General features: G+C 39.0%; 15 protein-coding genes across 22 annotated transcripts; 8 read left to right on the forward strand and 7 right to left on the reverse strand.

Moving 5' to 3' along the window:
* Positions 1-12,253: 12,253 nt before the first annotated feature.
* LOC139937501 (uncharacterized) lies at positions 12,254-15,731 on the reverse strand. The gene is made up of 3 exons (XM_071932657.1): positions 15,453-15,731; positions 13,740-14,014; positions 12,254-12,454 (listed from the first exon to the last, which is right to left on the reverse strand). The coding sequence occupies exons 1-3, from the start codon at positions 15,630-15,632 to the stop codon at positions 12,292-12,294; spliced, it is 618 nt and encodes a 205-aa protein (XP_071788758.1). The 5' UTR covers positions 15,633-15,731; the 3' UTR covers positions 12,254-12,291.
* A 1,939-nt stretch (positions 15,732-17,670) lies between these two features.
* Positions 17,671-37,903, reverse strand: LOC139937448 (actophorin-like). The gene is made up of 4 exons (XM_071932591.1): positions 37,790-37,903; positions 26,831-27,015; positions 23,512-23,780; positions 17,671-19,527 (listed from the first exon to the last, which is right to left on the reverse strand). Exons 2-4 carry the CDS (start codon positions 27,002-27,004, stop codon positions 19,362-19,364), a joined length of 609 nt encoding a protein of 202 aa, XP_071788692.1. The 5' UTR covers positions 27,005-27,015; positions 37,790-37,903; the 3' UTR covers positions 17,671-19,361.
* A 3,036-nt stretch (positions 37,904-40,939) lies between these two features.
* On the forward strand, positions 40,940-45,185 carry LOC139937742 (uncharacterized). Its single transcript, XM_071933032.1, has 3 exons — positions 40,940-41,077; positions 41,960-42,351; positions 44,377-45,185. Exons 2-3 carry the CDS (start codon positions 42,062-42,064, stop codon positions 44,507-44,509), a joined length of 423 nt encoding a protein of 140 aa, XP_071789133.1. The 5' UTR covers positions 40,940-41,077; positions 41,960-42,061; the 3' UTR covers positions 44,510-45,185.
* Positions 45,186-48,808: 3,623 nt separating this feature from the next.
* Positions 48,809-54,962, forward strand: LOC139937741 (uncharacterized). The gene is made up of 3 exons (XM_071933031.1): positions 48,809-48,939; positions 51,333-51,725; positions 53,326-54,962. The coding sequence occupies exons 2-3, from the start codon at positions 51,436-51,438 to the stop codon at positions 53,465-53,467; spliced, it is 432 nt and encodes a 143-aa protein (XP_071789132.1). The 5' UTR covers positions 48,809-48,939; positions 51,333-51,435; the 3' UTR covers positions 53,468-54,962.
* Positions 54,963-57,972: 3,010 nt separating this feature from the next.
* Positions 57,973-67,700, forward strand: LOC139936963 (sulfide:quinone oxidoreductase, mitochondrial-like). Its single transcript, XM_071931838.1, has 9 exons — positions 57,973-58,080; positions 59,285-59,547; positions 60,643-60,867; positions 61,534-61,731; positions 62,134-62,346; positions 63,019-63,202; positions 63,691-63,758; positions 64,306-64,484; positions 65,243-67,700. The coding sequence occupies exons 2-9, from the start codon at positions 59,293-59,295 to the stop codon at positions 65,301-65,303; spliced, it is 1,383 nt and encodes a 460-aa protein (XP_071787939.1). The 5' UTR covers positions 57,973-58,080; positions 59,285-59,292; the 3' UTR covers positions 65,304-67,700.
* A 1,971-nt stretch (positions 67,701-69,671) lies between these two features.
* On the reverse strand, positions 69,672-75,540 carry LOC139936965 (AP-3 complex subunit sigma-1-like). The gene is made up of 6 exons (XM_071931839.1): positions 75,318-75,540; positions 74,007-74,098; positions 72,814-72,925; positions 72,154-72,225; positions 71,584-71,691; positions 69,672-70,932 (listed from the first exon to the last, which is right to left on the reverse strand). Exons 1-6 carry the CDS (start codon positions 75,384-75,386, stop codon positions 70,822-70,824), a joined length of 564 nt encoding a protein of 187 aa, XP_071787940.1. The 5' UTR covers positions 75,387-75,540; the 3' UTR covers positions 69,672-70,821.
* Positions 75,541-75,606: 66 nt separating this feature from the next.
* On the forward strand, positions 75,607-89,774 carry LOC139936962 (molybdenum cofactor sulfurase-like). The gene is made up of 14 exons (XM_071931837.1): positions 75,607-75,741; positions 77,310-77,376; positions 78,387-78,543; positions 79,929-80,765; positions 80,887-80,963; positions 81,847-82,046; positions 82,383-82,499; positions 82,850-83,317; positions 84,219-84,381; positions 86,289-86,382; positions 87,123-87,238; positions 87,445-87,788; positions 88,823-88,927; positions 89,535-89,774. The coding sequence occupies exons 2-14, from the start codon at positions 77,316-77,318 to the stop codon at positions 89,637-89,639; spliced, it is 2,844 nt and encodes a 947-aa protein (XP_071787938.1). The 5' UTR covers positions 75,607-75,741; positions 77,310-77,315; the 3' UTR covers positions 89,640-89,774.
* A 795-nt stretch (positions 89,775-90,569) lies between these two features.
* LOC139937585 (zinc finger protein 830-like) lies at positions 90,570-97,377 on the reverse strand. The gene is made up of 9 exons (XM_071932794.1): positions 97,272-97,377; positions 96,428-96,527; positions 96,102-96,286; positions 95,170-95,285; positions 94,556-94,658; positions 93,516-93,582; positions 92,813-92,890; positions 92,154-92,230; positions 90,570-91,837 (listed from the first exon to the last, which is right to left on the reverse strand). Exons 1-9 carry the CDS (start codon positions 97,373-97,375, stop codon positions 91,648-91,650), a joined length of 1,020 nt encoding a protein of 339 aa, XP_071788895.1. The 5' UTR covers positions 97,376-97,377; the 3' UTR covers positions 90,570-91,647.
* Positions 97,378-97,661: 284 nt separating this feature from the next.
* On the forward strand, positions 97,662-108,778 carry LOC139937584 (origin recognition complex subunit 2-like). Its single transcript, XM_071932793.1, has 12 exons — positions 97,662-97,755; positions 98,173-98,382; positions 99,005-99,199; positions 99,691-99,908; positions 100,737-100,942; positions 101,758-101,890; positions 102,240-102,342; positions 103,125-103,262; positions 103,994-104,165; positions 105,250-105,311; positions 106,134-106,252; positions 106,662-108,778. The coding sequence occupies exons 1-12, from the start codon at positions 97,662-97,664 to the stop codon at positions 106,740-106,742; spliced, it is 1,731 nt and encodes a 576-aa protein (XP_071788894.1). The 3' UTR covers positions 106,743-108,778.
* Positions 108,779-109,202: 424 nt separating this feature from the next.
* LOC139937650 (uncharacterized) lies at positions 109,203-149,588 on the reverse strand. The gene is made up of 29 exons (XM_071932894.1): positions 149,487-149,588; positions 144,215-144,391; positions 139,490-139,660; positions 138,754-138,924; positions 138,133-138,297; positions 136,911-137,075; positions 135,451-135,615; positions 134,344-134,508; positions 133,236-133,400; positions 132,033-132,881; positions 125,771-131,614; positions 125,438-125,515; positions 124,945-125,061; positions 124,364-124,491; positions 123,493-123,724; positions 122,728-122,865; positions 121,382-121,659; positions 120,532-120,925; positions 119,607-119,726; positions 118,887-119,014; positions 117,970-118,195; positions 117,350-117,490; positions 116,334-116,498; positions 115,735-115,810; positions 114,921-114,970; positions 114,117-114,373; positions 112,919-113,071; positions 112,078-112,197; positions 109,203-111,432 (listed from the first exon to the last, which is right to left on the reverse strand). Exons 1-29 carry the CDS (start codon positions 149,569-149,571, stop codon positions 111,094-111,096), a joined length of 11,262 nt encoding a protein of 3,753 aa, XP_071788995.1. The 5' UTR covers positions 149,572-149,588; the 3' UTR covers positions 109,203-111,093.
* LOC139937652 (cilia- and flagella-associated protein 337-like) lies at positions 144,404-199,125 on the forward strand. Of its 5 annotated transcripts, none has more exons than XM_071932896.1 (29): positions 144,404-144,459; positions 164,096-164,246; positions 166,222-166,330; positions 167,128-167,223; positions 169,223-169,276; positions 176,803-176,868; positions 177,012-177,170; positions 177,646-177,748; positions 178,505-178,592; positions 179,467-179,600; positions 180,377-180,475; positions 181,265-181,367; positions 182,034-182,098; positions 182,402-182,466; positions 183,894-184,053; positions 185,157-185,314; positions 185,918-186,082; positions 186,904-187,019; positions 187,862-187,934; positions 188,251-188,421; positions 189,865-190,053; positions 190,957-191,116; positions 191,586-191,720; positions 192,474-192,625; positions 193,251-193,449; positions 194,082-194,221; positions 196,976-197,014; positions 197,834-197,972; positions 198,458-199,125. In XM_071932896.1, exons 2-29 carry the CDS (start codon positions 164,113-164,115, stop codon positions 198,781-198,783), a joined length of 3,597 nt encoding a protein of 1,198 aa, XP_071788997.1. In that variant the 5' UTR covers positions 144,404-144,459; positions 164,096-164,112; the 3' UTR covers positions 198,784-199,125. The 5 variants fall into 5 exon arrangements, with proteins under 5 accessions (XP_071788997.1, XP_071788999.1, XP_071788996.1 ...); XM_071932898.1 differs by lacking the exon at positions 144,404-144,459 and adding an exon at positions 162,948-163,154 and having other exon boundaries at positions 196,979-197,014; XM_071932895.1 differs by lacking the exon at positions 144,404-144,459 and adding an exon at positions 162,948-163,154 and having other exon boundaries at positions 198,458-199,124.
* Positions 199,126-202,201: 3,076 nt separating this feature from the next.
* Positions 202,202-212,910, reverse strand: LOC139937653 (uncharacterized). 2 transcript variants are annotated; one of them, XM_071932902.1, is made up of 12 exons: positions 212,841-212,910; positions 210,608-211,807; positions 209,658-209,783; positions 209,286-209,419; positions 208,870-209,030; positions 208,342-208,426; positions 208,032-208,129; positions 207,478-207,612; positions 206,903-207,038; positions 206,277-206,469; positions 205,542-205,633; positions 202,202-204,852 (listed from the first exon to the last, which is right to left on the reverse strand). In XM_071932902.1, exons 1-12 carry the CDS (start codon positions 212,902-212,904, stop codon positions 204,640-204,642), a joined length of 2,637 nt encoding a protein of 878 aa, XP_071789003.1. In that variant the 5' UTR covers positions 212,905-212,910; the 3' UTR covers positions 202,202-204,639. The 2 variants fall into 2 exon arrangements, with proteins under 2 accessions (XP_071789003.1, XP_071789002.1); XM_071932901.1 differs by having other exon boundaries at positions 202,203-204,852; positions 209,658-209,786.
* A 775-nt stretch (positions 212,911-213,685) lies between these two features.
* LOC139937045 (carnosine N-methyltransferase-like) lies at positions 213,686-221,767 on the forward strand. Its single transcript, XM_071932013.1, has 8 exons — positions 213,686-213,834; positions 215,541-215,733; positions 216,369-216,553; positions 216,984-217,124; positions 217,559-217,737; positions 218,085-218,198; positions 219,120-219,223; positions 220,123-221,767. The coding sequence occupies exons 1-8, from the start codon at positions 213,692-213,694 to the stop codon at positions 220,270-220,272; spliced, it is 1,209 nt and encodes a 402-aa protein (XP_071788114.1). The 5' UTR covers positions 213,686-213,691; the 3' UTR covers positions 220,273-221,767.
* Positions 221,768-221,901: 134 nt separating this feature from the next.
* Positions 221,902-226,172, reverse strand: LOC139937046 (transmembrane protein 267-like). 2 transcript variants are annotated; one of them, XM_071932014.1, is made up of 4 exons: positions 226,064-226,140; positions 225,459-225,790; positions 224,098-224,460; positions 221,902-223,588 (listed from the first exon to the last, which is right to left on the reverse strand). In XM_071932014.1, exons 3-4 carry the CDS (start codon positions 224,407-224,409, stop codon positions 223,250-223,252), a joined length of 651 nt encoding a protein of 216 aa, XP_071788115.1. In that variant the 5' UTR covers positions 224,410-224,460; positions 225,459-225,790; positions 226,064-226,140; the 3' UTR covers positions 221,902-223,249. The 2 variants fall into 2 exon arrangements, with proteins under 2 accessions (XP_071788115.1, XP_071788116.1); XM_071932015.1 differs by lacking the exon at positions 225,459-225,790 and having other exon boundaries at positions 226,064-226,172.
* A 148-nt stretch (positions 226,173-226,320) lies between these two features.
* Positions 226,321-240,451, forward strand: LOC139937044 (uncharacterized). 2 transcript variants are annotated; one of them, XM_071932011.1, is made up of 12 exons: positions 226,321-226,444; positions 227,538-227,875; positions 228,723-228,867; positions 229,253-229,382; positions 229,755-229,882; positions 230,344-231,858; positions 232,764-232,845; positions 233,382-233,521; positions 234,274-234,535; positions 235,413-235,526; positions 237,612-237,712; positions 239,111-240,451. In XM_071932011.1, exons 2-12 carry the CDS (start codon positions 227,559-227,561, stop codon positions 239,297-239,299), a joined length of 3,123 nt encoding a protein of 1,040 aa, XP_071788112.1. In that variant the 5' UTR covers positions 226,321-226,444; positions 227,538-227,558; the 3' UTR covers positions 239,300-240,451. The 2 variants fall into 2 exon arrangements, with proteins under 2 accessions (XP_071788112.1, XP_071788113.1); XM_071932012.1 differs by lacking the exon at positions 226,321-226,444 and having other exon boundaries at positions 227,177-227,875.
* Positions 240,452-276,190: the final 35,739 nt, after the last annotated feature.

Below are 276,190 nucleotides of genomic sequence, written 5' to 3' on the forward strand. Positions count from 1 at the left end.
CGCAGTTGTGGGATTTTTTCTGATACCTCAACGTAGCCCTTTTGAGTTGATGATATTTGATTTATTACATGTTTTGAAATTTGAGGAACTCCATTTACGGTTAAGACGATAATCAAATCAGTTTTTATCAACCTGTGTTTATCAAACGAGGTTTTTGGGAGGCCGCCTTCCCAAGACGGGAAAAACCCGCCACAAACATCTCATCTCTGCACTAACAATGTACGTCTAAAAGCCGGTGCGCTATGACATGAGTACGAGTTGACTGTGGCACAAGTTGACCTGTTGGAAAAATTCAGATCATACGGTACTCAAGTCAACTCGTACCCTATTCAATTTGTACACAAGGCAACTCGACCCCAAGTCAACTCGTCCCTATGTGAACTCGTCCCCAAGTTAACTCGTACCCAGGTGAAACCGTATTGAAGTGAACTCGTACCCAAAGTAAATTCGTACTCAAGTCAACTTGTACAAAGTGAACTCGTAACTAGGTGAACTCGGCAGCGTTAACAATTAGTGAAATTAGGGAAATTCGTTTTATTTATTTCTGTTATGAAATTTCACACTGACAATTTGTAAGGTATGTTTTCTTCAAAAATAATATTTCAGAAAATAAATATGACTGTTTTTTTACGCAGATGTGGGATTTTTTTCGGATACCTCAACGTAGCCCTTTTGAGTTGATGATATTTGATTTATTACATGTTTTGAAATTTGAGGAACTCCATTTACGGTTGAGATGATAATCAAATCAGTTTTTATCAACCTGTGTTTATCAAACGAGGGTTTTGGGAGGCCGCCTTCCCAAGACGGGAAAATCCCGCCACAAACATCTCATCTCTGCACTATTAATGTACGTCTAAAAGCAAGTTCGCTATGACATGAGTACGAGTTGACTGTGGCACGAGTTGACCTGTTGGAAAAATTCAGATCATACGGTACTCAAGTCAACTCGTACCCTATTCAATTTGTACACAAGTCAACTCGACCCCAAGTCAACTCGTCCCTATGTGAACTCGTCCTCAAGTTAACTCGTACCCAGGTGAAACCGTATTGAAGTGAACTCGTACCCAAAGAAAATTCGTACTCAAGTCACATTGTACCAAGTGAACTCGTAACTAGGTGAACTCGACAGCGTAAACAATTAGTAATATGAGGGAAATTAGTTTTATTTATTTCTGTTATGAAATTTCACACTGACAATATGTAGGGGATGTTTTCTTCAAAAATAATATTTCAGAAAAATTAATATGACTCTGCTTTTTTTTACGCAGTTGTGGGATTTTATTTCGGAGACCTCAACGTAGCCCTTTCGAGTTGATAATATTTTATTTATTAAATGTTTTGAAATTAGAGGAATTCCATTTACGGTTAAGACGATAATCCCATCAGCTTTTATCAACCTGTGTTTATCAAACGAGGGTTTTGGGAGGCCGCCTTCCCAAGACGGGAAAAACCCGCCACGGACAATTTCCCGCACCTAAACGTACGTCTAATAGACGGTGCGCTGTGACATGAGTACGAGTTGACTGTGGCACGAGTTGACCTGTTGAATTTTGATCTTAGTGTGACCGGAGATTCTTCATCTGATCATCATCTTCAAACGGTGTAATATTAATGTAAGTTTGTGGGTATTGTGTTTTGTCGGCTCTCACACAATTGGTAGTTTGTGAGAAAGAGAAATCTCTCACTCAACTGTAATAAAAAAAATTATGCATTTGAAAGCACACAAGGTAATGCAATTATTAGCATAGAAAAAAAGATTTGTAAATTGTAAGGCATTTTTCACATTTGAAGGAGAACACTGTAAAGAAAAATGCTTTTAAATTCTGTTTCTATGGCATTCGGACTTTAATGTTGACTTTAAACTTCATAAAAGCAAAACACATAAAAAAGCCTTGCATGGTGTGGAGAATAAGAGCAAATATAAATATAAATATTAATGGTAAACTTGCGTCTCCTGACGAGCAGAGTATACTGTTCGAAACGTCGAGACCAAACCAGCTCTTTTCAGAGCCAACACTCCTTCAAAAGAGTTTTTACCCATGGTTGTACCCGCAAGTTTACTATTAATATTTATATTTATAGTTGCTCGTGTGCTTCAATTAAAGTTAATGCAGTAACATTTAGTTCGTCTATAATAATTACATTAAGTTTTACACACAACACTTTAGTTTTATTGTCACTTTTGTTTACCAGCATTCGCACCTTTTCAACAGTTATCGTTTGCTAACGTAGTTGATATGTAGCTGTTTTGGTATTGTAGATTACTTGGATTAAAGTCATGTAGAAGTGGTATTTTGTCAAAATAAAGCTTTTGTCCGTAATATATGTGTTTTGATGAGTGGAATGAATAAACAGTTAACTGGGTTTTAAAAATTAGTTCTTATCTTATTTACAAATTTTAGAGTAGGCCCAGACCCGAGAGGGTGCTGTTCGTGACGTCAATCGAGGCGCGATTATTGATAAGAAAGTGCTGCACAGCGCTGAAAAAGACGTCGGACCGGACCATGACACTATTGCTCTTGTGAGTCTGACCAGCCATGCAGACTGACCCCATCTTTAGTTGTTTTGCTGCATCCCGCAGCAATACACTTGGTCGGCATTGCCGGAAAAATGCAAGAAAAAAAAACTGTTTTCGAAAAGTACAAGCTCACGACTTGGACTTGTATGTACTTTGCACTTGCGTTTACTCTACGCATCAAGGCAAAGTCTGCCTCGATGGACGTCACAAAAGGGGTAGGCGGAGTCAACCCCAAACAACTTCTAACTATTTTTCAAGCATAAAAAAACCGTTACAAACAATTACTAAAAAAAAGTGCTTTATTGTTACTTAACATAATATTAACCTCTTATGCTTGAAAAAAATGTTTTTCCAGAGGTGACTTTAAATACTTTACATGTACCGTAGTGATGTAATTCATTACCATAATATAGCTGGGTTGGCCTATGGTCCTCATGTGTCCCTTATGCTATACCTCACATGAAACCCTTATGTCCCACGTGTCTATATAAATTCCATCTCGCCTACAAGGTAATAGCCTAGATTTTCGTTTTACCCAGGTGTGTATACAAATGGTATAATATCTGGGCCAACCAATATGGAACTCATGTGAGTCTTGGGTTCTTGATCCGTTGGGCCTGTACGGGTTATCCCATGGGGGCCAATGGATAATGGGTCCAGTTGAGGATCCATGCATCATGCCTGCTACCTATGGAAATCTTGCTTATCTGAACGTGGCATCATCACAAACAAGGGTGAACCTAACACTGATACAATAACATAACAATTTAAACACCCAAAAAGTATCAGCCATTTTCTTTTCTTTTCTGAAATCTGACCAGTTAAAATTCGATTGACACTGCTCTTGACTTAGAAATTTTCCAAAAATAATAAGCGCAACGAGTTTTTTTTTTTAAGAAAGTGCGAATCAACGTTGCGTTAAATTGTGCTAAGAAAATATATGAAAAATTAATGTCAACATAATGGGAAACAAAAAAGTTGTTTACTGTGTGAGTTGTATAAAATTTGTGCACGATTGTTGCTTCTTTGAACGGAAATGTATTCGCTTTGAACCCGTACAGATCAGTTGCTCAAGATCCATTGGACAAATTAACAGTAGCCTAGATGAATCGGTAGTAGATATTTTTATACAAAAACCCAACATCAGTGTTTAATGGTATTGTTTGGATTGCAATACATTACCTTTATCGTGTCAATCTTTACATGCTTTTGAATATTCATAAATGAAGCGCTTCAGATACATTATAGACCAGACCAGTTTTGCAATTTGTTTTCTTCCATGTTATGCTATTTTAGTTCCACTGTTAATTTCTGTAGAAAGAATGGCATCTTATGGTAAGTTTCCCCATTAATCTAAACAAAATAAGCAAAAGAATAAGACGTTTTAAAAGGTGTTCGCTCGTCCCCAGCGCCTTGCTTTAACCAAAGGCGCTGAGATGGGCAAACATATTATGCACTGCCATTGGTTTCATAATGCGCCGTCCCATCATGCATCACACTCACACTGCGCCATATTTATATGCACTGCATACGTGACGTACTTCCTGAACAAGAATCTGTTCAAGCGATTAGCCCATCCCAGCGGTCCTGGATAGATAGACTGGCCGCTGGGGCCGAGCGAACCTGAGGTGCAGCATGCCGTCACCACGAGAGGGCGAGTGTGATCGTTCGATTATAGCTGTTGTCAGAGGGGCTCACCCGAGTGAGCACTCCGGGGTCGACCTAGGGAAGCTAAACGAACGCACCCAATAACAAGCAATATAGCTACGTTAATTGTCTATCTTGTATGCACAATGTTCCCATCGTTTTGTTTCTAGGCTTGCGGTTGTGTGAGCTTGGGGTCGAAATCGCTAATACGTGAAGGCTCAGTGAAACTAAATTCAGCCTCAGTTTTGAGAGCATTAAAACTAACAAACCAGCTGGTCTGATGAGTTTGAGTTGTGACGTCAAAGGTCATGGTTGAATCTTGCACCCCTTGGACTACCAGCTTGAAGCGACCGTTATCGTATGTCATGATGACTGGTACTCCGATGTAGTACACGCCACTCCTAACCCGAGCCTCGTTCCACCATGTAGTAGAAAACCGATCTTGGATGTAGTTCCAACCATTAAAATTCATTTCTGTATCGGAGTAAGTCACAATATCATTTGCAATCAGTTGTAATTATTTGTTTAAGAATTGACTCCGCGGTAGTACAGTTAATCACGATCCTATAAGCTAAAGTGGTAATCCCATTCTATTTTCTATACCATCCGCCCGGGGTAATAGTTTAAAAAGCAGGACAGTTCTTTCCAGAACTGAGAAGTGCGCCGTGTCTGTCAATGATGACACTCCCGGCGCAAAAAACAAGAACTCTGCTTATACACAATTAATAATGAATAGGGTAGATGGCCTTAGCTTTCGATCCAAACCGGACCTTCTTCAGAGGCATAAAACAAGTACAAACAATACATATCCATTTTTAGAAAAAGAGAGGGGAAAGGGTTTAAGGGATATATATATATATATTTTTTTTTTTTAAACAAACCTGTGAAAGTTTGAGCTCAGTTGGTCATCGAAGTTGCGAGATAATAATGAAAAAAAAAATACCCTTGTTACATGAAGTTGTGTGATTTCAGATGCTTGATTTCGAGACCTCAAATTCTAAACTTGAGGTCTCGAAATCAAATTCGTGAAAAATGACTTCTTTCTCGAAAACTACGTCACTTCAGAGGAAGCCGTTTCTCACAATGTTTTACACTATCAACCTCTCCCCAATACTCATTACCAAGTATTTTAGGGTTTCACGCTCATAATTATTTTGAGTAATTACCAAAAGTATCACTTACTTTAAGAGCAGAGACTGGTTAAACCATTTTCGGTTAATTTGAAGTACCTAAGTTGTGACACAGATTAGCTGTTGCATTTGTATCTGGATCAATAATATGGGTTAAAATACAAGAGTGCGAAGCTTAAAAATAGAGAGGTTTCGCAAGTCTATGGATACACATACAGATACTGATACGTCGACACTTTGTGTGTTCACGTGACGCGTATCCGCGACTATCGTAGTTTGCACACACGTTAGCAACGGCCAGGCCTACAGGAGCTCATGCACGTCGTAGAAAAACGGTTACTGTTTTGTTTACTTTTAGTTGTCTTTTTGTTCCAGATCAACAACTTTTCCCACTGAATTTCTGGCACTGGTATCGTGCTTGATATAGACAATAAATTGTTAGTCATATATGCAAGCAAATCGATGAGAAAATGCAGAGTATAAAACACCGAGTCTCTATCGGTCACGCTTTTCGGAAAACTACTTATATTTTGCGAAACAAAATTCAGCACGCGGTTGACGTGAACGGCGGTTATCATAATATTTGTATCTGTAAATGTGTCCGCACGCTTGCGAAACCTCTCCAGTGTCATTTGTATCTCTACTTACGTACAAAGCACAGAGCTTCATCGATACCAGGGACATTGGGGGAAAAGTACACCTTTACAATGTAGTCACTGCTGACTGTGAACTCTAGTCGCAATGGTGACGTCATTGGTAGCTGAAGCGCAACAATTTTGTCGCCACTAACTCGACACGTATTTTGAGCACACGGTGAGGTTCCCTCAGAAAATGTTCCTGGTATAGAAGGGATTTAAATATCCGATAATCCATACATCGACAATAATGTAAAAGAATCGTCGTGGTGTTGAAATTCTGAATACTAGATACTAGAATTCTGAATACTAGATTTCTGAATACTAGAATTCTGAATACTAGATTTATTTCCATGCCAGGTTGTATCGTAATTTGGGTGTGATCCTTGGCTACACGGCTTCTGACTGGAACCCTCGAACAAAGATATTGACAAAATAGGGACACCGCCAATATAGGGCTAGACAGCTCAGTTGGTAGAGCGCTGGCACGTTTATCCGGAGGTCGTTGGTTCGAAACCCACTCTAGTCAATTCTTTGTTCAGCCCCAAAAATCATCTCTTAGTTTCAAATGACATCTAACCAGTTGCTAGCCTTGTACAGGTATCTTTACGCAAGCACCGGCTCGCTCTGAATTCACGAACTGCATAGATACTATGCTGCACGGTACCACAGTACTTGATACCGTGGGGTCGAAGCATGTTTTTTTCGAGGTTTTTGAACTTCGTATACAAACGAACTCTTTGTACGAGGTTGAAACCTCGAAAAACCCTACTTTGACCCCACGGTATTAGGAAGGCACTAAATACTAAACTCCACAGCGGTTCGGCCCATCGGAGAATACCCGAGTGAGAATGACCTTATGACGTCATTTTGCATATGCTTGCATCTTGAAAATATTAACAACCAGGTCCTAGTGGCTAGTCCACTCTTATGTAACAACTCCCCAAACCTGCTGCTACAAATGTACTTGAATAAAGAGGTCTGAAGCAGTGCTTGCATCTTTTAAACATGAAAATATAAACAACCAGGTCCCAGTGGTTAGTCCACCCCCATGTAACAACTCCCCAAATATGCTGCTATACAAATGTACTTAAAGAGGTCTGAAGCAGTGCTTGCATCTTTTAAACATGAAAATATAAACAACCAGGTCCCAGTGGTTAGTCCACTCCCATGTAAACAACTCCCCAAACCTGCTGCTACAAATGCACTTGAATAAAGAGGTCTGAAGCAGTGCTTGCATCTTTTATACATGAAAATATAAACAACCAGGTCCCAGTGGTTAGTCCAGTCTTATGTAACAACTCCCCAAACCTGCTGCTACAAATGTACTTGGATAAAGAGGTCTGAAGCAGTACCTGCATCTTTTAGACATGAAATCATTCACAACCAGGTCCTAGTGGTTAGTCCACTCTTGGGGATCGTCCCGAACCGTGCCGGAATGTTCCGAGAGCACACGAAAAGTTCCGAACCGCTGTAGAGGCTAGTTTTTAGTGTCTTTCACGGTATTGTGTACTGTTATGTACCGTGCAGTATAGGAAAACTTAAGCTCAATTGGTCGACGTCAAATTTGCGAGATAATAATGAAAGAAAATACACCCTTGTTACAAGAAGTCGTGTGCTTTCAGATGCCTGATTTCGAGACCTTAAATTCTAAATCTGTGATCTCGAAATCAAATTCTGGGAAATTATAATTAACTTATTTCTCGAAATATACGTTACTTCAGAGGGAGCCGACTCTCACAATGTTTTAAACTATCAAAAAGCTCTCCTTATAACCAAGTATTTGTGCAAACAATTATTTTGAGTAATTACCAATAGTGTCCTTTGCCTTTAAAGGTCAGTTAACTAATTAAAGGTCAGTTAAAAATGTGAAAGAGTACAGATGAAACAAAAAAGAATAAACAATTCTAATGGAGCCTCATGTAAAGTCTACTGAAAACATATAGATAAGTAAAGAAACTCTTTAAGGTTGGCCTGAGGGTACGAAACAGCTGCCCAGTACAGTTTTTCTGTGTCGTACTAATTTGAATTCTCAATTATTTAGCGAAATTGATTGCCTATTTACAAAATCTGGCAACATTTTTATCAGTAAAGTATACAGTCAAACCAGCTTTGCTAAATAAACTTGAACGATCATTGCGTGTCACGAAAAAGGATGACGTTATGGTAAACTGAACACAGTGCTGAAGGAATTTGAATGACTCAAAGGGAAACTGATTGGCCGAAGTCTGAATTTGAAACCAGTACAAATTGAAAGGGCAGAACCTTTAGTTTGAACACATGAAAATTAACTTGGCTGCTTATTTGCCGAAAATTTACCGAAAAGAATAAAACTATGTTCTTGTGAGGATCGTCTTTGATTCCAAAGATAGCGGCCTGCTTTAGTTTGCCTTTCTTTTGTCTTTGAAAAGATTACCTTTAAAGTGCTATCAATTCAACACACAAATATCAACAGGTTGCAGAAATGCGTGTAGGGATCTAAAAACAAATAACAAAAAAAAAACACTTGTGTGCAAAAACCCTTTAAATTTAAAAATCCCCGACGCTGATATAAGGTAGATTTGTTGCTGTTAAACCTTCATTTTATTTGACACAAAACAGGAGCCCAATAATCTTCATATATTTTTCCTGTAAATTTATTTTGAATCATTTAAAGGCAGTGGACACTATTGGTAATTGTCAAAGACTAGCTTTCACAGTTGGTGTATCTCATACAATATGCATAAAATAACAAACCTGTGGAAATTTAAGCTCAATCGGTCGTCGAACTTGCGACATAATAATGAAAGGACAATACCCTTGTCACTCGAAGTTGTGTGCATTTAAATAGTTGATTTCGAGACCTCAAGTTCTAAACTTGAGGTCTCGAAATCAAATGCGTGGAAAATTACTTCTTTCTCGAAAACGATGGCACTTCAGAGGGAGCCGTTTCTCACAATGTTTTATACCATCAACCTCTCCCCATCACTCGTCACCAATGTAGGTTTTATGCTAATAATTATTTTGAGTAATTACCAATAGTGTCCACTGTTTTTAATGGGGTTAGAATCATGAAAACAAATAACTTACCCCGTTGAGTTGAATTTTTGCGACAGGTTGATCTGAAAAGGGAGAATGCCCTTTGCTGTAAAGCCGACAAGTTTTCCCCATCAACTGCAGTGGTCATTGTAGAACACATCTCTCCATTTAGAGGCAGGACGTAACAAATCACGGCCAAAATTAGTGCCAGAAAAGGGGGAACACGCGAAACTTTCTTCGAATCCATGATTGGTACCGGTCTTCAAGCCCAAACTGGTTCTAAAGTACAATTTGTTATGAGACGTGTTAGCGGTCTCTTGTGCTGACTATGGTTAGATGGATCTATGTATAATACGCCTCTCTTAATATTGGTGCCATATTATAATTATAGGCGCAGCCACAGCAAGTGGTGGCGGACGTGCGCCTATGACGTCATGCATGAATATCAACAGAGGCGTATTTTATACCCTCTCAGTTGGGTCGAAAAGGAGTGCGGTGCCCATAGCAACCGTTTTTTCCACCGGCTAACACTTCAACAAATGCGCATGCGTGACAGACCTCGTTTGGAAATATATATGGCCATATAAACGTCGACAAATTGCGACGATGTGTACGGATAGGCTGGTTTCGGTTTGTAAATATTATTATTACTAATACATATTGTTATTTTGCCAAGACTTCAACAAATAGTGAAATATACAAAGTAGCCTAACAGAAACATAATGCAGTTCAAGAAACAGAGGATACATTAAAAATCTTTCACAAGAGTTATGTTAAAGGATTTGGGTACTTTTTGTAACACAAAACACAGTGTCCACGGATTTACATAAAACTTATACCGTTTGAAGATAATGATAGTAGAAAGCGTACCTTACAATACTATTTGCTGAGGTGCTGTAGTTTTTGAGAAATGAGTAAAAAAAAATGTCATGAAAATAGATTCTTACACGCTAAAATAATTATCATCTCATGAAGAGACGAAGATTCTTCTCATGACATTGTTTTACTCATTTCTCAAAAACTACAGCACCTCAGCAAATACAAATTTCCAGGGAAGCTTTCTACTATCATTATCTTCAAACTGTGTAAGTTGAGTTTACATATGCAGCCATTGTGTTGTTTTGCCCTACAAAAAGTACACAGACCAATGTTAAAAAGAAAACTGTATCACTGACGAAACAACCAAGGACACCAAGTCAGACACGACAAGCCAATTTTGTTAGTGCATGCGACACCGGTTAGAGTGACAGACAAACAATTGTGCAGTTTGATACAACGAAACAGTTGTTTCAGGTCGGGAATTTGCCGTTTAAACGTTTTCTTCCATTTACTTTGAATTGTACACATGTATAATCCATGGCTTATACCATGAAAAGGCCCCTGACTAAAAGTACCAACACTTCTAGCGCGGTGGGCTTAGGTACCGGGTAGACCACCCGGTTCGGGTTCGAATACCCTCTGTCTCTAATAGATTCATTGAGCTTGTGTTATGTGTCCTGCAAAACCGAAGCCAAATCCTAAAGTTGCGTTGCCTTTTATGGACGGGTATGTCTTTGCCTCCTTGTACCCATCGCCTAAGGGGTCCTCAACAATATTAAACACAACATTAAACGTTTTTTCTTCCAGAAACGTAGCCACACAACAATTTGTTTTATTTAAACACAAATCAAAATATTAATGAGAAATTAGAAATAATCAGTAAACGATTATGCGCCGTCGACTCGATGGCGCACCCGAATGAGACAGACCACGAGTCAACGTTGCATGCGCCTTAAATACTAAACTTATTACGTAACTTAACCGTATGCATGCTAACCTCTATAGACCTTTATAATGCTGCCTCCATCTTTGTCGTATTCCTCGTATCGAATAACTAAAATGAATAATAATAATCATTTTGCAAACAGGAACCAGACTATTTTATTCTTCGTTTGTTTTGGTTACATTGATATCATTGGGAGGAATGCAAGATGCCTGCACCTGTTGAACAGACAGGTGCACTTTAATGCACATGTGTCGTTAAACTGAATATAAAATGTGGGCCGGGGCGAACGTCATTATCACATCCCATATATACTTTTTTGTTTCCCCCTTTTTTGAGGGGGTGGAGGGAGGTATGGGTCTAATTGTTAATGTTATTGTACAATTACTATTGTTGTTTTCATTGTTTGTTTAACTGACTGGTTGATTGATTGATGTATGGAGGGGAGGCTTCGCTTTCCCGCTGCATTCCCCCAGTCGAATTGTATTTGTCGGTCTTTATCTTCTTCCTTTTTCGTCACAATTTGTCCCCATTTATGGGGGCGTTTTCCTTTCTGTAAAATAAATTTATTACTGGATTCGTTGAGGACGATATGAACTTCAAAAAGTTGTTTAAATATGTGCAAGGAAACGTAATCATTGTTGGTTTGAAGAAAAACAGTTTCATGGTTTGTGCTGCTATGCTTTCAACGCGTGATACCCAAGGCAAGCCTCGCGTCGCCCGTGCTTGTCTGCCGGTAATTGTCAGGTTTTCAAGCCCAGTGATTAGGCGTATAATCAAACACCAACCTTGACTCTGTCGCCAAGACAGCTATAATTGAACCTCACGGCTCGATGCAACCGCCACTCTCCCTTCTTGGCACGGCCCCAAAGTTTCCATGGTTTCCTTTGTCATTACTTAACAAGTATTTTATTCACGACACCGGCGTTAATTCTTTTCTAAGGCCAACTTGGTGAGCTAATTTGATCATAATATTTCTTTTCAGAAAATGTAGGTCATCACTACCTATACTGCAGCAGCACTACTCCAGTTATTAAGGAGCTTTCGATTCGGGACGGGAGGAGGGAGGGGACGGTATTAAACTTGAGATACACCAAGTGAGAAAACTGGTCTTTGACAATAACCAATAGTGCCCTAATCATATCCGACGTTAAAATGTGAAGCCATAGTTCAACTTGTCTGATGTCTGATGTTTAGGTGATGGGACTGGGAAATATAGCACCTTTACGGGCTTGAGGCTTGAGTCAAGTCTACGCCATCGCCCGGTCCACAACAAACAGGACGGGAGCACTCAAGTGTCCGAACATCCGTCCTGTCTTACTACCGTCCCGTATCGAAAGCTCCGAATTTATACAATACATAAGTCGGTGTCTTGTGATGGTCAAGAGATTCAGCTATAGGGTAGTGTAATTGTTACAACAACGTTCGTCCCGTAATGGCAAAATCCGTTACTTGCAGTCCCTCGGAAGTTTTCTAATGGTTAAATACAGGTGTAAAAAAAAACATCCCTGTTCCAAAAAATAAATGAACAAAAACCTATAAACATTGTCAGATCGGGTACTGGCTTATGGTTTTAATTTAACCAAATCTACTCTCAATCTCGGCCCGGAATTCTTCGTAGTTCAAGTCGCCCACGCTAGTAGGGTTCAACTCCAACTTAAACGCAGGACATGCCTTTCGGACGTTGTCTTTAGTGGTTGTGTAGGGAGCCCTGTCAAGCTTGCTGCTTTGTTGATCGAACCTGCAATGACAAATAGTTTATCATGTTTCTGATCAGCGTTCTTTAAGTTAATTCTTATATTGACATAATAATACTGTATAGAAGTCTACAGCGCATGTATCTACCAAACAAGGTACTCAAGGCGCTGAGTAAGCTTTCAGAAAGATTTGTTATTGAAGGGATGATTTCTGAGACCTAACTATGTCGCACATTATAAGGGTTTAAATGGTGCTATGGCGTACACAGTAGCCACAGCCATACACGCCGGGCGAACCCCTTCTCTTTTCGAGAAGTGCACTAGGTACTTTAACATGTGTACACAAAACATGTAACCGACGGCTTTACGTCCCATCCGAAGGACGATCTTATGGTTGAGTGTCATGATAAGGGACACAAGTGTCACGACTGGGACGCGAGTCCACACTCTGCTGTTCAGAAACACCAGTGTTTGGAGTCGTTGCTCTTAACTGCTCGGCCACGACACTTCCACTTGAAATCACAACGAAAATCAAAATCATTGACACAACAGTCTAGATCATCAGGTTTGTGCTGAACACAATGGCACCAAGGTGATTTCAAATAAATATCCCAAACAATAGTGTTAGTAAGAATATGATATTCACATTCAGTGATTCATGATCGTCATTGTTATATTGTTTGTCATAGGGAAAATCATAAAAGCACTAACTAATGCTTCACTTTTTTCCTATATGTTGGCGAATGGCTTTGATTGAATGCTGTACTATTTATAAAAAAAAATTGTACTTTTTGTAGGACAACAAAAACACAATGTCCACAAATTAAACTTACACAGTTTGAAGATAATAGTAGAAAGCTTCCCTGAAAATATTACTTGCTATGGTGTTGTAGTTTTTGAGAAATTAGTATAATAGTGTAATGAAAATAATTTTCGTCTCAGTGATCATGAGACTCAAATTATTGTAGCATATAAAAACGTATTTTCATGACATTGTTTTACTCATTTCTCAAATACTACAGCACCTCAGCAACTAATATTTTAAGGTACGCTTTCTACAATCAATATCTTCCAACGGTGTACATTTAATGTTAACCTGTAGACATCGTGTTTTGTGTTACGAAAGGTACCCAAATCCTTGAAGGGTTCTTGATATTTTCGACGATTTGTGGTTTTTATTTTGCATGGTAATTATTGTGTGACATTAAATATTTACACCGAGTAAAATACTTTAAAATAACCCGCACTTGTCTTTTTAACTGTCGGCATGTAACACATGTTTACTGAATTGTGAGTTGAATATATTAATATGCATAATAATATACGTACCATAAAATTAGAGCCATTTTTTCTATCACTCTACCAGTCTTCGAGTTGAAGTGAAAGTAAAAGAGAACGTATCGTGGTTCCGAAGGAAGTGTGCTCTTCATCTTATTGAACTGGTCTTCTTCGTCCTCTATTCCTCTTTGGTCAGCAGTTTTATCCACGACAACTTTGTTTCCCTCTATTTTTAAAGTAGCCCACTTGTAGCTCTCCCCCCATTTCATGGCTGTACATAATTGAGTGACTTCAGGATCAGCTTCAACTTCGACTCCAAACAAGTTCTGTAATAAGAAAACAGAAGATACAAATTAAATGTGGCGGGTGCTTTGTCGTTTTAAAGGAACACGTTGCCTTGGATCGGTTGAGTTGGTATTTTAAAAGCGTGTGTATATACCGTTTGTTTTAAAATGCATATGGGTAGAAAGATACTGTAAAAGAATACAATGATCCACACAAATATGCCTCGAAACTGCACGGTGTTCCTTCTACCTCGTCGACTATTAACACGGTCGGCCGTATACTTAAGTCAATTTCTTCCTAAATGCCGACCGTGAGTCCTAAATGGCCGACCGTGTTAGGTAGAGTAAAAGGAAAACCACGCAATTTTGAGGCAAATATGTGTGGATCATTGTCATCTTTCCAACCGTATGCAATTTATAACGAACGGTTTACAAACGCTTTTTATAGACCAACTCGTCCGATCCAAGGCAACATGTTCCTTTAACTCCATATACCCTCAGTACTGAGTATCGCTGTTCTTATTGCTTATGGCATTGCTAGAATGTTGCTATTGTAAAGCCAAGACACAAATTAAGTTTCAAGGCCCATAGCTGATTCTCAAAAGAGTGAAACTGACAACACTCATACAAGAGGGTGAAATTATCACCCTTTTATATTAAGCGAGTATACTATTGTGCATTTTATTCGGAGGCATAATTGTACATTAAATTAATCAAACCTTCCCTGAAAAAAAAGTACAAATAATATTAATTTGGGTTTTTGACCAAACATCGTTATGTGTTATAGCGCTGTATACTCAGTACTTTCCCGAATCCTGTGAAAAAAAGAAACACAGGCATGTTACTCGGAAGGGATTGGAACCCATGACCCTTGCAATTCTAGAGCAGTGTCTAACCAAATAGAATACTGAGGTTGCCGGTAGCTGGGGGCAGTTCGAATCCTATGTTGTGGCAGCGGGTACCGCAGCCATAATATCAGAGATGTTAAATTAAATTTACCATTTCGAATACGAATAATATTTCGACCATATGGCTCACACAAAACACGGCCATCTTTTAATCTTTTGATGTTGAGTTTATATTGGTAAAGTACAGTTGTTTTCACAACAATGAAAATTTTCTCACAACCTAAGAAAATATAAAACTTAATACTTTTCTTGCCAGTTTCTTGACATGGCTTTGCATTCAAACTACTGGTGGAGGGTTTTTTAAAAGCGTATGCTAAAAAGGTCTCCCTGAAATCGGTATGTTCATTAAAAAAATGTGATAATTTTGTGTAATCTCTTGCGATTCTCTTGCAAAATAGGGACACCGCCAATATAGGGCTAGATAGCTCAATTGGTAGAGCGCCGGCACGTTAATCCGGAGGTCTTTGGTTCGAATCCAACTCTAGTCAATTCTTTGTTCAACCCCAAAAATCTCTTGCGATTCTGTATACAACAAGTGCCTTATTTCTAATCCGATAAAATCGTTGCCTCACCCCTCTGAATATTCTCTCAAAGTTCTGGAGTTCAGAGCCTCGTTCCTCATCTTCAAGGCGCTCCTGTAGGCGCTTGAGGAGGACTTCCAATTCTCCATCCACGTTTCTATCCTCCTGGTATCCATTCACCAAGACGTTGATAACCAACGAAAGGAGAAACACAGCTCTGATTCCAAACATGATGCCTCTCCGAGAAGAGAAGGAATAAATGGATGTTTGATGGATGCCAAAAAATACGACTGCAAGTTAAATCACCTTCTTCAGCGTGTGCTAAAACTGTTATCGGAGTTTTACGAAACCTTCCCAACAAATACAGCAGCTAACAGTGATAAGCCTTGTTCATGGAACCTAATACTAACAAGCTTATCGGCTTTTTCCCAATTGCTTTCTAAAATTGTAATACGGCTAGTCTGTGATTGTATGTTTAATTGTTGTCTCAAGGAGACATCTGGACAATTGCCTTTGTTGTCTGTTCCAAAGACATTTCCCAAAGTGCATTTAACTTTAAAAAAGGTTTTGAAGTATTTGTTGCAGATCGGATAAAAACTATTGAAAATCTCTTCAGACAAACGGCAATTTGGCATACACTCAGCTAAAGGTTCATCAACCCTACTTTGTTAGTACGCGTTTGAATACCTTTATAGCCGTAACTGCTACGACGGGTTAATTCAGTCAGTAAAGTTCATTCAACTTAGTGGCAGATCTACTTGTGCCGTGGATTCACTGATTTTTTTGTCACGCCCCAAGGCTCTCATTAACACGTTTTAAGTCATAACTTGTGTGCCCGATTCACTTACATGCGTAACACAACACACGTGACCCCCGGCTTTATGTCCCATCCGAAGGACGAACCAATGGTTAAGTGTCTTGTTAAAGGACACAAGTGTAACGACTGGGATTATAACCCACTCTGCTGATGATCAGAATCACCAGAGTTTAAATTCGGCGCTCTTAACCGTTCGGTCACGACACCTCCACCCAAACATACTGAGGTGGATGATTTTTGTTTTCCCAGCAGGCATGTGTGTGTAATATGCTGACCCGTTGACCCCCGTCGCTTCTGATTGGTTTGGCTTTTACTAGCTACCAAATCGGTAGCAAAAATTCGAGAGTCATGAAAAAAACATAATAAAGGGAATCAAATTGTAAAAGGCCCTGGTGGCTGCATGCACCATTCGGTTCGTGGTCTCCCCTCCTCCTTGGGATAGCGGCATTATTAAGCTGTCCAATGGGAGACATTTGGGACGCTAGGTGGCAGCAGACTTACCAGGTAAATTTCCATTGTTTACGTAGTTCTGAGCGTGCGCACATGACCAATAACAAAGGATTTTAGCTGGTATGTCTGCTGCCACCAAGCGTCCCAAAAGTCCCCCATTCACGAAGGCCTTGCCCAAATTAAAGGCTACAGGGTTTGGCTAAACTATAGGGATAGTGTTTAAAAGCTGAGAGAAAAGGTTTCACAAGCACAATGTAATGAGTGTATGTGAACTGACGTTCGTCAGACAAACTCCTGCTAGGTAAATGGAACTATACATTTACATCATGGTAAAAATGTCCTCTTTTTGTCTTTTCTTTATTTCTCGATGTTCTAACTTCCGCCCAGGTAGTAGTTAAAAAGCAGAATAGTTCAGAACTATGAGGTGTCCCGAAAAATCCGAAAAATCTCCTCCGCGGTAGTGGACCTGGCAAGTAGATACATATATGATGTTTCCGCAAAACACACTATGATACCTCACCATGCAATGCCTCAAATCATATTTCCATTTTGATATAATGTGACCTTTCTGTAGAAATGTAACAACATTTTGTTATATTTTTCAGATATCAACTCATGTTGCTCATACCGAACTTGATAGAGCTCAGTAATTTGTCCAAAACAGTTTGTGTGTACATGTTTAGGGTACGCCTTACTAAATTGGCCATAACTCCCTGTATATCGCCCTCTATTGAAATCCATCGGACATTCACAGATCCCAAGCTTCTTTCTTTCTTACTTACTTACGTCAGATTTATCTGTAAATCTCCAGAACCATGATGAAGGCCATGTAAAATGATGCAAGGTCAAGGGTGATTTGTATGGGCCAGAATATCTCTGGCTGGGCCAGCAAAGGAGATCTTTGGCGTAAATCAAGAGCCTCGACGTGTGACGTCACCGTCCAGGCTACTTTAATAAACCCTAACATAACGTGACACAATATAAAAACAGTTATTCGTGCAACATTATTTATTAAATTCCCTCGAATACCACTACTTAACAACTTGAATAGAAATACAAGAACAGTTATAACAGAAGTTAAAAAGAAAAATCTAATCAATAAATCAGTCAATAATTAAAAACAAACAAGGCCAAAATAACAACATTACTTTATTAAAAGACAAGATAAAACATGAAGAAGAACAAATCCACTCAATTTAATTTTCCATTCTTTTCAAAAGATTCGAAGTAAAGTAATTGGGTGCGTTCGTTTAGCCTCCCCGAGTCGACCCCGATATGTGGCGTTTTTTAACTTCCCACGTTCGTCCTAGAAATAAAAAACCGCCACACACCAGGGTCGACCCAGGGAAGCTAAACGAACGCACCCATTGCATTGTTTGAGATGTGTACGAATGCAATGAGTTAATACTAACTCGGCCTCAAATCACAGAGACAATTGTTATAGAGAAAGGTCAGAGGTAGTGGAAACATACAAGTTAGTTAATTTTGTATTTAAGAACCGTGAACATTCAATACCAACTACTGACTTGATTGACAAAAATAAAAGCTAAACAGATAATAACAGTACAAAGATTCACATAAAATAAAGTAGAGAGATTGAGAGATGTTAACGTTTGAACATGGGAACCCACCCTTGTTTGTTTGTTTGTTTTGTACCATATAAATAAGCCGTGAAGATGTCATTGCAAAAGGAATTATAGTTCCGGTTGTTGAGGTATTGTCGGAAATCTCGAGCGGTTAGAAACACACTCTGAGAAAAATTACTGCCAGTAACGCTTCTCAGATTCAAAATTTCGGGTATAAAAGTGATACTTTTTTCTATATTACCCGCATGTATGCACTATACTATAATATATAAAGCTGTTGTAGGCCTACTTTTAAATTGCCATTACATTTCAGAGTATAATATTTTCAGAGTACTAAAGGTATAATAGACCCTTAAAAGAAACCTCCACCAATTTTGATTACCTCAAATGACTTACAAACAAAAATTGAGAATTATGGAAACCGTTAAATCTTTATCGTTTGGTTGGCTGGTATCCTGCCGGGCATGGTGCTCATTTGAAGTCACCACGTGTACGGATGCAGCTGCAGTGTAGCGAGGGACTCTTTGTAACAAGAATAATATTTGTTTGAATTTTGATGCAATTGTGGTGAATAAACTATCAAAATGACGATTGTGACTAAACGAATGTGAATAGCGAGTCAAGTGAACCGTAACAGATCTAAATAAGATTTTATGAAGCGTGCTACGCATTGGAGCTGTGTATTGAGAGTTGCGATGAATGGACCAGTTTTCGTTGGTCACGTGGTTGCTGGACGCCATGTTGTATCCAAATGCATAGGCAGACTAGTCTGGCACCCCTCGTTCGCCCATGCGTTTCTTGATAACAACATAGCTTGTAATCGCAAACTGTCGTAACTCTCCATTTTATGCAGAGCTGTGTACGAGCCCTGCCCATAATGCATGTTAGAGCGCCCTCTTGCTCATTTAACAAGGCTCGTTGCGGAGTTATGACTAGAACACATTTTCTGTCCTCAAACTTCCAGAATCTTAACAGTTGATCCCTTGAAATGCCGTGAAATAAGCCTAGGCTAGGTTATTAAAATGATGCGGTGATATAATCATTATAAGTTTTGCTGGTGCAACTACATTGTACGGCGCCCCATCCGGATCTTGCTATCTTTGATAATTAACGAGACACACTGTCAACCTTGGCACGGTATGTTTCGTAGTTCAAATCGCTCTTGCTGTTAGCGCTGAACTCCAAAGACAGACCACGACATGCGTTCTTAGTGAAATCTTTAGTGGATGCATATGTCATCCTGTCGGAAATTCTACTCCTCATGTCATCGATCCTGCAAAGAAGACAAATTGTTTTGTTACAGCAATTCTAGACTTCATCGATTGAACAGTTGGTGGCAGGGCAGCATTTTGTTTTGTATCGAGCGCTTTGCAAAGTAAAAGTACCAATAACCCGTGAATGATCGATCATCAGGGGATGATCGACGTGTAACTTACAAATCGCTAGTCAGCACAGCACAACCCCATGTACAATCAATGTGTCTGCTGCCACCAAGAGTTCGAGATCGTTGAAGAAGTGCAATGTTTAGGGTTCGCTCGGCCCCAGCAGCCAGTCTATCTATCAAGGACCGCTGGGATGGGCTAATAGCTTGAACAGATTCTTGTTCAGGAAGTACGTCACGTTTGCAGCGCATAGAAATATGGCGCAGTGTGAGTGTGATGCATGATGGGACTGCGCATTATGAAACCAATGACAATGCATGATACGTTTGCCCATCCCAGCGCCTTTGGTTAAAGCAAGGCGCTGGGGACGAGCGATAGTTTAGGGTCGGTGTTTTGAATAATCCTCGTAAGGATCTGTGACGAAAATGTCCCCAGAAATTTGTCATTTTCGTCAGGCTTACCTTTGAGCTACTCTACTTTCGATGTACTATATTTTCAGCATTTATTTCCATAATTTTAACTGGATTTAGAGGTATTTCCGAGGGATTTACAGTTTTTCATACTGAACAAGCTTTTCAATGACTTTGGGGCACATTGGAATGAATGGTGGTTAAATTAAGTAGAAAAACGAGGCAGATTATCGTCTGCACAGTGTTCAGTAAGGTTCATTAATATTCATGAGATGATGTCATACTATTTTTATCAATGAAAGTAAGGTTTGTTTTTATGCGTTCTTAATCTTTGGGAATGGATTTCTTAGGAACTAAGTTTGCTTAATTAATTAATTCTTTTATTTACTGGAAAGGATAATTACCAGAGAATATTTTGACACTTTCATTCAGAATCAAACTGTGTAAATATGTGATTCTGAGCTGTTTTGCAACAGTTATGTGTAAACCAATTTTGCTCTCGCCGATTTTTAGGGGCGTGGCGTAATTACTATGCGTGAGACCTTGACAGTTGTGTACAATCGTATTGCTGATCTCTTTAAAGTATTGTTTGTTGGATGGCTCCGCTGAGTCTCAGAAAAGTGCATAAAAACAGGTATGTGGAGTTCTGTTTATAAAATTTAAGACAGAAATTAATGTGGATTTTTGTGAATAATTAAACTAAATAATCACCGATTTATTTGCCATTTTATGAGATGTTAATTTTGGGAGCTGTGAAGCCAAATAGTCACTGAGGAGCTTTGGAGTTAGATGTAATATTGGGGAGCTTTGGAGGAGTTCTGGAGTTTATAGATTAAATATTGGGGAGCTTCATTGTAACTTATTAGAGGAGCTGTGTAGCCAGATGACTATTTTATCAACTGTGGAGCTATTTAAGGAATTACGTTAGATTTTCTCAAGGAGCACTCTTGGGGAGCCACGAGAGTTCGAGGAGCTGAACTCCGGGGAGCCATTAGGATTGTGTTAGATTTGTAGATAATTTGTAATTAGTAAAGGGTAATTATTTAGGGACTGTGGACCTATTTAAGGAATTACGTTAGACTTTCTTGAGGAGCATTCTCGAGGAGCCACAAGAGTTCGAGGAGCTGAACTCGAGGAGCCATTAGGATTGTGTTAGATTTGTAGATAATTAATTGTTAGTAGTAGAGGAGGATATTAGAGCCACAGGGCCTTGACAATGGTGTATTTTATATTACAAAGCTCAAGTTTATCTTATCAGACAAGGAGTGGACAGTTCCCTTATAATTTTCATCGCTCGTGGATTCGCTGGGATTGGATCTTGTTGAAGCTGCAAAGCGCAGGATCACTCGGAGCAGTTGGATATTGTATGGTTGGAGCCTAGTATCACTGTAGTTTATTATATGTTTTAAAGTAAGTGGATTTTGTTGTAGCTGTAGAGCGCAGGATCAATTTTCATTATAGTAGTGGATATTGTAGGTTGGAGCCTAGTATCGTTTAAGTTTTAACGTGAATAAGTAGTGGATTTGCAGGTGGAAGACCGGTAAATTTAGAGGATTCATTTGGGAAATATAAGAGAACTGATACATCCTGACTTGTAAATATTGAGTGATGTAAATAGTAATTTGGTGAAGTGGAGAGTCAAATAAAACAGTTATTGCAATTTTGCAAAATTTAAATCATCTTGTGTGCAGATTTAATCATTTTGGTTTAATCCTCTTACTTGGTCATAATTATATGTTGACGGCGAACCCTAGTCTACCAACTCGATAATCTAAACCGGTGAGGTGGAACTCCGGTGGTTTAGGCCTTTAAATTTTCCGAATGTTTGCGCGCTATTGAAGACGACCTGTGAGACGACTTTAGGTCAGACGAGGTCTACATTAATTTCCGCCACAGAACTTTGAGGCATTGAATGTGAGGTATAAACACATTGGTTTGCGGTAACACCATGTGGGATGTCTATCTTGCCGTTGTGTAATTTTGGAAAACTGTCTTGCCATAACAAATGATATCGCGGAGCTCGGATTTCTGGAGACTTGCGGTTCTAAAAACAGGACTACTATATTATACAGCTATATAGCTTATTATAGGTGTTATAGTTCTGAACAACGTTTTGACTAGCTAGATAGCTTGGTCATCGTCCTTATAGATGATGTGACCTCTGACGTCAATCGAAATCCAGAATATGGTGCGCGCGCATACCGCCGGGCAAAACCTTTGTGTTTTGGTAGCAGCCAGCTAGAATCTAGAACATACCAGCCTACCATAACTACGCGCCTTTTTGCCCGGCGATCTATGACGTATGCAGTGTTTTGTCAACAGAGGGCGGTTTGAATGTAAACATAGGTCACGTCGTCCATAGACATCGGCAATCTATGACGTATGCAGTGTTTTGTCAACAGAGGGCGGTTTGAATGTAAACATAGGTCACGTCGTCCATAGACATCGGCAATGGGAGACTTTTTGAAAGCTCTGCCACTAGAGGCAGCAGATATACCAGGTAAGGGTTCACAACTCCTATAGCAAACAATGGTAAATGCTAAAAATTCAAAAAATATTTAGAAGTCTCTCAGCCTCTTGAAAATTAAATCAGATATATTGTCATGCAACTAAACTTCAGATTTCTTCTCAGTTTTTGGCAGGTCAGCATTTTGGAATTGTTGTCAATATTGCCCTAGAAGAAACTCCTAAAAACTCATGCACACCGCTTGTTATCCTTGGGGAACTCGTGTCCAGTACGTCCTGTTCCAGAACAGTTTAGTTTATGCTGGTAATGTGTTATGAAAAACAAAACACAGTTTGGCTAAATCTAAAATACAAAATCAAAAACACGCAAAAACACATGGTATTTGCTGTCAGTGACCGTCACTCATGCTTCTCCTATTCCGAAAGTTGTTGACATTACTTGGTGAAAAGCGCCCTCTCTTGGTGATTGGCAAATAGTCTAAAGTTTCCCATTACAAGCTGGACCAAGACAGGTTTGTGTTGAACAAGTTGGCAAGAAGGAGAAGGTGGTTTTTAAGGCGCTGGACACTATTGGTAATTATACTCAAAATAATTGTAAGCATAGTGACTTACTTGGTAACAATCAATGGAGAGCTGTTGATCGTAATACTATATTGTGAGACACGGCTCCGTAGTTTTTGAGAAAGAAGTAACTATCCATTTGTATTATAACTAAATTTTGATTTCGAGACCTCAGAATTAGATATTGAGTTCCTGAAATTAAGCATCTAAAAAGCAGACAACTTTGTGTGACAAGGGTGTTTTTTCTTCATTTTTATCTTTCAAATTCGACGACGAGTTCAAAGTGTTCACAGAATTGTTGTTTTGTGCATAATATGTTTAGATACTCTTAGTGAGAAGACTGGTCTTTGACATTTACCAAAGATGTCCAGTGTATTTAAGGGTCGGGAAACAAATACAACAAACTATGGTGCTTGTAAGAATATGATAGGTACGTACCAGAGAATAAAAACAACTTTCCTTGCCTCGCGGCCAGTGCTCGTGATGAAATGAAAGTCAAACAAAACGTATCGTGGTTGAGAAGTCAGTGTGTTCTTCATCTCATTGAACTGAGCTTCGTCGCCTTCTATACCTCTTGGGGCAGATGTTTTATCCAAGACAACTACGCGATTCTCTATTTTGAAAGTAGCCCACTTATACTTGTTGGTTAGCTTCATGTCATCAAAGGTTGCGGAAACATCAGGACCAACTTCAATTCCACTCATACTCTGAAATACAAAATTAAACAGGAAACAAAAAAACTTTTATAGGGCAGGAGTTTTGTGCTCTACTATTTTGCAGGTTTGTTATTTTATGCATATGTTGAGATACACAAGTATGAAGACCGGTCTTATCAGTTACCAAATGTGTCCAGTGTGTTTAAACAAGATACTTAAAGTCACCTGGAAGTGCCGTTTTTTCAAAAGGTTAAGCTTTTGTCACAAATATATGTGTGTTGATGAGTGGAATGTGAATAAACAGTTAACTAAGGTTTTAAAAAATCAGTTTTTATGTTATTTACAAATTTAAGAGTAGACCCCGACACGAGATGGCGCTGTTTGGACGTCAATCGAGGCAGACTTTGCCTGTAATGCGTAAAGTAAACACAATTGCAAAGTACATGTACGGACCAAATCGTGAGTTTTTACGTTTCAAAAAAAAAAGTTTTTTCCGACAATGCCGACCAGGTGTATTGCTGCTGAATGCGGAAAAACACTTTTTGAAATGTACCAACTCACGACTTGGACGTACATGTACTTTGCACGTGTGTTTACTATATGCATTGCAGGCAAAGTCTGCCTCGATTGACGTCACAAAAGGGGTAGGCGGAGTCAGCCCCAAAACAACTTTATAAATTTTTAAAAAATATAAATCGTGACAAACATTTACTAAAAATGTTGTTTTATTGTTCGTAAAGCAAATACTATTATGTTTGAAAGAAAAAAAAATCGATTTTCCAGGTGACTTTAACCATGATTTTCAGAGAAACTTCCGTTTAAAAGAAAATTAATGCCATACCAAGTAAAAGTGCTCGCAGTACATACTTGTTATTTTGTCCACTTGATTTGCAAACGGTTATCACCTCTTTTGAAAATGGAGTGAACCCAAAACAAGGTGGTGAAATGATTGCACGGTTACCACTTTCCACCCGTTCCTGGTTTTACCTCGATTTACTCTCGTTTGTGACTTCTTGTATAAAGATGTTTTCAAATAGAACGTATACTGTTATATGAATTTTCCTGTGAAACGGTTTCATTCCAAACATGCTATTTAGCCTGGGACCCACAGCCCTTAGGCAAATGGGCAAGAGAGAGAGAGCCTGGGAAACCCATCAAAGCTCAAACAAAACCTAAAACCATTCAGCTTCCAAAATACGCTACCCTTTGATCCCACCGGGGTGAGATGATGCGCTACGCTGCCCCCATACACCCACCCTCTCGATCATAATTTCGATAAAAATAGCCGGCATCCAATTTTCTCCAGCTACAACCTTACCCTTGGATTGTTGATTGTGTTTTTTTACCACCTGTAAAAACAACCCTTTGACTTTTCGCTTTGGTCTACCTGAAATCATAGAATTCAAGTAAAGGCTTTCTCATTCAAGCTTGTCACCAACCAAAGTCTTTGTGGGAAATAGAACTGTATGACCTTGTAAAAATTGTACAGTGGCACAGAAAGGAACCAAAGTTCACGTCCCAAGGATATTTGACTTGTATTCACCTTGCATTTGTAGTATTTGCTAATTGCATTTTTTTTATAGACTGTGCAAGTCTCGCGCAGATTTGAACTTCCGGGACCATTGTGGTCCCAACCTTATGGAGTTTTACGTTGGGGAGATTTTGTTTCGTCCATTACTTTAGTTTAATATAGTTTATGACCATAAAAATGACATATGTTGTTAAAAATGTAATACTAATCAACAACATATATAAAAGTAAAAATAAAGTCAACATAATAACGAAGAAAAACCGATATTTAAACTTGACCTCAGGTCAGGTTACTTATAAAAAATTAAGAATTTGTGCCCATCTCCGATCACAAAACTTACGCAGACGCTTGTTTTGGCCGCGCGGGGTGGAAAGCCTTTTCATTGGTCGCTTAGGCGTCGGCTTCCTCTTTAAACTGCGTCACGCGTTTATCTAACGCCCTTGCGACCATCGTGCGTCCGCGTATAAACCAGCTTCACATTCGGGCGTAGATTTACAAAAGGGGTTTCAAAACATTTAAGATCAAACAAACATCCTTGTCCCAGAGTTTTACTTTTGTCTATACATATAGACTTTAACCGATAATTGTGTATTAGTTTAAAAAGCTAAAACTAATTTAAACAAGCTCTAATGGGTATTTTTGTTGTTCAGATTCGGCATTAAGAAAAAATTACAGCAAAGATTTGATTCATAAAAAAATTAAGTTCTTCAGTTGTCGTGTTTTCTCGCTCCGGTGCGCGCGAGACTTGCACAGTCTATAGTCAGCTCCTATAATATGTATTTTGTCCCAAAATTCAAAATGCTTCTTCCTTACAGACATTTAAAACGATGTTGAAAACTCACTTGTTCAAATCTTAGTTGTTATTATTATTATATTATATTCCTAGTCTCACGGTACCGATCATTATTTCTGACAAGTTCGCAAACTGAATAATTGATAAATGCAAATCGCCGTTGCCACCACTCCTGGGCTGAAACATTGTTTTATCCACTTTCAAGTTCATATGGATGTAGGCTTGGGTATCTATCAGAAGCCTAGTGGTAGAGCAAAAACCACTCCCCCCAACTTTACGAAGCAATTATGGTTAAATGTAAGGACAATAGTGTCACGACCGGGACTCTAACACACACTCGCTGCTTGAATCCGGTGCGCTTAAAATCCGCTATGGGCCATGACACGCCACGATAGTGTGCATTTTGTTCCGGAGGCATCGTACATTAATGTTATAATCAAACCTATACGCTGGAAGTGTCTTCAACCAAACAATCCTAAGCTAGCAAGCCATCTTTAGTCTATGATGATTGATGTTTTGGTGTGTCTGTTGGTTACAAGTTTTTCACACAACGATTAAAATTATCTCACAAATAGATATTAGATTATTATATTACTTTTCTTGCCCATTTCTTGACAATGTTTTACAACAAATCTCCTGATGGAGGGTTTTCAAAGCATTATGTGCTGAACAGGCTCCCTGAACTCCATACCTTCGTGATCATTAATTATCAATCTCTGCGATTCTATACATGTGCCTAATTTATGTCAAATCTGACAAAACAACACGTGGTCTCACCCCCCATCTTTTCTCCAAGTCCTGGAGTTCATAGCCTCGTTCTTCATCTTCAAGACGCTCCTGAAGGCGCTTTAGGAGGACTTTTAACTCTCCATTCGCGTTATCTTCCTGGTATCCATTCACCAAGACGTTGATCACAAACGAAAGAAAAAGCACAGCTCTGATTGCAAACATGATGATGTTCCCTAAGAAAATAGAAGGGAAAAGTGTATTATTATGATGGTTACGTACGCACTTTCTGTCCAAAATCACCGCATAGACCCATTGCACGATGCGCAGCACCAATACACGCACGTCTTCTGTCCGAAATTTTGCTGTCAAAACGTGAACCAAACTTTAGGAATGGACTCCCCAAAAAGGGCAGAAATAATGGTGGACGCCCATTGCTCGTAAACACGTGTACCATCCCTCTGTGCACGCTTTGACACACACATTTAATGGTGGGCAGAAAACGTGCGCGCAAGTGCGCTTTGCGTTGTGCAATACGCCTTTCTTTATATTTACGCATGAGGTACGTCACAATGCACATCCAAAACGAGGCGATGGGCGCAGCCACTGCAAGTGATGGGGACGTGCGCCCATAGCCTCATTTTGGGTAAGAATTATGATGTCATGCATAAATATTAAGAGAGGCGTATGGGTATAGTTGGTACATAGATATAGAATAAAAATGTTATTATAATTCTATATCTATGAGTTGGTATTCAGTGCTCCTTTGCGTATATAGCTATATATATAGCTCTATGGTATCAACAAATAAAAACACTCTCCCTGTTTTCAAATTAACGGATTGCAATGAAAATGCATTGGAGAAAAACAAACATTTTTATTTCTCTTCCAAAGCTCAAAAAACACAGGTCAGGCAAACATATTTATGGACAAAGGACAAACAAAACGAAAGAATGGATACAAATCCTATACATATTAGTTTGTCTACTTTCGTCAGATCCTAACCCTGCGTAAAAACTCATACGATTCTTTAACCATTCAAAACCATTCTGGAGAGCTATCAATCATGCATTGAATGAATGATTTCATTCCCCGAGCATGCTTGACCAAACACCAGTTGATTTGATTCAATCTCTTTCGTCTACCCGAAAGCATACACAATTCATTGAGAGGCCTACTCTCAAGCTTAGTTCAGACTTTGTGTTAAACGGAATTTAAACGTGACTTTGCTATTATATGTACTGTTTGGTTCCAAAACGAATAAGAGTTCAAGGGCATTTATGAGAAGTACAAGGTGAAATACTCCACTATATTAAAGTTTTATCATTTCACCTGCTGCTTGTGTAGTTCCACCACTTTAGTCACACAGTCAGTTCCCCATATGATGATATCCCTATTATAGATTTTCTCGGTCAAATTCGGCAAAATAGCAGTCAATTTCTTTTTCATGCGTTCGAATTAAAGCTGTTTTGCCTCTCCAGTTACTCCGTTTCAAATTCAGAATTCGGCCAATCAATTTCGTTTTGAGTCGAGATAAATTCCTTTAGCACTCTGTTCAATTAAGCGTATCGTCATCCTTTTTTGTGACACACACACCTCAAGAAGTGTCTGCGAATTTGAATGCTACTTTGACAAATCGCTAAACTAAATGATTATTTTGTCAAATCGAATGACGCAACATTACATTTGACTAGTCATAAAACGAAATCGAATGACCCTTTTTAGTAGCATTCGGTTTCACGCGAAATAGAATAGATTGATGGTTAAATTGGCTGCTCATTTTCCGTAATTGGCCGAGAAAACTTATATTATATCGGAGTTGTTTATCGGTCATTTAGTCTGACAATGTCTTCCGAAAGTAACATTTTTCCCTTCACACCGACCGTTTTACATTAAGTTGGTGCAGGATTGATTGATTTATTGATTGATTGTCAAATGACCTACTAGGTTCTATCTCCACCATTCATAATTTAAAATCCTACTCTTGATAGGTCTACATGGTGTTACTGCAAAACTAACTAGATTGTTTGTCCAGCATGCAAAGTTCGCAAACCTTACTAGATTTGTAAAACTTTAACATGCCAAGTTTCATGTTATAATTATCCTATACTCAGGTACATGATGTTACTGCAAAACCTACTATAGATTGTATCTCCAAATGCACATGTTTCAAATCCTACTAATGTGTATCTATTATCATGTGTGTATCTATATTCTATTAAAAGTGGAACAGATTTTTCGAAATTCTAGATACAAGTTTCAGTTCTGAAAAAAAACCTGTCGTGATGTTGACTTCTACTAAAAATTGTTAGAACAGTGGCCAGGACCACTTCTTTAGCTAGCTGTGGTGGATCTAAGAGGCCCTAACGAATTGATGCAAATAGAGGATTTTTAGGCTCATGACAAGTTTAGTCACTTAATAAGATACGATTTAAATAGCGCTCTACCACAAGATACCACAGCGCTTTACAGGAAACTATATACAGTAAGCAAATACATATAATAATAATAGTAGCAGTGGCAGTGGCAGTGGCAGTGGCAGTGGCAGTGGCAGTGGCAGTGGCAGTGGCAGTGGCAGTGGCAGTGGCAGTGGCAGTGGCAGTGGCAGTGGCAGTGGCAGTGGCAGTGGCAGTGGCAGTGGCAGTGGCAGTGGCAGTGGCAGTGGCAGTGGCAGTGGCAGTGGCAGTGGCAGTGGCAGTGGCAGTGGCAGTGGCAGTGGCAGTGGCAGTGGCAGTGGCAGTGGCAGTGGCAGTGGCAGTGGCAGTGGCAGTGGCAGTGGCAGTGGCAGTGGCAGTGGCAGTGGCAGTGGCAGTGGCAGTGGCAGTGGCAGTGGCAGTGGCAGTGGCAGTGGCAGTGGCAGTGGCAGTGGCAGTGGCAGTGGCAGTGGCAGTGGCAGTGGCAGTGGCAGTGGCAGTGGCAGTGGCAGTGGCAGTGGCAGTGGCAGTGGCAGTGGCAGTGGCAGTGGCAGTGGCAGTGGCAGTGGCAGTGGCAGTGGCAGTGGCAGTGGCAGTGGCAGTGGCAGTGGCAGTGGCAGTGGCAGTGGCAGTGGCAGTGGCAGTGGCAGTGGCAGTGGCAGTGGCAGTGGCAGTGGCAGTGGCAGTGGCAGTGGCAGTGGCAGTGGCAGTGGCAGTGGCAGTGGCAGTGGCAGTGGCAGTGGCAGTGGCAGTGGCAGTGGCAGTGGCAGTGGCAGTGGCAGTGGCAGTGGCAGTGGCAGTGGCAGTGGCAGTGGCAGTGGCAGTGGCAGTGGCAGTAGTAGTATTATATCGAAGTCTTATATAGCGCACGTATCTACCAAGAAGCAAGGTACTCAAGGCGCTGAGTATATACAAACTTTCATAAAGATAGGTTATTGCAGTGATGAATTCTAAGACCCAGTTATTTAGCAAGGTGCTACAGCGCATACAGCAGCCACAACCAGGAACTCCGGGGCGAACCCCTTCTCTTTTCGATAAGTGCACTGGCTTTACGTGCGTTACACAACACATATGAAGAACTTTGGCCCCGTTTTGAGCAGATAATCCCTCACGCTGTGTGTGAGCTGACTGTGTAACGCTTGAGTGCACAGCCAGGAATGGGACAACTCATTTAGATTTTAGGGGATCAAACTTCTAGACTTTGTAAGAAGTGGCAGGAAAGCACAAGGTTTATTTAAAACAAAACATTGCAGTTAGCAGGAGTAATAAATCATTTCATTGAAAGTCGCATATGTAGAGTAGATTACAGTTATTTTACAGAAATATTGAACATAGTTTACATAAACAGTGACACAAATTGTTTAATGTTACACAACAAACTTGATTCGTCAAGATATTTCTGTACATCATTAAACAAAAAAAGGACATGGGACCCTTCAACTAATGTGTTGAATGATAATTTTATGTAGTCCCATATTTTTTGGATTTTTTTTAACGAAGTATTAGCATTTTTGGCATGCCCACCACATATTCTGCAAGAAACACCCCTATTAACTAAATGTAGTAATCCAGCCACATCGAGTGATTTTCGAGTCGAAGAAAAGCACAAAATTCCACGATTCAAATATACCTTTGGACATTAAAAACGCTACATTGTTGAACCGAAATGCTTCTTAGATATCAATTTATTGTTGAGGCATAAAGATCGATGGATTAAAACAGCAAAAAGCTTTGCCAAACGACGTATTCCGCGTCCGATTAAACGATGTTTGTGCTTCGCGAGGTTTGAAGAGGTCTAGCTTTCCGCCATATAACGCACTACCCACTACCTCATACGATTCTTTAACCATTCAAAACCATTCAGGAGAGCTATCAATCATGCATTGAATGACTGATTTCATTCCCCGAGCATGCTTGACCAAACACCAGTTGATTTGATTCAATCTCTTTCGTCTACCCGAAAGCATACACAATTCATTGAGAGGCCTACTCTCAAGCTTAGTTCAGACTTTGTGTAAAACGGAATTTAAACGTGACTTTGCTATTATATGTATTGTCTGGTTCCAAAACGAATAAGAGTTCAAGGGCATTTATGAGAATTACAAGGTGAAATACTCCACTATATTATAGTTTTATCATTTCACCTGCTGCTTGTATAGTTCCACCACTTTAGTCACACAGTCAGTTCCCCAATGATGATATCCCTATTATAGATTTCCTCGGTCAAGTTCGGCAAAATAGCAGTCAATTTCATTTTCATGCGTTCGAATTAAAGCTGTTTTGCCTCTCCAGTTACTCCGTTTCAAATTCAGAATTCGGCCAATCAATTTCGTTTTGAGTCGAGACAAATTCCTTTAGCACTGTTCAATTTAGCGTATCGTCATCCTTTTTCGTGACACACCTTAAGAAGTGTCTGCGAATTTGAATGCTGCTTTGACAAATTGCTAAACTAAATGATTATTTTGTCAAATCGAATGACGCAACATTACATTTGACTAGTCATAAAACGAAATCGAATGACCCTTTTCAGTAGCATTCGGTTTCACGCGAAACAGAATAGCTTGATGGTTAAATTGGCTGCTCATTTTCCGAAATTGGCCGAGCAAACTTATATTATATCGGAGTTGTTTATCGGTCATTTAGTCTGACAATGTCTTCCGAAAGTAACATTTTTCCCTTCACACCGACCGTTTTACATTAAGTTGGTGCAGGATTGATTGATTGATTTATTGATTGATTGTCAAATAACCTACTAGGTTCTATCTCCACCATTCATAATTTAAAATCCTACTCTTGATAGGTCTACATGGTGTTACTGCAAAACTAACTATATTGTTTGTCCAGCATGCAAAGTTCGCAAACCTTACTAGATTTGTATAACTCCAACATGCCAAGTTTCATAATATAATTATCCTATACTCAGGTACATGATGTTACTTCAAAACCTACTATAGATTGTATCTCCACATGCACAGTTTCAAATCCTACTAATGTGTATCTAACACCTTGTGTGTATCTATACTTGGATTATGTTCTTTTGAGAGTGTGTCTTGCTTTATATTCTACTAAAAGAGCAGATTTTTCGAAATTCTGGATACAATTCTCAGTTCTGAAAAAAAAACTGTCCTAATGTTGACTTCTACTAATGTTCTAAGGTAGAACAGTGGCTGGGACTACTTCTTTAGATAGCTGTGGTGGATCTAAGAGGCCCTAACTTAATAATACGATGCGTTTATATAGCGCTCTACCACAAGATACCACAGTGCTTTACAGGAAACTATATACAGTAAGCAAATACTTATAATAATAATAATAATAATAATAATAATAATAATAATAATAATAATAATAATAATAATAATAATAATAATAATAATAATAATAATAATAATAATAATAATAATAATAATAATAATAATAATAATAATAATAATAATAATAATAATAATAATAATAATAATAATAATAATAATAATAATAATAATAATAATAATAATAATAATAATAATAATAATAATAATAATAATAATAATAATAATAATAATAATAATAATAATAATAATAATAATAATAATAATAATAATAATAATAATAATAATAATAATAATAATAATAATAATAATAATAATAATAATAATAATAATAATAATAATAATAATAATAATAATAATAATAATAATAATAATAATAATAATAATAATAATAATAATAATAATAATAATAATAATAATAATAATAATAATAATAATAATAATAATAATAATAATAATAATAATAAGTTAAGCATCAACTTCAATCTATCTACGATACATCCTACAGAGCCGGATCCAGACTATGGATCTGAGGCGCTAAAGGGGTGATGTTATTTAATGGACAGAATTCTACGTAGTATGTGAGCTGTGCCGAGGAGTGCAATCTTCTGGACTAAGTTGATGCACATTAAACTTAACTTAACGAAAATTTAAAATCAAATGTAAGGAAGACATATCAACTGCCAAAGAAATACTCAAACAACGGATCCAAGCAAAGGCACATAGACTCAGAAGATTTGACAAAAGGAGCAAGTTCTTTTGGCAAAACAAGATCTTTAAAGAAGATGCAAAGAAATTATACCGTGAGCTTAGCAATAAGAAGATAGATGTCACCGAGCCACCCACTATAGAAGAAGTTGAGGAGTTTTGGAGTAAGATCCTTGAAAACAACAAAATGCATAACGTCCGAGCTACCTGGATCCAACAGCAACAGGACCAATACACAGATGTAACGAGCCAAGAATGGTCAGATATAAACACCATTGAGACCACTGCAGCTATCAATAAAACCAATAACTGGAAGGCACCGGGATTAGACGGAATTGCGAATTTCTGGATCAAAAACTTGCCTAGCATCCACGAAAATCTTGCATTGGCCTACAACGACATAGTCAAACACCCAGAGAAATGCCTCGAATGGCTGACACGAGGAACTACATTCCTGCTTCCAAAGTCGGAAGAGACTCGGAACCCTAAGAACTATAGACCAATCACCTGCCTGCCCACAATGTACAAAATCCTCACCTCCATCCTAACAGAGAGGACGTATAGCTTCCTTGATGAAAACAACTTGCTACCAGTAGAACAGAAAGGGTGTAGGAAAGGAAGCTATGGCTGCAAAGACCAGCTACTGATCAACAAAACCGTAATGGAAGAAGCCAAATTTAAGAAAAAAAACTTATCAACAGCGTGGATTGACTACAAGAAGGCATTTGATAGTGTACCTCATTCCTGGATAAGAAAATGCCTTGAAATCTACAAAATATGTCCAACTACTGTCAACTTCATCACAGCAAGCATGATGAACTGGAAAACCACCTTGAATCTCCACCATGCAGAAGGGTCGTTAACATCAAGACCGATTAACATTAGATGCGGGATTTTCCAAGGAGATTCACTATCACCACTACTTTTCTGTTTAGCGCTAGCACCACTTAGCAACCTGCTGAACAACAGTAGTTACGGATACACAACCGAAAATGGCAAACTTAACCATCTTGTCTACATGGATGACCTCAAGACATTTTCCAAGGATGACAACCAGCAAAAGGGTCTGCTCACCATTGTGAAGACCTTCAGTGACGACATCAGGATGGAGTTCGGACTCGATAAGTGTGCCAAAGCCACATTCATAAGGGGAAAACTCACCAAAACAACAGACCTAGACATTGACACTGTCACTAAAATCAAGGAGATGGACCAAGAGGGTACATACAAATACCTTGGAATAAATGAAGGTAACGGCATACAACACTCAGCCATGAAGGAGAAGGTCCGGAAAGAGTATTATAGAAGAGTGCGGATGATACTGAAGAGTGAACTTAATGCAGCCAACCGATTTGAAGCTATCAACACCATTGCAATACCTGTAGTATCGTACAGTTTCAATATCATCAACTGGAAACTGTCGGCGATTAAGAGGATGGATGCAAAGACACGAAAAATAATGACCATGAACAGGATGCACCATCCAAAAGCAGACATTGACAGGATGTACCTGCCAAGATCAACTGGAGGACGTGGCCTGATCCAGCTTGAACTGACCTTCAAAACCTCCACAATCGGTCTAGATGCTTATCTGACGAAAACTAATGACCCACTCCTCCAAATAGTGAAACAACATGATGACAAGAAAAAGCTCTACTCCATCAAAAAAGAAGCAGTAAAATTCAAAAGAGAACTTGACTACTCAGAAATCACACCATCAGATAACGAAGCAACAACTATCTATACAAAGCGAGTAAAGAAGACAGCAAAAACCAAGGGTCATGAACAACTACAGAAAACCTGGGAAGACAAGGTAATGCACGGGAAGTATCCAAAAAGGACGAAAGAAGCAGATGTTGACCAACTGAAGACACACCAATGGCTTAAAAACACCGGGCTGAAAGCAGAGACGGAGGGCCTTATCATTGCCGCCCAAGACCAGAGTCTCGCCACCAGGTCATTTCACCATCGCATCATCAAAGATGGAATAGACCCACAATGTAGGATATGCGGAAAATATGAAGAAACCGTAGACCATATTATCTCTGGATGTCCAGAGCTGGCGAAGACGGAGTATATTCATCGACACAATAAGACAGCGGCGTACCTTCACTGGAAAATTTGCAGGCATTACAACATAGAGACGACAGGGGAGTGGTACAAACATCAGCCGACAACGGTCACAGAGAATGATGTAGTCACCATCCTCTGGGACATGCCAATCCATACTGACAAAGAGATTAAAGCCAACAGACCCGACATCATCATCTAGGACAAGAAAGACCAGAGGTGTATACTAATTGATGTGTCAATACCTTCCGAACGAAACACCTCAATTAAAGTTGCCGAGAAGCTGTCTAAATACAAAGACCTTGAGATCGAGATTAGCAGAATGTGGAGTATGAAGACCGAGACAATCCCAGTGGTCATCGGAGCTCTGGGACTAGTAAAGAAAGGACTGGAGAAATTCATTGAACGTATCCCTGGCAGCATAAGCATCAACTTAGTCCAGAAGATTGCACTCCTCGGCACAGCTCACATACTACGTAGAATTCTGTCCATTAAATAACATCACCCCTTTAGCGCCTCAGATCCATAGTCTGGATCCGGCTCTGTAGGATGTATCGTAGATAGCATAAAATAAACTTCTTCATAATAATAATAATAATAATAATAATAATAATAATAATAATAATAATAATAATAATAATAATAATAATAATAATAATAATAATAATAATAATAATAATAATAATAATAATAATAATAATAATAATAATAATAATAATAATAATAATAATAATAATAATAATAATAATAATGATAATGATAATGATAATGATAATGATAATGATAATGATATTGATAATGATAATGATAATGATAATGATAATGATAATGATAATGATAATGATAATGATAATGATAATGATAATGATAATGATAATGATAATGATAATGATAATGATAATGATAATGATAATGATAATGATAATGATAATGATAATGATAATGATAATGATAATGATAATGATAATGATAATGATAATGATAATGATAATGATAATGATAATGATAATGATAATGATAATGATAATGATAATGATAATGATAATGATAATGATAATGATAATGATAATGATAATGATAATGATAATGATAATGATAATGATAATGATAATGATAATGATAATGATAATGATAATGATAATGATAATGATAATGATAATGATAATGATAATGATAATGATAATGATAATGATAACGATAACGATAATGATAATGATAATGATAATGATAATAATAATGATAATAATAATAATAATAATAATATCGAAGTCTTATATAGCGCATGTATCTACCAAACAAGGTACTCAAGGCGCTGAGTATATACAAACTTTCAGAAAGATAGGTTATTGCAGTGATGAATTCTGAGACCCAATTATTTAGCACAAGGTGCTACGGCGCATTAAGCAGCCACAACCAGGAACACCGGGGCGAACCCTGGGTTCTTTTAAATGCGTTACACAACACATGGGACCAACGGCTTTACGTCCCATCCGAAGGACGAAGCAATGGTTAAGTGCCTTGCTCAAGGACACAGCGTCACGGCTGGGGACTCGAACCCACACTCTGCTGATCAGAAACACCAGAGTTTGAATTCGGTGCTCTTAAACGCTCGGCCACGACACTTCCATAATAGCACCGATAATGAGAAAACAGCCAAAGCAATCAATCATTGAACAGGAAAGTTTTGAGATGTTTCTTGCAAACTGCAAGCGACTCCGCGGAACGGATTTGGCGAGGGAGACGGTTCCACAGGCGCGGAGCATTTTCTCTTCACAAAAAAATGATCCCAAAATGCATTATAATATCCTAAGCTGCTGTAGTTTACCACGTAAGTTTGGATTGCCATTAACCTTCAGAGTTATTACCAATCATATACATGTACAGTTGATTCATGTTCCATTAGATTGTTCCCGTTCATTTAAAATGCCCTGCTGTCAATTTTCGTCCGTTCGCTTCAAAAATTTACTATGAAAATTCCACCGAAGCAATTTCTCAAGACAATTATTGGTATCTCGTGGCGCCATTACACTCAGTCAGCTTTGTGCAACTTACTGTCAGTTAACACTTTTCTCACTTCTCGTTATAAACGTTATTACCGCGGAGTGAGTTCTTATATTGGTCTCAACATTTTGATTAGTGTTGCTCCATGCATATTGTTACCGCAAATCTTACTAGACTGTTAAATACTAGTTTGTTATAATACTCCATCATGCAGAGTGTAAAAGAGTGAAAAATTCACTCTCTATATCCGAGAGGTGTCACTTTCGCTCTTTTGAGAGTGAGCGTCAATCTGTGTCACTCTTTTTGAATTTTGAATTGGAACGAACTTCACTCTAAATCGAGTTGAAAGAACCCGTCTTTCACTCTATAAAGAACTATCCGCCATATGGCTCTTTGTGGTATGGCGGACAAAACGAGTTGCTTTTCACTCTTTTGCATACTCCTGTCGCTCTAAACTGTAAAACCAGATCGTATCTTCACTTAGCAAAGTTTAAATTCCTACTTACCTGTTACTGTTTTAGCGCTCTCACGGAAAGTCTACCACAACTGGATGAAACTGGCGTTGTTTTCAGCACTTCCTTGGACCCTGTGGTGCGTTGAGGCCGATTTCGATAGGCATTGGCGCTTATATAGACTTTTTAGCTCTGTCGGCCAGTGACTTCGTCAGAGCCAATCAGCTGCTCTCCCTTGATGGCTCCATAAACATTCATGCACGACGGTCGTTGAATACTGATGTATTTATTTTGAGTTATTAATAACTCGTTGATTGATGGATTATATTTTAAAAGCAACATACCCCCACCACCCTTGGAAGGACTACAACAATGTTTCAAACAATTCTGTATATCATGACGGAGGAATTAGCAAAAGCCTCAAAATATTAAACCGCCATTATTTGGAACATTGAATTCTGAGCTGTTTTCAATGGCTCCGACATAGGCCCTTAATTTGCGAGTCCACGGCTACGGCTTCGGACTCGGCTCATGCTACAGGCCTCTCAGTTGTTTTGACTGTATAATACGCGTGCTATGCGTTCAGGAATTCAGACGCAGAAAACGGAGCCTGAAGTCAAATACAAAGCCAAAGACGTGGTTTCGGAAAAAGTTCAATAGAGAACCGTTATAAAACGCACACAATTGGTGTACACGCCTATATCTGTAACCGCGTACGGACCTCATTATTGTCCCTCTTTTTTTATACTCTTAATTGTTTTGCAACAGCTCCCATTTGTTCTGTTTTTAAACGGTTATGGGCTTTTCCTGAACCTTGGACCACACTATCCTCTTTTTGTTTAGGTCCCCGGTTTGAATGTGTATACCTACTAATCAGCTGTTGTGCATGCAATGCTTCAACTCTCACAAAATGTTTGTCAGTAAATGCCACATGACGGGATGAGCATAAACTCAAAAAAAAGTTAATCCAAACGGTTGTAGTTTTAATAACCAATCATATTTTTAAATACAATTTAGTCTCTAAGGTTTGAATTTCAAATGCTTAAGATTTATTTTTAAATCTTAAAATGGATTGGTTCCAAATTACCATTATACATTTAACTTTAAATAAAAGTTAACTTGCGCGGGTACAACCATGTTGTAATAAATCTCTTTCAGCAAGTTTGGCTTTGAAAACGTTTCGAACATAATACTTTGCTCGTCTTCAGAAAAAAACAAAAAAAAAACACAAGGAGCTGTTCCGCTGCGCTTCGCTGCGAAATAGACTTGTGGACAAGTCGTTAATGGTCTGCCATAACTGCTCATCACGCGAACTGTTGGTTGCCGATTTTACTCCCCATTGAAATGGAGCCGTAGTCGTGAGAGCAGTAGTCTCGCGGGGCAAGCAGAGCGCCCGCTAGCGTTCGTTCATTACAAGCGTGTACAGTTTTTGCCGTGCATGATCGGAACGTTGGTTGTGGTGTGACCGCGCAACACCAATGGTCTTGGAACCAAGACTAGGCAAGCAGTCTCGCTAGAATGCCGCGGGAATCGCGGGGAGATTCGGAAAAGAGTTGGAGCGCTATCACCGCGACAGACATTTAGCGACTTGTCCACAAGTCTACTGCGAAGCAGCTTTACAAAAAGAACGTGTGGAGTATATCTGTTCGAAACGTCAAGACCCGGGATGCATTCCGCTTGCGCAATTGCAATACTAGGTTGTTATTAAATAGTTGTGAATATATATGGAGGTAGTATTATGGCTTTGTCAGCCTACCGGGATACTAGTACACAACTTCAAATAAAACAGGCTTGTGAGACTTCTTATTAGAGAACACAATAGCTTTATTTAATAACTTAACTTACGAAACTTAGGTAAATTAAAGACGGAGACTCCAACCTCCTAGACCAGGCTAACGGCTACTGGCGATCATAGGCCGCGCCCTGGTTTAAGTACTATACCCCGTACTTAATTAGTATTCATAATATTACTACGCCATCATACGAAAAGTAGTCCCATAACAGTAGAAATTACCAGATGGGTGAGAGAAAGGGCAGGGCGCGTTGGCCCCTGTATACTCAGGACCATTGAGTCACGCCTTGCAATATACAAGTAAACTGTTTGATACCTTTTACACGGCCACGCCGGTAATGCGGACACGGCCGATCAAAACCAAGTCAAAAATAGTGTTGCCGCCAGCATCCGACATGATCTGGTTGACGTCATTTTCACCCGCGTGATGGCGCTGTTGGGGGGGGGGGGGGGGGGCAACGGGTGCATTCAATTTTCTTCCCTGGGTCGACCCCGATGTGACGTCACGACGAGAAGGCTCACGTGATGATGCGTCTGGGTTTGTTTTTTTCCAGGTGGAGCGTGGGTAAACATCTGCACACGTTCGTCCTGGAACACAAAATAGGCGACTTTTCCAGGAAGAACGTGTGGTTTTGTGTGCCCACGTTCGCCCTGGGAAAAATAAATAAAAAAACCCACATCGGGGTCGACCCAGGGAAGCTAATCGAATGCACCCCCAGTGTTTCCCAACAGCATCTAGACTGTATGGGCCCCTGTCTTTATCCTTGCGGATAAAGACAGGTCCTTGCCGCTAGATCCAGTGATTCCATTGGATACAATGATATCATTTGATACGTGCAGTGATCATGGAGGTAGAAATTTCTACCTCCATGCAGTGACATAGATGCCCAAATAGTCACTGCTTTTCAGTCCGCAATGGAATTTGACTGCGTATCTATGGGTGCGTTCGATTAGCTTCCCCGGGTGGAACGTGGGTAATTATCTGCACACGTTCGTCCTGAAAAAAACAAAAAACAAAAAAAACAAAAAACGCCACACACCGGGGTCGACCCGGTGAAGCTAAACGAACGCTCTCATTAATGTGAAATATGCAATTTTTTCAGGCTGCCGTCGATTTCACAAAACTCTTCCTAACTTAAGACTAATCTTAGGACTTAGGACGAGTCCCAACCCCGCACTGTAGCATGCAGACCTTAAGATTAATCCTAAGTTAGGACGAGGGAAGACGAGTCCTAACTCTTTGTGAAATCGACGCTGGTCTCTGGCGTTATTCACGAGCCTCGAAGAATATGACGTCAGACGTTCAGACTAACCAGCATCTGACATGCATGGATGGTTGACGTCACCCCCCCCCCCATCCCCCGTGTGGTGGCGCTGTTAGGGGGAATTCCCTGTTCAAGTAATTTTTTGTTGATGCAAAGAAATGTTCGGACATTTTGTTGACGATCTGACGACCGTAGAAAAATAAGCTCCACAGTGTGACTTTTCAGGGCAATTTATCACCTCGTTCTTGTTGCTGTGGGCTGTGGCAGTATATATCCACCACTCAGGTTGACTTAATGTTAATGCATGTTCAAATTGCTCTGACTTCTTAAGAGTTGTTTTATTTGTGAATGTGATATTGCATGCTCATGATAAATTGCTGTCTAGACGGCCGACCTCTTACAATTGGGTATTTCCCGTTAAAAACAGGTCTATGGCTGTGATCGAGGTTGTAGCTAGATCAATTTTAGTGGTGGGAAACAAATCAAATCGGTGTTCGAAGTCCACCAAGGATGAGCAGATCATCAAAATTATTCATGTTTAATTATCGGTCCATGAAAACTATTCATGTTTAATTATTGGGCAATCATTGCTGAAGTGCACGGTTCATGTATAATGCCAGCCGTCGATTTCACAAAACTCTTCCTAACTCAAGATTAGTCTTAGGACTTAGGACGAGTCCCAACCCTGCACTGTAGCATGCATACCTTAAGATTAATCCTAAGTTAGGAAGAGTTCAAGTCTTTGTGAAATCGACGGCTGGTTTCCAAACTCTTTGTGTTATGACGGGGCCATGCATTTTGACAGTGTTCTTTGGTCTGTATCGGTCATGTATAACTGTGTCTCAGATCAATTCATATCAATAATTTTTTATACACATGACGTTAAAAACATGAAAGAGTGTGCATAAATCAAAACGATTAACAACACTAAATTAATTTGTCAAATAGAAAGGAGTAACTGTAAAAAGACAAAACCCAAAGTGGCATTGATATGTACGACCATCCTTAAAAATACCAGGGAGACGGTTGAACCCCCCCCCCCCCCCCAAAAAAAAAAAAAAAAAGAAGAAAAAAAAAGAAGAAAAAAAAGAAAATAAATATACAGTGGGAAATTATTATTTTGATTTCAGAACAATGTATCATTGAAGCTCTGTTTTCTTCCTTCAGCTATTTTGTTGTCGTCTTTGTCAGCAGACAGACATGATTTCGGCTGAACTTGCTCATCTTTAAAACCCTCACACATTCTCTTTCATTCCTGCACTACTTATCATGGCAAGACTGATCCGAGATGTTATGAATAATGCGTTTGACAATCCTATCGATGCCCAAGACATCCCAAAGCGCTACTCTTTTCAGAGTGTACATGGTAAAGCGGTCTGCAAACGTTGCAAAAGGTGCAAGAAGTCATGGAGTAGCAATCTAGCATGGTTGACCTTCGACCTCAGGAACCAGAGAATTGCAAGGGCGTGGATGCAGAAATGCAAAGGGTGCGACGCCGAGAACCGTTTGTGGTTTCCACCTGATGTGTTGGAAAACATGGTCATACATGCAGTAAAAAGGTATCTAACATAAGAAAAGTTTCACACACTCTTCTGAGTGAACTGTTTGTATTAATTTTGGTTTCTTTTTGTCCATGTGTGTTAAAGGCAGTGGACACTATTGGTAATCACTCAAAATGATTATTAGCATAAAACCTTTCTTGGTGACCAGTAATGGGGAGAGGTTGATGGTATAAAACATTGTGAGAAATGGCTTCCTCTGAAGTGCCATAGTTTTCGAGAGAGAAGTAATTTTCAACGAATTTGATTTCGAGACCTCAAGTTTAGAACTTGAGGTCTCGAAATCAACTATCTAAACGCACACAACTTCGTGTGACAAGGGTATTTTTTTCTTTCATCATATGATCTCGGAAGTTCGATGACCGATTGAGCTCAAATTTTCACAGGTTTGTTATTTAATGCATTTGTTGAGATACAACAAGTGAGAAGACTGGTCTTTGACAATTACCAATAGTGTCCACTGCCTTTAATTAGCACATTTCACTCGGTACTTTCTCGAGTCCTGTGAACGAAATCACATGCATATTGAGTTTATGTTTGTGTGGTCGTAACAAAATAAATCCACCAAGAAAAGAGTATGGGTACTTTTTGTAGGACACAAGACACAATGTCCGCATTGTTTACATGAAACTTACACAGTTTGAAGATACTGATGGTCGAACCCTTTAAAAGTTGATCAGGTTTGTATAGTAATTATACCACAATTTGTTTAGATTTTAATAAGTCATAATGTTTCGAGAGATGTTGATGTTCTTGTCTGTCAATCCACAATATTGTAGACTATAACATTGATGACATGGGTTCAAGGCTATAAACGATCGATTAGTCATCTTGTTAGTCAACCATCTAGTCAACCTTTGGAGAGTGAAGAAAACTACAGAATTGTTTTTTGCTAACAAAACAGTTACTGTCCGTGCACTTCGTAATCCCCATACACTGACAAGTAGAAGATCGGTCATCAGGGTTAAAGGAACACGTTGCCTTGGATCGGTCGAGTTGGTCTTTGAAAAGCGTTTGTAACCGTTTTTTATAAAATGCATATGGGTAGAAAGATGTTGTAAAAGTAGAATACAATGATCCACACAAAAATGCCTCGAAATAGCGTGGTTTTCCTTTTACTTCGTCGACTAACACGTCGGCCATTTATGGGGGTCAAAATTTTGACTCCCATAAATGGCCGACCATGTTAGTTCGCACAGTAGAAGGAAAACCACGCAATTTCGAGGCAAACTTGTGTGGATCATTGTATTCTACTTTTAAAACATCTTTCCAACCATATGCATTTTATAAAAAACGGTTACAAACGCTTTTTTTTTTGACCAACTCGTCCGATCCAAGGCAACGTGTTCCTTTAAGAGAAATTAGTGCAAAATTTACACACGATGCATGACATCGATTGAAAAAAAATTATAGAGTCCCAACGGGACACTGGTTTTCTTTCTTTCTCATCAAAGTATGACATAGTTAGTTTTACAAATCTGTGATCTTACAATATACGATGTTTTTTGCTTGCAAGTTATGTAATGTTCTTTTAAAGACACTGGTGGACACACCTTTGGTAGTTTTCAAAGACCAGTCTTCTCATCTTGGTGTATCTCAACATTATGCACACAAATATCAAACCTGTAAAAATTTGAACTCAATTAGTCGTCGAAGTAGCAAGATAATAATGGAAGAAAAACACCCTTGTCACACGAAGTTGTGTGCTTTCAGATGCTTGATTTCGGGACTCTATTCTGAGGTCCCGAATTCAAAATCAAATATTATTTTAGTGGAAAATTACTTCTGTCTCGAAAACTACGTTACTTCAGAGGAAGCCGTTTTTCACAAAGTGTTATACTACCCGAACAGCTCTCCATTGCTTGTCACCAAGTAAGTCTTTATGCTAACAATTATTTTGAGTAACTCCATGGTGTGCAGTACATAATGGGAAAGATAGGGTTAAGATCAAGGGAAACCATTTTTATTTCGCGAGTTAAAGTCCAATGCTCAACGTTTTTTAAATGTCATTTCATGTTCCCAAAGATGTATCAAGTTGAAAGAGGGGACGTACAGTAAAAAAAAACGTAAGGACGATTATGGACGACCACCACACGAAGAACGCCTGTGTGAACGCTGTGAATACGGAAATAGGAGATGCTGGGCAAGCGGCAACTAGACGACCACCACCACACGAACAATGAAGTGAATACGGAAATAGGAAATGCTGGGCAAGCGGCAACTAGACGACCACCACCACACGAACAATAAAGTGAATACGGAAATAGGAAATGCTGGGCAAGCGGCAACTAGACGACCACCACCACCACACGAACAATGAAGTGAATACGGAAATAGGAAATGCTGGGCAAGCGGCAACTAGACGACCACCACCACCACACGAACAATAAAGTGAATACGGAAATAGGAAATGCTGTGCAAGCGGCAACTAGACGACCACCACCACACGAAAGTGAATACGAAAATAGGAGATGCTGCATGGTTATAAGGTGGCAATACTAAGAACTTTTGAACCCTACAAGAATAATGTTTGTGTGACTTTTGCTGGTAAATGCATGTTGATTTAACCTATAAACAAGCTGAAAATCGGTATCGTGCCTAATAACCAAAATCAATATTGTACTTAACTTTTGTAATCATGTTTTTAGACCCGGGATTTCACAGTTTGTTGTTTGTTACTAAGATGCACTATTTTAGGTACGCTGTTCACATAACTATATCGCGGCGTTTACAGAGCAATCAACAAATCGTTGATTTTTTTTTATACAAAGGGGCTTCGTTTGTGTTAGGGAAGCCTTATTGGGTCAAGAGCCTGGACCTACCCCCCCCCCCCAGACTCAGGAACACGAAACACAAACACGGATGCAAACACACAGATAGTCTTGGTGAAAGACGTTTCTCGTTTCCTTATATCACGCACACCGCGGCCAATTCACCGACACCGCGCGCAACGACTCACCTGACTTATAGTCCACTCACCGCCGTGAGTGGACTATAAGTCAGGTGAGTGGTTGCGCGCGCTGTCGGTGAATTGGCCGCGGTGTGTGTGAAAAGGAAACGAGAAACGTCTTGCACCAAGACTAACACACAGACAACTGACAATGCTTGTAAATAGTTTTGGGAAATTGAATGTTCCTTACAGCTGTATTTTGGCGCAAGTCATCTTTCAATTTGGAAAGACGGTCATTCATGTTGACCATCACACACAATGACTTTAGTAACGAATCAATTGTTAACGCGTTAACACTCTTAACGAATCTACAGAGAGTGTAGATTTCTTACGAATAATTTTTATGTACACAGCTAATGTGTAGATTCGTGAAAATCGACACTTTTGTCAATGTATAGTGACGTCCCACTTTTGTATACTATAATATTAACATAATTATTATCCAAATTAACGCAAATGGCTGTGTGCAACATTAAACTAATATATATAAATTAACTATATTATATTATTTAAGAAGCTATTTTATATAGAAAGAGACGCCAATCGTTAATACGCGGAGACTCTCGCCATTGTAACTGATTGCATTATTGTGTCCCCCCCCCAAAAAAAAAGGGACAAAAAAGTGCTATATGCTATATCTATATATGGAATGATGTACCCAGTTGAGCTTGTGTTTTAGATAAACAAAATAGGCCTAAAGTATGGTGTCCCATGGAAATCGTCCGTGGAGATTCTGTCCCCCATTATTGGGAATTAGCATGGGCTGAGGAGGATGGTTCAAAAGAGGGCGCTATCAGATGACGTTTTCATATTCATGAAGCCCTCGTAAATCGGTCACTTACGTGGCTCTAAGTAAGACTTACGTAAGACTTTAGTAAGCCCTTACGTGTTATTCACGAAGCATTCGTGTCGCTTTACTACCGCGTTACTTACTAAACCTCTCGTAACGCCTTCTTAAGCGGGAATGCGCTTGAGCTGAACAGTCATGGATTTGTTGTGTGATCCACTAAAGCGTTACCTCATTGTCCAAAACGAGTATTTCAGTGACTAGACTGGCAGCCATACTCTGGAGATGTTTGTCGTACTGCAAAAATGGAGAGACCGACCAAAGCAAGGAAGAAGACCGATGTCCTGCAACAATTTCTCGCCCACTGAGATGGTCAAGTTAGTTGACATTGTTTCATTGAATTGGTCGGTACTAAACAACAAATTTTCGGATGTCGTAACGTTAAAGAGAAAGGCCGACACCTGGGCAGAAATTTGACGCAAAATCAACTGTGTTAGAAAAGTGATAAGAACAACTAAAGCGTTTCACCACAAATGGGATGACATGAAATCAGAGGCAAAGCGGAAGGCGTCCAAAAAGAAAGGCCATGGTTTTCACAGATGTTATGCAACACAGACGAACTAAATTGAAACCAAAATAATTCTACACAACACACGACTAAATTGAAATAAGAAGTAATAACAATAGTAGTAAAAAATCATCATATCAACAAAAAGTCATACTAAATAAATACACAAATGACCCGGACCGACCGACCGACCGACCGACCGACCGACTGACCGACCGACCGACCGACCGACCGACCGACCGACAGACCGACCAACCAACCGACCAACCAACATTCTAATACTCAATCAATCAATCAATCAATCAATTTATTAAAGATAAATAAAAAAAGAGGTTGATACCTACTCCAAATTTCGCAAAGTTTGAGAAAATTTCGCAAGGATTGCTGGGAAAGCTGTTGTCCTTTCACTTAAAGCACATTTTGTAATATTTTGCAATTATTTAGAAAAATTCACCAGGAAAGTTGGTCAAGAATGTTGAAAAGGTCTTTAAGAAAACGCTACGAAGCCGAAAACACCCCACGTAGCACTAGTAAGGACTTACGCACTCGATTGAAGTTACGAGTGCTTCGTGAATATGACACAACTCGCTAAGAACGGACTAGTAACACGTAAACGCTTACTATAAGGCCTAAGAAGGCTTCATGAATAAGGCCCCAGGATCTCCGGGGCGAATCTCCTTTCACAATGGCTTATGAAACGTAATAAAATAACATAACATATAATTTGCATGTCTGTTATTCAACAAAAGGCATTAAAATACGGAGAAAAATAAGCACGATTGTTTTTGTTTTTGTTTTTTTTTTTGCAAAACGCAATATATTATTATTATTTTGTGGCAGGCAATAAAATTGCTTTACTTTACTTTCTTTATCATGTTGATCCACTATGATGTTCAACATTTTTTGATTATCATACAACTTTTTGAAGACTTGTTTCATTCTTTTGTGAGGTGTGATTTAATTAAAAGCCTGGGCCTCCCCATCATCCAAACACGCGGGAAACAATATGTTTCAGAACCTCTCGATTCAACACGGTAGACTTTATTGAGGAGAGGGGGGGGGGGGGTCAGTGGCGTGGATTTAGAGAGTGACGTCAAAACATTTTAACAGCCAATTGAACCTTTTGATTTGGAACTTTAATCACCATGTGAACTCACGTAGGAGGGGGGGGGCATTTTGACACTCATTCCGGGTCATTCTGACCCATAAATGGGTCAGGCCCCTGCCAGGTTCGATCCGGGTCTGACCAGCCGGTAGTTTTTATTGTGTCGCAAAAGGAAAATACAAAGTATCTAACTTCCAGGCGAATTAGCATTCGAGTATACCAGCAATTATCACAGATTCTTTAAGCTTCGGACAAAAGCTAATTTCCATCAAATTGTTTACTTCCTATAGTAAACAGCACTTGAAACTTGTTAGCGCAAGAAAAACAAATCAAGTTGTTATTCATACGACCCATTAATATCTGCTTAATAATTGTTGAGGCTTTCGCTCATGATGGGCGGCATCTGACGAAACCAGAAAGCTCGTTACGTAATTAAGACTATGTGTGCACTTTAACTTAGGTTTAAGCTCAACATTTTTTTCGATAGGGAACCTAAACCGGTGCGGTCAAGTTTTGTGTCGATATTTTGTACGGTTTTTGGCTGAAGCAGGTAAACAAATCAATTGTTTTTATGGCCTATTTTGAAACATTAGGGTGTGATCATTGGCTGTGGTGAAGGGCATTTGCACTTGTGCCATTATTTTGTGACAAATGCATTGAAGTTGCGTTTTAATTGTTTGAATGCAGGGTCTTACAGGGGCGTGTCCAGCCCCCCCCCCCCCCAATACTACGCCACAGGGGCGGCCTTCGTCAAATTCGGATGTCTTTTTTTTTTTTTTTTTTTTTAAGTAGTGGAACTTTTATTTTGTTTCAGGCGTTTTTTTTTAAATAGCGAATCCACCATTTACATAGGCCATCGCGGCAAACGAGAACAGGTGGAAATTGAATTGGTAAGTGCCAGTAAGAAGAATATGACGTCAGACGTTCAGGCTAACCAGCATCTGACATGCATGGATGGTTGACGTCACCCCCCCCCCCCCCCCCATCCCCCGTGTGGTGGCGCTGTTAGGGGGAATTCCCTGTTCAAGTAATTTTTTGTTGATGCAAAGAAATGTTCAGACATTTTGTTGCCGATCCGACGACCGTAGAAAAATAAGCTCCACAGTGTGACTTTTCAGGGCAATTTATCACCTCGTTCTTGTTGCTGTGGGCTGTGGCAGTATATATCCACCACTCAGGTTGACTTAATGTTAATGCATGTTCAAATTGCTCTGACTTCTTAAAGGAACACGTTGCCTTGGATCGGTCGAGTTGGTCTTTGAAAAGCGTTTGTAACCGTTTTTTATAAAATGCATATGGGTAGAAAGATGTTGTAAAAGTAGAATACAATGATCCACACAAATATGCCTCGAAATTGCGTGGTTTTCCTTTTACCTCGTCGACTAACACGTCGGCCATTTGTGGGGGTCAAAATTTTGACTCCCATAAATGGCCGACCATGTTAGTTCGCACAGTAGAAGGAAAACCACGCAATTCCGAGGCAAACTTGTGTGGATCAAATTGTATTCTACTTTTAAAACATCTTTCCAACCATATGCATTTTATAAAAAACGGTTACAAACGCTTTTGTTTTGACCAACTCGTCCGATCCAAGGCAACGTGTTCCTTTAAGAGTTGTTTTATTTGTGAATGTGATATTGCATGCTCATGATAAATTGCTGTCTAGACGGCCGACCTCTTACAATTGGGTATTTCCCGTTAAAAACAGTTCTATGGCTGTGATCGAGGTTGTAGCTAGATCAATTTTAGTGGTGGGCAACAAATCAAATCGGTGTTCGAAGTCCACCAAGGATGAGCAGATCATCTAAATTATTCATGTTTAATTATCAGTCCATGAAAACATTCAAAGCAATCATTGCTGAAGTGCACGGTTCATGTATAATGCCAGCCGTCGATTTCACAAAACTCTTCCTAACTCAAGATTAGTCTTAGAACTTAGGACGAGTCCCAACCCTGCACTGTAGCATGCATACCTTAAGATTAATCCTAAGTTAGGAAGAGTTCAAGTCTTTGTGAAATCGACGGCTGGTTTCCAAACTCTTTGTGTTATGACGGGGCCATGCATTTTGACAGTGTTCTTTGGTCTGTATCGGTCATGTATAACTGTGTCTCAGATCAATTCATATCAATATTTTTTGTAGCTAGATCAATTTTAGTGGTGGGCAACAAATCATAGAACGGTGTTCGAAGTCCACCAAGGGTGAGCAGATCATTAAAATTATTCATGGTTAATTATTGGTCCATATACGGTGCCAGGTTTCCAAACTCTTTGTGTTATGCCGGGCCATGCAATAATTATGGCCTTTTGACAGTGTGCTTATAATCTCGTATGTGACAGTTATTTTATGTTTCTCGGATCAATTCATATCAATATGTATTACAAACATGACGTTAAAAACATAAATAAGTGTGCCATATATTATAACGATTAAAAACTCTAAAATTGTCAATTAATAGACACCCCCCCCCCCTAAAAAAAACCAAAAATAATAAATAAATAAAAATAAGAGAAGAAGATAATGCACAGTGCACAGTGGTTTAAAACCCTATGTGACCCCGACATCGACAAGTTTCTGTACAATAATCGGTCAAAATACCTTTATAATCGGTCAAAATACCTTTATAATATCTCAAGCATGTCTGAATGTCATCTTTAGGTAGATAAAACGTGGTTGTCCATTAAAATAATCCACAATTTATCGATCCGTGTCGTGATTCACGAATTATTGTGACAATTTTTATGATTTGGTTTTGAATTCAACAGAGGGCGCTATATCTTTTGTGTGTAATGTTACTGTACACGATGTTTTTGGTTAAAAACAGCGTTCTGAAAACTTAGTTTTTGGGAGTGAAGGCGATCTTGCGGGATTTCGGCGCTATTTTATTTTCAAAGCTAAGTAGTCATTCTACCATTTTATGGAAAAAAATACCAACAATTGGTGGCCGATTGGGAAAATATCCAACGTTTTGATTTTTGTTTATTTCCTTAATTTTGAGATGTAAACAATTGCTTTTTTGAAAAATCTCATTTTCAGGAGTAAAAACTCATTTTCGCTAATTTACCGTGAATTTCTAGCCACAACGAATGGTTACTTTACTAATCTATTACATATTTTTAGCATTTCGTCCAGGCCCTTAATGGCTTATTTTAAAGATGTGTGGCGGTATTTTTTTTGATAAGTAGTATTTTTTGACATTTTTTTTAAATTTTTAGTCGAAGATTTCAAAGCATTTTTGCCGTATCATCAAAACTTCGGTCCGTATTTAATTTTCTACAGTGCGAAAGGTCACTTATACAGGTAATTTAAAAACAATATTTGTTTTGTGATTTTTGCTGAATATAAACGTATGTCACAATATACGAACTACAATTCCTTAAAAAAACAAGGTAATATTTCAAAAAAATAAAAATTCTTCAACAAATAAATTCTTCTACTTCAAGTCACCAAAGATAGGTAGTTATCTCAGAAAAAAAATTGGACCTGATGTCTGGGTCTTAAACCACTGTGCAGTGGGCAGCTATTTAGATTCCAGAACAATGTATTATTGAAGCTCTGTTTTCTTCCCTCAGCTATTTTGTTGTCGTCTTTGTCAGGAGAAATACATAATTTCGGCTGAACTTGCTCATCTCTAAGACCTTCGCACATATCTCTTGCATTCCTGCACTATTTACCATGGCAGGACTGATCCGAGATGTTATGAATAATTCGTTTGAATATCCTATCGATGCCCAAGACATCCCAAGGTGCTACTCTTTTCAGAGTGTACATGGTAAAGCGGTCTGCAAACGTTGCAAAAGGTGCACGAACTCATGGAGAAGCGATCTGGCATGGATGACCTTCGACCTCAGGAACCAGAGAATTTCAAAGGAGTGGCTGCAGAAATGCAAAAGGTGCGGCACCGAGAACCGTTTGTGGTTTGACCATGATGATTTGGAAACAATGGTCATACATGCAGTAAAAAGGTACGTAAGAGATGCAGTCAACATACCAGTGCGAATCAAGTTAATTGGGTCAACTGGTTTAACTTGATAGTGTCCAATTTCCATAATATTTGAACTGTGTTCAACTATATCGTGTTTAATTGAGTAAACCACTTGGTTCAGTTCAAGTTCCATACCTGATTAAACTACCTGATTTTAATTGTGTGTTTATCTAGTTTATCAACTGGTTTTCAGCTGCATGGTTCCAGTTAAACCCAATTTAAACCTATAGGTCTAACTGGAATTTTGACCTGGGCACTTCTCATCAGTGAGCTGTTTATAAGGAAAATTGTATTGGTGTGCCTGTGGCCACCAACAAAGGCTGTGTTTAGAGTATTTTTTTATCATGCCATGTTTTTCTCAAGAATAAACACGGATCGAAATTATTTCAAGAGATGTTTCGCTGTTCTTGTCTGTGTGTTCTGAAACATTTTTGTGACAGAGAAGTTGGGCCTACTTGGCTCACTTTCTAATCCCAAACAATGGGGGTTCAAATCCCTGCCTTTTATTGGCAAAAAAAACTAAAATCATCTTTGAGCAAGTCATGCAAATAATAATAAAGCGATGACTTCTTTTCAACTTAAATAATTAAATAATTATTAGCATAAAACCTTACTTTGTAATGAGTGATGGGGAGAGGATGGTAGTATAAAACACTGTGAGAAACGGCTCCCTCTGAAGTGGAACAGTTTTCGAGAAAGAAGTAATTTTCCCCGATTTTGATTTTGAGACCTCAGATTTAGAATCTGAGGTCTCGAAATCAACCATCTGACACAACTTTGTTAAACAAACAATTGTGTTTTTTCTTTCAATATTATCTCGCAACTTCGATGACCGATTGAGCTTAAATGTTCACAGGTTTGTTATTTTATGCATATGTTAAGATACAGCGTAATAATAACCTATAGTGTCTAGGGTATTTAAGTTTAGAAACGATTATTATTTTTGTATGCACGACAATAGGTGTGATATATTATTGTCTTTAAGGCACATTATTATCTTCAATGATTAAAAATATATTTTTCAAAATTGTTGGGGTGGGTAGTTAAAGGAAATCAATGAAAATCGAAGTTAAGTTTACCATTAAAGCACAATGAAAACCCAAATCGTTGAGGGAATGCTGTCTAATGTTATTGGTTAAGATAGCCGACATCTGTGCCTGATGCCAGATGGCAACAATTTCCTCAACAAAGTTGCATGATGGAAGCCAGGAAAAGCATTAAAAACTTTTGAGCATGGGTAAAAATCGATCTCAAATAATATCTGCTTCAACCGAGACATCATTGTGTTTTCTAGTGTGTATTTAAAATAAGGGGTCAAACCAAAGTCGAAAACAATGAATTACAAAAATGTTTAAAAAATTGGTTGCCAACGTGGCCTCAATGCCACATACATGTACAAACGAATGTTACATGTATATAGTCATTTTGTAATGTTACCCTATAAATAATATTATGTGAACCTAATGCTAAAGGCTAAAGGTTAAGATCAAGGGCACCATGAAGGGAAAGCGTTTCTATTTCATGAGTAAATCCAATGGCTGAGCGTCATTTCATGGCATGTCATTTCATTTTCCCCAAAGAATGTTGAGTTTGCAAGATGGGAGCTTCCAACGCAGAAGACGCTTTGGTGGTGATGATCGACGCCGACCACCACACGAACAACGCCTGTGTGAACGCTGTGGATACGGAAACAGGAGATGCTGGTTGGGCGGCAACTACTAAAAGAGCTTTTGCAACCTAAAATAGACCTTATAGACCTTTTCGCAAATACTGGGGCGCGCGCGTAAAGCTTGGAATTAGATGCATTGTGGTCTAGCTGGTAGCAAAATTTGATTCATATCTATCCCACAATGCACCTCACTCAACAGTCTACGCTTGCGCATTGGTATTTGCGATAAGGTCTATGCACAAGACGTCATTTTTCAGTAGGGCGCCCTCACCTAGAGGTCAGAGGAGGGTTGTTCATTGGCCAATCCCGTGCGCCGCGCGTACAATAATCTGTGCGTTTCGCATGGCGTTTCGATATCGTCACCACTTTACCTCTAAGATGGCGGCTGGATGACGTAAATGCACAAGGTCTATAATGTTGAGATAATGTTTGTGTGAAGTTTTTGCCACGACGGTTGCCTTGTAGAGCCGGGAAGTGCCCGTTAATTTTAAATGATATTATAAGCTGAAATCGATATCGTGCCGGTAAAAATCGAACTCAATAAAGGGAAGATAATTTTTGGCCCAATGACCAGGGCACCACAATGTAATTGGGACGGTTATTGTGATTTGAAATTCGCTGTATTATTATAAGAATGTGTTACTTATTTATTTATTTAATATTATTATAAATAATTATTGTTAAAGACACTGGACACTAATTGTCAAAGAAAAGTCTTCTCACTTGGTGTATCTCGACATGTGCATAAAATAATAAACCTGTGGAAGTTTGAGCTCAAAACTGGTCATCGAAGTTGCGAGATAACAATTTAAAAAAAACCTTGTCACAGGAAGTTGTGTGCTTTCATATGCCGAGACCTCAAATTCTAAATCTGAGGTCTCGAAATCAAATTCGTGGAAAATTACTTCCATCTCGAAAACTACTCTACTTCAGGGGGAGCAGTTTCTCACAATGTTTTATACTACCAACCTCTCCCCATTACTCTTTACCAAGTAAGGTTTATACTAATAATTATTTTGAGTAATTACCAATAGTGTCCACTGCCTTTAAAGAGCAATTTTTGTTAATATTTTGAAATAATTTACGTTGTAAAAAGGGAAGCTATGTATACACCAAAATTCGCACCTGGTATGTCGGTGTGATTATTAATTAACTTTAATTCATCAATGATTAAACATTTCAAGGGCTATTTTTGTATTATAAGGAGTGTTCATTATTGTCTCACTCAGTTAATTTATACGTTTAACTTTAGTTAGCCGTTTTATTATACTTCAATTATCTTTGTAGATCAATCATTGAGAGTGGGCACCGTTGTTCAGCCTTAGCCAATTGATTTATCGGAGTAGGAGATAAAAACAAGATGGCTACCGCTATAACAGGCATTATTATTGCCGTTCATCCGAACTAGAGACAGTTTTTTTTTCTTCTCCATTTCCATTAGTCACTTGACTGTATATTGGTAATAATCATACAACATTAAATCAAGCAATAACCTAATTGGGAAATTAGTCTTCTACTAAACAGATTCAGAATAAATATCGTGATAATAAGAACAACAAGCAGCCGTGTGATCTATCCATTATTTGGCCTATTAAATACCGTGGGTTACACAAGTAGAAGCATTCGAGTGTACCAGCACATCATACTTTCAGCTTCGAACAAAAGCTAATTTCCATCAAATTGATGAAACTTGTAAGCGCAAGAAAAACAAGTCAAGTTATTACTCATACGACCCATTAATATCTGCTTAAAGCCATTGGACAGTGGACACTTTCGGTACAGATTTTTTTTTAAAGTTCACAGATTTACAAATAATTTACAGGGTTTACAGAAGGTAATGGTAAAAGACTTCTCTTGAAATATTATTCCATGAAATGCTTTACTTTTTGAGAAAACATTATAACAGTATCAATTCTCGATATCGAGGATTACAGATTTATTTTAAACACAATGTCATGACACGGCAAAACGTGCGGCAGCACGGGTGGGTTTTCCCGTTATTTTCTCCCGACTCCGATGACCGATTGAGCCTAAATTTTCACAGGTTTGTTATTTTATATATAAGTTGTAGTTGTGATACACGAAGTGTGGGCCTTGGACAATACTGTTTACCGAAAGTGTCCAATGGCTTTATAAATAATTGTTCAGGCTTTCGCTCACGTAGAGAGGGCGTAGGCCGGTGTATTTACAAAATCGATGGGCGGCATGTTACGAAACCACAAAGCTCGTTACATAAGGCTATGTGTGCACTTAAACTTAGGCTGAGCTTAACCTTTTTTTTCGATAGGGACCTACACCGGTGCGGCCGAGTTTTGTGTCGATATTTTCTACGGTTCTATGAAGAAGCAGGTTAACAAATCAATTGTTTTAATTATGACCTATTTTGCAACATTAGGGTGTGATCACTGGCTGTGGGGAAGGGCACAGGCTGTTATGCACTTGCTCTATATGGCATTTATATTGTGACAAATTCATTGTAGTTGCATTTTCCATGGAATGTGTTTACAATTTCATTGTTTGAATACAGGGTCTTTGCAATATTATGACGATTACACACTGGGGCTGGGGGTGCAAGGACATTCATGGGCGTGTCCAGCCCCCCCCCAACCCCCAATACTACGCCACAGGGGCGGCCTTCGTCAAATATTTTTTTATTTCAGGCGTTTTTTAAATTTACCGAATCCACTATTACATAGGCCATGCATAGGCCATCGCGGAAAACGAGAACAGGTGGAATTGTGAATTGGTAAGTGCCAGTAAGAGCAACAACTAGTTAGAGTTATAAAATAACAAACTTCCTCCATCTGGAACCGAGCGCGACCTCCATGGACCAAGTAACAAGTCGATGACACTTAGGTTCATGACCAGCAACTGCTCGAGCTCGAGAGGTTGCCAAAACGCCGCGCCCCTGGATCTTGGCCCCCTCCCTCCCACTCCCCTTGTTGGTTTTTTAGACTGGCCCCTTGTTGGTTTTTTAGACTGGCCCCTTATCGACGTGCAAAGTCGCCCCCTTTAAAGTCGCCCCCTACAAAGTCGCAATCAGACACAGTCGCCCCACGACACAGTCGCCCCCTAACAAAGTCGCCCCGACACAGTCGCTTGGTAATGAACACGAGTTAGAAGATTATGCCGTGTCCAAAACCGCGACTTCGGCAACGGCTATGCTACAAACTAGATCAGTGCGTCTGCCAATGGAGGAAGAAATAACAGGGCTGTTGAAGTACAAGTTTAGGCAGATGCGCGCGGTGTCGCCGTTTCGGACACGGCATTAATTAACTGAAAGGTGTTATTTATTCGAAGTAATGCTATAACTGTATTTGTGTTCATGTATCCGTTCTGACCTGTTATCGTTGGGCTGTCTTTTGCGTTATGCGCACACGATGTAAACAACCCTTAGATACAAAGTTACTTTTTGCAAAGGCCTATTTCATATGATGGGATAATATAAAGGGCTACATTTGATATTTTTATCCAGTAAATTGTTGTGAGAAATCTTTATAGGCCCTATGTTCATTACATTTTTTGAAGTTAAATTATTTATGGACATTACGTTTATTTATTTTATTGGACATTCATCCGCTTTTTTGTCTTTAGTCGGTGCTTTTTTTTTATCCTTATTTTATGTTTTGAAGTTTAGTTATTTATGGACATTACGTTTATTTATTTGATTGGACATTCATCGGTTTTTTTTTAATCTGTAGTCAGTGCTTTTTTATCCTTATTATGTTTTTAAGTTTAATTATTTATGGACATTACGTTTATTTATTTTATTGGACATCTGTTTTTTTTTACATGGTATAAAGATGGTCATGATGGGTAACTCCCTTTGAAATATTTTTGTTTGAATTGCTGTACTTTTTTAGAAATAATTAGTAAAACAATTAGTTTTGATCCCACGAGTCGAAAACTCGATGTTTGAAAACAGCGAAAATACTTTTAGGGTTTCTGGTGATTGCAATAATATTTCTGTAAGATATGTTTTACGTTTATTTGTGAATTGATTTTCGTTTTGATGGTTTTTTTATCACAGTATATTCACAGTTTATTTTGGTGAGAAATCTTTAATTAGCCTAATGTTATGGCTTTTATTTAGTGAGGTAAGTGTAAAGATTGTGTAAGTAAATATTTGTAGAAGTTTAATTTCGTTACAACGGGAGAATTTTTGTACAAATTTGTTTTTTTTTCAATTGTAGGCCTAGGATCCCCTGTCTTGGGTCAAGTTAAAAACAACAAAACGTCCACACAAAAAAAAAAAAAAACTTTTTAACTATGGAATAACTTTTGTCAAAAATTGTGGTTTTTCAATAAGTTATCCTCAGCAAAAATGTATAAAGTCTTTAAGGATTCCCTTCAGTTGAAACAATAGCAAAAAATGCGTAGGGGGCGACTGTGTTGGGGGCGACTTTGTCGGGGGGGGCGACTGTGTTGGGGGGCGACTTTGTAGGGGGCGACATTGTGAGGGGCGAGTTTGTACACGGAGGGGGCGAGCTTGCTGGGGGCGACTTTGTAGGGGCGACTTTGCAAGGGGCGACTTTGCCAGGGGGCGAGATGACTGGCATTCTACCCACCACCTTCGTACGTACGCACGTTTTCGTCGTTACACGGATTTTCCACTAGCTGTGGTCAAAACCGAATCGTTGTGAAAAGTCTTCCCACAAAATACAAAGTAAGTGTTTAAGTTTGTTTTCGGCAGTGAACTGTTAACGTTATGCAAACAACTTACGGCATTTAATTGCTGAGTATAGTTTCAGTAAAGGTGGAGAGTCCACACTCGGTATTGTCTTATCGGAGGGATCTGAACACACGCTCTTGTCATGCTTGTGCCTGGCACTGTACTGTACTATGTATGTGGGGTCCTGCCCTGGTATGGTGGTTTGTTTGACATGATGGAATGGTGTACGTGATAGATTTTTGACTGTCTGATGGGCTGGGTCATTTTATTGTTTGTTTCAATACATGTGGTGTTTATACACAACAAGTTATTTAGCCCAGGTTGGACTCCTCCGTTGCAGGCAACGCAGTGGCACTGACTGACGTCCTACCAGGGCTAGTTATTGTTATGCTAATTAATTACCATGCAATGCAAATCAATCATGACTTATGATAATGATGTTCATAAATTATTAATATTAGTGAAGTTTGATTGATGTAGCCTGTGTAGTGTATCATATCATGCATACGTACATATCCAAAATTATGAATATATAGATATAAATAACAAGATTAAAACAACAAATGGGGCTGGCAAGTACATATCAATATCATACTTAAGTTATAAAAAAAGCGAACAATTTTATAAATGAACAATTTTAGTAATTATTTACAAACGCTTAGTAAAGTACAAAAATGTTTTATTTTTAATTAGGGAATCAATGTGTGGTGAAGAGGTTTTCAACTAGTGGTTTAATCCCAACGAGGCCTGGTTCTTGATATTATACCTCCGTGGTTTTACCGAGACAAAGTCAAGGTAAATTATCAAGAACCAGGACTCGGCGGATTTAAACCACTAGTTGAAAACCGATTCAACACACTTTGATTCCCATTCATAAATACCTTTATGATCAAAAACATCAACACTTTTTGGTCAAAAAGTAAAATAAATGCATAAATTTTAATTGTTCAATGATTTTTTCAACACAACACCCCTCCAGCTATGAAATGGTAAAGCCCTCCGCCGCCCTCGGCATAAAATACTACATTAAAAACTTCTGCAGTGATGGAATCTGTCGGGAACACAAGAAAACATTAATTTGACAGTGAGACGTCCTAAAAATCACACAAAACACTGGAAATAAATAAAGTTTATAAACTTGCTAGCTGTTTTTGACCTTAATGTTCAGGTTTGTTTTTTTCAAAATATTTTTTTTCAGATCACACAATGGCGTTCTGCTTTGAGGCTGTGACCAGCCTTTCCCGATGTTTGAGGTTTACTACCTCGTTACCCCGGCTACAAGTCAGTCATGCGAGGAGTATACAAAGTGAGCCTGCAGAGTTACCCCTGTCGCCGCCGAGCACATCTGAGAGTATGTACAACTTTGTCGTAGTCGGCGGTGGTTCGGGTGGCCTTGCCCTAGCTAGCAATCTATCCCGCAAGTACGGCAAGGGGCAGGTTGCTGTCGTTGAACCAAGTGATGTAAGAAAAGATGGCTTCTGACTTTTTTTGAAAGTTTATTTCTTAATGTAGATAGATTATTTATTTTGGTTTGACCTATATTCACCGATGTGTGTTACTTGTATACTTGTACTTTAGTAAAACCAAAATGAGTACCGGTAGTCTTTATCCCTGATGCACATTTAACATCAAAAGATAGATACGTTACTTACTTTAAACAATTTTTTTATGAGAGATCCCCTACCATCACAAGGTTGAATGGCTAGTTCGAGTAAAGGGGTTCATTTAAGATTTGGGCATCGACCAAAATCGTTGCCACCTACTCATGGGGCTGAAACAGGGTTCCCCCCTTCACAAGGACATAGGCATCTATAGGTATCATCCACTATAGGAGCATGGCAGGTAGAGTAGAATGCAGTTAACGTCCAAACTTTTTTACGATGCAATTATGGTTATTGAAATTATTTTGCTCAAAGACACATATGTCATGTATGTCACATGACTGTGATTCGTACCTGTGTACTCTGCTTCTAACATGTCTAACAACACAAGCACTTGTTGGTCCGATGAAGGCCATAATATGCATAATTTGTGAGGACCTTTGGATTGGACATTAAACCAAAGGTCCTGTGTACTACATTTGTACATGTAGGATCAGTAGTGCACGGAACAAGGGGAAGAGCAGGGGTTAAACCCAGTTTTTCTGGTTCTTGTAACAGGTTTTTTTTCATCAGGCTCGCAAGCTACAGCGATTGGATTCACTAATGAGGCATTCTTGGTTTCATTATCACAAATAAATGAAACAGAAATTTGAAAATATATTAGGTAACCATTAATGACTAAAATAATAACCCAGTATTTGTAGGGCACACTTTCTCTTCTAATCAAATAATTCTCAGATGTGTTAATATACGTAGCCCAATCTGAAAAGATTTGTTTTAAGAAATTCTTGGAAGTAGGAATTGCCATGTTTGTCTCATTTGTTTTGTATTCAATTCACATTTATTTCCATACTGTCACACACAGCATTACATAATGCAAATACAATGTCATAGTGAACATGTTTAGGCAGAGGTATTCACCTTTTACCTTGTATCAACAAATATTCTATTCCAGGAGCATTTTTATCAGCCCCTGTGGACACTTGTAGGAGGCGGTCAAAAGAAGAAAGAGCAATCCCGTAAACTCATGAAGGACGTGATGCCCGGAGCGTGTGATTGGATCAAGGACAAGGCAGTCAAATTTGACCCCGAGAACAACAGCCTGACGACGGCTGAGGGGAAGACAGTGCAGTACAATTACCTAGTTGTGGCTATGGGAATGCAGCTGAACTTTGATAAGGTAGTTCATTCAAATTGTGTAAACTTTCACGAGAAATCCTGCAAGGATCCAGACTTGAGTAACTTTTAAAGGACTGTATACTCGGTACTTTCCCGAGTTCTGTGAAAAACACTAACTGTAGGCATTTTACTCAGGTGGGATTTGAACCCTTGTCCTTTGCTATTCTAGAGCAGTGTCATACCAACTAGACCACCGAGATTGCCCAAAGCAGTGTCATACCAACTAGGACCACCGAGATTGCCCAAAGCAGTGTCATACCAAGGACCAACAAGAATCCTAGAGGCAGATTCGAAATGCTTCCTAGCTACTGGGCAATCTTGGTGGTCCTAGTTGGTATGACACTGCTCTAGAATTGCTTAGGTCGTGGGTTTGAACCCCACCCAAGTAATATGCCTGTGATATTTTTCACAGAGCTTGTAGGTGTATGTGGGTAAAAAACTAAACTAATATAGAAACTACTTGTTGTTTCATCTATGATGCATTAATTTTGTTTTCAGTAATTTTAAGTTGGAGATAGTCTTACTGTACTTCAAAAACTGTTATATGTACTTCTTCTACTGATTAGTTCTTTTTGTCTTTGTTCAAACTCAATTTGACTATTTAGTTTTAACTGTATTTGGTTTGTTGATGTTTAAACTGAAACACAATCTCGTTTTATCGGATCAGCTGAAGGGGCTAGTGGAGGCACTCGAGCACGACCCACAAGTGTGCTGCAATTACTCCTACCACACAGTTGACAAGACCTTTCAGGCGATGCAGAATTTCAAGAGCGGCAATGCCATATTCACGTTCCCCAACACCCCCGTCAAGTGCGCTGGTGCACCGCAGAAGATCATGTACTTGGCTGAAGAATACTTCAGGGAGGTTCGTAGTGTTATACCTTCTTTTTTAAATGTATTTGGCATGTTGCAGCCAAGCGGTTAAGATTCATGAGTTATGTGCTTTTATTGTTCCTCTCCTAACTAAATACATTTTTGTGTCTACTGTCTTCATGTCAATGCATTTATTGTTGTATCTACTGTCTTTATGCTATGCATTTTTACTGTTCAATCTACTGTATTTATGTCAACGTTTTACTGTTTGGGAAGTGCTGTAAGGGTCTTGTGTTTTTTCACATTTTTGGATTGTTGTCCTTGCATTTTACTAGTTGTTAGCTTTTTAATAAGTGTTGAATTATTTCGCTTGTTATGCGCTTGTGTACATTTTATGGGATGGGCGCAGTATAAATCAATAAATTGTTATTATTTTTATTATTCTTTCCCACAGAATGACAAGCGAGATGGTGCCAACGTCATGTACTTCTCACCGCTGGGGGCAATTTTCAGCGCTCCAAAGTACGCCGCTGTCATGAACAGAATCTGCAAGGAGCGAGGGATCCAGGTCAACTTGAAACACAATCTTGTGGAGATCAAGCCGGACACCAGGGAAGCCGTCTTTGCGAACTTGAACACTGATCCCAATGAGCTAATCACAGTACCTGTGAGTAATATGCATAGTATCTCAAAACTTATCTTATGTCACAGGTTTTCAATGACTAATTTTGTCGTGTCTGGTTTTTTTTTTTTTTTTTTTTTTTTTTGTGTTTTGTTTTTGGTTTTACTGCGCCTTGAACACCCAGCAGGGTAGATATGTGGGCATTACAAGTCTTATTATTTATTTTTATTTTATAAAACAACTAACTGTGAAAACATTGACTCAATTGGTCATCGAAGTTGCAAGAGATTAATGGACAAGGGGTATGTGTTTTCAGATGCATAATTTGAGTGAACAATTACCTCTGTACTTCAGAGGGAGCCGTTTCTCACAATGTTTCACACTATCAACAGCTCTCCATTGCTTGTTACCAAGTAATAAGTTTTGATGCTAACAATTATTCTGAGTAATTACCAATAGTGTCCAGTATCCATAACAGATCATTGCTGCTTACTGTTTCAAAATAGAGCAGCCGCGGGGAAAATTTACATGCTGGACCCACTGGGTGCAGTCGGAAGGGAGATTGTATTGCAGGTATAACTATGATATGTTTTGTTATGTTTTGTAACACAGCCCCTTTGACTTTGTGAATGCATTCTATGTACAGCGCTACTTAACAAAAAAAGTTTTAATTATTAATTGCCTATTAAAAGATTTTTATTTTGTGTTCTGTGCTAGTATGCAATGCTGCATGTACCACCACCGATGGGACCCCCGGATATCCTGAAAGCCAGTCCCCTGGCCGGACCCTCTGGCTTCCTTAGTGTGAGCAAGGACACCGGGCAACATACTAAATACCCTAATGTCTTTGGTATCGGTGACTGTACGGACTTCCCAACATCCAAGACTGCGGCAGCTATCGGTAAATATTGTTTGTCTGTTTGTTTTATAATAATAATAATAATGATAATAATAATATAGCGCTTTGTACACCATGTCTCAAAACACTTCCAACATTATTACCCTGATCACTGGGTCATTTCATTCCTTAAACCATTTCAGCTCCCTGTGGAGTATACAGCCTGTGCCACCACATATATGTAGCACACTAAGCTAAATCAACCACAAGAACCATCTCTGCCCATACAGGTACTCATTAACCCCTGGGTGGAGAGAAGCAATTATAGTAAAGTGTCTTGCAAAGGGACCCAATGTCACGACCAGGATTCGAACTCACATTCTGCTCAACAGAAACACCAGAGCTTCAGTTCGATGCTCACATCCGCTCAGCCATGTTTTGTCTGAATGATTATGGCCTACAACTATAAAAGACCCCCAAAAAGTGCTATAATGTTAACAGAATGTTATTAACTCATCTGATTCGGTTTTGGTTTTTGTACTTTCTTCCAGCTGGACAATCAGGCATCCTGTTGAAGACCATTAACGCTGTGGTCAGTGGTCTGACTCCGTATGCAAAGGTAATGACTAGATTCAAGGGAAACATTTATTTCATACTGACCCTAAAATAAGAGAGATACATTGTAGAGAAGCAAATGGTTAAAGGGCAACACGTTGCCTTGGATTTGCCTTGGATCAGACGAGTTGGTCTATAAAAAACGTTTGAAATCGTTTGTTATGAAATGCATATGGTTAGAAAGATGTTTTAAAAGTAGAGTATAATGATCCACACAAGTATCACTCGAAATTGAACAGTTTTCCTTTCACGTCGCAAACTAACGCGGTCGGCCATTTATGGGAGTCAAAAATTTGACTCACATAAATGGCGGACCGTGTTAGTCGACGAGTCAACAAGAAAACCACGCAATTTCGAGGCATGTTTGTGTAGATCATTGTATCATACTTTTACAACATCTTTCTACCCATAAATATGTATTTTATAACAAACGGTTACAGAAGGCTTTTCAAAGACTAACTCGACCGATCCAAGGCAACATCTTCCTTTAATCAATACATGTACAATCAGTGCTGTTTTACTAAACAAATTTCTTCTCTACTCTCAACTAGTACAATGGTTACACATCTTGTCCTCTTGTCACTGGACGTCGATCATGCGTCTTGGCTGAGTTTGACTACACCCTAGAGCCTTTGGAGACATTTCCAGTGGATCAGAGTGTAGAGAGAAGGACTGCCTACCACATGAAGGCTGATCTTTTGCCGACCATGTATTGGAATGGACTCATAAAGTAAGTCAAGTGCAATGCTTGCCATGAATCACGCAGTTACATTTTTATTTTATTTTTTTACTTTTATGCAAGTCGCCAGACACACAAGGCCTGAAGGCCACTTCAAGGTGTGGGCTACAATTATTTTTGTCCAGAGGTCGTTGCCACCTACTCCTAGGGCTGAAACAGGGTTACCCCTTTTACAGTCCATACGGATGTAGGCTTGGGTATCATCAGTCCGAAGCCTGGCCGGTAGAGCAGAAAGCACTACCTCCCCAATTTTATGTAGCAAGTGCCACGACCAGGATTTGAACCCACACTCTGCTGATCAAACACCAGAGCTTGAAAACACGCCACAAAATCTATTAACATCTATTCATCCATACAGCTACACACAAACCATGTACTTGTCAAAGCCTGTTCAGAATCTAGACTAGGGTGCGCTTCTGACTGTGGACGGTTTGTGTACCCATTGGGTGCCAAAATACATAAATTAATACACAAAACATGACGCTGGATGCCTACTCGCGTCTGAATCTGGCCTCCTTAAACATGCTTAGAAAATCAAATGCCATTTTATAAGACCGCTGTGGTGTGTTGCGTAAGAGTTTAGTTTGTTTCATAACTAGTATTGCTGTCCTCCAAAGCAAGTGAATTAACTGTAACCTTTGTCAAACTGCGTTTATAACTTTTATACTGTTTTTAAAAACTGTTTACAATTCATTGTAAAAGTTCATAGGCGAAGGGAATTATCTGACAAATATTTCTTGTTTCCACAGGGGAATTTGGCATGGACCTGGGATGTTCAGGAAGCTCCTACATTTAGGATTTTCAAAGTAATGCTGAAGGCACAGAATAATTTGAGCCTTTCCACTGAGCAACACCATATGAACGCCATTGTAACCCTTGGAAACACCATGGTAACACGATTGTAACACCATGGGAACTCCATAAGCCTTTTTGAGGTATGGTGGACGTGATACGCGCTCGTCACACGCCGCGACTGATGCCACGCTCACCATGTTGGTGGTCGTTACGTTTACGTGTAAACGCCCGATCGCCTAAAATGCGCACTTCACGGAATAACATATGTTCTATTTCTATGGTCAATACGCACAAGTTTACCACAACTTTGCAGTGTTGTAGCATTGTGTCCGCCATACCTCAAAAAGGCTTATTGAAACACCATTGTAACACCATGGAAACACCATTGTAACACCATGGATCAGGTTGACTCAGTGGTTTTTTTTCCTGCAGGTCACCTCAGTGGACACCGGTTTGAATCACACCTCAGACCGGAGCCTCCTCTGTGGTTTGGGTTTACAGCCCCTACTAGATGTTTTTTCGGGTCGTAACTATTATTTGTTTCGGTCATTGCCCAGTGATCAACAGACGGCAAGTTTAACCAAAACAGTTAGTGGTTACTCACCGCGAAAACTTGCCCCTGATTGCATAGGTTTTCCCCACTTTGGGGTTAACTTATCCTCCCACATCTATCCTTTTATTGGTGCCAATTGTGCTGTTGGATGTGTAATAAAATTAAATAAAAATACCCAATCTATAGGTAGGGCAACATCATGAAATCACCAGGCCCCAATTCCATGGCTCTGCTTACTGCAAATTCTGCATTCAAGATAACCATTATATGCTTGCATAGCAAGCGACCAATTTCTGCGCTAGCTGTGTAGGGGTAGAGTGCCTTGTAACGTGGAGTACGCCTGTGCACTAGCCAAAATTTTCCCGCTTACCTGTGCATTTTGCTTGACATAAGTGGAAAATTCACAGCGTCCACAAGTGTGTCTTTGCTTATAATGCTAAGAAGAGCCATTAAAGGCAGTGGACACTTTTGGTAATTACTCAAAATAATTATAAGCACAAAACCTTACTTGGTAACAAGTAATGGGGAGAGGTTGATGGTATAAAACATTGTGGTATAAAACTTCGTGTGACAACGGCTCCCTCTGAAGTGACATAGTTTTTGAGAAAGAAGTAATTTTCCACAAATTTGATTTCGAGACCTCAAGTTTAGAATTTGAGGTCTCGAAATCGAGCATCTGAAAGCACACAACTTCGTGTGACAAGGTTGTTTTTTTCTTTCATTATTATCTCGCAACTTCGACGACCGATTGAGCTCAAATTTCCACAGGTTGGTTATTTTACGTATATGTTGAGGTACACCAAGTGAAAAGACTGGTCTTTGACAATTACCAATAGTGTCCACTGTCTTTAAATTGGGCCCTGATTTCACAAAGAGCAAAAATTGCTCATATGGGTATCAATCTTAATTGCAAATCAAAGTGTGATGTCCGATGCAAATCACTATGGCAACATTGACATCATATTGAATCTCAGCTTTTTGAAATTGAGCCTTTCGTAAACTTTATGATTAAATATTTAGTATGTGGATTCCAAATTCATGTGTTTGTTATCAAGAGTGCAGTCAAACAGAAACATCAATGAAATTGATTAAATGTTTCTTTTATAATATAGCCAGAAAATGTATTTTCTTAATAAAAAAATTATGTATAAAAAGTTTGAAATTACTTATAGTAACTATTGCATGGAGATGAATGTAAGGTTTTGTTTGTCCAATACTCAATCATTTTTGCATCATGTGGTTTCCAGGGTTTGTCCTTAAGTTTTTCACTGACCAGCTGTCGATTTTTAAGTACATGTAGCTATGCATTAAACTATGCCTTACCATATTAAGGGTTACCAGCCAAATTACCATGACAGTTTACACTGTCTGTGACTGGTAACCTGCTTATTTTTTACATTCATGTAGCAGGAAATATTGAGCACAATATTTTGTTTCTTACATCGCTGATCTGTAGAGCAACGTTCGTTTGTGTTGGGAACGTTTTATGTCATACTTATTTTATGCAGAGTGAACGTATCAGAATTTTCATTATGCAGCTTAAAATAAGTTGAAAATTTATTTGATACATTTTCTCTGCAATAACATTTTAAATGTAGATGAACAGTTGCAGAGTTATTTTCAAGCATTTGCACTGTCCAATCATTGAGGATAATTAGGGTTAAAATAAAAGGTCATTCAATAAAAATGATGTAATCCTCAGTTGTGAAGCAGACCACTGAGGAAAGTAAGCAGATGATGCATCAGGTTTTCATGCTTCAGTTGTTTGCTTTTATATTTAGAAAATAGTGTCTATGAAATTAGTGAATAATTGAACAGTACTATTTTATAAGATTTTGAAATAAATTCTCATAAATTTATGATTGCTTGGAATGTTTTTTTTTTAACTGTATGTTTTACAGTAGAGTGAAAGAAAGTGGTGGGGTGACCGAGCGGAAAAGAGCACCGAACTCGAGCTATGGTGTTTCTGCTCAGCAGAGTGTGGGTTCGAGTCCCAGTCATGACAGTCGTGTCCCTCAGCTACAATTGCATCTCTCTACCCAGCCTAAGGGTAAATAAGATCGTTCTTGTGATTGATTTAGGTTAGTAAAGCATATTTGTTGCACAGGCTGTATACTCCCCAGGTAAGGTTCGTAGACTAAAGGAGAAACTGGACAACTCGCCCACAATTGTTTGGGTCATCTAAAATGTATTTTGACATTTGAAAGTTTGTTAAAAAAAGAACAAAAAGAGAGACAAATCACTGCACAATCCAACAAAGTTATACCGTACATATGATATATTTACATATACTTGGAATAATACAGCTTCATATTCTATGACATAATAAACTTACACCATTTATAAAAGACAAACAAACTATGATTAATAATGCAGACACAACTTCCATTTCCCCCCAGGAGTTGATTGCTTGAACAGGAAAACAAATAAAGACTATTGGGTCTTTCATTTGACTCGTCGTCTTTGAGTGGTCCCAGCAGCTCTATAATTCCGGCCAAACATGCCAAAATGCTTGCGCCACCCATTTGCAACTCTCCCCTATCCCGGGTTCAATGTTGATGGGAGCACAGATTGCACAATAAGGGCCAACATTGAAAGGGGGCATGGGGCCTTGGTGCGGGGCCAAACGAGTTATGGCCGAGATTGTAGTTAAAGACAGTGGCCACTATTGGTAATTGTCAAACACCAGTGTTCTCACTTAGTCAATCTCAACATATGCATAAAATAGCAAACCTGTGAAAATTTGAGCTCAATTGGTCGTCGAAGTTGCAAGATAATAATGAAAGAAGAAAAAACCCTTGTCACACAAACTTGTGTGTTTAGATGGTTGATTTAGACACCTCAAGTTCTAAATCTGAGGTCTTGAAATCAAACTCGTGGAAAATAACCTCTTTCTCAAAAACTATGGCACTTCAGAGGGAGCCATTTCGCACAATGTTTTGTACCATCAACCTCTCCCCATTACTCTTCACCAAGTAAGGTTTTATGCTAAAAATTATTTTGAGCAATTACCAATAGTGTCCACTGCCTTTAAACTTAAAGCATAAGATAGATAATCCATATTTGAAAACTACATGTACATACTTTTTATTTTATTAAACATACACGAACAAAAAGTCTAATGGGTTGGAGAGTGGGGGGGGGGGGTGGCTTGTGGTGGATGGAACACAATTCTGCATACGACACTGCCATAATGAGACATTTTACTCACAAAAAGGGGCATGGCTACAACTATAACACAGAGTAGCACTTGCACGAACGTTTAACATACCATCTACATTACATAACCCGGGACCTTGCCTATCACAAATGGTTTACCAGCCAAATTACCATGTGAAGTTCATTGCTCATGACTGGCTCCCTGTAAATTTCTAGATAATTAACTTACTAAACAAAACCAACAGAAATATCAGCTAAGCACAATATTGCATCGCCTAATTTTATGTTGAATAACAAAAACAATCATCACTTTTCTCCAAAGAGTTTTCACAAAAATTTAAATTAAAAATCCTAAAAATAATACTTTTTTTGCATACATATGCCACGCACAACTTGCAAAAAAACTTGTAACATGCAAATTATTTGTACATATACATGGTTTGTTGATAAAACATTTGCTGGGTTCACAAGAAAGAAATCTTGGCAAATAATTCCCCCAAAATAAAAGGTGTTTGTCTTTATCCATGTAACAAACAATTGTTACGCACTCACAGGGGATGTATGTAAGGTAGTGTAACCTCACGAAAATGATGGTCATAAACTATTTGCTATTAAAATATATAACACATGTAGTTAGTTACAGACTCATTAAAATGCCAATTTAAGGTAGGTTGGCCAAGATAATGCTGATTTGTCAAATTGGTCAAGAAAAAATCCAACACCTAGGTCATCTGTTAAAGATTAAGTTGAATACAATTTCTAATTATTGAAAAATCAGCAACAGAACTATCACAGTATTTTCCTCAAAACAGGTTGAACCCATCCATGTTAGCAAGATGACACGGGTACCAGCCACATCTCTGGCTGCAGCGTTCACAAACAGACACCATAGAAATTTAACTGCCAAACATAACCTTCGGAGAAAGGCGAGTTTTGAAGGTTCAACTTTGTAAATTGTTATCGATTTACAATCAATGGGGTGTGATCACAAATTTCAAAGAAACACCTTTAAAACAAGAACAGCTTTGGAATGGAAATTACACCTTTTTGGTCTCGGGTCATTATCAAAATAAGTGTGTACCTTTAAACGATAATTGGAAGATTTACAAACATGATGTAACAAATTCTCTATCCTTTCTTAAAATACCACTTATTTTTTAGAATGACATTTTAAATTTATTTTTAAACAAGTGCATGCGAAGTCCATTTTTTTGCAAATGGAAAAACAAAAATCAGTACTGATCTGATGCTGAAATCCAGGGTAAAAACATTCAACAAACTTCAAGAATTCTTCAACATACGAGTACAAAATAGCCTCCGAAAGTCAAAATCTTCATGATCTTTAAAGAAGACTTTTCAGGTGGTTAGTACGATTGTTGGGGTATAATTAAACAAGCTCCTTTTTATGAGGGCATGCCACTTGTAATGAAGGTGTTGAGTAATCAAAACTACAGAGGGAAAACATGCCAAGGTAATCACAAAACCACTCGTATGAGATCTGACCTTGGTGCAACACTGAACCAACTTTGTGCCTGCAGAAAGATGCAAACTGTCACCTTAACTGAGTAACGACCATGATGCACTTATGGATGGACTTGTAACGTGGAGGGGAGTTGATCAACCACAATAAGGCAGTGTCCAAAATGGCGACTTTGGCTACAGCTACGGCTAGATCAAGAGCATCTGCTTATTCTTCAAGACTGGCAGATGCGCCGATCTAGCCGTGGCTGTAGCCGAAGTCGCCGTTTCGGACACGGCAAAAGTATGCATTTCATTGCAGCATTCCTGAAGTCGGTCTTGATGATGATACATGTATGTTTTTCACTTGAAGGATGGCAGGTTTGGCAAGTTGATGTTCGGCGTTGGGATGTTGGGAAGATTTATATTCTTGACAGCTGCTGCTGCTCTGGCAGGCGCTGCTGATAATCCCGCCTGAAAAAACAAAACAAGAAACACACGTACAATTTGTTTTATTCATTCAATCATTGTGGCAAAAAGCTTTCCATGATCAGGGAGATTTAACAATTTGTTGATCAGAACATGGAAAGATCGCTTTATCTTTTAGGAAACTCTTGCCAAAATCAGGGAGAGTTGGCATCTAGAAAGAAAGAGTGAGAAAAATCAACACATTTGGGTACATTACCACATCACATGGTATACAAATATTGAGTGGCTCAGAGTGGAATGGGAAGAATATTATCGCAAGGTAAAATTTGGACTGTTCCATTTCACGAGGCGAAGCCGAGTGAAATGGAACAGTCCAAATATGAAAAATCACACAAATTACTGACAACCAAAACTCATATAGCAATGCACAATGCACAAATCGGATCACAACCTTTTGCACAGGTGCTCCTTTGTTTTAGCAGTGGCGCGTCGGTGCTGTACTGCTCAAAAACATTGGGAACAAGGATGATCCTAACTGTTGAATGGGAAATGCTATTCCCCATGGGCGAATAGGTCTTTTTGATCGCCGGTGCGGATGGGAGTAATAGTGAATGTCACGTGAAGTAAGTTCCACCAATCAAATGACAAGGATCTGTATGTCAGTTATATATTATCAACTTGAAACCAGTAGCTTACCTCTTGTTTTTCTAGCTTATTCTGTTCTTCTATCCTCGTCATGATTTCTGTCATATTTGTCTCTAGAACCATACCACCCATCACAAGCTCAGAAAGGATGTTGTGAACCTTCAAAGAAGAGAAAGAGAACATTTTCATTACACAGAGGGCTGGAGGGCACTGGCTGAAGCATTTAATATGAATCAAACTGTGTCACTGTGGTCCAGTGGTGGATAGAATGCAGCACTTGCAATCAAAATATTGTGTATTCCAGTATTCAAATCCTACCAAGCTACCGCTTATTTCACGTATGTGGAATAAGTATTGTAATCTTACTACTGAATTAAAACTGAATTATGCAATATTCATAACTGAAGATGTTGAGCCAATGTCTGTCAGAGAGTTTGGCCATTGCCAGCTTGGTGTTTATATCCTTTTGTGGGAGTTGTCGAATTTCCTTGTTGGGAAGTTCATCTAAAAAACTTTGGGACCTTCTTTCTCTATGTAAAACAAATTCAGGAGGGTTAAAGTGAAGCAAAATTTGTAACAAAATCAGAATTATGGGTATTTAAAAATGTATTTTACTGTTACCTTGTCCACGTGGAATATCAGATCCAGCTCACAGACATTCTCAAAGCACTTGTCCAATGTTTCCACAAAAACCTTAAGATTTGGAAACAAATGATAGCAAGTCATTGGATCAGTTGTGATAAAATAAGTACAAGTAAGTGTAAGAGTGCATTTGCTTAGATTTGTTTTTCCTACGTGTGTGAAATCGGTCCGTAAAGAAAAAAAAACACAATATCTGCATGAGAAAAATCCTGCGAGAGCATTTAAGCTAATTTAGTTTCATTTAGTTTCAAATTACAAATCGTTAGTAATGTACTCACTACAATCGAAAGTGAAATATTGGGGAAACAAGCTAGACAAAAAGATATTTGAGCTTCCCCTTGACAGGTCATCACAGTTTCTGCTTGTCTTTTTAATTTTAGTCTTTTCCACCCACAGTAAAACTTTTGTTTTTCCACAGCTTTTGCTCGGACACAAAAAAGCAAACAAAGTACATGAAGATTACGACCAAGGACCAACCGACTCCATGTAAAAAAATGGCATGTTATTGGAAACCTACCTTTTTTGGGGGGGGGGGGTTATAAGGCACCTTACTTATTAAATTTGTTGTAGAAGTGCACTTCCTTTTTTAATTAAAAAATAAAAGACCCCGCAAACACACTAGTACCAACCATGACTTACCTGTATTAAGTCTAAGATGCCAAGTTCACTCTCGGAGGAGTCAACACAGAAGACAAAGTACAGAGTGGCATAATGTCTGTAGACCAGCTTGTAATCAGATCCACCTATTAACCTACAGGTGGGGAATAAAACAAACTTGAGTTTATCTAACAATGCGATTTGGGGTTTCTTTGACACTTTTAACTAGTTCTACACTGGGGCCTATGAGAATACAGTTTCAAACACTTGATAGGCCTAATCCTGCCACAGTAAAGTTTATGGATCTCTATACAGAAAGTTAATACAGAGTTAGATAAGAGTTTTTTTTTACAGGTCTGGAAATTCATCTTAAAGAGGGCAAGGCAGGTCTGGAAGTTCATCTTAAAGAGGGCAAGGCATTTTTTATAAATTTTTGTCCAAGGGACTTCCATTGGAAAATCTTAAAATCTGGAGAAAAGTTTTGAAGGGGCACCAGGGCCAATACCAGGGCAATTGAGGCATGGCCTCCAGGTAATTTGAGACCTGTGAATGTGACTAGAGGAAGTTTTTTTTTATTTGCAATGTGAGTGCGATAAATTTCATCTGTGAACAATTAAATTTTGAATAAAACACTTATCATCTCATTTTTTACAGTATCTTCTTGGTACAATATGTGACCCACTCCGTAAAAATGAGTCAGATATCGCCCAATGCATTATTGAGTAACGGACAGTTTAATGTTGAAAGTCCATTTTTTTTAATTATTTTTTGTTTTTACTTTTTAAGATTTTGCATGGTAAACCTTTAGCACACTAATTTATAATAGGCAATAAAGCTATGAATACAACAATTTTGTGACCATACTTTAGTCTAATTTGTATCCCTTCGCGCGAAATGGTAGTTTAAAACATCACTTTACTTGAAATTTGTTTACAACCAAAAATGATATACTGGCTAATTTCAAATGGGAGTAGCTCAGCAAAGTGATACACCCCAAAGCTTACAGACATTAAACAAATAATAATAACAGCTGCAAGTGTGTTCTTACCAGCCATGCATGTAACTCAATTCTTTTAATTGTCAACATCTGACTCATTTTTACAGAGCGGGTCACATAAAATGTTTACATCACTAATAAATAACCAATAAATAAAGTGATTAAACTCTTCAAAACAGATGCCATTCTTGAATACCGTATCATGATTCAGTCTGGCGAAAGGCCTCTCTAAACTTACGTTCCACCTTCTAAAAAATTGCACACATTGTCGTCCCTCTTGGAAACCAGATGGAATGTTTCTCGGATAATCTGCTGCTCCATATCTTCATTCTGAAAAGACGATATTTTTGTAAAGTTAGGATTTGAAAATTTGCATTCATGTACATTTTATGTAATTGTAATAATGATAGTTAGTTGCGATACCGCAACGGCCTGTCGAGAGGAGGGTTTGAGTTATCGCAACTACATGTACATATGTACAGGTAGAAAGAAGATAATGTGTTCTTTACAGGCGGTGGACACTATTGGTAATTACTCAAAATAATTATTAGCATACAACTTACATGGTAATGAGTAATGGGGAGAGTTTGATAGTATGAAACATTGTGAAAAACGGCTCCCTCTGAAGTGAGGTAGTTTTTGAGAAAGAAGTAATTTTTCACGAATTTCGAGACCTCAAGTTTAGAGTTTGAGGTCTCGAAATCAAGCACATGAAAGCACACAACTTCGTGCGACAAGGGTATTTTTTCTTTCATTATCATCTCGCAACTTCGACGACCGATTGAGCTCAAATTTTCACAGGTTTGTTATTTTAATAATATGTTGAGGTACATGTACACTAAGTGAGAAGACTGGTCTTTGGTAATTACCAAGTGTCTACTGTCTTTAACCCCTTGAGTTGTGCTGGTTTTTGTTTAATTTCCCTACTGTGGCCCTGTATAATTATTTTTATTTTTATTTCGACTAGTCAATAAATCAATTCAAAGACAATAATTATAAAAAGACACAAAAACAAACACTGCATTTACAACTATAATATACGTACAAGTATTATAGAGCAGAATCAAGCAAAATGGAAAAATAAATTGTTCAAAAACATTATGAATTGGGCATCATTAATATTTAAAAAAATATAATAAAATGTGACATGAATAAAAACAAAATTGAAAATGACAGCTATTCAGTAATTTTTGACATTGGTTAGGTTAGGCTTTATTTAGCCATAGCATAGGGTAGGGCTTTTGAGTTTTGTCTCTTTTTATTCTTTGAATTTGATTGAAATTGAATGATGATAAATAATTCCCTCACAGTCACACACTCACTTACTGAGGCTGAGTCACTCACAGGCCTCAGTAAGTTAGCAACATGATCAAGAGGAAGTATATAAAAAGAAAACAGCCATATATGGATTGTTTCTATCAATAGAAAAATACACGTACGTTCAATGGTTCAAGTTGCGAAATTTTATAGGCGAGTCAGCGTACAAAATTTAAAGGTCGAGATGACTAACATAGGCAAGTTTACATTCATTTTTTTTCAATGCACTTACATAATGCGTGAAGAACTTTGACAGCCTTGGTTTCCCATGATTGTTGAAGACTAAAATTGCTTTAATCATGACGATTCCAAAGAAGAATGGCCAAAGATATTCCCTAGAAAATAATTTACTATTTTAGGATTCAAAATAGGCAAAAAGGTGCTCACTATCCACACAGTTTTGCCACTGAAAGTCGGTAGCCTATTTCAAGAAATTATTGTCCGTGTCATCTTCTTGAGGAAAAAAGTTAAACAGCGCCCTCGCTTGACACTGTAATGCCATGTGTTCCTCCCATCGCTCCGGTCCGGCTCCACATTATGAACAGCTGTGATGACCACAATTTACGCAACAGAAGAAGTTTGTTTACTTCCAAGTTTCGACACCAACTTTTCTGAATAAGCCATGAATTCATTTTAAAGTCGACGTTTCATATGAGGTAAATAACACTGTTCAAGTTGGGGAAATGTTAGCATGATAAAATGTAAAATATCAAAGAATACACGAGGACACAGAACGCTTATTTATCAGCCCACTGTGCGACCACCATGGATAGAGCTATGCGACCTCGCTTATTCAGTTCCCATTCAGTTGCATGCTGTGATGTGGCCGGGCGGATGGGGGGGGGGGGGGGGGGGGGGAGCATATGGTCAAAACAATAACGTAGCCCATCGGCCTCTTGCTCTAGTGCTAGATAATTTTACCTCTATGATGATAACGCATTGAGTTCAGAAATAATAAATATATAGATTAGAGTTTAGACATGGGATAACTTTCCGTATGGCGCCACCACTTTTTCACTCATTTTTACAAAAAACCAAAGAAGGGATATCATTGACTATTGAGGTAAATTAGATACTATATTATTTCATATCGAATAAAAAAGTGGTGGCGCCATACGGAAACTTTTCCACACCATTTAGGAAATATATTAAGAAAAATGGACAAAAACTTACCAGATCCCGGAGCGAATTCCCAGGTTCATATTTTGAACCTGTCGCATCGCTTTGCAAATGTTGTTGGGCTAAACCATTCTGTAAAAGGGGTGTTACAATGTTGCAGTGCGTGTGCGTGCTGTCCGTTTGCTTTGCACGCCGTTCACTCATAATGGCGCGCACGCACTCTGCCAAACTCTTTCTAACTTGGGAATAATCTTAGGACTTGGGATGAGTTAAGTTCCATAATCATAGATGTTAGGACGCATTGAACCCATTCTAGGTTAGGACAAATTAATTACCCCTTCTTACTCGAGAAAAGATTAATCACTGCGTTTCGTGAAATCGGCTGAGGTCATTGGGACATACTTCTAAAAATGTGCGATGCAGCAGAAAGACAACAGTGAGTACCGAGCAGAAAATTATTTTGACGATGTTTTTAAATTTCACTCAACAAAAAACATATGCAAGCATTATGGATGTATATTGAGTATGTAGGGAAAGTTTTGGTAGTGTAGTACAAAAGAAACTTCAGTTATTGCTGGCTAACGGTCTTAAAACTTTCACCTATCAATGCTGATTTGAAAAATGTATAAATATAGCGTTAAGGAGGCCCAAAATGTTAGACCCCTATAATAAGGCTCACGGGGGAGCCTTATAGTTTCTCTGTTTCTAGAAGTAATTGGGACATACCTTTCTCAGTTTCCCTGTGGTGTTATAGTACACAGTCTACGGCTCTCCATGGCTATTTCAAGGTTTGTGGTCATCCATTTTGATCCCTCAATACTTAAATCTCAGAAGTCTTACTGTCAGTAACACTTATTGTGTATTCCAATTGTGGATTATTTTTCTGCATGGATATAATATTAACTGCAGGTTTTTTCTGGGATATAACTAAAAAACACGACCACCTTTGGAATTAAATTTGTGTACATCTACATAGTGTAGGATTAAAACAATCAAACAGTTAAAAAAAAAAGGTATACTTTGCTTTTAAGTTGCATAGAACTCGGGCACTGCTGCATTTTATTAGGCCATTTTACTCATTTTGTGTTTTGATTTTTCTTTGAAGCCAAAAATGGAAGGCTACAACAAAAGCATTGAAAGTGTCAAGAAGAAAGAGTTCTCCAGGTTACAGGGTAAGTGAGAAATCTATACTTTTTTTCTTGTGATGAAAATGTATCAAGCCTAACAAAAGTTTACCAAAGTTTACAACAAGTGCTTGTGTCGAGAGGGAAGAACATCAGATCTCTATCTCGGTTTCCCCAAGCTTAGTGCCAAGAGTGAAGTTTGCGGGGCACTGGTATCGATAGTAGTGCTGGGCGAATAGTGAAATTTTGTTATTCGGATACCGCTGGCCAACTATCCGAAATTAACCGGATATTCGAAAGGTTTTTTTCACCGCTAGAGGGCGCTGTTCGTTTGTGAATGAGATCTTATGGGCGGATTGATATTAGTTTTAGACAGTGTCACTCGGTTCATTCATAAAAATGACCGGATCTAATTTAAAGTTGGCGATTTGCTTTTTCTTTTGATCGTGATTCACTCTACGTGAAGGAAAACTTTTGTAATCTTTGAACAAATTACGTCAGAAATGTCATTGTTTTAACTCTTCACGGAGGTGATTATAGTTTAATACTTAATTTATGCTGTTTTATGCTGTCTTAATAGAAGTTTCATAAGGATTCAGACAAATCATTCATATCAGTTGTCGCCTGACGTCCGCGGATATTCGGATATTAAAGAATATCCGGTTACTCGGTTGTAATTACAGAACTATCCGGTTTATAAATAGCTATTCGCGCCCTATGCGGATATCCGGTTAAGAAAAAAAAGGCATTCGCGGTTACGGATAGGAAAACCTATTCGCCATTAACCGGATATTCGAATAATTCGCCCAGGCCTAATCGATAGCCACCCTGAGCTTCCAGCCAGCAAGCTTGTCCTCTGGGAGCCTTTATAAGCAAGGTCAAGCTTAAAGAGGTCGAGGTCACCTGACCTACTCAGAAGGGACACTGGATTTGTGACAGCTGGAGAAATATCTATATGCATGAGGGACAGAGAGATCTGGAGACAACTCAGCCAACCTACATTTAACCTAAGTTGTGTAAATGTTTTAGTTGAATTCTTTACTTAATGCATTCAACAGGGGACACCTACTTGGACCATGCCGGAGCAACAGTCTATGCACAAAGTCAACTAGAGGCATTCCAACGGGATCTGTTGGAAAATGTCTATGGCAATCCGCACAGTCCATGTGCCAGCAGTCGTCTCAGTACAGATACTATTGAGCAGGTGCGCTATAGGTGAGTACTGGGGACCACTCTATAGTCCATGTGCCAGCAGTAGACTAAGTACAGACACTTTTGAGCAGGTGCGCTATAGGTGAGTACTTGGGACCACTCTATAGTCCATGTGCCAACAGTAGACTACTAGTACTGACACTTTTAAGCAGGTGCGCTATAGGTGAGTAATGGGGCCACTCTATAGTCAATGTGCCAGCAGTAGACTAATTAGTACAGACACTTTTAAGCAGGTGCGCTATAGGTGAGTAATGGGGCCACTCTATAGTCCATGTGCCAACAGTAGACTACTAGTACTGACACTTTTAAGCAGGTGCGCTATAGGTGAGTAATGGGGCCACTCTATAGTCCATGTGCCAACAGTAGACTACTAGTACTGACACTTTTAAGCAGGTGCGCTATAGGTGAGTAATGGGGCCACTCTATAGTCCATGTGCCAGCAGTAGACTAATTAGTACAGACACTTTTAAGCAGGTGCGCTATAGGTGAGTAATGGGGCCACTCTATAGTCCATGTGCCAACAGTAGACTACTAGTACTGACACTTTTAAGCAGGTGCGCTATAGGTGAGTAATGGGGCCACTCTATAGTCCATGTGCCAACAGTAGGCTACTAGTACTGACACTTTTAAGCAGGTGCGCTATAGGTGAGTAATGGGGCCACTCTATAGTCCATGTGCCAGCAGGTAGACTGAGTACAGACACTTTTGAGCAGGTGCGCTATAGGTGAGTACTGGGGACCACTCAATAGTCTATGTGCCAGCAGGTAGACTGAGTACAGATACTATTGAGCAGGTGCGCTATAGGTGAGTACTGGGGACCACTCTGTAGTCCATGTGCCAGCAGTCGTCTCAGTACAGATACTATTGAGCAGGTGCGCTATAGGTGAGTACTGGGGACCACTCTATAGTCCATGTGCTAGCAGTAGACTAAGTACAGACACGTTTAAGCAGGTGCGCTATAGGTGAGTACTGGGGACCACTCTATAGTCCATGTGCCAGCAGTAGACTTAGATGGTTTTCAGTACAGACTAATTTCAGTACTCACATTAGTATGTTGAGGACGAGCAATGAAGAGCACCGGACTCCAGCTCTAGTGTTTCTGATTAGCAGAGTGTGGGTTCGAGTCCGGGTGTGACAGTTGTGTCCTTCATTGAGACACTTTGCTAAGCATTATTGCTTTGTCCTTCCGATGGGACATAAAACGTCTCATTCATTTGTTAAATGTAAGTAAAAGAACCCAGTTGATAAACTGTTCACTAAGACATGTGTGAGGAGGAGCAGTACACTGGCTGTAGCTGCTGAAAAACAGTGAATGAAAAACAAAGACACTTTTATCATCTACAGAACATCACTTTTTACAATTTTTTTGTGTGTTGTTTGACCCCTAGAATACTACAGCATTTCAACACTTCATCAGAACACCACTCGGTCATCTTCACAGCGGGATGCACCGCGTCACTGAAGCTGCTAGCCGAAAGCTTTGACTGGGCTTCAAAAAATTCCAAAAAGGTGCAGAATCAAACTATCAACTCTTCAACTGAGTCACAGCATTCTGGTGCTTCACAACTTCATCCTGAGACGGCTTCTCTAAACCCTATTAATACAAACCCTCCCAGTGGTAGCTTACCCTCCCAAAACCCAGCCTGTGGAAGACCAGGACTTTTTTGTTACTTGATGGACAACCACACGTCTGTCGTTGGAATGCGGGAAATCGCCAAAATGAAAGGAGCTGATGTCCAGTGTGTCGCATATCAGGACATACAGAAAGTTTTTAAGAACAGCCCTGATCAGACCTCAAAGCATCCTGAACCTGCAAAAGCCAGCGGCGATGCCCAGAATTCAAGCTGTATGCAAGACCAACAGAAGTCTAGAAACTGCCTGTTTGCGTATCCTGCCCAGTCAAATTTCTCTGGTGCTAAATATCACTTAGTCGATGCTGATTTCGAGGGTCTTCCGTTTAGCTCAGTTGGTCTGGACCGTTGGGCCATCCTACTGGACGCTGCGTCACTCGTTGGCACCTCGCCACTCGATTTGGGACAGTGCAAGGCAGACTTTGTGTCCATCTCCTTCTACAAGATCTTTGGATTTCCAACTGGCATTGGTGCTTTGATCGTGAGGAACGATGCTGCGCGGCTGCTGCACAAGACGTACTTCGGCGGAGGGACTGTGCAAGCTTACCTGGCCAGGAGTCAGTTTCATGCTCCAAAGCAGAGCATTTCAGACAGGTAAGTTCATTTTCACATTCAGAGGTCAATGTTTGAGCCTTCCGTAATTACCTTGGGTAAATTACATCATTTATCTGGATTAAATACTTACAAAGTTTCATCTTGTTTATATTTTTTGCAGATTTGAAGATGGAACGCTACCTTTTCTCGACATTATTGCACTGAAGCATGGATTTGACACGTTAGAAAGACTTGCAGGTATGGGCTTACTACGTGTACAAATTCAAAGAGCGACAGACATAGACCATGTGAACTTTGTTTACAGTACATGTGATGTGACATTGTACATTCTTGGGCCTTTCTACCAGGCATGAAACTGCACTGGTCATGGCAAAGATTTTCTATAACAAGTCGCTACTTCCACATAAATGCAAGAGTTTGAAAAGCAACAGCTGAACAAGTTTTGAGATGTGCCCCCTTTCATCATATCAGAAGTTTATAAAATTTAGACATTAAATATTAGACATCATTGGGGCTTGATTTCATGGCTTTGCTTACTGTGCAATTTTGCGCTTACAGCCCATAAAATTGTATTTTTAACAGAGGGACGTAACAGAACCGTGAAGTTGGACCCTGTTTACCTCAAAGATAGCGGCAGAATGATATCAATGCATTCTGTCTTTACAAGTTGTTGTGACTGGTTCTCTGTTAAGTAAAATGTGGTTAAAAGCAGTGCAACGTTTTTGTAATTGTCAAAGACTAGTATCCTAACTTGGTGCCCCACATAAAATAACAAACTTGTGAAAGTGGGCTCAATTGGTTACGGAATGCAAGAAAATCATCAAAGAAAATACATGCTTGTTGCATAGAATTTTATGCTTTAAGTTGCCCGGGAAAGGCTTTCTGAGATTCAAACTTGGGTTAAAATTTACCTCTTTCTCTTAAGCTGGTTACTTCAGAGGGGGTCATTTCTAAACATGTTTTATAATATCATCAGCTCTCAATTGCTCTTGATCAAGTAACTTTTTCAGATCATTAACATGATTAACTTGTGGAGTAATGACCCTGCCATTAACAGTATAATTCATGTATCCATCTTAATTCATCAGTTACTTAATTCCTGACCAATTTCTCGTTGCAGGAAGCATGAGTACCATTTCAGATCACACTTTCTGTCTGGCGAGGTACGTCCATCACAGGTTGGTAACTTATCAACACAGTAACGGCGCCCCTGTTGCCAAGCTTTACTGCCGCGGTAACTTTGAGAGTAGCTACGACCAGGGACCCATTATCAACTTCAATCTGCTCAGGTCAACAGGAGATTATGTGGGGTACGCTCAGGTATGTGCATGGGTGTTTGAAGTGGAAGGGATGATAATAATAATAAGAAGAAGAAGACATTTGTAAAGCTCCTAGTGCAAAAAGCCTCTTTAAGCACATAAAGAGAACAATAAAACATAAAATGAGAGAAAGATACTAATGCCAATAAGCAGATTACAAAAAAAGAAGAGAAAATATTGGGGAAATTTGTTTTAGGAATAGAGTTTTTTTTTTTTAATTGTACAGTGATTTTCAAACTATAAGCCTGGGTTCAACGCCTAGACATTGTTACTATTTCCACTTTTCGGAGATGTTTTATCATAAAAAGCATTTTGTTCTTGTCTTTTGTATTGGTAGGTTGAGAGGCTTGCGTCGTTGCATGGCATTCATCTTCGCACAGGTTGTTTTTGTAACACCGGAGCTTGTCAGGAACACGTTGGCTTAAAGGATGAAGAAATAATTGTTAATTTTCAGGTAAACACATTACTGTAGCTGAAACATTGCTGTCAGGTCTACTCTTGGTATGTAAAAAAAAAAAATTGCAAAGCACCAAAACATGTTATTTATCGGCCAACATTCCACGTTGTTTACCTTGTTGCGACTGGTGACCCACTCATATTTTGCATGGCAAAGATTTTTGAGTAAGAAATTACCTCCTTTTCAAAAACTTGGCAACTTCAGAGGGAGCTGTTACTCACAATGTTTTATCCTATCAACAGCTCTCCATTGCGCGTTACAAAGTAAGTACATTTTTATACTAACAATTATTTTTAGTAATTACCAATAGTGTTCAGTGCCTGTAAAGTTGTTGTCTTTGATTTTAGGCGGGCCATGTATGCGGAGACGAAATGGACCTGATCAATGGCCGACCAACAGGCTCCGTACGAATCTCCTTCGGATACATGTCCACCCTCGCCGATGCCGAAACATTCCTGAACTTCATTGCGGAATGCTTTGTCGAGAAAGCTCATCGATTAAAAGAAGCAAAGAGCATAGTTTCTCCCTCAGAAAGGAACTTCTCAACAAAATTTGATGTGAAACAATCAAATCTTGAGGCGAGTTCCTTCAAGACCAAGGGCGTGGAGGAGGATCCGACAGCTGCTGTTTATCAAGATGCTACGTTAAGCCAAGTCTGCGATACTGGCTTGCAACAAGTGCAAGAAACTAGTGAACCAGAGTCAAGGTATATTGTTGGCTTGAATGGCTTTGAGGCAGAGATCAGACCACCTCCTGGTGGTAAGGTGCTGACAAATATATACTTGTATCCAGTAAAGTCATGCAGTGCATTTGAGGTTAGTATACATGCACCTTTATTTAATTATTTATTGCTACAATGTACGTGTAGTACAAATTCACCGTTTCTTACATTTATTTGTTTCTGGAAAAATGGAAATATGAACTTTACACTTTGCAACTCTAATTGTTTTGGACTTGCAGGCATACAACTTTTATTTCCTATGGACCTGCAATCTTAAACCAGCTTGAATTTATGCATTTCTAAAGAGTTGTAGCCAAGCACTCTAGTATTTTGAACTTTATTTTGGTAGCGTCATTAGGGTGTTTGAATCCCAACCTGATTTGCCACCACACAGTAGACTGCAAGTCTGGCATGTAAAGGAACTCTTTAGGACCACTTTGGAATGTACAATGCTTAAGCGCATGACGAAAAACAAATTGCGCACTGTTAAAACAGGTCCCAATGTTCTAATACATTTGTAACAAGGTGCTGCAGCGCATTCAGCAGCCACTGCCAGAAACACTCGGGCGAAGTCCTTCTTTTGGCAATATGTGTAATGTGTCTTAGCGATAAGATCCTTTTATGTGCATTACACAACACACAGGACCAGCAGCTTTACGTTCCCATCCGAAGGACAAAAGCAATATCCTGACTAGGACTCGGATTCGCACTCTGCTGATCACAAATACCAGAGCTTGAGATCAGTGCATTGGACTGTTCGGCCAGTTTGCAGTTTTTCAGATACACCCTACATGTATAAATATAACTTTTATTATAATAGGACAAAGCCATAATGGTTAAGTATCTTGCTTAAGGGCAAGTGTCAAGACCGAGACTCGAACCCATACTCTGCTGATCAGAAATACCAGACTTGAGTCCAGTGTGCTGGACCGCTCGGCCACGACACGCCAAGTACTCTTGCATTTTTGACAATTACTGAATTCCATTGATGGCAGGTGAGCGAATGGGAGATAGGTCACAGCGGACTGATGTATGATAGACACTGGATGGTCGTCAATAGCAACGGAGTCTGTCTGAGTCTGAAACGAGAGGAGCGCCTCAGCCTCATCAAGCCATCCATCGATCTCAAGAATAAGTGCCTTTGGCTTCATTATCAAGGTATCGTTTTATTTGGGTGAATGCTCTGTTTTCCGACAATCCTATGTTCTGTCATCCATGTGTTCTGAAAAAACATGATTTACATGTTAGGGTTAGGGTTAGGGTTTAGATTAGGAAAATACACTAGGGGTGTGTGAACATAGGGATGATAGCCTGTGTTCCGATAAACCTGTGTTCTTGTAGCCTTGCTCAAGGCAGTCGAATTATTCACTCCGAAAAAAAGACCGCCGCTGTATAAAAACCCACCCGTATTCACTGTGCGTAACATCTCACGACATGATGCCCCCGTACACTATCCGCATGCGGAGGCCGACAGCCTTGTAGGGTCTGTGTTGAAGCCACTGACCTCATTACTATAATAAGCGAAAAGTTCCCACGGTCAGCTCATTACCATAATGCCCGCGAAAGACGAGACATGTTTACATCACACACCACCACCACGGACGCATGATAGGATCCAAAGGTCGTGATAAGGGAAGTGCGTGATTGGACGGCAAAATGAATAATTCATTTGCCTCACATCCTGTGTTGTCTGATAGGTCTGTGAACGATATACATATTCATGAGCTGCATACTAGCATATTCGAGAGCCCCCCCAATTTTTTCCACTTGTGGAAATTTTTCAATACAACACATTAAACCCGGAAGTTACAGACCCGACAAGGCTGTCGGCCTGACGGCCTCCGCATGCGGTTAGTGGTACAAGTGCGGATGCACAGTATACGATGTGACAGTGTGTATATGGGTGGGTCATGCGGTGTGATCGCACGCACCTCGCACAGGGTATGCGGGTGGGTTTACAGCGGTGTCTTTTCGGAGCGAATAATGCGACTGCCTTGAGCAAGGCTAGTGTTTTTGAAAAAACCTGACGATTTAATTTTAGGTTTAGGGTTAGGGTTAAGATTAGACTATACACATGGGGATGTCTATAGAGGTGTAACCTTGTTCGTGTCTAATCAAACCTACATTAGCCATTACAGAAAACTTGATGGGGGGGGGGGACTGATTAGACAACTCCTCCCACACTGGCAACTATTTTTTCTTAAAGGCAGTGGACACTAATCGGTAGTTGTCAAAGACTAGCCTTCACAGTTTATGTATCTCAACATGTGCATAAAATAACAAACCTGTGCAAATTTGAGATCAATCGGTCATCGAACTTTCGAGATATAATGAAAGAAAAAACACCCTTGTCACACAAAGTTGTGTGCGTTTAGATGGTTGATTTCGAGACCTCAAGTTCTAAACCTGAGGTCTCAAAATCAAATTCGTGGAAAATTACTTCTTTCTCGAAAACTATGGCACTTCAGAGGGAGCCATTTCTCACAATGTTTTATACCATCAACCTCTCCCCATTACTCGTCACCAAGTAAGGTTTTATGCTTATAAATATTTTGAGTAATTACCAATAGTGTCCACTGCCTTTAAGAAAGAAAACAATTGAACAGAGAGAAGTATTACCCAAAATGTTATTTGCTTATCACTTCAAAGAGGGGCTTCAATTTCAATTTTTTTTTTGTGATGCACTATTTTTTCTAAATTGTTTAAGTGGTACAACGTTTCGATTGTAGCATAATCTTTCCCGAAGGCTAACATCAACATGGCAACACAACACATAAAAACAGGTGTACTGGTTTTTAATGAATGGTCAATGGTAGGGAACAATTTACAAGGCTTAACATAATGCAATTTTGTCTCATACTCTTTCAGAGTGTACACACAATTGTTGCAATGGTATTTTCAAAGGAAAACGGTGACTTAAAGAATCTTTGAAAAAAGTTCCAACAAATTATATCATGGGTGGGCACAGAAAATTTGCCAAAATACCAACCTGAACTGTAATGACATCACAGTGACTCTACAGCTATAACATTGTTTGTACACAATTTCTTGATTTGTAATCTCAGGTTGCTCCTCCATAAGTGTCCCTCTTGATGTTTCTACCGAGGCTGGTCAAACCATGTCAAAGAACCACGCTCAGAGTAAAGTGTGCGCAGACCGGTAAATATTCCCCTTGCCCCTTTGTTGTTTGTGAGATGCCTGGCTTAAACCCTGTCAGTGGCTTTGTTGATTTTGTGATAAAAGCGAAAATTGTGCATTTTGTAATAAACACAAGAAATATATACCGGTAGGTCAAGATTTTAAAAGGCAGTGGACACTACATGTATTGGTAATTACTCAAAATAATTATTAGCATGAAACCTTTCTTGGTGACGAGTAATGGGGAGAGGTTGATGGTATAAAACATTGTGAGAAACGGCTCCCTCTGAAGTGCCATAGTTTTCGAGAAAGAAGTAATTTGCCACAAATTTGATTTCGAGACCTCAGGTTTAGAACTTGAGGTCTCGAAATCAACCATCTAAACGCACACAACTTTGTGTGACAAGGGTGTTTTTTCTTTCATTATTATCTCGCAAGTTAGATGACCAATTGAGCTCAAATTTTCACAGGTTTGTTATTTTATGCATATGTTGAGATACACCAACTGTGAAGGCTAGTCTTTGACAACTACCAATAGTGTCCACTGCCTTTAAATCCTGTCAGTGGCTTTGTTGATTTTGTGATAAAACCAGTTGCATTTTGTGATAAACACAAGTTGTTTGTTATATACCGGTAGGTCAATTTTTTACGACAACTGATATTAAGACATATAGATTTCTGCTCCTGGCGGCTTTGGCAGCCATTTTTCAAGAACTTAATTATTCATTCAATATTTAATATTGTTTTATCGTAATCTTCAGAGTTAAAACTCTAGATTGTGGAGAGGCAGTGGCAAAGTGGTTGTCATCTGCTCTTGGGAAGGATTGTCGACTGCTCCAGCAGCATCCAGACTTTGAAAGAAACTGTCGGCTTAAAGGTCAGCATTTGTACTTAATATGAAACTGACATTGCATCGGGGCATCGGGACCAGTTGGTCCATAAAAAGTGTTTGTAACTGTTTGTTATACCATGCATATGGTTAGAAAGATGTTTAAAAAGTAAGAATACAATGATCCACACAAATTTGCCTTGTTACAATGATGTTGTACCAAACATTTTTTCTTTTTTTCATTGTACATGTAGGTATTGCACAGTGTGATGCTCCCAGCCAGCAGAGCCTGTCTTTAGTCAATACAGCCCCGTTTACCCTGCTCTGCAGACCCAGTGCCCAAGCCCTCCTCAGTACAATCAGAGAGCGATACTCCACCATCGATACCCAGCCAATCACAAACTCCCTCCAGAGCCCTGACGATTCATCAGAACCAATCAGGGCAAACTATCCGCTGAGGAAAGATGAAGGGGGATGGTCTAATGTCTGCATAGAGGAGCTGATTGGTCGGTTCCGTGGCAACCTGGTGATTGACGGCTGGGAGGCTTTCGATGAGGACGAATGGGAGAAGATACAAATTGGTGGCCACACATTCCCAGTAAGTCTTAGGTGGTTTTATTTAATTTTTGAATATTTTTTTAAAGAGATATCGCACGACTCACAAGGCTAGACCGCCACTTCAAGGCGAGGGCTTCACTTTAAAGGAACACGTTGCCTTGGATCGGGTCGAGTTGGTCTTCGAAAAGCGTTTGTAACCGTTTGTTATAAAATGCATATGGTTAGAAAGATGATTTAAAAGTAGAATACAATGATCCACACAAATTTGCCTCGAAATTGCATGGTTTTCCGTTTACTTTACGAACTAACACGGTCGGCCATTTATGGGAGTAAAAAATTTGACTCCCATAAATGGCGGACCTTGTTAGTCGACGAGAAAAAAGGAAAACCACGCAAATTTCGAGTGATACTTGTGTGGATCATTATATTCTACTTTTAAAATATCTTTCTAATCATGTGCATTTTATAACAAACGGTTAAAAACGCTTTTCAGAAGACCAACGCTATTTCAAAGACCAACTCGACCGATCCAAGGCAACGTGTTCCTTAAACTGATTTGGGCTGTCGGCCCATGTCAACTGTCACCAGGGGCACGTTGCCACCTACTCCTGGGGCTTAAACAGGGTTACCTCCTTCACAGTCCATGAGGATGTAGGCATGGGTATCATCCACCAGGAGCATCATGACAGGTAGTGCAGAATGCACTACATGTACCTTCCCATCTTTAACAAAGCAATTATTAAAGTGAGAATTGCTCAAGGGCAGGATCATGACCGGAATTTGAACCCACACTCTGCTGCTGACAACATCGGAGCCTTGGTCATGTTGGTTTGATTAGCCTTTTTGAGATATGATGGACCCTATACATGCTATACAGACACAATTCCCCAATGTGTCACAGTATTGTGTCCACCATATCTCAAAATCACTTTTTAACTTGACCACTCGGCCACGACCAGACGACACACCACAACGTTGAGCTTTACTGTTTGAGTTTATCTGTTTCAATTTTCTGCCTCATGTGAGCTATTGGGCGACTGTAATTATCAAATCCTGTGTTTGATTTGATTATAGGTTGCTGGGATGTGTATTCGTTGTCAGATGGTATGCGTCGATCCGAATACAGCAACTAGAGGCAAAGAACCTCTGCTTACCCTCTCTTCACTCAGAGGGAAGAAGGTAAACAACAACAATAAACAATAAACAACAATGATGGGGATGGCGGTGGTTGCAAAGATATCATCAGCAACCGAACAGAACAAAACAATCTAAGCACATATATTGGAAAAAGGAGGTTTCGGCACTGTTACAAAATACTAAAGCTAGCTTGACATGAGTTCTAATTGTAGTACATTTTCATTTGAATTTTTTTTTTTTTTGTGGGATGTGTAACATGTATAACAACAACTTTTAATAACTGTAAACTGTTTCTTCAAATGTAAACAATTTCTTACGCACATTGGAAGATATATTGGGGAGAATTCTTCATTCTCTCATTATTTTCTTAGTTGGTATGGGGACAGTACTGGTAATGGGATAAGATTTTCCTTTTGTGTAATTCTGTGTCATTTGCACTTTTGTCTTGGGGGGGGGGGGTGGGGGGGGAGTTGTTTCTTATGTGCATTTCGTTAATTGCTCGTTATCAATTTTAGCTACCATATTGTACATGAGGGACATAATTAAGTGTTTTTACTGCAAGTGTATTTTTAATCAGCATTGATGAAAAACCATTCCCAATAATGAATATATCTGTTTCATGTGCTCTCAACTATTTTATGATATTCAGATCCCGTTTGGCATCCTCTTACTGCATGATGAAACGGCGTCTGTGAGTTCAACGCTCCGGGTTGGTGACAGAGTATCGATTCTACAACCCCCATCAGCTTACTGAGTAGCCACTTTGTAACGTGAAAATAAAATAACTTTTCATAATAATAACAATTATGTTGTATATTTATAATCACTCTTGGTGCCAAATTATCAAATCAGGTGGAGTTTGTCAAGAAGATTTTATGAGATGAAGAAACCTTGAATGGCGAGATGACGTTGTTGACAGACCATGTCAGAAACACAGAAGAATATGGTAGAATATGATTGTGGCATGTCGTGGACGCGTGGTCAACTAAGTGCATTGGATTCAAGCTGTGCTGTTTCTGATCAACAGAGTGTGAGTCCCAGTCTTGTGTTTCTAATCAGCATAGTGTGGGTTTCAGTCCCCCGGTCTTGACACTTGTGTCCTTAAGGAAGGCATGAAAAAATAGCTTGTGTTGTCAACGCATTCCAATGTATGGACTGAGAAGGGGCTTCCATATGTGCACCACCATGTACCAATTTTACACTATTTATATATGAAAATATGAAAGCTGATTTTTTATTTAAAACCAAATATAAGATATATTGTATAAAGAGAAATAATTTTAAAGAACTTCTATGAACTTCTATTGAGAGTAGTAAAATATTTTTTCAATAACTGTGACAAGTGAAACTTGTTAGTGTAATAACAAATTGAGAAGCAATAATTAGTGTGATAGTTATCTTGGAGTTACCTTAGGGATCCAGTGTTCTTGTTTTGTTGTATTGCAAAGCTTGACATTATTTAATTTTTGGGGTCATTTTGTTCTACAGGCGGAGTAAAAGGAATCTTCCCAATGTTGTCAATACCTTAGTTCGGATGATGCATTGGAAGCAATTCAAGGGCAGGGAACTGTAATAAAATGCAAAATAATTTCTCACTGATAACTTTGCAATGATTCATGCACTACAATACGAGTATATTTTTCAATAAAAGGAGATGAACAATGCATTGTTACTTTTTCTTGGTTTATTGTTTCTTTTTCTTGGTTCATTATTATATACATTTATCTACAAACACTGTAGAAATGCACAGCGAACTCCTCTACATTCAATGGGTACGCATAACATTGGTAAAGGTTAACAAATAAATGTTCACAGATTTACACACAACATACATGGTATAAAGTTGGTTATGGTTGGGAACTTGCCATGAAATATTTTTTTTATAACAATGGGTTCAAATACGAACAACTTGAAGTTTGAAAACTGTAAAAACATTGAATGTTTTGTCCACTATTTTCCTGAGAGTATGGGGATCGTTTTAGCTTTCACAGGTTTATTATTTTGTGCAAACGTAGCGTCGCACCAAGAGTTGATACTGATTGGTCTTTGATAATTATCAATGTTGCACACATGTTTTAAATATCCTTGGTGTAAGATTCAACTGTCATTACCCTCCCCCAAGACATTTCAGGTAACCTGGCTGTCTACTTTTTAGTAGTTGTGACCACGTTCTCATAAACAATTGCAGAAGTACTGTGTCGCAGGTATCCAACCAAGATGATGCTCAGTTTTTCAAATGTTTTGGAGGATGTTGTACTTTCCCTCTGGGAAGATTCGTACAAAACGTTTGCAAAACAAAAAACAAAATAATGAATTACATCAATATATCAAAAAGACAGATCAAAAACGAGCTTCTGGCAGATTTCAGACGCCTTTGCAATGGTCATGGGTTCAAATCCAACTCGAGATGCCCGTTTTTTTTTTTTACAGAGCGCGGGAAAGTACCGAGTAAACAGTGCTTTACACACATCGTTGTAAGGGTAAAAACCAAATCATACTCTATTTCCCCGCTGCAAATTTAACATCTGTCAAATAACAAGTCCATGTTCCGAAAGAAGTTTGGTTTGCAGCAGTGACTCTCACAATCTCGCTTTAATTTCAGGCGTGGAATTTCACGGAGGCTACAGAGTCCATGGGCTCCGTTGCCCCTGGTTTTGCCTTGGTGCCCCTTCAAAAGTTTCTCATATACTTTGTTTTCCGATGGAAGCGCCATACACAAACTGAAAATGGCCTTGCCCTTTCACAGATGAAATTCCAGGGCTTCATTTCCATGCTCCTTTTGACCTCCAGTCTAAGAATTCTCCGAACTCGGCTTCTTCATCGCTGTCGATGACATCCCTATCCTCCTGGTCCTCCTTGCCTCTCTCTTGATGCTGTGATTTCTTCACTTGCATCTCAGATTTGATGTGGTCCTGCTTGTCTCGGAGAGCCTCTACCTTGGCGAAGCAGTGTCTGCAAATATTGATTTAAGTTTGAAATGCATTTAATTTAAGAAGACTTAGTAGTAATATACATGTAATGTTCTTAAGAGGAACACATTACAGACACACAAACAAATTCCAATGCGCATGTGTGTGGTGGAGGAGTGGTCAACAACACTTTACTCAGCTCTGGTAATTCTGATCAGCAGAGTGTGGGTTTGAGTTTCGGTTGTGGCAAGATACTTTGCGCAAGATACTTTACCATAATTATTTTGTCCTATGGATTATAAGCCGAAGATTCCATGTACTAAGATCTGTAGTGCAAATAAAAGAAAAATCGGACTCACATTTGTTCATCGATCTCATCGATATTTCTGTCCACCTGGGCAGCCTCTTGATCCTCTTCTTGGAGGTTTTCAGAAACCTACAAAAAAATAATAATTATCAATACTACAGACATGACAGATACACAGTTGTTCAATGGTAGAGCTATATTTTGGTTATGACTCTGTAAAAGAAAGATAATGCTGGAAGTAAGCATCCTGTTTCATCTGAAATGTCCCCATTGAGTTTAAACCAATGAAAACATTTGATTCTCAGAAACGATTCATGCAATAACTGTTTCTTAGATTTCTAACGTTTGGCGTCTGTTTGCGAATGCTGCAGCTGATACCCGCACGCACTCACCCCGCTAAACGTGGATGAATGGTGAAAATAATATGACAAATTGTTTATGTTTTCTCAACAAGTAGACACTTTTTAATAGTCACTTTTTAATAGTCAGCATGTTTATGTACATCATGATATTATTCAAATGTTACTTTTATTGTATCTTTATTGATAATCCTTGATCGAACCTTTAACATAAAGTAGGAAGCACATAGCATTATTTTTCTAAACAGATTTCTGAATTGAAATTTTGACAGGGAAAAAAAACACAACAACGTTGTTGTCTCATGTTTGTGGAGACACCCTTGGGTTGTGTCAGATCTATTCTAGGCCTTACCTGGTTTTGCTCGACCATTTCCTTTTGAAACTTGCTCCATTCTTCTTCCATAGTGTTCTTCACTTCCACCTTGCGAACCTAGTCAAACACGCCAACACAGTGTTTTAGTTACCAGGTAGAAAACATAGTAAAATTTAAAGTAAATGCCGTAAAGGCAGCTTACTGTGGTTGTTAAATGATCATGCACATTGCACAATGTCCAGAAGATTCCTGGCCAGTCGAGGACCTTGTTTCCTTGAGCAAAAAAAAAAACCACCTCACTATTTGATTTGTTTAACCTCAGATGTAAACATGAATGTCCCTTGCTGTATGATTTGTAGGCGAGTGCAGGAAACCCAGAGAGATCATCATGAAACAGTAGGCATTCTCATTATATCCAGGATCTTAAACCCATCCTGATACATGGTTTTGTGATTATTCGTTGGTATACAAAACAAAAAGGCTTCAAAGGTAAAATGCACACATGGTTTATGAAGCACATGTACAAACCTAGGGTTTATGTTCACTGTGTTGTGCATTCGAATCCAGCCAAGCTAAGTGCTGATTTCACCATGACAAGAATAGGTATTGTTATCTAGTTGCTGGATCCAAATTTCTTGATTTGTGCAATTCATATTCATAGACATTAACCAGTTTTTGTATGAGGGAGATTGGCTGTTGCCAGCAGGGCATTTTATGCAAAGATTAAAAGAGTTCTATGTACCTTTGCATCCATAACTGGATCATCAAAGAATCCCTCTGGTATGGCTTCAGCAGATGTGGAAGGCTTTCTGTCAACACAAAAAATGATAATGAAACCAGATGTCTCTCACAAGAGCAGGCCACTTTTTTTTAAAGTTGGGTCAAACAACAACAACATCAGTGAAGATGTCTACATACACTATAGACAATTCTCAAGATGTTTAACTTGCATCAGTTAACTACTGACTTGGGAAGTGGTATCCCTCGCCTTCCACCTCTAGGACCCGGTTAGAATCACGCCAGCCGTCGATTTCACTAAGAGTTAGGACTCGTCTTATCTCGAGTTAGGACAAGTAACTCGTCCTATAACTTAGGATTAATCTTAAGGTCTGCATGCTACATGTACAGTGCAGGGTTTGGACTCGTCTTAAGTCCTAAGATTAGTCTTAAGTTATGAAGAGTTTTGTGAAATCGACGACAGAGGCATTATGATGAGGATTGTATTTTCAATCCCTACCTGACTGCGTGGGTTTTCCTAGAATAATTCTCTAGGGTTTTCCTCTCACATTTAAAACTGAAACTTTCCTTCCTTGTCTTCTCTCCATTGGGTCCTTGGTTAGTTCAGTTATTAAAGACAGTGGACACTGTTGGTAATTGTCAAAGATTAGTCTCCAATGTTGGTGCATCTCAACATATGCATAAAATAACAAACCTGTGAAAATTTGAGCTCAATCAGACGGCGAGTTTGCGAGATACATGTAATAATGAAAGAAAAAACACCCTTATCACACAAAGTTGTGTGCTTTCAGATGCTTGATTTCGAGACCTCAAATTCTAAACTTGAGGTCTCAAAATCAAATTTGTGGAAAATTACTTCTTTCTCGAAAACTATGTCACTTCAGAGGGAGCTGTTTCTCATAATGTTTTATACTATCACCCTCTCCCCATTACTTGTAATCAAGAAGGTTTTATGATGATAATTATTTTGAGTAATTACCAATAGTGTCCACTGCCTTTAAGTCGATGGCTTCACACCAGAGTAAATGAAATGAAATGAACTACCTTTCTTTGGCATCTTCATTTGATGATTTTGATGAGCTTACTTCCTGTAATGGCGGTATTTCAGGTGTAGTTTTGGTAGCTGATGATTCAGGGCTAAAGAAGTCTGAAAAAGGAGAGGGAAAAAGGGTCATAATCGCATGTTGAGTGACAGTCGGACTGTAAGGGAACCTTATTCTACCAATCCAATGACCCAACATTTGTTTTAAAACAATGTACCACTTTTTACGACACCTTCACATTTTGTCCCATATCACGCACACTACTGCTTCTTCATTTTGGGTGCGTTCGTTTAGCTTCCCTGGGTCTACCCCGCAGTGCTCACTCGGGTGAGCCCCTGACAAAAGCTAAACGAACGATCACTCACCGCTGTCGTATTGACGTCATGCACCTGGGGCCAGCCCCCGAGTGTCCACTCCGCAAGCAGGGCACTGGTGGCTGACTCAGGTGAGCCCCTGGAATGACGTCAGAAGCTATCCAAACGCAACGGGGGCAGACCGGGGTCAACCCAGGGAAGCTAAACGAAACGCACCCATTGTATGAAGCTTTTCCTGATGCTTTTTTTGGTTTTCTTTGACGAAGTATTGACAGTACACATATTTAACATAAAATCTTACCTGCTGGTAGTGCTGATGATTCTGCTGTCTTGCTTCCAGAATTAGTCGCTGATTTCTCGGACACATCGATGGACGGTGAACTTTGGATCTCACTGTCAAAAAATCCAGCAGGCAGTCTGAAAGATGAATAAGGAAACAAAGAACGATGATGAAGATTGCCAAGCCTAAAGATGATACTTTAGAACAAACCATGTACGTTTTGTCCACTAGGTCATTCTCAAAAATGTGACGCTCATGGCATGACTCTACTTATGTAGCCAATTAGTTTTCTGAATGTTCAAAGAATAATTCTCGCGATCATCTATGGGCGTTATAAAGTACCAATTAGTATCTACTGTTATGTATAAGACAACCGTAGCACTCTAAGATTTGACATAGTAACCTAGCATTATGATACATTGTTTTCCATTCTAGAACAATCTCAGCTACTTGAGGAGTAAGCAGGCCCTACAGAAATTTTAATTGTAATAATGTACTGGAAGGGGATTTGAACCTGTGCCATCTGCAACTGAGCAATCAAGCTCTCAGCGTTTGTGGTCTCCCTTTTTTGTCAATATCTTTCGTTGACGTTGTCAGTTGGTAGAGCGCCGCGGCATTAATAATATGGAGGTCGCAGATTCAAGTCTCTCTCTTGTCAATTTTTCTTTGTTCAACACCAAATTGAATCAAGTTTACCCAGCCAGTTTCTGTTGTGGGATTTTACATTGGTTAATAAATTACACACACCTCTTGGATGGAAAGAAGCAACATAAAGAGTCACATTTGAGGTCTTATAACAATCAGTTGAGCTACTGGTCTTTCCATAATCGCTTTTTAAACAAATCTGGCTGCTCTCTGTTGAACTTTATAAGATTGTCTATGTGTATCTTATTTGTCATGTTCATCAAAAACAAAACGATGTCTGTTAACTCCATCGCTCATCTGACACTTACCCCTTTGTAGCACTAGGCTGTCCACTTTCTCTTGCTTTCTTTGCAGATGTTGTTGTCGTTGTTGATGTTACATCATGATCCCCTTTCCTCTTGGCAGTTATTTGTGATTTGACATGCAGGCTAGGAATGGGCTGTTTCTGTTGTACTGCATTTGGCGTACCACCATGTTTAAGCAAGGCTAGATTCTACCAACCCACAGAAAAAAAGAAAAAAAGTTATTTGTTCAGAGGTAACACTACTCAAAAGAGATCTACACATGGTGCTACCACAAACCTCACTTAATTTTTACTCCCACCATCAAAGTTTCAAATCCTAACCATCCTTACCTCTTTGTGTTTTTTGCCTTGGAGGTGTGCCGGCCAGAGAATCTCACTTTTCACTTGTGCGTTACAAACAACACAAACAAGCTGACCAATACTGTTGTACGTATAAACCAGTTAAAGATGTTTAACAAAACATTGATTTGAAAAAATACATTTTGACAATGAGGCTTTTGATGAGGTAACACTGCTACACAAATCTCATGAAGGTATTGCAGAAAATAAAATAAACTTTTGTTTTTGATTTTTTAAGATTCAGTCAGGTGACTTTGTTGGGGCGACTTTTTTGTTGATGGGTGAATTGCAAGAATGGGCCATATGATCAGCATAATTTATTGTACAAAATGTATAGTTTTTTTTCTTCAAAATGTGTGCAAAGCTATAATAATTTGAAAAGGAGAAATAAACACGTTTAAAAACTGTGTGAAAAAATATGGATAACTTTCCGTATGGCGCCACCACTTTTTCACTCTTTTTTACAAAAAGGGATATATCAATCAGGTAAATTAGGTACTATATTATTTTATTTCGAATGAAAAAGTGGTGGCGCCATGCGGAAACTTTTCCAAAAATATGTTTCCCGGCGGTGAGTCCTTTCCTATATTGTCCCTGGTTACTGCTGGCTTTTGATAAACTAAAAATGAAAAATAAACATGCACTGCAACTGCAATGCAATGCAAGATGAGTGCAACTGACACTAACATGACAGTCTGACTGGTACATGTACGTAGTGTGGTGATGATCAGTCAGACTTTAAAAAAACGTTGTTTGTAATTTTTAATATGGTTAGATCTTGGCTTTGAAAAATCAACATTACACTCTTATTAAACAAGAAGAACACAAAGGATATTTTGCCAAAGGTGAGTTTATCTTCGTCGCTGTGGATTTGCTCCCAGCTCGTTGTTTCTTCATTAGATCCCGCAGGTCAACTTTTTTCTTGCTGGAGGACGCCATCTTTGATAGTGATGTCTGTGTTTGTTTGTTTGTGGATCGAACTCAAACTAAGACTCAAACCATTGGTCATGAATTTCAGCTTTAAAATATATTTATATAAATCAGATTTATAATATAGATGTTATTATCATGAATTGAATGATTCATACTTGACAAATAAACACTATCAAGGGATAAAAACACTTCATAATATGGAATTGTATTTGAATTTTTGTAGTCAAAATCCAAAACCGTTTGTCAAAACAAAACTGCAGACGACGTTTTAATTACTGGAGTAATTTCAAAGATGGCGGCTTCCGCAAGACATGTGTCGGTGGCGTTAGAGTTCGTTGGAAACGATGAAGTTGTAAAGCACATTGTGGGCATTGAACAAGTTTCAGGTAAACTTAATTTGCAAACCGTTTTTCTGAAGTTTATTAGTAGTTGGTTTTAAAAATGAAAATCGTCTGGCAAAGTGTTGGTTTTTTTTAACAATAAAAACTGTCAGCAGCGGGAGTAAATATCTCTCGCCCCCTGCACGTTACATTTACGCACATACAAACCAAATCGCCCCATGTGGCTTCTGTTTTCAATTTTCTTGATCAATCCATCCATTCAAGATTCAGTAACTCCCACTGCTCTAGGCATAATTACTGCATTCGACAGCCACTTTGCAAATATTTTCGTATCCTGCCACCACTTTTTTACTAATTTCTACCCATTAACAAAATTAATTAGAAATAAATAACAAATATTAATTTAACTTTAAATAACACAGGAATTTACCTAGCAACTTCAACTTTACTTTCTCCATCCAGCAAAGAAACCAAGAATATCCAAAGTTCAGACACTCGCAGAAACACCCTCAGCTGAGCGGCCAGTTCGGGCATCCAGAAAGAAGGTCAATTACAGCGAAGCTCTGTTGGGTTTGACCAAGCCGGACTCGGACTCAGAAACATCGGAGGATGTCGAAAGTAGCGAAGGAGAAGAAGATGATGAAGAGGACATTTCAAATAAAACACCAGAAGGTGCATTTAGAACAATTTATAATACTGAAGTCTTATAAAGCACACGTATCTACTAGTACTACTAGCCCACCTTGTTAAGCGGAGCCATTAACAGCTCAACAAGGTGGGCTAACGTATCTACCAACAAGTTACTCAAGGTGCTTAGTATTTTTACAGAAAGTGTCTGAGATGCAATTGTGTAAGGGTTTAATTACGGCGCATTCAGAAGCCACTGCCAGGAACACTGGGGAAAACCCCTTCTCTTTTCGATAAGGGCACTGTTTTTTTTTACATGCGTTGCACAACACATGGGACCAATGGCTTTACATTCCTCACCAAAGGGTTGGGGTGTTAACAACGACCATGTTAGTATCCCCCCCTCCGCTTCGCTTCATTTTAATAAAATAAAAAATCGACCCATGACAAAAAAATTACTTTTATAACAAATTAGATTTTTATTTACTTAGCACATCACATACTGAAAAAAGGACACACACCAAAAAGCTGTCAACTACCATTTGTTCAAAACTCCCACTAATAAATTGTTGTTTGCTCAATCCCAAATCATTGTTTTTAAAGACTAGCTCTGCCAGACATGAACTTGTATTGAAAACCTTCCAATTTTTTATTGCGATACTTGCAGTACTGCTTGATGAAGAAGGCATCAAAGGGGCTGATGTGTATCAATTTAAGAAGAACAAACGAGCTGGCCAGATGGCACAGCTTGCCAGAAAGTGCGCAACACCTGTTTCCACTAAGAAACAACAGAAGGAGACAACTGCACCTACACGGAAGCAGAAAGAGCCTGTCCAGAGAGTGACTAGAAGAAGCAGTAGGAGTAAGGTCCTTTCATACTTATAAAATACTTATAAATGTATAATGAATAGGGTAGATGGCCTTAGCTTTCGATCCAAACCGGACCTTCTTCAGAGGCATAAAACAAGTACAAACAAATACATATCCATTTATAGAAAAAGAGAGGGGAAAGGGATTAAGGGAAGGATCCAGAAAGAAGTGGGAAAATAACAGCCAATCAAAGTTTCTATTTCAGAAACAATTGGTGGCTATGAACCAATAGGAGTAAAGTGGCAGGCAAAGGATGTTTAGTATGAAAGGATGGATTACTGGATCATAAAAGTGGTACATGCATTGTTCGATAACAATGCAGGGAAACATTAAAGGGTAGAATAAGAGAGCAAGTTGCATCATGATGCAACTAAATATAAATATAAACCTGTTTTTTTGTTTACCCTTGTTGTCAAAAAAACAACAATGACCCTACCTTTGAAAGAATGGTTAACAACTGTTTTAAAATGTTGATATTTTTAGGAGCTTTACCCGACTTGGTTGATGACAGTGACACCTCCGATAGTTCCAGTTCTGATGACCCAGGAGATGACGATAATAGTAGCACCCACAGTAAAGACAGCACGTCATCTACGCACAGATCCACCAGGGCCACCAGAGGGGGCGCTAGAGGGGGCAAGACACCCAGGGGTTCCACGTCAGAGAATTCTAGAAGGAAGACCAGGGGAGAAATAGATGTGGTAAGATTCAGATTAAGATTTTAAGTATCTGGGCTTAAATCACAAGGGAAACTGACAGGGTGATTTTTTAATAACTTGGGGTTGAACGAAGACAAATTTATTAGAGCAGAATTTGAACCAATGACCAATGAAATTTTCATAGGTTAGTTTTATTGTATACATACTACATTTATATAATGATTAAAACAATCGAGTGGTTCCAAAAACCAACAGTAAAATCTGCCTTTAAAGCCATTATACACTTTCGGAACAGAAAAAAAAAAAAAAATTACAAATAACTTACAGGGCTTATTATTTAGAAATATTATTCCATGAAATGCTTTACTTTTTGAGAAAACATTAAAAGCAATATCAATTCTCGATAGCGAGAATTACGGATTTATTTTAAACACGTGTCATGACACTGCGAAACGTGCAGAAACAAGAGTGAGTTTTCCCGTTATTTTCACAGGTTTGTTTAAATTTGATATATAAGTTGTGATACACGAAGACTGGGACTTAGTCAATACTGTTACCGAAAGTGTATAATGGCTTTAAGGTATGAATTTGATGCTTTCGCTAAAGTGAGCAAAGATTCTAAAATGGCTCTTTTTGAAAACCACGGCTTTGGCTTGGGCCCTGGCTTAGGCTCTGTCTGCTTGTTTTGAAAACCCAAACCAAAAGCGCATTTTAAAATAAACTGACTGAGACTGTAGTCGGAGCCCAAGCTGAAAACCTTGGTTGTGACAGGTCCTAAGACACCTCAGAAGTTGTTATTAAATTTATATATTTTTCGTTGGTATAAAATAATAGTAATTGTACCTTATATGTTTGTTGTCTATTTTACAGCCAAACTTGGCAGAGGAGTACTTCTCTGCCCATGCGGGCATGTCCCTCACCTCTGACCACACTCTGTCCAGACTGGCCGTGCCTCAGATGGACCAGCAGCAGGTCAATAAAGCGTTGAGTAGCGCCCCCAGTAGTCATCATGCGCAGATATCGGAGCTCTATACGGAGTACCAAGGCTTGTTTAACAAGTGGATGTTTCAGCTGAGGTATGCCAGGCTTTTTTTTTCAGATACTCCTTTGGATCATCCCAAAAAGTCTTTTCTGCTAAGAATGGGTCTGATCTTGTTTAACGGCAAAAAGATGACTACTATTGATGCGATTATACAGATGTGCTGGACCTACCTTGTTTGTATTTCAGAGGGAGTCTCTTGCACAGAGGCATTATGTAAACTCAAAGGACGAGCCAAGGCCCAGAATGAAAGTTGGGGGAGATAATACAATATATAATTCAATGAGTTTTTTATATAGCGCCATTTCATTTAGACCACAGCGCTTTAGAAAAACATTAGCAATGCAAATAATACAACAAATGAACCAAAAAAGCAATAAACAGAAACTAAGGAAAAAGATGTTTTTTTAAGTGCCTTCTTGAAAATAGGCAGAGGTGCGTATGGTGATGGGAAGATGGTTCCACAGTCCTGGAGCTGCTCAGGAAAATTATTTTTATGCATCGGATTGAAGAGATTTGCTGCTTGGTTGATGTGGTCAACAAGGGAGCATTAGTCAGTGCTGGGGGACTATAGCCCAGGAATGTGTGTGGTGTGCTTAGTGAGGAAAGGGATTGAAGTTTGAAATGACATAGTACATGTATATGGACCACTTGTTGAGATGTACGTATACAACTTTTGGGAGAATACTATTAGTCAGTGGAAAATCTTCCTAAAACTAGAAAATGCACACATTCTTCCATCTCACTTGTGGCAAGTAAACTGCTTTGTTCGTTTTGAATGAACTCAAAATGTTTTATGCGGTATACAATGTGTTTCAACTTGCTTTTCACCCCTTTCTTTTTCATGTGCAGCAATGGTTTCAATCTGATGTTGTATGGACTTGGTTCCAAGCGAGGCATTCTAGACAAGTTCAGGGCCGAGATGCTGAGGAAGTGCAGTCACGTGGTGATCAACGGATTCTTCCCGGGTCTAACTGTTAAAAGTGTAAGCGCATGATTTAGTTTTCGTCACGTTTTTACAAGTTGTCTTCATGCTCATGATCGTTGTAGTGAAGCTTCATTTTGAGTAGTTCGCAAGCTGTTTTTAGCCAGAGTGCTGTGTGATTAATTAAAATTGCACATCCTGAAAAGAGCAAACATTTTGAAAAATTAGTTTTCCTATGAAAATTTACGGCAACGATATTTCAAAGGATTTCAGTTACTCAAGAAGCTAAAAAAAACATTCTGACAATGGGAGGGCAGGAACTTGTTGCAGGAATCGCCCGTCCCTGCAAAATCTTGTCAGCGCTACCTTGGGCTTTTTTATTGATAAACATTTTGGTTTCTCTTTGTAGATTCTGAACAGCATCACTGATGATGTATTGGGACATCAGGCGGGATTTCGCAGCCTGGCTGAACAAACCGAGTTCATCCATGACACTCTAGAGGAGCGAGAAGGTAAGACATGGCAGGGAAGTAACGATTGCAGGCTTTTTGTTTGGCTGGTAACATGTACACGTAAGTAAAGTTTTACAGTACCGGTACCTGACGCTTTGACCCTTCATCATGCCAAAAGGTGTCATTGAAACTATCTCAACCTCTTGTCAGCCGTGACTACTACTTTTGTTTAATGGGTCGAGGGGACTTCTCATTATTAACTTCACAACCCCAGAGTGAGTTATCAATTGCTATCAATATTTCAACAAGCATGCTCTAGCCATCTTCAGATACCGAAAAACTTTGAGATGCTGGTTTTCTTTATAAAGATTCTGAGTTTGCATTGAAATCTACTATGTGGCATAAATAGCAAGGCAAGTACTCGCAACAAATCTACACAGCAAAGTAGGTATATGAATGCACATGGTGTTTTTTTGTTTTGTTTTTTGTTTTGCAAATCATCAGACACACAAGGCCTGAAGGCCACTTCAAGGTTTTGGCTACAATAAAGCCTGGTTCATACTTCCTGTGAATGCGAATGCGAAGCGAATGTTGACGTCACAAATTCGCAATGAAAAGTTCGCAGCAGTTGATCTCTGCTTTACTCACTTGCGAATATTGTTGCGAAAGGAAGGTCGTGAGATCAAATTCACGTCAAATTCGCTTTGAATTCGCATTTGCAGGAAATGTGAACCGGGCTTAAAACTGAAAACTTAATTTACATTGATGCCTCACCTCACCATGCAATGCCTTGCAACATTCCTCCAAGACAGTTTTCTAACTATTATTTCTTCTTTCTTCAGAGCCACTATTCTTGATTATCCACAACATAGATGGTATGATGCTGAGAGGGTTCAAGTCCCAGACTACCCTTGCATCATTATCTCAGTTGTCGTCGGTGCACATTATTGGGACCATAGATCATATTAATGCACCACTCAGTAAGTGCTATTTAAGGAACACGTTGCCTGGGATTTGACGAGTTGGTCTATAAAAAGCGTTTGGAACCGTTTTTTATTTAAATGCATATGGCTGGAAAGATGTCTTAAAAGTAGAATACAGTGAGACACACAAATTTGCTCAAAATTGCTTGGTTTACTTTTACTGTGCGAACTAACACGGTCAGCCATTTATGAGAGTCAAAAATTTGACTCCCATAAACGGCCGACCGTGTGTGTCGACAAGGTAAAAGGAAAACCGTACAATTTAAAGGCATGTTTGTGTGGATCTTTGTACTCACTTTTACAACATCTTTCTACCCATACGGTCAAAGACCAACTCGACCGATTCAAGGCAATGTGTTCCTTTAAATAATTGTTCTTTGTGTAGCAATGTTGTGTAATATTGTGCCACAGCACCTTGTAAACATTACGTGATGCTACACGTATGTAGAGGAGTTGGTCTCATACAATACCTCACAGGAAAACACTGAATGTTGAAGCACCTTCAGCATCACTGAGTGACAGATATGAGCACTATATAAGAAAGCATTGCGCCAGTGCACTCCGCATGAACATCTGGGTGTGTTCTCCTGTGTGTGTTTACATCATGGCTTTAAAAGCGAGATACAACAATTTGACAGTTTTGAAACTTTTCTTCTTCAGGGAATTCTGTTGATATACATATCACTATCAGTCACTAAAAATGGAACTTCTTCATAATACCTCCACAGTTTGGGATCAGTCAAAATCCAGCAGTTTCTACTGGGTGTGGTACGAGGTCACGACCTTTGAACCCTACACAGAAGAGACGTCTTATGAGAACTCTCTGTTGGTCCAGCAGTCTGGTGTCCTTGCCCTTAGTTCACTGACTCATGTACTGAGAAGTCTGACACCAAACGCAAGGTGAGTTTACATTACTACTCTGTCTTTGGGTTAAGGGTAGGGTCATAGATTGTTTTTTGTCAATGTATGTACATGTAATGCTGATTTAGAAATTTGAGCAATGATTTGTTGTAATGTTTAAAGGAACACGTTGCCTTGGATCGGTCGAGTTGGTCTTTGAAAAGCGTTTGTAACCGTTTGTTATAAAATGCATATGGTTAGAAAGATGTTTTAAAAGTAGAATACAATGATGCACACAAACATGCCTCGAAATTGCGTGGTTTTCCTTTTACCTCGTCGACTAACACGTCGGCCATTTATGGGGGTCAAAATTTTGACTCCCATAAATGGCCGACCATGTTAGTTCGCACAGTAGAAGGAAAACCACGCAATTTCGAGGCAAACTTGTGTGGATCATTGTATTCTACTTTTAAAACATCTTTCCAACCATATGCATTTTATAAAAAACGGTTACAAACGCTTTTGTTTTGACCAACTCGTCCGATCCAAGGCAACGTGTTCCTTTAAATGTTTTGTGTGACCAATTATCCAAGCCATATAACAACAACGGGAATAATTCTCAACAATAGTTTATGCTGTCATCCACTGCAGTGTTTCTAATTGAATAAGTTTGTTTGTTTGTTTGTTTGTTTGTTTGTTTGTTTGTTTGTTTGTTTGTTTGTTTGTTTGTTTGTTTGTTTGTTTGTTTGTTTGTTTGTTTGTTTGTTTGTTTGTTTGTTTGTTTGTTTGTTTGTTTGTTTGTTTGTTTGTTTGAATGATCTTCCCATCAGGGGAACTTTGCAAACTCCCACAAGCTGGCAACAGCCAATTTCTCTCTGTACAAACATTGGTTTAACGTTATGAGTTGCACAAATGAAGAAATTGTGATTCAGTAACTAGACGACAATCTTTATTCTAACCTTTTGTATGGGTACTTGTCTGTTTTGGTTCAGTCAGTTTCTTTCAATGTTCTTTATCCCCGATGCAAATTTAACATATATTATATCGTTGCGGTACCCGCTGCCAAAACATAGATTCTTTATCCCCGATGCAAATTTAACATATATTATTTCTTTCAATGTCTTACACCTTTTTATTTGTACAGAGGTATCTTCAATCTCTTAGTGGTGTATCAACTAGCTCACCAAGATGATTCCACATACCAAGGTAAGTCTCTTATTGTCAGTGCAGTTGGACAAACACATGTAGCTTATACAATAAACACATGCACCGCTATTTCTATCAATATTACATTTGTGTGAATGGTAGGAATGATTGGGCTGTATAAGTTATATTCGGATGTCATGTAGTGATACACAAGGCAAGTCTGCTTGGGTTTATTAACTATAACAAAAACTACCACTCACAAGTTGATATATTTGTTTTACCCGTATACACTGATGTGAATTAAGCAGTGTATACCATACTCAGCACTTTCCCAAGCTCTGTGAAAAATATTACCTGAAAAACCCTGACCTTTGCATAGCTACATAGAGAGTACATGTAGATATTTTAAAGGCAGTGGACACTATTGGTAACTACTCAAAATAATTATTAGCATAAAACCTTTCTTGGTGACGAGTAATGGGGAGAGGGTGATGGTATAAAACATTGTGAGAAACGGCTCCCTCTGAAGTGCCATAGTTTTCGAGAAAGAAGTAATTTTCCCCGAATTTGATTTTGAGACCTCAGATTTAGAACTTGAGGTCTCAAAATCAAGCATGTGAAAGCACAATTACCAATAGTGTCCACTGCCTTTAACGATTGACCACTAAGCTAGCCAAATGGGCTAGAGGCAGTTCAAATCCAGTAAGTTAGCCACGGGTTGCGCAATGATTTATTACATGAAGATGCTAGTTTTTCATCAGGGATATACATGTATAATATAATTTGTTTTTACCCTTGCACTGATGTATACAATGTAAAGCACTTACTACTCATAAATTTCCTAAATTTTGTAAAAAAGTTATATATTATTCCTTATCTTAGGACTCTCCTTTCAAGATTTGTATCAGAAGTGTCGAGAGGCATTTCTTGTCAACAGTGAGCTGACTCTACGAGCTCAATTGACAGAATTCAGAGATCATAAACTGATAAGATCCAAAAAGGTGAGCACTGAAAAATCAAAGACTCCTTTGTAACTGGATCGGCCTGCCAATTAGTTTTTTTTCTTGGGTACTGGAAAGATTGACTGATGTCTTGCCCTATCCATGCTGTCTGTATACTATCAAAACATTTGCTGCTTATGTGCCACCCACTCTATTACTGACAGTATGCAACCCTGTTTCAATTCCCGGCTAAGACCATGTGTGTTGGTTCTCTGTTACGTAACGGAGGGTTTTTCTCTTTGCCCTCCAGCTTTCCTCCCTCTGGAACAGCACTTTTGATCTCTGGCTATGCTCTGTGGTCATGTATGGGTCGATTTTGCTGGCTAACAATGGTGCCCTCCCCAGCTACGAGTAAGAATGATTGGCTTCCCAAATTATTATCAACTACTATTATTATTTCATCTCCTAGGGGTTGGATGGTGTGGAATTTCTGCTAATTGCTGTGGATAGCTCAACATTGGTGGAGTTTCAACAACAAGAAGAGGTGTGAGGAATCGCTCTCGGGGAGGATCCTTGGAGTGTTTAGCTGGCAGGCTGGGAAGGTTCCACAGAGACAACAGGTGGGACTTGTACTGATTCATGAAATATCACAGGACTTTATGAGATACATGTAAGGCTGAATGCGTTGCATGGTTGAAAAATACAGAGTAAGGTTTAGCGGTGTCACCATGTAAAATCTCTTTTGTGAGTGGTGGGGCTCTCTGATGAGAAGAGCTGGTTTCTGCTTGATGTTTAGACTGTTTTCTGCTTGATGTTCAGACTGTTTGCTGGACTTCATAACTTAACATCTCAGGCAGATTTCAACCAAAATATTGAATTTGTTTCATTGGACTCTGAGGGAAAACTACATGTACTAATGTATAGGTAAAACACAAGTAATATGTTGTTGCTCTGTTGATTTTGAGCAGCTTCGGTATGCTCTATAACTACAGCAGGAGTTTCTGAAATAATTATCTGTGCCTTAAAGACAGTGGACCCTTTCGGTTCAGAAAAAAACCAAAAAAAGTTCACAGATTTACAAATAATTCACAGGGTTTACAGAAGATAATGGTGAAAGACTTCTCTTAAAATATTAGTCCATGATATGCTTTACTTTTTGAGAAAACAGTAAAACAATATCAATTCTCGATATCGAGAATTACAGATTTATTTTAAACACATGTCATGACATGGCGAAACGCGCGGATACAAGGGTGGGTTTTCTTGTTATTTTCTCCTGACTCCGATGATCGATTGAGCCTAAATTTTCACAGGTTTGTTATTATAAATATAGGTTGTGATACACGGAGTGTGAGCCTTGAACAATACTGTTTACCGAAAGGGTCCAATGGCTTTAATAGTGTTAGCCAGAGGGTTGTCTGTTTTCATTTTGGACAACCTGATTTATCTGGATTTATGTTACACACAGTACTTTTTATAACTTTATCGTCACAGTCAGATCTATGGGAGACAATCAGGGGGAAAATATCTTTAAAATTGGTGCAGTCACAATGTTTTTTGGATCATGACTTATATCTTGTCCGACGTGCCATGACAAATTTTGTCAACTTGTTCGTGTTTTTCGGGGGCTCTTTTAATCAAGAAAACTCATCATTGAATGAGAAGACCGAGGACTATTTTTGTTCTTTGCACATTTTTCTCTCACAATTTGGGTAAAAATAACAAAAACATAGTTTATTTTTGTAGTTAAACCTGTTTAATGTTGAATGTGTTTTTGTATGTTTGATACAACTTTTTATTAAGAAGTTAACATTGACAGCTTTTGTCACTACGCCCCAACTGTCACAAATCCTCTGAAAACATAGTCAGGATGTACCACAAGCCCAAAGAGCAGCCCAATGAGCAACTGTTGGGCAAGATTTGAAAATCCTGGTGACTTTGTGCCCTGAAGTGGATGCTTGCCAGCTCTCTTGTAAATTAAGTTTTAGTTATCTGTTCATGTTTGTTGTGTTGTCATTTAGCCTTCAAGAAAGACTCTGCTAGGGTCGAAACGTCAGGCCATTAACTATTTTTGGCATTTATACTATCGATCCATTTGGTTGGTAAGTTGTTTGCAACAGCTAATTTTGTTTTCTCAGTTACAAAAGTTAATACAATCATTAGAAAGGAATTTCCCCTTTATAAATCGTTAAAAAGTTTGCTTTCATAAGCTATCATATCATCAAGTATAAACAAATTCAATGGACATACCTAGTTTTTGGAAGAGTAAAAACATAATTCTAGTCCCCTAGTTCCCAATTCATGTACATGTAAATCATAAAATCAGTCTGTGAAACTTCATGAAATGAGGTGATCACTGATCACAATAAAAAAAAATCATATTTTTTTTTCGGCTGGAGGATATTGTATTGTTTTAGAACTGGCAAGGAACCAAGTTCTGCAAACCCACTTTCTTGTGTATATTTTTTCAGGACAGTTTGTACTGTTATAAACTTTACAAAAAAAAGTTATTTTTTCTTATATTCTTCATTTATCAGATTATATTTTGTATTGAGTGCCTTGTGATACAACAAAAAACAACTTGACTTCATTGGAAATAAAATCATGAGTTTTTCGAGAACGGAATATAGTTTTTTTTATTTTTACCGATTTTTGTTTAGTGTTTGGTTGTAACTGTGATTTAATGTGGAAAATGGGTGCAATGCACATGTTATGCGCCCCCGCCCGCTTCCTTTTTATGAGGTCGCCTCCTTTACAAATAATTATAAATTTTAAAGATCTCTAAAAAAAATGGGTGGCAATTTAAAAAAGAAAAGAAAGAAGGAGCCTGATAACAATTATCTGATGATGCATCAGCACAGATGTGGGACGTTTTAAATGCTCACATGTGAAATGTGTTTAAAAAAGCATGTCAGACACAACAAAATCAGCTCAAATATTAAACAAACACATGTTTTGATATTGAAAACTTTATTGATTTTTCCATCAGAAAAATAAGAAATAACGGATATAAAAGATTTTGTTTGCTATTTATAAATTCAGTACAGTAATTAAAAAACAGCATTAGCTCCCATATTAAACAAATTCATGTAACGAATGTTGCAAACTTTTGAACATAATTTATATTCAAGAGCATCAGATAAAATGTGTCTATAGTTTTCCTGTTTATAAAATCAGTAAAGTTGTTAGACACAAAATATTCATCTTACATTGATTGTCAGTTGCTAAATGCAATAAGAAATATATTTTTATTCTTCTAAATCCTTAGAGTTCAGAGAGTACCCTGACCAACACTATTCGATAATATCTCTCTATAAATCAGAAAACCAGTAAATACTACAAATACACAAAATCATCTCCCAGCTAGTTCATGAACACATTCCATTAATTGTTATTGTGTCATCAAAATGGTCGACAAACAAGATACAGTCATGTCATGACTGCAGATGCATGTTAGTCATTAAAGTTTTATCTTTCTAAAACTTTTTTAAATATACAGTACATTATTGTACACACAAAACTGACTAGATTTGAACTTCTTGCAGTGCAAATGCATGTATGTGTATTTTGATCACGGACATGAGCATTATGAAACTAAAAAATAATGATATACTAATTTGACCTTAAGAAGAAGTGCAATATTTTACATACTGTGCAAAACAAGATATAAAAACACTATATAAAATATTTGCATCTGATCAATGCATTCTCTAAGTAGACAAATTATGAATGAGAATGTAAACAAAAAGATTACAAAAATATATGGTTAAATCTCAGAACTATAAGTATTGACTAATATGTAAATCAAGATTGACCGGGGGAAAAAAGAAGGTAGTTCTATCGAGATGTGTCTACCATGCACACACTTACAAATAAATTTATGAATACAGTTTAAAAAAAATTAATATCTAAAAGTATTTGGACCAAAACTGACATTAAAAAACCACAAAGAACTAAATCGTTCAGTGAATGCTTTTTCAGGCATTGATTTCTTTGGCAATCTAACATACCCACAGGACGGATAAAAAGTGGCATTAATTTTTTTCTCTTAAGTGGATTTTTTCCCCTCAAGTTCATGAGGACGCTTTCTATTGGGGAAAATAGATAAAAACGAAACTTATTTTGACCTTAAAGAATCTTTTTTAACAAAAAAAGGACTTGATAATATTTACCGGTTGAGGCTTTAGCCATGTTAGCTTAATTTCATAGAGTTGCTTAAGCTTGGCAGAAATAATAAGCAGGATACTAGTCACAAACATGATAGTTTGGATGGTAACCTTAATTTGGTTAGCATAACTTTGATGCGCTTAGCTGCTTTTTGTGCTTATAAGCAGCTCTATGAAATTGGGCCCTGATGTAGGCAATATAAATGCTAACAGTGAGACGTGGTTAACAACAAACCCTAACACGTCAGACCCAACAAAATGAGCTCTCCTAATAAACAAATATTCTGTGCTTACGGTGCCTTTTAAATACACAATTCTATGGGCTGTTAATAAGCACCTAATTCCACCACAGTAAACAGAGCCATGAAATTGTGCCTTGGGCCCAAAATTGTCTGCTTAGCAACAATGAGCAGGATACCAGTCACACATGATAGATGTAGAATGGTACTTTGGCTGGTAACCTTAATGTGGTTAACGTTTTTTCATTGTGCTTAGCTACTTTTTTGCTTTAAAAAACAGGCGTATGATTTTGGGTTATGATGAAAAATAGGCGCTTGAATTTAGAATATCGTTAGGATTTTTTTTTCTCAGTAAACCAAAGCCACACCAAAGCTAAGACAATGGCATATTGGAAACGAAGTGTTTGAAAATGTCAGGCTTGGTGTACATGTACATGTATATATTAGTGGCTGTACTGGTTTCTTTTTGCATTGGCCGCTCTTCAGACAACTTGCTTTAGTAGTTGCGGTTATATTCCTGGATTTGAGGTGGTGGAGGTGGGGGAGGGGGGTTCCCACTTGGAGCTGCCGGAATGTACACACGAGACGCTGAAGGATGCTGTGCACTTTGACGGCTAGGCCCCCTCTGTAATCCAGGCTCCATCATGGCGGGGTCATTGGCGGGAAAGTACATTCTATCAGCTCGGAGATCCTGTTGGAGGTGCATATTTCCATGGTGATGGTGTGGCTCGGCACTTGACCTTGAGGGCCGAAGGTAGCCGTAGCTGCGAGAATCTTCACCGTAGGAGGAGTGGCGAGAATTGTCACCGTAGGCAGCAGAGTAGCGGCGTGGATCCTTTGATCGGGTAATTAGAGAAAAAGTAACAGTTTTAATAACGTTATCGTTACTCCACAGACCAATTGAAGAAACTCTTGAAAACATACATGTACCTTTTCCCAGTATCTTTAATAACTTAAGCCTTTTTCTTTTCCCTTACCCTTCTTTCAAACATTGTGTATGTACCTTCTCTATTGAAATTGTATGTTGTGTTGTGTATGATTTTTCAGGGGGAGTATGTACTCAATACTAGTTATTATTTATCTCATGTACTTTGAGGAGAGTGAGATTGTGATCTTTCAAACCTAGGCTTAAGTTTTGGCTCCTACTTAGGCTTCAGAATCCACTTTGGAGCAGTGTACATTTTGTATGGTGTTTCCAACATCAAAGGAAGCCTGGAGTCAGAGACGGAGCCTAAACCGATGTTTGGAAAATGCCCAAAGAATTTTTTTTAATGTGTTTTGAAGTTTAATTACTTTCAGACTTGACCAAATCTAGTTGAAACAAAATCTAGTTGAAACAAACAAGAATTTCTGTATAGTTCTTGTTCAAGTAGCATATCAAGACCCAGTGTATGACTCAAAAGTTACTCATGCTTTTGAATATTACAACGAACCTTCTAAAGAACAAGAGGAGATGTTTTTATGACATTTTAAACTGTACCTGTAAATAGTTGTCTAGTGGGATCATCTCTGGAGCTAGGTACGGTCTGACAAAGTTTGAATCGATGTCGGTTTGCTGGCGGTAGTTACCGAGGGATGGAACTTCCCTTCGCATTCTCCTCTGCAAAAAACACATAATAATAATATTAATATTAATAATATTGGCAAATGTTAAATTGGAAGGTAGTGTATTCTTCTCTACAAACCAGCCATCGATTTCACAAAGAGTTAGGACTCATCTTATCTCGAGTTAGGACGAGTAAAACTTAGGATTAATCTTAAGGTCTGCATGCTACAGTGCAGGGTTGGGACTCGTACTAAGTCCTAAGATTACTAGTCTTAGGCTCTTAGTGGATGAAACCCATGCCTACATCCTTACGGACTGTGAAGTGGGTAACCCTGATTCAACCTCAAGACGGTAGGTGGCAGCGTGCCTCGGGTGGGGTCGATAGTCTAAACACCCTCACCTTGAAGTGCTTGAAGTGGCCGTCCATGGCCTTGTGATTTAAGGTGATAATTCAGAAATAAAGAATAATGTTGAAAAAATTGATTCAGTTTGGTTTGGTACTTTCTTCCAGCTGGACAATCAGGCATCCTGTTGAAGACCATTAATGCTGTGGTCAGTGGCCTGACTCCATATGAAAAAGGTAATGACCAGGGCACTAATGTAAAGTGCATTTAGACGATTATTGTGAAAATCACTTCGTAAGAACTTGTTATTTTTATTATTATTTTTAGTGGCTAGATTAAAGGGAGGGTATACTGTGGCGATTTCTCATCAAAAAATTTAACAACAAAAAATTCATCTAAATGTGTTCTCAGTTTAGGATCAGTGATCTTACCTCAACCTCTGGCAGTTTGCTCATGGCACTTGTGTTTGTCCTGGCCAATGACTCCACTTCTTCGTCGATGAAATCCAGATTGCTGATACCGTCGTCATGGCTGTCATGACGTACCTGCTCAGAGAAAGTTGTCATCTGCTGGTTGCGTCGAGGCTGAGAAAGAAAATAAATTTTCTTCTAGCGCAAGGTTTTTCAATTATGGTAAGATACTTTTGCAGAGTAAATTTTATACTTGTAAAATCAATATTTAGTTGTTTTAAAATTGTAGAGTTACTATTGGCAATCGCTCTGCAAAATAGTTCTGCTTGAAAATGTTGTACTTTCTTTTAGCTGGGTTACTTTATAACGTGTAGAACATGTTGGAAAAAAATCACACAAAACTGCAGTGTTTAAATTAAAGCATTTTTTAGAGTTTTTGAAGCTTATTTTGTGCAGCAAATTAATGATATGCCAGGGAATTTGATTTAATTAGTTTACTCTTCCACTCTCGTGGTTTAACTACTTCACATCAATAATCAAAAGCAAATTCCATTCCACCCGCAATATTTTTTTGAAAGAACTTTATCCCCCCGGGCCTGTGAATAACGAGAAGAGGGTCCTAGTTCTCTAGGGCCTTCGGCCTTGAGTGACCTCATTGCCAGTCCAAATGTGTATAATTTTATACCTTTTTTACATTTGTTTTTACACTTTTATATAGTCTGGTTTTTTTCTATTGTAATGGGAATGTCCCAATTCAGCTTTATGTTGCTGTGCCATTATGAAATGAAAAAAAAAAACATTTTTAAAGCCATTGGACCCTTTCGGTTCAGAAAAAAGAAAAAAAAGTTCACAGATTTACAAATAACTGACAGGGTTTACAGAAGGTAGTGGTAAAAGACTTCCCTTGAAATATTACTCCATGAAATGCTTTACTTTTTGAGAAAACAGCAAAACAATATCAATTCTCGTTAGCGAGAATTACGGATTTATTTTAAACACATGCCATGTCACGGCGAAACGCGCGGATACACGGGTGGGTTGTCCCGTTGTTTTCTCCAGACTCCTATGACCGATTGAGCCTAAATTTTCACAGGTTTGTTGTTTGATACAGAAGTTGTGATACACGAAGTGTGGGCCTTGGAAAATAGTGTTTTACCGAACGGGTCCAATGGCTTTAACCATTTTTATTATTACCCCCCTTTTCAGTTTTAACACCAACCTCTCTGAAAGTCTGCTGACTACTGCTACCATGACTACTAGATCTATCATCCATGATGATTGGATCCCATACATCAGCGTCCTGCATGAAGCGAGACGGCTCCCCTCGTCTGCTCCCTGACCTCAGAGACAGCTTCTTGATGCTCTCCTTGGTGTGACGATGGTAGAAGGTGAAGCAGAGGAGGAGGGTAATCCCGATTAGGATTAGACTGGCGACAGAGATCAGGCTAATCACTAGGATTAGTGTTTCTGATAATCCTATTACGGCAACAAAGGAAGGGTGAGTTGCTTAAAAATAAAAACAGTCAATAGCCTAATTAATTTTAAGCCTAGCAGAGTCTTTTTCGAAGGCTAACTAGCTTTCCAGATAGACTTTGCTGAGTTTAATAATTCCATCACAATTTGATTCTTTATTTAGTAATAAACAGTTGGTAATAAACTAAAAAAGGAAACCAGGATTTGAAATTGTGGCCTTGGAATTAATGGCACCCCAAACACTGATACGACAACTTGTGGTGACAGCCAAAATAGGCCTACATGTAGAGCGCTTAGTTGGAACATGTAGAGCGCCAGCACGGTACCAGAGGTTGCTGGTTCAAGTATCCATTCTAGTCAAATTTGTTTTGTCACCTCAAATTTCGATAATTCTTTATAAATCAAGGGTACATTTTTTGCCACATATACATGTAGATCTACATGAATGTACAAAATAAATTACTATTTTGGTCAATCCCCTTTCACATTTTTCTCAGTCAAATTGTTAAAATAGATATTCTTATTGATTACAATTTGACTACTCATTTACCTGATTCAACAACATTCTCACATTTGGTCCCGTCGAAGCCCTCTGGACATCTGTGGAATTAAAAAGTAAACATTAATACAATTTTTTATTGGGAGAATTCAATTTTCTGTTAGTTTGGGCTTTCAAAAAATAGCTTGTGATGTAGGAAAAGGCAAGTAAAATGCTGCTTATTCTAGGAACTAACAAGCCTGCTTGAAAAAGAAAATTAAAATCCAGAGAAGCTACAAATACAAAATGTAGAATTCAAAGCCACAACTTTTTGCATTTTGAAATAATTTGGAAAAGGAAGTAGATTGCTGTAATTACAAAAAGCACAAAAAACAAAACAAATAAGATACTCAAGTGGAAATACAAACATGTGAAAAATTATATTTAAATCTCATATTATGCACGCCACGCCCTTCAACAGGTACATTTATGGTCATTGGTAAATGCTCAAAAAATGAATGACCATAAAAACTGACTTGTGATAAGCACGGCAGCCGTTGAAGGTATATACTATTTTGAGAAAGGATTCCCTTTGAGGTAACTTGGTTTGGATATTCTTTCACCACCCAAAAACAATTGAATCTGAGAGATTATTTCATCGTGCAATGAATCGTTTCTCAGATTTCTGAGGGTTGGTTTGCGTTATATTGGAAAAATCGGACAGTTTTTGATGTTTTCTCAACAAGTAGACAGTGTATCCTTAATTTTTGCATTAAATCAGCATTACATTGTGTACTTTGACAAAAATCAATCTGTGATCCTAGTCTTAAAACACAACTGTTCTATCCCTTGACTTTAAATCTTCACAATAAAATGACAGACAAACCTGCATATTGTTTCTCCAGTCTCATAAACACTCACACAGGAACCTCCATTGAAACAGTTACTGGAAGGGCAAATTTCTAAAGACAGAAACAAAATGACAGTTGAATGAAAATTCTGAGCCAAATGGTTCTACTCCTAAGCAGGGTACATCTCCAAGATACATCCAGGATTCAACGCAGCAAAGTGTTTCTACCAGACAGCTTTGCTCTACAAACACTATGCTCCTTAATATCCCGTCGATCTAAGGACACTTAGGGAGAACGTTCCTTTTCACATGCTGGACCATCTCTTTGGGATGCTCTCCCACTGAACCTCAGACTAGTAGCACTCTCTCCAGCTTCAAGACCAACTTGAAAACTCATTTGTTCAGCCGTAGCTTTAAGTACCGTCACTAGCAGAGTTCTTTTCTATGCGCCTGGAGTGTCTTTCTGACAGATATAGTGCACTACAAATGTCCATTATTATTATTAATATATTGTTGATTTTGGTTTTTTACCCATACACCGATGTGTGTTAGCACTGTTAACATTATTGTTACTATTATTATTAAGCTATGTGATTTGCTAAAAAGATGCTTCTTTATAACAAGCTCTATTTTACCTTCACAGACTCTACCCGGCATGAGGCTGATACTTGGGGATTGATCACGGAAGCCAGAGAGGCACTGGCAGCTATAACCCTCCGGGCGTGTGTCAGTGTCGTAGCAGGCAGCATACGGTGAGCAGTCTATATCAGCTTGATTGTCGCACACTTTAGGTTGAGGAGCTAGAGCAAAGAATATTTAACACAGTTGTACCATCAGAGTTTGTTAGCGTAAAACTAGTCTTTCTGCTACTTCTCATAGCCATACACTCTTGATCTGCTGAGATGTAGAACAAGCCGCCATTCCAACAGCTTTATTCCACGTACTGCATCTTATTGGAACTCCCTGCCTGATGCATGCTTCTCTCCATCCTACAATCTAGATTGTTTTAAGAGGAATATCAATTCCTACCTAATATCAATTTATTACCTTCAGCTCCCCCAAGTTTTTTTACCCTTCAACGATTGTTCTTCTTGTAGCCCCATACCAAGAGTGGCTTTTAGCCTTGCTTAGTGTGAACTTCAAAGAAAAAAAACCCACTAAGTTCTATTAACAGTGGAAAGTTGTGGTCAAGCACACTCGAGTCGTTCTCTGTTGATTCCACTCGCAGTTAGCGGAATGTGGGTTCGAGTCCCAGTCTTGACGCTGGTGTCCTTCAGTAGATACTTTTAGAAACATTTTTGCTTTGTACTCTAGTAGGTCCAGTGTGTTGTGCTACATTGAGCACCTTAAAAAAAACTGGGTACACTATCATTAACAGGGGCTAAGGTTTGTTTGACAAAAGTTCTTAAGCAAGACAATTCACCGTTGTTGCTTCGTCTTTGGGACGTTAAGCCGTTGGTCCTGTGTGTTTATCAGTATGGTCCGATCCTTAACCACCAGTTCTTTTCAGAACCACATAGCTCACAAAGGAGAGAGGTATATTCACATGGTGTTACCACAAACCTCTCTCAGTTATACTTCCGCCATGCAAAGTTTCAAATCCTACTTATTATCTCTCTACTTGAAAGAGTCAAAATATAGAAAATCTTACCTGCGCAGAATCGTCCTGGTTTTGTCGGGGCCAAATCAACAAGTCCAGAGTGGCATTCACAAGTGAACGCTCCCTCAATGTTGATGCAGCTGGCATTGACCGAGCAATCATTGGTCGTGGTAGATAGACACTCATCGAAATCTAGAGATGGAGTGTGGCAAATTGAGAAAACTTGAAAAGTTACAATTTGAGAAAAGTACAGAGATAAAGCTGTTTTGCCTTTAATAAAACGGATGAAAGTGTGTATAAAGATACCAAGATATATTATACTCAAACACAAACATAGTTTGCCTTTGATACTTTGAAATAGAAAAAACACCCTCAATTTACCCCCCCCCCCAAAAAAAAACTAGGAAACCAAAATTTTTGAAATAAGCCCGGTTCATACATATGTACTTCCTGCAACTGTGAATGCGAAGCGAATTTGACAAGAACTTGAGGTCACAACTCTGTTGTTGAGAACTGAGCACAACTCAACTGCTGCGAATTGTTCGTTGTCAATTTGTGACGTCAACATATTGATTCGCAATTGCAGGAACTATGAACCAGGCTCGAGGTGTTTTGCCATGGAATTGCAGCATAGCCATTGAGAGCCATCAATTAACACATGGCCTTATTACCTGTGACTCCGCTAGCTGCAACATCAGCAGTGACGTTAAGTCTCCCGGCGTTTGCACTTTGCATGTAAGACTCTGTGAATGCAGACTCCACCACAGTGGAATTGGTTGGTTCGACATCGTCAATGTGAGCAATGTAGTCCACGATGATTGAGCCGCTTGAAAATCCAAAAATGGTGCAGCCAAGGTACTGGTTTGACATACGGCTCCCCATGAATATACTATCAATCTAAAAAGGAAAGGAACCGTGTTAGTTCGCTCAGTAAAAGGAAAACCACGCAATTTCGAGGCAAACTTGTGTGAATAATTGTATTCTACTTTTAAAACATCTTTCCAACCATATGCATTTTATAAAAAACGGTTATAAACGCTCAGTTATAGACCAACTCGTCCGATCCAAGGCAACGTGTTCCTTTAACCGTTTAGAGACCACAGCAGCCACAAGCGGTTTTCGTAAAAGTGTCCCATTGCTTAAAAACCTTTGCTTTACAACAAAGTGACTTGACCTAAAATTTTCATTTAAGACTCTTCTGCTTTAATATAATATGTATTATAGGAGAAATTTGTATCTGACTTCTCAGTGGATGATGTTTGCACTTGGCATGCTTGGGTGTCACGTTGTTGCTGCTCTTCTTGTTGTTCAGAAATGTCAGTCCTGCCTTCAAGACCCCCCCCCTTTTATTTTAATTTTTTATTTTTTTATCTGAGGGATGGTGGTTTTTTTAAACTGAGGGTTGTTCTAACGAGACATTCTTTTGTGTCAGAGGCTTTGTAGAGGTGCTGGTCACCTGTTCTTCCTTACCACTCAATGACTTGGTAATTTTTTTTTTTTTTCTGATGTATCTTAATTTATCTATATGTAGATTTTTATGCCAGTGTAAAGTGTTATAAAATTAAAACAAAGTTATCTTGTTACTTACGACAGATGTCATGTCGGCGGCCATTGACTGAAAGAACTGGGACGTTGGGTCTGCCAGCTCGTCAGTGAACTCTGCCTGCAAGGTCTGAATCCTAGTCACACGTAGACGGCACTTGAATGTTGAGGAAGCTAAAATGTACACCACAGAAAGAAACATCATGATGCACATGTAAGTATTACTGGCAGCCTGTGCTCAATCAAAGGGCTGGGGCCAATTTCACAGAGCTGCTTAAGCAAAAATGTTGCTTAAGCACGAAAATAGGCCGCTTATTTTACACATGTTACTGGCAAAAATTTCATGCAATATACATTGCTTGTGAATTGTATTTAGCTGTTGTTTACTTAGCATACCAAATGAGTGGAGTCTTGGCCGGTAATCTGATTTTACTAAGCAAGGATTTTTTTGCTTAAGCAAAATTTTGTGCTTAAGCAGCTCTATGAATTTGGGCCCAGCTTAGAAGCACTGAACACGTTTGGAAATAAGTACTCAACAAATTTTAGCATCAAAACTTTTGATAGCATAAAATGCTCATTCTCCTGAATATGAGGATAGTATACTGTTCGGAACATCGCGACCAAACTCCCTCAAAAGAGATTTACACATGGATGTACCCGCAAATTTTATATTTATAGTTACTCTTACTCTTCACACCATCTAAAGCTTCAAACACCATTTACTCAAGTCAAGGTTTTAAATTATTCAGACAGTGTTCATTCTTACCTACACACTGGCCGTTTGATTCATAGTAAAGAGCTATGCAGGAACATGTGTACGACCCATCATCCTTGGAGATGCATTCACTGTTTGCTTTGCCAGCGCACGGATCTGAGAAACACGGATCTGAAAAGTAAAGGATATATACATTTGTAGTCATAAATATCTTGTAAAGAGGGTCAGGGGTGGATTTCACAAAGAGTTAGGACTAGTCTTATCTCGAATTAGGACCAGTTACTCGTCCTAACTTAGGACTATCCATGCAATTTGTATATCTCCTAGGACTATTCCTAAGTTAGGACTAGTCCTAACTCTTTGTGAAATCGACCCCTGTACATGTATACGTTTGGTAATCAATCTTGAAATATGGAATTACTTAGACAGAACTGCTGCAGCTTTCGATAGTATAAAATAATCTGAGAACTATTTCACTTTAAAATAATGTGATTATGAGAACAAAATGTTTATCCCCCTGGATATTTTGATCTGAGAAACATTAATGTCAGAAACGTTTTTGTTTGTACGTATCTATATTTACACAGCATTGAAATGATCAAATGGTTTGAAAAAGGTCAGTGTCTACTGCAATCCTGGCAGTGGTAAATATTGTCCATCAAAGAACCTGTGAGAAATCCGCCCTCCTGTTCCTAAACATTCACATTGAAAGAACCAAGCGCAGTTGAGGGGGATCATGCCTTTTCTATTGCAGCAGTATTAAGGATGTGGAATCATCTTCCTCAGAACATCTGGCATCTAGTTCATTTGCCAATTTTAAATCTTTGCTTAATTCTTCATCTTTGTTCCAAAGGCCAGCGCTATGAGCAAAGACTGTTAGACTGGCCCTCTATAAATTTAATGATTGATTGAGTGTTTTTGTTTTTTTAATTAGCATTCAATATGTAGAGGAAAACATTGTTGCATTGATATTTACCAATTGGCTTTCCTGTAACTTCAGGGTTTTTGGGTGCAACTGAAACTGCTTTGGTGGTATTTTCCTCAGGTTTACTCGTTCTTGTTAGCGTCACTTCAGACCTGCCTTCAGTTGTACTCTCCACCTCTGGCTTAATAGTCACACGCTCTGTGGGTTCAACCTTTGCTGATGTTGTCGATTCCGACTCGTCAGCAGGTTTTGTCGTAGACTCAGATTCGTGTGTTACTTCAGGCTCCCTTTTTGTTGTCATTTCCAACTCTGGCTCTTCACTCACTCCTTCAGTTGGCTCGACGCCGGCTTCCTCTTCTGGTGTTGTCGATTCTGACTCATCAACAGGTGTTGTCCGAGATTTCTGTTCCTCTGTTACTTTGGGCTCGGCCTGTGTTGTCCTTACCTATAAATATATTTATAATGCTATTGTTCCTTTTCCCAATTGTGATTTATTTAATGCTATTTGTTTCTTTTCCCAATTGTAGTTTATTTAATTAATTGTAATGTTTGCTTCAATTTTATTTCCAAAGATGTTTCTATTTTAATTGTCAAGTACATACATACATGTACGTAATACAATAATGGACATTTGTAGTGCGCCATATCTGTTAGGAAGACACTCCTGGCGCATATAAAAGAACTCTGCTTAATGACGGTACTTTAAGCTACGACTGAACAAATGAGTTTTCAAGTTGGTCTTGAAGCTGGAGAGAGTGTCTACTAGTCTGAGGTTCAGTGGGAGAGCATTCCCAAGAGATATTACATGTATATTGGCAATATGAATATTGTGTATTATCCTTTTCTTGTAATTGCATGGCTGTTCGTTCGCAGTTGGTTTGGGCAATAAATATAATATTACCTCTTCCGGACTCTCAGTTACACCTTCGGTGGCCTGGTCAACAATATCTCCTGTTGTGAACAGTATTTCGCTCATGATAGTTGCTTCCTCAAAAGCCTCCGTCATTTCTTGTTCATTGGTCATCGTTGTCATTTTGAAGTCGTCGTCATCAACATCTGTTGAGAACTCAACATCTGTTACGAACTCAACATCTGTTACGAACTCAACATCTGTTACGAACTCAACATCTGTTGTGAACTCAACGTATGAGGGGCTTGTTGTGGCGACTACCAGTAATTCTGGAAGGAAAAATTAAACACATATTGAAAAAAAATATGAAGTTCAATAAACATAACAAGGGAAACTCAGACTGAACATTTTGGCTTGAACAAAGACAAATCTACTAGAGCCGGATTTAATTAGCCCGATTTGAACCTGTGATCTCCAGGTTAACATGCTGGTGCCTTACCAACTGATGAGCTATCTAGCCCTAACTTTGGCGATCTCCGTATACTTGTCAATAAGGTTTGTTTTGGAGTGTCAGTCAAAAGTCACTCGTCCTGTAATTGACTGTATAAAATACTACCAGCTTCACTTTAAAAACATAATGGTAGGTATGAGAGATTGCCTGACATCACAAGGCCGAACGGCCCACTTCAAGGTATGAGTACTACACCTAACTGATGATTTGGGCTATCGACCCAAATTAACTGCCATCAGGGCAGTGCTGGCCCAGGGGCTAATGCCACTTAATACTCCAGGGCCTGAAACAGGGTAACCCCCCTTCACAGTCTGTGAGAATGTTGGCTTGGGTATCATCGGCTAGGAACCTGGTTGGTAGTGCAGAATGCACTACCTGCCCAACCTTTTAAGAAGCAAATATGGTCAGTGCTTTGCTCAACTGCGCAAGTGTCATGGCCAGGATTAAAACCCACGCTGCTGCCGAGAATACCATAGCTTGCGTCTGGTGAACGAGACCACTCGGCCACGAAATTCTACATGACAAATTGTAAGATGTTCAACCAGTTCAGACAGGCACGCCAGAGTCGCGCCGAACCAAATAGATTAGGAACGACTCTACATGAAGGTCGACCCAAACTTAAACATTTACATCGGTTGGGCTCATGACAAGAGCAACGTCTGAAACCAAGGCGCTCCTGAGTCGTTCCGAACAAAAGCAACAGTCGATCTTTTGACTTCTAGCACGTCCAGTCACTTCTAACTGCTTCAGACGTCACACTTTTCAATTACCTAATTCAGTAGTTGATTCAGCGGGCCTCTGGAGCGCCTGTCTGAAACAGATGCTTCTTTCCTGTACATTATAAAATGAATCAGCCCGGGTAAAGTTTAATGTTCTGTCATCTTACCACAGACTCGTCCTGGGTATTCTGGGGTCTTATCGCCGAATCCAAAGTTGCACCTACAAGTGAATGAACCATCTATGTTGATACACTCTGCATCCGAAGCACAATTATTGTCGCTGGCTAATTGACACTCATCCAGATCTAAGAGACAGATTAAAACAACGTGAGTACAATTCAAACAATCGTTTTTTATGTAAGACACTAGACACACCAGGCTTAAAGGCCACTTCAAGGTGTAGGCTACAAATCAACTATTGTTGCCACCTACTCCTGGGGCTGATCAGGGTTACCCCCTTTACAGTCCATACGGATGTACATGTAGGATATGAAACTTTGCACAGTTGGAGGTGAGGTTTGCACTATAGCATCATGCGTTAATTTATTTTCAGTATTCTTGAACCTGTGTACCATTGTTATTTCTCTTAATATACCATACCTCAATTGTCATATATACAAGTCATCTTCATGATCTAAAGAGACAGGTGTAATGTTGTTTTGTCAAAATGTGTAAGTTTTTATGCCCCAAAATTTGAATCTGAGAACTGTTTCTCCATAATGTGTATTCCAATTACCGATTGTTCTTCTTGCCTCGAGACATAACTAGTCAAGATTTTCATCAATATCTCAAAAAGCAACCACCTGTTGAAATGAAATCTTCACAGGTTAGTTTTCCCGATAGGTGTACACATTTATATATGATTTAAACAATTATACGGCTCCAAAAACCAAAGGTACATGTATGCTTTGCCTTTAAAACTGATGTTATACCTGTTACTCCACTGGCTGCAACATCTACTGTGACATTAAGGCTTCCGCTTTCGACACTTTCCATGTAAGTTGCTTTGAAAGCCGAATCTACAGCACTTGAATTGGTTATTGTGCCATTCTCCTCTGTGAATTTGGCAATGTAGTCAACAACAATCGAACCATTTGAGAAACCAGTGACTGTACTTCCAAGATAATTGTCTGACAGGCTACTGTTCATGTATATATCATCAATCTGAAAAAGAAAAAGAAAAACATATTATTTTATTAAACCAAAGTGTAAAAGGGGCAATAGGGTTGGCTTCCATAGTGGTGTATTTTCCTCGCTCTGTTCAGTCCCGTTGAGAGCACTATTTGGATTGGGTTTCCAGTCCCTACCCTATGGTGTGTTTTCCCTGGAATATTTTCCCTGGGGTTTTCCTCCCACATCATCTAAAATTGAAGCATCCTTCCCTGTCTTCTCTCCATTGGGTTCTTTGCTAGTATAGTGATAACAATTCTGTGAAATTGGTCATCGAAGTTGCAAGAGAATAATGACAGAAAAACCACTTGTTGCACAAATTGGTTGCACAACTTTGTGTGCTTTCACAGATGCATAGTCAAAGGCTTTTGCCCTAAAGTCTTTTCTTATTTGAGTGAGAAATTACCTCTTTTCAAAAACAGGGTAACTTCAGAGGGAGCCGTTTCTCACAATGTTTTATACTATCAACAGTTCTCCATTGCTCGTTACCAAGAATTAATTTTTTATGCAAACAAGTTTTTGGGGGTAATTACCAACAGTGTCTAGTGCTATTAAAACACAAACAGTTCCAAAAACAAAAGCTATACTTTGCCTTGAAATATATTAACATAAAAATATAAGATAATATCTTACTATGGATTCCATGCCCTGAGCAAGCATCTGGAAAGCCTCTGTGGACGGATCTGCCAGTTCCTCACTAAACTCAACTCCCTGACCGCCTAACCCAGTCACTCTGAGATTGCCACTGAATGCTTTTGATTCTGGAATGTGAACATAATAATTATATTAGCAATTGCTACATATTTGTTGTGTATACAATTGAATAAAATGTGAGTGAAGCAGACACCACAATGGATTAAATGTCCATAACTTACCAATGCAGCCCAATACACCGTCAATGCAAAACAATTTGTGGACAAAATGGAAAACACCCATTCTTTAAAATGTTTATTTTACGGCAAGTCGCCAGACACACAATGCCTAGAGGCCACATACTCCTGGTTCTGAAACAGGGTTACCCCCTTTAAAGTCCATACGGATACGGTACATACAAATGTAGGCTTGGGCATCATCCGTCAGTGAGGTGTTAGGTTATTCTTCAATTAAAAAACACAAGACCACCTGACTTGCGTCTGGTCAAAAGTTTAGTGGCCTGACATCAAAATTACTGGCCTTCAGGAAAGATTCTTGAAAAAATGCAAAGCTTCTCTTACCAGTACACTGGCCATTGGACTCGGAGAAAGATAGTAGGCAGGGGCATTCGAAAGCTCCACCTTCGGAAATGCATTGACTGTTTGCTCTCTCAGCACAAGGGTTTGAAGAGCATGGGTCTGCAAATATAAATGATGACGACACTCGCTTATCAAAACTTAAAAAGACAGACAGAACAAATGCTCTAAATATTTTCTCTCATTTTGGTCAATCAGATATCATTATACATTACATAATTATGGGAGACCTTCATTATATAAAGAGGCCAGAATAGTGACATCCTTTTCCTCTGGCAACTCACACCAGTTATCTCTATGTAATTATTGTCTTCTTTGAGGAAAAAGTAAATTTGTACTGAAACTCTAAAGGGCACTACATCAAAAAGCATAGGGCTCTACGACAATTGCTTTCAGTGTCTTGGATTCAATTTTAAGCGTGTGACTGTTTTATAAATGTGTACATACATTGAAATTCACTGGATGACTAGAAGCTTACCTTGTGGGGTATCTATTGTTGTCAGCTCTGCAATTGGCTGGGTGTAACCTGGGGTAGTTGTTGTTGTGGTGAACATACCTACGTGGAATAACAACCATATTTAAGTTGGTTTACATTACATTTGTAGTTGGTAATGTGGCAGTACTTAGTTGCGCTCAAAATTTACATTTGGTAAAGTAAATAAAAATGCTATCACTCCAAACTCGATCAAGAAAAGTCAACAAAAGATGACAGATTTTCATATGGATTTAAGCTAAATTTCTGGACAACTAATTATACTATTCTTCAGAAATTAAATTCGCACACATTATAAGTGTCAAAAAGTTTAGATACCTTTACACCTGGGTGGTAGATTATCCCAGACTCCTTGACATGTGCAGGTTAGCAAGGGTGATCCGATCATCACAAAGCCATGTGAACATGAGTATTTCACCGAGTCGCCTTCTGCAGGTCCTCTTCTCCAGGCATTGTGGATTCCATTAATCCCATCTTCTGGCATCATGCCCGTTCCACCGTCTGGCATCATGCCTGTTCCACCGTCTGGCACCATGCCCGTTCCACCGTCTGGCATCATGCCCGTTCCACCGTCTGGCATCATGCCCGTTCCACCGTCTGGCATCATGCCCGTTCCACCGTCTGGCATCATGCCCGTTCCACCGTCTGGCATCATGCCCATTCCACCGTCTGGCATCATGCCCGTTCCACCGTCTGGCATCATGCCTGTTCCACCGTCTGGCATCATGCCCGTTCCACCGTCTGGCATCATGCCCGTTCCACCGTCTGGCATCATGCCCGTTCCACCGTCTGGCATCATGCCTGTTCCACCGTCTGGCATCATGCCCGTTCCACCGTCTGGCATCATGCCCGTTCCACCGTCTGGCATCATGCCCGTTCCACCGTCTGGCATCATGCCTGTTCCACCGTCTGGCATCATGCCCGTTCCACCAGGCATCATGCCCATTCCACCATCTGGCATCATGTCACTACCATCTTCTGGCATCATGCCAAATCCACCATCTGGCATCATGTCAATTCCACCATCTGGCATCATGCCATTACCATCTTCTGGTGAAAATTTACCGAAAGGCAGCCTGACGCAGAAGTTCGGCGCATTTTCATCTTTGTCTCCAGGCCCAATGCCACCTCCGCCATCTGGCATCATGCCATTCCCGTTGTCAGGTATCATACCGTTCCCAGGTCCTGTTCCATTACCATTTCCACTGCCAGGCCTCATACCACTTTCGTCTCCATTGTCTGGTCTCATTGCACTTCCGCCTCCATTGCCGGGCACCATTCCACCTTCTCCTGGTTGAATACCTCTTTCGTACATCTCTTTCAGTACTTCCCATGACAGTGTCCCCTCTCCAAAAGAAATTCCATTCGGGAAGAGTAAGGCTAATGGTTCCCAAGGTACTTCACCTGCTCCAAAGTGCGATATTAAATCAATCACTATTTGGCCGCTCCACAAGTGGTCAAGAAGCGGTTGAATTACCTCTGCTAACTGATTCGGATTTCCAGATATACCGCTGTTACTGCTAGACGATTCATAACCACCATGGGGAGCCATTTCGAATGCCCATGGCCACTCTTGAAGTTCAGAAGGTATTCCAGATGGAAAGAGCTCAACCAAAGCCTCCCATGTAATGATTCCATCAGCAAAAGGTATACCATTTGGCATAATCTGCATTAGCTGTTCCCAAGTCAAAGTTTCATCTCCAAAATTAAAAAGTTCTGGTGGAACAACCCCTGTCCAAGGTGCTTCCACTCCGGAACCCCCTTGGTCTCCTGGAGTTTCAACGTTTAAAGCATCTCCAAATGGCAACCAAGGTACGACTACATCCAGAAGTTCTGCCCATGGAAACGACTCAATGTGTCCTATCACTTCTTGCAGAGGATTATTAATACCAGCCTGAATAAGTGGTGAAAAACCTGACCAATCTGCAGCATCAAGTGGAGGACCATTTGGAAACATCATAAACAGGACTCCCCATGCAACGTTATTATTCCCAAATTGCAGACCGTCTGGCATCAGTAGAGCAAGATCTTCCCATGTTATACTACCATCTCCAATATTGAGTAATCCCTGAGGGATCAGGCCTGTCCATGGAGCTATAGCACTGGTGGTTTCTCCTCCATTCTGTTGATCCAGAGTCTCATCAATTGAGGCAACGTGACCCACGCTTGCCTCCTGTGCAAGCTCCAACCAATCCTCGGGAGGTGGCGGTCCATTTGGAAACATCATGAATAACAACTTCCATGGAAAGGTATAGTTCCCAATTTGAAGACCCTCTGGCATTGCCTGATAAAGCTCTTCCCATGTCAATCTGCCATCCCCTAAATTCAACAAGCCCTGTGGAACTATACCACTCCATGAACTCTGCATTTCTTCACTGTCCTCTGCTCTGCCAGGAGTCATTCTTCTCATAACCAGTCTGACCAGCTCTTGAACAGTCGGAGGACCATCTGGAAATGTTGTGAATAATCTTTTCCATGAAATTGTGTAGTTTCTAAATGGAAGGCCACTTGGTAGCCGCTGGTAGAGGTCCTCCCACGTTACATTACCATTCCCGATATCCAAGTAACCTTCAGGTATAACACCACGCCAAGGTCTTACTGGGACTTCACCGCTGCCTGCTTGAGCCATCCTGAGAAAGTTCAACAAGTCTTCAATCGGTGGCGGGCCATCTGGAAATGTTTTGAACAAGGTTCTCCATGGGACTGTATAATTTAAAAATGGAACGCCATCTGGTATTCGCTGGTAGAGGCTCTCCCATGTTAGAATACCGTCCCCGATGTCCAAGTACCCTTCAGGTATTACACCACTCCACGGTCTTACTGGGATTTCTTCAGTAGTCATACCACTTCCTTCTTGGACCATTCTGAGGAAGAACAGCAAAATTTCGACCGATGGTGGACCATCTGGAAATGTTTTAAACAGCCTTTTCCATGGGACCGTATAGTTTCCATATGAAAGGCCATCTGGTTTACGTTGGTAGAGGTCCTCCCATGTTACATTACCGTCCCCAATACCAAGGTAACCTACTGGTATAACTCCACGCCATGGTCTTACTGGGACTTCACCACTGCCTGCTTGAGCCATCCTGAGAAAGTTTAACAAGTCTTCAATCGGTGGCGGGCCAACTGGAAATGTATTGAACAAGGATTCCCACGGGACCGTATAATTAAAAAATGAAAGGCCTTCTGGTATTCGCTGGTAAAGGTCCTCCCATGTAACATTACCGTTCCCAATGTCTAGGTAACCTCTAGGTATGACACCACTCCATGGAACTCCTCGGACATCATCGATGTCATCTCCAAGATTCATATCATTCCCTGCTTGAAACATCCTTAAAAACATCAGCAAATCTTCAACTGGTGGTGGACCATTTGGAAAAGCTTTAAATATTATTCCCCATGGAATGGTTCCATTTCTAAATGGCAAACCTTTCGGTAGACCTTGGAACAGCGTTTCCCACGTTAAGCTACCATCCCCAATGTCCAGATAACCTATAGGTATGACACCACTCCAGGGACTTACTGCTGCGCTGTAATCTTCAGGAATCATACTATCTCCTTGAGCCGCCATGGCTAAAAAGCTGTATAAAGTGTCAGTTGCTGGAGGCCCATCTGGAAACGCCTCAAATACATTTTTCCATGGTACTGTATTGTTTCCGACAGGAATTCCATCTGGTATGTAAAGGTACACGTTTTCCCATGTAATGACGCCATCTCCAAAGTCTAGGTAGCCCACAGGTACTACACCACTCCAAGGAGTTATGTCAACTCTGTCATTTTCTACAGCAGTGGCTAAAAAGCTGTATAAAGTGTCAGTTGCTGGAGGCCCATCTGGAAACGCCTCAAATACATTTTTCCATGGTACTGTATTGTTTCCGACAGGAATTCCATCTGGTATGTAAAGGTACACGTTTTCCCATGTAATGACGCCATCTCCAAAGTCTAGGTAGCCCACAGGTACTACACCACTCCAAGGAGTTATGTCAACTCTGTCATTTTCTACAGCAGTGGCTAAAAAGCTGTATAAAGTTTCGGTTGCTGGAGGCCCATCTTGAAACGCCTCGAATACCTTTTCCCATGGTACAGTTTTGTTTCCAACAGGAATTCCATCTGGTAAGTATAGGTACACGTTTTCCCATGTAATGATGCCATCTCCAAAGTCCAGGTAGCCCACAGGTACTACACCACTCCAGGGGGATATTTCTTCTCTGTCATCTTCTACAGCAGTGGCTAAAAAGCTGTATAAAGTGTCAGTTGCTGGAGGCCCATCTGGAAACGCCTCAAATACATTTTTCCATGGTACTGTATTGTTTCCGACAGGAATTCCATCTGGTATGTAAAGGTACACGTTTTCCCATGTAATGACGCCATCTCCAAAGTCTAGGTAGCCCACAGGTACTACACCACTCCAAGGAGTTATGTCAACTCTGTCATTTTCTACAGCAGTGGCTAAAAAGCTGTATAAAGTGTCAGTTGCTGGAGGCCCATCTGGAAACGCCTCAAATACATTTTTCCATGGTACTGTATTGTTTCCGACAGGAATTCCATCTGGTATGTAAAGGTACACGTTTTCCCATGTAATGACGCCATCTCCAAAGTCTAGGTAGCCCACAGGTACTACACCACTCCAAGGAGTTATGTCAACTCTGTCATTTTCTACAGCAGTGGCTAAAAAGCTGTATAAAGTTTCGGTTGCTGGAGGCCCATCTTGAAACGCCTCGAATACCTTTTCCCATGGTACAGTTTTGTTTCCAACAGGAATTCCATCTGGTAAGTATAGGTACACGTTTTCCCATGTAATGATGCCATCTCCAAAGTCCAGGTAGCCCACAGGTACTACACCACTCCAGGGGGATATTTCTTCTCTGTCATCTTCTACAGCAGTGGCTAAAAAGCTGTATAAAGTTTCAGTTGCTGGAGGCCCATCTGGAAACGCCTCGAATACTTTTTCCCATGGTACAGATTTGTCTCCGACTGGAATTCCATCTGGTAAGTAAAGGTACACATTTTCCCACGTAATAATGCCATCTCCAAAGTCTAGGTAGCCCACAGGTACTACACCACTCCAAGGAGTTACGTCATTACTGCCGGACCCACCACCAGGCAAAACGAATCCACCAGTTGGTATGAACTGTGACCAGTCGTCTAGAGGTGGAGGACCATCTGGATACAATGCGAAAAGGACTTCCCACGGAATTGTAGTGTCTCCCAATGGAATACCTTGTGGAGTTAATTGATACAGGTCTTCCCATGTCACGACAACACCTCCTGTATTGAAGAAACCATCGCCTATTTCACCACTCCAAGGCATCACATTCCCAGAGCCACCCAAAAAGTTAAACACCTGAAGAATTAGGTCCCATGAAATCTGTCCGTCCGCGAATGAGAGTCCATCGGGAAACAGGCTTAACAGTTGCTGCCATGGAATAGTTCCGAAATCTATGGATGGAATTTGCCCATTTAGGAGTTCGAGGAGCGTTGCTATTCCAACAGTTGTGGGATCAATTGAACCATCACCATCGTCAGGTATCACACCACCACCTGCTCCACCAGGAAGGAGACTAGAATCACCCAACTCAGTTGAAAGCCACTGGAAGAACATCTGAAGCATACTTTCCCATGGAAGCTCCTCAGAAGGAATCGTACCAACACTGTCATCGTCTTCATCTTCAGGAAAAACACTGCTCAGGTCTTCGGATTCCCAAGACATTCCACCTTGACTCCCTTTCCCAGGCATCATCCATGGGAGATCACCTCCAAAGGGAACCCCATCTGGGAATTGTAGAAACATTTCAGTCCATCCAAAGTAACTACCATCTCCGAGTGGAATGCCATTTGGCATCAACCGGTGCAACTCTGCCCATGGAATGTTGGGAAGATCTAGAGGTGTCTCGGCACTCCACGGCCAGTTTTCATGCCGAAGATGAATTCCATTTAAGAACAGCTTGAATATCTCAACCCATGTAAGTCTACCATCTTGCAAGCTCAAAAAGACGCGAAGTAGGGTTCGACTCCAAGCAAGGTCCAAGTCTGGAAATAGTTCTTCCAATGGATTATGGTGTGGTAAGTTCTCCCAATTGAAGCCGTCCCAAGGATGACGTTCAGATGGTATGAATTGACTCTCACCATGTTCAGGAGCAGGGGGAACATATTCACAAGAGGCTGTAAAATAGAATTCAGAGTACGCATGATTAAATTGAAAATTAAAGTGAGTAGGGTAAGCAGTTATTTATGCTAGAAGCCAAAATTACAAGTTTTGAAATGTTCTGTCATGACGAACTACGGATAATATTTCTAGCTATTATAATAGCTTGGGCTGTCACAGCTTAATAAAAAAATAATAAAAAAGACTTGTAATGTGTACATATCCACCCAACGGGGTGTTCAAGGTGCAATAAAACCAAAAAGAAAAGAAAAGAACAGACAAATCAAAATTAGTCTTTGAAAGCCAGTGATGTTAGATAAGTTTTGAGAGGAGATTTGAATTTTGTGGTGCAAAGACAAGATCTAAGATGTAGTGGAGAGTTTCAGCTTGGCAAACTAATGTAACACAGCTCTCTAGTCTGAAAATGGTACTCACGTCTGCATTCAGGCACTGGACCACTCCATTCCCCATCGTAACAGACAATCCACTTGGGGCCCACAACTGTAAAACCAGGTTTACAAGAGAAGCTGACCTTATCCCCTTGTTTGTATTTTTTCCGATACATGCCATGCACATGGAGCCATAGTGGTGGGCAGAATAACATTGGTGGTCTTGGTGGTCTGTTAGTTTGACTTTCAGTTGTGTCCACATCTGTTGTAAACGGTTGTTCGGGGAGAATGGTGAAGTCAGTTTCCGTCGTGATCTCATCTGATGGATTCTCAGTTGTGAAGTTCTCTGTCTCACTGTTGGTAGTTGAGTCATCCTCTACTTCAGCAGTTGTTGATTCCTGGTCTACTGCTGTAGTTACTTCAGTTTCTGCTTCCGGAGTTGTTGACTCTACCACTGTAGTTGATTCAGCTTCTGTTTCAAGAGTAGTTGATTCTTGTTCTGGGGTTTCTGTTGAGGCTTCAACTTCAGTTTCAAGGGTTGTAGACTCTTCTACTACCACTGTAGTTGATTCAACTTCAGTTTCAAGGGTTGTTGACTCTTCGTCTGCAGATGTAGTTGTGTCAAGTTCTGTTTGAGTAGTTGACTCTTGCTCTGGGGCTTCTGTTGTGACTTCAACTTCCGTTTCAAGGGTTGTAGAATCTTGTACTACCACTGTAGTTGATTCATCTTCAGCTTCTATAGTGGTTGACTCTGCTGTGGTAGCTTCTTTAGTTGTTGACTCTGATTTAGTAGTTGCAACAACCTCTACTGCTGATGTGGTCAGACTGTCAATGGTAGTCAACTCATTAACGGCAGGTGTTGGGGCTACTGTTGGCTCAAGCGGCGGCTGCACATCTAGTCATGAGAAAATACCAAGTAATTGGACTGTCAGGATTAATTATTTCAGTACTCTTAATTGACTGTGGATAAGATAACAAGAGAGGTGTTAATTTAAATGTTTGGTAGTGGCTACATACATAAATATGTCATCTTAAAAAGCACTTTCAAAATAGTCTGCTGAAAATTGTTTGTTTAACCTACAAACTGACAACAAAGAAGAATTCATGTTGTGCGCCATGATAGTATTGAGGAAATAAGCTCGACAAGAAAGACCTTTAGGTCCTCGTTTGTGAATTTTTTTCGCGTTTTGCTGGTTGTTTTCACAACAAATGTGGGGGAAAATGTTCAATTGGCAGGAATTCTTCTTACATTGACAGGTTGGGATGTCGTTGGTCCATACTCCATTGTTACAAGTTAGTTGATCAGCTCCAATCAGGTCGTAGCCTACCGTACAGTTGAAGAAGAGGACATCAGAATGTTTGTACGTCCCTGTTTGACTTCCAAACGCTGGTGTGCCAGGATCAACGCAGTTAGCTGGGATAAATAAGATTGTAAAGACAGACATTTGTATGTGAACCCAATCACAACCAACTTTGGTTAAAATGTTCTAACAGAGGTAAATATGCTTTGAAAAGCTATTAGAAAATACTTTTAGAAACGTTGATCTGTAATCTATGTTCTATAGCACTCATTGACACATTTCTAAATAATTGCAAATAACATTACCAGACTTTTTTCCCAAGCAGTCTCCTTTGGTAGCTATATTTCAAACAGCTTTTAAAACTGTACTCTAAAAAATCCAGGGTCACAATTGATCCGGATTTTGGGCCAAGCCAGATTGTGGTTTTAAAAATTTAATCTACCTTAGATTTTGTATCATTTTGGACCTTTGGGCCATATTGACTCTGATTCTGGGTCACATTGACCCCAAAATGGGTCAAAGTGCATGGGTCCGGGTCAATTCTGATCAAGACGTATTTAGAGTTTGAGGTCAGTGTTTGTTGACCCTTATAAGAGGAGGATCCCCATTCCCTTGTTCGCCAACTATGGTTTGGAAACCTCAATACTTTACACTTTTAGCATACCTAGAATGTCGATATGGAGTAAGAGGCAGTATCTACATTCCCAAGGTTGAATAAAAATATTTCCTTATTTTTAAATTTAGAAAAACCAAAAGTCCTCGGGAAAAAAAACCCTGAAACATGCTACATGGAATGGTTTGAGTGGGTTCGACCCTATAACCCATGCTAGATACCTCACAGGTTATTTAATTCAGACCTGGGAAGGTGATTTCCTCCTTGCCCCATGGTAATTGCCTTGGTGCTCTTGAAATGCTCCAGTAGAAACTGACAATAGGGTCAGAGGAGAAAATGCCTTGGTGCCCTAGCCCTTTCAAAAAAGGAAGCATACAAGCCTTACAGTTTATGGATGGGTCATGTCTTGAGTACTAAGAGGGAGGTTTGATATTAGTTATTACCTTTGCAGACTGGCACACTGTTACTCCAATCACCGTTGGCACATGTTATTTGGTCGGCACCGACCAGGGTATAGCCATCTGAACAGTTGAAGAAGAGAACTTCAGAGTTTCCGTAGTTTCCTGTCTGGCTGCCAAACTCTGGTGTTCCTGGATCAGTACAATTGGCTGCAAGAAAAAATATCAGATTGAAATGTGTTGGCTTTAAATGTTTATGGCTACACTGGAACTTTTTTTAGCAATCTTTTGTGGGGGATTGTAGCTTTGGAAAAACACCCTTTGTCTTTTTGTTAGCCTAATTTACTCTACTGCATGATGTAATGCCTCTTCAGCAATTCTCCATTTCACTCTATCCTGAGCTGTCTATTGCCAAGCAATGCCCCATACATGTATATGTACTGAGTTCATCTCCCCGTCTTGTTTTGTACTACACTTTTTCCTATTCAGTTTCTTGGCGTTCAGTTGGTTGTTTCACATGCCCATCTGTTGTCATACCTCCTTGGTAGGTGATCTGCCCATCTCCACTTCTTTATAAGTCTCATTTAATAAACAATTTAAAAAACGATACTATCCCTTGCTTACTCTAGTGCAGTTTTAAGTCCTCACTTATCCCAACTTCTTTCATGTCAGATTATGGTCCCCCATGTATATCTTTGTTTTGTAAAAATAATGATATAATTTAATTTGTCCATAAATTAACTAGGTTTATTTTTTATGTTTTGTTTTAAAGGCACCCCACTAACTACAAGCCTTGGCTTGTTAAGACTTATGCCTCCAAAATATATATATATATATATATATTTTTTTTTTTTTCGTTTATGCTTTGTTGTGTACTTTTCGAAATGGAAAGATATGACATTTTGAACTGAAATTAAATAAAACAAATTCTAGATCCGGAAACTTCATTAACTTTGTTTTATATTTATAATCACTTCCTTACCATAAGCCTAGCATAAAGGCAACGAAGGCGATTGCCTCCATGGCCCCTGGTCATTGCCTTGGTGCCCCTATTTATAACTTATAACTTCTTCATAGGATGCACTTGACCAAGGAGAAATTGCCTCGTAGCCCTTGCCCGTTAAAAAAAACGAACTATACAGGCCGTCTTACCCAAACAAGTTGGTAGATCATTACTCCACGAGCCAGCATCACACGTGATCTGTGATGCACCTAGTAGCTCGAAACCCGAAATGCATGAGAACGTGACGATGTCTGCATGGGCGTATGTACCAGACTGGCTACCAGACTCTGGGGTACCAGGATCAACACAATCAGCTGGGGAAAAAAATATACACGAAAAGGGTTCATTAAACCATTTTCAAACAATTATTTTGGGTAATTACCAAAACTGCAAACTAAATTTTAAAGACGCTATAAGCCGAATTATTATTGTGGCAAGTTAATTCCCCTTGACACATCACCGAGGAGATTATATTAATGAGGCTTTAACTCACAGACAAGTCAGGGAGCATTGATGTGACAAATCATTAGGTATGAGCGAAGCCCCTCTGATAATCTTGTAGAGGCGTAATTATCTAAGGGATTTGTAGATCTCGAATCTATAACAAAGGGTTTATTTGTGGTTAAAGGAACACGTTGCCTTGGATCGGTCGAGTTGGTCCTTGAAAAGCGTTTGTAAAAGTAGAATGTAATGTTCCACACAAGTATCACTCGAAACTGCGTGGTTTTCTTTTTACCTCGTCGACAAACACGGCAGGCCATTTATGGGAGTCTACTCAAATTTCCATCTACTAAACTGGTTGTCTGTTTGCTTTTCTTAGTTCTATTCCAAAAGCTATAATGGGTGGATGATTCTTTCATTTACCTTTTCTTTCTACCATTATTTTACTTACGACGGTGTGGCAGGAGGTGATGTCACCTCAAACGGCGAACTGCATGGTACAAACGATTTCTGATTCCGCCCTCTTTTGAATAATCCTCCTCCAACTCACGTTAATTTCCCTTAGAGCCATTGGACACTATTCGTAATTACTCAAAATAAATATCAGCATAAAACCTTACTTGGTAACGAGTAATGGGGAGAGGCTGATAGTATAAAACATTGAGAGAAACGGCTCCCTCTGAAGTGACGTAGTTTTCGAGAAAGAAGTAATTTTTCACGAATTTGATTTCGAAACCTCAGGTTTAGAATTTGAGGTCTCGAAATCAAGCATCTGAAAGCACACAACTTCGTGTTACAAGGGTTTTTTTCTTTTTTAGTTATCTCTTAACTCCGACGACCAATCTAGCTCAAATTCTCACAGGTTGGCTATTTTATGCATATGTGGAGATACACGAAGTGAGAAGACTGGTCTTTGACAATAACCAATATAATAGTGTCCATGTCTTTAAGGTGGATAGAATCTCCGGCGGAAAGATGTTTTATTGGGTTGTTCTATGACGAAAGCTAAACTGTTATGTAGATTCTTTCGTTTACCTTTTCATTATTAGTCTTCAAGATCAGCCTTTTTTCTTCGTTCATAGTCGTTCTATATTTTTCTTTTTGAACGGTAAAACGGTTATTCTTTTTTCTTTGTTACTTTTCTTCCTATACCCTTGTTTTTACTTACCGTAACACATCGGCAGCACACCGTCAAACGAACCACTCCGGCACGTTATGTTTTGAGCTCCCACGAGAGAGTAACCAGTTTCGCATTGGAACGACAGGGTGTCGCCATTGCTGTAGCCACCAAACTTTCTGCCGTTTACCACATTACCGGGATCGACGCAGTCCGCTGAGGGATGAGATAGCGAAATGTTAGCTTGAAATAATGTTTTGTCAACAGGTGTCACTTTTCGCTTTGTACACTGATTTGTTGTTATCTATTTTAAATTCGTCGTATTCAGTTAGCCTGGTAGTTTAATCTTTTTATTTTGTCGTCAGTAATTTGCAATGATTGTTTGGTCTTTGTTTCGTTATTCGCCATAAATAACTTATACTTTATGGAGATTGCGCTGTCAAGACATGATGAGAGAGGGCATATCTAAAAACTTGTCAAGCTTTTACTTTCATAATTTTGTTTTATTTATGTGGAAATTATGACACAAAATGTAAACTTCGCCATTATGACCTGTGCAGTATTGTGCCTGCCAAAAATACTCAAAGAATGTACAAGGTCACACGTATTGTAAACAAAGTTAACATGGTCTATAAAAGCAGTTTGTTACTGGACTCTTGGTATGAAAAGAGGGAATCAGGGTGAAAATTACACCTTGTTTATGACCGAGGTAAAATATTACGTCCGGCCTGGGTAATTTTATCTTTTTGGTCTTCCTAGATCTACACAACCATCTGTTATATCGAGGCCCCGGTACTTAAACTAAATAGCCGTTGGAAAGATGTAAAATTAGTTTGGACACCTTTTTTTGAGCATACGATTTCTGATTTGTTAATCTCCTTTATGGAAGTGTTGTTGCCGAGCGGTTAAGAGCACCGAATCCCAACTTTTTTTTTTTTTTTTGTATCAATAGAGTGGGGATTCGAGCCCTTAAGCAAGACACTTAATCATTGATTCGTCATTAGGACGGGACGTTAGGCCGTTGGTCCCGTGTGTTGTACACGTAAAGGAACCCGGGTCACTTCGAAAATAGAATGCGCCCGGTGTTCCTGGTTTAATTGGCAGCAAACCATTACATGATGCTATGAAAAAGGAGTGATTTCATAATTCAAACTTAGGCCTACATACCTTGCCGGGGAAAACTGATTCTCTGTTAAAGTGCCATGAGCGTCATTGACTGACGCATATGCGCGCAATAATAAGAAGCCACATTATGTTTATTTCGTTGTCTTACCTTCACACGTAGGTATGCTATTACTCCAACTTCCATCTGAACATGTTATTGCACTTGCACCAACCAGACTGAAACCTGCATTGCACGTAAATGTTACCACACCACCATTGCCGTAGGAGCCCGATTGTGCACCATTTACAGGGGTACCAGGATCAACGCAGTTAGCTGTTTAGTAAAATAATAACAATTTAGTGTCAGTTTGAAATGAAATTGAAACTGATCCAGACTTTGGCAAGGGCAGCCGTCGACTTCACCAAACTCTTCCTAACTTAGGATTAATCTAAGGACTTAGGACGAGTTCAGTTCCGTATCAACTTTAGGACGCATTGAACCCATCCTTAGAAGGACGAGTTTGGTGAAATCGACGGCTGGCCTATATATATACACAGTACAGATTTTCCTACGCTTTCATTTTCCTCGCATCTGTTCTTCATCACTTTTCCGTTTCCCCCCAAGATCCATAAGTGGCGGTTTTGTTTAAACCACTTTTTTATGATGTTTTTATTACTAGATGCTGTTTAAATATTTCTACCTAAAAACAGGTGTGCCCTATTTATTCGAAGTTGGTGCGTAAATCGAAAGAAGAAGATGGAAAAATGACAGAAAAGGAGAGATACCAACCTAGACATGTAGGCACATCGCGGCTCCACGAACCCCCTTCACAGCTGATGACGGAGGCACCAATTAGATCGTACCCAGTTTCACATTGAAATTCCACCGTGGTGCCTAGTAGATAGGACGGGGTGCCCACCTGGGAACCAGAGGCGGGTGTGCCGGGGTCGCCGCAGTCGGCTGTTCAAAGGTGAAATATAACATGTAAAACAGAACGAAAAATTTAAAAACAAAATTGGTCAAATCTGGAAATAATATAGTCAGGATTTGTTTTTTTCGTTTCATTCAAACTCAATTGTTTCATATTCACGATTATATGCAACTCTTCAAGAATATGTTATCAAGGCAAGTTTTTCAATCCACCCCTTCACTCATCTAATCTAATTTGGTCTGGTTCTGATTTTAAATCTATTTTTCCCGTTTTAATTTTTAATTTTACCTTGTATGTTTTTATATATTTGTGTTTAATTTTGAAATTGTTATACATCTTTCCACCCTTTAATTGGCACTTGCGCTGTTGGAGGTTGTATGAAAAAAAAAAAAAATTAAACAAAAAATAAGTATAAAAATAATGGTTGGCCTACACGCGAGCCAGACCTCTTGCCATGATTATAATTGTTAAAAAACACCCCTCACTGAGCAAGAGCGTACAAGTGAATTAACAAACAAACTTAACACTACAAATAATCAGACAAATAAAAACAAAAACAGTCCACTAAAAACCCGACCAGAAACAAAAGCTTACCTGAACACGTTGGATTGGGCAAGGACCATGATCCGTCTATGCACGTAATGACCGGAGCACCAATCAAACTAAAGCCGGAGTCACACTGAAAAGTGACGGTGGTGTATGCTTTGAAAGTCGGAGTACCTGTCTGGGACCCATCAGTCGGAGCTCCCGGATCGGAACAATCGTCTGTATATAAATAAATTTCATATCTATATTAATATTTTTTCTATCATTCACTTATACTTTTCTATTTCCTTTTTGCCTATAGTAGTTAAATTCTTTGTATTTTGGCGTCAGCATTTTTTAAGTCATTGTTTATATGGTATGTTTTCCTCGTCTAGTGATGATTTGCTAATTGTCTTTGTATAGGCTGTTTTCTGCAAGCCTCGGCTTACTCTAACAGCCTCATGCTCGCGCTCCTTTGTATTGTCTTATGCGCTTTTGATTTTGTTGCATTTCTATGTATTGATATTCTCACATTAATTATTTTCAAAAAAAAGAGAATTGAATAAACGTCATATTGCCTCTGTCGTATTGCTTTCCAATGGGAATTAGTTTTTCTTCTAAATCGATTCAAGAAAATGAAATCCTGATGAAGAAAAAAAAATGCACCCGAAATCTCTGCCCGTTAAGGAAAAGGGATGTTATGGAGTGGCATTAATAGGCCACCGTAGCCTTGCTGTATGATGATGTCATGGGCTGTGAATAAACCACTTGCAGTAAATGATACTACTGGAGTCCTGCCATCTTTAGAACAATAGTTACGGGCCTGGCTGCGACATCGCGAAAGAAAAGTCTACATGGCCTATTGTGCGTGTCAATCCATTTATTACACTGTCATGTCTTTGCTACAATAATGGAAACTAGGTGTTATGCGGGTGTGATTTGTAGTGGATTGATGTCACATTTCCCATTAGGCTTGATGTGTTAAATTGGTTTTGAAGACTCTATTACAAGAATAAACGGGTGTATATAGAAAAGGCTAGACAGGACACAGATACCCGTCTTAAAAAGGCATACTGCCTTCGGATTCGGGGCTATTAAAAAGCGTTGTTTTGATGGTTGGCAATATATAGTTAAAGGCACTGGACACTATTGGTAATTCCTTAAAATATTTGTTAGCATAACAACCTACTTGGTATCGAGAAATGTAGAGCTGTGAGTAGTATAACACATTTGTGTGAGAAACATCTGTCTCTGAATTAAATGTATTTTTTAGAAAGAGGTAGTTTCGCACTCAAATTATAAGATACTTCAGGCCAGAATCCTTTTATTAAGCATCTGAAAGCGCACAAGTTTGTGCAACAGTGGTGTTGTTGTTTCATTATTTCTCTTGCAACTTCGATGACCAAAGGAGTCCACATTTTCTCAGATCTTTTATTTTTTGCATATATATGTTGGGATACATCAATGAGAATACTGGTCTTTTACAATTACCAAAGGTGTCCTGGGTGGAATTTCACAAAGAGTTACACTGTTATCTCGAGTTAGGAGTTAGGACTAGCCTTAATTTTTTAATATCTCATAGGACTAGTCCTACGTTAGAACTAGTCTCTTAGTGAAATCGACCCCAGTGCCTTTAAGAAGTAGAATATAATGATTCATACAAACAACACGGTCAGCTTATGTTGTTGTACCAATTTTTTTACTCCAAAAATGGCTGACCGTATAATATGTCCGCTGGTTGTATTTTAAAAAAGTCAAGTTTATGTTTCTTTTTAAATCATTGCTCCCCAATTATAAAACGCTGAAGGTGTATTTGTCAGTAGGTATACACATTCAAACCAAGGATCTATAACATAAGATGAAGAAGGGTCAACGGTTCGGGAAAGGGCCGCAGTTTGAAAACGGTCCACGGAGGCGTATTACAGGCTTGGTCCTAAATAAAACGGACAAGGAGCAATTTGTAAAGAGCAAAATGTCGAGAGACGTAAAGGCAACGTGTCCCTACAGGGAATTCCCTGATATTAAAAATTTACCTTTTCATGCCTCGGAAATAAATTACGTTTTTAGCAGTCAGACTACTGAGCCTCCAGACCGTCTATTAAAGGCACTGGATAATTCTTAGGTAATTGCCAAAGACCAGTATTCTCACTTGGTGTTTCCCAACATATGCATCAAATAACTAACCTGTGAAATGTTTTACTGGATTGGTCATCGGAGTTGCAAGATAATGAAATAATTTGTTTATTGCTTCACAATTGTGGGTGCTTTCAGATGCCTGAAAAAAGGCTCAAAAGCATTTTCCGATTCAAATATTTTAGTGAGAAATTACTTCTTTCTCAAAAACCACGTTCCTCAAGACATAGGGAGCCATTTCTCACAGCATGTCGTCTATGGTTACGAAATTTGACTCCTAAGTCCCTTTTTTTTTTTTTTTTTTTTTTTTAAATATGCAAGTCGCCTGACACATAAGGCCTGAATGCCACTTCAAGGTGTGGCCTACAATTATTTTTTCCAGAAGCCGTTGCCACCTACTCATAGGGCTGAAACAGGTCCATACGAATGTAGGCTTGGGTATCATCAATTCGAAGCCTGGCCGGTAGAGCAGAAAGCACTACCTCCCGAATTGTATGTCACGACCGGGATCCGAACCCACACCCTGCTGATCAAACACCAGTGCTTGAATCCGGTGCTCTTAACCGCTCGACCAGATGTTTGGTGAAAATCTACGGCACTGCCTTTAAGCACAAACTCTGTATACGATAATGTAGACATATTTCTTATTTTTTCATTAGCCTAATTCGAAGCAGTTCCTGGGAAAGATTGCATGATAAATGAACCTCTGTCGTGCATGAGTGACGGTCGCGCTCTCTTAATCAAGTGATTGATGAAGATAGCAATCTGAAAAAGCCCATGCGTGAGTGCACTAACTAATTATTTCATGGAAATTGGTAAATGATGAATTGTTACTGAACAATAAAATAATCAATGTGTCTCGACAACTTTTTGACGTCGCCTGGCTTGTTATGAATTTATATTTTATTTATTATAAGCTCGTAAGGGCGAACAGTAACAGATAATTTATATAGTGTTTTTGAGGTGGTGGGCGGTAACACCTTATAATATATCTATTTCTTGATAGAAATGGCTCCCTCTGAAGTAACATAGTTTTCGAGAAAGGTAATTTTCTACGAATTTGATTTCGAGACCTCAGATTTAGATTGAGGTCTCGAAATCAAGCATATGAAAGCACACAATTTCGTGTGACAAGGGTGTTTTTTCTTTCATTATTATCTCGCAACTTCGACCACCAATTGAGCTCAAATTTCCACAGGTTTGTTATGTATATGTTGAGATACACAAAGTGAGAAGAATGGTCTTTGACAATTATCTATATAGTGTACACTGTCTTTAAGGGAACTTTTTCTTGTTATATTCTATATTTCGCGGAGTATAGATTTTTTAAATTCGGGAAAATTTTCTAATACCGCAGTAAGTAGATTTTCGGAATTCGGGCTTCTCAATTCTGAAAAGTATTGTCATGCCACCTGGACGGAGGGTAGGAAACCTGTTGGGACTACTGCTTTCGTTTAAAGTGGATCGAGGGGTCTTCTCGTTATCAAATTACTGCCGCGGAGTGAGTGAACTTCTTAATTGGTCTCAACGTTTCGATTAGCTTGCTCTAGTCATTGTCAGTAGACTGAAAAGTGTGAAATTGCAAAAGGTAATTTGTATCAGAAAGGCGGTTAAGCATCTCCTTAAAGCTGACCGTCTTTAATGTCTGTTGAACAGACATTATTACTGCTTTCTCGCGTCAATAAAGAACGTCAATAAAGAACGTCAATAAATCGATTACTGTAGCCGCGCGATGGCTTTGTACGTTGTTAATGAGGGCATTATTGCGCACTGTTATAGACAACCTATAAGGTATAGGCCTACTTGAAAAAATAGATTGCGGTTCCGATCTCGTTCCAGTATGAAACCAATAATATAAACAGATACCCCCTGTAAACATTATTTCAATTCCATTTTCAACTCGGCATTTTTGTCCATGGTGCAAAAATGTGCAGGTAAAAAAAATAAAAAAATAAAAATGTATATTGAACCATAAAAGAATAACTACTATGATAGTTATTACAGGAGACACAATGGTTTTTTTTAAGGCAAATGTGGAGGCATATTTTAAATGACAAAGTCTTGCACACAGAAATTACTTCTGAACTGTATAGACATGGACGCAACAGGACCAAAAATAACGAGTTAGGACGGAAAAAGAAGGTGGATCATAACAAACTCAAAAGGGTGAAGGATGAATAAAGAAGAAGCTACTCAAGATAAAAAGAGACAAGACTGTTTGTGCCAGAGTTCTTTTATAATATGGCGAATAAGTTCAGCACAAACTCCGATTCATTGTCACCAAGATCTGAATCTGCAATAAATAGTCGGCAAAGCATCCTTAAACGGAAACATCACACCAACCTTTTAATAGACTCTGAAGAAGTTTTAGTTTTAAAAGACGTGGGGGAAAACCCAATATAGAGGGACAGAAAAACAGAATTCACATGAAAAGACGATCCTGTCTGTGATTCGAACCGGGGTCCACAATGTGAAAGACAGAAACATCAGAAACCAATGGGTGCCTGTCTGCAGGCATAGAATGTTATCAACGTCTTTGTCAATGTACAATTGCGGTTGTTATGTCTTCAGGAATGTTAGTTCAGTTCGATTGAATAGAACAACCGTTTTACTCAATTCTCTACAAATAGTGACAGATAAAAGGTTTTGCTGAATACTTACTGACACACGTTGGAACGGGATAGTTCCAGACCCCGTTAATACATGTTGCGCTGGGAGCCCCAATCAAACTGAAGTCCACTGCACAGTTAAAAGTGACGGTATCGCCATTATTGTACGATACACTGTCGGGTGTAAGAGATAGATTGGGCGTGGCGACGGGCGTGCTACATGACTGGGCTATGGGAGAGATAGAAAGATAAAAGATTAACACCAAAGGAAAATGCTCAAATGCAGGACAAATCCATGTGAGTATACGATAACAATGTGACAACTTGTACAGTGTATTACTTTTATTCAATTACAGTCATTATACTCGGCCATGTTACTTTGTGGGTAAAATGAGTGCATAGGTTGCGGCCAGGTTCTTTTCCGTTTTTGTTCCTTTCATTAACTAAAAATTACCATACCCACATACTTAAAAATTTATTCGGGGTTGTTGGCTTGATTTTGATTGCAAGCCTTATATGCAAGATTCATTGGACTAGTTCCTTGTTCGTAGCCAACAAATAACGAAACTCGTACAGGCTATTTCTGTAAATAGATGGAAAGATCAACTAATGACTGGTAGATTGTTTCTGTTGTTAATTGTCTAGGCCTTTATAAATTTATGGTAAACATTTTTTTTATGAATGTCATGAGCCAAAAAGTTCCCGTTGTCATTTACAAACGGGCCCAAAAGAGGGAGAAGTGTGACACTAGCACTCATCAAATGGCCTAAAAAATAATCTGTCTTCAACAGTCGCACCTTTTGTAAATAAGTCCACATTGTATTTTTGATGAGTCAGTTTTGTGTAGTGTTTGCCCACCTTCCCACATTGTCTGTTTCACACTATGTCACTCTTTGTAACGCCCACTATGAAGCTTAAGACAAACAACCCAACATCAAAAAAACACCAACAAACAGACAAACCAATCAGCAAAAAAAAAGAAGAAAAAAAGTTTTACAGATATAGTGTAAACTTTTAACAAGTTTAAAAAAGGAAATAAGTGTAACAAAACATGAAAACAAGACAGTAACGATAAACAAAAAAATCCCAGACCCCCCCCCTCCCCCGCCCCAACCCTGCTTTATATAATATAAGAACAAACCATGTGGTCATCCAAATGGCCCAAAGGATATCATGTGAAACAGTTATACGGTAAACGCCCACCGCTCGCTAAAGCTGAGAAAAGGTTCGGGATCTTAAGTTACGTAACATGAATAAATTTACAGGCAACTAGCTGAAGGCAATCAACTAATAAGGAAACTCATTTTTAAGCTTTCTCTACAAAAAATCCATTTGATGGTGAGTTACACCTTGGAGGTACAATTAAAAGAATGTATATTGTGATGCTTAAGTGTTCCTCGGTGCATACACGGTGCATGCACCTACGTCAGAGGAACAGTGTGTGCTATTTTTGTACACATGGGACGGGAGTCACAATACAGCCTTAGGGATTAAAATGTGGGCATGGCGAGTACATACTTCATAGCTTTTGCAATTCTCAATATATGTACAATACATGCATATTTGTTTTAAAGGCCTCTCTCAGTATAACACCGTTCTATGAATAAAAACCTCCTTCCTGGTCAGTCACTTGTCTTTTGTGCACACACTTCAAATAAGACGTCTGGCCACCCTCATCCCCATGGTACACAAGACCCCAAAAGCGTTCATCCTTTGCTAAGGATAAGCTGTTTTCTACTGATGGTGGAATGAGGAAACGGGGACGGGCAAGGCGTTTTCCATGCACTTTAGCGACTCACGTTTTGCTCTGGATGAATGTAACAAACACTCTTAAAAGAATAGAAAGTCATATCCAGGGAGGGTGGATTTGCATTCCATTAGTGTATAACCTTGTCAACAAAAAGAGACATAGATAGCCGCAAACGTCAGGAAAGTTCCCTTGCGTAAATGTAAGTGCACGATCGCTCTGTTTGGTCTGAGCCATTTTGAGATGGTGGACACGTCACTATAACACTATTTGGTTTTGAGTAAATAAATGTATAACTGCATGTATTCACCCAAATCGTACGTGCATTCCTTCAGTGTCCATCATGCTAAACAAAAATACCGGCATGGCTTCATTTTGTGTTTCCATTTCTTGTTCAATAAAACAAATAAAGTATGGGTCCAAGTACGGCCTATATAATCGGACAAGATCATAGAAATGCGTATGTTTTCAAAGTAGAATATAACGATCCACATAAAATATGCCTCGATATTGCACGTTTTGTTTTTAATCCACAAAATGGCCAGCCGTGGATTTCACCAAACTCATCCTAACTTGGGATTAATCCTAGGACTTAGGACGTTTTAAGTTCCGTATCCTTATATGTTAGGACACAATGTGCCCGTCCTAACTTAAGACGGGTTACCCGTCCTAACTCGAGATAGGATTAATCCTAGTGTTTCGTGAAATCGGCTGCCGCCCTGTTAGTTCGCAAAGGGGTTCCTATCTGAAAGGCCCATGTAACAAATAATTACCAGTGCAAATTCTCCAGTAATTTAAGGTCAAATGGGGGGGGGGGGGTGTTCTACTGCCGCCAACTCGCCGTCAACTCACTTGTGCCGTCCACTCGCCGCCAACTCCTCCAATACACAATTAAAATCCACAAAAGAAGCATAGAACTGTAAAGTATTAGCTAAAAGAGAATTCGCGTAAGTTTTAGGTTACATTTCTGAATAAAAATTTAGGGTTTTTTTTTTACGTCAAAAACTTATCTCAAGGCAGCAAAACCGTCGGCCGCCATTTTGCTTTTTAACACGGATCAGTCTTGGCCAAAGATGTCAATGATTGGTACAATTTGTTATCATCACACAGTCGTTTTTGTATATGAAATTTTACCCTAAACCATGAGAAAGATGTAGTTTCACTTCCATGCCCCGTTTATAAAATTTGTTCTGTTGACGGCAAGTTGGCTAGTTGACGGCAAGAAGTAGGACCGTCAAAGGGTGCTACATGTCAAAGTCGAATGACGCAATTGAAATATTCGCATTATGAATGTCCACATAATTACGTTCAATTTTAACAATTTTTGTTTCCTTGACACTAAGACATGACACATGAATTTGAAGAAAGTGTCGTCATTTGGAGTAGAACCATGTGGTAAGTCTCTTTTGAGCGTTGTGTTTTTCTTCTGAAAAAAAAAATCAGTATGCACTGAGAGAAGACGATCAGAGCATAAGCCTACTGGTCGAAACGTGAACGTTGAGTTGTCACCACCGGTTCTTTTCATATCAGAACCAACAATATCGCAGGAGAGAGTTACACAGAACTGTCGCAAACCCCGCATAATTTGGGGTATTTGGTGTGCTCATTGAAAACGAATGTCAATGTCCATAGTCAATAGAATAAGAAGGCCTTTCATTAGCATTCGTTAAGTTTTGTAGTCACTGGTAGGCCTATAATTATATACTTTGTGTCACAAACGCATATGTTTATCAAAATGGAGACTCAAGCTATATACAACATCATCTAACTTGCCGCAGCTAATGCCACATTTATGAATCCGTGAGAGGTCTGCTTTTCGAGTTAAGGCGCGTGAAACATGAGTTATTGGGTTACCTCGAATTTTAACAAACTTAAAGAAGAATGGGTATTCACAAATTAACTCGCACTAATGAATCAAATACACTCAGATGCACAAACGGTTCACTGGTGCTATGGCTTTGTGCAATATGCAGCCATTAAAGATTAATTTACCTTTTATAAAAACATGTTTTGCTGCAGTGAACTTTCACTCTGCAAAGCAAATAGACTAAGCGGATTAAAACGTGTTTTTTATTTCTAAAGTCTGAAATGGCGGCCTTTTTGATACCAAGTGCAAACATTATAGGTACCAATTAATTAAAAAAATAATCTTGCAAAGTTATAACTCAGCCGTGTTTAATATTGTACCACTATTTTTCGCAGCCAGGTATGTTCTTTATTAGCAGCCATTTATACTAACATCTTCCTAACGTATAAATATGGCGCCTTTTTACTCAAAATTAGCCGCGTCGCCCTAAAACAACGGCGCGGTCAGATGTCTTACGAGGATATGCTGGGCCAGCTTAAACTTGTTGTCACTTTTATCACGTAGAGCATTTTTGCTGTGTTCATTCATATTCAAATGCTAACATGGATTGTGTAAAATAGAAAAGAAAAGTGAAGCCGTCATGGAAAACATTGTTATCAACCCCCGTCATCCAGAATCCCTCAAATTTAGTCACCTGCCTGCTCGCACTGAAACTTTGTTTCACTCAACCTCTCTTTTCCCCGCCTTTGGAATACCTTTTCTCGAGTGCTAGGGGACTCGGTCATTACGAACCCCTTATAGTAATTTTTTGCGTGAACTCAAACGGTGTACTACCTTTCAGGTAGTTAATCCGCTTTCACAGTTTGTGCTTCTCTGCCTTTTTTGTCATGTGCTCCGCGTACAGTGTGGTCTTTTGTGTAGTTTTGTAAACTTTTCATCGTCTGTGGGTAATAGTGGTTCATTCTATACTTGCAGCCCCGGACCGACATAACCGTTTCTTTTGATTTGGTTTCTGCATTCATTTTTGGTTCGTCTTCGGTTAGTTGTATTAATGTTGCATTGGCCATTTTAAGTTGTTTATAAAAACTAGGTGTGTTAAAGGCAACTTGTCCCTGTTAGCATTGATAAATTCATTCCTCCATGCTTTAGGGAACGTTTTCTTGAACCTTAATTTCGCATAGTAGAAAAGTGAAGCCTTATATCATGGAGGTTGGACTCTGCTTGGACCATCTTGAACTCGAGTCGCCAATTTCACTGACTTGCGACTTTACTTTGTGTCACTCGACATGACTTCTGAACAAAAATTACTTGGTCATTTAATTGCTCTACACGCGAGAAGACGTAAGTATATACCGGTCTTGGGCGCAGCATCTGTTGTTAAGTGAGGTTCAGATAATATGGTTTCATATGGATTGTTTTCGCAACCGATTGGGTCCATCTATAACTGGTGATTGTCCAAGTCACCAACTCGAGTCAACAACACTGATAAACACAGGTTAATCTCGGTAAATTAGTTGATAAGTCTGCTCTAGATTTGCAAGGGCTCTTGGTTCGAATGGACCGATCATGATGCCCTGTGAATTGTTTTCACAGGACCAGGGAAGAAGTCTACTGAGTATGCAGTGCTCACACACATCGGTGTTTACGGAACAACCCAAATGAATACACTGATAATGATTATGCAATATTATATTGTCCCTTTTGAATAACCACACTGTCGAGCTATTGACGTTTAAATTATTCTTACAAATCTGCTGAATTTTGACATACCTTGTACCGGAGACTGACTGATCAAACTTCCAAATGTAGAGATGATTAAAAACCACAATACTCTACTGTTGATGGTGAGTGCCATTGAAGACCACTATAAGACTGTCACACGCCAAACTCCATCTGAAACAGGTTCGTTGAAAGCGAGAGTGACCACTGCACATTGATATTACGTCACTTGCACCTTTTACCAACTTTCCGAAACAAACGGTTCCACCCCGTGATGACCACCTTGTGACATCGCAGTGAGAACCGTCTGGGTTGACGCCCAATCCTTGAACAAACAATACTGCTTATCATCGCTCTATACCATTGCACTTTCTATTGTATTGGTGTTGCGTAATGTTCTTACCAGTGAAAGGGCCATGCCGGTTTTAGGAGGGGGGGGGGGTATGTAAGGGCAGCCAAAAGGGCAACAAATCAAACAAATCGATTTACCAAAATATACCAAAACAGTGACAAGTCTTTAAAAGAAATACAAACATAAAAGAAATACAAACACAAACAAAATACATCAAGCTATAAAGATCAACAGAGGACAGGTTTGATTTGAAATGAGACACAATGGCTAAATCAAACAATGGACAAAACACTCAAATAAAGAACAAGTAACAATTTGAAAACTAGGGTAATAGGATAAAAAAAAGTAAAGGACAAACGAATAACAATTTCAAAAACAAGACAAATCAACTGACAGCCGAAGGACTAACGCCTGTCGCATACACAGTACACTGTATAGCAAAATACCACAAAGGAAAATCTAAGAATAATAATGTCCTAGCTGTTATTTGTTATCCCTTGTAATTTTGTCATTTGCTTGATTTTACTTAGTAGGTCTATAACTATTATTATTATTTTTTCTTTCTTTCTGTAGATCATTTTGTACATGTTTTCCCCCCTTTCGTTTTTCTTTTCGACAAAATAATCTGGTACGTGGCGCTTGTTACGATGGATTTATTTGTTTTTTAATTTGCCCCCCTTGGCTGCCCATAGCCAGGTGTATAAAGAGCCAGTTTTCGTAAAGCTCTTGAGTACACATTGAATTGATCTAGTGCATGTAGTGGAGAAACTTGCCGTTGTTAAAGGAACACGTTGCCTTGGATCGGACGAGTTGGTCAAAACAAAAGCGTTTGTAACCGTTTTTTATATAATGCATATGGTTGGAAAGATGTTTTAAAAGTAGAATACAATGATCCACACAAGTTTGCCTCGAAATTGCGTGGTTTTCCTTCTACTGTGCGAACTAACACGGTCGGCTATTTATGGGAGTCAAAATTTTGACCCCCATAAATGGCCGACGTGTTAGTCGACGAGGTAAAAGGAAAACCACGCAATTTCGAGGCATGTTTGTGTGGATCATTGTATTCTACTTTTGCAACATCTTTCTACCCATATGCATTTTATAAAAAACGGTTACAAACGCTTTTCAAAGACCAACTCGACCGATCCAAGGCAATGTGTTCCTTTAAGGACTAGAACAATGGTACCATAAATATGGAAACAACAAGCCTGTGTAGTTGGGGTTTCTCTCAACTTTAGCCGGGAATCCAGACGGCTAGGGTCTGTCATCACTTTGCAGATGGTTCACACACTCAGAATCAAGGGACTTTTTGCTGATCAGCATCAAGTGACTTTACTTTATTGAAAACCGGTGTTGCCAATTTGACAGGAAATTACCTTTATAAAGACTCTTTAGATGCTGAATATGATAGAATTGTGGTGTTTTTGTGTGCTAATAAAACAGTTGCTGGCAGTGTTAGCATTATGGTAGACGATGTACTGGTTTAGACTTTAGCAGAAGTTTGGGTCATCAACTCTTATGGTGCAGAGTTATTTCAAGCATTGCATGTGATGTATCAAGTCAATTGGTTTGCGGTAAACTTTTAGTTGCTTGGTAGATTATGTTCTTCTGAAAACTTCATAAAAGTCCATATTCTTCATGTTTTAAACTATTTCTATGACGTCACTCTATTGTTGAAAGTGTACATTGTTTTTACGAATCTACCCTTAACCATTGAGCAAGGAAGAGAAAGAGCTCGAACGACCCGCAAAAACCGCAGAGTAAGAAAAGAATACTCTGACAATGCCCCTGTCTGACCAGTGGAAAAAGATAGGAGACCTCCAGCTGGACGGCCGACATAATCTACCAAGCAACTCAAAATACACTTGGTGTTAAATCTCTTTGTACACAACGTGCGGTACCGCCAGTCTGCGCTCTTGCCTGCTTGTAAAGTTGAATCATTTGAGACAAGAATTGTGAATACACACTTTTTCATTTACCGTTTGTGGTGTTTTACGGAAACATCATGGCATATTTTTTTTACATTTTTTTGTGACTTTCCGGTCACTAGCGGTGGGTATTAGCACACGAGGGTGGTTGGTATTCAATTGTGTTTTTCGATTTGGTGGGCTCAAGTGTACCTAATTTTTATCAGGTCTCAAAAAAGTTGTTTTTATCTGTATTATATCCATACGACATACGACACCATAGTTGAGAGGAGAACCAAGTGCGCACGCGCAAACTCACATACGCCAGGTCGCCCATTGTCTGTATAAGGTATGTGGGTGACAACGAGGTGTCGTTAAACAACCGCGGTACCACGGGTTCGACTGTTGAAGTCCCTTCGTTCGAGCTCCTTCTCTTCCTTCCTCCATGCCTCGTAACTAACGAGGGTAGATTCGTGCACTTAAGTGTAGATTCATTACAAACTTTATAAGTAAATAGTTCAACTTGAAAGTTGTTGTCTTTCCAAACTGAAAGATAACATGAAGTGCAACAAAACATGGAAATATTATGCTATCTTTCAGTTTACAAAAAAAAAAAACTCTCCAGTTTAGACAAATCACTTTAGTAACACGGGGTAGACTTTCTCGGAACTAAGGAGACTTATCGCTACCGCGGAGTACATGTTTTACATGCGTTACCCAACACATAAGGTTCACGGAAGGACGAAGCAAAGTGTCCTGCTTATCGTCACAAGTGTCGCGGCTGGAAAATAATGCGAACCAACACTCCGGTTGATCAGAAACACCAGATTTCGAATTCGGTGCTCTTAACCGCTCGGTCACGACACTTACAAGATGTGTTACATGTGTTTTCTTGTGCGCCACATCATTCAGCGTTGTGCTGCTATAGGTGGGTTAAAAAATGAATAAATTACACGAATAGAGTAATCGCTATCACTAAAATTCAATGTCTTCAATTTCCTATAAAGTCTGTACTTGCCCGTTTGGCGGGAGATTCTGCCGCGACCCCCCCCCCCCCCCCACCCACCATACGGTGATATGCGTACAAACTTATTTTGATAGCGCCCTCTGTTGAATCAATCTCCTTCAGCCCGTGTTAATTTTCTATGGGGTAGGGGACACACAGAATGTCCCAGGAGCAGATTTTCCGAGCACGGTTTTTGCAACCGCACGTGAGAATTGTTATTATGCCGTCAACAGCTGATTTTCGCATACAGTAGGCAGAGCTAAAAATTGACCCGGTCTTTAATTTCCTCGAGTAAGACTGCACTTTGATATGTAACAGCATAATAAATATCTTCTTCAGAATGAGTTGTCAAAGAAAGTTAGCGACTCGTGGAAAGTCGGAATGTTTTACGTGGAAATTTGCGCCACTATCTGCGACATGCATGGGACTGTATAGGTTATAAAACCTCAGAAAGAAAGCTGACTTCAATCTCTTTTTAGGTCCGAAATGTTCGCTGAGAGCAACACTATTGTGATTTGTAGCTAACCGTATGACATTAAAAGCTTTCCCACTGCTATGCCGTTTTCCTTGAGAAAGTAATTGCTAAACATCATGCCAGTCAAAATGTAATATAATAATAATCTGTCACATGAAATTAAATTCATCTTGTATACCTTTGGTCTCGATTGTTTTAACCTGTATTTAAATGTATTTGTATGCAATAATAACATTCAACTTTCGCTGAGAGCAACACTATTGTGATTTGTAGCTAACCGTATGACATTAAATGCTTACAGTACACTGCTGTGTCGTTTTCCTTGAGAAAGTAATTGCTAAACATTATGCCAGTCAAAATGTACTATAATAATAATCTGTCACATGAAATTAAATTCATCTTGTATACCTTTGGTCTCGATTGTTTTAACCTGTATATAAATGTATTTGTATACAATAATAACATTCAACTTTCGCTGAGAGCAACACTATTGTGATTTGTAGCTAACCGTATGACATTAAAAGCTTTCCCACTGCTATGCCGTTTTCCTTGAGAAAGTAATTGCTAAACATTATGCCAGTCAAAATGTTATATAATAATAATCTGTCACATGAAATTAAATTCATCTTGTATACCTTTGGTCTCGATTGTTTTAACATGTATATAAATGTATTTGTACACTAGCAGCTCACTAGCAGCCTTCAAGAAATCTCTCAAAACCCACTTGTTCAACTGATTTGCTTGCTTTTATTATTATTATTATTATTACACAATAATAACATTCAGCTGTGAAAATTTCATTTCAAAAGGTGGTCGTTTTTTGATGAGATATCGCCGAAACTCCGGGTCAAATGTCCCCGCAGGAAGAACAGCTTCGGAAAAGCATTACCGAGGTTAATGTTATGCTTCTTCACATATTCTTTTGTTGGTATATGAAGTGATTTTTGTTTTCAATAACCTCAGTTACTTCGAAGTGAAATGTTTCTCAAAATGACTCATACTATTCAAAGCTGTTGTACTTCTTACCGCGTAAGTTTTTATTGCCATTAATTTCCAAGGTCATTACCAAAATGCGTACGGACCGTATGATTTGAAACTTTGCAAGGTGGCAATACGAAATGGAAAGGTTTACGGTAACACCGTGTATTGACTGGCATGGTGTTACCGCAAACCTTTTCGCATAGTGTACAGGCTCTATAAAATATTACAGTATTATTATCGTATACAACCTTGTCACTTGAATATGAGTTTATCTCATTCAATATGAGGGGGGGGGGTGGCTCATGACATGCCTATAAGCACGCAAATAGGTGCTTATTTCTGAAGTGGTAGTGTTTGTCAGCTTGCTCATTAAATTATGATTAAAAACACAATTTATCACACCATTTGCCTCTTCAGTCGTCTGACTGACAGGAAAAACTTATTAAAAATTGTATGCTATGGGCATCATGTAAACCATAAACACATGCTGTTATGATTGCATATGAGTGTTCTTGCATCTGAAACAACCGCCCAACCGTGACTCATCGCCATCAAACAACGTCACATGAGCGGTTATGATGAGCTCGTCGTTAATAGCATTCATTGGGCCGAACTCATAAAAACTAGCAATTGTTTATAAGTACAGGCACCGAGCGAAAGCAAAAGTTCATCAACAGAAGCTGAAGCAAAAGCAATTGATTAAAAATGTAAACACAACCTTTTGCATTGACTAATTGCTTTTTCTCAAGCTAGCCCAGCAATTGCTTGGAGGTTCTTAATAAAGGCGCTATTCATGTGCGATTAAGCATGCGTAACGTGGAGCTTATTAGAAGTTGTTTTGTAAAGGCTGCATAGAGTTGTGATCAAAACGTTGTCAAATGGGATCAACGTCAGTGCAAAATCATCCAAATACATCATGTGCTATGATCTCGTAGCAATTTGTGTTTCAACTTGCTCATTTCGTTTGGCGGTGATATGTAGAACAGTGTGGGATACAACTCAGTCTGGCTCGAGCTTTCATTTGTTTTTCTCATATAATTATACTTCTGTGGAAGAAGACTATCATTTAATGCTACATTTGGTTTAAGAGTCCGTTGTGGAGTGTGGCGACAGTACGGTAGCAACACTTGCTCAGTCGACGATGATGTACATTTGCAGTCCCAATCACATTGCTAGTTGAAGTGCAATTAGGGTTAACAACATTATTCTTGCCTTTGCTGAAACACCACAACCGCGCTACGCATGATCAACAATTATTAGTGTCACTTGGGCGGCTTGATCTCGTAAATTAAAAGCTTGGATAATTAAGTGATGTAGCTTTTTGTGGCATCGCACCCTTTGTGAACACGTCACTTTTGTTCGACGATGATATGCAGAAACAGTGTGGGAATCATGCTCAGTCTGGCTCCTGCCTTCAATTTGTTTATGTTGAAGAAGACTGTGAATATATTGACTGCAACATTTGGTTTGAGAGTCCATGATGTAGTGTGTACGGTAACAACACTTGCTCAACAGTCGACGATGATATTACCACGTTTATAGACCCAATCACATTGCGTGTTGAGGTGCAATTAGGGGTTATAACATTATTCTTGCCTCTGCAAACACGACCGCCCGGCCAGGTGATCAACAATTAATGTCATAGGAGCAGCTTGTGAGCTCGTCAACTAATAAAAAGCTTGAATAAGTGATGAAGCTTTTGGTTTCATCGCGCCCTATTGAGATGAGAGCACGCCACTTTATAATTTGTTCAACGATGATCAGCAGAAACAGTGTGGGAATCAAGCCAAGTCTGACTTGAGCCTGTGGAAGAAGACTGTGAATATTGAATGCATTGGTTTGAGAGTCCATGGTGGAGTGTGGCGACAGTGCGGCGGTAGCAAGACTTTGCTCAACAGTGGACGATGATATTACCACGTTTACAGACCCAATCACATTCTTGCGTGTTGAAGTGCAATCTTAGGGGTTATAACATTTTCTTGCTTCTGCAAAAACATCCCAACCGCGCCACGCATGATCAACAATAAGTGTCACATAGGCGGCTGGGTCTCATGAATTAAAAGCTTGAAAACGTGATGTAGCTTTTTGTTTCATCGCCGGCGCCCTACGATCGAGAGCAGGTCACTTTTGTTCGACGGTAATATGCAGAACAGTGTGGGATGAAACTCAGTCAGTCTGGCTGGAGCCTTCAGTTTGTTCGTTTATTAATACTAAATGTGGAAGGAAACTCTGTGAATATTGACTGCAACATTTGATTGAGAGTCCATGGTGTAGTGTGGCGACAGTACCGTGTAATTTGAGCAGCAGTTGACGATGATTTTGTCGCCATATACAGACCCACTAGTACAATTGGGTTACTGCATTGGTCTTGACTCTACAAACTCCCAACCGCGAGAGTTTGACTATCTATGTGGTGTAGCTTTTTGTTTCATCGCGCGTTATAAATGCAGGTCACTTTTGTTCGACGATGTTATATGCAGATTGCTGTGGAAACAAAACTCGTCCCTTTAAGTTTTGATGGAGTTCAATATTGCTTATGAAAATACTATGTGAATATTTACTGTAACATTTGGACTAGATTCCCTGGTGTGGTCTACTTGCATCGACGATGGTCAACTGCCAGACACTGATTATGTTTACAGACCCATCTGGAAATTTACTGCAACATTTGGGTGAGAATCCATGGTGCGGTCTGACATCAATCTAATAATTGTAATATTGCTCAACACAGACCCAATCGCAGTGCGTTTGCAACCGCAATAACTTTAAAATTTACATTTACAATATGTTGCCGGCAGCAGAGATTTTCGTGTTTGCGGTGAGCCCACTTGGCCTCCTCACCAACGCCCTTTTCGTCTTTTTCGTTGTTCGCATCAAGTCCATGCGAACACCCTTCAACATCATCCTTTGCAACCTGTCGGTAGCCGGAGTCTTGTTCTTAATTCTCGCAGTGTTTTACACGCATTTCGGTGCCGGAGATGAGCCCCTCAAACTCGTTTTCTGTTTCCTGTTCGCCATCTGCTACGTAGCGTCCGGTCTTTTTGTGATTCTCGTTGCCTCTGAACGTCTCCTCGCAACTTTTACAAAGTTCTCGTCCATTTGCCAAGACTCCAATGGACGCTTGGCAGTAGTTTGCGCTGGCTGCTGGCTGGTAGCACTGGCCTGTGGTGGGCTGATCAAGCTTTGCGTCTTGGTGTTCTTCAAGAGCCCGTACACTTTGATGATCATAGTTCTCGTGTTCAGTGCATTGTTCCTCGTTGTAGACATCATCCTGTATGGTTGTACCATCTGGAGACTGTGCAAACGCCCGTTGGTATCACCTACCTTACAGCGTCGAGTTGTGATCAAGTTGGCCATCACCACCCTGATTGTCTCAATCTTTGATTCAACCCATGCCGTACAGATCATCGTGCACTACTTCGCCGAGGAGAGGCTGGATCGGACATCTTTCGAGATGTTTCTTTTGGCCATCAGCTCTGTCAGTGCCACCATCAACCCGATTGTCTACGGTTTCTTCAGTTTCGATTTGAAGAAGTTCTCGGCAAGGAAGGTATTTTGTGAATGCTGCGCCAATAAGCGTGAGACAAACGGTTATTCGAACGGTCGGGGAACATCGGATATCAAACTGTAGTTTGCAAGGAAACAGTGTGCAAATAAGTGTTGCAAAGAACCAAGGATAATTTATTTTAAAGACACTAGACACCTTTGGTAATTGTCAAAGACCAGAATTTTTGTATAGTATGACCGCGTTTTTTAATTTTTTGAAATGAGAGGAACTCCATTTACGGTCAAAGAGAGATTTCCGGCTAGTGTGAACGCGATCAGGATCAGAATCAGATCCTCCCTTTTGACCTCCCTTGGGTACGAGTTCAGTTGAATACGATTTCACCTTGGTACGTGTTGTATCGGGGACGAGTTCACTTGGGGACGAGTCGACTTGGGTGCCGCTTGTAAAGGGTCCGAGTTGACTTGACTTCCATATGATCCGAATTCTTCTAACGGGTCAACTTGTGCCACAGTCAACTCGTACCGGCTATTCAACGTACGTTGTAGTGCAGATCTAGAGGAGATGTTTGTGGCATGACATTTCCCCTTTTGGGAAGGTGGCCTAACAAAACCCTCGTTTGAACAGCACCGGATGATAAAAAACTGACTCGATTTTTGGTTGTTTACCGTAAATGGAATTCCTCTAATTTCAAAACATTTAATAAATAATTGTTTTTAAATAAATTAATCAACTCAAAAGGGGTTGAGGCCTCCGAAAAAAATCAAACATCAAACAATTGCATATTAATTTTCTCTAAGAATTTCTGTGATGAAAACATCCCGTTAACGATGTCAATGTGAAGTTTCATAAAGTAAAAAAATCAAACTTATTTGACCCTTATAAATAAATCAACCATTATTTCACTTATTTTTAATACTGCCGACTTCATCTAGATACGAGTTCCATGTGTACAAACTGACTTGAGAACACTTTTACTTGGGTACGAGTCCAGATGAATACGATCTCACATGGGAACGTGTTGACTCGGGGACGAGTTTACTTGGGGTTGAGTTGACTTTGGTACCAATTGTACAGGGTCCGAGATGACTTGACTACCATGTGATCTGAATTCTTCAAAAAGGTCAACTCGTGCCACAGTCAACTCGTACCGGCTACCCAACGTACGTTGTAGTGCAAATATAGGGGAGATGTTTGTGGCAAGACATTTTCCGTTTTGGGGAGGTGGCCTCCCAAAACCCTCGTTTGAACAGCACCGGTTGATAAAAAACTTACTCGATTATTCCTTTTTACCGTTAATAGATTTCCTTTAATTTCAAAACATTTGATAATTAAAAGAAATAATGCATTAATCAACTCAAAAGGGGTTAAAGGCAGTGGACACTTTATTGGTAATTACTCAAAATAATTATTATCATAAAACCTCACTTAGCGAGTAATGGGGAGAGGTTGATAGTATAAAACATTGTGAGAAATGGCTCCCTCTGAACATTTGAAGTGACGTATTTTTTTTAGAAAGAAGTAATTTTCAACGAATTTGATTTCGAGACCTCAAGTTTAGAACTTGAGGTCCCGAAATCAAGCATCTGAAAGCACATAACTTCGTGTGACTAAGTTTTTTTTTTTTTCATTCATATCTCGCAACTTCGATGACCAACTGAGCTCAAATTTTCACAGGTTTGTTATTTGATGCATACGTTTAGATACACAAAGTGAGAAGACTGGCCTTTGACAATTACCAATAGTGTCCACTGGCTTTAAGGCCTCCGAAAAAAAATCCAACAATTGCAAAAGAAAAACAGGTTCGTATTAATTTTCTGAAAGGATTTCTGTGATGAAAACATCCCGTAAGATAAAAATGTCAGTGTGAAATTTCCTAAAAGAAATAAATAAAACTTATTTCCCTTATTTCAACCATTTTTAACACTGCTGACTTCACCTAGTTACGAGTTCACTGGGTACACACTGACTTGAGTACACTTTTACTTGAGTACGAGTTCAGTTGAATACGATTTCACCTGGGTACGTGTTGACTCGGGTCCGAGTTCACTTGGGGACGAGTTTACTTGGGTACCAATTGTACAGGGTCCGAGTTGACTTGACTACCATATGATCCGAATTCTTCCAACAGGTCAACTCGTGCCTCAGTCAACTCGTACCGGCTATTCAACGTACGTTTTAGTGCAGATCTAGAGGAGATGTTTGTGGCACGACAGTTCCCGTTTTGGGAAGGGGGCCTTCTTAAATCCTCTGTTGAACAGCACCGGTTTATAAATAACTTACTCGATTATTCGTTTTTACCGTTAATGGATTTCCTCTTATTTTAAAACATTTAATAAATAAAACAAATTTAATAAATTAATCAACTCAAAAGGGGTTGATGCCTCTGCGAAAGAAAATCCAACGATTGCAGAACAAACAGATTCATAATAGTTTCCTGAAAGGATTTCTGTGATGAAAACATCCCGTAAAAGATTTCAGTGTGAAATTTCCTAAAAGAAACAAATAAAACTAATATCCCTTATTTCACTCATTTCTAACACTGCTGACTTCATCTAGTTACGAGTTCACTGGGTACACACTGACTTCAGTACGAGTTCAGTTGAATACGATTTCACCTGGGTACGTGTTGATTCGGGGACGAGTTCACTTGGGGACGAGTTGACTTGGGTACCAATTGTACAGGGTCCGAGTTGACTTGACTACCATATGATCCGAATTCTTCCAACTTAACAACTCGTGCCACAGTCAACTCGTACCGGCTATTCAACGTACGTTGTAGTGCAAATATAGGGGAGATGTTTATGGCAAGACATTTTCCGTTTTGTGGATGTGGCCTCCCAAAACCCTCATTTGAAAAGCACTGGTTGATAAAAAAACTTACTCAATTATTCGTTTTTACCGTTAATAGATTTTCCTCTCATTTCAAAACATTTAATAAATAAAACAAATTAAATTAATTAATCAACTCAGAAGGGGTTGAGGCCTCCGAAGAAAAAAATCCAACAATTGCATAAAAACAGATTCGTACTATTTAATTTTCTGAAAGGATTTTACGTGATGAAAACATCCCGTAGAATATGTCAGTGTTAAATTTCATTAAAAAAAGAAATAAAATTATAACTAATTTCCCTAATTACACTCATTTTTATACTTTGCCGACCTTACTTAGTAACGAGTTCACTGGGTACACACTGACTTGAGTACACTTTTACTTGGGTACGAGTTCAGTTGGATACGATTTCACCTGGGTATGTGTTGACTCGGGGACGAGTTCACTTGGTAACGAGTTGACTTGGGTACCAATTGTACAGGGTCCGAGTTGACTTGACTACCATAAAATAATAATGATCTGAATTTTTCCAACAGGTTAACTCTTGCCACCACAGTCAACTCGTACCAGCTATTTAACGTACTTTGTAGTGCAAATCTAGAGGAGATGGCATGACATTTCCCGTTGTGGGAGGTGGCCTCCCAAAACCCTCGTTTGAACAGCACCGGTTGATAAAAAAACTCACTCGATTATTATTTTTTTTTACCGCAAATAGATTTCCTCTTATTAAAATAAGTAAAACAAATTAAATAAATTAATCAACTCAAAAGGGGTTGAGGCCTCTGAAAAAAAAATCCAACAATATTACATAAGAAAAACAGGGTCGTATTAATTTTCGGAAAGGATTTCTGAAAACATCCCGTAATGCCAGTGTGAATTTTCAAAAAAGAAATAAATAAAACAAATTTTCCCTAATTTCACTCATTTTTAACACTGCGACTTCACCTAGTTACGAGTTCACTGGGTACACACCTTGGGTACCGATTGTACAGGGTCCGAGTTGACTTGACTACCATACGATCCGATTTCTTCCAACAGGTCAACTCGTGCAACAGTCAACTCGTACCGGCTATTCTACGTACGTTGTAGTGCAGGGCCCAATTTCATAGCGCTGCTAAGCACCAAAGTTTGCTAAGCATGAAATTTCTCCTTTGATAAAAACAGGAATGCCAACCAAATTTCCACGTGATTTTCAGGACAATTATACACCAACTGAATACCAGTAAGAAGCAACAGACAACAAATGGAAATTTGGTTGGTATTAATTCTGTTTTATCATGGAAGAAATTTCATGCTAAGCAAATTTTTGTGCTTAGCAGCTCTATGAAATTTGGCCCTGGACTAGTAAAGGAGATGTTTTTGGCATAAGATTTGTTTTGGGAAAGTGGCCTCCTAAAACCCCCGTATGAACAGCACAAGTTGATAGAAAACTAACTCGATTATTAATTTTTACCGTAAATGGATTTCCTACGTTTAATAAATAAAACAATTTATAAAACATTTAATAAAAAACCCTCTAGTCCCTGCACCGCCCGAGTTTGCTGAAAACTAATACTTCAAGATTCTTGCAGTTAATTACTGGAATCGTAGTTCAAACTTTAAAAGATAGCCACAGCTTAATTTTTATGCACAATTTTAACCTTGATATTTGTATAAAAGTACAAGTTCGCATGCGAACAATACATGTCTCTCGTTAAACGGCTACGGTAATTTTTATGGCGAATATTTGTTTGTAAGGATAACATGGACACAATAGCTTTTCAAGGCTTTTATCTGACTCAATGATTACACTGATTAAATGCGAAGGCGTGAGTTTTCGACAATTATTATCATGAATGATGAATAAATACAGTTTCCTTTGTGTTTACTAATGAGCGTTTTGTTGGGGTAAGAGCTAAATTATTTCACCATCATTAGCTTCATTAGCTTAATAATGACTATCGAGGAGAGGATTCTTTTGACGTTCCTTTTTTTCTACAAACACAAGCTAGCAAGGTGTCCTCCTACCACATACAGTATATCGATAGGCGGCTGGGCGGTCCAGTGGCTAAATGGATAAAACAAACTTAGTCAAATAATTAATCAACTCAAGAGGGGTTGAGGCCTCTACCCTTATTTCACCCATTTTTAACACTGCCGACTTCACCCATAGTTAGTAACGAGTCCACTGGGTACAACGAGTTACACTTTTACTTGGGTGCGAGTTTAATTGAATACGATGGAAATGGCGCAGCTGCGCAACATTTACGTGGCGTAACTTTACGATATGGCGCAAGTTCAAAGATCGTATAGCGCTACCCGGCGCTATACGATCTTTGCGCAAGTTGCACACTATCTTGAAATCGTGAATCGTGAAATCGGCTGCTCTCTCTGCCTCCTTTCTGTGCTGGCTGGCGCGTATTATTTTTTTTCTCTTTCAATTTTGTGTATAGCGCCACCAATCTATAATTTTGGGTCAGTCCTATCATGTTGCGCTGGCGACACAAACTCGTTATTTTTTATGCATGAGTGATTTTCAGCACGAAAACAATCCGGACACGACGAAGAGTTGAGTTTTACGTCAGGACACGAAAGAAGAAAGAGATGATGTACTTGTTCGATACCCAACAATGGCCTACTGAAAGCTGAACAGGACACGATTAGTGTATGCTGCAAACCGTGTGAGAAGTCAATATTTATCGACCTTTTTTTAGTTATGTAGTTATGCTTCCCCACACACACAGACAGTGAGTGAGTGAATGGGTGTTTGGATTTGTGACAAGTGTACTAAGTGTCCGAAAGATTGTTCGATTCGAGATGTTACACTTTATTTTTTTATGCCGTTGTGATTCTACAGTCTGCGCTGGCTGTTATTTTGTGTATGCAGCGGGTGTGTTTGTAAATCGTCATCAAGAATTTAAATAATTATTTGGGATGTGAGGGACTGGCTGGTAATTGGTAAGTAAGGAGGATCACATCGAGCATGTCGAGTTGTGTGAGTTGGAAAACCGAGTTGGTTTTTCCTAGGTATAGTATGTAATGTAGGCCTAGTATATCGTAGAAGGTCCTGTTTTCGAGGTGTCCCTAAAATCGCGGCAAATCTTTTACCTCTCTGTGTGCGATGTAAACAGTCCCTAGAAAATAAATTGTGTGGTTTTATTTGCCAAGCAAAGAGTCTCCTCTCCCTTGACCAAAACTTAGAAACACGTAAGGCTCCACTGGTCATTTGCACTTGTATTTTGTAGGCCTAAATGCAAAAAGTATGGTATTTTAGGCATTTCTACAAGGTACAAAAATATGTCATAATGTTGAGGCGTCAGGCCATATAAAAATATTTGCCCGCCGAAATAATTTCATCAAACACTATTTCAATTCACAATTCATGATGATCAAACTCATGTGACTGAATATTTTGCTGAGGACTCTGGAAAAAAATACTTCTGTACAAGATGAAGAAATACATTGTAGTGTGTAAAGGAAGCAGTCTGGTGTTAAGGTCCATGGGAACTTGGTGGGAATGGGGTATTCTCCCCCATACATGTATTCAACATGGTAAACAGAATTGGAGGTTCATCATCATAGGCAAATATAATTTGAAGGTTGAATGTTTTTGTTTTTGCAGAATTGTGAGCGACAAGCATGGCATCTCCAAAAGAAAGTAGCCCTGCTGTGGAGCAGCAGCAGCAGCCTTCAACGGGGTCTTTGGGTAATGCCATGAAAGCCATCCTTGCTCTGTCTGTCAAACCAAGAGATGAGGACAAGAAATTAGAGAAGTATGTTCAGTGTTCCGGTTGTTATTTGGTGTTTTACCATTACACTTAAAGATGCTATGTCAGATTTTTGGCCCCAAACATTAAAAAATAGGTTTTGTTTAGTGAATGGTTATTTAAAGAGTATCACCCGCTCTATCGAAAAAAAATTTAACTTGTACTTTTAATGGTCAGGAACCATGACAAAAATTTAAAACGTTTCTTGTAAATTATAAAACACATAAGAATTGGTCACGTGATAAAAACTTTGAGCACTTTATTTCACTGCTACTAATAATTGGCGGACTTTTTCGACCAATGGCTCAATTGAAAGCTTGTAACTTTCTCGACCCCCATCAAAATACCTATTGAATTTTAAATCAAAATTCTAGGGTCAAATCGGCCAAAAATCTGACATAGCATCTTTAATGAGCAATTTTTGTTAATGGCGCTTTTATTTACATTTATCATGTTTATATGCTGTTATTAATTTACACCAATGTGGGTTAAAGGGTCAATAGGCTTTCCATTTGGTTTTTGAAACCCTTTCCAATCCTGTACGTAGACAATATTAAAATGATACTAACCATGGTTTTGTTTTGGAGATCAATCTGGAGTGACTATGTCCACGCAGGAAGAATCACTAATAGGATAAATTTACTATCGTCATCCACAATGCAAATTTGATAACACGAAAACAGACCTAAAAATGCTACTTCACAGAGGCAATTCGCCCCCGGTCATAATTGCCTTGGTGTCCCTTGAAATGTTTCAGTCAAAATTGACATTTCCCTTATAGGGGTGCCCTTTTCTACCTCCATGCCTTTACTTAGGAAAATTGCCTTGCCCTCACAGCAACAATGTTCTTGTATGAGGCCTGTGAATTGGTTTACACACTTGTCTAGTTTTATATGAATTGATTTCCAGGCCCTTGAGAATGTGTACCGCTTTCAAAAGTCAATAATTCTGAATAATTGATCCATTGGTGTTTGACTAGCTCATCAAGGCTCGTTTCTGCAGATTTGTAAGAAGAAGTGTAACAAGGATTTTGCACCCTGTCTAGTTTTGTAAATTGATTTATCAGCCCTTGAGACAGGGCCCATCACTTTCAATACAGTCAATAATTCTAAATGATTGATTTATTTGGCTTGCTGATTGGGCTTGTTTCCACAGATTCTCAGAAATAAGTGAGAAAGAGATTGTCAAAAGGTCGGGGAGGGCAAGGCATTCATAATTGGGTTTTTTTCATAGATGAATGTCATGTCCAAACAGGGTTTAGAAGCAGTAAAGACTTAAAGACTCTGGACACTATTGGTAACTGTCAAATCCCGTCTTACACTTGGTGTTTCCCAGCATATATATTGGGTAAAAATAACAAACCTGTGTAAATTTCAACTCAAGTGTTCGTTGAAGTTGCGGGATGATGGTGGAAGAAAAAAACACCCTTGTCACACAAAGTTGTGTGTTTTCAGATGCTTGGTTTCGGGATCTCAAATTTGTGGAAAATTACTTCTTACTCGAAAACTACCAGGTGCTCAAAGGAAGCCCTATGTAACAATGTTTTATACTATCAACAGCTCTCCATTGCTTGTGACCAAATAAGTTTGTATGCTTACATGTAGCTTGAAAAGTACTTTGAGTAATTACCAATAGTGTTTGGCAGTGCCTTTTAAAGCTATCCACATTGGTGTCCATCTAGCGCTGTTTGAATGGGTACCTCCATCATCAATGTATGTATCTAGCTATCACTTATCTTGCAGTCACTTTAGCAAACCTGCTAATTTGTTGCTAACAGTTGATGTGACAGCTGTCTTGAAATTACTTTTGATACTGTTGAAAATAAACGAGCCTTTAACCTTTGGGATTCAATTATTTCCTACAAATCCATTATGAAGTTTGTTTTTAATTGTGGAAAAATGATAGCTGTAAATCCATTCATGTTGGTTTAAGGTAACAATTATTTTATTTCAGGTATGTGTTAAACTTCAATTTTTTTCAGGAAACCATCAAATGCCATGGCAACAGGGTCAGGTGTCATGACCTTTGGGGTCAAACTAGAAAGTCGACTCAACATTAAGGATCTGCAGCATCTGAAGAAAGCCTTTATGGTGAGAAATGGAATCAGGGGTTACATATAATAGCCTGGAGAGGGATTTATAATGGCGTGTTTTCCAGCACTCTTTGTTTCAGAGTAAAGCAAATCATAATATCACAGTAGGTGCCTGTCTGCGCACGGTACTCAATGGAAGGTCTGGGTGGATTAATGCCAGCAATGCAGCTGTGGGTAAGAAATTGAGGAAAATTCCAAGTTGTTCCAGGTGTTGTTGAAGTTCGAGATTGATCGGCCATCTGGGTCACGTGAAAAAAAACGATTACAAACTTTACATTGCATCGATGCCAAAACAAAAATAAATAAAACGCTCACTGAGCGATAAACTCAAAACGCGGAATCAGATTATTTATTTCTCATCAAATATGAAATTTCAGACAGAATTGTTTCAAGGGATGTTTTCTACTATCATTATCATTATTAGACCGAGCAAGTTTTATGTAAATCTGTGATCTTCCTGATTGTTGTTTCTTACCAATTCTGTAACGCTCCTTTAAAAATTGTTTTCTGTAAGTCTGTCCAGCATAAAAATGTGCAGTAAAACACATATCGTAACTAGGCTAGGAAACTGATTAATTTGTTCATACCTTTAAGGAAATAATATAGGTAAAGATGTCCTGACAAAAACAACAAGAAATTCATTGAGCTTTTAAGAAAGATCTATGAGCGAAACGTTGGGCCATTAACTTTCTTTTGGTATTGTTTCCATTGGTTATTTTTGGTTGGTAAGCAGTAAGCAACAGCTAAATCTATTTTCTCAAATATGAAAATCATAATTAAAATTACTGTTATCAGGCACAAGGTGATGGCTACAACAAGCGTCTAAATGTCAACAAGGAAGAGTTCTGTGACCTCCTGGACAGAATTTTAACAAAGGGAAACATAGAGGAGGTGAGTAGGCTGACATATTATGAAACAGTTTTTGTCTTTTAAAATTGTAAATTCAGAATACAATTCAGTGGTTGGACCGCAAATTTTTTACAGTTTTTTTTTAATAAACCATAAACCATATAATAGAACCATAGACGTTAGAACGCATTGAACCCATCCTACATGTAAGTAAGGATGAGTTACTCGTCCTAACTCGAGATAGGATTTATCCTAGCATTTCGAGAAATCGGCTGCAGGACTCAGGTTTGGGGAGGATTAGTCCACAAAGCTGTAGAGCTTGTATTTCACAACTTTTACTGGACCAGAGAATTAATTGTTTCCAGACAGTAATCAAAATGAGACAGGGCACTATCTACACAGTTTCACATTGTGCTGCTTTTGGAACAAGCACTAAAAAAGATTTATCAACATGTAGGTGTTATTATTGGTAAGGCCCTAATACTTCAATACTCAACTAAGTTGAAAGATGCTTGTATTTATTGACTTAAATTAAAAAAGCAGTGAGGTGTTATTAAAAGACACAAGATTGCCGGATTTGTGCGGTAATGAGTTTACTGGCCCAATGCTAAAACCACCGGATTTGGGCATAAATGGCCTACATGTACATGTACATTACAGTTTAACACGTTTCAAAATTAACTTGCATACATGTACATTTGTCTTTTTGTTGGAAGCTTTCATATGGTACAAGAGAAACGGTAATATCTCACACCTAATTGCTGCCAATCTCTGAAGACAGTTTTTTAGAGTTGCTGTTGATTTTTAAGATTTAAAGTGTGCCTCAAAACTGACAGAACATTCGAATGAATGTTTGTTTGCACCAAAAAGAGCACCTTTTTTATATACACAATGTATGCTTACTTGCACAGCACTCTCTGAATCTTGTATCGTAACCTTAGACGTGATCTCTGGCTAAACAGCAAAATATAGGTTGAATAGAGCTTACTGGCACCCCTGATGTATCACCAATATAAAGCTTTATAAACTCAGATGGTGGAACACTGGCACGTTAATTCCAGAGTTCCGGCTCTAGTAAAGTTTTTGTTGTTCAACCCAAAACAAGTTTTATTCATCAGCACTTTTATGCAACATTTTAGGCTATTTTAAAAAAACATTAAGTTTTTGCATCGGGTCATCAAGGACTTTCAAAAATGTCTATGAATTCTCTTGGAATAACTGAAATAGTAGACCAAACAAGAAAAAAACCAAAAGTAACCTAGAACAACAACAACAACAACAAGCATTTGAAATTGTGTCAATAGTTCAAGATTCAATGCATGCTGATCGAGAGAGACTGTATACATGTATCATCCAAAATTACAAAGGTTGCAAACACCGCTCTTGTTTTCAAAGATTTGGTCACTTTGGACAAATTTCTGAATCACATCCCTGTTTGTGGTGATAATTCTCCCTCTTTGACACCAACCAAACAGAACAAAAAAAGCACCTTCTGAAATGTATTCACAATTTTTCTTTATCACTTGATTGCACTTTCAAGAGCGAAAAACGAGCACTAAATACCAAGAATTATGACCTGCTGTTTTGTTTTACCCTTCAAGCATGTCAAGAGCTGTTGGGAGGCGTACCTCAGGTCTAGTGTAACACAGAGGCCATGGAAACCATGTCCTTGTTCTTCGCCTTGGTGCCTCTTCAAATTTTTCCATAGACTTTTTAAGATTTGCCAATGGAAGTGCCCTTTGCAAAATGAAATGGCCTTGTTCTCTCAAAGAAAAAATTCCTGGCCTGGTCTATAGGCAAAAGGTCTCTTGCAAATTTGTTATCCAAATATTTTTAGAAAACAGGGTGGAATGAAGACAATCTTCACGTTGAATTCAAAATAAGTTTGCCCGATTCTGGCCCCCTAAATCATGACAGTTCAGAAGTGTCGGAAGGTTTGTTTTTGAATGCAGGAACGAGTACAGTATTGTTACCAATATTCTTAATGTTGAGCTGTTGAACTAACTAGTTGTTGTTTTTATCTTCAAATTGTATTCATCAGTACGCAGATCTGTTTGATAAGATCGACGTTACCAAGGATGGAAAAGTTGATTGGGTAAGAAAGTTATGATAAATAAACCAAAAGAGGATTTCCTTATAGACGATGTGACCTATGTTTACATTCAAACTGCCCTCTGTTGAAAAAACACTGTATACGTCATGTTTCGCCGGGCAAAAAGACGCGTAGTCATGGTAAGATTGCGTACACTTTCTAGCTGGCTGCCAAAACAAAGGTTTTGCCCGGCAGTATGCGCACGAATCATGTTATGGTTTTCGCGTGTAGTCAGAGGTCACATCGTCTATAGGAGAGATGGTTAATAAATAAAATAATTAAATTAATATTGGAAGTTAATTTAGTTATGAAGTTTGAGTCAGTCAATCAGTATGAAAGAATTTCCTTTTAGTTACTTTCGCCCATCTTCGGTAACATTTCACACAGGCATGCACTTTCATTAAATACTTTTAACTCTAATGTTACTTTCAAGTCTTTGTTTCAAGTATTAATAGTAAGGCAGATGTGTGAAAAAAATGTGGGTTTTGACGTACAAGCATGAAATTTTGCAGACATGTCGACCATGGCTCAGGGAATATTTTAAAATTGAGAGCCACCTGAAAAAGGTCACATGGTGGCCATGGCGGCCATTTTAAAAAATGGCCGCTAAAAGTGATATTTTGTATCAGATATGTGTAAAAAATGTGGGTTTTGACGTCCAAACATGAAATTTTGCAGACATGTCGACCTTGGCTCAGGGAATATTTTAAAATTGAGAGCCACCTGAAAAGGTAAAATGTTGGCCATAGCGGCCATTTTGTTTAAAATGGCCGCCAAAAGTGATATTTTGTACGAGATTTGAAAAAAAAATGTGGGTTTTGACATCCAAACATGAAATTTTGCAGACATGTCGACCTTGGCTCTGGGAGTATTTTAAAACTGAGATCCACTTAAAAAAGTCACATGGTGGCCATGGCGGCCATTTAAAAAAATGGCCGCCAAAAATGATATTTTGTATCAGATAGGGCATTATGTGAAAAAAAGTGGGTTTTGACATCAACGCTTAAAATTTTGCAGACATATTGACCAGGGCTCAGGGAATATTTTAAAGTTGAGAGCCACTTTTAAAAGGTCACATGGTGGCCATGGCGGCCATTTATAAAAATTGGCCGCCAAAAGTGATATTTTGTCTCAGATAGGGCCTTATGTGAAAGAAATGTGGGTTTTGACGTCAACGCTTAAAATTTTGCAGACATATTGACCAGGGCTCAGGGAATATTTTAAAGTTGAGAGCCACTTTTAAAAGGTCACATGGTGGCAATGGCGGTCATTCAAAAAAAAGGCCGCCAAAAGTGACATTTTGTTTAGAAAATAAAATTTAAGATAACATTTTTGGATGTTAGGAGCCAAGAACAACCAAGACGTAACCAAAAAACAATTTAACAAGAAATTGCAGTTTCAAAATGTAATTTTTTTTATAGGAAAACTAAACCCTTAACAAGTAAACAACACAGTATTTTGCGAAATTATTTTGAAAATGCTGATTTTAGTTTGCACGCACAAGGGGTTGCATAATGTACAATATACTTTACAAAAGATAATACCTTTTGAGGAGTGGCTTCTGTCGATTCCCATGTAAAATGCAAACAGTGATATAGATATGCCCTACACCTCACAATTTGTTCCACGGCATGGCTGACACAATCCAGTGCATTTTAAGGCAGCCTTCTTACAGCTGCATCCTCCCTTGCATCCAAGTTTACAGCCACAGCGTATGAGTTCTCTTGCTGACTTGTAAGCCTCAGGTTGAGTGGTCCACAATGGTTTCCAGTTTGGCGGATCAGTCCATCCCCAGATCTCAGGTGATGGCAATGCAATCTTAACTTTGCAGGCGTTGCCCCAGCAGTGACCACCCTGATAGACAGTCCTCTTGATATGTTGCAACAAAGCTGCCCTGGTTGGTGGAATGGCATCCATGGCACGCCCTTTCCTTGCAAACATCTCTTGTCGAGCTTGATCTATGTTCACCAAAGTGCTAGTGCGGTCATATAACAAGATGGTAAACCGTTCAAGTACAGCGAAACTGTCATCACTTATCTGTGATGGTCCTTTGGACAAGGCAAGGAAAGTTGAAGTGACATCTTCATAGGTCTTCCAGGTTTCCCAGGCTGTCTTCTTTCCCTTGGTGTTGAAAGACGAGACTGTATCACACCCAGTATATGCGTGGAAGATTGGGAGAGCTTGGGACTTTGTGGGGCCCAGAGATGCTGCAATTTCATGGGCTGGAATGTATCTAAAGTGTTTTGCAGCCCCAAATGCCACCCACAGCTCCTGGATTTTAAGCTTGCTGGCTGCAGCTACGGCTAAAACTAAAACATCAGTGTCAACTGTGCGCAGCAGAATTTTCTGGAAACTGTCGTTGACTGCATCTGCTACATGCAGAATCATGCGGGTGTCCGCCTCTTCATGATCGCAAGGTGCTAGGTTAGTGGTGTCTCTTTGGGGGATGCACAAGACATCTGAACCATATGTGGTAACTACCTGCTTGTTAGTTTCCATATTTGCAATTTCCTTTGCCAGAAAAGCAAACAACTCTGTCTTATTTGCATCGATCCGCAGAAACTGTTGCCAGTTCTTTGGCAGATTGGTTGATCCAACGACTCTTCTTCTCAGGCCTTCACCACGCTTGCTTCTTGCATGACATTTCAAGCTGCTGTCACTGTACTGGTCCCATACTATGTCAACTCGAGTAGCCTGTTGCAGCTGACGTTCAATGTAAGGCAGGAATACCTTGAGAGCGTAATCGTCAAAGGTCTTAGCAGTGATGGGTTTGAGAAGGTTAACCACCACAGCTCCATCAAGGATGGTCACATCAGTGTGCGGGGCATCCCCTTTTGATTCTGCAACTTTCTCCAAACATACCAGGAGGTCAGATTTGGATCCTAGTCTCAAGTTGCCAAACTGAGACAAAGATGGGGGACATGCTTGATTCTCGTGACGGAAGAAATCATCTAGGTCGCCTTCTCGTGACTGACAAGCGATATATAGCCTTGAAAATAATGAACAGTCACTTTTCAGGGAAGACACTTGCAGGACTGCGTTTGACTTTTTTCTAGGAGGAGCTTGGTTGAACAACGATAATTTGTTCTTCTTGATTGGCTCTGAAAGAGGTGTTTTTTGTTCAACAAGTCGATCTGTTAGGAAAGTATTGTATTGTTGCCGGCCTATCTCCTCTGCTTGACGAACTGATGCCACAACAGCTGGGTCAATGATATCTCTTGTATCGAGTCTCAACAGGTCTTTGGTCTCCTCCAGAAATGGATTTCCCAATTCCTCAATCACCTCTACCATACTTTGCACTTGCTGGACAAACATCACCTGGTAACTTTTAGTTTGCTCATGATGCCGGGTTTCTGGGGTGGTCCTTCTGCCATTTCCCTCCATGGATGCTTCAAATTCTCTGTTCAATCTTGCCACTTCTGGCCCAGCAACCATCCAGCGTCTAAGAGCCTGTGGGTTTTGGGTGAGTCCAATAGCTCCACCGTCGCTCTTCACAGCACCATTATTTTGTTCATGAGCCTGATCGATTGCCATACGTGAGAAAGGTCGCCTTGTCTTCCGAACTGTGAAGTTGCCTTTGTTGAATTCAGATGCAATCTCGGGGTGGGCCTTGCTTATATTTACCATGTCTCGTACATGAACTGGCACCCATCTTGCATAATTGGTATGGTCAAACGTGAAAAACCATGGTGTAAGCTGTGTCAGGCAGTCTACGTAAAGAGCAAAATTTGCTTCCCGCAGTGACCTTACATACATCAAGACAAGAAACTCCAACTGAAGAGTAGTATACCAGAACAGGAATTGGGGAATATCTTGTTTCTTTCGAGCACACCAGTCGTCAAATTCTTCATATTGAGAGCCTGGTTCTAATGACTCCTTGTAGCTGGCATATGACTTCTTAAGGAGGATGTGCAAGCTGCTAGCAGTTACTTGATGTGCATGTCTGGTTCTTGTGACATGAGACACCTTCAAATATGAGTCAGCAGTTCCTGCAGATGCCACCTTGGCCTGGACAAGTGCCTCCACCCAACCAGAGTCTTCCAGCCAGTCTCCTATGACCTTCAGTCCCGCCATCTCAATGTGCAATCCTCCCAGAATGATAATGAACTTATCCTCTCCATAGTCTGACGGCCAGTGCCATTGTATCTGTTTGGCAATGGTGTAGAGTGGTTGATCAACAGTAATCACTGGAACTTGTGATGAGTTGAGTAACTGCACAGCCTGCTTGATTTTGTCCATTGAGTGGCGTATCATGGCAACAGACTTGGAGTCATCAGGAAACAGAGGCAGTAGAGCCGTAATAGCAGGGGGAGACTCTTGAACTGGTTGCTGACTTGCATGATATGCTGCCCAAGATATGTTGCTGTCATTGTTTACCTCTTGTGCACAACTCTGCTCCACAGTGTGCAGCCATCTAAAACAAAACCAAAACACTTGAAAGAAACTATACTATTCAAAAACAGATGCAGACATTAAAACATGGTAGACGTCGAATAAGATTATCAAAAAAGTGACTATACTGACTTTTCTTTGGCATGCATCAGAAACATTGATCAGAAAGGATGGAATTGAAAGATTAGCCCTTGATAAGCAAGTTGATGAGACCAGAACAAGAGGACATAAAGGGTTTAGCATTGTCGGCTGTGACCACTGGTGGATATCGCACAAGGGGCTAGTTTAGACTGGTTTCAGTTGCATGATCGCCAACGTCAGGCTGTGCTTCGCAATTAACTTTATTGCATAATGATAAGCATCAAATTAAATAAATTGTAGCTACATGTACATAAAGTTTGGTAATAAACTTTCTCAAGAAAACTCTTACCTGAGCTCTTCTTGCAATGCCTGCTGGATGACCAGACCATCACTCTTGACCGGACCGTCAATTTTGGGGATAGGCGCATCTTTCTTTGTTATTACCAGTGGATGTACATTTGTGTAAGACTCTGGCAGCTCTGCAAGGGTAGTTGATGTTTGCTCCATGGAGAAATCCTCTCTGCGATCAACTCCATAATTTCCATCAGTGGGATGCTGAAATAGTGATATCCCTGTGCCATGGAACGAATCGGTGGCAGTGGTTGCACTCGGGTTATGGTCGATGTTATCAACAGCTGCAGTGGTAAAGAGTCCTTGACGCAGATTAGGAGGGCAAACTGCTTGGTCACGACGGTACTGCTCACACACACTGTTGCCAACTTTTGTAGATATATCCATTACTCGGTCATAGGAGATGGAGAGTCCGAGGTCAAACAGTGTCTCCACTAGCTCCCGCTTCCGTGTCTTTGCATGGATTGTCAGTCCCACATACATGGGCAATGGAGTTTCTCTGGTCTTGGTGTGACGGACCACAATGCTTTCTGCTCGCCGACGAGAGCAGCTGTTAAACTGCAGCAGTTGGGCAATACTGAGGGCTGCCTGAGTCAAACTATCATTTGTCTGGGACTTGATGTTAGAACCATTGATGATCATTTTCACCATTGTCAACAGGGACTGAGGAACAGACTTGACCTGACAGTCCTCATCAAATGAGCACGAGAAAGTATTCTGCATTTGTAGCATGTCTCTCCTTACAATGTTGGCCGCCCTTGCTAGACAAATTGCATCTTCGTCATAGGTGTCACTGCAGGCCTTCCGCAGAGCAAGCCCAAGATCTTTATCAAAGGCTAGGAGTACGTCACGCCCTTCTTTATGTGCTGTTAGATCTGGAAAGTGGGCAAGTATGCGATTTTTAAGTTCGGTACTGTGTGGACGGACATGTTGCTCTATTCCTAGTTGTTCTAGTCGAGTGGAATAAAGTTTGACAATGTCTGCAAGTTTGAAGACGGGTGCAACATCTTCATCCATTTTTCTCTCCTCGATGTATGTCAGCAACTCAGCTAGAGCAGTGCCATGGAAAACTTTTTCTGTTTGGTTTACATTGTGCTTGTCTTGCAGTGATGTAGATCTGTTGTAGAGTTTAACCAAACAACGTGGATGATACTTTGCATCTAGTGCTACCATGTCTCCAGCACTAAGTTTGGATAGTAGGTGCCCATCTTGCAAGTCTAATGCAGATTTACGAACGCGAGAGTCCAGGCGAAACGTTGATGCTTCACGGAGAGGTTCGGAAGTAGACAACTCGCAAAAGAAACAGACGTCAGTTGAGGTTGCTTTACTAGAGACACTTTGTCGTGTGCTCTTCTTGGACGAGGTGGAGCCAGCGTCGCTGTCATTGAAGTCGGATTTTCTCTTTTCTGCTCGCTTTAACTTTGTGGTATTGAATTTCATATGACAAGATTTGTGCCACTTGGCATTGTGCTCCAGCAGGGTTTGTTCTATACCATTTCCTTCATCCAGTCGGTTTAGATTCAATGATATAGGCAGTTCATTTAGCTCATTGAAACGCAGGATGTTCGAAGAGAGTGTGGAATACCCACCAGCAACAACGTTAGGATGAGTTGAATCGGCCGGACATTTCAAAGATTCAGTTGTTATTGCTTGGCAAAGTATACACTTGTTCCAGTCAGTCTTTACCTCTATCTCTTTGTAAGGAGCAGGTTGCTGTGGACTCACAAGCTGAAGGCTGCGAGACATCATTTCTGTTACTAGATAATCTGGTCACATCAAAAACAGCCAGGCTTACAAAAGCATCTATGATTTTATCAAGCAAGGTTGGACAAGATAACACGCAAATAGTCAGCTAAAGCGAAGTCAAGAGCCCACTGGCAATGTCCATACTGACTGACAAATTACACAAGAATAGTAGAGAACAGCTGCAGTGTAGAGAGTGGTAAAATGTTGCACCTGGACCCGAATAATACAACTGCATACAAATGTAACAATTTAATATAAATGTATCAACTAAATGTAATACATGTAACAAACTTGGCCTCCTTACTTTTACACTGAGATTAACACCAGAATTCTCTATACAAATGTAGAGGTCATTACAGGTGACAAGATCAGTGAGTATTTATTTGGCTTCCTGGTTAAGGTTTAAATAAATGAGCAGTGCATGTTTTCTGCCAATTTCCAAGAATATTTTAAGCATTTACTAAAAATTGTCATGCAATATACACATACTTCCCGCAAATTCAGGGAAAAGTTACATTTTTCCACATATAAATCAAATTTTCCAAAAATTGCGGATTTAACCATGCCCCTTTTTTACCATTCTTGAGTTAATTCTGGGTTTTCTGATATATTTACAGTCCTAAGTTTCTTTGAATCTTAATCGTAAATGCAATTTTCTATGTTAAATTTGAGTTTTTGCGATTTTTTTTAAAACGGTCGCCATGGCAACCATTTCACCCTTTTTCAGGTGGCTCCCAATTTTAAAATATTCCATGAGAGATGACCTACAACTGCCCCAAATTTCATGCTTGTACGTCAAAACCCACAATTCTTTGCTCTAAATGCACATATCTGCCTAACTATAAGAAAGTGTATTCCAACCCAAATTAATCCTAAATATGAAAGAAGAAAAATAAAATGCCTTGATTCACAGAGTTTACTCATAAATCTGTTCAACTTTTCCCCATCTGTTTATTCAGGATAAGTTTGCCTCTCATTTGCTGTTGGAGTATGTAGAGAAAGACGACAGGGTCAAATCAACTCAGGTAAGGCAACACTTTTAATTTGAATTGAAGCAAATAGATATTTCAAAAACAATCAACAGTAATATTAAAGATGCTATGTCAAGTCGGCCAAAAATCTGACGTAGCATCTTTAAGTTCTTGCACTCTGTATTTTTCCCTCCTAGGTTCCACAGTGGAAGGACATCAAGATGTTACCCAGTCCGCACAAGGATGTCATCCACAAGGTGGCCTTCTTGAAGAACACCAGCCGTTACATTGCAATCAGTAAAGAAGGGGGCATATCGACATGGGATACCAGACTCCATGTTATGAAGTCTATAAGAGTGAGTATAGCCTCTGAAAAATGGTGGGAAAAGAAATTCTCAAACTTTTCAATATGATTTCTAAAAAAAAAAAAAAAAAAAATTTTTTTTTTAATTTTGTTTGGCACACTCTCTTTTACGCTGCAGATTATACTATTCCTCCTGTATTCAGTATTCCAATTTGTTTGGCCCTCAGGAAAACCAGTGAAACTATTATATAAACTATATTATTAAGTAGCCTGAGCAAAATCCTTAAAAGCATCAGGTGTTTGTTGTTTACCGAGTGTTGTGAGTAATAATAAAAGGCATAATATTCTTCTTACTTCAGTCCGATTCTGATTTTGTTTGCTTTTGAAAAAAGATTCCTGAAAAAAAGCCCGAAAAGTCTATTACAGCCTACAAGTGTACACGTAGGCCAGGCTTTATACATGATAAAGTGTTCCTGCTTTTTTAAAAAGACCAAAATAAATTTTTCTCATTTGTCTTTCTTGAACAGATAAACAACGACTCTGTCAAGCCTAGAGATATGTGGGTGACAACATTTGTTGTACTGCAGAACATCAACAAGATAGCGTTGGCGTTCACCAGCAAAGAAATTAGTGAGTAGATAATGATTTCCTGGCGTGTCTTGGTCGGGCGGTTTCAGAGCACCGGTCCCAAACTGTGGTGTTTCTGATCAGCAGGGGGTTCAAGTCCCTTTTGTCTTGTGGCCGATTAAGTTTAAGTGCGCTGTGCTCACGCTCTGGTGTTTCTGTTCAGCAGAGTGGGGGTTAAAGTCCCATTCGTGGCTGGGCAGCTTAAGCGCGCCAGACTGAAGCTCTGGTGTTTCTAATCAGCAGAGTGGGGGTTTAAGTCCCATTCGTGGCTAAGCAGCTTAAAGGCCCCAGACTCGAGCTCTGGTGTTTCTGATCAGCAGAATTGGGGTTCAAGTCCTACAGCCGATTTCACGAAACGCTAGGATTAATCTTATCTCGAGTTAGCACGAGTAACTCGTCCTAACTTAGGATTAATCTTAAGGTCTGCATGCTACAGTGCAGGGCTGGGACTCGTCCTAAGTCCTAAGATCAATCTTAAGTTAGGAAGAGTTTGGTGAAATCGACGGCTGGTCTTGACACTTGTGTCCTTACATGCCTTAAGCAGTAAGAGCAGTAAGAGTGATGGGCTCAAGTTCTGGTGTTTCTGATCAGCAGAGTTGGAGTTCAAGTCCCGGTCTTGACGCTAAAAGCAAAAACACTCAACCATTATTGCTTTGGAAACAGTTTCTTTAGATACATTTCTGTGTTGTGTATGTGGCCATGAACTATAAATTGAAAAATGATGTTTTGACAAATGTCTGTCCCCCTTTTCCCCTACAGTTTTCTATGACTTGAGCTCCAAGCTGGAATTCAACTGCCAGTACAGAGTATATGGACTTGAGCACACTCCATTAAGTATGGACTACTGGTAAGATTATCAATAGATTTTATTTTGTGTATCTTTGTTTTACACCAAAGTTCAAATTTGAGATGGTTGGTTTTGATGTAACGGAGATGTGAGAACTGTGTTGGTGTAATGTTTACGCGCTTTTTGTAAATTTGCAAGCTTTTTGTAGATTTTTTGTAAACTAAACTGTGCATTTTCATAGTGCAAGCAGATCGAAGATATGAGCAGATCATACTTTGAGTTGGATGTATTTTTCATAGTACATGTAAGGGTGTTTATTATGCTTATGACCAAAGGCCCAAAATCAGAGAGCTACTCAAAGCCAGTGGACACTTTCTGAACAGAGCAAAAATTAAAAGTTCACAGATTTACAAATAATAATATACAGGGTTTACAGAAGGTAATGGTGAAACACTTCCTTTGAAATATTATTCTATGAAATGCTTTACTTTTTGAGCAAATATTAAAACAATTATCAATTCTCGATATCGAGAAGAACGGATTTATTTTAAACACATGTCATGACACGGCGAAACGTGCGGAAACAAGGGTGGGTTTCCCCATTATTTTCTCCCGACTCCGATGACCGATTGAGCCTAAATTTTCACAGGTTTGTTATTTTATATATAAATTGTGATACACAAAGTGTGGGCCTTTCGGACAATACTGTTTACCAAAAGTGTCCGATTGCTTTAAGCAGCAAATAGTATTAAACAACTTTCTGCAAAACAAAAAAGTGAACAAGATACCAGACAGATGATACGTATTTTGGCTGGTAACCTAATTCTGTTAAGCATTTTTGTAGTTACAGGTAGCCTCTTTATTTGTGCTGAAAGCAGCGCTATGACATTGGGTCCTAGTGTTGTCATGTTGTTGTTATTATTTTGGTTGTCAGGAGCAACCCGAACAACTCCAACGAGGCTATCATCGTTATGGGAGACACCGGAGGTAACGTTAACGCATTCATGTTCACATCGGCCATCATTGCGCTGTTTGACAGACCTCAGCAGACAGCTGGAGAGGGTCAAGGTAAGACGGGTTTCTCTTGATAATCTAAACAAGGCTTGTGCGTGTTTGCGAACAATTGGCCTGTTAAAAAATGTGCAGTAAAATTCATTCACATGGTGGAATGTACATGTATATGGAAATGGCAGGTTCTCAAAAGTGTTTAAAGGCAGTGGACACTATTGGTAGTTACTCAAAATAATTAATAGCACTAAACCTTCCTTGGTGACGAGAAATGGCATGAATGGGAAGAGTGATGGTATAAAACATTGTGAGAAACGGCTCCCTCTCAAGTGCCATAGTTTTCGAGAAAGAAGTAGTTTTCCACGAATTTTATTTCGAGACCTCAGATTTTGAACTTGAGGTCTCGAAATCAAGCATCTAAACGCACACATCTTTGTGTGACAAGGGTGTTTTTTTCTTTCATTATAATCTCGCAACTTTGATGACCGATTGAGCTCAACTTTTCACAGGTTTGTTATTTTATGCATACATGTATGTTGAGATATTCCAAATGTGAAGGCTAGTCTTTAACAATTACCAATAGTGTCCACTGCCTTTAAAAACCTTTTCATTTTAAACCAATAGACCTTTTGTTTCGGAGTCAGCTATGGATTTGACGTTTGTGTAAAAATACAATGACTGTTCTTTTGCTGTTTTCTCAGACAGGTTGACATAGTATTTCACATGTGACTTTTATTGAATCTTTCTTAATAGTTTTGGCATTACACCAGCATTGTGCTGATAAAGATATTATCTATTGTGCCAACCCGTTATACTGACTGTACTTGATTATACAGAGCAAGTGGTGAATGTGCACTTCAAAGATCTACTGAAGGAGAAATTCAAATATTGTCGGTTGGTTCGACATAGTGGGCATCAAGAGTGGACCAGACAAGGTAAGTAATGTATGAAATACATTTTTTTTCAAAGGGTACATGAAATTCTCTTTAGCTCATTTTAGACTTCCAAGCCATTTACCCCCAGAGTTAAACCACATGAAATTTCAACCCCACAATAACACAAACATAAAAGGCAATTTTCTCCCGTGATTTTATTCTGCCACCAAATCGTCTTGAGAAGTTGCACAACAGGCACGACAGACATAGCATTTGATTTTGCCACCAAATCGTCTTGATTTGATTTTTCCACCAAATCGTCTTGAGAAGTTGCACAACAGGCAAGACAGACATAGCCATTGTTTTTAAAAAAACCTTTAGACTTTTTTTCATGGTAATGTAGAGTGTGTTTTTAATCTCTAAAAAACATAACATCTAGAATCTCAAGTGTGCTTGATCTTCAGACCAAAATGATACAGCTAAGCATTTTTGATAAATTCATTTCACACGCTTCTGGCTTTATCAATAGAAAAGTGATGTGCTGAGAGTGTAAGAGGCCAAATTTCATGGCATTTGCTTACGGTAAGCAAAGAAGCATAGAAGCTCCGTGCCTACATGTACGATAACGTATTTCATGTGTTATTACTATAGGAAAATTTTGTTTGGGTGAGAATTTTTGCAAGGCATTCACTGCTTACACAGCTAGCGTAGGAATTTGGCGCTTACATAGAATGATGATCATAACTGCAGAACTCGGCAGTTAGCAGAGCCATGAAAATAGGCCAAGTTGGTTTGAAGTTATTTTGTGAGTTTCATTTTGAAATTTTGTTTTGATTGGTTTTATTACAGTGAAATATGCATTACATTTGGACTGTTTCATCTCTTGCTCAACAACCTACCAGAATGCTATGGTGCTTGGATGGATTGAAAAAGTCAGACAAAGGATGAAAACGTGAGCATTCCTCCAGATGAATCAATTAATAATTTATTTCACTAAACAAACTACTGTAAAAAATTAGAGTACCAGTAGAAACCGAACTGATTTTTTATTAATTTTGGTTTTTACCCATACACCGATGTGTGTTAGCACTGTATACTCAGCACTTTCCCGAGTCCTGTGAAAAAATATCACAGGCATGTTACTCGGGTGGGATTCGAACCCACGACCCTTGCAATTCTAGAGCAGTGTCTTACCAACTTACGAACTGATTTTGATGTTAACATTTGAAGGTCTTCTTTTCGTGAAACATTTGTGAGTAACAATCAGCACCATTGGCCCATTCATGGGTGGTGACCTTGCACCTCAAACGTGTTGGTCAGTTCGTGTGCTCTATAAACTACTTCTACTTTTTCCCAAGGACAAATTATCGCTGCATGGCGATTCGTTGTTTTAAATACTTTTTTTAATATTTAAATTGGCAGAAAATTACTCAAACTCCTTTGTTGAGGAAAACATCAAAAGGCGAATATTCACAACAATGTGAACAAAATTGGGAATTTGCTTTAAAGTCTTGTATTTATGTCATGCATACCTTGTATGCTAGTGTGTGTTTTTGAAGTTAGTCTAGTTGTTTCTGACACCTCAGCAAAACTTGACATGTTTGAATATTTTCCACAGGAGTTCCTTCAACATTGCTCAGGGAGTGAATGCCTTTGATTATCATGAAGGTCTAAACCTTATCGGTGAGTCTATCAGTAAGATTTTTAGGTTTTTGTGTTTGTTGGATTAAAGAAAAATCAAGGAATAATTTCAAATAATGTCACGTTTTTTTAAGAGGTTATTTTTTTTAATGGATTTTGAGGCAATCGCATGGTGAGGTATCAATAAATATTTCAATTGTTGTTTAATTTGCTTTATCTTGCTTCAAATAAAAGTAAGGTGAAGATTTAGAGATTTGGCTGGTTATGCTCTTCATAATGTTGCGAACAAAATTAATCTGCTCAATCAAAATGACAACAACAAACTCTGAATGTTTTTTATTACAGCCACTGCAGGGGTGAATCACCACGTCTGTTTATGGAACCCTTATGTTGTCTCCAAACCAGTTGGGGTGAGTATAAAATTAAGCTTGGGCGATATCGATTGATTTTATTCACGATATATCGCCGACAATGTATCGCGGTATTCGATATAATCGTGTTTAGTTAAAGTTTGACATCATCAGTCTTCAAACTCCCAGTGAAAGTTGTAGAAGAGACAGTCATAGCATAAGAGAGGTGTTCTAAACTAATGACATTTTCTTCTGGTTTTACTCCAAACCTAATGGGTGCAAGATGTCTCAGCTAGGAAATACATTGCGATATTGCGATACTTAAACGATATTGCGATATATCATATCGCGATATATCATTATTTCGATTCAAACCAAATCGTTTCCAAATTAGTATTGCGATATTCGATAATATCGTGGTATCGCCCAAGCTTATATAAAATTCTCCATTCACTTTCCCACATACAGCACGCCGCACTAATGACGTCGCATTTGCTCTAAACACCCGGCTGTCAGACAAACATTCCACCACTTGCGCTATCACCGCATCATCAGCGCCAACTGCACTAGTTGTCTATCCCTTTAGAGACCATTAATTTGCAAGGCTATGAAATATGACCACGCGACACCCTGCCTTCAGCAGTTACATTGGCTCCCGGTCAAAGAGAGAGTAACTTTCAAAGTTTTAGTTACTGTGTTTAAATGTCTCCTAGGAATAGCACCAGGCTACTTATCATCTTCCCTTGCTCTCTACCAACCGCCACGCTCAAGCTTGCGATCAGCTTCTGACAACACACGCCTAACTGAACACCCAACCATCAGAACACTCTCATCTGCTCACAACCGGACTTTCTCCTTTAGTGCTCCGCGAATATGGAACAACCTCCCAGTACGCATCAGATATTGTAACTCTTTGCCTTTGTTCAAAAAATCTCTCAAAACTCACTTGTATCAGATGTAATTTGTTGTATTTATAGTTCCATTGGTCTTGCTCTTTCCAGCGCTTTGATCTTGATGTAAAGGCGCTTTATAAATATTTAGTTGTATGTATGTATTAATAATAATAATAATAATGACAACTTATATTGCGCATGTATCCACCTAATACGGTGCTCAAAGCGCATGAAAAGAAGAAAACAGAAATGAACCCTCATAAGGAAGAGGGAACCATTCATTTAAATGTATAATCATCACCATACACCCAGACAGATTTTGTTGTTGAAACAAATTGCGGATACTGGTCATGTTGGCAACTTTAATTTGGGTTTGGAGACTGGACCAAAACAATCAAGAACACTGGAGCAAATATCTTTACCAACTTCAATCAGAAAGTGAAATGAAAAAGAAACAACTGAATACTCGGGTCAAGGTTTTTTTTTCACAGAACTCAAGGAAAGTATAAGTATACTGTGCTTTTTTAAGGGTAAAAAGAACAATTATATTTTGTTTTCCTTATTATACCGTGTTATTTGTTATAATCTTGACAGCTGTTGCGAGGTCACATGGCCCCAGTCATGCACGTCCAGTTCAACCACAGCAGGGGCCAGCTCATCAGTTTCTCCAAGGATAAAGTGCTGAGGATATGGGATGTACAACTACAAGTTTGCCTGCAGAGAATTGCTGGGACTTTCCCTAAAGGGCCAGACTGTAAGTTGGAATATTTAATCTTCTGAATTTTAGATTGAGAATATTGTGTTCAAGGCATGGTATTATAAACTATTGGTAGAAAACCACCAGTTTGAAGTAATGAAGTTTTAGAGAAAGAGGTACATGTAGTTTTCAGCAAAAAACTTTGAATCTGAGAAAGGCTTGAAGGCTTTGTCAGGAAGCTGAAAGCACACAATTCCATAAGGGTGTTTTTTTTTCTTCTTTTCATTTTTTTTTTCAACTTTGATGACCAATTGACCCAATATTTCACAGGTTTGTTTTATGCATATATGTTCGGATACACCAAGTGAGAATACTGGTCTTCGTCAGTTGCCAGAATAAGGTTACCAGCCAAACTACAGTGTAACATGTACAATTTGTGCAACTTGGTATCCTGCTCATTTATGCTTGTTGGAAAGTTGTTACAGTATATTTTTTGCTTGAGCAGCTCTATGAAATTGGGTGGTATTAACTGAGCAGAAACTTGGTTTTATTCTGCAAAAGAAGGTGGTGATACCCAAGCATACATCCGTATGGACTGTAAAAGGGGTAACCTTGTTTCAGCCCTAGGAGTAGGTGACAACGCGCTCTTGAATAAAATAGTTGTAGCCCACACCTTGAAGTGGCCTTCCGGCCTTGTGTGTCTTGCGACTTGCATAAAAACAAATTCAAAGAAATGGAAAATCATATCACTACCCTACCATGCAGTGCCTTAAGGACACTAGACACTATTGGTTATTGTCAAAGACCAGTCTTCTCACTTGCTGTATCTCAACATATGTCAAAAATAACAAGTCTGTGACAATTTTAGAAAATAATGAAACAAAAAACAGCCTTGTCACACAAAGTTGTGTGCTTTCACATGCTTAATTTCGAGACCTCAAATTCTAAATCTGAGGTCTCGAAATCAAATTCGTGGAAAATTACTTCTTTCTCGAAAACTACGTCACTTCAGAGGGAGCTGTTTCTCACACTGTATTATACCATTAACCTCTCCCCATTACTAGTTACCAAGTAAGGATTTATGCAAAAAAAATTATTTCGAGTAATTACCAAAAGTATCCACTGCCTTTAAAACTTTTATAACTGTAACTCCTTTTTAGTGGCGACCCACCTTTTCTTCCACGAGGAGCGTAATCGTCTCTTCATGGCGTTCAACTATCAGCTGACTCTACTGGAGATGAAGAAAGAAGTGAAAGATCGAGTTCTTAGCCATGACAAACCAGTCACATGCGCAATCTACAGCTCCACCTTCAGTCAGGTTAGTGGTTTGCCTTATCTGCTGTCTTTGACATACATGTATATGTGTCCCTGTTTCAAATATCTTGCATTTTTACGAATTAACGGTTTTCGGAGACCATTCATTTCTGTATAAATTCCCTGTATAAATGCTAGTTTTGTTCAATTCTTTAATTAAATTTGTAAGTAGAAATGTCAAGTGCAGAAAATTTAGTTACTAAATGGATACTATTTGTTAATATTGGAAAATTTCGTATCCAGACATGACCTTTACTTCTTGACCTTGACCTCTTTATGTGAATGGAGGTCAAACTTTGCAGTCGTTTGTGGCTGCTGTCATTTTGGTACAAGTCACTTGTAGGTGGGTTAAAATTAATAAAGTTCTATGAGCACTGTTACTTTGGTTTTGCCCATACTACAGTTTGTGATAAGTATTGCATAAACTCAGCAGATTCTGCATTGAAGGGGAAAACAAATTCACAGAAGAATCATTTTCAACCTTTCTTTTTTTGCGACATTGAAATTGACAACAACAGCGGGCGAGTCATTTTTTTCTTTTGTTACTATTTATTAATAAGGATCCTCTAGTATTCACTCTAAGAGTATCAATTGTTTCTATTCAAAGGTTGTAAGCGCATGTCAGGGGTCAACTGTCAACATGTGGCTGCTGGAGACGGGTCAAAAGGTCAAGCAGTTCCTCAATTGCCATGGCAACGCTGAAATCACCACCCTCGGTTTGGATCATAGTGAGACGAGATTGTTCACCGGAAGTAGCGATGGAACAGTCAAGGTAAAATGGGATTTTCTGTTTTGTGGTAGCACCAGGTGTTACCTACTTTGTGAAATGTTACTTTTGAGTGTCCAAAAAGTTGTATCTCCTTTGTATTTCTATCTGCTAGTGGTCAAACCAGCCCTCCTGCAACCCCCTCCCCCCCGCCCCCTTTGTCTCCCTATTCATTGTTCGTCCCTTGATTTCTTGGTGCTTTCTGACTCTCTTTCTCCCTGTTCATGTATTTTCACTTTACTGCTCGTTGTATACACATGGAAAGGTTTGCAGTAACACCATGTAACATGTGTAATGACTATCTCTAAATGAGTTGGGGTGGTTCTGGAAAAGAACTGTTAGTTTCAACTCGACGTTTCGATCAGTATGCTCAGATCGTCTTCTGAAGAAAAAAAACAATGCACAGTTTCAAATCCTACTTTCAATGTATTCTTATACATACCTCTGTCCATATGTTGTGTTGTCATTAAGCTTTCAAGAAAGACTCTGCTAGGGTCAAAATGATAGAACATTCACTATTTTCTTCATTTAAAATACCCCAGATGTATCTGGTGATGAATTCTTCCATATTTTGTGCACACTGAATGATAATATTATTGAAGAGCAAATGGTGATTTTTGAGTAGCAACTTTCCTGTTACATTTTGTGTAGCAATTTGCTTTGCTACACTCAAGGGAGATTATTAATTCTATGATATAGACAAAGTCAATGGACACTCTATAGACAAAGTCAATGGACACTTGTGTTTTTGCACAAGACACAACTTTGTCGCAGAATCAAGCTTTGACCTTGTTGCACTGAAACTGACGATCTTTTTCAATTTTCAGGTGTGGGATTTCAACGGTCACTGCCATCACACTCTGAATGCTGGGATGGGAGATCCGGCCGACATCTCGCAGGTCGTTGTCCTCAAAAGAATCTTTATCATCATCGGATGGAACAGGTATTGGAAGTAATCAATAGAAACTGTAATCAATAGAAGTTGTAATCAATAGAAGTTGTACTCAATAGAAGTTGTAATCAATAGAAGTTGTAATCAATAGAAGTTGTAATCAATAGAAGTTGTAATCAATAGAAGTTGTAATCAATAGAAGTTGTAATCAACAGAAGTTGAAATCAACAGAAGTTGTAATCAACAGAAGTTGAAATCAACAGAAGTTGTAATCAATAGAAGTTGTAATCAATAGAAGTTGTAATCAATAGAAGTTGTAGTCAATAGAAGTTGTAATCAATAAAAGTTGTAATCAATAGAAGTTGTAATCAATAGAAGTTGATACAGATTTTCTGTGTTTCATACCAGGCATGTCCGCAAAAATCTTGATTTTCTGAAAACCAAATTTTATTACAATTTTATTAGTTCAAAGAACATTAATAAATCAGCCCTGATGAAAGTGAAGACGATAAAAGATCTTTTTTATTATCCAAATCCCAGCCCTAAATAAAACACCGTACATGTACATTGTACAGAGTCTGGCTCCACCGTTTTTTATTCAAATTGCAGTGATTTTTTATGTACAAGCGCAGGCAGTGCGTGTGAAACATTGCTGCATCAAATAAAACTCGCACCACAACTTGGAGGAGGTTTCACTATCGGGCATAAAGAATGGGTGGAAATGGAGTTGGGTTGAAATACAGTTGACAAAATTCTTCCTGTCAAAGTCAATGAAGTTATCTTGACAACTTTATTGGACTGGTATTAGCATTGTATGTTTTGGATTTCTTAGACTCAACAGTTTACTTTCAGACGACTTTATTTTGTTCTTTACTTTGTGCCTTTTTATCTAGGTGTATCACTGTCTTCCGAAACCAACAACTCACTCAGTTCCATGTTCAGCCCTCAGAGTGGAAAGGTGGCCAGGTATGGAATATTTGTCATATTTTATGGAACAGAGTTTTTGAGAAAGAGAAAGTTTCTCACCCTCAAATATTAAAAGACTTCGGGCCTTAAGCCTTTTTTTCTAGGCATCTGAAAACACACCACTTTGTGCAACATTGGTGTTTTTTCTGTCAATATTCTCTTGCAACTTTTTATAAGCCAAAATTTTCACAGATTTTGTATTTTATGCATATGTTGGGATCCACCAAGTGAGAATACTGGTCTTTGTTAATTACCCAATGGTGTCCAGTGCTTTTAACTCACATTTATATTTTTTAAAAATATGTCCTTTTTCCAGGAGCACCACGATGATATTCTAGCTGCTGCATTCAGCGCCCCGCACACGCTAGCCACGGCGAGCTACGACGGTGAAATCATCATATGGAATTCTGGGTCGGAGGTTGCTTCAAGACATCTCCGCCAACGATACCTGAAGAAAGTCGTCAAGCCACGGGCAGGAACTAGATTGGTCAGTGTTTGAGTCATTTTTGCCACTAATAAAGTAGTTCATACAGGTTGAGTCCACAGTTATTTTCGCTTAAAGGCAGTGGACACTATTGGTAATTGTCAAAGACTAGCCTCCACAGTTGGTGTATCTCAACTTGTGCATAAAATAACAAACCTGTGAAAATTTGAGCTCAATCGGTCATCGTACTTGCGAGATAACAATGAAAGAAAAAATAACCTTGTCACATGAAGTTGTGTGTGTTTAGATGGTTGATTTCGAGACCTCAAGTTCTAAATCTGAGGTCTCGAAATCGAATTCGTGGAAAATTACTTCTTTCTCGAAAACTATGGCACTTCAGAGGGAGCCGTTTCTCACAATGTTTTATACCATCAACCTCTCCCCATTTACTTGTCACCAGGAAAGGTTTTATGCCAATAATTATTTTGAGTAATTACCAATAGTGTCCACTGCCTTTAAAGGGTCTATGTAACTTTTGAAGAACAAAAAACACAATGTCCACAGATTTACACTAAACTTACACAGTTTGAAGGTAATGATAGTAGAAAGCTTCCCTGAAAATATTACGTGCTGAGGTGCTGTAGTTTTGGGGAAATGAGTAAAACAATGTCATGAAAATAATTTTCGTCTCATGAGACGAAAATTATTTTAATCATTTACAAATGTACTTTCATGATATTGTTTTACTCATTTCTCAAAAACTACAGCACCTCAGTAAGTAATATTTGAAGGGAAGCTTTCCACTAACATTATCTTCAAACCCTTTAAGTTTAATGTAAATCTATGGACATTTTGAAAGGTACCCAAATCCTTTAAGACCTTCATGCTACCAGTTTTAAGAGAAAAAAAATATCACAGAGGCAATTTTGTATGCAAGTACAGACAAACATGACAAGCATTTGGGGAATCGATACTTGTGCCAACTTTCATCGAGCTGCTTTAAAAGAACATAAATGAGCTTAGCAAAACAAAATGTGCTTACCACCATAAAGTAAGAACCAGCCAACCATTCGCCATGTACCATAGTGTACGGTATCCTGCCTATTTGTGCTGAGGAAAAGATTGGCCTGTTAGCATCTCCATGAACCTGGGCCTAGATCAACATGAAAGTTAGATGTTTACCAAGCCCCCTATGTAGGGTCATGTTTTTCTTTCTTTTTGCATTTTCATATTTCACTTTGTATATTTGTTCTCTGCTCTCCATCTCATGGCCGGCGTATACAAGGTCGTCCCAGCCAACTCTACGCAGAGTATTGCAAGATTAGTGTCACCAGATTTTCTGCTCTCCCTGCTGGAGATTCGGAGACGAGTTCAAGACAGGATAGATTTGAGAAAGCTGCTGTCCGCCTGCTTTGCAGCCGACTGATGATGATGATGATGATGAGTATTTTGTTCCTTATTTTTTTCTAAACTTCTTGACATTCTATACTTCATTTTCTCCAACAGGGTTTCAAGAAAGAAGCAACAATAGCCTCCATCACCACAACTCAGCACTCCACATCGCAGCGACAACCGGAAACTCAAAGCCACGCCTCCGCTCTGTCTCGTCTGCCGACCAATCAATCAGAGACAATGGAGAGTGCAAAGCCACAGAGACCTGGGTCCAGATCCAGTGATATGAGCGAGGATGAACAGGTAGGGTTGGTTGTTTCGCTTGCAGGGTCCCAGGCCCGGAGTTACATGGAGGCCCCTGGGTTTGGACCTTTGTGTGCCTTCAAAAGTTTTCCATAGACATAACCCGTTTTTACACTACTCTGTTCCCTGGGGTTACCCCCAGGGATACAGTCAGCCTTTTCACTCTATGATCATTTTACCTTATTTACCCCTGGCCTGCCCCGGTAAATGGGCATGCCCTCGGGAATAGCCACCCCTGGTCCGAAGTAGGGGTAAGCAGTAAAACCCCCTGGGGTATTCTTGAAACGTGCATCTGGAACCTCGTAGAGTAGGGACACAGTGTGAAAGTTTGCCCATGGGGTGTAGTTCATGGGGATAAGAGATACAGTGTGAAAAGGGCTGTTAAAGGAACACGTTGCCTTGGATCAGACGAGTTTGTCTATAAAAAGTGTTTGTAACCATTTGATATAAAATGTGTATGGTTAGAAAAGTAGAATACAATTATCTACACAAACAAGCCTCGAAATTGCATGGTTTTCCTTTTACCTCGTCGACTTACATGGTCGGCCATTTATGGGAGTCAAATTTTTTACTCCCATTAATGGCTGACCGTGTTATTTTGCAAAGAAAAAGGAAAACCATGCAATTTCGAGGCAAACTTGTGTGGATCATTATATTCTACCTTTGAATTATCTTTCTAACCATAACAAACGGTTTCAAATGCTTTTCAACGGCCAACTCGTCCAATCCAAGGCAACGTGTTCCTTTAAGATTTTCCGATGAAAGTGCCCTTTGCAATATGCAAAATTAAGTGTCTTACCCTGAGGACAGAGGTGTAGTGACTTGAATTTGAACCAACACTCCAATGACTTGGACCTCAGAACTTCAGTTCTCTGCAACTTTTTGTTTTTTGTTTTACTCTAGAATAATGTCATCATCACTCGATTGGTGTTTCTGGACGCCAGGAAGGGCCAGTCTGCATCAGGGGGTGCCAACCTTGTATCCTGCGGCGGGAATGGTTGGGTCCGCTTCTGGAACACGGCGAAGAACTCGCTGCTGGCTGAGTACATAGCTCATAAACAAGGTAAAGGCATCACGATGGGATTAATAATAACAAAAAATAATAACAAATTCTTATATAGCGCATTTCACAATAATCGTATCAATGCGCTTTACATTAGTGCCCTGGTCATAGGGCCAATAACATCCCTTTAATGTTTCTCAGCTCCCTTGGGAGTATACAGCCATGAGCTGCGTGTAAGGCGCTTGTGGCTTTTCACACAATATCAACCTCTACCCTCGCAGGTACCCATTTATACCCCATGGATTTATTTATCAAATAAATTTTTACTTTTTTCCAATTTTTTGGGGGGGTTTTCAATGCAAAAACCACAGTGCAGGATTTTATTAGTGACATGGATTTTGGCTGTATTGGTCTGTACTGAGTGTGGATATACTGTATGTGTGCCGGCCATTAATCTGGAGGTCACAAGTTCAAGTTCACCTGAACTGATTCTTTGTTATTTCCTTCTTTTTTTTTTGACTGTATACAGTATCATTTGTGGTGATGGCAGTGAATGAAAACAATCACATGTTAGTCACTGGAGACACGGACGGAGTCATCAAAGTCTGGAACATACAGGAGTACTGCGTATTACAATCAGAATCACTCATCACTGAACCACCACGTAAGCTTTCTTCAGTTCAATTCAATTCAAACTCAAATTTATTTCCATACTTCAAGATAACAGTACAAAGCCACAACAATAATATATTAATAAAGAAGTAAAAGGCAGAGAGGATGCTCATTTCTTGAGAGTCCGAAATAATGGTTTCACTGTTTGACAAGTCACCAAACTTTTGGAAATTCTTCGATTGGAGAAATATCTTTGATAAATAACAGGCTTGGAATTTCATCTTTGAGAGGACAAGGCTGTTTTCATTTTGAAGATGGCAATTCCATTGGAAAGTCTTAAAGTCTATGGGAAACTTTGAAAAGGCACCGAGGCCAAGACCAGGGCAATGAAGGCCATGGCGTCCTTGACCTCCAGGAAATTCCAGGCCTGAATAAGAAAGATTTTTTGCGGATTTGTACAAATTTAATACATGGTGTATTAGAGGTCATCATGGAAGCCTTCCCTTGAAATAGTTTTCCTTGAAAAAGTGGTGCCTGAAATGCCACAGTTTTTGACAAATAAGTAAATCAATGAGTTTTGATGCAGTGACTACAAAACCCAATGTTTAAAAATAGTTTGAGCGTTTCACTATATTCTCCAAGCTGTGATGACAGCTTAAACTTTCCGATAAACAACTCATTTTGCTTTAATATCACATATGTCGGGTCACATAAATTGTGGATACTGGTCTTTGACAATTACCAACTTCTGTTTGCTGCGTGTTTGAAGTTGAAAGAAATCACAACCTCGCTCTTATACCTCCAGCTCTAATCGCATCCTGGCATCCCCACGGCGATATGATCAACAGTCTGCTGATATGTGAAAGAAACGATCGCACGCTGGTAGTGTCTGCATCTGCTGATGGCAGTGTTCAGGTCTGGGATGTGTACGGCATCTGTATCGGAACATTTGGACAGGTGAGTCAAAATTACAATTTTTTGTCAACGTAATGCTGATTTATAGGCGAAACTATACAGAAAGATACAATAAAAGTCACATGTTTCATAGTGTCTTGCTGAGAAAGTAGAAACCCCAAATGTCTCTGTATTTTCACAAGAGCGTCAAACCGATCCACGTTGAGTAAGGTGACAGCTGGTACCTACCACATCTCTGGCCACAGCAGTCGTAAACTAACACAACCTTCAGAAATCTGGAAAATGGTTTATGCACAAATTGTTTCTCAGATTCAAATTTTTTTTAGGGAAGAAAAAATAATCAAAACCATATATAAGGGAATCCTTTCTCAAAATAGTTTATGCTATCAACAGCTGCACAGGTCTTAAAATTTGCTCTTGAAGTAGCACAGCAGTTTTCCTCTGATGACCACCTCTATGAAGAAAATGTAAATTTGTATTTGAACTTTGCAAAGGGCACCACAGCAAATGCACATGGCATCACGACAATTGCTGTTGGTGCTGTGGGTTATTTCAAAGCCTGGCTGCAGTGCTTCTCATCAAAGTGTTAGTTTTTATGGTCATTAACTTTTGGAGTACCAATGTATGACCTTACCTTTAAAGATAGTATGTTTGTTTTCTTTTTCAGGAGGACCATTGGAAGATCGAGCCTTACCGCCCTCCAGAAGAGGTCTCCATTGAGGATAAGGAGTGTGAGGATTCAGACAGCGGGGAATCCTTCAGCGCCGACGCCTTTGACTCGTCTCAAGAAGAGATGACTGAGGAGATGATGGAGACCTTAATGGATCCACTCACCAAGGTCAACACATGGGAAAAGACCAGGCTGGGTAAGTAAATAAGACGCCCAAATTTGTCTTGTTCGTGACCTCAACTGGCTTTCAGTTGTTCAAAGTATCCAATTCCACACTCTTGTTAATATACACAAGTCCCTCAAAAACCTGTCTCCGAGCTACCTGTCATCCCTACTTCATACCTGGAAGTCTTCTTCGTACTGTCTCTTTTTATTTGTCATCTGTAAATGGATGTCTTGATGTTCCTAATCTCGCATCCAGTTTAGTGATAGAGCTTTTTGTGTCTCTGCCCCTTGGCTGTGGGAATAAACTTCTCACTCATGTTAGGAATTCAACTGGTCTCACTGCTTTCAAAAAGGCCCTCCCTCAAGACCCATTTTTTCTCTGGTCGAATGTAATCTGGGTTTATCCATCGACATTGCTAATCTTCTTTTTCTTACAGCGTCTCCGAGATGGTTTACTCATGATGTCGTCCAATGTTTTTTTTTTTTCCATCGAGTATGCGTTATTCATTCAATCATTCCTGATTTTATGTGTATTTTTGAACTATTTTTGAAATGAAATGAAGTATCAAGACTCTGCTACTGACAACACCAGAGCTTTGGGCCAGTGAACTAGATCGCTCAGCCACAAACTTGAACTCCTTACTTATTTGACATGTTTTACAGGTAAGGAATACCAGGAGCTGAGGAGCAAGAAGAGGGAGAGGAAACAACCAGGGACGATACCGGAGCTTCCTTATCTCTACTGGGATAAGATCCACGCCGGTCAACCACCATCCTCTAATCCCGCTGGAGGACCTTTTGCTGTAAGTTTTCTCTCACCGTATGTAACTACATGTATGCCTAACTTTTTGTTTGTTTTTATATTTAGTTTTCTCTTTCTACAAGTATATTCCTTGTATGATATTTTTTTGCTGTAAGTTCTCTCTCAAAGTACATACAGAGCACAGCCACGGGTTGAATCCTCAAAGGATGTCAAGATAGCTAAACGTGATTTTGAAAATGCTACAATTCTTGTTTTATTACAATAAACATACTTACAGTAACTGCATTTTTACATTTTGTCAAACCTTTTCATCTCTGCCCCTTTAAATCCATCACATTGACCCTATCCTTGACGCTGCCTACAATCTGGGCACAATTTCATGAAGCTGAGAAGCAGAAAACACTGCTTACCAAATTTCTTTGCTAAGCAGCATGAGTTGGGCACCAGTTGCAACAATGTAAACTTTATGGAATATCTGCGAGCAACCAGTTTCTGTTAAGCAACATTTGTCTCTGCTTGGCAAGTTGTTTTGCTTACAGGCTTTTTGAAATTGGGCCTTTAGCACAATTCCATGAAGCTGTTTTCAAGTAGCAAGTAGACCTTATAAACTTTCGGCTAAGCAAAAATGAGCATGATGACAGTCACACATGGTACACATGGAATGGTACTATCGGTTGGTAACATTATTCTGGTGATCATTTTGGTTGTCTGTGCTTAGCTACTTTTTGTGCTAAGCAGGTGTATGAGATTGGGTCTGGGCAGCTCGACCATGTTATTAGACAATGGCTGCTGGTGCCTAATTTGTCTTGTTATGTTTCTCTTTACCAGGTTTCAAATGTTAGCAGGTTTCAATGTTCTTTCCAATGATAAATCAAAACTTGTTTCTTGTTTCTTGTTAATCAATTATCTTTAAATTGACAATGATCCTTCATCACTGCCAGATTAATTTAAAATATAAAATCGCTTATTAATATTTTAACATGTTTTTCTCTCAATGGAATTCCAGCATGTAAATCCATCGTAGCTTTCCCTTTTGCATCATTTCAAATACTTAAAAAATACTTCAGCTCCTCTGCAAACATTTTTTGCTTTCAATCTCAAACGGTTGTTCTTGTATTTGTCAAAATTTGAATGCCCCTCTTAGAAGGGGCCTTTTTGGGAGCAACCATTTTTTTTTAAATATTAATATTATATTATTTTGGTAATGAAACCAAGCATGCCCCATAGTGAACTTAATCACTGTACCTTCCCAGCTTGACTGAGGAAACATGTAAACAAGGGTGCTTGCTATGTGAATCAGAAATGCGGGGGTTATCCCCTACTCTTCCACGATAAGTGTTCTGAAATCTAAGGCTAAATGTCCCATCGGAAAGACAAAGCAATTATGGAAAAGTATCCTGCTCGAGAACATGAATGTCATGGCCGTTACTTGAACCCTCACTCTGCTGAACAGAAACATCAGAGCTTGAGCTAGTCGCTTTTAAAGACCCTATGTCAGATTTTTGGCCAAAAACATTAAAAAATTGATTGTTTTTTGAGTGAATGGTATTTCAAAGAGTATCGCCGCTCTAACGAAAAAAAAGTTTAACTTGCACTTTTAATGGTCAGGAACCATGACAAAAATTTAAAACTACGTATAAAACACATAAGAATTGGTCATGTGATATATTGTCAGGATCCCAACAAAAACTAATTTTGAGCACTTTATTTCACTACTACTAATAATTGGCAAACTTTTTCGAGCAATGGCTCAAATGAAAGCTTGTAACTTTCTCGACCCCCATCAAAATACCTGATTGAATTTTAAATCAAAATTTGTTGGTCAAATCGGCAACAAATCTGACATTGCATCTTTAACCACATGGCTATGACGTATAATATTACAAATAATAATATACAACATAGATGCTACCTTTTAATCGTACTTTGTTTTGCTTTCAAACAACGACATAACTTCCCAGAAACTGGCCTTGATTTTACTTAAGCTGAGGCCTATTACAACAGTGATTCATATCGTGAAACCACAATTTGCTCAGCAGTGAAGATTGATTCACACAGTTAAAGGCAGTGGACACTATTGGTATTACCAAAAATAATTGTCAGCATAAAACCTTATACGGCATGTATGGTAATGAGTAATGGGGAGAGGTTGAGGGTAAAAAATATTGTGAGAAACGGCTCCCTCTGAAGTGACGTAGTTTAATTCGAGAAAGAAGTAATTTTCCACGAATTTGATTTAGAGACCTCAAATTTAGAATTTGAGGTCTCGAAATCAAGCATCTGAAAGCACACAACTTCGTGTGACAAGGGTGTTTTTTCTTTCATTATTGTCTCGCAACTTCGACGACCGATTGAGCTCAACATTTCACAGGTTGGTTATTTTATGTATATTTGTTGAGAGATACACCAAGTGATTCGTTGAGAGATACACCAAGTGCGAAGACTGGTCTTTGACAATTACCAATAGTGTCCACTGTCTTTAAGATCAGTCCTAGCTCTTTGTGAAATCAAGCCCTTAGGTGGATTTCACAAAGAGTTGAGGGCTTGTCTTATCTCGAGTTCGGACAAATTTCCTAAACTTTAAGACTAGCCTCAACTAGGACTAGTTCTAAGTTAAGACTATCTTGGTGAAGTCGAGTTCAGTTCTCTCATCTCAACCAGCATTTTTCACTCAACATCATTGCAGTCGTACTCATGTAGTTCTTGTTAACACAAGTTTTCAGTCTCACCCTGCAGCTCATTACTGATGCTAATTGCATGCATTGACCTTTCACCCCTTGATCCCATCATGCAGCAGCCTTCAGAGAAGCCAATCCTTCCATTGTGGACTCAGGTTTGTATTTGCCATTTTTCATCTTCACGGCTACGCCATTAACAAAATCAACAGCTTAATATAGATTGCCTCAACTTAGGGTCATATAGGTCACATCGTAGATGCTATTTCCACATTGTGGACCATCAATTATTGATCCCGTGATAACATAAACACCATTTCCAATGTCAAGTTGAATTGGTAGGGTAAAGATAAGGTTAAACAGTTGGAACAGCAGGTTTTGTTTCTTTATTAAGGAATGTGCATTGGAAAGGTCATTGTGTGAACTTTTAACACCGTATTTTAAGATGTGTAGTTCTCAAATTTTCCATTTCCATTGATCTCCTTCACCGACAGACCATTTTTTTTCGCTAAAATTTCATATTCAAATGTTAAGAAAACCTGCAAGGAATAACCAGTCCTCCAGGCTGTACAATTTTAATGTTTTAAGAAATGTGAGAGTAAAGCCATTACTCTTGCTGTAATTCATGCAAAACTCTCAAGAGTATTACAATATTGTGGGGAATTTGGGTTCCCATGTACAATGATTTTTAATGGATGATTAACAGTTATCATAGTCAAGAGTTTTCTTTGACAAAATGAGGAATCCTTATTGACTATGTACAATCAAATTTGCTTAGGCCTACAAAGTTTTGTATGCAATTCCATTTTGGTGTCCAGTATTATAGGGACAAAGTTATGTTCAATCATTTTACCAAAATTAATTTGTTATAGAAAACATTTATATGCATTCTTGATAAGTGAGGATAGAATTTGTTACAAGATTTTACAAAAATAAAACACCCTTTAATCTGGTCTACTTACAAACTCTTTTGGCAGGCCTTGTTTGTACCAGAGTTGGACGACGTCGGGACGTTAAGGAAGCCGGACTTTGTCACCCATCCTCATCGGTATTTCCGAGATCGAGAAGACATCGTCGATGCCAAGGTGTTGGCCAAAGAACCCGACGATATGACTGGTCAGTGAATCATTCTAATAAACTGTAATTCAGTGCAAAACTCCTTCACAAATTCAGACATGATAATTTACAATAATAATAACTAGTTCTTATATAGTACATTTTACAATAACCGTATCAATGCGTTTTACATTAGTGCTCTGGTCATGGGACCATACGTTCCTTTAATCTTTCTCGGCTCACTGGGGAGTATACGCCCCGAGCTGCCATGTGCTCAGAAGGCATTTTCAAACACAATATCAACCTCTACTCTCACAGGTACCCGTTTATCATGTTGATACCCCTGTGTGAAAAGAAGCAATTATAGTAAAATATCTTGCTCAAGGACACAAGAGTCATGACCAGGGTGGAACCACACTCCAATGACTAAACCAACAGAACTTGAATTCAAGTCTCTAAAAGCACTCGGCCATGACAAATTAAGTTTAAGCTTAAACAGACGATCAAAAATTATAAAAATGGTCTTCTTTTTTTAAAAAATCCAGATTGTAAGAACTCCTACGATGAGCGGAGTCTGTTCCCAAAGTACATCCTTGAGTTCGAGGCTCGCATGAAGACCCAGCACCGAGAGGAGCTGGAGGCATTGGGGGTCAGCCCCGCCCACGGGAAGGGTCGACTACACGCAGGGCGGCGATCCAAGGCCTGGTCAGTGATAGCTAGTCAGACTAACACGGTGAACAGCAGCGGTGGTCAGAGTGGTGGAACCATGCTGCAGGGTTTAAAGAGTGTGATTGGGAATGGAAGACCGGTGAGGCTGTCGCCATTACCAGAGGGCAAAAGACCAAAAGCACAACCACACGATACAACATAAAGACAATAAATTCTCACACCAAAACTGAACACAATTCTTCCAATAAGACTTAAAATTATTCTGCATTTTGCGCCACATCACCTTTAAACCATTAACAAGGTGCTCAATGTAAACACATAGCTCAACCAGGAACAATTATGATCACATCACTTCCAGGGTATATTCATTCATCTACCCAAAACAGTTATTAAAAACTGGAACACATTACCACCACATAGACATCCTACCCATCATGAACAAGGAATTACAGATTATTAATAATATCATTTGACATTCAATCATAACTTTTAAATTGATCTGCTCATACTAATCAGCATAAAACAAACAATTGTACACTTCATGGTTATGCAGCTGAAAGATAAACGGTATGTGTTTTTGTCTAGCTTTAAAAAATATATAACTTTTTTTTTTTTAAATGCAAAAAGCTTCCTTCACGTTTTTTTTTTTTTTTTTTTTTTTTCCGGGGTGGTACTGTCTGCTTTACAAAAGCTTCAAAAACCTCTCATACCACTATGATCATAAAAAAATAAAAAATCATTCCTAATAATCAATGTCATTGTCATTGTTGTCAGAGGATTGTTTTTAAGGTAAAATGAAAATGACATTGACATTCTCAAATCATGGTCACACGCTTAGCATACATTCTTAACTTACCCTCAAGGTTTGAGGAATGGGAATGTGATGGGTGTGTACAAATTTACTCTAGCTCTCCGAGTAGGGCACTATTGCAAACAAATTTCAAGCTAGAAGCTGGGACCAATTCTTAAATAAGCTAATTACTGGGACGAAATGTATTTGTGCTTCCTCTTGCATAATGAATTTGTCATAAAATGATCAGAAAGATTTGATAGTAAGTCACAGTGTGTTTGTTCACTATTGATTTGCATTGTCGTGCTACTCACAATTTTGAATAATTAAGCATTTTCAAATACACACTTCATACAAATGCTAACCATATTTTTAACGCTCACAAACATTTCACAACTAATGCCCTATTGTCTGTAACCATTCCTGACCACAATACTAATTCCCTCATGTAAGATTAGGTACAGCACTTGCAGAAACTACGGAGCTTCAGAAATGCCATATCGCATATCCAGAAGACAAAATAACTTATCTGGCCAAGTTGATTTACTTTGTGGAATATAAATCAACTTGGGGAGTGCTTACTGAGCCTGAAAATTTGACTTGTCGCGATTTTTTGTTCTCGCCAAGATGACTTACTGAAACCAGTGTTAAAGGTCTCGAGACCAGTATTAAAGGTCTCGAGACCAGTCTTCCCAGGTCTCAAGACACAATTTGTTGAAGTCTCAGCTGTTGCCAGGTCTTAAATTTTGAAGACTCAATCTCGGTCTTGGAGCAGACTTAATTCCGGGCCCCTTGGTCTCGGAGCAAAGATCTAAGGGTCTCTGGTTGAGACCTGTTGAGACCTTAATTTCACAATCTTCCAAAAATAAGAAATAAAGGAAAAGGAACCCAAAAGAAAAACAAATTATCAAAAGTATAATTTTTAAACTGATGGCAAAACTTTTGTGTTTTTTTATCAACCTAGACTTTTGTTTTGAAGATTTTTTATCCAAGATTATACATTAGCAAGCGCTGTACCCTATCTTACAACACCTGTGTTATGTTTAACTTTTAGCCATCATTCACTCGGGCCTATGGGTTATTAAAAATGTGTTGATTTCTTTACCCCTTTCCTCAAGGATTTAACTATTCAAGTCCTACCTGGGCCTAATTTCATTAAGCTGTTTAGCAGAAAATTCTGCTTTGCAAATTTCTTTGCTAAGCAAGAAATGAACAGGGTACAGTCATAGCAATGGTGTACGGTATTTTGGCTGGTATCCTGTTTTTAGTAAGCAAGAGTTTTCTGTGCATAGCAAGAGTTTTGTGCTTAAGGCTTTCATGGAACTGCTAAAGCAGAGCATATTGCTTAACAATTTTCTGCAGATATGAGCAGGATACCAGTCAAATCTGACTGGTAGTTTGGCTGGTACATGTACTCTTATTCTGCTCTATGAAATTGGACTCGGGAAAGAGGTTCAGAAATTGCATAAATTGAGTTGCCGTCATTTTAATTTTAAAGCCTGGTTAATGAGCCATTTGCAAGTAAGAATTTGAATAACCTTTGATACAATGACTTGCTTAGTTACCGGTGAAATTTGAATTCCTCAGACTATAGAAACAGCTGCTATATTAAATTGTTTGGGGCAAGCTTTGCATAGCAACCTCCAGATGAGCAAACCCTGGAAACATTGTGTCATTCACATTCATTCAGAATTCTGTATGGGTGTTCACCATCTCTCATCCTACTATGCAAAAGCTTGTCCCAAATACCAAACCACGAGACATGTAACAACTGACAACTTTCTCTATAGTCTGAGGAATTTTAATTTTAAGCAAACAACTTGTGACTTAGGAAGTCAATGTACCAGACATTATTCAAATCAAACTCGCAAAAGGTTTGTTGACAGAACTTGCGAGTGACATCGTCACCCATGATCCTGGTTGAGTCAAAGACAATCCCCTTGAGTTACTCATGCCTGCATTGGTTAGTTATGCACAATACATGTCATGCAATTTGACTCCATTTCAGTGGGATTGTGCCACTAACAGAAAAATAATCAATAGGCCTAATTGTTCATAATTTGTATACCCGTTCTTATGGGAACTTTGTTTCATGTATCCCCAAAATTATTTCAGTGAAATGCAAGCTGTTCCTTAATAACAAAGGGAGTGAAAATTTGTTCACTAATAGTTTGTTGTGACTACATGTTCTTTTCACAAATAAATAACCCATCTCTATAGACAGGATGCTGCATGCATCAGTGCAAATGACCTATCGTTTGATAGTTAACTTGGAACATTTTCATTCCTCTTAAAGAAGTTATTAAAGGTAGGGTCGTGTCATAGATTGATGACTGATTTTAGTACACAAGTACTTAATCACCCACACAAGTACTAGATAGTACTTTGATAGATTTACTACAACACTTTAGTATTTAGGCCACAAAGCAGTATTTTTTAGGACGATAGGAAATGATTTTGAGGACTATCTGTGAACTCGGTGTACTTATTTGCCTATTTTCACTTTTCATTTGAAGAAGTATTTTCTTTTACATGTAAAGAATTTACCTCTTTTTGATCATGTATATAGTTTTGACCAGTGCCTTTCATAGACATTTTTTTATTTAATACAATTTAACTGTTTTGTAAGATTTTCACCCATATATTCTAAAACTCCGTCCAAAGTGTACATCTCTTAACAAAATTTTAAAAAGTAGAATACTATTTTTGTAAATATTCAACGATATGATTTTGAGCTCTAATTTGTACATTTATTTCACTATTATTATGATGTGTGTACAATTGCATAACAGACAAATAAACAATACACAAAAATGGGTTCTTGTTGTCCTGTTTTAATTTTCAGTTACATGTACATGTACAGTATTCACATTATAACTTGAAAAAAAAGTGTTTATAATTTGAAAAGTGCAATATGACTAAAGCTGTATTGACGCTTTGTTTAACTTTAGGCCTAGTAAGCAAATATGAAATTGCCTTACCAATGTCAACCACACTCCACATTGGAATCGGATTTGTTTTGTACCCCCAAAAATAATATTAATAGAAATGTAACCACAATACAAATAAGCAAAACAGAAGCACTTTAACAGACAAATGTGACCTTAGTTTGAGCCTTCCAGATTATTTCCTGACAGGCACTTTAACATGATTGGCCGCGTTTACGCAAGGACCAATGACATCCGAGTTCAAACACCTCTTCTCATGTCAAGTGAACACACATTAACTTTGCTATAACTGGTCCACTCGTCACTGAGCTATTGAAAATGGCTATTGATAACCAGCAATGCGATCATGTCCGGTAAGCTGGTTCCGAATAATCGATTAATGCAGTCAAACAATCGTTCGGGCTAACTTAGTCGAACCATGGCCAACATTAGTCCTTGCACGTTCTTTAGTATTGTGTTTAAATTTTCACATGAATAAGCATTATAAAAAAAAAAAAAACATCACAGTTGGAAGAGACTTGTGGACAAGTTGATTCTTGTGACGTTCTCGCGAGACTGCTGGCCCCTCGTTGGACTACTGGCTCTTGCGCTGTGCATACATCACAGTTGGAAGAGTCTTGTGGACAAGTTGATTCTTGTGACGTTCTCGCGAGACTGCTGGCCCCTCGTTGGACTACTGGCTCTTGCGCTGTGCGTACATCACAGTTGGAAGAGACTTGTGGACAAGTCGATTCTTGCGACATTCTCGCGAGACTGCTGGCCCCTCGTTGGACTACTGGCTCTTGCGCTGTGCATACATCACAGTTGGAAGAGTCTTGTGGACAAGTCGATTCTTGCGACATTCTCGCGAGACTGCTGGCCCCTAGTGGGACTACTGGCTCTAGCGCTGTGCGTACATCACAGTTGGAAGAGACTTGTGGACAAGTTGATTCTTGCGACATTCTCGCGAGACTGCTGGCCCCTCGTGGGACTACTGGCTCTTGCACTGTGCGTACAGTCAATGGGGGAGCAGTAGTTAGCAGCCAGCAGCTTTGCGCAAAAGAGCAGTACTTGGTCATATAGACCTGAATCATTACGCTATCACCGTGACAAACCATAAACGATTGTCCACAAGTCTACAGTTGGACAAGTTTGTTATTTGCACCATTTCTTGATATCAAAATTAGAACTGTACAAAGCAATTTTCAGAAAATGTGGGATTGTTCGTTTTCTTACATTGACCTACGTATGTACAAATGGTGCCTGCAAAAGGTTAAGGCCCTTAGGCCTAGATTAACATAATGTCATTAGTAACATCATGATGTACGTATTTGGTCATTCAGCAGAAGAAGAAAAAATGGCTATTATTAGCACACTTGTCTAAAACGTCATCATGATTCCCAACAAAACAAACATTTCAGTCTGGAACCTTTGCTATTGCAGTATCCAAGTTGTACAAGGGAAGTGCATGGAACAGTTATAGAAATGTGCTTTATTAAAAGGACACATTTTAAACAAACAATGGTCTGCTGGACAAATACCAGTCAAACTTCACTCCAAGTAGTCCAGCTGGCTAATCCAGTACCCCCCAAAAAAACATCCCTATTAAATATTACGTATGGACTAGAGAAAAGCCAACAGACAAGTGAAACCAACTGGCAACTGGTCCTGCTGGCTTGTCACCAAAAAAGTTAAAGACAGTGGACACTATTGGTAATTGTCAAAGACTAGCCTTCACAGTTGGTGTATCTCAACATATGCATAACATAACAAACCTGTGAAAATTTGAGCTCAATCGGTCGTCGAAGTTGCGAGATAATAATAAAACACACCCTTGTCACACGAAGTTGTGTGCTTTCTGATGCTTGATTTCGAGACCTCAAATTCTAAACTTGAGGTCTCGAAATCAAATTTGTGGAAAATTACTTCTTTCTCGAAAACTACATCACTTCAGAGGGAGTTGTTTCTCACAATGCTTTATACCATCAACCTCTCACCATTACTCGTAATAAAGAAAGGTTTTATGATAATAATTATTTTGAGTAATTACCAATAGTGTCCACTGCCTTTAAGAGGCAAATCCTGCTATGCCACTAATAATTGCGGAAGCTTTGTGACTAATGTTACATACATGTAATGGAGATGAAACAGGGTTTCACTCAATGACAGGATGTTGTGTAAAATGTTACTTTGATGAGGAAATCGAATAAGCTGTTTCAAACAGCTCACCAACCAGAAGGACCTATGGTATAAATGCCAAACAATAGTTTATGGTCGGACGTTTCGGCCCTAGAAGAGTCTTGCTTGAAGGCTAACAGTGTTTAAACGTGCGTAAATGTTTTCAGTCCGCATCTTCTTCTGCATCTTCTTCTGCTTCTTCTGCATCTTCTTCCACATCTTCCACATCTTCTGCTTCTTCTGCTTCTTCCACATCTCCTTCTAATTCATCTTCGTCTTCATCGTCGCTAACGACGAGCGCTCGTTTCTTTTTGCGAGGCAACTCCTCCTCTCCTTCCGGCTTGCGCTTCCTGCTACTTCCTTCATCATCGGAAGACTGACAAAAAAAAATATAGAAATATATATTGAATTTGAGGCATTGCATAGTAAGGAATCGATGTATTTTTAGTTTGTGGTAAACACCATTGCGCATTGTCTGAGGTCTTCATGAAGTGAATTCCAGATATTTGATGCTACATGTATGTTTGAAAAGGCGCTGGTGCCCGAGTAATTGGCCAAGCGAGTTTCAGGAACAGGAAGCAGAGGTTTCTCCCTATGAAGCGTATTATTGATAGATCTCAGGCCTTGGCCCAATTTCACAGAAAATTTGCTTAGCATGAAAATTTGCTTAGCATGAAATTTCTTTCTTGATAAAAACAGGATTACATGTACCAACAAAATTTATATTTGTTGCATAATGCTTGATACTGGTAATCAGCTGTTGGTTGCTAATCCTGAATATCACGTGGAAATTTGGTTGGTAATCCTGTTGTTATCAACGGAGAAAGTTCATGCTAAGCAAATTTTTGTGCTTAGCAGCTCTATGAAATTGGGCCCTGGTCTAGTTGTATGGGGCCTCCTTGTATGTAGAGTGGAGCTGAACAATATAGTGCCTTGAACATGAGACATATTTTGCATTGAATTTGCTGATTGACATGTAGCCAGTTTACTTTATAGAGTATGGGGACGATGTGGTCCAATGCTCTAGTACCAAACAGGAAACTTTATTACTAAGTTGACACCTACCTCATCGCTTTCCAGAGTTTGTGATTTGGCCTTCATGAGTTTGTCTTCTTTATCTGATTCGTCTTCATCCGATGAATATATATGTCTGTCCGCTGTCAAAGTAGAAGAAAAAGTAACCAGGAAATTATAGGTTAGCGACATCAACAGACTTATGTAAAACATTATACTCTTGTGGGTATAACAAAACGACACAATCTACTTTTTAAATGAAAGAATGTATGACAGCCGCACGCTGCAGGCAGTTTTGAAAAGCAATCACCAAATAAACTGTATCCCATCTTACAATTATTGCTAGTTGTCGTCGTACACATGAGCACACACTCTCACTGTTAATAGAGGTCATTTTTTATTCCTCTTCTGTGAAGCTGTAGTTTGCTTCATTTTGTAGGCTGTTTCTTGACAAGCCACACTTTTTGGTACATGCCTCCACAATCATTTATTGATTGTACTTTTTTCCTCTTCTTGACAGTGGCATGTGGAAATAACTGTTGCTTTGAATTGAATAACAAAATTTGCATCTTATGCCAGAAATGCTGGAAAATACAATCTTGCAGCTTTGTAGAACACAAATGAACTTCAACAATCACGGATAATTAGGCGAGACAACCAACAATTTGCAAAGTGCAAAAATGACTATTCTTGGGTAAACTCTAGAGGGCGCACGGTATTGTGTAGCATCCCTAGCAAGCGACAGAAACTCGAAGATAATCCAAAGAAAAAAAAACTGCGACTCACGTCTTCCCATTGTGTTCTTGACTCCCTTCTTGATGGCGGATAAACTAATCACTCCCTCGTCATCGTCGTCAAATTCATCTTCTCGGTCCGGCTCCAGGTACGAGGCACTGAGACCTCTGTTATGGGCTCGCTCACGAACACGACGCTGGGCGCTTTCTCTGCGTATCTGAGATCGTAATCTCTCCTCCTCTTGCTGTGAAAGAAACAGTTGAAGACTTCATAAGATGAAAGTGTTTGATATAGATTTTCTGATGCTACTAGAATTCTTAAAATATCCATTACGGTTAACCCTTTAGTTTTTTTCAGTGACTAAATGTAGCTTTTCACTTACTGGTCGTTCACCCTTTCCACTGATTCAAGTCTGTAGTTTGTTTTTGTCATAATTGTAATTGTAATGGTTCTTTATCTTATTGATGCACTATGTAATAACTTCTCTTCTTTTCCTTTTCCAGCGCTTTGCATTCTCTGGTTAAAGGCCCTTTAAAATTGTCCCGTTTATTATTATTATCAACTGTACAGGCAGTGCCTTGCATGTACAGAGCCAGACCGCTCAGGTGTAATTTTCACTGGTATTTAGGAAGTTGCCTTTGGGCCAGTGTACTAAAGTTTGTGTAAAAAGCTTTTACCTTGAGTTTTTCTGCTCTCTGTGTTTCTGGATCTTTGCCAGCCATGGGCAAGACCCTGATCTTCTGCGTCTTGGAGCAGCGATCTGCGATAGACAACGTCATCTTTCTGTGGGTCGCACTGTCTGTGGAATGTGGTCTGCAACAAACAAATCATAATAACACTCATGTTAATTGCCAAGAAAACTAGTTTCTTTTCATTTGTTTTGGTTGGGAAGCCAAGTACTCCCAGAAAAGCCAACTTAATCACTGTACTACATGTACATGTACTAGCCAAGAACCCAATTGAGTGAAGAAACTTGAAGGAAGTTTCAGTTTTAGATGTGGGAGGAACCCAAGAGATTTGTTCCAGGGAAAACTCCGACAATCAGGCAGGGATTGAAAAACCAAATCCACATAGCCCAGAGGCAGAAGGCAAGGCAAGACACTACTAGTGACTTTGACACACACAATGGGCCGCTTCTGAAATACCCTCCCGGATGGCATGCTCCATCCTTAACCAGTTGAGGATGGGGGTCATGTTGACAAGTCAATTCTTTCCCTGCTCAAAATTTTTTACTTCCTGGTTACCAACTCACCTGAATGTCAGCTTGGTCTTGAATACAGCTTGTCCCTGTAAACCGGTACCTTGTCTAATGAACAGATGGTTGTGATCACCCTGTATCGACGTCTTATAAACATCAAAGACTTCTTTACCCAGATGCATCGACATACTGTAAGAGTGGAAAACAAGTGTAGTTTATTTCAATGCATACATAAAAGGCACTGGACACTATTGGTAATTACTCAAAATAATTGTTAGCATAAAAAACTTACTTGGCAACAAGTAATGGAGAGGTTATGATAGTATAAAACAGTGTGTGAAACGGCTCCCTCTGAAGTAACAAAGCTTTTGAGTAAGAGGTAACATCCTTGACGTTATGTAAATCCAGATATTGTATATAAGCCATAAATGCATCTGGAACACTACGATTCGAATCACTACGAATCCAGATATTGTATATAAGCCATCAATGCATCTCAAACACTGCGTTTCAAAGGAAATATATACTTGAGACAATAAACAGAGAGGTGCACTTTCTTTTTGACATAGCAGGAGGGCGCTGTTTGGTTTGGGTGAACTTGGTCTTACCTGCCGTCCGACCATCTGACGATCCTTGCGTTACTTTCTCTATCCATCTCATTTCCTTCCTTATCAAGTCTCTTGCGCCATCTTATTGTATTCTCCACCTTTACGTCAAAAACAAAAACACAGTAATATTTACTGAAGCTCGGTGACAATAATGCGCAGCTTCTATATAGCGCTTTATCACATAAAAAAATATATATAAATATCATTATGTTCATGACAGGCATGCACAGGAAGCAGAGCTACATATATGTTTGACATATGAAGGGGATGGAAAATGGACTGATGATGATTATCAATGATGAAGACTTACTTTAAGTTTGAGTCTCGTTCTTCCCTCCTCATCCAGTACATCATCCTCATCCATCTCCTCCTCATAGAAGGCGGGGTCAAAAGGTCTGAGTGATAAAAAAAACAAGAAAAAAAAGAGAAATTTATGCATATATCATAAGCACAAAATGATGATTTAATAATTAATTTGAGGGTGCGTTCGATAAGCTTCCCTGGGTCGACCCCGCAGTGCTCACTTGAGTGAGCCCCTGACAAGAGCTAATCGAACGATCACACTTGCCCTCTCGTGGTTTCCAGTGTCTAATTTTGTGTCATACCGGTCTGCATGGTATTTAGTCAAGGTGTGGTTCATGACTGGCACCCAAAACAAAGTCATTGTCAAAATAGGGAGACCGACAAAAAAGGGCGAGATAGCTCAGTTGGTAGCTGTTGAGGACGTTGGTTCAAATCCCACTCAAGTGAATCATTCTTTGTTCAACCCCAAAGTTATTTTAAAAAGAACAGTGTACGTTACACACAAAAAACGCAGAGAAGATTTCATGCTGCACACCTTGTCTCAACACTGAGAAAGTTAGGCAATTTAACGAAGTGTAGTTCTTCACCAAGGTCAGACTGCAATCTTGGCAGTTCAACCTCTATCCGTGTGTCTTCAGCAACCTCTGGCGGTGCTCCTTCCCCTTCTTCATCATCATCATCTCGTCCATACCCCTCCTGGGAAGGAGAAAATATTTGTTAAAAAAACATTGGTCAATGTGTGAAAAACCTAGCAGGCTTCAAAATAACCCAAAGTACTCACACCAATTATCTTGGTGCCTTGTTCTAGTTTGTAAGACACTGCTCTAGAATCCAAAGTAATACGCCTGTGACTGGGGAAAGTACCAAGTTACAGTACTAGCACACATTGGTGTATGGGTAAAAACCAAAATTAATATTCTTTGTCCCCGATGCAAATCTAACATCTCTTACCCTCATGTCATTGTCATCTCTGTCCCTCTCGTCCTGCGACCCACCAGCCAGCTGATTGACCACAGCGTCCATGTCGTCATCGCTGTCTGAGATGTCATCTGCTTCTCCGAACAGCGCCTCTTGAGATGGAGCACCTACACCAATTTTAACATGAATCAACTCTCTTGTTTAGAATAAATTATTACGGTGTATTTGTTATTCAAAATGTTAGTCCCTACCTGACTGGGTGAGTTTTCCCTGGAACAATTCTCCAGGGTTTTCCTCCAACATCTAAAGCTGAAGTTTCTTCATCATCATCTCTTCTCGTTTGGCTCTAATTACATGTAGTAGAGCATCGAGAATATTTATCCAGATCCAGATCCAGAAACTTACCAGCATCCTTTAGCTGCTCTCCGTCATCAGACCCACGATTACTCTCGTCGTCGCTTCCAGCTGCTTGTTTTTTCTTCGGTCGTCGACCGATGAAGTCATCATCATCTTCGCTATCCTCAAGATCTCCTCCTGGTAAGAACGATCAGAGACAACACCAAGTCAAACATCACTACACTGTACTTAACACAGTGCTTTTGGCCATTTTCACTTCAAAACAGAATGCATACAAACATCAATGTAAACTATGAATGCGTGTGTTTATTCTGTAGGCCCCTCTTAAAGCCCAAGTGTTTACATTGGTACATGAAAATTGAGCTGAGAAAATACAAGAAAATATGGCAAATTAAATACAAGCTTGCAATGTGTGTCTATTGTGACAGCCTTTTTTTTTCTTGAAAGGCTGCTTATATATTGTGATGATATGAGTAGAAAATTGAAAAAGTTTACAAGTTCCAGGCCTACTGTTTGTTCTCACAATCGTTCCCAAAAAATGAATTGGGCTGAAATAGTTTGTTTATTAAAGGATTTGGATACTTTTTGTAACACAAAACACAATGTCCACAGATTTACATTAAACTTACACCGTTTGAAGAGAATGATAGTAGAAAGCTTACCTTAAATTATTAGTTGCTGAGGTTCTGTAGTTTTTGAGAAACGAGTAAAACAATGTCATGCAAATATGTTTTTACATCCTAAAATAACTTTTGTCTCATGACCACTGAGACAAAAATTATTTTTATAACATTGTTTTACTCATTTCCGGAAAACTAAAGCACCTCAGCAAGTAATGCTTTCAGGGAAGCTTTTTACTATCATTATCTTCAAACTGTGTAAGTTGAATGTATATCTGTGGACATTGTGTTTTTTGTCCTACAAAAAGTACATAGATCCTTTAAGTCACATACAATACCAGTGGATGATTCAATGATAAAATAATGTTTGTCACCAACCTGTTTGTTTCTCCCCATCTGAAGGTGCATCCTCCTCTTTCTCTTCCTGATGTCCTTCTGCTTCTTCATCGTCTCCCGAGGCAGCAACTCTCTCTTCATTACCCGACTCCTGGACAGCTGCCTCATCTTCCGGATGCTGTCCTTCATCCTCGTGATCATCTTCCTTCTCTTCTGTTTCTTCAACTGCTGGCTCCTCTGCCATGTCTCTCTCCTCTCCATCTTCTTCCTCTACCTCCTCCCGATCAGACGCCTCCTCCGCTTCTGAATGTTCCTCAGGCGCCTCAATGCCTTCTTGTGATGCCCTCTCCATCATTTCATCGTCGCTCTGCTCTTCTCTTCCTCCATCACCCTCGTCGACCTCCACCTTCTCGCCCATCTCTTCATCCACCTCCTCATCTTCATTGTCCTCCTGACCGGATTCTTGTTCAGGAACCGATGCGGCATCTTCTTCTTCTCTGTCCTCCTCGTGGTAGGTCTCGCCGTCTCCAGATGCAACCTCCTCGTGTTGCTCCTGATCAGACTCGGCAACCTGTTCTCCCTCAGACCTCTCTTCTTCCTCCTCGTGCTCCGAATGCTCTCTTGCTTCGTCTGCAGATCCCTCTTCCATCTCTTCGTGTCCGTGCTCTTCGACTTCCTCCTCCTCTTCCTCCGCTTCCATTTCTTCAGCTTCCTCTTCTTCTGCTCCTTCGTTGTCTTCAGCTGCATCCTCGTCTACTTCAAGACCTTCATCTTCTGAATGGTCCTCCCTCTCTGAATGATCCTCTCTCTCTGAATGATCCTCTCTCTCTGAATGTTCTTCCCCCTCTGAATGATGTTCATCTTCTTCTTCCAGCTCTTGTTCAGCATCTGATCCAACTTCCTCATCGGATCTATTTCTCTCCTCTACACCTCCTTCCCCATCTGACGCAACTTCTCCGTCTGACGCAACTTCTCCATCTGACGCAACTTCCCGGTCTGATGCGTTTTCTCCGTCTGAGGCAACTTCTCCATCGGAGGCAACCTCTTCATCCGATCTCTCGCCAGTTTCTTCTTCATGCTCCTCATCTTCATCTGATCCAGCTTCATTGTCTGATCCAGCGGCCGCATCATCTGAGACGTTCCCCTCGTTGTCTTCATCTTCTTCCCCATCCTCACCTCCCGATGCTTCACTGTCAGAATGCTGACTATGGTCGCTGTGTTCTACTTCTGATCCTGCTCCATCTGATAAAATATTGCAAAATCATCACAGTTTTAAATTGATTTTGTATTCTATAAATTAATATTATATTCCAGAATTTTTAATACAGGCCAAGGGAATAAGTTGTTTTTACATGGTCTCTGATAGGCCCTATTATTTCTGATTTTTTAAAAATAAATTTAGCACCAAAAAGTAGGCCCTTCAATTCATGCCCTTCCCCCCTTACTTGAAAAAAAAGTTATGTATTATCCTGCCAGTGCCACCACTTCTTCATTGGTTATTTTTAATGAAACTAATTAACTCAACTGAAGTTAGAACTCCTTTTTGTAACAATAAAGTGGCATGGTGGGTGACACTGACAGTGCCAGGCATGACAGGGAAAAGTTTCTGTATGGCGCCACCACTTTTTCATTTGAAATAAAATAATATAATATCTAATTTACCCGATTGAAATATACCTTTTTGTAAAAAAGAGTGAAAAAGTGGTGGCGCCATACGGAAAGTTATCCCATGACAGGACCAATCAATGACAATGGATACAGAAATCTTTCCCTTCCCAACTCACACATCCTCAGCTCAGTCTCACATTCACAATCCATTGTAAAAGCTGATTATTTTTTGTTTGTGGATGGATTTGATTTGCTCTTATATTACCATCGCACCAGCGCTAGCTGAGCAAAATAATGATGGCATTGTCTTGATGCAAAGTGGCAAAGTGGTTCGCGTGTTGCGCATGGCTTGGTGTTTTTAAAAATTTAGTTACTTATTCACCATTCACAACAGAACAACACATCGTGCACATTCCATATCGCACAACAAATGTATTGTATTCATTCCGTTGATCTTGGAGGACAAGGCAGGGGATCACCGTCACGCTGAATTGCCGTAAAGGACAACATTCCGTATGGCGCCACCACTTTTTCACTCATTTTTACAAAAAGGGATATACCAATCAGGTAAATTAGATACTATATTATTTTATTTCGAATGAAAAAGTGGTGGCGCCATACGGAAACTTTTCCGACTAAAACCCCACAATGAAATTCCTCAATTTACCTTGCTCTTCTTCGCCACTGTCGCTTCCAAACAATCCAGCGTCTTCTTCACTCATTTCGGCCATGTTGAATTTTACACACCACTATACTGAGTGAAGTCACCTGCCGTTGAGGGCGGTATATAGGCAGGCCGCTCGCGCGCTCTCGGACGAGAAGTTGAAAACTTCCCCTGTTCAAAAACCCTGGGCCAAATAAAAACCATTATGAGAACGTTGTTGGAGGTGACAAAGAAAATAGAGCGGGATTTGAACCCGCGATTTCTGGTTTACCGTACCGGTGCTCTACCGACTGGGCTATGGCGGCCTCCCCATTTAAAACACCGAATGTGGCAGTTTTCAACCATCCATTATTTTGTGAGTGAGGGATTGGGTATTACTATTATATTTCTCATGACCCATTCTCCATGCTAATTAAGAAGTTCAACATAAGCTTTGTGTGAACAGGTAGTACATTATAGTCTATAGTAGGGATAGTTTACCCGTGTTCCCTTCTTTTCTATCAGATGGAAAAGAAGGGTAGCTCTTCTGTTGGCATAAGATCCTTTATGCCAACAGAAGAGCTACCAAATAAAAAAGCTACACTGGTAAAAGACGCTAAAATTAATGTTTAAAAACAGGTCATACTCAATTTGAGTTTTTGTAAATTATTTTGAAAAAAAAATACAAAAAAAACATTGATAACAAAATTAATTTGAAAGTGTAATCGATAAAGAAGAAGGTTATGATTTGTGTGAAACTACTTTTAATAAAACAAAACCGAGAAGTGCTAGCGCCCTCGCTTGTCTGATCGCTGCCAGGTATTATAGCAGACGACGTAAACTTTGTGTCAGTCAATGTGACGTCATCATTCAATATGGCGCAGCCCACGGAAGTTGAAACGAGCCGTCAGTCTTCAGAACTTCTGTCAGAAATAGCTTCTTCAGAGGCCAGTGCGGATGAGGATGATCTTGAAAAGAAGCATTATGAAGAGGTGGTTGCTGCATTCAAACATTACAGGTGAGTCAAAGTTACCACATAAGTTTAGGGAGTATGCTGTTTGTTATTAATGTTGAACTCGATTGAAATTTGAATTGAATGTTGATGAAAAAAATTGGGTTGTTTATGTTTTGGTTTTTTAAAATTTATTTGGACAATTGGTGGAGTCCCTGCGCTGCGGTGGGTGCTGCAGGACCACGCTGTCAATTAATTGTGGTAAAAGTATCCCCAACATTTATTGAGGGGATTGGGAAGGTGGTCAATTGCTCCTGAAGGATTACAATTTTCGATTTCAAAGCTACTCAGTAGTACAAGTAGTTTCAGTAGGCCTATAAAAATACCTTTGAAACTTGAAAGTTTGGAAATTAAATGCACCGCCTGGCTTGGTAGCTAGCTAGCTAGACCATGGAGGTAGATTTTGATAACTTTCCGTATGGCGCCACCACTTTTTCACTCATGTTTACAAAAAGGGATACATGTATCTCATTGAGGTAAATTAGATACTATATTATTTCATATCAAATGAAAAAGTGGTGGCGCCATTAGGAAACTTTTCCTTCCTTCCTTCCTGTGAAGTGCAGCCTCGCATGCTTTCCGCTTTCCGTAGATTTCTACATCCATGGCTAGACTGAGCTGCATGGATGCCACTGTGGCAATGGAAGCCCCTAGCCTAGCCCAGGTCGGACTCCTCCATTGCAGTGGCACTGACTGACGGTGACATCCTACCAGCCCAGGTAGGACGTCAGTCAGTTCCAGTCCTGTTACCTGCAATGGAGGAGTCTAACCTGGGCTATGTAGCCCCATAAATAAGTCTGATCCACTCCGTATCCTTTAGAATAGATATCCTAAGGCTTTATGGGGCTACAATTTGATCTGTATTCTGTTCACGAACAATCAATCCATAGGATTGTCTCCATACCTTGCTATCTAATAATATTTGACCAATGAATGGGGTTAACCTTTATGTATATTTAAACAATGTTTTTTATTTTTATTTTTTATTTACAATGGAATGCATGCCCTTCTTGAGCAGTATGTTACCTTTGCATGCCCCCCCCCCCTTGACCTGCATGTATACTACACACAAAATCCAGTTGATGTTTTGTCTCAATTTGTCAACTCATTTCTGGTCTTGCTGGGATAAATGATTGATGAAACTTTTATTTGTTAAGGGATATTAAGGACAAATTTTCAACATGCAAAGGAAAAAAAAAATATATTTTGTGACAAATAAATAAATTAAAAACAACAGAAGGTTAATCAGCCTATGAACTTAAAGGCAGTGGACACTATTAGTAATTACTCAAAATAATTAGCATAAAACCTTTCTTGGTGAAGAGTAATGGGGAGAGGTTGATGGTATAAAACCTTGTGAGAAACAGCTCCCTCTGAAGTGCCATAGTTTTCGAGAAAGAAGTAATTTTCCACGAATTTGATTTCAAGACCTCAAGTTTAGAACTTGAGGTCTCGAAATCAACCATCTAAACGCACAGAACTTCGTGTGACAAGGGTGTTTTTTCTTTCATTATTATCTCGCAAGTTCGATGACCGATTGAGCTCAAATTTTCACAGGTTAGTTATTTTATGCATATGTTGAGATACACCAACTGTGAAGGCTAGTCTTTGACAATTAGCAATAGTGTCCACTGGCTTTAATGTAGTTGCGTAAAAAACTTGTTTTCATAAAATTTCTACAATATTGTCCTATTGTTATTTACCTTTACCAGACCGTTTATGAATTTAAGACTTCATCAGAAGCGCAAGGATTTTGAAGCCTTACCACTTCGACACCAGCTGTTATTACCAAGGTTCGTTGATCATCTGAGCGATGTCCAACACTGCGTAGAACACAACAATGAGATCATCAAAATCATCGTCGAAAACACAGACAGTATGTTTGTCAACAGAGACGATTACAATGTAAGTATTGAAGGGGGTTCCCCTAGCCCAGGTTGGACTCCTCCGTTGCATACAACGCAGTGCCACTACCATCCTACTCGGCCTCAGAAATTAGAGTGGTTTACAGTCTGACTATACTCTACTGCAATAGGAATGTACTACACCATATAGATGGTATGTGTGTGCAGAAGGGTTTCGCTTATTGTCCCATACACAACTTCACTTGAAGAACCTGCTTTGCCACATCTTTTCACCCCTTCATAGACTTGTGGACAAGTAGTTACATTTCTGTCGCAGCGTGATGGAGTCTGCATTATAAATTCTTGTTATTGATATTACTTATTTCAATTGCCGTTAAACCAAAATAAACTTGAGAATAAACTTGAAGCCCTTGTTGTTTATCCTACAACAAATCAAACCCACCAAATGTAATAAGATTTTCACAGGTTGGTTTCAAGAGAATGGGAAATATTTGAGTCTTCTTATATGGCTAATGATTGGCACTCTGAAAAAAAATATTGACATCATACTTATCGGTAGCGCACCAGCACATTTGTGTGGAGGTCATTGGAGGTTCCACTTAAAGTCAGTTTTTCTTTGTTCAACCTCCAAATCATTAAAAATAAAAACACCTGACTGTATCGTTCCATTGAAAGGGTCCAGAGAAGGTCAGCAAACGATCAAAGGTCAACAATGGAGTCGGCAAACTGGACATGGAGAAAGTGCTGACAACTGTCAAGCAGTTTGTGCGGGACTGGAGCCAAGATGGGATGAGCGAGAGGCAAGCCTGTTACGGGCCAATCATTGACGAGATTCAAAGGAGATTTCCGGTTGAAGAGTGGTAGGATTTTCATCGACTTTTTATTAAGCATTATAATATCATTTAAAATGTAAGGGCAGTCAGGTTGGTGTGGTTTCTTTCCTCCCCTTCCACCTCCAGGACCCCGGTACAAATCCCACCCACCCAAGGGCACTAATTATGTGAATTTGGTTTTCAGTCCTTACCTGACGGCGTGGGTTTCCCTGGAATAACTCTCTGTTTTTTTTTTTTCTCCCACATCTACTCCCAGCCCTGCTCTGGAGTAGGGGTAGGCGGTAAAACCCTGGGGTATTTTTGAAACTTGCAACCCTAACGAGGATAGCGTGAAAGTGCGCTAGGGTAACCGTAGGGTAAAAAAACTCCCGGGGCTTTCTATGACTGTATTCCAGTCAGTGTGACACGGTCTTATGTCAAATGTTTTGAAAACCTAATTTATTTGTCTCTTATTCAGCAATAGAGACAGTGTTAGAGTTTTAGTGCCTGGCGCTGGGCTGGGGAGACTTGCCTTCGAGATCGCAAGTCTTGGTTACAGTTGTCAAGGCAACGAGTTCAGCTTATTCATGCTATTTGCTTCACATTTTGTACTTAATCGGTGAGTATTTTATTTTAATTGTCTATAAACACGTCCTAAGATAGTATTCCCTCAAGGTTTGTCTAGAAATATCAGTTCCATGCGCAGTTACACCATAGGACAAGATACTTGTAATAAAAAACTTTTAAGTAGAACAAACAGCTAATGGCCTGATATGTTTCGACCCTAAAAGTTATTTTTTATTTTTTGTGTTTGAGAAAGATTCTGCTATGGTCGAAACGTATTTATACCATAGGTCCTTTTGGTTGGTAGGCAGTTTTTGCAACAGCTATTCTATTTTCTCATAAATTTTTTATTATCACATCTTGCATATCTTGGGGAAATGTGTGTAACATTTTGATAATACAAAACAAGTCAATTAGAAAGGCATGCAACATTATTCCCTGGTGATAACCAAACATAATACTTCGCTTTAATGTTTTTTTAAAATTCAGATCTGTAGAGGTCGACTGTTTTACGATATACCCCTGGGCACACCAGTTCAGTAATCTCCGTAGCTCAAGTCAACAAATCAGGCCGGTCACGATACCAGACACCGACCCGTCCGGTCTACGGGAAGATGCAGACTTTTCCATGGTTGCAGGCGATTTCTTGGAAGTTTACAAAAAAACAGGTAATAACTACATCTTGCAAATCTGAAATACAGAGGTTTTTCAGTCAGTGCAGAATGATGTTAAAAACTGCCGGTTAAAGCCATTGGACACTTTATTGTTTTACAGAAGGTAATGGTGAAAGACTTCTCTTGAAATATTATTCCATGAAATGCTTTACTTTTTGAGAAAACATTAAAACAGTATCAATCTCGATATCGAGAATTACGGACTTGTGTGTCTGGCGACTTGCAAAAAAAAAAAAGGTCCTGCCCAGTTCTACCACTCCTTGTTATCAAAGTAGTAATCTAAGATTGACATCATTGGTGAAGTTTATCATCATTTTTTATTTTTATTTTTTGGTCATCAGCTGTTTGGGACTGTGTAGCAACGTGTTTCTTCATAGACACTGCACATAACATACTAGCCTATGTGGAAACCATTTATAAGATCCTCAAGCCTGGAGGTTTCTGGATTAATCTGGGTGAGTACGATTCCATCATTAATTTTTTTCCTCGCATATTTTGTTTGATGAGGTATCACCCAACAAGGCCAGATGGCCACTTTGCTACTCTTGGTGATTTGGGCTATCGACCCAAATCAATTGCCACCAGGGACATGTTGCCACTTACTCCTAGGGCTAAAACAGGGTACCCCTTCTAAGTCCTTAAGAATGTAGGCAATGTAGGAGCCTGGTGGAGCAGAATGCACTACCTTCCAAACTTTTTTACGAAGCAATTATGGTGAAGTGCCTCGTTTCACAGGTTTTTCTTTGTTTTTTTTTGTGGGGGGGGGGGTTTCTTACTGCGCCTTGAACACCCAGCAGGATGGATACGTGCGCATAGACCTTATCGCAAATACCAATGCGCAAGCGCAGACTGTTGAATGAGGTGCATTGTGGGATATATATGAATCAAATTTGTAATCAGCTAGACCACAATGCACCTAATTCCAAGCTTTACGCGCGCGCCCCAGTATTTGCGAAAAGGTCTATTACAAGTCTTATTATTATTACTATTATTATTACACAAATACCCATTGGTTATAATTATTATATCAGGAGGTCTTTGATATGTGTACTTATAGGCCTAAATGTCATATAGAGAAGATAAGCATTGCAAATATGTTTTTTTCATGGTAGGCGTTTTCACATTTCTTTACCAAAATAAACAAGGAGATCATTAAAAGTGAAAGTCTCCAAACCATGCGGTGTCGTCTTAAAAGCAAAATGAAGTGAACCCACTAGAAACCCTTAGACATATGAAAAGAAATTGAAAGAATTGTTCGGACTAACAAATGATTGCCCAAATGAGAATGGCTTATATTTTATTATGATTTGAAAATGTGAAAAAGGGAAAAATGTGTAAATTGTATGACAAGATAATTATGACAACATTTGTGACAGGTCCACTGCTGTACCATTTTGAGAACACTGCTAAAGAGCCCTCCATTGAGATTGCATATGATGTGCTGAGGCAGGTCATTCTGGATTTCTCCTTTGTAATGCTGGTGAGTCATTTGTACACTGTTTTTCACAAACAACTAATTGATAATAATAACTAGTTATTGTATAGCGCATTTTACAATAACTGCATCAATGGGCTTTACAGTGCCCTGGTCATTGGGCCAATATCATTTTTGTAATCTTTCTCAGCTCCCTGGGGAGTTTACAGCCCTGCAGCCGATTTCATAAAACGTTTACGACATGGCGCGAAATCGGCTTCTGGGCTGCCGTGGCGCTCAAGTGGCTTTTTCATACACAATATCAACCTCTACCCTCGCAAGTACCTATTTATACCCCTGGGTGAATAAAAACAATTATAGTAAAGTATCTTGGTCAAGGACACAAGTGTCATGACCGGGATTCAAACCCCCGTTCCGCTGACTCTACCACCAGAACTTGAATTTTAAGTTAACTAGTTAGTGACTGAAGATGTGTGCACACACCAACATTTTCTGTGCCAGAAATCGGATGTTTTTTGTGTGGTAAAAACAGTTATCTCACCCAAGTTGACTATACAACCAGGGAAGCGGCAGTAAGGGGATCACCTTAAGGGGATGTGCCTTTTTATTTCAGTTATCAAATAAAATCTTAAGGGAAACTGACTGGGTAAAGGTTTAGATGAATTGGGGTTGAACAAAGATTAATTGACTAGAGCTGGATTTTAAAACATGCCTGCGCTCTACCAACAAAGCTATCTAGCCCTATGTTGGCAGTTTCCCCCTAAAAGTTGTCAATATCTTTGTTCGAGGGTGCCAGTCAAAAGCCATGCAAGTTCTGCATTGGGGGAAAAACTATAAAATCACAGGTTTTCTCCATGTTACAAAAATAGAAAGGTAGAAGTTTCACAGAAAATAAGATAAAAATAAAAACATGATTGTTCCTTCTTTTTCCTTTTTGTTTGCAGCGTGAAGAGACAATACACACAAGTTATCTACAAGACCAATTCTCTATGCTGAAATACGAGTACGATTGTGTTTTCTTCGTCTGCCAGAAACCCCTACATGCAAATGAAACAACCCACCATACCACTACCAAAGACAACGAAGAGCAATAAATGGAGAACGCACTGTTTCCTAGCAGATCGGTGGGATTATTAATAATTGAGCAAAATTTGAAATCTCACTCATTTTTTATACAGAAAGGTTATAAAAATCACAGAAAAAAACAATTATTGTAAATACAAAATATATTCTTCTAAAAAAGGAATTTTTAATGATATTTTTAGGTCTGTTTGCAAAAATTATGCTTTGTATTTTCTCAGTGAATTCAATTTTTTATGCTGTGCCTCCTTATTACCTGATTGGTCAAGATGTGCCACACCCATCTGCCATTCCCCACCATGGGCAAGGCACCAATCTTTTGGGGGTTCATCAATGCTATGCTCTCTCTGAAAACAACCCCAATCACTCCAGGTAAGCATTGGAAAAACTTCTTTATGATGATTCACAAAAGTTACATTTTGAAGACTCATGGCATCCTTTCACTTTTAAAACCATGCACTTGTAACTAACCAAGGAAGCTACGTCTTTGATTGGAAATATGCAACAGACATTTAAAGGAACACCTTGCCTTGGATCGGACGAGTTGGTCGATAAAAAGCGTTTGCAACCGTTTGTTTTAAATGCATATGATTGGAAAGATGTTGTAAAAGTAGAATACAATGATCTACACAAATAGCCCTCGAAATTGCGTGGTATTCCGTTTACATCGTCGACTAACACAGTCGGTCATTTGTGGGAGTCAGATTTTTGACTCCCATAAATGGCCGACCGCGTTTCCTTGTGACGTAAAAGGGAAGCCGTGCAATTCCGAGGCATGTTTGTGTGGATCATTATATTCTACTTTTCAATTACCTATCTAACCATTTGCATTTAATAACAAACGGTTACAAATGCTTTTTGAAGACCAACTTGACCGATCCACAAGGCAACGTGTTCCTTTAAAGTTGATGGCTGTGTGTGGCACCATGCAATTATCCCAAACTGCACATTTACTAATTAAAGTGGATGTTTTGTTATGATAAAAGCAGATCTGTTGCTGTGCATGGAATTATGCACTCTTACCCAGTTACTGTTTGTGCATGCCCTCCATCCATATCATATCTATAGAGTGCACAGGCAGTGACTTGGTATGAGTTCTTAATTCCATGTACATCCACTGGCCTGCTGTGTTCATGGCGACCAAGCCCCTAAACCATGTAAAACGCGTCTCTCGGTAAAGGCACTGGACACCTTTGGTAATTCTCAAAGACCAGCATTCTCACTTGGTCTTTCCACACCATAGGGCTATGCATAAAATATAAAATAACAAACCCTTGAAAATTTTGGCTCATTTGGTCATCGACGTTGCATGAGAAAAGTGAAAGAAAAAAACACCCTTGTTGCACAAATTTGTGTGCTTTCACCAAATGCCTAACAAAAGGCTTTCAGGCCTGAAGTCTTAATATTTGAGCGATTTTATGACCTCTTTCTCAAAAGGTGTACATGTGTGTGTTACTTCAGAGGGAGCCGTTTCTCAGAACGTTTTATACTATTCACAGCTCTCCATTGTTTGTTACCAAGTAAGTTGTTATGCTAAAAAACATTTTGAGAAGTTACCAATTTTGTCTAGTGCCTTTTACACAAAATGTATATTTAAGGCAAAAAAACTACAAAAAAAGTTGAACAAATTGTGAAGGAATCAGTTGAAATTCTATGCCATGACTGAAGTTAATCACACGGGTTTATTTCAATCCTACCAATTTGAAAAGTTTGCGATGCAATTTTTTTTTCTCGACCAGAGCGTTTAACACTGGCCACATGATCATTATGCAAATGTTGTTTACTGAGAATTGTGAGAAATGATCTGGTGATCAAATAACGATCCAACATAAATTCAATGGGAGACTTTTGGACGTTCCTTTTTTTACAGTTCTCATCAGTAGTGCACGCCCTCAGTACTGAGCTTGACACTTCTGCTCAGAGCCGCAGAAAAGGATTGTTTAAATGCTGCCGCAAGCGACTCAAAGTCTCCCATTACCAAGTGTACCATGAACAGTATCATATGCAATCTGCAAACAAAAATGTTTTTAAATCAGAGCTCATACATGTATATTGTAGTTGTACTACTTGTTTATTTAAGTATCAAATAATTGACTTTAGAATTTGATTATTGAAGAATACAGTTGCACAAATTTTAAACCTAAATACTAATTATTATCTTGTTTAAACATTTTAATGAATGACAATTCTTTCAGACCTGTATAGAATCAATTTTTCCCCATAGTATTTTCAGAGCTTAATCAATAAATAAAAGAGTTGTTATACAATATATGTACACCTTTTCCCTGTTTTAATTTGATCTTAAAAGAAATATAATGAAAAATATCTCCACTTTTAAAATATATTCAAACAGTCCTGTTTATGTTACATTATATACATTTAAAAACAACTAACAGCTATATTCAAAGTAATGATGACACAATGATTTATAATTAAGTCCAGCTTAAAAGAAAATTTGTTCTTTCAGGTGCAGAATATTTTAACTTAGAGATGGTTGAAAGTCAAATGCACGAGGGCCGTGGTGCTCGAAAAGAAAATTTCATTCACAATATCAACCTCTGCCCTAGCAGGCACCCATTTATACCCCTGGGTGAGGAGAAACAATTTAAGCATAAAAGCATCTTGCTCAAGGACACAAGTATCATGTACGGGACTTGAACCCACGCACTGATATCTTTTAACCACCACAACTTGAATTTAATGCTGTAAACTGCTCGGCCATGACACCCTTCGCAAGGTGTTGCACATAGAGGCTCAGACTGCAATTAAGTACTGGTTCATACTTTCTGCGAATACCAGCAAATTTTGACTTCACAGGGCTGTTTTGGCAGCGAAATGTTTCGCAGGAGTTGCGACAAGTCAACTTATGCAAAATTGTGATGTCAAAGTTTGTATCACATTCGGAAGTATGAACCAGACTTAATGCATAATATTAAATGTCTTCAAATGTTTTTGTTATTATTATAAATAGCAAATCCAAATTGCCACATATTACACATTAAACTGTCCAGTGTGTCCTGCACTATATTTCAACAACCACGGATCTATCCTCTCCATGACCAGTCTGATGCTAATTGGCAAACTAACAACGCTGACAATATAAGTCCAGTAGGGTAGAGGGGGCGTGGAGCCCAACGGCCAGAACCACAGCCCTCGCATCGAAGCATCTCGGAGTTGATGAGAGAAGGTTGCAACGATGAACATGTAGGGCAAGGATTGAAGGTACTGGGAGGAGGAGGCAAGACGTACACCAAGGAGGAGGAAGATTGCGATGAGGAGAATGAGAGTGGTCGAGTGAAGAGGAGGTCTGAAGGGCAACGCTAAGACTTCCTGTATGGAGAAAAAGAAGAGACAATTGTTCATACAGTCGGCACTGCTCAAGATCAATACAATAGACAGGCAGTCAGGTCCGGACCCAGGTTCATAGAGCTACTCAAGTGCAAAATGATGCTCAGCACAACAAAATTATGCTTACCAGAATAAGGTTACCAGCTACAAAAACATTTTATACATGTACGAAATGTGACTGGTATCATGTTTTTATTCCGCTTCAATAATCCTCTGCTTAAAGTAGCTATGAAATTGGGCCCTAGTCAGAGCCAAATTTCAAAGCTGATAAGCAGAAAATATGGCATGACAAATTTCTTTGCTACAGCAACAAAGGTCGAAAGACTGGATCTTTATCCAAGAGGGATGTTGATGGCTGAACTCTGGTCATGTACCTCAAAAAGGCTAATGGATTTGCCATTCTGTGGTAATATTTGTTGTGCTCGACATGAGATTTTCACAGAGTAAAACCGCTTTTCACTGCAGTTTGGCAGAAAAAAAGGTCTTTTTACCTTCAACTCAAAAGACCTGGCAGCAATAAAGTGATCCACATCCAACAGTGAAGCAAGCAAGCCGCACAAGATAACCTCCGCCAGCTGACGCAAGCTGCACGGCGGGATCACAAGAACCACCATGGCCCACGACATCGCACCCACCATTCCGTGGGAGAAATTATCAACAACTGCTCGGCCGTAAGTACTGGATGCAACGCCTGGTAGCTGGAGAATATGATCACATGCTAGACAGGTTCCGGTGAGGGCCAGGCTACCAAGCAATGTTCTGCATGTGAAGATGCTTTTGAAGTTGTCCAAGGAAATACCCATATCTTTGGCGATGATGGTATCAGATTATGAGATGATAGTTTCTGAAGGAATCTGTGGACAAGAATTGTGTAAAGATTAATTAATCTCGGAGGTTGTGACCAAGAATGCAATAATGTACGCATGCCATAAACAATGTTTTTAAGAAGTAAGCAACTACAGTTACTGATGAAATGGTGTCACTTTAATTTTTTAGACAAACCCCCCCCCCAAAAAAAAAGAAGACATTCCCTTTAATACTTTCCTCTTGTATCTTCTTTCAAATGAAGGATTCAGAAGGGCATTGAGCCTCATCTCTCACTGAGTCAGAACATGAAGGTAGAATTTGCATGGAGGAATTATCAACCGAACTTTGTTGATGAAATATTCAGATTTAAAGAATTGTTGTCCTTAAAACACGTACAATTTTATTTCTTTGCACTCAATTCAATTAACTTTATTTCGACTCCATTAATGTAAAACAATCCACAAGAAAACTGTAAATAATGAATAATATTTTACAAGCAAATGCAATATGTTGAAACAATGAATGAATGAATGATGTAATTGTAATACAACTTGTAACAACAAAAACAAACATTGACAAGCAAGGCAATCGTGTAAATTAGAACACACTTCTAAAAAAAAAACAATACAAAACACATGGTCACGGTGATGGAGTTGGAGGGGCCCATCCATATAAAAAGCGAAGCTTGTACCGACTACGGACCCACTCCTCCATGACCTACATGTAACTAAGTAAGATGGCAAATGAAGCAATTGCATATGCATACAAAGTTTTACACATGATACATTGGGTGGTGAGACTGTGAGAGCAAAAAGATTTCTACTCTAGTTTTACAAGAAGAACAAAAAGTTTAAAACACAAAAAAGTAAGTTAATTATTAAAGCTAAAAAAGCGTTTACTCAAACTTTCAAAGCAATAATTTATAAACAAAATTGCATAAATTGCATTCAAATATTTCAATTAAATTCAATTAAATTCAATTAAAAAACGCTATATATCATGGTTTACTTTCTTGAACCTTGAATGATGAGAAGGAATTATATACCTGACGGCTGTTCTTGAACTTCTGCAACACCACCACTAGCACTGTTATCAGCAAAGGCAAGGGGGAAAAGGTTCGTCTGCTATTTCTTATGGCTAGTACATAGTAGGGGATTCGTCGTCTGCTGATAATTTCGACTTTCCATGCCCAACCAATGTTGTTGTTCTTTGGCCGTTTTCGAAACTACGTATAGTATCTTTGCTACGTTTTCGGGTTCGGCTGCTTCCGGTTTAGGCTCCGCTCTGGCCGCCTGTTGAACGATGTTGAACTGGCTGTGAGCTCCAGGAGAGCCCAATCAAAAACCGTGGTTTCGAAACGGGCCAAAATCAGGAAAACTAGAATCCATGCGATTCAAGGCGAAAAATTGATGGGTAAATTTTTAGAGAGTGCATTTCATTTAGTTGTGTTTTATATTCATTGGATTTGTATATCCAATGACGGCAAATTGCTCATTTACTGGTGAGGCAAATATTACAACTCTGACTTCGTGTTAGGTCTGTGGTATGTTTTCAAATAATTTTGGAACAAAATGTTACAAGAAGTAGGCCTCAGAAATATATAAACAAATTTGTTTAAAATAGAAAGAAGAGAGACAGAAATTTCACTACCTTGTACTGCATGGATTGTAAGTTTGGCCAGTTTCAGACGTTTGCTCCTGGACGTCTTTCACATCAAGTCAGTTCAGTGTCAGGACAAACAAAAAGCAACCTGTCTATAAACCGCAGACGAGATTCCATCGACTAAAAGTTTACAACACAAACATTATTACATACAAAAATACAGTGTTAGTTAACTGAGTGGTGGTGAAATGAAGGCGGAGAATCCATCCGATGATCAAAGATGCATTTCAATTTTCATCCACCATGTCCATGTAAAGTTGTAGTTGCGATAACGTAACCCTCCTCCCGCAACTAGTAAAGTTGATGTTGTTATCTCTACGTCTAGCTAGGCTCTGCACGACCTGAATTGGTCACTGACACTGGTGAAAGGTGGGTACTTCTTGTTTACAATTACAGTAACTGGACTCAACCATGTCCATCCTACTGTCATGACTGTACTACCTCCATGATCCATCCATGGCAACTGACATGATTATGGTATAATGAGTCATGACCGTGATGACTGACACTCATGACACTGGACAGTCACAGCTCACCACAGGCACAGTCGGTGCCTAGCCCTAGCCTTATCCAGTGGAACTGACAGTGACATTAAAAATTAGTATTATTTATTTGATATTTATTGACATTCCAATTCATCAATTATTATTCATAATTTTTAATTTAAATTAGCATGATTCTAACTGTTTGTAACAATAACATGGGGATAAGCATAAGGCTTAACTAAAATTTAAAAAAAGAAAGGGGAAAAGTTTCCAATTGGGCGCACCACTTTTTCATTCGATATTAAATACAATACTAGTATAATATACCTCAATGAGCTTGAGATATCCCTTTTTTTTAACGAGTGAAAAGAAAAGGTGGTGGTGTTATATTTTTTACAAAGATACGGAAAGTTATCCAAGAACGGCATTAAAAAGGTAAGCAAGATTAAACAAAAACAGACAAAATAACTGAACTGGGTGCAGTGAGTGAGGGGCTCTAGCTAGGCCGAGACAAACAAAATTTGACATCTTCCCTGGCATTACGGTATTTTACCATAATAAAATCATAGAGATAAATTCCCATTAAAAATTGTAAAAGTACAACTAATTCATAGCTCATGATCTTTTTGCTGTAGACTTTGTTTGCAGATTATCCATTGCGCCATGATGATGGATTAATGATGATGTCTTACCACACTTAAGACTTTTAGGCTAAGTGATTAGGTGGTGGGGGGGGGGAGTGGTACTCCTAACCCATGTTAGCCCTAGAACTACATCGTCTTGGCTATCGTGTGGAGGCGACAGCGGACAGTGGAACGAACGTCATATCATTTTTGTGGGAATAGTTCTGTGGGCGGAGCCGGATTTTCTGGTAATTTTAATGGCTAAATGTGTTGTCATTTAGCCTATCGAGACTTGGCTAGGGTTGAAATAACAGGCCATCAAAGAAATTTGTTTTTAAACTATTTCACTTTCAGGTAAATTTTGACGGCACCAAGATGTCAGCCGTGGTCTCCCTCAATCACATGGCGTCAGCCGTCGTTGTGCGCACTCTACTCGACCACAGTGACCGCCACTCCCCTGACTGCAAGATCAAGGCCCAATCACTTATCTCCAAATTGACCACGAATCTCTACACAGCCGTCACTAAGGACCTTCTCAATCTCTTTGTGGAGAGCTATCCCAGACAGTTTCCTGCCTACCTGCTGCCTGTGCTAGCTCCGCCCCATTTGAGGTCGTTGAACCTCAAGCAGAGCTGTGTCTTGGAGGAGGACGCCGGAACGGAATACAAGTTTCTCAAGGAGACGCTTAAGAAGTATGAAAGGTTTAAACAAAAAAAATTATGTTAAAGAAAGTATTTGGTTGAGGCTGTGGAGACTTAGGGCCTTGTCACACAAGTCAACTTTTCTAGGCAACCTGGAGACAACCTATGCCATGCATGCGGCACTACCACTTCGGTAACACATTTTTCTAACAATGTCTTACGATCAGCAAGAAAATATACAAGAAAAATATCTGAACATTCAAATGTGAACACCTTTTCTTCTTGAAGATTGCCTGGAACTGGATGTCTGTAAATTGCCTCGTGTGACATGGCCCTATGATAAAAAAGGGCCATGTCACACAAGGAAATTTACAGGCAACCAGTTCGGGCAATCTCCAGGAAGAAAGTTAATTCTCATTTCAGTTTTCTCATTCTCCTGGGAATTGTGAGTTATACATTTGTAGCTAGGCGAATGTCTGTTGTGCTGCCAAAGTGTTCCTTGAGCTTGCAGTGCATTGGTTGCCCCAAGTTGCCTTTAAAAATAGCCATGTATGACAAAGCCTTACATGAAATTCCACAAGACACAAGCCATGGCAAGCCAGAATTTACACTTAACTTTTTTAGTGACCTGCCAGCAGGACCAACTAGTTCCGTGACTTTTTCAATAGTCAATCTTCCAAATGAAACAGGGATGATTTTCAACACTGTACAGCAGGACCACTCAGTGGAGAATTTTCACTGAAACTAATTCCAAATTTTCACCGGTACTTTAAATTTGTCTTTGGTCTAGTACTCATAAAATGTATCCCGAGATCAAATGTTGAGTACGATTTGAGTAAAGCTACATGTATTGTCAGATGGTAAAAAATTTACACATTTTGCCTTTTTTTATTCTCAGGTGCAGTAAGCTTCAGTATCTAGAACTCGACGGCTGTAACCTGGGGACCCCCATGATGCTTTGTGATGTCATTACCCAACATGCACCACAACTCACTTCACTGTCCTTTGAGGGTTGCCGTGATGTATCGAATAAATTTGTCCAGGTGTGTAGAACATTTCTGACGTTATTTCAGCTGTCAGATTTGAAGATCAGAATAAAAAATAGTAAGCACTTTTGAGATGATGCTAGATAAAGTGCTAGAGGGTGAATTTAAAACTGACATATTATTCCTTGCTGCCGCTTCACAGGTTGTATCGTAATTTGGGTGTGATCCCTGGCTACACAGCAGTAAACGGTTGTATTGCTTCTGACTGGCAACCCCCAAAAATGATATTGACAAAATAGGGACACCGCCATCATATAGGGATGCATGTATGTGCTCTCAGTTGGTAGAGCGCCGGCACCTTAATCCGGAGGTCATTGGTTCAAATTCCACTCTATTCAATCCTTTGTTCAACCCCAAAATGATATTATTATTCCTGGTACAGAAATTGCTTAAAGGTCTCCAGCACCTCACCCATCTGAATCTATCGGTCTGTTCAGAGGTTACAGATAACGTCTTTGCACTGTCCGAAACCCAAGGCCTTCTTGAAGACAGAACAGGACGGCAAGACCAAGGTAGTGTAATATATCAACACTAGAGGGCGCTATTCTGCCAACTCTGGTTGCCAAGCCATTCTTTATAATAGTTTATCAATGTACTGCAGTAAATGAGTGTTTTGCTCTATGTTTTTTTTATATTATTTGCTACTCTTATGTCTTCATATCAACAAAAATCAGATCAATTCAAGTTGAATGATGCATTGCCTCGTTTTACAAATAAACTCCTTCCTCCTAAGTGTGTTAGAATTTTTGAGCCCGAAACCAGATTTTCCCTGGGAATTTTCCCACTGACTAGGGGACAATTTTTTACTTTCAGGCTCATTTATATAAATGAAACTCTATAGTTGCAAAAATAGAAAATTATTCAAAAATTTCTTTTTTTATCAGTCACTGGTGGATATAACTTGAGTAGTGTGGATCTATCAGGCAATCAGCAGCTTACAAGTACCTGCATTCGTCACTTGACGGAGCTTTGCGGTCCTAGACTACGATGCCTCAATGTGTCGGCCACACAGGTATTGAAATAACATTGCTAGGGTTGTCATGAATAAGACATTTGTGAGTTACATGTATATTATCTGGTTCAATGACTTACTTTGGAACCATTCACCACTTAAGTTTGAATTCCCCAGACTATAGAGGCAGTGTGCGATACCCATGCCTACATCCTTGTGGACCGTGAAGGGGGTAACCCTGTTTCAGCCCCAGGAGTAGGTGGCAACGTTCCCCTTTGTGATGGTTGATTTTGGTTAACAGCACAATCAGTACGTGTTGCCCTCAACTTGAAGTGGCCGTCCAGCATTGTGATGTTAGTAGATTTCTCATTAAAAACAAAAACAAGCGAGACGTCACAAAAGTCGGCCTTTGACAACCAAACCACGTCATGTTTATATTAAGATCGCCATGTGATGTTAGGCGATCTCTGATTAAATGAAAGTAAACAGTTATAAACAATATTTCTATTGATTTCATCCAGATGGATTGTACCATTTTGTGGTTTCTGTCTGGCTACAGCCTGTCGACAGCCGTACAGCTCGCCGCCGAAGCCAACAAGTCCATACTGGATCCCGGCTCAGTAGACGGTATCACGCTGGCTCAGCTCATCACCGAGTTCAGAGTACTACAAAAAAGACTGAAGAACATTCAGGATGAGGAAGGCCACACGGTGGATGACCGGGGAGGAGAAAACGAAACGGCAGAGGGGGAGGAGAGGGAGATGGACAAAGATGTGGGAGACGATTCTGGAGACGATTCTGGAGAGAATTTGGGAAGAATCATGGAAGAGCAAAAGCAGAACGTCGACCCTGAGGTGGCATCGGTATTGGAAGATGGTCACCATTGTAGCGATGCATTACAGGATGATCCAGGGAACCATGAAGTATCAACGCTGATGCAGGACGGTACTTTCGTCCAAGATATAGAACATTTAGAGATACTGGAGTTTCAGGATGCAACCAAAGTACAGAATGCTGCCGGGATTGTAGGAGAAGTTAAGACTGAGGATTGTAGATTGGATGTTAGAACCGAAGATGTTTCATTAGATGCTGGAGATGAATTTAGTGATGTCTTGAGTGGTTATGTTAATGATGTTATCAATGACTGTAGGATGGCTTTAATGCATGAGAAGATTTTTCAAAAAGGTTCAACTGGAGCGCAAGAACCGACTGGTGATGATATTGTCCGATTCACAAACCATGAGAGAATGGATGATGTTCATAGCATCTGTACTTGTTCCGCCCACGATTGCAAGAAGGGTATTAAGGAAGGCTTCGGACTGAGCTGGGCCAAGCCCAGGGAACGTTGTCTGCAGTGCAATATGGTTCAGGGGTCTAGGAGGACTAGCAACCAACCTGAAGATAATCGTCTTGAGGAGGTAAAGAGTACCTTATGGAGACCAAACAGGAAGGGTTCGTCAAAACCTCAAGAGTTCCAGTCGGACAGTGAAATTAAATCTGCAGGTTTGGAATGTGCACCAGAAGTGTCAAGCTCGTTAACTGAAGGAGATATAAAAGAGGAACTTACATGTAGTAGGTATTACTCGTCTGAGGTAGAAGCAAGCAATACTAACGCTGGTGAATGCAAATCATGTCCAACCGATTCGACCAATGACAATCCCTGTATTAAAACATCAACCAATGACAATGCCTGTATTAAATCATCAACCAGTGACGATGCTTGTATTAAATCATCGACCAGTGAAACCTTGGATGATCGTTCGTCGACCAATGAAACGCCTGATGATCACTCATCAACCAATGAAGTGCCAGATAATCACGCGCCGACCACATGGAGGCGGCTGTACAAACCCTGTATGACGTCTCTGGATATCGGCGCCATCGACTTTGACGCTACTCTGGTGGAGACTTGTCTGAAGGAGTTTTTCGTCGCCAATAAGGAGTTGAAGAAGTTTACAGTGTCTTGGAAAGAGCTGACGGATCCGATGCTCGGCATCTTGGCTGGGGGAGCGTCCAAATTGCAATCTCTGTGCCTGGTGAGTGGACAAAAGGAGCCAAATTGTTTCTGTAAAGAAGGCCTCAAAGATCGATTTCAGTTGGAGGAGAAGCTCTCCTTTTCCAATAGACCTTTATCATGGTGTGGCCATCTTGATTTTACTCACTTCCAACTCATTGTAACCAAACTGAGGCTGGATGGAATAATAGTCTGGTGCCATGTTTGCGCAATGAATGTTAGCATTTATTACTGTTATTGGAAACAGGGAACATGACCAAGATGGTGACAGTGTGATAAAAGTCTATAGTTGTACACCTTGGGAGGTTTCAAAAGAGAACATTCAAACAAAAAAAATTCAGGTTGAACAAAATTCTTGGGATGATTATGATAGGTGGTTTATTATACCAAGTTTCAGATTTAATTATTTGACATATTTTTGTAAAAAATGAACAAAGAAATAAATACAAGAGTGGGATTCGAATCAAGAATAAAACTGGTTTTACCTGCTGGGGCTCTACCAACTGAGCTATCTAGTCCTATGTTGGTGGTCTCCCGATCTTGTCAATATCTTTATTCTGGTTGCCAATCAGAAGCGAACAACAGTTAACTGCCAGGATAGCCAGGTAGCTCACCCAAGTGTATAATACAACCAGGGTAGCAGCAGCCAGGGGATTACCTTAATAGGGGATGCGACTTTTTATTACAGAGATAATATATCAAATAATTAATTACAACAATTTTGTTTGTTTAAAGTCATTTATAAAGGGTGCGTTCGTTAAGCTTACCGGCTCGACCCCGGTGTTTGTGTTTTTTTTCTTTCCAGGACGAACGTGTGCAGATAATAATCCACGTTCGTCCTCGAAAAGACAACCGCCACACACCGGGGTCGACCCAGGGAAGCTAAACGAACGCACCCATTTATGTGTGCTTTGTTTCCCTCTATAGTATGACTGCAGCAGTTTAACAAGCTTGGGTGTGGCCAATCTGATGTATGAGTGTAGGAACCTAAAACAGCTTGACCTTCAAGGTAAGATGAATCTTTATGAACAAGGGTTGCTAGAACAGGAGAAAGTCATTTGCTGATGGGCATGGGTGGATTGGTGGTAGGGGGTGAGGGCTAGTGGCAGAGCGTCTTCTTGAACAAACACATTGAGGCAAATCCATTGAGTAATTGTTCAGAATGCAGGGCACTTGTTGTCAAGGGGAAAAACTTGGCTATTTTTTCTAAGTCCAATGTTGTTCACTCTAAGGTACTAGGTGCCCTTAGTCACCCAGCCCAGTGTTGACTAGATTTCAAAACTACTGTCAGAGCTGAAAGAAAGAAAAAAAAAGCAATAGACAAAAGAAAACTTATTCATTACTCTTTGCAGGTCTGTTCTGGTAGTCTGCAACGCACATGTTGAGTTATGATTAATAATGCAGTTTTTGTGCGGTTAAAACAATAATTTTTGGTTGCATGTTTCTGCACTGCCACTTGCTCAGTGAAGATACATAAAATTTGATCCAGGCTCAATTTTTGCTTCCATCGTTGATTATTTATACTTTGGAATATTATCTTTACAGGTGTCTGTTACATCAAAGACTTGGCTTTAACTCCAGTATTCTTCAAGGATAACTCATGCCATCTAGAGAGCATCAAACTATCAGAGACAAACATAAGCGACTCTACGCTGTCTCGTATTGCCAATCATCTCGGACGACAGGTAAGAGGGCAGAATTATTTAATTCTGCAGAGATTTGTCAAACCTTTATTTTAGTCCATTTCAATAGTCGCTTTAGCAGGAACGTTGTTATAAGAGGACAGCACAAATGACATTTAGGACTTCATAATGTACTCTTTACAAGTGAAACCTCGTTCTACTCTCTGTAGGACAAAAAACACAATGTCCACAGGTTTTCACTAAACTTGCACTGTTTGAAGATAATGGTAGTAGAATGCTTCTCTGAAAATATTATGTGCTGAGGTGCTATAGTTTGTGAGAAATGAGAAAAAACAATGTCATGAAAATAATTTTCGTCTCGTGAGAAGAAAATTATTTTAAGCATTTACAAATTTCGTTTCATGACATTGTTTTACTCGTTTCTCAAAAACTACAGCACCTCAGTAAGTAATATTTGAAGGGAAGCTTTCCACTATCATTATCTTCAAACCCTGCAAGTTTAATGTAAGTCTGTGGACATTTTGAAAAAGTACCCAAATCCTTTAACAGTGCTCTTTATAATGACGGTTGACTGTATATGACTTCTTGCTAGATTAAAGAGTTAAAGGTATTCTTCAATGACGAAGCAACACAAATATGAAAGAAATGTACAATTGTCTTCTTTGTCAGTATTAGAAACAAGCCTTTCACGGTACTTCACATTCACATACAAAAGTACCTTCAGTTGTGGTTTCGTAAACATTTTGAGAGAAATCAAATTATGAATCGCCTTTTTTTTTGTTCAACCATTTCAGATGACCACGTTAGAGGTTTCATGGTGCGAGGAGATCGGTGACAAAGGACTTGCGGAGGTTGCCAAGCACTGCACCAGTCTGGAGACACTGACGCTACGACAGTGCCCTACAACACCATCTACCCTAATGTCCCTAGCCTGGAACTGCCAGGGGTTAAGTACACTGAACATGTCCGGAGTGGAGTCGTTGACCGACGGAGTGGTACAGGCTATGATGCCCAGTTTAAGACTGATGAAGAAACTGGATATGAGCTGGAACTCAGGTATATATTTATTTAAAAGATGGTAGTTTTGCATCGGGGATAAAGAATTATATTTTTGTTTTCCCTTACACTGATGTGTATTAATAATAATAATGATAAAAACAACTGGTATTTAGAAAGGCTCCTCATAGAAAACTGTATCACAGCGCTTACAAAAACTAAAAATGCACAATAAACAACAAAATCTTATCGGAAAAGCTACATGTGTACATACACAATGTTTGAAAAGCATGAGAAAAAGAGAACAGCTTTTTTAAAACAGGGAAGAGATGTGTTTTCAGAAGTTTTTTAAATTGGTCTGTGGATTTAGCGGCTTTAATATTAATAATAAGCATTGTATACTTGGTAGTTTCCCAAGTTCTGTGGAAAAAAAACCCACACACACATCTGCACTAGCAATGCAAAGGTCGTCGTTGGTTTGAAACACACCTAAGGGATTTGCCTGTGGATTTGTTCTTCACAGAACTCTGGAAAGTACTAAATATATAGGGCAGGGCAAGATGGGGCAGTCCATAGCTCCATTAGCAGGCATGACATGCTTCCTAGAAAAGTTGTGATTAATAGCCGAACAAATTCATGAAAAGCCTACACCATATAATGTAGGGCAGCCCTTTGTACTAAATAAAATTATAAAAAATATCATGCCTGCGTGAGTGAAGAGTGTATATGTTTGGTAATGACTGAAAATTAATGCCAACAAAAACTTGTGTGGTAACAACAGCTTTGTATAGTAAGTGGTGAATTTTGAGAAACATTTTTCTTCAAATCCCGGTATGGAAAAATACATCACCTTTTATCCCGAAAACAACATTCAAAGGGTCCCAAAAACCAAATGTATAGAGATCCTTTACCGCATTTTTGTTCTTTTGTTTTGCAGAATTGACAGATGTGGCCGTATCCTGCGTGATGTCATGCTGCCCTCTCATGGTGGAGCTATTCTTGATGGGCCTGAAGCGCATCACAGAAAAACCATTCATGCCATTGATATCAGGTGAAGAGAAAACAAAATCAGCTAAGATCACAAAGCTACATAATACTTACACGGTCTAATAACGATGTCAGTAAAAAAAATCCCTTAAAATTGACAGAAATGTCATATTTTTTTATGAGAAATAAATAAAACTAATTTCTTGATATCGCTCGGTGAGCGTTTTTATTCTTTTTCTTTTTTAATCGATGTCATGCAAAATGTGTAATCCGTTTCTCAATATTTTCTCGTCACCAAGATAGCTGATCGATCTCAATCTTATACAGGTTTGTCATTAACTCGGTAATGTTACTTTAAAATATTTCTTTCTGAGGTGCTGTAGGTTTTGTGAAATGAGTAAAACAGTTTCACAAAAATAATGTTCGTCTCAGTGAGACAACGATTATTCTAGCATGTAAACGGATTTTAATACTTGACTCTCCTGGAACCATTGCTCTGTGATTTTCACCTTTTTTTCCCTCAAAAACTTGTCAAATAATCATGCTGAATCCTTACAGATGAAAAAATGTTACAAACATCTTCATTCACAGTGAGAAGGGATTCATGTCATGACCCAAAATTTAATCTACAAAAGGTACCAATACCCTTTAAAGGATTTGGGTACTTTTTCAAAATGTCCACAAATTTACATTAAACTTACAGGGTTTAAAGATAATGATAGTGGAAAGCTTCCCTGTAAATATTACTAACTAAGGTTGTGTAGTTTTTGAGAAATGAGTAAAACAAGTCACAAAATAATTTTGGTCTCATGAGACCAAAATTATTTTAGCATGTAAACTCCCCTTAACCAGTTTATGATATTAACCATAGCATAACTGGTTAATACGTTTTTACATGCTAAGACTGAGATGAAAATTATTACTTTTACTAATTTCTCAAAAACTACAGCACCTCAGTAAGTTAAATTTCAAGGGAAGCTTTCTACTTTCATAATCTTCAAACTGTGTAAGTTTAATGTAAATCTGTGGACATTGTGTTTTGCGTTAGGAAAAAGTACATCCTTTAATGAAGCTTTGCTTGATACGCATGGCAAGCCAAGCTCTCAGATTCAACACTACATTCCTTGAACTTCAAATCAGTTCAATCGGAACGAATAGCCTCATTTTTCTTGTGTATAATGAGCATTAAATCCCCCCCCTTCAGTCGCTCACACAAAGAACATTGTCACGCTTGTTTGCACACTTGGTATGAGAATTGAGTCATTCCATAGGAAAACAGAAAAGTTTTTCCATTTAGTTTAAAGTTGCAAAAGCATTCATGACTTCAAGTCAGATTAATCGATTTGGGCATTTAGTTGTAGTTTGAACTTTAGGGGGGGGGGGAAGTGGGGGGGTTAGATACATGTGGCTCAGGCATTTTGGGCGCAAGATTAGGAGACCTTATTATTTAAACAGACAAACTAAGTGTATGATTCAAAAATGGGAAATCCTTCCATGCTTGCGTGCCCAGATCTGTGTTTCAGTCACTCTGGGGACTTGCTTTGTTCTCTACACTTAAAGACAGTGGACACTATTGGTAATTGTCAAAGACCAGTCTTCTCACTTGGTGTATATCAACATAATCCATAAAATAACAATCCTGTGAAAATTGGAGCTTGATTGGTCGTCGGAGTTGCGAGATAACTATGAAAGAAAAAAACACCCTTGTCACACGAAGTTGTGTGCTTTTTTAGATGTTTGATTTCGAGACCTCAAATTCTAAACTCGAGGTCTCGAAATCAAATTCGTGGAAAATTACTTCTTTCTCGTAAACTATGTCACTTCAGAGGGAGCCGTTTCTCACAATGTTTTATACTATATCAACCTCTCCCCATTACTCGTCACCAAGTAAGGTTTTATGCTAATAAATGTTTTTAGTAATTACCAAAAGTGTCCACTGCCTATAAGGAAAAACATATTTTTCAACCCTGTAAAAACACTGTGTGGACATGTGTCGGTCCACGTAGTGTTTCAAGTCCTTACATTATGTGGACCTCTTTTGTCTCAGGGCACACTTCCTATGTAGCATGCCAGGGGCCAGGTCATCACATTGTTTTTCCTTTTCAGTTACATATCTGCTCTAACTCTCTTTTGTGCCTTTTTCTTGCAGAGTTATCAAGGTGGCAGCGCTGCAAGAAACTTATCAAACTAAAGATGAAAGAGAGATTGCTCCTTAACATGCTCGGAGACGAACATTTCTCAAGTGACGAGGTTCGTGTTGTGTCACATTTGAAAATTTAACTGCAGAGACCTTTTTCAGGCTATTCAACAAGAATCTTTATAATTTTCTGAGAGGTTGAAAAAAGAAGAAATCAGAGACCATTATACACTAGGAAGAACACTAAAGCTTATTATTTGGTTTTACCATTACACCTATGTGTGAAAGCACTGTATACTCGGTACTTTACCGAGATCTGTGAAAAGAATCACTGGCATATTACGTGTAAGGAAAAAAAAAATAGTATACTTTATCCCTAATGCAAATCTATTAAATTGTTGCGGTACCTGCCTGTAAAATATATGATTCAAATTGCTTCAAATGGGGTGTCTTGGCCGAGCGGATAAGAGCACGGAATTCAAGCTCTGGTGATTCTGTTTAGCAGAGTGTGGGTTCGAATCCCGGTCGTGACACTTGTGTCCCTGAGCAAGACACTTAAAGGAACACGTTGCCTTGGATCGGACGAGTTGGTCAAAACAAAAGCGTTTGTAACCGTTTTTTATAAAATGCATATGGTTGGAAAGATGTTTTAAAAGTAGAATACAATGATCCACACAAGTTTGCATCGAAATTGCGTGGTTTTCCTTCTACTGTGCGAACTAACATGGTTGGCCATTTATGGGAGTCAAAATTTTGACCCCCATAAATGGCCGACGTGTTAGTCGACGAGGTAAAAGGAAAACCACGCAATTTCGAGGCATGTTTGTGTGGATCATTGTATTCTACTTTTACAACATCTTTCTACCCATATGTATTTTATAAAAAACGGTTACAAACGCTTTTCAAAGACCAACTCGACCGATCCAAGGCAACGTGTTCCTTTAACTATAATTGCTTCTCCTTCTCTCCACCCAGGGGTAAAAGGGTACCTGTGAAGGCAGAGTTGGTTCTTGTGTCAGATTGATTAGCCTTGTTTACGCTACAAATTTGGCGGCACAGGCTGTATACTCCCCAGGGAGCTCAGATGGGTTAAAGAATGATTTAAGGCCCAGTGACCAGGGGTAATAATGTTGAAGCGCCATGAGCGTTTCTGCATGATGGACCTGAGCGCGATATAAGAAGCCACAATTATTATTATTAGCGTGGTAGAGCAATCTCCTTTTTTTCTGCTGTGTTTTCACTGAGCAAGGTGTGAGCGACTTGACGGACTAGACTGATTAAAAACTGTGACGTAGCTCTCAAATTGACCATATCAACCATGCTCCAGTGCATGGTTTTACATAGTCAAATCTCCCTGTGCTCTATGGTTTCTGGTTAGTCTAGTCGTTAAGTCAAGTCTAGTCTCTCACTCGAGCTTGCTCCGTGCTTTCAATGGGAAATACATATTGTAGTATCAAGACATGACATGAATATTCATAACCATTTTGTGTTTTTTTCTCACTCGGAAACAGGAATATGAAGATCTGGTAGCCCCAAAGCGATCAACGAGCTACACCCCTTGCCTGCGAGTCCTTGAGCTTCAGTACTGTGATCGCGTTAACGACGATCTCCTCGCTGAATTAGTGGCAATCTGCATGGGGACACTCTCCGTCGTCGACTACTACGGAATGCAGATTAAACCAAAGCTACTGCGCCACTGACACTAATGTGGTTGTTATTGTATCAAATGCTGGCCAATTTCTAAGAAGCAAGTTTAGGCTTTTGGATCTTGTGTCTAGTAAAATAAAAAACATATCACTACAGCCTAATGAATCCTTGTAGAGCGTTAAATTGCAACTTATCAATTGATCAAAATCGGATGAAAATGCTGTATACACTGTACTTATTTATCACCCATAAAAATGGCTTTTATGTTGGGTCAAATTGCATAAACAGACATCAGTAGAGCCTACTGCATCATGTAAAAGTGTGAACTTGATCAAAATGATGGACTTGCCCCTTTTCATTTTTTTGCCTTTTTTCAAGTATCAATATTTCATTTTATCGCATAAACGGTCAAATGAATTATTCGGCGTAGGTACGCTAAGTCAACCTTAATTCTTTCAAATGCCTTTGTCTCCTGGTTATTGTATAATTTTGTTGGTTAGACAAGCCTTTGCCAAAGGGGGCTAGCTGTCCGCTCTTTCCTGGGCCGCAGAGGTCAAGTTCACGCAAGGACCAATGACTAGTTAGCAGTTGTGTATGGAAATGTTCATGTACCAGCAGTGGGGGCTTTTTAAATTAGGTTGGCATTTATGTAGTCAATTCAATTCAGATGCCATTGTTCTATTCATCTAAACCTGTCCTGTAGGGTATTGGCTAATTTTTGTTTTTCATGGGTGGCATTTATTTTGAGGGAAGTAATAAAAATAGTTTGAGCTGTGCAACAAATCAATTAGTTGTATGTTTTTGTTATTGGGGTTGTTAACTCTAACCCTACTGAACTCTAACCCTAACCCTAACCCTAACCTTCATCCTATTGAACGTTTACGCTAACAAACTCTAACCCTAACCACCTCTAACTCTAACCCTTACACTTTGAACTCTAACCCTAACAAGTCCTAATCGTAACAAACTCTAACCCTAACCTTCATCCTATTTAACCTTAACGCTAACAAACTCTAACCCTAACCACCGCTAACCCTAACCCTTACACTTTGAACTCTAACCCTACCAAGTCCTAATCATAACAAACTCTTACCCTAACCTTCACCCCATTGAACCCTAATTGAAGGGTTAGAGTTCATTAGGGTTATAGGTGATGTTCCGTAGGGTTTGAAGTGTGGAAGGGTTTAGGTTTAACAATTATTTTGAGGACAAAAATTGATAAAAATGCAAGATTATAGCCTTGTGCATTTTAGAGCAAAAATTGATATAAATTCAAGCCTTGTGCAATTTAGAGCAAAAATTGATAAAATGCAAGACTATAGCCTTGTGCATTTTAGAACAAAAATTGATAAAAATGCAAGCCTTGTGCATTTTAGAGCAAAAATTGATAAAAATGCAAGCCTTGTGCATTTTAGAGCAAAAATTGATAAAAATGCAAGACTATAGCCTTGTGCATTTTAGAACAAAAATTTATAAAAATGCAAGACTATAGCCTTGTGCATTTTAGAGCAAAAGTTGATATAAATTCAAGCCTTGTGCATTTTAGAGCAAAAATTGATAAAAATGCAAGACTATAGCCTTGTGCATTTTAGAACAAAAATTGATAAAAATGCAAGCCTTGTACATTTTAGAACAAAAATTGATAAAAATGCAAGACTATAGCCTTGTGCATTTTAGAGCAAAAATTGATGAAAATGCAAGCATATAGCCTTGTGCATTTTAGAACAAATATTAATAAAAATGCAAGCCTTGTGCGTTTTAGAGCAAAAATTGATAAAAATGCAAGACTACAGCCTTGTGCATTTTAGAACAAAAATTGATAAAAATGCACGCCTTGTGCATTCAAGAGCAAAAATTGATTAAAATGCAAGACTATAGCCTTGTGCATTTTAGAGCAAAAGTTGATATAAATTCAAGCCTTGTGCATTTTAGAGCAAAAATTGATAAAAATGCAAGACTATAGCCTTGTGCATTTTAGAACAAAAATTGATAAAAATGCAAGCCTTGTACATTTTAGAACAAAAATTGATAAAAATGCAAGACTATAGCCTTGTGCATTTTAGAGCAAAAATTGATGAAAATGCAAGAATATAGCCTTGTGCATTTTAGAACAAATATTAATAAAAATGCAAGCCTTGTGCGTTTTAGAGCAAAAATTGATAAAAATGCAAGACTACAGCCTTGTGCATTTTAGAACAAAAATTGATACAAATGCACGCCTTGTGCATTCAAGAGCAAAAATTGATTAAAATGCAAGACTATAGCCTTGTGCATTTTAGAACAAAAATTGATAAAAATGCAGGCCTTGTGCATTTTAGAGCGAAAATTGATAAAAATGCAAGGTTATAGCCTTGTGCATTTTAGAAAAAAAAAAATGCTAAAAATGCAAGCCTTGTGCATTTTAGAGCAAAAACTGATAAAAAAGCAAGCCTTGTGCATTTTATAGCAAAAATTGATAAAAATGCAAGACTATAGCCTTGTGCATTTTAGAACAAAAATTGATAAAAATGCAAGCCTTGTGCATTTTAGAACAAAAATTGATAAAAATGCAAGCCTTGTGCATTTTAGAACAAAAATTGATTAAAATGCAGGCCTTGTGCATTTTAGAGCAAAAATTGATAAAAATGCAAGACTATAGCCTTGTGCATTTTAGAAAAAAAAGATAAAAATGCAAGCCTTGTGCATTTTAGAGCAAAAATTGATAAAAATGCAAGACTATAGCCTTGGATGTGCATTTTAGAAAAAAAAAAAAGATAAACATGCAAGCCTTGTGCATTTTAGAACAAAAATTGATAAAAATGCAAGCCTTGTGCATTTTAGAGCAAAAATTGATTAAAATGAAGACTATAGCCTTGTGCATTTTAGAACACAAATTGATAAAAATGCAGGTCTTGTGCATTTTAGAGCAAAAATTGATAAAAATGCAAGACTATAGCCTTGTGCATTTTAGAAAAAAAAAAGATAAAAATGCAGGCCTTGTGCATTTTAGAGCAAAAATTGATAAAAATGCAAGACTATAGCCTTGTGCATTTTAGAAAAAAAAAAGATAAAAATGCAAGCCTTGTGCATTTTAGAGCAAAGATTGATAAAAATGCAAGACTATAGCCTTGTGCATTTTAGAACAAAAATTGATAACAATGCAAGTCTTGTGCATTTTAGGAAAAAATTGATAAAAATGCAAGGGTAAACCCTTGCGCATTTTAGCAAAAATCGGTAAAAATGCAAGACTATAGCCCTGTGCATTTTAGAAAAAAGTTGATAAAAATGCAAGCCTTGTGCGTTTTAGAGCAAAGATTGATAAACATGCAAGAACATAGCCTTGTGCGTTTTAGAGCAAAAATTGATAAAAATGCAAGACTATAGCCTTGTGCATTTTAGAAAAAAATTGATAAAAAGCCTTGTGCATTATAGAGCAAAAATTTATAAAAATGCAATATTGTAGCCTTGTGCTTTATCAGACAAAAATTGATAAAAGCCTTGTGCATTTTAGAGCGAAAATTTATAGAAATGCAAGGCTGTAATCCTTTTGCATTTTTAGGCAGAAATTAATAAAAATGCAAGGCTGTAATCCTTTTGCATTTTTAGGCAGAAATTAATAAAATGCAAGACTAAAGCCTTGTGCACTTTAGAGCAAAAAATTGTAAAAATGTAAGGCCTTCTGAACTTTGGAGAAAAAATTGAACAAAATGCAAGACTATAACCTTGTGCTTTATTTGACAAAAATTGACAATGAAATGCAATGCTATAGCCTTGTGCTTTGTTTGACAAGTTTCTATCATTTTTAGGCAAACATTTATTAAAATGCATGACTATAGCATTGTGCATTTAAAGCAAAAATTTGTAAAAATGCAAGGCCATCTGAAAATTCAAAGCTGTATCTAAGCCTGGTGTATTTCAGAGCAAACCATCATAAAATGCAAGACTTAAGCCTAGTGCATTGAGCAAAAATTGATGTAAACGCAAAGTAAATGCAAAGTGCATTTTAGAGCAACATAATAAAACATCATAAAATGCAAGACTTTAGCCAAATGCATTTTAATAATTTTATTCTATAAATTCCTGTATATTTATGTGCATTTAAAGCCATTGGACCCTTTCGGTTCATAAAAAAAAATAAAAGTTCACAGATTTACAAATAACTTACAGGGTTTACAGAAGGCAATGGTGAAAGACTTCTCTTGAAATATTAGTCCATGAAATGCTTTACTTTTTGAGAAAACAGCAAAACAATATAAATTCTCGTTAACGAGAATTACGGATTTATTTCAAACATATGTCATGACACGGCGAAACGCGCGAAAACAAGGGTGGGTTTTTCCGTTGTTTTCTCCCGACTCCGATGACCGATTGAGCCTAAATTTTCACAGGTTTGTTATTTGATATAGAAGTTGTGGTACACAAAGTGTGGGCCTTGGACAACACTGTTTACCGAAAGGGTCCAATGGCTTTAAGGGAAAAGATTATAATAATGCAATTGTATAAAATTTGATGCAAATTTAAAAAAAAACATTGGCAAAAATTGATCAAAATGCAAGACTTATGCACTTAAAAATGCAAGACTAATGCCATGTGCACTTAAGAGCAAAAACAATTGATTAAAATGCAAGGCCTTGTGCATTTAAGGCAAAAATTGATAAAATGCTAGACTAGGCCTATATGTAGCCTGTGCATTTTTGGCAATTTTTTTGTAAAAATGCAAGGCCTTGATTGATACAAAAAGAAAGACTGTGTATAGCCTTGTGCATTTTAGGCAAAAACTGATAAAAACGGAAGACTGTAAAAATTGATAAAAATACAAAACTATTGTTATGCATTTATAAAAAAGCAAGGCTATATTTTTGTAGCCTTGTATATTTTAAAGATGCTATGTCAGCTTTCTGGCCGATTTGACCCACACATTTTGATTTCAAATACAATAGGTATTTTGATGGGGATCGAGAAAGTTGCTTTCATTGCTCGAAAAAGTCCGCCAATTATTAGTAGCAGTGAAATAAAGTGCTCAAAATTAGTTTTGGTCGGGATCCCGACAATATATCGCGTGACCAATTATTATGTGTTTTATAAGAAAAGTTTTAAATTTTTGTCATGGTTCCTGACCATTAAAAGTAAAAGTTAACTTCAAAAAGTGGTGTAGCGATTTGAGAAGTCGCTGTAAATCTGAAGCGGCATAGTCTACTACCACTCTGGATGGAAACAATCGTAATTGAAACAATCTTAGAAACATTTCTGACAGTTATAGGGCGGATAAAAACCGATTTCACTTTCTTTAACCACATTACTTCAAAGTGAAACGATTCTCAAAACACATGTTTACTATTGAAAGCTGCATGATGTACACACTTCTATCCAAGTATAGTGTGTTGCCATTAATCTATAAAAAAAATTATATTTGTACATAGCTTTTAATGATTCCTGTAAGTGGCGGCTATCCGCTGTTGGAAATCAAAAATAAATAAATAAAATAAATTTAAAACAATCTCTTATGATTGGTTACCTCATAACGTCCGCCTTCCTTTTAATGGTATACAGTGCCACATGTCATAAAGCCTGCAGTGCAAGCACAACAAATTTGCTTAGCATGAAGTTTCTTCCTTGATAAAAACCAGATTACCAACCAAATTTTAATTGTTTACATATTGCTTGGTTCTGGCAATCAGCTGTTGTTTGCTTATCCTAAAAATCACCTGGAAATTGGTTGGTAATCCAGTTTTTATCAATAGAGAAATTTCATGAAAAGCAAATTGTTGTCATTACATGCTTTACATTTGGCAATTAACGTGTTAATTAAACATGTCCATGTACATGAATATGTATAAAATATACTGAAAAGCATATTAACGTAGTTTTTGAGAAAGAGGTAACTTCTCACTTAAATATCATTTGAAAGACGTTATGCTTGAAGCCTCGCTCATTCATTTGAAAGCACACACAAGTTTTGCAACAAGGCCGTTTTTCTTTCATTGTGTTCTGACACATGCGAAAGTTTATGCTATGTTGGGAAACACCAAGTTGGAATGATAATAAAACGCGTCATTTCTATAAAAGTAAGATAAAACAGTTATAACAATATTTACAAAAATCTGAGAAGTTCTTACCGTTCTAATAACACCAGTTTCATGCTTGCTGCATTGTGAAAAACCACCTTGAAGTTTAAGATGTTGATTATAATGATTTCGCTCTGGCCGGGACAAGTGCAATACTCCGTAACATAATGGAAAGAATTGAAAATGTCCCCACCGGTGCGCCATCACAAAGTCATAACGTCTCCTGGTTGTAGCTTCATGGGATTAAGCGTGTATAACTTCGTCCGATTCTGGATGATGGTCATTCAACCAACGTCGAGTTGAAGGATATGACAACTTAATTTGATAGAAAACAGTCGAGATAAACTGATTTTGGAGGGTTAGCAACCGCACCCTTAAAATCGTAAGGCAGTGGACACTATTGGTTATTACTCAAAATAATTATTGGCATAAAACCTTACTTGGTGACGAGTAATGGTGAGAGGTTGATGATATAAAACATTGTGAGAAACGGCTCCATCTGAAGTGCCATAGTTTTAGAGAAAGACGTAAATTGTCCACGAATTTGATTTCGAGACCTCAGCTTTAGAGCTTGAGGTCTCGAAATCAACCATCTAAACGCACACAACTTGACAAGGGTGTTTTTTCTTTTATTATTATCTCGCAAGTTCGATGACCAATGAGCTCAATTTTTTTTTGTTATGCTTATGTTGAGATACACCAACTCTGAAGGCTAGTCTTTGACAATTACCAATAGTGTCCACTGCCTTTAAAGGTTTGGGAACTTTTTGAACGACACGAAACACGAACGTCCACATATTTTATTTACATAAAACTTACACGGTTTAAAGATAGGTTTTTTTTAAAGCTTCCAATAAAATATTACTTGGTGGGAACCGTAGCTTCTGAGAAATAGTTTTCGCCCCAGTGAGAAGAAAATATTTATGCATGTATATGTACAACGGACTAACGCGACTATCTTGAAAACATCCGATGATCAATTTTGTTTCTCTCTCAAAACTTGACTACTTATAATAAAGCTGGAACATCTACATGTAAATTATATTACATACATCTTCATTCACACTGAGTAGGGGTTCATGTCATGACCAAAACTTGTGAGTTATCGAAACCCTTATGTACTTCGTAGACCCCAAAAATATTCGATTCTAGACCAAATTGAAAGCCCAAGAAACGGGATACGTGTACGAAGTAAAAATTATGCCCAATTGTTATGTTATGGTTGTTGACTTCTAACTTGATGTATTTTGGACGATAAAAAAAATGCCCTGAAATAAATGTCCGATTTTTCAGAAAGATGCGAGACACTTCTTTCAAGATTAATGCTGGAACATTTGAAAATCACACTGGTGTAGGGGTGCTCTCATTTTGAGGGTGAATCAACTCGGCGGGCACTAGGACTCCACTATAACTTGAGCAGAGGATAAACGTTCAAGAGTAAATGAATTCTTTCCCCTATCAGTAAAAAAATTGTAGGAGTAAAAGACTTCCAATTATTGTTCGTGTATTTTTGTAATATTTTGCCATGTATTCCATGGACAGGGCATCGAATTTCGTACTTGAATGGGCACAGAAATTTGTTCGTTGGCAAGAGGCACTCAATCAGGAGGCACTCAATGGCCAATAGTTGGAACTTTTAAGGGCAACCAATTAGGGTACTTCTTTTATCAGGAGCATACAATTTTGGCGGGCTCTAGAGAAGATCTCATGTCATTCTGTCACAGCCTGTCCGAGGATGCACATGTAGTGCAATTTTCTTTACAATTTTCTTTCTGGTATGAGATAATTAAAAATGTATATTGGATCTTTGCAAAGGGCATCACGGCAACTACTATGGATGCTGTATGCTATTAAGAGACCTGCAAGGGAGTTTATTTAGGTGGGGTGCCCCCAATAGACGCAACCATCCTCGAAGAAAATCGTCTGGAAATCCTTGGCTCAAAGAGTAGAATTTCAAACAAAGTTCCAAAATGCCACCACAAGGGGTCATCCACAACCTTCAAGCGGTCATATCGAAACCATTATTTCGCCATTATGTAAACTCGTGTGACCTCGACCGTTCAGAAGCGATGTTTCGCCCTCCCCTAATCTCTTAAGCAAATAACATTATTGACCCATAGCAATTGTTGATAAACATCTGGGTATGTTATAACAATGAGACTCTTCAGAAAGATCTTGTTGAACCAAAGAGGCAGAGAGAAGTAGAGTGCTGATAAAGATGGACACATGGGAGAAAATTGAGGCGGATAATTTTGCAGGAAAACCGGTCTCTCAATTGGTTTCGAGTGAAAAAAAAATGGCGGGAATGAGTTATTTCGAAATGAAGCTATAGGCCTTTAATAAAATAATGTGCTCATATTTTAGACTCTTTTAATGTTTGTATTTTGTTTAAAATTCATTCACAGCAAGTAGGGATTCATGTCATGGCAAAACAAAATAAGATCCACAAAAGGTATTAAATCCTTCAACTCACAGAAGATCTCCGGAACTCATGCTTCACCTCTGATCTCGAGTGACCTCTAATGACCCTGATAGTGTCGTTTGACGTCATGGACTGTGTTTTCTAGGCCGGGACGAGTGCAATATTGGACTTATGGTGTAAATCACAACATTGTACACGTCAAGACCTAAACAACACAGTGCCAAATCTCGAACAACTTGTTGCAGTCTCATGGCAGACACCACCGTGCACCCAGTCTGAAAATAAAACTTGAACTAAAACTTTCGAATTAATATGGAAGAAAAAAAGCAGTGGTGAAAACATTAAAACTGTAAGTCAGACCATGGTCAGACATGCAGTTAAGATCAAATTGCCCCCGAAAAGATACCCTTAACTTTTGTGTACAGTGTTTTTCAGGTTTCTATAGCACTATTTTTTTTTTTTAAGAAAAAGGAAATTGGCCGATCAGTTGAAAAGTTGCATGCCTGCATAATGGCCATTTGCAAGTCCATCAGGGCCCAATTTCATAAAGCTGTTGAGCAGAAAATTATGCTTAGCAAACTGTTGGGTGCTAAAGCAATATTTCGTGTTAACAGGCTTTGTCAATATTGTTCAAATTATAATTTAGAATTTTACATTGTAAGTACCCAAGCAACAGAGAGATGACCTTGTGGAAAAAAAACCTAAAAATAATATGAAAGCAAATCTTGTAGTTAGCAAATCAAACATAAAAGTGTACAAACGTGGGGGCGGGGGGGGGGGTAGATAACTTCAACCATGGAGGTAGAAAACTTCAACATTATATACCATCGTCATCAAGAAACCCCCCAAAATACAATCTCCTCTCTCCAAACTGTTTGTAATTAACTTTCTCAGGTTGCCCGCCTGGGGCGATGGCGGTGTTTAGCCTACAATTAATTCTAATCCAGACCGAATGTTACATCATACCTTCCTTTCAACTTACCAACAAGCACAACTGCACATTGTTCAGCCCATGTGCCTCGCCATTGTGTGTTGTGTAGCAGGTACATTCCGAGATGCCCAGTCCTTAAGGAGCAGTGCTGCCTTGTAGAACTGATGGCAGCAAACGAGAAGGCTGTGAGATGCGCCCAATCCATGATGATCTCGAAAGAAAGGCTGGCAGTGGGTCGGGAGATATTTCAAAGTAGATTTGCAGCCAGCGTGGTAGGCAGGGTCTGGAGACTACTCCAGTGGTGGGATTATTTAGGCAGAGTGGCTGGCAGGCCGATACAAGTGCAATATGACTTATTTTACATAATTAACATATGCCACTTGTTTCGGTCTGCCAGACACAGCCAATAACTAACAAAAGTAGAGTTGTACTTCAACCAAGTACTTCTGACCAAGATTAAAAAAACACCCACAGAATCAACCCAAAATAATTTTATAGCCAGTCATGGCCGAATTTCATATAGTTGCTTCAGCAACTAAACAATTTCCTGCTTAAGTAGTGGGAATGAGCAGGATACCAGTCACAAATTGGACATGTAACATTGTGTTTTGGCAGGCAACCTCAATCTGGTAAGCATAATGTTGATGTGCTTAGCTAAATATTGTGCTTTTAAAAGCAGCTTGAGAAACTGGGTGGTGTTGTCGTAACAATTCCAAACGATCTATTCAACAGTTATAAAGTCAGTTTTGAATTGATGGTGTACTGAAATTAAAAACAATGTGATCAAATATTGAATTTTCGATATTTGAACTATTTTTAAAATCAGCTTTGAAACGATGCTTCATTTCAATGTTTTTATCAAACCATGGAGGAAGAAAGTGAAGTCGAAAATTACCTTATGAAATTGTGCACTACCAATAATGACAATTTCTTATGTCTTTTTAAGCACTAAAAAAGTGTGAAGCCACGGGTGGCATCATGGAGCTACTACAAAGTGGCATGAAACCCCAAATCAGAACCCAATGATGCTTTTACAAATTGTTTAAAATAGTGTGTAAACTTACACCGGACATGGGCCTGGAAGTTGCCGCATTAACAGTTGACCCCCAGATGGGCTTTTTGAATTTGATATAATGTGACACTGACCAGCAGGCCGGGACGAGTGCAATATTACCGTTCAAGAAAAGACAACATGGCGCTCGTCAAAACCTGCTGGGCAGAATCGCTTCAGGCAAGGGTACCTAACCCGTTGGGTAACCGTTGGGAATGAAGGAGCGCTCAAGCGAAGGTGAAACGCGTGGTATAATGGTGACTATTAGAAAAACTAGTCTTTGATCATCTAGGTAGGCACAACAATTTTGCTTTGTAAAACTCCTCACAGCTCTGTATGCAAAATGTGTACCTCTATATTTTTTTCTAAGCTCAACAAAGGTTACAGTTCTTGGCAATAAACCGCACATTTATTGTGGTTTAATTATATTAAAGGCAGTGGACACCTATTGGTAATTACTCAAAATAATGATTAGCATAAAACCTTTCTTGGTGACGAGTAATGGGGAGAGGTTGATGGTATAAAACATTGGGAGAAACAGCTCCCTCTGAAGTGCCATAGTTTTCGAGAAAGAAGTAATTTTCCACGAATTTGATTTCAATACCTCAAGTTTAGAACTTGAGGTCTCGAAATCAACCATCTAAACGCACAGAACTTCGTGTGCAAGGGTGTTTTTTTCTTTCATTATTATCTCGCAAGTTCGATGACCGATTGAGCTCAAATTTTCACAGGTTTGTTATTGTATGCATATGTTGAGATGCACCAACTGTGAAGGCTAGTCTTTGACAATTACCAATAGTGTCCACTGGCTTTAAATAGCCATGATGAAGAAGTGCGAAGCAAGCACACTTAAATAGTAAGTTTGTCACATAGTTTTAAGTTCTTGCCAAACTAGGACGTGGAAATGGAATTGCATGTAAGTTCTGTTTCATAAACTAACACGCGGTAAAATTGACCATCGCCGTTGAACATTGAACAAGCAAATTGTTTCCACACCCTAATAATACTACACAAAGAACAATCCACAACCAAGTGCCACCCGAGGTCAACTAAAACAACGAGGTCAAATTTGTCTAAAAGTATAGCAACTCGAGAAAACGTCCCTAACGCATTTTGACATTTCACACATGTTTTTTTCAAGGTATTCTAATCTAGCCGAATGCATAAGTACCCTGATTGTTATATTCACAAGCAATTAAAAGCTAGTTTTATATTTACATTAAGCACCTGATAGTCTTGAGCTCAAGTCTGAATCGTGCCCGGAAGCTAAAAATACTTGATTCTGGCCCAAACTGACCAGCAGGAACCCCAACTGGGGCTTGTGTTTATCTTTTCCCCGCAGCATGCGATGACCTCGCCACATGGTCGTGGTGGTTTTTTAATTCACCGTGGGATTTTTGCTCATCTTATGGAGAGCAAAATTGAGCAAGATAAAAGGTATTTTATTTTAACACGATTTGTAGAAAGGACAAAAACATCAAAGGTTCGATGCTTTGCCCGCTCTGAAAGGGCCATTTTACAGATTATTATTCAAAAAATGGACTTTTGACCTTTTAACTAATTAGCCTAGGCTATAGCTTTAGTTTAAAGTTTTGAGTTTCCATAAAATGATAAGCTGAAACTGTATTGGGAGAAGAATAGGCTTACACCGTACAAGAGTCACGACCATCTTTGTGTTACAATTAGAACACAGAAACAATATCGTAACTTCTCAACTATAATAAATCCATTCCTTATTGTAACTTCATTATTCACTGCACATGGACAATGCAGAATTTCTGCGTGTGTTCTCTCGTTACGAATATACGCCTTTGCAACAAACAAAAGAGCAAATGTTCCCCCATAAAAGGACCATGGGTTTTGTTACCTCTGGCGTGGAATACTATACCATGAAAACAGGCCATGTTACACCTTCCATGCACCTTCCAAGGCGTTTCCGAAAACGCAACACCAGACGACGGGCGCCGTGCGTTACATACCACTGATGATGTAAACCCCGTATGAAGGGCAGTAATTGGGTCTTGCATAACTCTCACAATAATCCATCTTTTTCCGCTCCATCACTTGACTCAAGTACCCGCTCTTCATAAATACAGTGCTGACCCTGAAGAATGAAAAAAAAGAGAAGTAAAAGTGAGAATGAAATGCCATGAATTTTGAGCAAAGGACTTTAACGCTGGTGTCCTTGATGCACTCACATTAAGAACATTAAGGTACACTACTGGTATTTGTCAAAGACCAGTCTTCTCACTTGCTGTATCTCAACATATGTATAAACTAACAAACAAGCCTGTGAAAATTTGAGCTAAATTGGTCATCGAAATTGCGAGAAAATTATGAGAGAAAAAACACCTCTGTTGGACGAATAATACAACACTTCTGGCTAGAAGTCTTTTGTTGTTTTAGTGAGAAATTACATCTTCCTCAAAAGCTATGCTACTTCAGAGGGAGCCGTTTCTCACAATGTATTATACTATGAACAACTCTCCAATGCTCGTTACCAAGTCAGTTTTCAAGTTAATAGTTATTTGTTTTTAGTAATATTACTCGTTTCTAAGGAATGGGTCTCCACAAACCTTGCATGAAGAATATCAAGCACTTTAGTTTGAATTTTGATACATCCACAGGGGTGTGATAAAGCTCTATATAAGAACATATATTTATATTATTATTATCAACATAATTAGTTAGGCCATAAAGCTACAAATCATGGATCACATGCGAGAATAAAACTGTTAAAAATACGGCAAGGGAGAAATGTTAGTTTTGGGGGAACCCTTGTATTGTGTTTTTCAACAAGGTTAAGACAGCTAAGAAATAAAACAAGACAGGCGATTTTTTAATTTACTGAGAGAACAAAGAACATAATTGATGTATGGAATGGGCATATGTTAGGTTTACATGTTAAATTGTACCGACACTCTTGTTTGGATGAAGGGTCACTGCGTGAGGGAAAAAACAATAGTGACATTGAACGGTATGCAGTGAACCGTGAGATTGTGTGTTTACATAAAGGCTTTACCGACAGGAAACGCATTGACAAGAAGAAACAGAGCATCAACTTGTTGATCTTAACCGATGTGTTACGAATAATTGCTGTGACTGCTGTCCTGTAACAATCTATCTGGTCACTCTTCTTAGTCCACGAGAACAAACATAAATCCATTGTCTGAAAAACCTAGGAAAACCCTAGGAAAACCTACGACACTTTTACTTTTAGAATTGCGAAATCATTTATTTTATTTATTTCTCAAAAGCTATTGCATTCATTTGGTTATGTCAATGTCATCACATGATTGCACAATTCTGAGAAGCGTTTCATGCAGTATTCTTAGAGTTAATTGTTATCGAGTACCTCTCTAAAACCACATTCCTGGAATTGTATTTTTTTTTCTAAAATTGTCTACTTTCGGACGGGTGCATTGCTTCTTATAAAGCTTTTAACGGTCATTAAATTTTTGGCTACCCACCAACGGATATTTGTCTGGAAATCACCATTGCGTCAATGTTGACCAAATTTTAAATGTTTAAAAATGTTGGGCTTATGAGCTTTAAAACTATAACTACCTATACATTATTAATACCTTAGTAATTGTTTCAAGACTGTAGTAATGTTTTCAAGTTATTAGTTTCAAGCAATACAGTACGTTATCTTCAATTTTTTTTACCCCACAAAGAAAAGTCAAACAAAGTTTCCATTCATAACAATTATTGTTTTTATATATATTTTTTTAGTCATATAAAAAAGCCATTCCAAAAAAACTGCGTTAGCATCCTGCTTGATCCCTAAACTTGACATTCCCCTGCTGGTGGGTGAAGTCTCTATGGCAACCATTAACCGGGTCACGGTAAATAAAAGGAAGATCTACAGCCGTGGGCACTCGTACAATTTTGGCGGGAGTTCACAGGTCAGAACGATCTGCGATTTTAAAAGGGCGGGAGTTCAACGTGTATTGTGTTACCATAGCTCCATGATATATCCATGGTTATATGGCCCACGGGCTAAACCATGGAGGTAATAAAGTACAAACCTAGTTTTAAAGGCCGTGGACACTATTGGTGATTGTCAAAGACCAGTGTTCCCACTTGGTGCATCTCATTATATACATAAAATAAAAAACCTGTGAAAATTTGAGCTCATTTGATCATCGAAGTTGTGAGATAATGAAAGAAAAAACACGCTTGACACACGAAGTTGTGTGCTTTCAGATGCTTGATTTCGAGACCTCAAAAATTCTAAATTTTGAGATCTAAAAATCAAATTCGTGGAAAACTATTTCTTTCTCGCAAACAACTTCGCTTCAGAGGGAGCCGTTTCTCACAATGATGTTAACTACCAACCTCTCCCCATTACTCGTTAACAAGTATAAGGTTTTATGCTAATAATTTTTTTTCAGTAATTACCAATAGTGTCCACTGCCTTTAAACTCCTTCCTCCATTTAGATATGACAATTGTGTTGTACATGTATGTTATATAGGCCTGTGCAATTGTAAGGGTATCATGCATAATTGAATTTATACCATGCCGAAGGGATTTGTTTTACATATTTACATTCTCGACAAATCTTTAATCAGATAATTATTAATTTATATTATCAAGTTTACAGCAGAGTGTAAAACTGCATGTATACTATTAAAATGGAAAAAGGGTTCTAAACTCTATTTTTTTTTTTACAAACAGGTGAACGGGATCTTTCTCAAAAAAGCAATTAAACTTCTGTGAACCCGGCACGTATAGAATTTAGCACCTGTGCCTGACATCGCCCAGCTTCTAAAGCTGTTCTAATACTGTTACGTAATGGCTTCAAATCTGAGCTTTCAGTCTTCGGACTCATCTTGACAATACATAACATATGGGATAAAAGGACAGCACAGTTGTGGAAATACACAAAAAACTTCTTTAGTATAAGAACGGGCCCATTTTCTTTTTGATTGATTGAGTTTTGCAAAAGTTTTCATACACATAATCTGTTGTACACCGGGGGACCGGGTACAGACATTGATGAATTGCTTTTAGACTGCAAAAGAACGTGGTTTTATAAATATGACAGTGACACCCTTTGCAGCAGACCTGATACTTCACGGAGGCGAAGAAGGCGATTGCCTCCGAGTCCATGCCCCCTGGTCATTATTTACCTTGGTGCCTTGTTTTACAATGTCCTCATAAGGGTACTACCCTTTACCAAGGAGAAATCGCCTAGGTGCCCGTTAAAAAATGAGCAGCAGGCCTGTATGTATATGTATGTTGTCACATAGAAACTTATGAGACAATATTAATTATTGAATATAACACAAATGATATTGTTATCATGGCAGAAATGTGTGTCATTCTTGTGGCGCAAATTTTTGATTTTGATGTTGGTTAACATGCGACAACACCACTCTAGGTTTCGCAGTGTGGACTTGTGACCGATAGCAGCTTAAAACTTGAAATATAAAACCCTAAAAAGTTGCACAATGCACATCCATGAAAACATGTAAATTAATTGAACATGATTGAACTTACCAGCATGATCAGTTTCATTTGATCATTATATTCCTGGTTTTGTATTCATTAATTGAAAAATATCGGAACAGTGAGCTACAGTGCACATTACACAGTGCATAGTTCATGCATACAGTAGTTTCGTTGTTTTTATGCCTATTTTCACCAAACAATCTGAAACTTACAATTCCATACTATAAAATACTAAACGATGCACCAGTTCCGGTTTCGGCCTATTGCTTCTTTTGATGTCCTTATTTTATTTCATGTTCCAAATAGTACACAAGTAATGAACACACAAGCTTACAAACAATGAACACGTCAAGTGTAGGGCCTACACTTTGTTGGGGTTTTTTCTTTAAAAAGAAAAAAAAAACCATTTGTCTGCGGGTCCATGTTAGAAACAGAAAATTTGAACCAGGGAGGGAGGCAATCGCCTGCGTGAGTGAGGCCTGCGTTTTACACTATCGTCCCAATCACAAACAAAGCTATTATTAATATTTAACAATCGTCTGACACCTCAGTGACCTTTCGTTTAGTTTCCTGTCCTGACCGGAAGTAAGGTGGTCCTTCTCTTTCAAAGTTACGTTTAAAAACATTAGATACAAAAATATAAAACTGAAGTATGGCGTTTATAGTATAGCACAAGGCAACCCATTTATTGTTTTTTTTTCAATATTACACTGTTAAGAGTCTGAATATATTCTTGGTTTTTGTGTTGTCACATGGTTACAGAGGTGCCAACATTTGCAGCTTGCAATCAGGGAGATATTTAGAAAACATCCAATGTAATTATGTCAATGTGAAAAAAATTCTAAATCAGGGAGATTTTCAAATTATGTTCATCTGAACATTGAAAGATTCGTTTATTTGATGGAAACTTTCTGCGAAGAGTTAGCAGCTCGGTGATGTGGTTATGAGTAGGCCTACATACAAAGAGGATTAGATCCTGCACATTCGTGCAAAAGCAAAGCGACTAAAAGAAGAGACGATGGATAATATCACAACAGAAAACATCACCCCCCCCCCCCCCCAAAAAAAAAAAAAAAAAAAAAAACTCTACTATTAGTGATGTTGGCCTACTTTGATTTTGTGAAGTGAATTATTATGCGGGAGAAAATAGAATGAGCTGTTGCAAACTGCTGACCGACCGAAAAACATATGGTGCAAACAATTGGCTAAGGGACTGACGTTTCGACTTTTTTAGCTAGAGTCTTTCTTCAAAGAAAAGTGGCTTTATGGTGAAGGCTAAAGGTCACAGTTCATGCCTTGTGATTTTCGGTCCTGTATGGGGGCATGTGACTTTTTCCATCAGTAAATCATAGAGTAAAAGCACAACCTCTGTAAGTGAACCAATTTCAATATTAGAACATATTAAGGGGCATCCAGGCAACGAATAAAATGGGGCAGCATTGCCTCTGAGATCGGCCCAGTGATTATATATCTTTGTAGTGAAGTTCCCACAATATACAAAATCTCTACACGGCAAACTACCACTATGGGTCAATGGAGTCCCACAATCACTAACCCCAGCTCCCCATACGCTTCCAAATGCCTGTGGCTAATCTAATTCGAGTCTAACAATAGGTGCGGTACAAAAGGGTATAAAAGACCTTGCTAAAGCCCTCACTGGGCGCGCGGCACCAAGCTAGCTTTATGCCATCTTCTAGTACAATGACACGCTGTGTGTGTGTATTTAAACCGCCAAAATTTAGTTGACCAGCCCACTGATAAGAAACTACGTTTGAACGTGTACAAACTACACTAGCTTAGTTTTTATTTATGAAGGCGAAGTCTAAAGTTCACTCGTATTGTAGCTACCTGGAGCATTGTTTATACCACAACGATGGAAGATAAAAAGAGCATGTACATATGGACGGCAAATGAATTGGGTGGGCATGAAAATGGGCTAGTTTTTTTTTAATGAATGGTAGATGAATGACAAAAAAACCGTGACGAATTTGAATTTGGAATAATCAGTATAAATGAGGAAGATGTAGTCTGCAAATTGTCGCGTGATGGGTGGGTGGGTGTGTGTGTGTGGGTGTACGCACGGACGGCCAGTGATGGCAACATTTAGTTTTACTTATTTTTCACTTAAAATGGTAGGGCCTACACCATTAAAACTGCACAGAGATTAAAACTGCAATTGATGCAAGTTTTTGGAAATTAATTGGACCACTATGAATATTCCGGTGATATTTACAACAAAAAATGTGTAAAACAAGATAACCTGATCTGAATGAAGATGATTCTGTGTAAGGTAAAATAGTGAGACGATTGACTCATTGAGGTGTGGAAATGGTGGTCACAGCATGGAGGTAGAAACTCCCTAGTCAGACCATTGCTCAATGGTCAGACCTTATTCAAGTATTTGGAAACCAAATATTTAATAAAATAAAAGAAACAACAAACAAAACGAAATAGCTGCAAACACGAAGAAACTAAACCCAATAAAAAGTTTCAAGCAATGACACTCAAATTCTTGCACTTGCAGCGAGATATAAAATAACTGCACAACTCAAAACCAGAACTATCTTACCATGCCACTTTGTAGTCTCCGAGTGTACGATCACTGCATTCTTAATTAGCTCACTCCTGACCTAGTTGACTCCCAGTAAAAAAAAAAAAATAACAACCACCACGCAAGAAATCACTTCACAAATAACTATTGACCAAGTTGCAGCACTTGTTGCCTTCTACCCTAGCCACCGAGTTCACACCAGCAAGAAATGAAGCCAAGGGCACGGCCCACAGTCTCCGCAGTTTGACCTGTTGCGAGAGTTATAAATGAATGGGTTTAGGCAAATGCAACCTTTTCAAACTATCTTGCCCAGCATCAGTGGAATGAACCACAACGACGATACGGGTGGTGATCTTTTCACCCCCCAAAACTCGAAGCATTTCCCCGTTCAAAAGTACATCACAGCAAAAGCAGTTATGCATTTTTAGTATATAACACACGCATTCAAAATCGCTACGTCTGACAAGGCAGAAATTTTATGAGTGTATTTCAGCGGGAAAAGGGAGCACAATTTGCCCCTCAACAAAATCAAACACCCCTGCTTTTACTATTGTGCAGAGAATGGGCAGGTTCAATGGCCGGTCGCATAGTTTAACATGCCATAGCATGCTGATAACAAAAGGGCCGAGTTTTGTATTCTTTCCATTATTATACCGCTGCAGAGCATACATAACACCTACAGATATGCTGGTGCATTGACAATAAACACAGGGGGGGCTCCAACAATGGGGTAAAGAAGGATCGGAAACAGACGGCTATTTTGTGTCCTTGCATGATCATTCTAGCTCCGTGGTTGAACCATGATTGAACCATGCTTGGAATGCACAAACTTTACAGGTAGTTCGTTGCAAGATATGATACATAGAACAGCATAAATTTTCACACAAAAATGGAGAAGAATTTTTTTTGTGAACCACGGATGATTTTACAGCTCTATGTTTGAATTAAATAATACTTAAGGATTTTCAGTGCACATTGCAATTGGTACCCTCACATTTTGGAACTGCGTAGGCCTAATTGGTACATAATGCAGAATCTAAAAGTAAATTTTTTAGGCTTGCTTGTTTTGATATAAAAGTTTAAAAATTAAATAAATAAATAAATAATTAGGGAATTAATGTATAGCCAGCTTTACTTACATAGGGCCTACGCTTAAAGGCAGTGGACACTATTGGTAATTACTCAAAATATTTATTAGCATAAAACCTTTCTTGGTGACGAGTAATGGGGAGGTTGATGGTATAAAACATTGTGAGAAACGGCTCAATCTCAAGTGCCATAGTTTTCGAGAGAGAATTAATTTTCCACGAATTTGATTTCAAGACCTCAGGTTTAGAACTTGAGGTCTCGAAATCAACCATCTAAACGCACATTTCTTCGTTTGACAAGGGTAGTTTTTCTTTCATTATTATCTCGCAAGTTCGGTGACTAATTGAGCTCAAATTTTCGCAGGTTTGTTATTTTTGCATATGTTGAGACACACCAACTGTGAAGGCTAGTCTTTGACAATTACAAATAGTGTTCACTGCCTTTAAGGCACTGGACTCGTTTAGTAACTCAACAATTGTTAGCATAAAACTTTGAGAGTGATAGTAGCTGTTGCAAACAATTTAACAACCAAATGGACCGATGGTATGAATGCAAGCATAGTTAATGGCCTAACGTTTCGACCCTAGAGAGTCTTCTCCATGTTTAGGCTCTTTTTTTTATACAATTTTTTTTGAAGAAAGTTTGACGATAACGTATATAGAGAAGGGCTTGTTTGAAATGCACGTACATCCAATAGCAGGGACAACAAATCTGTGGTCAGTAGGATAATTTTTTTGTATAGCTTTCTCCAGAAGACGGAGCAAACTGATCGAAACGGCGAGTAGAAACCAACGGTTCTTTTCAGAACCACCCAACTCATTTAGAGATTATCATTACATGGTGTTACCGCAAACCTTTACTATATAAATCTGTGGTCAAAAAGGTCCATCTGCCGACTTTGCAGAGAAAGGATTCAGTTTAATCAGACCGAGATGAGTGCAATGTCGAGTGGGTCATGGTGACAGACTTTGCTAAACATCTCCATCTAATTATCCAGAACCAGCCAGTCGATAAAAATGGTCGATATCACTGCATTTAGAGAGATCATCAGAGCTTCACAAAAAGACACAAATGCCTCAAAGCGAGCCTTCTCGGCTCTTTGATATACCGCTGCCGGGCCTGTAGGCTTCGTTTTCGATAGGGCAAGGGCACCAATGTATTACAACTTACAAGGGCACCAAGGCAATGACCGGTACGGTGGCATGGAGGCAATCGCTTCAAAAAAATTAAGTCAATCAATCACATCAATCAATCGTTAAATTTATAAGGTACTAATCCAACAGTCATTGCTCATATCGCCTGTGCCCCCTCTCCAACACTTGCACCATTATTAAAAAGTCAAACAATTTGTTGGAGCTCCACAGATGTACATGCTCCAGGGATGAGATTCATTGGTGGCAAAAGAATCTGAAACTGAGATCCGCAATTCCGCATCTTTCGGAGCTACGTTCACATGATAGAAATTGTACATTTTGATATCCCCTGGGGGAAACAACCATAATAAATGGCAGACGAATCCAAAACGTGCATGCATCAATTCTTAGCAAAACACCAAGGCCTCTGTGTGTAGGTCTCCTACAAGACATTTCTACTTCTGTTAACACTCCCAATAAAAGGCATGTGGATTTAATTTTGTTTGCAGAATATTGGCTCTAAAATGATATGTATTAAAAACATCCAATAATATAGCAACGACAATCAAAGTTCCCATTTTCTATAAAGTTATTTATTATAACACATGGTTCAGTGAACAACGGGGTCCTATACCCGGGGGCTATCTATATAGTAGCCAAGCTACACTGAAGTATTAAGGTCAAAATTGAATGGCGCTCTTAAAATGTGGGCGTGGTTTCCAAAAGTACGTCAGCACAAACTATGGGTCAAAAAGTGAAACATATTTCGAGGTATCAAAGTTCAATTCGTAAACTTCATTTCAAGTTGCATTATCTGAGAGTTGGTCTGTTCAACTGCTTACAAATGATTAAATGTAGACGTGTGGACAAATCTTTAAATTGCTGTCAAGCCGACCTATTGCGAGAGACCACTTTCACCAATTCATAAAGTTATGATATAAGCTCAACAACTTGTTATAACAATGAAAAGTATACAGAAACAGGTTACCAGCCAATTAACATTAAATTTGCATTGTTGTGACTGGTGCCCAACTCATGTTTGCTTAGCAAAGAAATTTGTCCAGCAGTATGTTTTGTTCAACAGCTTCATGAAGATGGGCCCAGCACTACGGTCCCGATTTCGGAACCGTAGTGGGCTAGTGTTGATGAGAAAGTGCAGTAGTCTCGCGAGGAGCAAAATTGTTGCGAGAGAGAGCCGTGACAGAAATTTAACGACTTGTCCGCAAGTCTATGATCAGTGCATGGATAGTCGTACAAAAGGTCGCGATTTCAGCATTTAGTCTAGCGCGGGGTATAATTTTTTCGAATGGCATATAATTTATTACGGGCATTAACCAAATAAAAATTAAACCAGATAAAAATTATTCGCACGTTTTTTTTTGCGGCATTTTTGTTTATTCAAGTCATTATTTGAATATTTTCTTTAAAGTAAAATTTTGTGATAAATTTGAGTATTTTAAAAATTATTTATAGTAAATTGATACGGTTGTGAAGTGGGCATCGTGAACCAATCACAAATTTCATAATAGTTTCTTTTTCTCTATCTATCTCCTGCTATGCCTAGTTATCAATTAAACATGGTGTCGAGTATCTTGGGGCGAATTTAATTGGCACGGAAATTTGAATTTGTTTTTAGACCATGGCATTGAAGCACACGTGGAGCGGGTTTGAAGAATCTAAACATAATTCTGGACTTTGATCTTGAGAATAAAATAGCTGGCCAGGAAGAATCAGATAAAAAAAAAACGCTTATTTGTTTGTTATCTACCGCAAAGATAATTCCACAAAATGATAATTAGTAACTGTAATGACTTCTTCGACAGTTCTGAAAACAGGAAGTAGTTTTATTCAACTGTTTGTCAAAGGCACTGTACGAACTGGACACGTGTGGTTATTGTCAAAGAGCAGTATTCATTCTCACTTGGTATCTCCCAACATGCACCAAATAACAAATCTGTGACAATTTTGACTCAATTGAAATTCCCCCCCAAAAATTGAAAAAAAAACAACATGTTGCATTTCTTTGTGTGTTGTAAGATGATACGAAAGGCTTCAGCTGAACTTGTATTTTATTATTATTTGAGTGAGGAATTACCTTTTTCCCTCTCAAAAACTACTGTTACTCCAGAGCATTTCATCACAATGTTTTATACTATCAACTTTGCTCTTTGCCAAGTAAGTTTGTATGCGAACAATTGGTAACAGTACTCACCATGTATACTATCCATCTTGAAGAATGAGTCAAACACACGAACGATGTCACGGAAGATGTTTCGAAATTGTGTTTGGATACGCGCCACAGAAAGACTAAACCAAGTCTCAACCTCTCACCACTAAAAACAACATCAGAGAAAGCACGGTATAAATTCAAATATTATGCATGATATCCTTTATACCTTACCATTGCACAGGCCTATATAATATAATATACAACACAATTGTCATACCTAAAAGGAGGAAGCAGTTCAAATTTCCTCGGCAAAATGTTTCATGTACACTGATATGCTTTTAGTGATAATACTGTTTGGATGTATCGGGTTCGGTAAACGTATATAATGTGAAGGTTAAATTGAATGCCTTTGCTTCTGTACTGTTACAATTGTATTTATCAAAAGCATATTTTGTGATAATGAATGGATATTCCAGTGTCATTTCATTTCAATATTACAAAGGGTTCAATCAATCGTGATAATGTGCCACAGCGCTGCTGGTACGACTGCCCAAATTCGAAACGATCATTATTTTCATTCACTGTTAACAAACACAAATAACACAGTAAAATAGCCGTCGTGAAATTTGGATTGGACATTAATACTATAGGTTTTCTCGTCAAATTCGGCAAAATGAGCAGTCAATTAAATTTGTATGCGTTCGAATTAAAGCTGTTTTGCTTTTCCAGTTGTTACTGCGTTTTAAATTCAGAATTCGGCCATTCAATTTCGTTTTGGGTCGAGTCAAATTCCTTAAAGGAACACGTTGCCTTGGATCGGACGAATTGGTCAAAACAAAAGCGTTTGTAACCGTTTTTTATAAAATGCATATGGTTGGAAAGATGTTTTAAAAGTAGAATACAATTTGATCCACACAAGTTTGCCTCGAAATTGCGTGGTTTTCCTTCTACTGTGCGAACTAACATGGTCGGCCATTTATGGGAGTCAAAATTTTAACCCCCATAAATGGCCGACGTGTTAGTCGACGAGGTAAAAGGAAAACCACGCAATTTCGAGGCATGTTTGTGTGGATCATTGTATTCTACTTTTACAACATCTTTCTACCCATATGCATTTTATAAAAAACGGTTACAAACGCTTTTCAAAGACCAACTCGACCGATCCAAGGCAACGTGTTCCTTTAAGCACTCTGTTCAATTTAGCGTATAGCGTCATTCTTTTTCGTGACACACACGCCTCAAGAAGCGTCTGCGAATTTGAATGCTGCTTTGAAGAATTGTTAAATTGAATGATTATTTTGTTAATTCGAATGACGCAACACTACATTTTACTAATCCCAAAACGAAACCGAATGACCCTTTTGAGTAGCATTCGATTTTACGCGAAATAGAATAGCTTGGTGGTTAAATTGGCTGCTCTTTTTCCGAAATTGACCGAGAAAACCAATATAAACGAGTTGACTGTATAATTCCCGCCATAATCGTTCGGCGCCGTTGGGATTTTTGGCGCGCTGAACACGGGAACACTTTTTGGTGTGTCCACCAGAACTGCTGCCATTGGTCACTTGACTTCCCCGCTAATAAGCCATTATGTCCCATTTTGAGGTCACGCAAAGTCAATGTACGCAACACTACAAAGTTCACCGGCACCTTATACAAACTACTTCATCCATAATTAAAGGTGCGTGTAGGCATACCTGTAGCATGGTTGGTCATCATTCGTAAAATACGAATGACAAATTGTACCCTCAACCGGAAAATTTGTAAATAATCCTTAGATAAATTTCAAAATAAATTCCACGAACAATTACGACGATGTGTTTGGTCATAATAAAGTAGGCCACTGTTTAAATAAAAAAATATGTGAAAGAATAATAATAATATTTCTATAGGCCCTTATATGGGTAGTTTACTCTAGTCGGCAGTCAGTACTCTTGACGGTCAAAGTTGTTAATATAAATAATAATTACCACTTCACAATCTTGTTGTCATATAAACGGGTCATTAAACTTTTAAGCAGTTTTTTTTATTACAACGTAAATGATTGTGAATGAATAAAATGTTGTGGTCGCATCAGGCTGGCAACTCATCCGGTACAACTCTAACTTCCGCGTAATAAATAGAATATAGTCTGAGCAGTAGGCCTATATTAAAGGGAAGGTACACGTTTGGTAATTACTCAAAACAAATATTAACTTAAACTGACTTGGTAACGAGCATTGGAGAGATGTTGATAGTATAAAACATTGTGGGAAACGACTCCCTCTGAAGTAATGTAGTTTTTAAAAAAGAGGTGATTTCTCACTAAAATAATACTCAGACTTCTAGCTAGAAGTCTTTTATTCCTATCTGAAAGCTCACAAATTCGTCCAACAAGGGTGTTTTTTCTTTCATCGTTACAACTTCGATGACCGATTAAGCTCAAATTTTCACAGGTTTGTTAGTTTATGCATATGATGGGATACACCAAGTAAGATGACTGGTCTTTGACAATTACCAAACGTGTACCTTCCCTTTAACCGTTCCACGTGGTGGTTCGGTTGTGACGTCTCGCCGGTTGTTGTTTCAATGAGAAAATCTCCACAAGGCAGCAAGGCTGGACGGTTAGAGGGCTAGCATTGTGAACGCGGAAGGAGCCGGGCCGCCAAGTTTTCTTGCTAAAAGCACGTTTAAAGGCGCTGGGAACTTTGTAATTACACAAAATAATTGCTGGCATAAAAACTCAGCAGTGGAGAGCTGTTAATTGCTCTATGGTATATTAAATCGTTAGAAACAGCTCCCTCTGTAGTAACGTAGTTTTTGAGAGAGAAGTAATTTTTAAGTAAAATATTTAAAATCGAGCATCTGAAATCACACAACTTGCGCGAAAAGAGGGTTTTCTTCCAATATTATCTCGCAACTTCGTCGACCAAACTTCCACAAGGCGACAGTGCTTGTTCTGCTATAGTTAGCACGAAAATTGGCTCACCGTTTTAAACTGCATTATTTTAATTGACACCTGCTGTAAAAGGAGTCCATTCCATAGTGCGAGGTACCATAGGCATCTCAACGCCGTTAATATATCATGGAGGAATAGTTGTAGCATAGGAGCAAGCAGTTTCAGGGGGCAAAGGTTCAGGGAGAACCATCCCTGGGGACGCACTGCATTCTGCTCACTGTGACACTCATGGAGGTCTACTGTGAAGTTCAACCACGAACACACAAAGGTTACAGGGTTCGAGGGTCAAAAGTATAGAGTAACCGCCTTGGCTTTTTTGTTATTTCAGAGGGGTCCACCGTTAGAGTTCAAACATAGAAAACAAACCACAAACCCCAATACAGCACTCTGTAGTGCAATGTGCATGTATGTACATTTTGGTGGACGTGAACGTGATTATCGATATCGCCCGAACTGTTGACCCAGATTTCTGTGCACAACCTTTTGTCAACCTCTTGATCGTATAAAAGCACTGTTGAATGGAAATATATTTTCGTAAAGTACGAGGCCAACACAGCATGCTTTGCAGGTTTCAACTGGAGAAGAGATTAGGTGTACCTAGTTATATTGACTCAAAACATGCGTGTAAATAGTTGAAAGACTCACTGGTATACGGTTAGTAGTTTGCTGTGGAAACGATCTCTGGTTTTAAGTCTGATGCCTGTCTTATAAGAAAATATCATTATTATATAATTGTATTGACAGCATGGAAATACATGATATCAGATGATCAAATTATACAATACTGATTTAGACCCACAATTTTTTCAGGCTTGCGCGTACGTAAGCTTAATGAAAACAAAATGTGTCATTGCAGTTATAAAAATTGCCACTGCCAATTTCTCCCATACTGGTGGTCTCACTGGTAGATATTTACTGGCACTGGCAGATAGTGTATGTTTCCACCAAATAGTTTAGCACCCAGCTGTGAAAATGTGAAAATTTGAGCTCGATTGGTCGTCGGAGTTGCGAGATAACTATGAAAGAAAAAAAAAACGCCCTTGTCACACCATGGTCACACGAAGGTGTGTGCTTTCAGATGCTTGATTTCGGGACCTCAAATTCTAAACTTGAGGTCTTGAAATCAAATTTAGGGAAAATTACTTTTTTCTCGAAAACTACTCCACTTCAGAGGGAGCCGTTTCTCACATGTTTTATACTACCAACCTCTCCCCATTTCTTTTTACCAAGTGAGGTTTTATGCTAATAATTATTTTGAGTAATTACCAATACTCAATAGTGTCCACTGCCTTTAACACGCATTTTGGCCAACGACCCACTGCCACGGGAAAACCATGTGGGACCATGTCACATTGCCTAAAAATATATTCAATGGCGCTTTGGGCAAACCTGTTGCAAACAAACACAATGAATCTATTACAAACTACATACAAGTTGTACTTCATACTTCCAGAGACTATTACATGCAGCATGTCAACGTACAAACACCAAGAAGGAAGGAAACACAGCGTTACAACAATGTTGAAAGTCAACACAAAGTTACCATTGTGATTTATTATACTGAGCATTGCCAACCAAAGCATTGCACACAGTGTAAATTCAAATTCATCATTGCAAATATCCCACTCACATTAAACAATTGGAGCTACAATTTTGTGCAAAAACACCTCTTGAACTTACCTCGATTGTAACAGACCAATCGTGTCTAGAACCTCACTGGTGCTATTTGAGACCGTAATGTACATGACCGATGCCTCTGTCAGTCTGTGCATACATACACACACTAGCTGTAAAAAGCTCCCAACTGAAGGTGAACTTGGTTCCGTTATACTGTTGGACAATGGAGTAGGTACTTGAGCATTTGAACATGCCCCTTCAATACTCCAAGCTTCAATTGTGAAGAGCGACAAATAAAAACCAACGCTTGAGGGCAAAAAACCCTCTTTTGAATATAAGCGTGTGATTCGGATATGCAGGTATTGAATTCCTACATGATTTGAGGTTGGCACGAAAGAGCTGTAGTAGTATAGTGGTTGCTGTTCCAAAAAATTATGTTCAAAAGCTTCACACCACGGTGCTATCATGCGTCCCACGTGGGCCAGGAGCTACATTTGCAAAACTTGAACGTTTTCTAAACAAGGCTTGATAGAGCATGCGGGATGGGGGTTCATGTTTACTCTTACTTAAAGAAATGTTTTGCTTTACTCCGTAATACATGTAACTGTTGTTATTCTTTTATGAGAGTATGGAAATAAATGTATTCTTGAATTGAATATTAGAGTGAGGAAAGAGTAATTCAGAGAAGAGCTGAATTTATTTCCTCCATTGCCACACTTTGTGAATGTTTCGCTGCTGTAACCCATTTGCTGTTATTAATGTCATTCAAATCACCCACAATGTTGTAACACACTCCACTCCGTACATTCCCGCGGTTGGAACAGCGGTGGAATGTGCGTAACTGCTACAGAGTGAAGTTCAGTGCTAGGCCATGGCACCTATTCACAACGTCACAGGTCACAACGGCAATGTCAATGGGTCAGTTTCAGAAATGCGCATCTCGCGGTCGCAGCAAGTTATGCTGGTTGCGGTAGGGCTTTTAGATAAAAACACATATACGTAGCTCCAGTCGCCATGATAAATTTGAATAAAACGAAAGGACACTTGAAGTGTGTACTGGAATGCTGGAAATGAGGCAAGGGTGTGCTTTAGATGCATTAAAGACAGTGGACACTATTGGTAATTACTCAAAATAATTATTAGCATAAAACCCTTCTTGATTACGAGTAATGGGGAGAGGTTGATAGTAAAAACATTGTGAGAAACGGCTCCCTCTGAAGTGGCATAGTTTTCGAGAATGAAGTAATTTTCCACGAATTTGATTTCGAGACACCTCAGATTTAGAACTTGAGGTCTCGAAATCAACCATCTAAACGCACACAACTTCGTATGACAAGGGTGTTTTTTTCTTTCATCATTATCTCGCAAGTTCTATGACCGATTGAGCTCAAATTTTCACAGGTTTGTTATTTAATGCATGTGTAGAGATACACCAACGGAGAAGGGCTCGTCTTTGACAATTGCCAATAGTGTCCACTACCTTTTTTTAAAGAATACTTTTCGTTTCGGTACCGTTCGCTGATTTCAAAAGATACAAAATAAAACTCGCGTTTTTTTTTTGTTTTTTTTTTTATAAAATCACGAGCAATAATTTGGTGCATATAATTTAATCATGTTGCTGCGCGCGAAAAAAAAAAATTATTCCCAAGTTTAAGTAGCCTACAGGAGATTTCCTGTGAGGCAGGTGAACCCATAGAACTTTCGTAAAACTAGTGGCGGACGTATCGGGCGCCCTCTGTTGAATAGTATAGTCGTGTACCCTGTCCTTATTCCGCAATATAAATAAGAACAGGGTAATAGTTCATGTTTACACATGTACGTCGAATTTAACTGTGAATCTCAAGAACCATGCTGACGAGGGGTAAAATGATGCGAGATTAGTATGAGGGTGCGTCAAAGTGTGACGTCAGATGTTCAGGCAACACGACATGAAGCAAAAAGAAAAACCAGAGGTCAGCTACTGACGTTTCGAACGGTATGTGTTATGCAGACTCCGTCATGCGTTTTTTTTTCGTATGGTCAAGAACTCACATGGGATTTTTAAACATGGTACTCGGAAGGGCCAAGTAAAGTTGAAGGAACACGTTGCCTTGGATCGGTCGAGTTGGTCTTTGAAAAGCGTTTGTATTCATTTGTTAAAAAATGCATATGATTAGAAAGGTATCTTAAAAGTAGAATATAAAGATCCACACAAGTATCACTCGAAATTGCGTGGTTTTCCTTTTACCTCGTCGACAAACACGGTCGGCCATTTATGGGAGTCAAATTTTTGACTCCCATAAATGGCCGACCGTGTTAGTTCGCCTAGTAAAAGGAAAACCACCCAATTTCGAGGCATATTTACCATGGAGGTAGATCATGGTTTTACCAATTTTCTCAAAAACTATAGCACCCCAGCAACTAATATTTTAAGTTACGCTTTCTACTATCATTATCTTCAAACGGTGTAGAATGTAAATCTGTGGACATTGTGTTTTGTGTTACAAAAAGTACCCAAATCCAAACTGTACCTGGTTCTTGAAAACCCAAGTTTTTAAACCGATGAGACTGCGTGTATAATAAATAGCCTACACTTCATGTGGAGACTTTAACACAAGGTGTAAAATGGGGGAAAACGTAGCGAAAATGTGGTTGATATCACCTTCAAGTAATGCTATTTATGAAGTTTCATGCATGGAGGAATGAAATGCAATCAATGTCAAAGAGAAGGCAGCAGAGTTCAGACCTGCCAGATTCAGTTTACAATTGCATAATTATTATAATATAAACACACAAATATCCACTCAGTTTGCCGTATCTATGGAGACCGTAGTGACGAAATGCAATAATATCCGACCGCGGGAAGCTTGGTGTGGTCAGCGGTGTGTCTCTCTTGGGTAATTTAATCTCAGTGCAGACTATTTAGCGCCCAAACCACAATGTCAAAGGTCAACTACCTCTGACGTCAACGATTGCAATGTATTGTGTCCTGGGACGGAGTGACATTTCTTTCGAGTTTCATAAAAATCAACCAGACATATTGGTAATCCAATCGTAGCTAACTTTTAAACATTTATCGTGTACAGAATACACACTTTTCATGGACTTTCTTAGTTGTAAGACGTCCACTTTTGATGGGAATGCCGCCACATGATGCCACATCCAACCTGGTGAATTTAAGGAGGGACCGCCGCATGCCCCGAGGCTCAATTATTTTCACAGATCCCAAATGGGTACACGCAGGAAGTAGGATGGAATGTGCAGTGAACCAGTTTCAGTGGTTCACGGATGCAAAGTGGCCACAGCTGCAGTCGCTCGACTGGGGAGGGGGGGGGGGGGGGACGACTGGCGGCAAGGTTAACTACAGCACGGTGCAGTGACGTAGGCATTGACAACGGGCAACACCAGGGCGTGGGAACCACTAGTCTTGGTCCCAAGACGCTCCGGTTGTGCAGTAATAGTCTTGGTTTCAAGACCTTGAAACCAAGCTAAAAATGGGCAGGAGCGCTCCGTATCGCCCGCTAGTTTCCCGCGCTACAAACATTCGTTAACCGAGTTGAATTAAGAAGGAAAGCACGCCCTCTGTTGGGCTATTACGTTACGAGTATAAACTAATGACGTCTTTGATCAAGACTAGGGAACCACTGGAGTTCACTCCAAATATTCCGAAGTACCTTCTTGTCCCCTCTCTAAACCCTTTGCAGAACATAAATCTTTCCGTAGACCATACATTCAGTAATAATTTAGAGGAATATAAAATGCCAATCACTGCATGGTTTCAGCTCCGTACTCCGGACTTCGGCAGCCATTTTGAATTCCCCATGTAGGCATACGTAAGAGATTCTAGAGTAATGGGCAGACAACCAATGTTTTTTATTATTATAGGGGAAAGCCACAGCTCAAAACTAATTAATTAATCTCTTTTGATGGAGTGTGACACTGAAAAGAGCCGGTTTGGTCTCGACGATTTGAACAGTTACTCCGTTCGTCTTCAGGAGAAAGCAACTGTGGATGAGTATGTTTTTTTTAATGGGTATTATGTACTTTTTCCTAACAAAAAACACAATGTCCACAGATTTACATTAAACTTACACAGTTTGAAAATTATGATAGTAGAAAGCTTCCCTTGAAATTTTACTTACTGAGGTGCTGTAGTTTTTGCACAGATTTACATTAAACTTACACAGTTTGAAAATTATGATAGTAGAAAGCTTCCCTTGAAATTTTACTTACTGAGGTGCTGTAGTCTTTGAGAAATGATTTAAAGTAATAATTTTCGTCTCAGTTTTAGCATGTAAAAACGTATTAACCAGTTATGCTATGGTTTTGGTATAATATCATAACTGGTTAAGGGGATTTTACATGCTAAAATAATTTTGGTCTCATGAGACCAAAACTATTTTGTGACTTGTTTTACTAATTTCTCAAAAACTACACAACCTTAGTTAGTAATATTTGAAGGGAGGCTTTCCACTATCATTATCTTCAAACCCTGTAAGTTTAATGTAAATCTGTGGACATTTTGAAAAAGTACCCGAATCCTTTAAAGTGAAACACTCACGATCAATTCCCACAACGTATAATGACCACATTCGTTTAAAAAGATGATTGGGCCGGATTAGTTTAAACTTCTCCCAAGAATTGTTTGAGTTTGATGCAGGACTCTGTAAAGTACCTCATAAATTATACAAGGAAGTTGAGATGTCGCCCTAAGAATTTGGTATCAAATTTGGTACCTTTCAAATGGCCTCGACTGAAGTTTTTTTTTCCTTTTGACGATAATTCGCCAAGTATTTGGTTTTTGAAAACAAGTTAAGGTTATATTTGGACACGTAAAGAAGTAGATTAATGCAACGAAATTCAATGTATAACTGTTTTTAACGTAAATTTGTCTCACCCTTTCTCTGTGGTCTAATATTTAAGGAACAGGTTGGATCGGTCGAGTTGGTCTTTGAAAAGCGTTTGTAATCGTTTGCTATAAAATACATGATGGCTAGAATGATGATTTAAAAGTAGAAAACAAATAAGTTTTGAAATTGCGTGGTTTCCTTTTACTTTGCGAACTAAAACACGGTCGGCCATTTATGGGAGTCAACAATTTGACTGTACTTTTAAAATATCTTTTTAATCATATGCATTTTATAACAAACGGTTACAAACGCTTTTCAAAGACCAACTCAACCGACCCAAGGCATTGTGTTCCAAAAACCAATGCATCAAAGGCGTTTTAAGGCCGTCAACTCATTCGTACTGTCTATTCGTATAGTGAAAGTTGAGCTGGAGAAAGAGGGTCCAAGTTTGAACTTTGGTGGCCCTGAAGGGCCATCGTTAATTTCTTTTATCGTCAATACATGTGTAAACATTTGCTATTCTAGTTGCCCCCCAAGGTACTAGACATTTTATAATGGAGCAGTATTCTAAGTAACTTTACTGCCACGTACAAAATCGGTACATCGTGCTCATTCAAGTTTTCTCCTGTTTTCACAGAAAGTAAATCATCAATCCGAGTGTTCCAATAGTCCTAATTATAAACATGATTACACTCATGTCAGATTTTTGGCCCCGAATTTTTTTTTACGTTTACTTTTATTGGTCAGGAACCATGACAAAAGTTTAAAACGTTTCTTATAAAAAACATAAGAATTGGTCACGTGATATATTGTCGGGATCCCGACAAAAACTAATTTATAGCACTTTATTTCACTGCTACTAATAATTGGCGGACTTTTTCGAGCAATGGCTCAAATAAAAGCTTGTAACTTTCTTGACCCCCATCAAAAATCAAAATGTTGGGGTCAAATCGGCAAAAAATGTGACATAGCATCTTTAATAGGTTACGGTTAAACAGTGGAGGTAGAATTTCTACTACAGTTTGGGAAACATTTGTCCTACACATCTCACCACACGTAAAATTCAAAATTGTGGAACGACCGGCTGAAAGTGGACAGTTCAGTGTTGAAAGGCATCCCTGCTTACCGTGATGTAACAGTAACACAACATAAGTTCGGGCAGAAAGCCTTTCCCATGCAGTCAAAGACAAATCTAATCTATATGCAACAAGGGAGTATCTCTTACATTATGTTATTGCAATGACCAATATTGAGCACACATTTTCGCAAGTTTGTTACTTTACGACTATTATTGGGATAGTGACTAGTGAGGATACCGGTCTTTGACAATTTCATACTTTCCTCTCCGGTCGGCTTCTCATTAACTACTTCTGATGACAATATACGGTAAGCTAAATTCAATAACAAAGCTTAATACTGGCATTCGACAATTACATAAAGTACACTGCCGCTATAGGCCAAATTCCTCTTAGGTCAGCTTATATAACAATGTCAACGTTCTTCAAAATTGAACAACAATTTGAACAGCATTTTTCTATTGTCTACATGCTCCCACTTCCTAAATCACAGTCTCATTATGATAATTTTTGAGCTCATTATGATAATTTTTGAGCTCATTATTCAAGCCCCAAATGTCCCTAAAGCCTCAGGCACAAAATACTCGACACAGCGGTGTGTATGCCGCTGCTGACAGTTTTATAACCATAGGGGTACCGGAAGGAATGTGGGCCGAAATAGCTGTATTAGCTTGGGCTCTTAAGCTTACCCAATCACGGCTTCGTACTCTATGGACCTTGACGCCCCCAAGGGGGTGCCGTGGATTTGGCAAGAATGACCCGGCATATAAGTCACTGAACTGGCACCTGTTGGACCGTTTGCTATGGTTTTAAACACGTACAGTACGTTCCTTGAAAGAGTGCACACCCCACTGAAAAAAAAGTCCATAGGTACAAAATGTACATGTAAATCCACCATAAGTGTTAAAGCCATTATACACTTTCAGTACACAAAAAGAAGAAAAAAAAGTTAACACAGATTTACAAATAATTTACAGGGTTTCCAGAAGGTAATGGTGAAAGACTTCTCTTGAAATATTGTTCCATGAAACGCTTTGCTTTTTGAGAAAACATTAAAACAATATAAATTCTCGTTAGCGAGAATTACGGATTTATTTTAAATACATGTCATGACACGGCGAAACGCGCGGAAACAAGAATGGGTTTTCCCGTCGTGATTTTCTCTTTCATCCGGATGACCGATTGAACATAAATTTTAACAGGTTTGTTATTTTATATTAAGGTTGTGATACACGAAGTGTGGGACTTGGACAATACTGTTTACCGAGAGTGTATAATGGCTTTAAAGGCAAAGTAAACCTTTGGTGTTTAGAACCGTTCAAAAGTTTTAATCACTGACTCAAACTACCCTTTCCACAAAATTCTAATTTTGTCCAAGAGCCTTCCACTTCATTGCGTCTTCGTTATGGAACGACTTACCTATTCATATTCGTCAAGCTGCCTCTCTGTTTTTGAGATATCGACGAAAATTCTGAGCGAATATACGCATCATAGAATATTACAGGAATACATCTCATAATCAAATTTAGGGGCATAAAATTATTTTTATCTAACAAAACCACATTACTTCGAAGTTTAAATGTTCCTCAAATTGCGTATATCAACGCAACTGTAGTCTAACCAAGGGTTTTATGCTGCCATTAATAAAAAAAAAAAAAAAAATAAGAGTGATAACCAAACGTCCGCGAAGTACTCAACAACATTCTCACGGCTTGTTAAAATCGAAATAAATTATATTTTGGTGACAACTAAACTTGCTTTTTTTTTTTATTCTTGTACCACTATTGTGGAGGTTAGCCACCGGGTTTTGGAGCTAGCTACGCCCGTCCAAAACGAAAACGCCTGTCCAAAAAGAAAACACCATGACCCCTGAATGAGTGAGTAGTTCCTATAGCTCCATGGGACTACAGTACTCATGGTAGGAGTAGGACGACAGACCCCATCTTGGAAAAGGGGTCGTGTTTAATGTGAAGACACTGTACCTAAAATGCCACATGTTGGAAGTCAACAAGCCCGGGGCACACTATATCGGACCAACATTCCAACCGACCTCGTGTAGAAAGTAAAATTGTATAATTGATTAAGCCATGATTTGTCTAAGGATTGACTTACACTACAGATATAGTTATGGGTTTTACAAGATAATTATTGAGGAGGTTTCGCGCTCAGAAGGTGGTTACCTCAGTCGAGAAAAATGCAGTTGTACTGTCAGGAATCTTATGTGGCTACTTATTTCAATCAACGGTGTGCGTAAATTATTGTATGCCTAAAAAAAGGGGGGGGGGAGACCACACAAAAGCGCACTTGCTACTCCAATCCATCCACATCAAATTAAAAAATCACGAATGCCAAAACATTACAAACCATCCAAAGTACTTCAAAGCTACATCAGAAAGAAGATTATATTGGGTTTAGAGAATGTTTAATATTGCGAAATTTAATTTCAAAAACTTAAGTGGCCACTAAGTCTCTTTTAGTCATTCCCTTTACCTGCAATAAATGGTGTTGACACTATGGATGTTGTCACAGTTTAGGCCTTGATACAGAAAAGATAATACAAATCGATATCAAATGGTGTTAAAACTAACACCAATGTAATTGTTTTGGCAGAAAGAAGTATTATTTGACTCCCTATGGTGTAAACAATATATTATTTCTTGGTATCTATGTGTTGTGTGACAATGGTGTATCTTTTAATTAACCCCAAACTTGTGCAGTGAATAAATTGACAGCTTCGGTCATTAAATGTCCAATTAGTCGTAGTATACTAGTATAGTTTTCAAAGATTTGTCTATGTGTTTTCACACAATGAATAAATCAATTGAATTGAATTGAATTGAATTAAATTGAACTGAATTAAATAGGCGAACGATAACATCTTGGTTATACTTCTTTTCGTGGACTTGCCGTAAACCGCACAATGAAAATCGCCACCAGTGCAGTGCCACGTCGGCTGTGCTTATTGTGAAATACCGCGACCTACAGTCCCTCCTTCATGGTTCTACCAAGATTCCGCCATGGATAGAGCAAAGAGCAAGGAAGGGTTCTACCATCTTAGATCCATTGGTTCCACAAAGTCTTGTTGTATTTAGGAAAGTTCACAAATTTTCCTCCCCCAAAACAGAGAGACACAAAGTCAAGCTATGGATGGTTCAGCATGACAAGGAGGTCAGTGTCATTCTTAATGCCATCCACCACACTGTCACGTTGTCACTGTGTATCTTTCACTTGTGAGTTGCTGTTGGTGTCCATTTTATTAGTACATGTGGATTTAGGCTCTGGACACATACAGTACCATGTGGAAAACAATTTAGTGCCTTTCGCATAGCTCATCATTATAATTCTTGGTAAGGTCAAAATTTATCTGATTCTGGAGAAGTTTTTGAATTGGTATGCAACGAAGGCAATAATGGTTTTTCATCATGGTGACAGCTAGCAGAGGTCCAGCCATAACACAAAATTGAATACAGTATTTTCACGCTACTGTCTTCAGCAATTGATCAAACTGTGGTTTGCGCAATGGTTTTATTATCTGGTGGTGTAGGGCAAAACCGTAATGGGGTTCCACGTCACACTCACAACTAGAATGGGGGTAAAATGGGATAAAATCTTCCCTGCGGTATCGACACTTTCC

This window comes from Asterias amurensis, chromosome 5 (genome assembly GCF_032118995.1).
Source record: "Asterias amurensis chromosome 5, ASM3211899v1".
Lineage (NCBI taxonomy): Eukaryota > Metazoa > Echinodermata > Asteroidea > Forcipulatida > Asteriidae > Asterias > Asterias amurensis.

Bases quoted from the DNA above. Each gene is read 5' to 3' on its own strand.
- LOC139937501 (XM_071932657.1), bottom strand. From the start codon at position 15,632: ATGTTTGGAATCAGAGCTGTGTTTCTCCTTTCGTTGGTTATCAACGTC. The intron at 14,015-15,452 runs GTGAGGCAACGA...TTCTTATTACAG, and splicing joins TTGAGAGAATATTCAGAGGG to AACTTGTTTGGAGTCGAAGT. The intron at 12,455-13,739 runs GTACGTATATTA...TTGTCATTGCAG, and splicing joins AAAATGGCTCTAATTTTATG to GTTCGATCAACAAAGCAGCA.
- LOC139937448 (XM_071932591.1), bottom strand. From the start codon at position 27,004: ATGTTTGCAATCAGAGCTGTGCTTTTTCTTTCGTTTGTGATCAACGTC. The intron at 23,781-26,830 runs GTGAGACCACGT...TTTGTATTTCAG, and splicing joins ACTTGGAGAAAAGATGGGGG to AGTATGAGTGGAATTGAAGT. The intron at 19,528-23,511 runs GTACGTACCTAT...TCTTCTTTGCAG, and splicing joins AAAGTTGTTTTTATTCTCTG to GATCGATGACATGAGGAGTA.
- LOC139937742 (XM_071933032.1), top strand. From the start codon at position 42,062: ATGGCAAGACTGATCCGAGATGTTATGAATAATGCGTTTGACAATCCT. The intron at 42,352-44,376 runs GTATCTAACATA...ATGTTCCCAAAG, and splicing joins GTCATACATGCAGTAAAAAG to ATGTATCAAGTTGAAAGAGG.
- LOC139937741 (XM_071933031.1), top strand. From the start codon at position 51,436: ATGGCAGGACTGATCCGAGATGTTATGAATAATTCGTTTGAATATCCT. The intron at 51,726-53,325 runs GTACGTAAGAGA...TTTTCCCCAAAG, and splicing joins GTCATACATGCAGTAAAAAG to AATGTTGAGTTTGCAAGATG.
- LOC139936963 (XM_071931838.1), top strand. From the start codon at position 59,293: ATGGCGTTCTGCTTTGAGGCTGTGACCAGCCTTTCCCGATGTTTGAGG. The intron at 60,868-61,533 runs GTAGTTCATTCA...TTATCGGATCAG, and splicing joins TGCAGCTGAACTTTGATAAG to CTGAAGGGGCTAGTGGAGGC. The intron at 61,732-62,133 runs GTTCGTAGTGTT...TCTTTCCCACAG, and splicing joins CTGAAGAATACTTCAGGGAG to AATGACAAGCGAGATGGTGC.
- LOC139936965 (XM_071931839.1), bottom strand. From the start codon at position 75,386: ATGATTAAAGCAATTTTAGTCTTCAACAATCATGGGAAACCAAGGCTG. The intron at 71,692-72,153 runs GTAACAGTAAAA...TCTTCTTTGAAG, and splicing joins TGATATTCCACGTGGACAAG to GTTCACAACATCCTTTCTGA. The intron at 70,933-71,583 runs GTAAGCTACTGG...TTGTTTTTTCAG, and splicing joins ATAAGCTAGAAAAACAAGAG to GCGGGATTATCAGCAGCGCC.
- LOC139936962 (XM_071931837.1), top strand. From the start codon at position 77,316: ATGGAAGGCTACAACAAAAGCATTGAAAGTGTCAAGAAGAAAGAGTTC. The intron at 80,766-80,886 runs GTAAGTTCATTT...TATTTTTTGCAG, and splicing joins AAGCAGAGCATTTCAGACAG to ATTTGAAGATGGAACGCTAC. The intron at 87,789-88,822 runs GTAAGTCTTAGG...ATTTGATTATAG, and splicing joins TTGGTGGCCACACATTCCCA to GTTGCTGGGATGTGTATTCG.
- LOC139937585 (XM_071932794.1), bottom strand. From the start codon at position 97,375: ATGGCGTCCTCCAGCAAGAAAAAAGTTGACCTGCGGGATCTAATGAAG. The intron at 95,286-96,101 runs GTAAGTGTCAGA...TTCATCTTTCAG, and splicing joins CAGCCTAGTGCTACAAAGGG to ACTGCCTGCTGGATTTTTTG. The intron at 93,583-94,555 runs GTAGTTCATTTC...TTGTGTTGACAG, and splicing joins AATGAAGATGCCAAAGAAAG to AAAGCCTTCCACATCTGCTG.
- LOC139937584 (XM_071932793.1), top strand. From the start codon at position 97,662: ATGGCGGCTTCCGCAAGACATGTGTCGGTGGCGTTAGAGTTCGTTGGA. The intron at 99,909-100,736 runs GTAAGATTCAGA...TCTATTTTACAG, and splicing joins CCAGGGGAGAAATAGATGTG to CCAAACTTGGCAGAGGAGTA. The intron at 106,253-106,661 runs GTGAGCACTGAA...TTCATCTCCTAG, and splicing joins AACTGATAAGATCCAAAAAG to GGGTTGGATGGTGTGGAATT.
- LOC139937650 (XM_071932894.1), bottom strand. From the start codon at position 149,571: ATGGCACTCACCATCAACAGTAGAGTATTGTGGTTTTTAATCATCTCT. The intron at 125,062-125,437 runs GTAAGCTTCTAG...TTATATTTGCAG, and splicing joins AACAATAGATACCCCACAAG to ACCCATGCTCTTCAAACCCT. The intron at 123,725-124,363 runs GTAAGATATTAT...TTTCTTTTTCAG, and splicing joins CTCAGGGCATGGAATCCATA to ATTGATGATATATACATGAA.
- LOC139937652 (XM_071932896.1), top strand. From the start codon at position 164,113: ATGGCATCTCCAAAAGAAAGTAGCCCTGCTGTGGAGCAGCAGCAGCAG. The intron at 180,476-181,264 runs GTAAGTAATGTA...GTTTTATTACAG, and splicing joins TCAAGAGTGGACCAGACAAG to TGAAATATGCATTACATTTG. The intron at 187,935-188,250 runs GTATGGAATATT...TCCTTTTTCCAG, and splicing joins CAGAGTGGAAAGGTGGCCAG to GAGCACCACGATGATATTCT.
- LOC139937653 (XM_071932901.1), bottom strand. From the start codon at position 212,904: ATGGCCGAAATGAGTGAAGAAGACGCTGGATTGTTTGGAAGCGACAGT. The intron at 209,420-209,657 runs GTAAGTTTCTGG...AAATTGGTGTAG, and splicing joins AGAGCAGCTAAAGGATGCTG to GTGCTCCATCTCAAGAGGCG. The intron at 205,634-206,276 runs GTGAGTCGCAGT...CTACTTTGACAG, and splicing joins CAAGAACACAATGGGAAGAC to CGGACAGACATATATATTCA.
- LOC139937045 (XM_071932013.1), top strand. From the start codon at position 213,692: ATGGCGCAGCCCACGGAAGTTGAAACGAGCCGTCAGTCTTCAGAACTT. The intron at 213,835-215,540 runs GTGAGTCAAAGT...TACCTTTACCAG, and splicing joins GCTGCATTCAAACATTACAG to ACCGTTTATGAATTTAAGAC. The intron at 219,224-220,122 runs GTGAGTCATTTG...TTTTGTTTGCAG, and splicing joins ATTTCTCCTTTGTAATGCTG to CGTGAAGAGACAATACACAC.
- LOC139937046 (XM_071932015.1), bottom strand. From the start codon at position 224,409: ATGGGTATTTCCTTGGACAACTTCAAAAGCATCTTCACATGCAGAACA. The intron at 223,589-224,097 runs GTAAAAAGACCT...TTCTCCATACAG, and splicing joins CCAGGTCTTTTGAGTTGAAG to GAAGTCTTAGCGTTGCCCTT.
- LOC139937044 (XM_071932011.1), top strand. From the start codon at position 227,559: ATGTCAGCCGTGGTCTCCCTCAATCACATGGCGTCAGCCGTCGTTGTG. The intron at 229,383-229,754 runs GTAGTGTAATAT...TTTTTTTATCAG, and splicing joins AACAGGACGGCAAGACCAAG to TCACTGGTGGATATAACTTG. The intron at 235,527-237,611 runs GTGAAGAGAAAA...TTTTTCTTGCAG, and splicing joins ATTCATGCCATTGATATCAG to AGTTATCAAGGTGGCAGCGC.